The 288,358-nt window shown below is 48.3% G+C and overlaps 1 long non-coding RNA gene and 1 other non-coding gene across 2 annotated transcripts; one reads left to right on the top strand and one right to left on the bottom strand.

The window, feature by feature from the left end:
* Nucleotides 1-36,772: 36,772 nt before the first annotated feature.
* Nucleotides 36,773-213,369, bottom strand: LOC111165601 (uncharacterized). Its single transcript, XR_016391382.1, has 7 exons — nt 209,142-213,369; nt 198,781-208,183; nt 112,627-117,414; nt 73,869-74,002; nt 51,261-57,153; nt 50,544-50,624; nt 36,773-37,096 (listed from the first exon to the last, which is right to left on the bottom strand). It is a non-coding gene; the product is annotated as an uncharacterized LOC111165601 (long non-coding RNA).
* A 19,311-nt stretch (nt 213,370-232,680) lies between these two features.
* Nucleotides 232,681-232,787, top strand: LOC115804068 (U6 spliceosomal RNA). The gene has a single exon (XR_004024911.1). It is a non-coding gene; the product is annotated as a U6 spliceosomal RNA (small nuclear RNA).
* Nucleotides 232,788-288,358: the final 55,571 nt, after the last annotated feature.

Genomic DNA, 288,358 nt, shown 5'->3' on the forward strand with positions numbered 1-288,358 from the left:
CTTCTGGAGCAAGGCCATGCCATGCCATTCAGAAAGCAGCTCCATGCATGCTACTGGGCCCTGATGGAGCTGGAGCATCTAAACATGGGATATCAAGTGAACATGTGACCATAACCACCCATTATGAGCCGAGGCTGGGTTGGATACAAGTAGGAGCAGAGAGCACAAGTAAGGTGCACGAACAGGTGATCTAGATGCCATGTCATCCACCACTGTTGCACCAGCATCTTCCCTTCAGCTGACCTCACAGGGCGACATGTAGGGGTCCCTTATGACCAGCTGATGGATAATGGACAAGGCTGAGGTTGGGTCACAGATGGATCAACTTGGTAGGTTGTTGTAAGCCCCAAATGGGGGGCTGCCACGTTATAGCCTCAGTCAGGGGTGGCCCTGAAGACAGAAGTGAGGAGAAATCCTCTCAATGGGCAGAGATCTAGCTGAGGTACCTGATAATTCACCTTGGGCAGAAAGAGACGTAGCCTGAAGTTAGAAAATACATAGACTCATAGGCAGTGGCAAATGGCTGGGCTGCTTGGTCAGGGTCCAGAAAGGAGAAAGATTAGAGGATCAGGGACAAACAAATCTGGGGAAGAGCCATGTGGAGGGAGGGACCTATGGGGGTGTGCGCAAAATATGAAGATATTTGTGTCACACGTAAATACGCACCAGAGAGCACCAACCACAGAAGAGGCACTAAACAACCAGGTAGAAAGAATGACTCTGCCAGTTGACATCAGCCATCCTCTGTCACTGGCCACCCCAATGCTGGCACGATGGCATAATAGGTGTGTGAATGAAGTAGTTATGGCAGCAGGGACGGAGGTTATTTATGGACCCAATCGCTCTCTCTCATTAAGGCTGATTTAGCTACTGGCACTGTTGAATGTCCAACCTGTCATTTAACAGAGAGCAATGCTAAACTCCCAATATGGCGCCATTCCTCAAAGAGGCCTGCTGACCACTTGGTAGCAAGTTGATTTCCACCCTGGAAAGGGCAATGATTCAACCTGACTGGGATCAACAGGTATTTGTGGGATGAGTTTACCTTTCCTGACTATAGGGGCTCAGCAAGCACCTCACCTGTGGCCTTACGGAGCACTGGATTCACTAACACGCCATCTCACACACCATCACCTCAGACAGGGGGACCCTCTTTACAGCAAATGAGGCATGACAGTGGGCACATAACCCACGTTAACCACAGGATGCTCTGGTTCTATCATATACTGCACCACTCAGAAGCTGTTGGCACCGTAAGGCAGAGGAATGGCCTGTGAATGGTGTAGCTGATGCCCCAGTTTGGAGAAAATATTCTGTATGGGTGGGATGCCATCCTTCGGGACATTGTCCATACTCTAAATCAACAATGATTATCGTTTTGCTGCTGTAGCCCCAGTAGTTAGGATATGTAGATCCAGGAACCAAGAGATAGAAGTAGCAGTGTCCCGATTCATATCAATCCCATTGATCCACGTGGGGAATCTGTGCAGTCCCCATAATATGGATCTACAGGTCTGGTTCTCAGGAGAGAAATGCTTACCTCAGGGGCACAGTATGGTTTTCATTATACTTTAAGATTCAATGGTCTCCCAATCTCTGGGCTCCTTACGCCAAGTGACTAGTAGGCAAAGAAAGACATCACCATCCTGGCAGTGGTAATGGATCATCAGGAGGAGACAGAGCCGCTGCTACACAACCAGGACAGTGAGGAATCTGGCTCCCAAGTCATCCACTGAGGAATCTCTTGGTGCCCTTAATGTCCAGAGTTAATGGTAAATGGACAAGTACAGCAGTCACAGCCTAAGAAGGCCATGGTAACCCAGGGTTCAGACCTTTTAGTGATGAGGGTCTTTATCACCTGACCAGGAAAGGCAACTAGACAACAGGGGTGTTAGCTGAGGGGAATCTCTAAAAGCTGGTGGTGGAGGGGAAGTATCATTAACTATGGCTTCAAAATCAACTGCAGCGGCAGCAGGGGCTATAGTTGTCCTACTAACCCTTTTCTTTTAAGTTTCCCAGAAAGTAAGACCCCAGAATGCTGGACAAGCTCTTCTCAAGGGGAGTCAACTCATTATAAGAAGCAAGTGAATGAAGTGCAAGGGGCGGACTGAGGGGAATACTGTCCTGTTCTACCCAGATCCCCCTTTAGGACCAACCTGCCCAGCCCCCATGACTGATGGCTCACAGCCGTGTCCTTTTGTGGGCATTATCCTCACGTACAGTGAACTTCCTTGCCCAAGGTTATGCTCCTTTCCAAGGGAAGCCTGCAGCCAAAGACTGAATGACAAAGACCTAGTTTGTGAAGCAGAGGTTCAGGAAGGTCTCAGGTCCAAGAACTCCTTTCTCTGCAGTCCTTACAGTTTACCTCTTGTTATGACTAATGCCAACCTCATGATGCAGCTGGATTAAGAAGAGAGAAAGTCAGGATGTGGAGAAAAGGGAGCCCTCGTACACTGTTGGTGGGAATGTAAATTGGTGCAGCCGCTGTAGAAAACAGTATGGAGGAGCCTCAAAAAACTAAAAATAGAGTTACCATGTGATCCAGCAATCCCACTCCTGGGCATATATCTGGAGAAAACCATAATTCAAAAAGACACAAGCACCCCAATGTTCACTGTAGCACTATTTACAATAGCCAAGACATGGAAGCAACCTAGATGTCCATCGACAGATGAATGGTACGTATATACAATGAATACTGCTCATCTGTAAAAAAAGAATGAAATACTGCCATTTGCGGCAACACGGGTGGACTTGGAGGGCATTATACAAAGTGAAATAAGTCAGACGGAGAAAGACAAATACCGTACGATATCACTCATATGTGGAATCTAAAAAATACAACAAACTAGTGAATATAACAAAAAAGAGACTCACAGATATAGAGAGCAAACTACTGGTTACCAATGGGGAGAGAGAAGTGGGGAGGGGCAAGATAGGGGGTAGGGGATTAAGAGGAACGAACTATTATGTCTAAAATAAGCTATAAGGATATACTGTACAACATAGGGAATAGAGCCAATATTTTATAATAGCTATAAATGGAACAGAACCTTTAAAAATTGCAAATCACTGTATTGTACACCTGTAGCTTATATAATATTGTACGTAAGCTATACTTCAATTTAAAAGAAATTTTTTTAAAATTTCAGAACAGGAAAAAAAAAAGAGAGAAGGTCAGTGTCAGGGATTTCCCTGGTGGCACAGTGGTTAAGACTCCGTGCTCCCAATGCAGGGGGCCCAGGTTCGATCCCTGGTCAGGGAACTAGATCCCACGTGCACGCCACAGCTAAGAGTTCGCATGCCACAACTAAGGAGCCCGCGAGCCGCAACTAAGGAGCCCGCGAGCCGCAACTAAGGAGCCCGCCTGCCGCAACTAAGACCCGGCGCAACCAAAGAAACCAAAAAGTCAGTGTCAGGCCTGGAGGCCTAAACAAGCTAGGCAGGCAGGGCTGCCTACATAACCCGTGAGGCTCCACGCAAAACGAAAACGCAGGGCCCTTGTTCCAAAGGCAGGGAAAAAGTACTGTTAAAGTTACAAAAATATACAGCTTTTTCCTTTAAAACTGTTTTATGATTCATAAAACACAATAGGAGTAAGTGATACACGAATAACAATATAAACGTACAAACTGCAAACAGTAACATTTTCGGTGTCATAACATTATGTGGTACAATAAATAATACTTTACTAATGTGATATCTTGACTGATCATATTTTTCTGGCTCACTTTTCTGAAAATTCATTTATTAGGTCATCAAAATTTATACTTTTAGCAACTTCATTTTCAGTCAATACAAATTGAAAGCAACACCAGGCACTCTTGGCAAATGCGAAATTGCAGGTAGCTTTGGTAATTTTTAATTTTGAAAAGGATCTTTCTGCTGATGCAACTGTTACAAGAACTGTTAAGAGTATTTTCATAGGCTGTGACAATATTGGGATACATATCTAATCAATTATTTCAAAATATATTTTGAAATTTAAAAATTTCAGTATATTTGGAGCCGATGATTCTGATGGAACTTTGTTTTACTAAGAGTTTCTAAAAAAATTTCTATACAAATCAGTTTCACGGAAGTCTGAATTTAATTTTAAATGTAAATTTATACAAGGCACTTTAATATTTTGTCTGACATTTCCTGTAACTTGTACAGGTCACAGAAGAAATTGAAAGTGGCTTCATGATTTATATATAATTCAAAATGCCTGTTTATGTATTCTATTACTGTATCTTCAATTACAAGGAAAACAATTTAAAAATTGTCCTTTTTGTTAATAATTGGTTCCTCCAAAGTTTCCTATGAAAATCGTGTTCTTTTGTGTTGAATTTGATGATCTTTAAATTTAATTTCTGTTTCTGAGCCTGTGGGTATTTGTCATGCAATGTTGCAGTGGTTTTCAAACCTTGGGATTCTAAACTCTTTGAAAAACTCTAACAGCTCACTGATATGCTTTATTGCAACATCCATGTGTATACTTTTATTTTTTAATAATTTACTGACAGGGCTTCCCTGGTGGGGCAGTGGTTAAGAATCCGTCTGCCAATGCAGGGGTCACGGGTTTGATCCCTGGTCCGGGAAGATCCCACATGCCGCGGAGCAACTGAGCCCGTGCGCCACAACTACTGAGCCTGCGCTCTAGAGCCTGTGAGCCACAACTACTGAGCTCGCGTGCCGCAACTACTGAAGCCCGTATGCCTAGAGCCCGTGCTCCGCAACAAAAGAAGCCACTGCAATGAGAAGCCCTCGCGCTGCAACGAAGAGCAGCCCCCACTCGCAGCAACTAGAGAAACCCACGTGCAGCAACAAAGACCCAACGTAGTCAAAAATAAATAAATTTATTTTTAAAAATTTATTTTTAAAAAATTTACTGACAAAGTGTACTGTCTGAGCTTGGGCAGCTCCTGTCCAGGGGCTCAGACTGGAGAGTTAATGTTTGTACAGATGCCGCAGGGATGGGGTCCAGGCATTGACAGGCAAGCTGCCCTCCCACCGCAGGTCCCAGGGCTAACCCCACAGGGAGTCCCTCCTCTCTGCTCTGCCACAGCTGCTGCTTCTGCTGCAGCCACCACCATCAGCACCACCATCAGCACCATCAATCTGGACCCTGGGGCTCTGCGGTGACCTGGACTGCCCGGAGGTGTGCATGAGCACCCCGGGTCACGAGGGAATCGCTTGGGTTGGGCTGTCTGCAGACCCAGAGCTGCCAGCCAGTGTTATCTGTGCTGCTCGCATGCATGCTCCAGTGTCCCATCAGATGTCACTTATGAAACACAGGTTTTTTTTAAAATAAATTTATTTATTTTATTTGTTTTTGGCTGCGTTGGGTCTTCGTTGCTGCGTACAGGCTTTCTCTAGTTGCGGAGAGCGGGGGCTACTCTTTGTTGTGGTGCGGTGGCTTCTCTTGTTGCGGAGCAAGGGCTCTAGGCGCGCGGGCTTCAGTAGTTGTGGCTCGTGGGCTCTAGGGCGCAGGCTCAGTAGTTGTGGCGCACGGGCTTGGTTGCTCCGCGGCATGTGGGATCTTCCCGGACCAGGGCTCGAACCCCTGTCCCCTGTATTGGCAGGCGGACTCTCCACCACTGCGCCTCCAGGGAAGCCCGAAACACAGGTTTAAAGATAAAATGATTAAGAATTTCAAGACGGCATCAGCTGAGCATGGGGTCTTTCTGAGAGCGGGCCCCGCGCCATTGCTGACGCTGTGTGCGAGCGTCAGGTTGGACTTCTGACCAGTTCACTGGTCAGCTGGTGCCGAGCCTCCTGTCTTGATTTGAGTTGTCCTCAAAGCAGATGGGCCCTGAGACAAGGTGCGAGTTGGGAGTTGGGAGGTGATGACGGGAAGCACAGTGACTGGGTGAGAAAGTGAGAAAGGAAGTGGGGAAAGCCAATTGAGGTCTGTTAATGGGTGGACTGTCCTGTGCGCAACTGGGATGCAATGCTGCCGGGGTGCCCCTTGCGGGGGAGGAGGGGGGAACTACACGGAAGACGCCCAGAATCAGCCTTCCACTGAGAGGCCAGGAAGCTGGGGTATTTGTTCTTCAATTCCCATTTCTCATTGGTTGAGGGTCACTCCTGTACCCCGGGGCCATTCACCCAGGCTGCTCCCACTTCCCAGCCCAAGCCATGCATGCCCGCTGAGCTAGAGAATGTCTTTTGGTAGAGTCACAGGAAGTGGAGGTGATGTGGGAGCTGACTGCAGATGACCTTGGGGTGCAGCTCGGGGCCATGGTTGGGTAGCCGCAACCTCTGCCACCCCTGCCCCCTCCACGTACATCCTTTTCATTTATCCTTAATGCTGTAATTAGCACTTAATTTCCTCCTTACATTAGTATTGCAAGTGCCTCCAGCCACTTTATTTTCTTGCTTTTTTTATACCAGTAAGAAGGCACTTAGAAGCAAATTATGCTTGCCTCCATCTCTCTCTACCTGTTTATCTCTGTGTTTATGGGGTGCCTATCACCACACTATCTGGACATTCAGACAGTCCCATTCGATCAAATTCATTACCCGAGAGGAAGGAAAACTCTTCCTCCAGCCCCGTGCAGAAGGCGCTCGCTCGGCAACTCACCGAGGGCTCACAGGCTCAGGGAGACCTGCCAGCCCGGAGCCTCTTGTCTTCCAACTCAAGGAGAGGAACATTTTTGGCAAGGAAGTGAATCCCCTCCTGGAACTGGGCATGGAGAGCTTGCAAACTCATTTGGAAGATCTATCAGAGGGTGGGTCTCAATATGTTGGGCATTTAAAATTTGAAATGATTTCAATTTCATTGCTCTCCAAATATGAAATTGAGCCCATTTTTCACAAATGTGGCTTCGTGCGCTCTGAGTGCGGCTTCCATCGGAAGATTCCAGATGTTAACTCCTTCTTTCTCACCGTGGAGCGAAGGACGGTGCCAAGCTCAAAGAGTGCCGAGCAGCTCTTTGTTCGGGGCCTGTGTGGCTGCTTTAAGGCCCCAGCGCCCCAGCGTGACCTGGGCACGATGGAGTTCTCTGGCCCTCACGACTGGCCACAGCCCTGAGCCCCCTGCCCTGGGCCCCCTGCCCTGCCCTTCCTTCCGGACTCTGCCTTCTGCCCTTGGGCCTCCCTCTGAGTTTATGGCCTGGTCCTGCCTCTCAGACAACAGTGACCACCATGACCCTCCTGCACGAGAGCTGGGATTCTGTCTCACAGCTCTGTGGGCCGTCCTGACCACACACCCCATCAATCCAGGACTCTCAGTGTCCCCCGTTGTGGACACTTCTCCCTGGGGAGCTCACACGGCCTAGATAGGAGGTGCAAGATACCGCTACAAGTGAGGAAGTACAGGTAAAGAAACCCTTGCCCTTTAAAATCACAGAAGTTGTAAAAGATACATGCACCCCAACATTCATTGCAGCGTTATTCACAAGAGCCAAGATGTGGAAGTAACCTAAATGTCCGTCAACATATGAATGGATAAAGAAGATGTGCTATACATACACAATGGAATACTACTCAGCCATAAAAAAGAATGCAATGCCATTTTCAGCAACGTGGATGGACCTAGAGATTATCATACTGAGTGAAGGAAGTCATACAGAGAAAGACAAATGTCATATGATATCACTTATATGTGGAATCTAAAAAATAATACAAATGAACTTATTTACAAAACAGAAGCAGACTCACAGACATAGAAAACAAATTTATGGTTACCAAAGGGGAAAGGGAGGGGGAGGGATAAATTAGGAGGTTGGGATTAAAATATACACACTAGTATATATAAAATAGATAACTAACAAAGACCTACTATACAGCACAGGGAACTATAGTCCATATCTTGTAATAACGTATAATGGAAAAGAATCTAAAAACGAATATATATAGATATATAGATATAATGGAATCACTTAGCTGTACACCTGAATCAAACACAACATCGTAGGACTTCCCTGGTAGCGCAGTGGTTAAGAATCCATCTGCCAATGCAGGGGACATGGGTTCGAGCCCTGGTCTGGGAAGATTACACATGCCACGGAGCAACTAAGCCCGTGTGCCACAACTACCGAGCCTGCACTCTAGAGCCCGTGAGCCACAACTACAGAAGCCCACAAACCACAACTACTGAGCCCACGTGCTTCAAGTACTGAAGCCTGCATGCCTAGAGCCCGTGCTCCGCAACAAGAGAAGCCACCACAATGAGAAGCCCGTGCACCGCAACGAAGAGTAGCCCCTGCTCACCGCTGCAACTAGAGAAAGCCCGCGCACAGCAACGAAGACCCAATGCAGCCAAAAAAAACCCCCAAAAAATCCACAACACTGTAAATCAACTATACTTCAATAAAAAGTATTTAAAACTTTAAAAAATAAATAAAATGATGTAAGTGGCACTGTGCTAACTATATTTAAAAAAAACCCCACAAACCAACAACATAGATGAGCAACATAATGAAAGCTAAAATCATCCAAAGTTCTACCCACCCAGAGATTGCCATCGTTAACACAGGGTAGTGTACATCTCATCAAATTTCACCTCTGCAAATGTCTACATATAAACAGATATCTTTAAACAAAATTAGGATGTGCTATATGAATTAATTCAAAAACTGCTTTATTCACTTAATAACGGATCGTGAGTATTTTCCAAAATAAAAATAGATCAACATTGAGTTTTTAAATGGCCCCCCAGTGTTCTGTTGTATGAAAACACTATCATTTATTAAATGTACCTCCTAAGGTTCATTTAGGTCATTTGCAATTTTTCGTTATTATAAACTACACTGTAACGAGCTCACCTGCGTCAGGTATTCCATGGTGACAACTTGCAACAATTGCTGGGTCAATTGGAAAGCTTTTGACTCATGGCTGACCTTCCCTCCCACAGGCGAAGGGGAGGGGAAAGGAAGCAAGTACGGACAGCAAGCACACTTCCAGTCCTATAGTCACTGTACTGAGTATCTCCTTCCTGCAGACCTCCATGGCATCCCCCCTCCCCCCCACCCCAAAAGAAAGACCAGCCCCAGGCAAAACGGGGATGGCTGCCTGGGCTGCTCCCCTCCTCCTGGCCCCCAGCCCTGCCACTCGCCTGTCTGGGCAGCTGGCTTTCAAACGGTTCCTGCTGCCATGGTGGAGCGTGGCCAGGGCTTTGAGTGTGCAAGGCCAGGATTGGAGATGGGCTCAGGGGGCTCCCTCTGTGACCAGACACAGAGGAGGTCACCTGGGACAGCTCCTTCCTGGGGCTCTGCAAATCCCTTCCCCCCTCCGCCTCTGTTCCTGCTATTAGCTCCCAGAACTCCCTGCCCCTGTCCCTGTGTGTCTTCAGTGCGAATGCTACTTCCTCTACGTTGCCGTGCCTGATTCCAGACAGAAGGGATCCCTCTGGCTCGTGCCTTGGGGACCCTTTTTCACAGACACTGGTGCCATTGTTTTGTTGTTACTGAACTAAACTTGGGTCCACTCGCCTACCTTGCAGCAAAACCAATCTACTGGTACTGGGTTTTGATGAAGGAAAGTGCAGCATTTATTGCAGGGCACCAAGCAAGGAGAATGGGCAGCTCATGCTCAAAAGACCAGAGCTCCCCGATGGCTTCCAGGGAAGGGTTTTTAAAGGTAACATTTGGGGTGAGGGTTGCAGCTTGTGGAGTTTCTCCTGATTGGTTGGTGGTGAGGTAACAGGGTGGTGTTTCAGGAATCTTAATCATCAACCTTCTGGTTCCAACCAGTCTGGGATCTACGTGCTTGTGGTCAGCATGCAGTCACCCTCCTCCATCTGGGTGGGGTCTTAGTTTCTGCGGAACAACTCAAAGATATGTGTCAGATTGCTATGTATATCCCTAGAGGAGGAACTAGGACTCTGTTTTACTGCTGAACTATTGTCATTACTTTCCTTGCTTAACTGCTTTTCCTTTGTTTCTGAGTTCTCCCACTTCCCTAATTAGTAACTGCTTGAGTCTGCCCTTTGGAACTCAGGGAAGGCCTAGGAGACTAAACTCTTTTCTCTACAAACAAGAAACAGGGGACACAGAAGGGCTTCTGTACCCAGGAAGGCCCCACAGGATTCTGCTCGGTTTCATTATCCCTGCTTCAAGGTTGCGCTGTCTCTTAAGGTGACAACTTCATTTCATTTACCAAGGGCAAGTGTCACTGTGTACCAGGTAGTTTCCAAGCCCCAGCTCTCCAAGGGGCCACATCGAAGACTCACTGGGCAAGGAAGAGGTGGCTGTCTGACCAGAGAAAACAAGAGGAGAGAGAAGAAGCAGTTCTAAATTCCATATGGAACTGTCTATGTTCCCCCCACACCACACACAAGGCATGCCTCAGCTGAGGCAGAGTTTCTAGGGCACTAGGGAGCCCAGACTTTGCAGTGAGCATGGCTGCTATGATACTGTGATTTATAATAAGAAATAGGTATTCGGTCTCCGAAGGGTTCCTGGCACAGAGTTCCTAAAACCCTTGGAATTTCCTGTGATAAGGGCAATAAAGCTGTCTTTTGTGATGTTCCTGAGGTGACTTTTAGAAAACCCTTAGGTAACCCAAGGATGGGGACTGGTTGCCAAAGGAACTAACCGTGCGATTAGAGGGTAGGAACTTTCAGTTTCATCCCCCTCAACCCCAGGGGAAGGGAGGGGACTGGAGTTTGGATCAATCACCAATGGCCCATGATTTAATCAATCGTGCCTATGTAATGAAGCCTCCATAAACACCCAAAAGGACGGGGTTCGGAGGGCTTCCAGGTTGGTGAACGTGTGGGGTTGTGGGGACAGTGGTGAGCCCAGAGAGGGCATGGAAGCTCCATGTCCTTTCCCCACACCTTGCCTTATGCATCTCTACCATCTGGCTCTTCTTGAGTTGTAGCCTTTTAGAGTAAACTGGTGATCTAGTAAATAAAATGTTTCTCTGAGTTCTGTGAGCCACATTAGCAAATTAATCCAACCCAAGGAAGGAGAGGGTCATGGCAACTTCCATTCTGTAGCCAGTTGGTCAGAAATACAGGTGACAACCTGGACTTGGGACTGGCCCCTGAATTCCAAGGAGGGGGGACATTGGAACCTCCAATTTGTAGCCAGTTACTCAGAAGCACAGGTGATAACCTGAGCTTGTGACAGGTGTCTGAAGTTGGGGGAGGGCAGTCTTATAGGACTGAGCCCTTAACCTGCGGGATCTGACGCTATTTCTGGGTAGATGGTGTCAGCATTTAGTTGAATTATAGGACACCCAGCTGGTGTCGCAGAGAATTCCTTGTTGGTGGTGTGCGGGAACCCCTCCCCCCCCACACACACATTGGAATTGGGTTCAGGAACCCCAAACAGCTGCCATTCTGAGCGACTCTGGGACGATGAGGAGGGTTTCTGAAATGGGAGGCCAAGCATCCACCAGCACATTGGAGCCTAAGGGCTGGCACTGGTGCTGTCAGAGCTGTGGCGATAGTGCCAGGGAACCGACCGAAACCGCCCACCTTGGCCAGGCACGATAATAACCGCTTGCATGTGCTGTCTCACAACAGGAGGTCCCGATAAGAAACACCAAGCTGCCACCAAAAACTAAACAGGAGAATTCGGGAGAGGCCAAAAGGAGGGAGGAGATGCCAGCCCATAATATGTCCTGCCAACCTCCCAGAAACCCTCACTCTAGAATCCATCTTGGCTGAGAGATGCGCATGCCACCTGGAAGGACCCTGAGTCAGACCAAATGTGGGCATGAGCAAGATGACTGTCCAGAGACAACCCGGAAAGCTAACATCACCACCATAAAACCTGAGACTGTGAGCCACGTGGCAGAGCAGTTCTCCTGGGTTCCCTTACCCTCCTGCTCTCCCCTAAAGCGCCCCTTCCCAATAAAGCCTTTTGGCTTGTCAGTACATTTGTCTCCTCGGATAATTCATTTCCGAGTGTTAGACAAGAGCCCACTCTTGGGCCCTACAAGGGGTCCCCCTTCCGGTAACAACAGTAATTATTACTACCATTACCACTGCTCTTACGACTATGACTTCTAGTACCACTGAGCCTTTGAAGCAAGGCGGGGGATGTGGAGACGCTGCAGCTCCGAGGCCCTATCTGCTGTGGCCCAAGGTGCCAAGGAACACCTTTGTTCCATTTTGGGCTATGGCTTAGAAATCCCCTTTTCACAGACATTCGTTGCCTCGTCCATGCTTCTAGGCTGTGATCCCTTTAACGACCAGAATTGCATTTTGTTTACCAAAGGCAAGGACTGTGTCCTATTTGACCTTGTATTCCGACGGGTGGAGCACAGTGAGTGACTAATAGTAAATGTTCAGTGAATTATCAGCACTGCCGTGACTCGACCACTCACCCTCTGTGGTCCACACAACAGCAGCATCAGGAATGACTATCCTTATTTGACCTCTAAGGAAACTGAGGCTCGGAGACGGTGAGTAACTTGCCCAAGGTCCACAGCCATGAGTGGCAAGACTTCAGCCTGGTTATGCCCGACCCCAATGAAATCAATCGAATCCTAGATGTGTCTGAATATCTTCAGAGCCGATTCACTGCTGACGTAACAAACGACCACACATTTAGTGGCTTAAAACAACACACATTTATCACCTTACAGTTCTGGAGGTCAAAAGTCTGAAATGAGTGTTATGGGGCTATAATCAAGGTGGTGACAGAGCTGGTCCCTTCTGGAGGCTCGGAGGGAGAATCTGTTCTTTGCTCCTTCTGGCTTCTAGTGGCTACGTCACTCCAACTTCTGCTTTCACGGTCACGTGACTTTCTCCTCCTCCTATTCTGGCCTCCTGCCTCCCTCTTAGGAGGACTCTTATGATTATACGGGGCCTATTCGGGTAAGTCTGGATGATCTTTACATCTCAAGATCCTTAACTTCATCACATCTGCAAAGTCCCTTCTGCCGTATAAGGCAGCACTTGCAAGTCCTGGGAATTAGGATGCGGATCTCTTTGGGGGCCCGTTATTTGGTCCATTACAGCCACCCTCTGCACTGTCTCCTTTATAAATGGTGATGGGATGAATTAAGGAAGGAGTAAGTGGCACGGGACTGCGTGCCCTGAGTTTGGGTTCTCCCCAAAGCAGACAGGGGCTTGGGTGCAGGAGACGATCCCAGGAAACCCCAACAGGGCAATGGGGAAGTGAGACAGGGACGGATTAAAAAGCTGATAAGGGAGTATCGATGAGTGCTATCCCACTGGGGACCCTCTTAGGAACTGTTTTGAACACGTCTCAGAACCACCCCACTGAGGGCATCTGTATTAGTGTCCTAGGGCTGCTGCAACAAAGTACCACAAACTGGGTGGCTTACGACAACAGAAAATGTATTGCCTCACACATATGAAGCCCGGAAGTCTGAAATAAAGGTGTCAGCAGGGTCACTTCCTCCTGGAGACTTTGAGGGAGAATCCATCCCAGGCCTCTTTTCAAGCTTCTGGTGACCATTGACACTCCTTGGTTCTCCTTGGCTTGTGGACGCATCACTTCAATCTCTGCCTCTGTTTTCACGTCACCTTCTCCTCTGTGTGTGTCTTCTCCCTGTCACTTCTCTTCTAAGGACATTTGTCATTGAATTTAGGGTCCACTTGGATAATCCAGGATAATCTCATCTCGGGATCCTTAACTTGATTATGTCTACAAGACCCCTTTCCCAAAGAAGCTCACGTTCAGAGGTTCGGGGTGGACGTACCTTTTGGGAGCCACCATTCAGCCCACTACAGCTGTGAAGCTGGAGTACTTATCCACAGACTCTCCTTCCCCACTGGCTGGGGTTGCCTCTGGTGGTGTCAAACCCCAGCACTGAGGCTTGCCCTCTACCAAGAAAGCTCCCGAGCCTCCACAGGAAGCCCCAGTCAGGGAGGCAGAGAGGGAGAGGTAGGTACTTGAGGTGGGAAGCGGTCGGCAGGCTCAGGCACTGTCCATCATGGTGGCGGGCGAACCCAGAGGTGGCCCAGGGGACACGGCAGGAGGCATCATACAGGGATGTGTAGAATCTGCCTCAGAGAGATGGATGACAGAGAGCCTTTCTGCTCTGCTCTCAGTATCCCCCCCCCCCTCCATCCCTCCCCTCACTCCTTAGGCGTCCTGGCCTTGCTTCTGGAATAGATGAATCAGCAGGAAAAACTCTTGTCTGCCCAGAAAGCCGGAGAAAGATTGAGGCTAGGGTTTTTCACTGTCCCTCCCACGCAAGCAGGCCCGGGAGTTTGGCTTCGAAGCAGCCCAGCCGATGAGGCTGTACATCTTTCTGAGCAGGCCAAGCGGAAACAGGGGTGGGGTGGGGGTGGGGGCGGGGGGAGAGGTAATTAGTTTGATGAATCTTCTTTTTAAGTCGTTCCCTACATGGAGCTCTCACGGCATTATAGGCTCAGTGATGCATTCTCTAAGTTTTATGAATCCTTAAACATGGGCCATTTTTCACAAGAGGGAGGTGAAGGTAATCTGTAGGCACAAGCTGTCCCTGGTCTGGAACAAGGACACCCAACGAGGACCCCAGGCCATAGAGGGCTTTGCAGAGGTGGGATGAGGCTGAAGTGTTCTTGCTGGCCCCCTGGCCGCCAGAAGCAATGTGCATTCAATATCCGGCCACGCACTCGACAAGCCTCTTCTACACTCTGGCCCGGTGCTCTGATCTGGGGCTGGGGATATAAGTCCGACACAGCTCCGGCCGGCATTAATGCACAGCACGCTAAGGGGCCGTGGCCCGGGGAAGACTGTGCCAGTAGACCCTCCTCGCTAGGCTGGGTGGCGCCCCCTGCCTGTGATGGGCAGATTGCAAAATTGGTCCCAAATTCTTCCCTGCCCTTTGGTAGTGCCCTCCCACACCGACCTTGAACTTGGATATTGACTTGGTTTGGCAAGTCACAAACAGTACGGTAAGCCAAGGCTTAAAAAGCACTTGCACAGTGGTGCCTGTCCACTTGCTGCTCTTGGAATCTTTGGCCGCCACGTGATCGAGCCCAAGCCAGCCTGCTGGAGGACCAGAGCCACGGTGCAGGTAGCCCTTTGCTCCAGCCAACAGCCAGTCCCCGGAAGCAGAGCTTCCTGGCTGACCACAGGCCATGGGCCAGGGATGGGGCACAGCCAATAAAGGAAACGCCATTGGGCAGGTCCCCGCTGGGGCAGCTGGGGTGCAATTCTAACCAGGGACCACTGGGGGACCGTGTGGACCTCACGTCTCAGGTGGCCACTCGTGGTTTACTGTCGGGCTGACTCCCAGCCTAGAACAATGCCTCGCCAGCAAAACTAAGTTTTCTTTCCATTCCCTTTGGGGGCTTTTTGATGATGGGAGTTACGAGCAGAACTGAGAAAGCTTTGAGCTTGTTTCTAACTAGAGGTTAGTCCCCAGATTGTAAGTTCGTTTTAATGGATGGGGAGGCTTCTCTGGGGGTTGAGATTAATGCAAGCAAATAGAGCAGGGAGGTAGCTGGTTACTGGGCCAGCGCCCAGGCTGGGTGGCTTCCCCTCCCGCCGGGCGGATGAACATTACCCCCGACGTGGACCAATCTGGCACGTTCTAGACTCCATCTCTGCTTCACCCGCTGCCAGCCTGAAAAACACAGGGAGCTCCCACTGCAGCCACTCAAGGAGAGGAAACCTAAAATAGTCGGACCTAGAAAAAGGTGACCCCCTCCCTGCTCACGTAGGATGAGACACCAGTGTCCGTGGTTCGAAAAGCAACAGCTCCTTTGCCCCGCGCCCTTTCTCTCAATGACCACAATCTCTCTCCCTTTGACCTTCGGCCGTCCACAGAACCGCCAGCCCCCAGAAATGCCCTTTCCTTGGCTAAAGCCAAACTGGCCATGAGGACCAGAGGGCCTTTCTGTGCCAGGCTGACCTACCCATTGGATAAGGTGGGAGTGTGCCTAGCACGGTTTGCCTGTGCTGAAGCCACAGCCCCTGTCCAGTAGCAGAGACAGGCAGTGGCCCTGGTCTGGTGGACAGACACGTTGGCCTCCGAGTGTGCTCTGAAGACATGCAGGGCTAGTGGGTGAGCACTGGCCTGGGGCCCAGAACACCGGTCCTGTCCAGCAAAGGCCTGGCCCTGAGCCTTGCTCTCACTTTTCCCTCAAATGGGGGAGCCCCTGACCTGGGAGAGGGGGCCCCAACACAGCGGCTGGGCCGCCAGGTCATGCTCCAGGGAAGAGGCCCTCACTTTGGACACCTCCGGATCTGTGAGTTTGTGGGAGACATGGCTGAAGCCAGCGCCGGGCCTACCTCCTGACTAGTTCTTGGGGGCTGGGAGGGCAGGAGGTGAGGGTAGAAGGGAGGGTACGGTCACAACGACCGAGGCCGATTCCTGTTGAAGAGGTCACGTCCCCAGGGCTGCCCTTTAAGACCTTTCCTGCCCGATGGGATCACAGAAACCAGCAGAAAAAGTATGTGCGGGTGAACGAATATGCGTGCGTGCGTGCGTGTGTGCGTGTGCGCGTGTGTGTTGCCTACATTGTACATATGCGTGAGAACGTGTGTATTTGCGAATGTGGATAATTTGTGCGTGTGTTGAGTGTGCACGCATGTGTATACGCATATATGTTTGTGCGTGTCTGTATTCATGTATACCTGTGTGTGCACGTGTGTGCCCATCTCCGCTGTGGCGTCTCTGGCACTAAGGGAAGAGCAGTTTGGGGTCACAGAAGTCCAGACCTGGGAACTAGAGGGAAGATCACGGAGCACGGAGTCCTTGAGAATCATTTAGTAATCGTATTTCCCCCTCGAGTCACAGGCAGGGGCTGTGGCTCCCTGCCAATGACCCCACCTTTGTCCTTTCCACCCTCACCTTTGCCCTGTCACTGTTGGTCAGGGGCAGGGGAGTCCAGGTGCCCCCATCTCCATGGCCATTAACATCCCCTGTCCCCGCCCCACCTCCCCAAGCAGCAGGATGGTGAGGCAGCCAGACTGCCACATCCTAGGGTCACCCGTTCCTGCCTGCAGCATGAGGGATGAACACAATGATCATTTCCTGAGAACGTAGCACACGCCAGGCTCTGGGACTCTTGGCCCGTGGCCGCATGCCCTCCCCATTTTCCCTGGCGGCCCCTTTCCAAATACCCCCCATGCACTCACATCCTCATCTCAGGGGCTACCTTCGGGGGACCCCAACAAAGCGAGTGACTTACTTGATGAGTTGGAGCAAAGAATCCAGGCCCCGGGGGTCTCAGCACCTTGTGGGTTCCCTTTGGACCACAGCCCACCCAGAGAAGTACATCATCTCTGCTCCCTGTGGGCCTTAGCCCTTCCCGTGGCTGAGCGGGTCAGATCAATGCTGGGGCCAGTGTCAGCAAGACAACTGTGACAGATCTCAAGCCCCATGTGCCAATACAGCCTTCTCTGTAATAAAGAACATTCTGAACTCCGCCTTTCGGACTTCCATGTCTATTTCTCAATTGGCCGGGAGGAGAAGAGAGTGTTATTAATTGATCCTCCTGAAACCCCAACATTTATCAATGTATTCCCAGAACCCCAAAGTGCCAGGAACATAACAGGGTCTCATTAATATTTGTTGAATGGAAAAAAGTGACAGAGCAAAGATTCACACCCAGGTCTGCCTTCCTCCAAGGCCATGCCGCTTTTTCTAGACCCTGTCCAAGAGGGGAGGGGTGGAGAAAGACTGAGGGGCCGGGCCCCAGTGAAATGGTCTTGACGCCTGGCTCTCCTGCCCTTCTGCGAAGACGAAGACGACATTCTCTGTGGGCCACAGCCCAGGGGCGAGGTCGCCAGCTGCCAGGTGGGGGAAGCCGGTGCTGGGCCGGGGAGGTGCAAATCTCTGCGCATTATCCTGCCAGCCACGTCTAATCACAACCCTGTGTGTTTTGACTGAGAAGCTAGCTCTACCTGCCTCTCGGGATTGATGTGAAGATTAATGCCTGTTTAGCAAATTACAGCTTCCCCAGCACCTCCTGCTCCTGGGAGAGAAGGAGCCTTGGAAACGGAAAATAAAAACAAACCTCAGCGCTCCGCTCCGTGTCAAGGCTTGGCCACAGCAGTGACAGCTGGGCCCGACTCGACAGAGCGTGGAGGCTTAGCAAAGCGAGGTGAGGCCCGGGGCGCGCCAGCACGAAGGCAGAGGCCATGCCAGGCCCACCCTCAGGCGCTGGGGCGCCCAGGGGCTGAGGGAGAGCATGGATACGGCCAGGGCCTCCTGCATCCTCTAAGGGCCAGAACAGAATGGGGAGTGGGGCGGGAAGGGGAGTCCTGCCCCCAACACTGGAGGGTGGATCAGTCTGCCCCTCTCTGAACCTGTTTCTGTAGTCTCCAAGGCAGGGAGGTTGATTCCTTTCCTCTCAGGAACTCAGAGGGAGAATCTGGGGATTATGACGACTTTTGCTCCATTTGAGGTTCCTGAGAGATGGATGTTGCAACTGCGCCAAGAAAATCCTCAGCTGATCACGTGTGAGTAAAGAGCCCACAGGGAAGGCCAAGGACAGGTCTGAAGGGACAGAGCCTGCAGCAGGCGCAGCGGCGGCCCCGACGGCGCTGGCACTCCCAGTTTCTGTGCGCACCAGCAGGGTCCTCTGTGCGCACGGGGACCTCCGCCGGAGGGCTTGCTCCCGGCCTCGCGCAGGCCAAGCTCTCAGCAGGCGCCCGCAGGAGTTAGAAGATAATTTACTCAGCTCCTGGCCCTGAGATGGGGGACTCCGAGGCAAGTGTGTTGAACCCTGTGGCCCGTGGCGGTTAGCGGGCTGGGGACACAGAGCCTTCTCTATGGCTCAGGCCCCTTGCTCCCTCCATCCCTTCACCCTCTTCTAGATGAAGTCAGGGATCTGGAATCCCTGGATGCCTTATTCAAGAGGCCCGCCCTGGATGCATGGTCCTTGGCCATCTGGAGGACAGATTCTAAGGGGCCGCCATCAGGATTGGCTGTGGTTGGTTTGGAGGACTTTTGATGGCTTTACTTTAGTTCCTGTCCTAGCCCTAGCCCACAGCTCTGTTCCAGAGGTCGCCCAGGTCAGAAATGGAAAACCTTGGGGCTGGAAACCCAACCTGCTGATTTTGCAAATAAGAGGCCTGACTCCTGTGTGTGCCAAGAGGTGAAGAAGCCAGGTCTCGAACCCAGGCCTTTCTGGCTTCTGAGCCCACGCCTATGCTTTTCCCACCAAACCTCACACTGTCCCTCTAGGGGTCTAAAGAGCCAGACACCAGGTCCTGTCACGGACCCCAGGGGAGCTGCAGGTTGCCTCTAATCTTGGAAGGTCAATGTCCTTGTCTGTAAAGGAGGGCGAGAAGGACTCCCCGAAGTCTTCTGCTCCCAACCCTGGATCTGCAGAGGGTTCTGTGCTCTAGCAGATAATGGCCTGTCGTGGGCTAGAAGGTTCAGGCCTCAAGTGTGGGCTCGGCATTATTTCCAGGGACTTGAGGTAGTTGATTTCTGATGGATCAGGCTGTTCTATGGGTGAGTCCAGCTCCACCCCTACCGGCGCCAATTCCCAGAAGCATCTATATCAGCTGTCTGTGACACTGACTCTTGTCAGGCCAGTTCCTGGAACATGGCTGTCCTGTTAGCTCCTTCTGCAGAAGAAACTACTGCAGTCCCGAGTGGCTAAAAACAACTGATTCCTTATATTGTACAATTTCATAGGTCAGGAATTTGGGTGGGGTTTGATTGCACAACTCTTCTGCTTCTGGAGGCCCTGAGGGAGGTCTCTCGGTGGCATTCAGCTGGCAAGATGGATTGTTCTAGAAGCTTCCCTCACATATCTAGAACCTTGGCAGGGCTGGTTGGCAGGTCGGTCTCGGAGTGAGCTTTCCAGCATCAAGTCTCAGAGTAGTCGGACTTCTCACCTGAGGATCCCGGGTTCCAAAAGCGAATGTTCCAGAGAACCAGGAGAAAGTTGTGTGGCCTTTTATGACCAAAAGCCTCAGAGGTTCAAGGGGAGAGGCCATAAACCCCACCTCTCACTGGAAGGAGTGTCAAAGACTTTAAGGTCACGTTTTTAAAGTGTTACAATGGCCCAGTGGTCCAAGTTGGCCCTCAGTGCTCCATGACCCACCCCTTCTTCCATACTCCTTCTGCCCTGCCCCCAGCCACTCCCCCACCAGCAAGATAGCCAATGTTCACCTCCTCTCTCAGGAATGATCTGAAACACTCTTTCATCTAAGTGTCAGGATCTTCACGTGTTACTCCCCTGAGGGGCATTTTTACGTGAAAATTGTGGCCCGAGAATGGTGTGGCATACCCAAAGGAATGCATTGCTAATGGTGGAATTTCAGGCATCTACCACAGGACAGTAGGGGATATATTTTTCGGCCAAGGGACTTTCCTGCTGCAGACAGCTGGCTGCTCAATCTGCCCTGAGCCCATACACACCAAACTGTAGCCACTGGGGCTCTCAGAACAGCCTGGACAGCAGCTTCTGCACAGCGGTTCCCCAGCCATCCCTGAGAATCAATACCCAGCCTGCAGAAGGGGAAGAGGTGATGTTTCTGGGCCACGCTGGTGGCCAGCTCAGAGCTACCCAGATGTAGTGCCGCACAGTCTAAGGGGTGAGAATGAAGGCAGTGTGGGCACAGAATTCAAGTTCGTTCGAAAGTTAAAACATTTATGTAGCATTGGCTCCCCCAGGGCGTTACGCCTCCTTTTCCTCATTATTTGGTTTCTCAGCACTAGCCTGTGCATTAGAAACAAAGACCATGTCAAACAAAACAAAACAAACAATTATGGAACAATGACCTGATGTAGAATAATGCTAATTTCAAGGGGGGCAGGGCAGGGGAGAACCCTGCACTCCACCTTCTTCTGCTCTCCCTCTCCCTCCCTCTCTCTCTCTCTCTCTCTCTCTCCATATCACAGCAGGACTTGTTCATCTTATTAATTTTCTTGGTTTGGCTTAGCCCGATGTCAAGATGAAATGAGTATGGCCGGTACATTTCAATTTTTCAGATAAATCTCAGAAATTTTCACACAGGTTCCTTTTAACGTACCCCCCAACCCCTTTAAACCAAAGCTCGGAGTGCTTAGTTTCGGGGGAGAGACATCTGGGAGGTTCTGAGGGGAGGCACCAAAGACATTACGGGTCGCTTTAAATGAGCACTTACTATGTGCAGGCACCGTTCTAAGCGTTTAAATTCTAAGTGTTTTCCGTGCCAGAACGTCAATGACAAAGGAGGATTCTGAGGCGCGGCAAGCCTAAGCAAACAGCCCAAAGGCACAGAGCTGGGAGGTGGCAGAGGGGAGATCTGAACTCAGGTTGCCTGTTGCCAGTGTCTGCTAATCCACTAGACCACATACTGATTCTGGTCCTCTGCCTTTGGCCTGTACTTCTGAGATCAATTCCAAGCAAATTTAGGCCAAGGCTGATCTCAAATAGATGAGGGGGCCTTGTGCTGGCTGGTGAGGAGGAAGTAACTAAGAAGGCCGGCCTGGTGGGTACAGCCAACGGTGGCTCTGTTTTGGAAGCATGAAGGGCTCTGGGCTGCTTGGAAAACAAAGCTAAAGCCCCCTGTTGTAAAATTGAGGAGAAGTGTTTGTCTGGACGGTGAAAACAGTGAGCTCTGCTCGACCCTGCAGCCATAAGGAGAGCTCCCTGGGCCTCCTCTTCTAGACCGAATTCCTCTAGGAACATTCCTCCCAAGCCACACAAAGGCTGCCTGTGTCATTAACCCTGGAAGGGCCAGACCCCTGGTACATGCTCTGTGGTTCAGCAAAGCAGACAGCTTCTGCCTGGACTTCACTTTGCAAAGAGCACCAGTGTTTGGCTGAGAGTTATTTCTGGGTCTTGGTACAAAGGACATTGCTAGGAGCCAGGGAATCCGGGGTCTGGTCCCGGCTTTGCTATAACTTGCTGCGGGATCTCAGGCATCTCACTTCTCCCTCAGTCTGAATTTCTGTTTCTTCATCTACAGACTTGCATTATTTGACCTCCAAGTCCCCACCAGACCTGAAATCTTATGATTCTCACACGAATCACAAAGGTGAGTCAACAAAACCTCTCAAACCCCAGGATCAATTTAAGCTGGGAGAGAGTAAGAGAGCATGGAGGGAAGACGTCGACGTAAGCTAGACAGTTTGGAAACAGGACAGGGGGACGAAGTTGTAGGGTTCTCAGTCTGTAGAAGCATCATGCCCCGCCCCCTCACCCATGCCTCTCTCTCTGCCTTATGAGATTATGAGTCAAAATCCCTTTAATGGGGACAAATCTCTCATTGCAGAATGATTTCCATCCAGAAAGATTCAAATGCAAATCCTCCTGAGAGAGAAGTACTTCACCGTTAACTTCATACTAAGGTATAAATGACTGACACAAAATGTATTCGTAAGAGCAGCTTTCGAAAGTTGGGAGCCTGGGTCTAGGAGCTTGAAGACAGAGAGGAGAAAGAGCAACCCAGAGAGCAGAGGCTATAAAAGAGTCCAATAGGGCTTCCCTGGTGGCGCAGTGGTTGAGAGCCCGCCTGCCGATGCAGGGGGCACGGGTTCGTGCCCCGGTCCGGGAAGATCCCACATGCCGCGCGGAGCGGCTGGGCCCGTGAGCCATGGCCGCTGAGCCTGCGCGTCCGGAGCCTGTGCTCCGCAACGGGAGAGGCCACAACAGTGAGAGGCCCGCGTACCGCAAAAAAAAAAAAAAAAAAAGGGTCCAATAGCACGATTAGTCTACAGCCCAACACTGCTTTATACATCACTGTCCCCCTACTTCCCAGCTCTGATGCAGGAGCCATGTTGGGGAGATTTCTGGTTTCAAGAACCAGAGAGGAGAAGCCAGTCAAGCCGAGATGCTGGGGAGGCACCTGGAGGAGCTGGGTAACCAACCAGAAAGATGACCTTGTTTCCTCAAGGGCTGAGGAGGGAGACACGGTGCCCAGCTGGCTTGGAGCCCAAGGTAGAGGGGCGTGGGGAGGGAAGCCAGGAAATGCTGAGCTGGCAGGCGGGCACTGCCCGTGCACGGCCCTGCATACATTTTGTGTCTTCGGGGTCCTCACCTTGTAGGAAAGTAGTAGCTTGTGTTCTAACCAGCTGTCCCCAGGTGTGATGTTTCACGTGATTTACTAAAGGGGAAAAACATTTGTTTCTCAACGCAGACATCCAAGAGAGCCCTGTGTGATGAATGACAGAGGAATCAGCACAGAGGCTGCTCGAGCCCTGGCCCTGATGGCAACCATCATGCTCTGAGCCTCAAGGAGGGAGGGGAACAGGGGCCGGAGCCCAGGCGCCCCCGAGCGGAGACAGAGCCGGGTGGGGAGGAGGGACGGAACCAGTTGTGTCTGTCCCCAAGCTCCAGACTCATCCAGACTCGGCCAGGGGACCTTGGCCAGCAACAGGTCTGAGAAATCCATAGCAGAGCATCCGTCGTGGTGGCCTTAACGGGCAGGAATAATTCATGTTGTTGTGAGGCTTGGTGCGAAGATGCACATCCAGCCCTTAGTACACAGTGAGCGCTCAAAAACTAATAGCACTGCCGCTAATTATCCTCTCCTGCAAGAGTGAGGGTCTTGAGGGTGTCCCCCTCCCACCTTCCTCAGCCCCCGGCCCTCCCCTCGGCTTCTGTTCCTTGCCTTTTGTTCCTCTGAACCCACTTGGAAAGGCTGGCTTTGCTGCATCGGCTGGCTGAGCCCCAGGGTCACGGCGCTCACTTAGCCCTGGGCGATGCTTGGCACGGTGGCGATGGTTTCCAGGTAACACTGCCCTATCGGGAGCACCCCGGCTAGTGGGCGGGGATTTGAAGAGATCTGAAGGCTGAAGTTTGATATGGGCCTTTTGCCAAAGCAGCTGTCAGAACCAGGGCTGGGGACTATACAGATGGGATGGTGAGCGTGGCCAGGCCCCAAGTTCTAGACGCTTCAGCCTCGGCAGCGGCAGCAGCAGTGACAAATACTGGGATAGCCAGCTGGGCAGGGGCCCGGCGTGGCCTGGCCGACGGATTGTGCCACTGGGGATGTAGAAGGGTGGGGGGCAGCCGGGCCCCAGACCCCATGAGGGGCGTTCAGAGTCAGGATTCTGAAGTCATGCGGAAATCACAGGGCCCCTCCGATAGCAGACAGAGGACGAAGCAGGCAGCATGGAAGCCGAATTCCGTTCGGGAGCCCACGTCCAAGGTGGGGGCTTGGTCGGGAAGCCCCATTTCCAAAGACCTGGGCTCAAGGCAGGAGGGACAGAGCTGCTTGAGTCACCGGCATCTTCCCTGTCCCCTGCCTCACCCAGTGTCGATGGCACCACATCACGTCAAGAGCTTCCTAGAGGCCCAGATGGGGATGGACTTCTCTCAGTCCAGCCAGTGGCTAGAACAGCTCCAGGTGCAAAATGTGAACTTAATAACCAGCAACACAGGCGCCACAGAGAATGCACCGAGAAGCATCGTGGTGATGTCACTTTTACCGGCAAAGAATTCCATGGTTTTTATTTTGATCCCCAACACAATGGCCACGAGGGGCTGCAGTGCTCTGGCTTCGGAGCTCCATGGATGAAGCAGATGCCATGAGTTCCCATGGAGCAGAATTCGCCCATCCTAGTTTTCGTGGTTACGCTTGCAGAACGAAAGGATTTTTCCACAGCAATGTCATTTTAACAGCACCGTGGCAAGGAGCAGCAAGAGACCACCTCCAGCCCCCCAAGTGTACGATGTTAACAGTTACCACGGGCACTACTTCTCCCGACTCCCCCCTCCACACACATAAATACACACACACATACAATACACACGCATACCTATATATGCACACACAAATACATGCACACATCCAAACACAAAAAACTCACAGAAATGCATACACGTGTACACACAGAAACACAGACACACAGATTCAGAGTCACCCACATCTTCATCTTGCTGAAATGTAGAGTTGCGGTATGGAGAAAGAAAGCAGACCAAGACCGCCTGTTCTTTAGGAAGTGACTGTGGATGGAGCCTCTTATTGACATTCGGGTAGAGACTCTCCATCCTGTTGTGGTGGCTTCCAGCTCTTTTTGGACTCCGTGGGATAAAGGAAAGAGAGGCGGGCATCACTGGGTCCCGCCTGGCTCCGTATTCCCAGACTGCGAAGGTTCTGGGCTCTTGGCAGAGGTGAGCTCTGCCCAAAAAATATACCTGCCTGTGAGGCCGCCGGCAGAACCACGGATGGTACAATGTTACAAGCCTCAAATCTAAGTATGTCCCTGGGTCCTATTCACCATATGCGTTCTGGCTTGCTTGGTCTTCCATTGACAGGATGGGAAAGGAGTTGTACCACTCAGGGTTCAGTGCAAGGAACAGAAACTGCTCCAGGTATTTTATGCAGAAAGGGATTTAATACAGGAAAGCCGGTGCTTACAAAATCATTGGAAGGTGTATTCGTTCCCTGAAGCCATCATAACAAATGACCACAACCTGGGTGGCTTAAAACAACAGAAGTGGATCCTCTCACTATTCTGGAAGCCAGACGTCTGAAATCAAGGTCAGGTCATGCTCCCTCTGGAGGCTCTAGGGAAGAATCCTTTGCCTCTTTCAGCTTCTGGTGGCTGTCAGCATTCTTTGTAGCTGTATCACTCCCGCCTCTGTCTTCGCATGGCCCTCTTCTCCTCTGTGTTTTCTCCTCCTCTATCTGTTATAAGGACATGTATCATTGGATTTAGGGCCCACCTAGGTAATCCAGGATGATATCATCTCAAGATCTTTAACTTAATTACATCTATAAAGCCTCTTTTGCCAAATCAGGTCCCATGTACAGGTTCTAGGCATTAGGACGTGGACAGAGCTTTTGGGAGGCCACCATCCAACCCATTACAGAAGGGCTGTTGTGAAAACTCTAGGCTGGGTCTCCAGAAATGACTCCCAGAATCCTGCAATCCTGACCTGCCAGGGGAGCCACCATCTTTGTCACATGTGGGAAGGCCAGGAGCCACCAATGGAGCAGCTGTATTTAAAAATCCATTGCTGCTGGGCTTCCCTGGTGGCGCAGTGGTTGAGAGTCCGCCTGCCGATGCAGGGGACACGGGTTCGTGCCCCGGTCCGGGAAGATCCCACATGCCGCGGAGCGGCTGGGCCCGTGAGCCACGGCCCTGAGCCTGCGCATCCGGAGCCTGTGCTCCGCAACGGGAGAGGCCGCAACAGTGAGAGGCCCGCGTACCACAAAAAAAAAAAAAAAAAAAAAAATCCACTGCTGGAGCTGTGAGCTTGCAATCAGGAAGCTTCCCCAGCTGCTGCAGCAACTGCCTCTGGACACTGACAAAACTGGTGAGCAGACACTGGAACGCTGCTATGGAAAATTCCGTGTTTTCTTCAGTCCATCAAGGGCCAGGCAGAGCTGACTACACAGAGCAGATGGTTGTGGTGGACTCCTGTTTGTTGTCCATCTAGTATTCGCTCACTTAATTTCCAGGAAAACCTTCTGATTTTCAACTGGGGGGCCACTCTGTATCAGCTGTCAACGGCTGTGTAACAAACTCTTCCCAAACTTCATGACTTCAAACAATAACCATTATTTCTCATGGTTCTGTGAGTGGACTAGGCTCAGCTGGGTGGTTCTTCTGCTCCTTGTGGTGTCTGGAGGCCCAGCTGGTCTGGACCGTCCAAGATGGCTCCACCCACACAGCTGGCAGGTAGTGCTGGGTGCTGGCAGGGAGATCAGCTGGGGATACTGGCCAGGGCTCCAAGATTCTCCCCCACGTGGGCCTCTCCACATGGCTGCTTGGGCTTCCTCACAGCATTCTGTGAGGGTGTGTTCCAAGCAAGCAAAAGCAGAATCCACAGATCTCGTAAGGCCCAGCCTTGAAATTTACACAGTGTCACGTCTACCATATGTTTGGGGTCAAAACAAGACATAAGGCTGGTCTAGATTCAAGGGGAGGGGAAATGGACTCTACCTCTCAATGAGAGGAGTGGCAAAGAAGTTGTGGGCAGCTTTTCATCCACCACTCACCCCTAACTACTCTCAAGCCATGGGGTTCTGGGGGAGCTGACACCCCTGCCTGGAGTGGCATGTGACTCATGCCCAGCCTATCAGAACATCTTTTCCCCAGCATCAGTGATTGGATCAGGCAGGGATGGTTACCTGATGCAAGTCAGGTCAAAATGGTAATCAGGCTCCCTTTGGGGACTTTCATTAGAGCTCTCAGGAAAATATCCTCGTTACTTTCCATGCCAAACTTGAACCAGAGTACATATGAGGAGATGCTGCCACCATCCTGCCATCAGTAGGGAATCTAAGAATGAAGCCAGGGCCAGGAGGAGACAGAGGGAGAAACTGAGTCCCAATGACACGGTTTAATTCCTGAATACGGCAAAGTCTCATCCAACTTGGACAGCTGGTGGGCGTCCCCGAGCTGATCCGCAAGCTGATCCTGCCCCTAGAGTAGCTATACTTACACACACACACACACACACACACACACACACACACACACACTACAGGAAATGTGCCAGGGAAATCGGTTGGGGCTCTACCTGTCCTTCCTCATCGCCCACTGCCAGGTGGCATGTTAGAATGAAAGCAAACCTCAGGTGGGATTTGACCAGGTGGACGATGATTATCAGGAAGCAGGTACAAGGACAGCGCTACAACCTGTTCCTGCAGGCTTGGTAACACCCACTCCACCTGCAGGCGCTCCAATATGCACTCTGCACACAGGGTCCTTCTGACGGAGATGCAGTGATACTCTCTTGGTGGGGTCAGCCAAACTTCTGGGGGAATCAGGCACCACAGTCCTCTGGACATGGGAAGACGGTAGGAGGCCAAATGGAACTCCAGATTAGAGCACCGTGCTGAGGGTGTCAGGAGCCCGTAATCTTTTTTTAATTCATTCATTCATTCATTCATTCATTCATTCATTTTTGGCCACGTTGGGTCTTCGTTGCTGCACGCGGTTTTCTCTAGTTGCGGCGAGTGAGGGCTACTCTTCGTTGCGGTGCGCGGGCTTCTCATTGCGGTGGCTTCTCTTGCTGCGGAGCACAGGCTCTAGGCACGCGGGCTTCAGTAGTTGTGGCACGTGGGCTCAGTAGTTGTGGTTCGCGGGCTCTAGAGCACAGGCTCAGTAGTTGTGGTGCACAGGCTTAGTTTCTCCAGACCAGGGCTTGAACCCGTGTCACCTGCATTGGCAGGCAGATTCTTAAGCATTGCGCCACCTGGGAAGTCCCCCCATAATCTTTTTTTATTATTGAAGTATAGCTGATTTACAACGTTGTGTTAGTTTCAGATGTCCAGCTAGGTGACTCAGTTATACGTATACATAGATCCATTCTTTTTCAGATTCTTTTCCATTATAGTTGATTATAAGATACTGAATATAGTTTCCTGTGTTATACAGTAGGACCTTGTTCTTAAACCATGTTTCTTGATATTTCTAAGATACCTGTGCTAATTAAAGGTCTTTCTGGTGTCAATTTATTTCTTCTTCTTTTCTTTTTCTTTTGTGGTACGCGGGCCTCTCACTGTTGTGGCCTCTCCCGTTGCAGAGCACAGGCTCCGGACGCGCAGGCTCAGCGGCCATGGCTCACGGGCCCAGCCGCTCCGCGGCATGTGGGATCTTCCCGGACCGGGGCACGAACCCGTGTCCCCTGCATCGGCAGGCGGACTCTCAACCACTGCGCCACCAGGGAAGCCCTTTTTCTTTTTTTTTTGGTGTAGATTTAGATCTGGAGATGTGAAGTACTTCAGTAGCCACTTCTGGAGTCTGGGTTCCTGATTAGTTTCTTCCAAATGCTAATTAACTGCCCCTAGAGTAGCTATACTTACACACACACACACACACACAACTCTGTACACATAGAGATGTCTTACGGTGACTTATCACACAGATAATATAACACCGTTCTGGTGGAATGAGATGCCACATGCAACCTTTTTATAAGAAGCTCTCCCTTTCCCTGATTTCACCGAGAGGGAAGGCAGATGACTAACAATGAAATCTTTGAACCCATCAGGGGAGGCGCTGTGATGTGAGCGAGACACAGGGAATCTCATTCTGGGGTCCTTCAAAGACCGTGGAGAGGCCCCAGGGTATCAAGGAATCCTCTGAATCATGAGGAAAATGATTTGTGTCATTGCATGTGTGCATTCAGGGTGTGGAGGTGGGGAGAGGGTGGCAACTTCTATCACATTCTAAGAGGGTCTTGACACCCCCAACGTGTTAAGATTCTCCGAACTCGGCACAGTTGGGCAGAGCAGGTGTAAAGAAACATCTTGCCTGGAGATGGCCTGGGCAAGCTTTAGCAATTTCCCAGTAGAGTCAGATCTATCGGTCCAGGACTTGTGCTCTGCAAAGGAGATTTCAAAAGAACCACGCAGGGTCAGAGAGTGGGTTAAACGTCGAGCATTTGAGAAGCAACCATGTTTAAAATTTTCTTTTTAATTTTTCAGAGTTTTCAATTGTAGTAAAAACCACATCACAGAAAACTGACCAAGCATTTTTTAAGGGGACAGTGCAGATTCACATCGTTGTGCAACAGATCTCCAGAACTTTTGCATCTTGCAAAACTGAAACTGTTCTCACCGAACAATAACTCCTCTTCTCCTCCTCCCCAGTGCCTGGCAACCACCCTTCTATTTTCTGTCTCTACGGATTTGACCATTCAAGCTACCTCATACAAGTGGAATCATACAGTCTGTTTTTATGGGATTGGCTTATTTTACTTAGCATACCGTTCTCAGGGTTTATCTACGTAGTGGCACATGGCAGAATTTCCTTCCTTTCTAAGGCTGAATAATATTCCACTGTGTGGACAGACCACATTTTGTTTATCCACTCATCCTTTGTTGGACACTTGGGTTGCATCCACCTCTTGGCTACCATGAATAATGCTGCTATGAACATGGGTGTGAAAAATCTCTCTTCTCTGCTTTCAACTCTTCTGCATAAATACCCAGAAGTGGAATTGCTGGATCAGCCGGTAGTTGTATTTTTAATTTTTGAGAAACCGCCATACTGTTTTGCATAGTGGTAGGAGCAATAGTGTTTTTAGCGGAACCTAGGGTCACTCAGAGAGTAAGGCACAGAAATTCTGGTCTCCTTTAAAATCGTTTTTTTGGGGGATGGGAAGGCAATACGGGGTCCTTATATGGTTAGGAGCAGGCAGACAGAGCGTTTGAACCTTAGCTCCATGACCAAGTGGTTTTGTGACAATCTCTTTAGGTCATTATCTACTCAGCTATAAAATGGGTAACAGCAGAACTCAGCATCATAAGGATTAACTAAGATCACGTACAGGTCACTAAGGATGGAGACCCAGGGTGGATGGGGCTTCTGCTCAGGAAAACACATCAACGTTTTCATGAAGAAGGACCAGAGCAGGCCAGCGCCCAGAATGGAGAAGTTGGAACACAGGGAGATAACTTGCTCTGGGACCAGAGAGATGAGAAATTTGAGTTTTCCACAGGCAGGCGGAGACTCCTCCAGGCTTGGGCAAGAGAGTTGGAGGGAGAAAGGTCTCAAAAGGGAGAGGAAGTAAACTGCAAAACTGCAGCCCTCGGAGGCTTAGGTGACAGAGGCCAGAGATGGATGCCTAATGAGGGCAGTCAGCCAGGATATTGTGCGACATTCACTTTGAAGTTCCTTCTGCACATGGGCCCTTTGAGAGCTCTTTCTCGGTTTGCTATGGACCTTTGGGTCTCGTGGATGCGCGCGCCCCATAGGCATTCAAAGCCAGGTGTTTCGCGGACTCATACCTCCGGTGCAGGTCTTAAAAGCTGGGGTTCCCGATGTGGGGTTTAAACCCTTCACTCCTCAGGGAGAAGCTCCGGGCTTGTGAGTTCCCTCCTGATGGTGGGTCGCCATGCCAGGGTGGGGTTTATGGTGACAGTGTGTCTCAGCCTTTCCTTCCCTCCTTTTTTTTTGGCTGTGCAGCACGGCTTGCAGGATCCTAATTCCCGAACCAGGGATTAAACCCAGGCCTCCGGCACTGCAAGCACAGAGTCCTAAGCACTGGACTGCCGGGGAAGTCCCGTCCTTCCCTCCTTGATGTGGCTCTTTTCTGGTTTGCTGACGTGAAAGAGCTGCTCAGCTAGTTTTCTGAGGAAACGGTTCCACGTGTAGCTGTAGATTTGGTGTGTCCGTCCTTAGGTGGCTTCTCGTCCTTCACTGTCCTATGACTGCCCACCATCACCTCCAAACCTTCAGTACAAGGCTGCTACGTTTCACAGGCCAGGGGGCCACACCACCACTTTAATTTAACAAACACTTCTTACACTCAGTGCTGAGCATGCGTCAGGCACTGTTAGAATCAGTTCTCAAACACTGACCCTCACAGGAACCAGAGGAGGAAACAGGCACGGGCAGTTACGTAACTCGTCCAAGGTCTCAGAGCCGGTCAGTGGCAGTGCTGGGATTCTAGCCTAGACCGTGTGGCTCCGGAGTCCCCGTTCCCAGCTACTCTACTGCTTCTCAACGGGGGAGTCAGGAGCGCGAAAGACGGGCAGCAGGAGCTGGGGGAGGGGCGGGATTTGCAGCCACCTGGAGACTATGCACGTCTGAGATTCCTCAGCCACACTTCAGCCACAGTGGCTTCCCTTGGATATGAAGGAAGAGAACGGTGGGCTGTCTGATGACACGGGACTGGCAGGGGGTCAGCGCTCAATAAATAAGGTCGCCGCTCAGCATCACCACCCCTCCCAATCACTTCTGACCACATCCCTCCTTTGAATTGCACACCTTCGGCAACAAGGTCAGAATTCAACTTCCCACTTCTGCCGGGGTGCCAGGGAGGACCAGCTCCCTTTGCCACCTCTCTCTCCAGACCCCATGACTCACAGCTCCAGGAGTGGGATGGTCCCCATGCAGCTGAGAGAACATGCCCTAAGGCCACATGAGTCCTGGCTGTGTGGTGTGTGTCGTCTCTGCCCCTGCTCCCCGCCTCCAATGACAAAGGGAAACAAAGAGGATGAAAAGGAAAAACCAGAGAGAGAAGAAAAAGGAAAAGACAGGGAAAGAGTACTCCTTTCCCTCCTCTCTGCCCTTAACCTTGACCTGCCGAGCAGTGGTTGCCATTGCTGCTTCCAGCCTCGGTCGTCTCATCTCTCTGATAGTTCAAGTCCCCAGAGCAAGGTCTGGGGCACCTTTCTCTGCATCTTAAGGTGAGATCAAGTAGGGAGCCAGCAGCCAGAAAATAACTCGAGAGGAGAACAAAGAAGTACTCTGATGCCTTTAAAATTTGTTTCCTGCACAGGCCGATGAGCAGACAAACGCCGTAAGTGTACACGAGTGGAAAGAGCCACCAAATTACGGAAAACACTCCCTGCGTGTGCTGTGGACTCGTTCCTGGCCTCCTCCCCGATTCCTCCTGCCTTCAAAATTAATTTCATCAGCCGGAAGGAAGATCTCAGAAGTGCGTTCTCTCAAAACAAGTCGTTCTTCATCTGAATAATGGAGACAGACTTTGGCTCGAGAAACAACTATATGGCATGAACGTGGCAGCGGGCTGTGGGCAGGTGAAACGGACGGTGGGATTCTTCTTGGAAACACTGGCTCCAGGGGAAGCAGAAGGGAAGCCCCTTCTGCCGCAGTGGGCCCACCGCCCAGCATAAAGAGCACACAGAAGGCCCCTGCAAATGCACAGAGACCCTTGGGTAGAATCTCCTGGCGGGCAGGCCCTCTTCAGGCATGCTGGTTCCTTACTGCAAACAGTGTCCCCAGGCTTGAGCCACTCTACTGCTGTCACCTCCAATCTTGAACTCCAGCTCCACCCTTGGGTCCTGAGCTAAACCGTTCCCTTAGCTTTTGACCTAGCCATTGGACTTCTAGAAAGTAATCCTTCAGATCGATTTGCCCATTTGCAGAAAGATACGTGCACGGAGCTGCTCATTGCTGCATTGTTCATAACAGGCCAAACCTGGAAGCAACCTAAATGTCCATCGGAAGAGGACTGGCTGAATTAAATATGGCGCACCCAGACTTTCGAATGATAAACAGACCTTCAGTATGTGCTGATGGGAAAAGATCTGGGAGCCATACTGCTGGCTGAAGAATGTTCCGTGCAGACCAGTGTGCGACAGTATTGTCCCAGTCTTCGTTGGATTTCCCCCAAAGCAGACCTTGAGACAAGAATCTGGGTGCATGTCATTATTTGGGAGGTGATCCAGGAAGCACAGTGAGGAAGAGGGAGGCAAGACAGGGCAGGGGGGATGCCGATAAAGGCTGTATCAGTGAGTGGGTTCCTGCTGTAGGCATCTGGGGCTCAGTCCCGTGGGGACCCTCTAAGGGTCTGTGTGGAACGTGCCTCAGGATCATGCCACCAAGGGGCTAGGAAGCTGGGGTATTTATCCACCAACTCCAGTCCTTCATCGGTCGAGGGGCATTCATTCCTGGACACTTACTTCCAGCCAACCCCAAGTTCCAGCAGATATCTCCTTGGCCAGCGATCATCCTGACGCAGAGAGATACAGGAAGAGGTAAACTTTGATAGACATGTCTGCAGGTGCCTCTGGGAGTGGGTGGGGGTGATCCAGGGGAGGTGAGTGGGTACGACAGATAGCATCTGCTGTGGTCCCATCTGTGTATCAAAAAAAATTCTAGGGATGTGGGCCTGAAGGCCTAGGGCATATACTGCGGAGAGGCCCTTTTCACCTTGAACCCTTCTACGGGGTTTGCATTTTAAAAAACAGACCCCTATATGCCTTAAATCACTGAGAAAATGGTTAATCATTTTAAAACTGCTCTCTCCACAGCTACTACAGCCCCGACTGAACGTTTCTGCCCTCCTTGAGTCTCTTCCAGGACCAAACAATAACTCCTCGCTTGTCTTATGTGCTGTCCGGCATGAAGCCCAGCGTAATCCACCTTACATGTACGATCGAAGCTGAGCCCTAGGACTACCCTGGGAAGTGGGAAGTCGAGTCCCAACTTTAGAGATGGGGACACAGAGGCTTAAAGAACCTAACTTTAACTTGTTCAAGGTCATACAATAAGAGTGGCGGTCCATACATGGAACCAGAATTTGAACCAAAACCTGCCTGGCTTCTGAGCCTGTGCCTGCAGCCATGATGATGCTTCCATAGCTTTTCCTCCTTCTCTCTGGGGGACACTTTAATTCTTCTTCAGGCCAACCATTTTCCCCTCCCCACATGCTTAACAAGTTACTGACAAAAGACCCCGAATAGCCAAAGCAATCCTGAGAAAGAAAAATGAAGCTGGAGGAATCAGGCTCCCTGACTTCAACTATACTACAAAGCTACAGTCATCAAAAACAGAACTGGCACAAAAACAGAAATATAGATCAATGGAACAGGATAGAAAGCCCAGAAATAAATCCAGACACCTATGGTCAATTAATCAATGACAAAGAAGGCAAGACAATACAATGGAGAAAAGGCAGTCTCTTCAATAAGTAGTGCTGGGAAAGCTGGACAGCTACATTAAAAGAATGAAACTAGAACCTTCTCTAATGCCATACACAAAAATAAACTCAAAATGGATTAAAGACCTAAATGTAAGACCGGATACTATAAAACTCTTAGAGGAAAACATAGGCAGAACAGTCTTCGACATAAACCGCAGCAATATCTTTTTGGATCCACCTCCCAGAGTAATAAAAATAAAAACAAAAATAGGGCTTCCCTGGTGGCACAGTGGTTGAGAGTCCACTTGCCGATGCAGGGGACTCGGGTTCGTGCCCTGGTCCGGGAAGATCCCACATGCCGCGGAGCGGCTGTGCCCGTGGGCCATGGCCGCTGAGCCCGCGCGTCCGGAGCCTGTGCTCTGCGGCGGGAGAGGCCACAACGGTGAGAGGCCCGCGTACCGCAAAAAAAAAAACAAAAAACAAAAATAAACAAATGGGACCTAATTAAACTTAAAACATTTTGCACAGCAAAGGAAACTGTAAACAAAACAAAAAGACGACCCACAGAATGGGAGAAAATATTTGTGGGTGAAGCAACCAACAAGGGATTAATCTCCAAAATATACAAACAGCTCATGCAGCTCAATATCAAAAAAACAAACAACCCAATAAAAAATGGGCAGAAAACCTAAATAGACATTTCTCCAAAGAAGACATACAGATGGCCAAAAAGCACATGAAAAGCTACTCAACGCCACTAATTATTAGAGAAATGCAAATCAAAACTACAATGAGATATCATTTCACACTGGTCAGAGTGGCCATCATTAAAAAGTCTACAAACAATAAATGCGGAGACGGCGTGGAGAAAAGGGAACCTTCCTGCACTGTTCGTGGGAATGTAAATTGGTACAATTATTATGGAGAACAGTACGGAAGTTGCTTAAAAAAACTAAAAATAGAACTACCATATGACCCAGCAATCCCACTCCTGGGCATATATCCAGGGAAAACCATAATTCGAAAAGATACATGCACCCAACGTTCATTGCAGCACTATTTACAAGAGCCAAGACATGGAAGCAACCTAAATGTCCATTGACAGAATGGATAAAGAAGATGTGGTACATAAATACAACAGAATTTTTTTTTTTTTGCGGTACACGGGCCTCTCACTGTTGTGGCCTCTCCCGTTGCGGAGCACAGGATCCGGACACGCAGGCTCAGCGGCCATGGCTCACGGGCCTAGCCGCTCACGGCATGTGGGATCCTCCCAGACTGGGGCACGAACCCGTGTCCCCCGCATCAGCAGGTGGACTCTCAACCACTGCGCCACCAGGGAAGTCCAATACAATGGAATATTACTCAGCCATGAAAAGGAATGAAATAATGCCATTTGCAGCAACATGGATGGACCTAGGGATTATCATACTAAGTGAAGTAAGTCAGATAGAGAAAGACAAATATCACATGATATCACTTATATGTGGAATCTAAACAAATGATACAAACGAACTTATTTACAAAACAGAAACAGACTCACAGACTTCAAAAACAAACTTATGTTACCAAAGGTGGGGGGAGGGATAAATTAGGAATTGGGATTAACATATACACACTACTATATATAAAATAGTTAACCAACAAGGACCTACTGTATAGCACAGGGAACTCTACTCAATAATCTGTAATAACCTATATGGGAAAAGAATCTGAAAAAGAATGGATATATGTATATGAATAACTGAATCACTTTGCTGTACACCTGAAACTAACACAACATTGTAAATCAACTGTACTCCAATATAGAATGAAAATTAAATTTAAAAAGAAAAAGAAGCTACCAGTCCCTCATCAGCCAGACACAGCGTAGGGACGGGGAAGGACAGTGTTGAATGGAGTCATCCCCTCTGGCTAAATTGTATCCCCCACCAAAATATACAGGCAGACTTCGGAGATACTTTGGGTTTGGCTCTAGACCACCGCAATAAAGTGAATATTACAATAAAGCAAGTCACACCCATTTTTGGTTTGCCATTGCATATCAAAGTTACGTTTACACTATACTATAGTCAATTAACAATCTACTGACCGGAGACGTATTAATACATCTTTTGCTACCCGAACCTTATTGACCGGAGACATATCAATACGTTTTTAGAGAGTGATACAATTAACATCACCATGCGAAGCTGTTAGAGCTTAAAATTGATCAAGGGTCCATTATACAACTTATGATTCTCACTATCATTCACATTTTGCTCCTTTAGGTTTTTGTTCCAACCTTGTGTATATTATAAATGCAAGTTTGCTACCGTAAAATTTTCAAAAATGACGCGTCGCAAAGTTTGGAGTGAAGAAAAATTTCCTGGTGAATTTTATGCAGATACCAATACTTTCTCTGATTGTCCGAGCAACATATATACTAGCATCTCAGAAGGTGACAGTTCTTCAGAATACAGTTCTGATTCAGACAAGGTGAATGTTAGACCAAACAAAGACAAAAAACCTTAGTGATTGATTCTGAAACGGAAAGTGAAAATGAAACTCACGGTGCTGGAGAATGCTCCTTTGCTTCTACAGAAGACTGGATTGAAAATTAGAAGACTTCACATTTCACGAAAATTAGAAGACTTTACAGGTGTGTCAGGTGTAACTACTGAATGTAATAACCTGCAAAGTGTTAGTGAAACAACAGAATTAATTTTGGGAACGGCTTTTTCAAGTTGGTCGCTTCTCAAACAAACTTGTATCACCAACACAATGAAAAATCATATAAAAAGTATGATAAGGCTTTAAAATGGACTGATGTAACCAATAGTGACACGGAGAAGTTTCTTGGATTAGTAATTTTGATGGGACAAGTAAGAAAGTCACACTGGAAAGAATATTGGCCGACTGATCCCTTACTTGAAACACCTACCTTTCCAAAGATTATGACGAGAAGAAGGTTCAAACAAATAATGACATTTCTTCACTTTAACGATAACTCAGAAGCTCCACTTCCTGCAGACAGAATTTCAAAAGTTAAATCTCTTTTGTATTATTTTCTACCAAAATTTCAATCGATCTATATACCCAAACAAGGCTATCACTTGAGGAGGCAATGATAGAGTGGAGGGGACGACTCAGGTTCAAAACCTATAATCCCGGAAAACTTACAAAATATGGAATTTTGGTCAGGGTGCTTAGCAAAAGTGAAACTGGATATATATGCAACCTTGAGATTTACACGGGTGAAGGAAAGAAACTGCAAGAAACAATATTATCGGTCCTACAACCTTATCTTGGTTCATGGCACCATATTTACCAAGACAATTATTACAACAGTGTGTCCACATCTGAAATATTGTTGAAAAATAAAACCAGAGTTTGTGGGACTATAAGAGAGAGTCGTGGTCTACCAAACCAATTAAAGGAGAAAGCTAAAAATCTACAGAGGGGAGAAATGACATTCTTACAGAAGGGAGAAGTGATTCGTCTTATATGGAAAGACAAGAGGTTAGTCTGCATGGCGACATTATTCATGACGCCTCCACAGCATCTACAGGAAAGGAAGACAGGAGGACTGGCCATCAGATAACTAAGCCCACATGTATATTAGAGTATAATAAATATGTGAAAGGAGTTGATCGATTTGATCAATATCTGGCAAACTTCAATATCCTCTGGAAAACTCGAAAATGGTATAAGAAAGTGGGTTTCTATTTGATTAATTGTGGTGTATTCAATGCGTTTAAAATTTATTGTAGCCTGGGCTTCCCTGGTGGCGCAGTGGTTGAGAGTCCGCCTGCCGATGCAGGGGACACGGGTTCGCGCCCTGGTCCGGGAAGATCCCACGTGCCGCGGAGCGGCTGGGCCCGTGAGCCATGGCCGCTGAACCTGCGCGTCCGGAGCCTGCGCTCTGCAACGGGAGAGGCCACAACAGTGAGAGGCCCGTATACCGCAAAAAAAAAAAAAAAAAAAAAAAAATTTATTGTAGCCTTAGTGCACAGAATAAAAAGTCCTACAAGCAATTTTTGTTAGCAGTAGCTAGAGAATGGGTAACTGACAATCCTGGTGAACGTAGTGGTAGTCCCGCGCCTGGTCCTTCTTGTGGCATTTCTGAAAGAGCCCCCTGCAAAGACCCACCCTGTCGACCATCAGGTAAAATAAATGAACATCTTCTAGAGGAAATAATACCCACAGGACTAAAAAAAAAAAAAAGCCGCCAGAAAGTTTAGAGTCTGCTCTTCCAGGGGAAAGCACAGTGAAACACGGTATATTTGTAATAGATGTTCTGTTCCCCTGCACAGAGGTGCCTGCTATACCGCCTATCACACTCTAACAAAATATTAGAATGCTTTAGTAAGACATGTTCAAAGTTTCAAATAAATACATTAAGTGCAAAAAAGTTGTTGATATTTACTCAGACGTGGGTGTTTCAATATTCACTTACAGAACAAATCGCCGGCCACAGGCGTTAGTTTCTGCAAAAATCCCCCGGGCAATAATGTGTTAAGTGATGCAATAGCACTATGTCTTTAAAAATGTACATATCTTAATGTAAAAATACGTCATTGCTCAAAAAGCGCAAGCCATCATCTGAATCTCCTGTGAGTCGTAACCTTTTTGCTGGTGGAGGGTCTTGTCTCTATGCTGACGGCTGCTGACTGATCAGGGTGGTAGTAGCTGAAGGTTGGGGTGTCCGTGGCAATTTCTTAAAATGAGACAATGAAGTCTGCCACGTCAATCGACTCTTCCTTTCACAAACGATTTCTCTGTAGCATATAATGCTGTTTGATAGCATTTTACCCACAGTAGAACTTCTTTCAAAAACTGGAGTCAATCCTCTCAAACCCTGCCGCTGCTTTGTCAACTAAGTTTCTGTAATATTCTAAATCCTTTGTTGTCATTTCAATAATCTTCACAGCATCTCTGCCAGGAGTAGTTTCCATGTCTAGAAACCACTTTCTTTGCTCATCCATAAGAAGTAACTCCTCATTTGTTAAAGTTTTATCATGAGATTGCAGCAACTCAGACACATCTTCAGGCTCCACTTCTAATTCTACTTCTCTTGCTATTTCCACCACATCTGCAGTTCCTTCCTCCACTGAAGTCTTGAACGCCCCAGTGTCATCCAAGAGGGTTGGAATCAACTTCTCCCAAATCCCTGTTAATGGGATATTTTGACCTCTTCCCACAAATCACGGAAGGTCTTAATGGCATCAAGAATGGTGAATCCTTTCCAGAAGGTCTTCAACTGGCTTTGCCCAGATCCATCAGAGGAATCAGTATCTGTGGCAGCTATAGCCTTATGAAATGTATTTCCCAAATAATAAGACTTGAAAGTCGAAATGACTCCTCGATCCATGGGCCGCAGAATGGATGTTACGTTAGCAGGCATGAAAACAACATGAATCTCACCGCATATCTCCATCAGAGCATTTGGGTGCACTGTCAATGAGCCGTAATATTTTGAAACGAATCTTTTTTTTCTGAGCAGTAGGTCTCAACAGTGGGCTCCATATATTCAGTAAACCATGTTGTAAACAGATGTGCTATTATCCAGGCTTTGTTGTTCTATTTATAGAGCAGAGGCTGAGTAGATTTAGCATAATTCTTCAGGCTCCTGGGATTTTCGGAATGGTAAATGAGCACTGGCTTCAACTTTAAGGTCCCAGCTGCCTCATTAGCCCCTAACAAGAGAGTCACCCTGTCCTCTGAAGCCAGGCACTGACTTCTCCTCTCTAGCTATGAGAGTCCTACATGGCAGCTTCTTCCAATAGAAGGCTGTTTCGCCTACATTGAAGATCTGTTGTTTGGTGTAAACACTTTCATTAATGATCTTAGCTAGATCTTCTGGGTAACTTGCTGTAGCTTCTATATCAGCCCTTGCTGCTGCGCCTTGCACTTTGATGTTCTGGAGACAGCTTCTCTCCTTCAGTCTCATGAACCAACCTCTGCTAGCTTCACACTTTTCTTCTGCAGCTTTCTCACCCCTCTCAGCCTTCATAGAATTGAAGAGAGTTAGGGCCTTGCTCTGGATTAGGCTTTGTCTTAAGGCAATGCTGTGGTTGGTTTGATCTTCTATCCAGACCACTAGAACTTTCTCCATATCAGCAATAAGGTTGTTTGCTTTGTTATCATTTGTGTGTTCCCTGGAGTAGCACTTTTGATTTCCTTCAAGAACTTTTCCTTTGTATTCACAACTTGGCTAACTGTTTCATGCAAGAGGCCTAGCTTCCGGCCTATCTTGGCTTTCGACGTGCCTTCCTAAGTTCATCATTTCTAGCTTTTGATTTAAAGTCAGAGACATACGACCCTTCCTTTCACTTGAACATTTAGAAGCCACTGTAGGGTTATTCATTGGCCTAATTTTGATATCGTTGTGCCTTGGGAATAGGGAGGCCCAAGGAGAAGGGGAGAGATGGGGGAATGGCCAGGCAGTGGAGCAATCAGAACGCACACACAACATTTATCGATTAAGTTCGCCATCTTACATGGGTGCGGTTCGTGGCACCCCGAAACAATGACAATAGTAACACCCAAGATCACTGATCACAGATCACCATAACGAATACAATAACAGTAAAAAAGTTTGAAGTATTGCAAGAATTACCAAAATGCGACTCAGAGAAACGAAGTGAGCAAACGCTATTGGAAAAATGGCACTGTTCAACCGAGGGTTGCTACAAACCTTCAATTTGTAAAAAACACAGTATCTGTGAGGTACAATAAAGCGAAGTGCAATAAACGAGATATGCTTGTATGTTGAAGTTCTAACCCCCGAGTACTTCAGAATGTGACCTTATTAGGATATAAGGCTTGCAGAGGTAATCACGTTAAAATGAGGTCATTAGAGTGGGCCCTAGTCCAGTATGACTGGTGTCCTTATAAAAAGGGGAAATTTGGAGACAGACAGACACACACCAAGGAACGCCAAAGATTGCCAGTAAACCACTAGAATCTAGGCGAGAGGCCTGCGACAGATTCTCCCTCACACCCTCAGAAGGAAGCAACCCTGCCCACACCTTGATCTTGGACTTCTAGCCCCCAGAACGATGGGACAAGACATTTCTGTTGTTGACACCGCCCAGTTTGCAGTACTTCGTTATGGGGGCCCTGGGGAACTAGTACACCCTCTTTCAAAGCTGTCACTACCTTGTCATCTTCCGCTCTGGCAGGAATTAGCCTCCCAATTCAGAAATCTAAGGAACATGGGCTAGAAGGCAGTTTTTAAAGTCCCCATCCCACCTCTGACTTTTTCCCCAGATGGGTTGAAATGTCCTGTTGCTGATGAGAGGACATCTAGAAATGAATAGTTCTAGCCAAAGGCTTCCAGAATCACATAACTCATCCTGTCTTTGATGGCTGAATGAATGAATCGATGAATGAAGTCATAAATCGCTAATGCCCTTAGCCTTGCTCTAAACAGAAGCTTCTCTGCTTATGAAATTTTGGCCCACAAACTTTGATGGAAAGCTAAGTGCCAGAAAATAAAAAGGTATACTACCTTTGCTGCCACAAACAGGTGGAGTGAGTGGTGGTCCCTTTGGATAAAAGAACAAATGGATTCAAGGACAGTTAGTGGAATCCAACCTGCTCGCCAACAGAGACACATCTGTGTTTCCCTTACTCTTCCTCCTCCCTGCCTTATTGTAAACTTTTTTGAAGTATCACGTCATCAGTGTACAGCTCAATGAATTTTTACAAAGTAAGCTCATGTGTTCTTCAGCACCAAGGTCAAGAAACAGACCATTACCAGCACCCCCACATGGCCCCTTCATGTCTCCCAGTCAGTAGGTAACCACTCTTCTCATTTCTGCCCCCACAGATTACTTTAGCCTGGTTTTAAACTTTATGTAGATAAAATTATGCAGAATTCGGTCTTTATTGCCTGTCTTCTTTCACTCCACATTCTGTACGTGAGAGTGTCTATATATTATACAAAGAAGTACCTTGTCCTTTTTCCTTGCCGCATAATATCCCACAACATAAACGCACCACACTTTATTTATCCTTTGTACTTCTGATGAACATTTGGGGAGTCCCTAGTTCGGGGCTAATGGAATAGTGTGATGAACGTTATTTTGCAGGTCTTTTAGTGAACGTATGTACTCATCTGTGGGTATTTCCCCAGGAGGGAAACTGCTGGGTCATAGGGTGAGAATCTGTTCAGTTTAGTGGTTACCGTTCAGTTTTGCATAATGGCTGTGCCAAGTTCTAGCCAATCAGCAGCCTATGAAGTTCCAGTCGCTGCCCATCCTTACCGGTACTTAGTATTAGTTTTGACGTATTAGTCATTCTGATGGGTATACTATGATCTCAGAGTGGTTTGAATTTACATTTCCCGATGACCAAGGTTGTTGAGCACCTCTTCCTGTATGTACTGACTCCTTCCTTTTGATCATTCCTCCCTCCCTTACCTCTCTCTCTTAAAGTCCCCCCTTTTCTTATTCAAGAGTCAGTCACCCAAGCACAGGGAGAGGGGCCTCCTTGGAGCTTAGCAAAGGCAACCGCATCCCCCTCTGCCTATGTCTTTGCTCCCTTATGGTCTCTAAGTGCCACAAATGTCGCTGCCCCAACACAGATGGGCCCCAGCAAGGCTGCTGCGTGTGTGTATAAGGAATGTGGTTTACGTATTGTGGCCTTGCCCGGCCTGCCTACCTTGCAGAATTATTTTTCGTTACGTAAGACTCTGCAAAAGGCCTTGAGTTGCCGAGAGAAAAGGCACTGAATAAAATGCAAACTAACAAAAGCACTGATATCAAAAGAATGGGGGGAAATCCATCACGCCCTTGTCACTGGAAGGCTGCTGGCAGACTCATCCCCACCTTACCTAAAAAGCAAGCTCTGCAGGCTCTCAACAGCCTCCTGGCCTCCCCCCGCCTGGCCAAACATTCATTAATTCACCTATCAATTAAGCCCAAGGAGAAGGGGAGACGGGGTGTGAGCAAGGGAGAGGTAGAAAGGCAGGCAGTTGAGCAGAAATTCTGGTTGGTCACAAGCCCTCTTCGATTAACCTTATCCTAGGCTCTCCCACTTTCAGTTGCAGAAAGCAGCAAAGGGGCAAAACCAAGATGCTCAGTTGAATCTAACCACAAGAAAACATCAAACAAACCCAAACGGAGTGACATTTTGCAAAAAGGGGCTGTACTTTTCAAAACTGTCAGTATCAGGAACAACAAAGGTCAGGCTGAGGAGCTGGTCCAGGCTGAACGGGAGTGAAGTGACCAGGTGGCCAGAAATAATATGTGATCCTGGATAAAACCCTGGAGCAGAGCAATCACTAAAGGGCACAATTTCAGGACAACTGGTGAAATGTGAATATCTGCTCTGTGTTAGATAATTTCCCGAATGTGATCATTGTACTGCGATTATGTAAGCAAATGTCTTTGTTCTCTGGAGAATCACACTCAAGACTTAGGAGTGAAGACAGGGCGTTTGGGATTGACATGTACACACTGCTATATATATATATATATATATATATATATATATATATATATATATATTTTAGATTGATTGATTGATTTATGGCTGCATTGGGTCTTCGTTGCTGCGCGCGGGCTTTCTCTAGTTGTGGCGAGCGGGGGCTACTCTTCGTTGCCGTGCGCGGGCTTTCCATTGCGGCGCCTCCTCTTGTTGTGGAGCACAGGCTCTAGGCGCACGGGATCAGTAGTTGTGGCTCGCAGGCTCTAGGGCGCAGGCTCAGTAGTTGTGGCGCATGAGCTTAGTTGCTCCGCGCATGTGGCATCTCCCCGGACCAGGGCTTGAACCCATGTCCCCTGCATTGGCAGGCGGATTCTTAACCACTGCACCACCAGGGAAGCCCCACACTGCTATATTTTAAATGGATAACCAACAAGGACCTACCGTATAGCATAGGGAAGTCTGCTGAACGTTATGTAACAACCTAAATGGGAAAAGAATTTGAAAAAGTATAGATACATGGGGGACTGCCCTGGTGGTGCAGTGGTTAAGAATCCGTCTTCCAACGGAGGGGACGCAGGTTCGATCCCTGGTCAGGGAACTAAGATCCCACGTGCCACAACTACTGAGCCCACGCGCTCTTGAGCCTGTGCGCCACAACTAGAGAGAAGCCTGCATGCCGCAACAAAGACCAAGCACAGCCAAAAAACAAAAAAAAAGGATACATGTATATGTGTAACTGAATCACTTTGCTGTACACCTGAAACTAACACACCATTGTTAATCAACTAGACTCCAATATAAAATAAAGTTTTTTTAAAAAAGAAAAAAAAAAAAAGATGCCTGCCACTAACTAAATTATTCCACCAAAGTAACAACAACTGAGTGTGTGTGTGTGTGTGTGTGTGTGTGTGTGGAGAGAGAGACAGAGTAAATACGGTAAAATGTCAATAATGGGTGAATCTGGGTGAAGTGTATATGGGAGTTTGTGGCCCTATTCTTGTAATTTCAAATCTGTAGGTTTGCAGTGTTTTCAAAATAAGAAGTATTTTAAAACACACACACAAGATATTCAGGTCGATTTAACAGTGGATCTGAGGCCGGCATAAGGAGTCTGATTTCAGAGGGGTGATGGTGGGGAGGTGTGAGCCTGGGAAGCAGGTGAGATTGATGGGTTCCCCCAGCCTCCAACCTGCTAAAGGAACTTGAATCTAATTCACATGTCCACCTTCAAGAAAGGAGATTCCGGGCTTCCCTGGTGGCGCAGTGGTTGAGAGTCCGCCTGCCGATGCAGGGGACACGGGTTTGTGCCCCGGTCCGGGAAGATCCCACATGCCGCGGAGCGGCTGGGCCCGTGAGAGCCATGGCCGCTGAGCCTGCGCGTCTGGAGCCTGTGCTCCGCAACGGGAGAGGCCACAACAGTGAGAGGCCCGCGTACTGCAAAAAAAAAAAAAAAAAAGAAAGAAAGAAAGAAAAGAAAGGGGATTCCATCCCCAATTCATGGCAAAATCTTTACCATTCTAAACCCCAGAAACTGGTGGGGTCATGTGATCCACTGCCGGCCAATGAGCTATGAGCTAATTCTGGTGGGGGCCCTCCTTCCTCTTACAGAAGCAACCTTGGAAACACTGACATTCAGCAGGCCCATGCCAGTATAGCTAGAGTTTCTTCTCACTGGTCCATACCCTGCTGTACTGGTTGCTGAATATTTTGAATATCATTTCTGGCTGGAAGGGCCTGTTCTTTGCTATTAGAGATTGTGGACCTGCATGTGATGCCTGGAACTTCAGCAGCCTTTTTGGGACCAGTTGGAGGCTGAAACTGAACACACATACCCAGAAAGGCAGAGCTGAGAGGACTAGAGAGGAGAGGAGAGGAGCCTTGAAGTATCATCTTGGAGCTCTTCCTGTCTTAGGGGTTTCTGTCACCTGCAGCCAAGAGCATCCTAAGGAGGCAGTCTAGAGATAATTTTAGAATCAGGACCTTGGAAAAGGCCCCCTAACCGAGGGCAGTTGGAACAAAAAGGCCTGCCTGTCTCAACACACCCATCAGAGTCCACGCAGAATGCAGTAATGGGCATGAACTGGTGAATGGGCCCTTTGTGGTGTGGCCCGAGGCATCCTAGGGCATATGGATGAACTAGGGGTCTGGGGTGCCCTCTTCCCCTGTCAAGAAGAGACCACTAGAAAGGCAGAGTCTCTCAACATAGGTTTCAAGGAGTAACCAAGGACACAGAGATCCTGCTAGGAGTCTGGGAGGCAGGGTGATGGAGCGTGGGGTCAGGGCTCCTACAGGAGGAGCATAAACCGAGGTGGAGGCTGTTTCCACAGAGCTCTCTGTGTTGCCATAACAGTTACAATCGCATGAAAGCTTTCAGTTTGTACAGTACTTTTAGCTTCCCAGTGTTCACTGAGACGCATCGTCTCACTCCCTCCCCGTAGAATCACAGATCACAGCCTGCTAGGGTATTAAGAGGCCTCAGAGATGACTCTAGATGGGGAGACAGAAACTCAGAGGGGTCAAGTCACTTTCTCCCCAAAGGGTGAACGAACCTGCTAACTTGGTCTGCCCTCAGTGGATTAAGTACTCCACGTGTCTCTTAAGCACTGGAAAACACGAAAAGGGGTCCCAGAGGTTGGCCTGGTGTTTATGAAGGTGCTTCTTTCCCCTTCTTCCTGGACTCTGTGCCGCACGGAGACCAGTGCGGGGTAACCGCACGCACCACTTGTCCCCATCAGCGTCTTTGTTTTGGCCCAGAGCCGACCCTGACTCAGGACTTGGCATTCGTTACGTACCTCAGAGAGAATCTGCTGGCTCCCAAAGCATTCGTGGGCCTTGTGGGTTGTAATGATGAATTCGTGGGAAGGTGGAGGAGGGGGGGGTTACAGGGCACATCCCGGGAGGCACCCTTCACATGAAAGACAATGTGACGGGCGCCCCCTGGAGGCGTGTGAGGCAGAGGCCCTGTCCATGTCCCACGCAAAGGGACTAGAAATTCTCACCATAAACCATCTCGGCAGACCTTCATAGCCACCCTGGAGGCCACCAACAGGCAGCTCCTGGACACAGTGACTATCCTGGCATGGTCACCAGTGCAGAGTGGGGCAAAAGTACTGGAAGCTTAAGACACTAGGATCAACCCTTGATCAACGACGGAAGGAATTTGGTGTATAAATAGCGCAGCTTTGCTGCTCTTCAGTTGACAACTCTGGAGTGGCTCCTGCAGAGTCTCCCGGGGGCTCCAGCACGATTGAGCCCCAGAAGCCCACCTGCCCCTCAGCTCACCCTTCACTGGTTTCCTTCCCCTCCCCCTCACCGTGCTTCCTGGGGGTCACTTCCCAAAGGAACTCCCTGCACCCAAGTCTTCATTTTCAGGCTCTGCTTTTAGAAGGAACTCAGATTCAGACGTCAAGGTCCTCCCTTGCCGAGGATCGCGACAGCGCCTTCCTCTTTGCCACCCTACCCCCGCACGCCCTTCCTCGCCACGGTCATCTCAGCTGCAGTGTCTTCTCTCCTGGATCTCACCCCCCAGCCCACGTGACCTCCTAAGAGTAGCCCTGCGCTGCCCAGATTCTGTCTCTCATCTCCCTGCCGCACTCACCCCCACTACGATGTCAAGCAGAATTTCTCGAGTAACTTGGGGAAATGGGAAAGTCTACCCCCAGATCTGGACTTAACCCAGAGGAAGGAAAAAGGGAACGAAATAGCAGTACTCGTGTTATTCGCTCTTTTACTTAACAGCATCTCTCACGATTCCCAGCAGATAGGAGAGGTGACAGATTCAAGCTGGCCACCCATGCTTTCACACTCCTCCCACAGATAGGACGGAGACTAGGCTCTTGTTGCACCCCCTTTCAATCTGGGTGGCCTTTGTGACTTCGTTTTGTGTGTGTGTGTGTGTGGTATGCGGGCCTGTCACTTCTGTGGCCTCTCCCGTTGCGGAGCACAGGCTCCGGACGCGCAGGCTTAGCGGCCATGGCTCACGGGCCCAGCCGCTCCGCGGTATGTGGGATCCTCCCGGACCGGGGCACGAACCCGTGTCCCCTGCATCGGCAGGCGGACTCTCAACCACTGTGCCACCAGGGAAGCCCCTTTGTGACTTCTTTGACGAATAGAGTACGGCAGAAGGGATGCTGTGCCCATTTTGGTGCCCAGGCCTCAAGAGATTGGCAGCTTCCAATTCCTGTCTCTTGCAGCGCTCACTCTTACAGTCACCACGTACAAAGTCACGCTCACCTACTGGAGGGGTCCGGAGTAGCATAAAGAAGGAGTGCAGTCCAGTGACCCAAACGTTCTAGCCTTTCCTGCCCAGGCACTCGTCATGGTCCACCTTGACCTTCCTGACCAGCCAAGCAGCCAGCGAATACCACTGAGTGATCACAGCGATGCCAGGAGGAGCAAAAGAATTGCCCGGGGACTTCCGTGGTGGCGCAGTGGTTAAGAATCCGCCTGCTAATGCAGGGGACACGGGTCCGAGCCCTGGTCCGGGAAGATCCCACATACCGTGGAGCAACTAAGCCCGTGCGCCACAACTACTGAGCCTGCACCCTAGAGCCCGCGAGCCACAACTACTGAGCCCGTGTGCCACAACTACTGCAGCCCGCATGCCTAGAGCCCGTGCTCCGCAGCAAGAGAAGCCACCGCAACGAGAAGCCCGCGCACCGCAAGGAAGAGTAGCCCCCGCTCGCCGCAACTAGAGAAAGTCCGCGCGCAGCAACGAAGACCCAATGCAGCCAATAAATAAATTTATTTATTAAAAATAAAAAAAAGAATTGCCCAGCCGAGCCCTGCCTGAATTCTGAGTTGTGAGATATAATAAAATGGCTTTCTTTGGAAGCCACTAAGTTTGGGGATTGTCTATTACACAGCAATAGATAACGGGAACAGTAGGCAATGAAGAAATGTTTCCTGAATGAAGGAACGAAGGAAGGGAAGGGAAGGGAAGGAGGGGGCGCATAGAGGAGTTGAGAGAGGGGAGGAAGGCAGTTCCCAGTTGTTCTCGGGAGGCTGCACTGGTGCTGAGAAAATGTCAGGCACTTGCAATGCTCATAACCCCATTTTAAGGAGAGCCAGGTTCCTTTTGCATAAGCTGCTACCTGTGTTTTGTGTCATTTAACTCTGTTACCCTGTTACCACTGACTGGATCAGGAATCGGCACCCCAGAAAAATATGAAGCATCCTGCCTGAGAATTCTGTCCAGCCCGAGCGGGGCTGGTGGGCCCATGTGGTGTGGCGCGGAGCCCACCCGATCAGGTCGAAGTGCCCAGATCCAATTCTGGGCACCTTGAGAGCAAGTGGTAGAAGTCAAGACAAGCTGGGTCTCGAGAATGGAGGTGGCCCTGGAGTCTGGAACAGCCAAGGACAAGACCAGATGACAAGTGTGGCCTCGCCTGCTGCAGTTTCCAGAACCAAGGCAGGAGCTCTTTGCTCACGCTTGGCCTTCCGGGGGCTTCTGTAAACCCCAGCACCTGTGCTAGCCTCACTGCGTCTCATTCTGCCTTACAACTCCAGAGCGCCTAAGAGGATGAAAAATCAAGTGAATAGTGCGTCTGCATGCACATGCTTCAGAAGTGCATTTGTGTGTGTGTCTGTGGCTTGTATGTGTAAGCATGTGAGTGAGCGGTTTGCTAGGACCTCTGGGCTTAAACCTGGGAACTAAGATATCCCCCCTTCCCCACATTTCCTCTTAGAAAAGACACTTTCTTTGCAATTTCCACTCTGGTGGTGTAAAGAGCTGGCCGCTGTTGTAAACGGTAAGGGGGTGGGACAGTGGTTTTGAAATAAGTTTAAGCCTCATAGTCTTTTGTTTTCAAACAGAATGTTAGTGAGAGGCCAATAAGATAAATCAGATAAAAGCCATGCTGCTCTGACTTGGGTGTAGGAAGAGAGACAGGGGCACAGAGCCTAATCATTGGCACCCTTGGCCTTGAGGAGGACCCCGGGGTTCCCTAAGGCTCTGTAGAGTTCAGAGGTAGAGAAGAGTACCCTGGATGAAATTGGAACCCTTGGATTCTAGGCCCCTCTCTGCCACTAATTAACTCTATGACCTAATCTCGCCTAACTTTTTAAACTATTAAATGGGGATTGTACCCAGTAGGATGCTCTCAGCAGTGTAGCCAATAAAAAGCATTTTAAACAATAAGGGTATATTAATCTTGCATATGACAGGAAGCTCAGAGGCAGGTGGTCTTGGGTTTGATGGCCAAAGAGGTCATCAAGGAGCCAGGCTCCTTCTACCTTTCTGTTCCATCATCCCCTCACAGTCACAAAATGGCTGCTGCTGCTCCAATATCTCATATCCTTACAACAGCATTTGAAAGCTGTAGAACGTGGATGGGTGATGGTGGCAGCAATCTCTTTTTTCGAGGAGAAAAATACTTCTGAGAAACGCCCCCCCCCACCAGAATCCCTGTTAAGCTCTATTGGCCCGGACAGGGACGTCCCTCAACTAAATCATCACGAAGTAATGTTTGCAAAAAAACTAGAGTTACCATATATGATCCAGCAATCCCACTCCTGAGCATATATCCGGGAAAGACGAAAATGCTAATTCGAAAAGATACATGCACCTCAATATGCATAGCAGCACTATTTACAACAGCCGAGACATGGAAGCAACTTAAGTGTCCATCGACACATGAATGGATAAAGAAGATGTGGCGTATATACACAATGGAATATTACTCAGCCATAAAAAAGAACGAAATAATGCCATTTGCAGCAACATGGATGGACCTAGAGATTATCATACTAAGTAAACCAGACAGAGAACGACAAATATCATTATATCACTTATATGTGGAATCTAAAAAAATGACACAAATGAACTTATTTACAAAACAGAAATAGACCCATAGAAAACAAATTTATGGTTGCCAAAGGGGAAGGAGATGCAGCTGTCTGCCCTGCAACGCTCACATTTTCAGCAGCTGTAAAGGTCCAACCAGATACTGACAGTGAAAACGCTTTGTCCACTAAAGGGACGGAAAGACACTCAGGACCAAAGTTGTGCTCTAAGGTCTTGAGCATTGGGGCTTACCTGATACAGGTGAGCACAATAGCGCTGGCTGAGAACCCTCTGTTTCCTGGTGACTTTGACTCTCCACCCCTCAGGACCAGGCTGTAGGGAGAGAAGATTTAACCCAAGTTGAGGACGTAAATCACAGCCCCGGTTCCCTTCCTCAGCAGGCAACCAGCATTCCGAGCCGTCAGATCTAATGATCTAATCTAATCTCCTCACCTGAGTTGTGCACTGATTATCTGACTGTGTGCAGGATCCATGTGTGGATGGACACTGCTCCTAGTCAAGCTTCATCTGAGCTAGAAACGTGGAGACAGTGCGGTTCGTGGTCCCGGTGCACGCCGGCCCTTAATAAACGCTTCTGCTGATAAAGAACACCAGGGGCCTCCCTGCTGCGGACACTTCTGAGCACTGATTTTTTTTTTTTTAACCTCCCCCCAACCCCAAGACATAAGTCTCCAATTTGTGAATCCAACCTCTTTCGGCAGGGTTTAAGAACACAATATATATAGTCCTTACAACTTATGACAGAGGACGCAAGGATTAGACCCCTATTATACATACCGTGAGAAAATATGGAGGTACAGGGGTTATTGATGTGAGAAGGTGGGAATTCACAGCTGACTAAGGTTTTATAGAGTATCTGGGGTGGAGTTTTAGGCTGGCGCTAATTGACCTAAGCCAGTTTGGTCTTGCAAAAAACCCCATTAGGTTCTTTTTGGTAAGTCTCTGTACCTTTTTCGAGGTGGGCGAGGGAGTAGGGCCTCTCTCCATACCATGCCACCAGGATATTGTGAAAGGAAGTCTTCAGGCCAAGTTCTGAACAAGCTACGCAAAGCAGCCATATAACTGGTTCTGTGAATTCCGTGACGTTCCAGCCCTCCATCCTTTAAAAGCTCTAGCAGCCGCCTCTCAGGAAAGTGTGCCTGAGGCAAATGCAAGGAAAGTCTTGCAGCGGGATTCTCTAACCTTCTAGTCCGACTCCAGGCGCGCACAATCCACCACATCAGCCGCTAGATGCACGCAGGGCCACTTAAGAATCAAGCCCATGGTGCCGTTCCTACGAGAACCAACCACGGAGCACACCAGATTTTCCCGGTCTGCACCTGCAAGAGCCGAAGTACCGCTCCTATTCCTGACCAATCCCCCCGCCTCGAACTGCTTCCGCCAGTGGGAACTCGTTTCTAAGGCCCTTTATACTAATGAACAAGAGCTCTGGTGCTGATTGAAGCTCAGGTCTTGGGGGGCTCTGGAGCGTGGACTCGTGATAAAATGGCCGACTGTTCCTAAATGCGTGTCCCCAATTAGGCCGACTACCTTCTCCTAAAGTAGATGAAACCGAACAGATACATACATCCGGACACGGAATTTACATTACAGACACATAACAACTGTACGTTTCCTGCTCCTGTTGACACAGATAAAAGAGCCCGTGACAGTTTAGCACCCCCTGTGGTGAAGTTTGGAACCGCCCAATTAGAAAGGAAAAAAATGCTCTGGGTTCAGCCAGCCAGCTTTTTACAGATTACAGTGTTTTACAGCAAGACAACGGTGGCCAGAGGGAGGGGCTCCCTGACCTTCGGCCTCAATTAGGGCAGTTCCGCTGGCCCACCGGATGGGACGGCCTTTCAAATTTTGAAAACCTCTGGAATAGCCCCTGCAGAGAAGAGGGAAGAAAAGAGGCATGGGAGGAGAGGTGGGAGGAGATGCAGCAGGAAAGGAGGCCAGGCTGGCCTCTGTGCGGAGGCAGGAATCCTGAGGAATGCCCCCGTTGCGATTTGGCGAAGCCTCAGTTCAGCCGTCCTCCGGGGGAGGCAGGGTGATGGTAGCGGCTGTGTTCCCTCTTCCGGAAGGAAGGACTTACACCCTCGGCTGCTGGAGGGCTGCCTGCAGCCTGACTTCAGCTGTCAGCCCTTCCCCAAGGCTGAAGAAACCGCCCTGCCCAGGGCCATGCCGGCTTCTGGAGCAGCCCACGCCAGCCTCCGGAGGCTCACCCCTCCAGCCCAGTTCCGAACCACTCCGAAGGGTCACCCCAGCTCCGGAGCTCCCTGTGGGGTCAGCCGAGGCTTCCGTCGGGCTACCGTTGTAGTTCAGTTTCCTCCTTTGCTGGCTTCGGCTTCCAGCACCTCCCTTCTCCAGGTGCTGATCCTAGAATGCTAACAAAATGTCCCGCATGCTAATCTCCGTCTCGGCATCTGCTTCCCCAGGAAACCCGACCTGCGACACCACGGGTGGGTGGCTCTGCCCGCCTGAGATCGCGGAGCCGGGACAGAGCGTGCTGGCACCGGAGCCCAGGACCCCTCGGGGGGAGAAAATAGGCAATAACCAGCTTTAACGACCAGCTAGTTTGCTGACCTTTCCTGGTCTGCAACCAGGAGCTGCCAGCTCCAGCAGCCTCTCCCGGCCTCCGCGGGCCCTCTCTCAGGACGTTAACCCCAGGTTTCTGGCTGCGTGCAGGCTCAAATCTCCCTTTTCCCTAGGAGCGCAGTCTCCCACATCCTGTGGGTTTGCCGGCTTAAAACCATAGGGGGCAAGAGAACGGAAGAGAAGAATGAGGACACCGAGAGGGGGAGGGGAAGATGAGGACGAGCGCGCCCCTCGTATGTAAAGGATGGCCCCTCTTACATGCAAAAATGTGACAATTGACCCCCTCCCCCCGAACAGCTCACTCCTGCCCTGAAAGTGTTAATTCACCTCGTAGCGGGGAGGCCGGCCTCCCCACAGGCTATTTCCCCGGGCCTGCCCGGCTGGGGATCAGGCCCATTGTTAATAAGTAATGACAGCCCAGCTCCTCCGCGGATTCCCCTGGGCTTTTGTGTCAGAAACGTCTTCCCTCGCTGCCGCTCGAGCTGACAGGCTCCGGCTCCCGGCAGGCAGCTGCGAACATGGGCCAGCCTCCGCCAGGACGCCCCGCGTCACCGGGCCCAGAGCCCCAGGGCAACGGAGAGGGCGGTAATCCCACCCCTCCTCCCTTCTCAGGTGAGGATGATCTCAGCTGTCTGCAGGGACCTGCGGGGGAGGGGCGAACCTCGTGGCCTCCTTTAGCGAGGGGTGGAGCCGTGCCCTGGTGAGTGGTAAATTCCTGAGGCCTTCAGCAGGAAGTTCTTTTCTGTGTCTGCCCTAAGTAACCCAGCACATTTAGCACTTCCATTCGCCCAGAAAGGGTTCACAAGTGAAAGCATTCTGGAACCTTCGGGAGAAGAAGAAAATGTTCGTTCCACCTTGCCAATGAGAGGTCCTCCTGTTTCGGAGGCCCCATAGGTTTTATTGTTATTCAGGTCTGGTGATGCCAACAGAGCAGGAGATGACGGCCATAGAGAAGATAATTGGTTATACTTACAAATCCCAAGAGGAGGGGGCAGGCTAGGCCACGGGGGGAGGGGCACACGGGGAAGCACTGGGGTTGGTCAGGAAGCAGAGGGAGAACGGGAACTGGCGGGCAAGAGCCTTTATCGTGGTTTCTGTGAAAAGGAACAGGCAAGGCAGGGTAAGCAGGTTTAGGATTGGCTAGTTGGAATAATCTCAGTGGGCTCCAGGGCACTGGGGCTGTCCCTAGCGGTCTGATCAGGGCAGGGGGATAGTGGCCTGGAGTGTGAGAGTCAGACACGGTGAGGGATGCAGGTGCTGGATTGGTTGGTTCGCATTTGAAAGGTACACTCAGACAAGTTGTTTGTTTACTATCTCTAGGAACTGGCAAATCCTGGGAGGGGCAGTCCCTCCAGGGTCAGCAAAAGCCCCAGATGTCAAAGCATCAGAACACAAAAAAGGCTTGGTTAATACAGGTTTATAAACTGTCTGGAATAGTGTTCAGTTTAGTGCTATTATTATTTGAAATCCGCTCATAGCACGCTCCTAGCAGCATTATTAATAAGAGAAGGTAGAAAACCCAAATATCCATCAGTATAAGAATGGTTAAGTAACAATGGGCTCGCCGTACTGTGGAATAGTATACAGCAAATAAAAAGACATACCTACGTGCACTGATGTCTACTGTTTATGAAGATGTGCTACATTGTTTTAAATTGTAGAATAGTTCACATACACAGTAGGATCCCATTTATGTAAAAACAAAATGAATTATAACAAATCTTTAGGTGGTATACGTACACACAAGTACATAAATGAATAGGAAAAAAAATGGCTGGAAGAATACACCCCTAAGAGTTAGCAGTTTTTACCTCTGGGGAGGGTTCTTTGGCAAACAGGTGTAAGATGGACTCAGGAGTGTCAAGGGTTTATTGGGGAAACAGCCCTGAAAGGAGCAGGGTGGAAGCGGGATTGGGCAGGGGAGCCGGCAGGCGCCAGTGCAGATCTGAACAGCTCCCAGCAAAGGGAGCCCATTAGAGGAGCCCCATTTGGCGTTAATGGCCGGCCGCAAGTGCCACCAGCTTGCTCAGCCGTCGGCTGGAGCCACCACCAACGCCGTAGCGCTAGCTGGACGGTGAGGCTGTCACCTGACCAGACTCCGAGTGGCTGGAGGAGGATCAGGGCAGCTCAGCTCCCCGTCTGCTAAGAGGACATAGAGTATGGGAAGGAGGAGGTGACGGGGAAACTTTTACTTTCCTAGCCCTCGACTTTGTACTTGGAGACTGTATCCGTCTGTGTAAGTTACCAACAGAGGGACAGACAAATATTCTGACTGGCTCGTAACTGACTCCTCCTCCATATCGCAAGTCCTTGCCGGCTCTCAGCAGCTCCAGTGGCCCAGGAATCCACCCAGCTGCAGCATTTACCCAGGTTTTTTCCTTCTCCTACTGGCTCTAGCTAAGAAGAGCATATGCTCGTACGCACTCTCTCCTCTTCCGACTACGCACTAACATTCCTTTCTAGGAACGGGTTTGCAGCGCTCTGCGGACTCAGTGTGCCAGGTGCAACACTAATGCTGGGGGCGGAAGAAAGAGCTTAGGTCCTCTCAAGGGAGATGGAGAGTCACATTTGCAGCTTCACGCTTTTCAGGGCAGTGTGTGCTCCCTGCAGAAGGAGAATTTCAAGTGAGGGGCGTTAGCATCCTAGAGGAGGGGGGCATGGTTCTGGCCATCCTGAGCATGGTTCAGCTCGAGGAAAGCTTCTTAGACGGGTGGCATTAGGACTTGGACTTGAAGGATGGAGAAGGAAGGAAAGAGCGTTCTAGTCAAAGGGAGCAGCAGGAATGAATAAAGGCAGGGAGGTGGGAATATGCAGTATATTTATAGGTTCCAATATAATTCAAAAGTCCAGACGTCAGGGCTTCCCTGGCGGTGCAGTGGTTGAGAGTACGCCTGCCGATGCAGGGGACGCGGGTTCGTGCCCCGGTCCGGGAAGATCCCACATGCCGCGGAGCGGCTGGGCCCATGAGCCATGGCCGCTGAGCCTGTGCGTCCAGAGCCTGTGCTCCGCAACGGGAGAGGCCACAACTTCTTCCAGGATTGGGTGTCCCTTCATCTTGCCATATGGCCTCCCATGGTGTTGGATTTATGGCCAAATTCCAAACAATGACTCCCCCTGCAGCACCGGAGTGCTTACAAAATGGCTGCCACTCTTCCCAGCCTCACATCCTCACACCACACTGACCGGGGAAAGGAGAACCACTCTTTCCAACAACTACGAAGGAAGACACTGTTAGCCTCACTTTCCCATAAATTCCAGCAAACGTCTCCTGACATCCCAAAGGCTATAGTGGGGTTATGTGCCTATCCCTGGACCAATGACTGAGGCCACAGTGGATTTCTGGGCCCTAGAGGAACATCATGGTTAGAGGTAGCTTCAGCTTAAAGATAATGCCAATTCCTGTGGGGCAAACAAGTCTCAGAACTTACCATTTACTCCTAAATCTAGAATAGGAGTTGAGATACGAATGTAGCAAAAGCCTTCAAAAGCATCGTTAGAGGAAAAGACAGGACAACGCAGAGATCTATAATTTTTTTCCCTGCTACACTTTAATTGCCCTTCGCTGGCATGCACTGCATAAATTAAGAGCTAGTTAATGCCGTAATGCGTAAAACAATTTCATGCGTCTTAAATATTGCACTTGTACTTTAATTCCGCATTAAGTGGTCCCCTGAAATTTTTAAATTTACAAAGTCGCTGCTGTGCTACATGAAAAAGGTGCTAATTAAGTGTTAATCAGTAGCCAAATAACCTGCCCTGAACCCTGCCCAAGGTCTCCAAAATGACCCATTGCCAGAGAACATGGTGTGATGGCCACAGAACAGAGAATGCAGACACAGACGCGAAATGTTTTCTTAGCCACATCCCAGCCTATTAAGGCAGATTTGCCTATTATGCAGTTCTAATTAAATGACATCCACTATAGTGGGCGCAAAGCTAATAATAATAATAGTATTTAATACTGGCAGAACTTTCCAAATTCAAAACACAGGGAAAACTAATAGGTAGGCATCCCTTTCTGGGAAAGGAGAGGACATCTTTTGGGTGGTCTGCTACAAATCCAAAGAATGGATAAAATATAAAGAAATGGTTCCTCCCTTTAAGGGATTCGCCATCTTATAAACCCGTGCTACTCAAAGTGTGGTCCGTGGACCAGTGCTTGTCCACAATAAGAAAAGCACAGAAATTGAGAGTAACCATTCTGGAAGCCTGAAGGCAACTTGACCTTGCTGCAACGTCCAAGCGGGTGATCAGTGGACTCCTGTTGAACAGGAAATAGATGGGTTCAAACTTCCACGGTGAGTGGCATGTGGCATAAGTTCCATAATCATCGTACATAGTAGGGCCGCAAATATCAGTTTGTGAGGGACTGGAAATTAAACACACACACACACACACACACACACACACACACACACGTTTTTCACCAGAGATGGTTTGAGAAGCGCTTTCATAGACCGATCGGTGTAGAATTAGGGGATGCAGTTTTATATCTATATAACTGAATCACTGTGCTGTACACCTGAAACTAACACAACGTTGTAAATCAACTATACTTCAATTTTAAAAGATTTTTTTAATAGTAAAAAGTAAAACAAAAAGGGGGGAGGGGGACGCAAGTTTAGTTACATCCCAACGAAGAAAGAAGAGGAGGCTTAAAGCATGCTATTTCACACCTCTATATTTTCCCTCGTGCTATTTCTCTGTTTGGAATGTTCTGTGTGTCCCCAGCCCCTCCACTTCCTGCCCAACCTTGAATCCGTCTCAGTCTCTGGCAAACCTGGCGGAGACTTCTTCCTTGGAGAAGGCTTCACTCAGCCCCCCAGCAATGGAGCCCCTCCCCACTCTGGGCTCCCCTCCCCTCCCCCCCCCCCCCCCCCGTCCCGCCCACACTGTATTACTGCACTTTCCACACTGCACTGAGTTCATTTACGTCACTTTGCCCGGCAGGGCCAACCTTGAAGGTAAGGCTGATGCTTTCTGGTTTTGAATTCCTAATGCAGAGCACATAGTAGAGGCTCATTAAATGTTTATCAAATTCAATTTTTAAAAATTGTGTAAAGTATGCATAACAAAAAATCTACCATTTTAACCAATTTTGAATGTTCAGTGGCATTTAGTCCACTTGTTGCTGTACAACCATCACCACCATCCCTCTTCAGAACTTTTTCATCTTGCAAAACTGAAACTCCATCCCCATTAAACACTAACTCCCCATTCTCCCCTCCCCATCGAGCCCCTGGCGACTACCATTCTGCTTCCTGTCTATGAATTTGACTACTCAAACGATGGAATCCTAGAATATTTGTCCTTCTGTGATTGGCTTATTTTACTTAGCGTGTCTTCAAGCTTCATCCATGTTGTAGCATGTGTCAGAATTTCCCTTCTTTTTTAAGTGAATTCTGTTTAAAAATCTTCAAAATTGGGCTTCCCTGGTGGCGCAGTGGTTGAGAGTCCACCTGCCGATGCAGGGGACACGGGTTCGTGCCCCGGTCCGGGAAGATCCCACATGCCGCGGAGCAACTAAGCCCGTGCGCCACAACTACTGAGCCTGCGCTCTTGAGCCTGTGAGCCACAACGACTGAGCCCATGTGCCACAACTACTGAAGCCCGCGCGCCTAGAGCCCGTGCTCCACAACAAGAGAAGCCACCGCAGTGAGAAGCCCACACACCGCAACAAAGAGTAGCCCGCCCTCGCCGCAACTAGAGAAAGCCCACACGCAGCAACGAAGACCCAATACAGCCAAAAAAAAAAAAAAAAAAAAATACTGCATCTGCCAGTCATGGCTGGGCTTGGGGGTTAATGAAAGATGTTGCTTCCGCATGGCTCACGCGCTACACTGTGGGCTCCTCCAGGGCAAGCCACTCTGCTCCTTCGTTTTTGTCACCAGCACCCAACCCACTGCCCAGCTCATGATTCCAACCTGAGTTTGCTGATGCCCCACCCCCCAGTGGCTTTCCGTTGGCCAGTTCCAGCCAACAGCGAGGCCCCGTCAAGAACTCAGAGGGCAGGAGGAGAATGAGGTGAAGGTTTATTCCCCAACTTCCTCCCTGTGAAATCTGCTTGGCCTGACTGACCCTTCCACTGAAGGTCCCTGCTTATTTTAAGGTGGCCTTCTCTACTCACCTCTGGACCCAGGGTGGTAAAAAAAAAAAAAAAAAACCTCCACTGCTAACAGCTTCTGCTTCCTGTGCTATCCCTGTGGTTCCCCAGCACGCACATCTTTGTGGACGGTCCCTTTGTATGTAAATACTCGTCAAAACTATCCCAACTGCTTCCCGTTGAGACTCTGCCTGACCCAGTACTGTGGAGTCAGGGCCATTCCAAGCAGGGCAAGTACTGCGCCCCCCTCTCCTGCAGCCCCCTCCGAGTTAGCTCTTCTCATCTCAGGCTGTAGTGGAAGGAAACCAAGAAGGTGAGAGAAATCTGGATGTCACGAGAGGCCCTGATGAGCTCTTTGGGTTGTATCCCTGGGCTTGGGTGTGTGTGGGATGGAGGAGAAAAAGGAAGCACAGGGAAGTCGCATTTGCTACTTGTCTGTGGGTGCACACGCCCCATCCCTCACGGCCTCCATGTTTATTGACCATCATTAAAGTGGAGCCTGACTTCAGGAGTCTCTCTCTGTTCCAGGTGGCTCAGGGGCCTGCAGCCTGTCTGGAACATCAGCGTATGACAGCCACCGTATTCTCCTCTTCAAGAACCTGCCTGAGCCGCCTTCCCAAAGATGCTGCTCCCCAGCCCCCACTGAGGGGCCAAGGGCACAAGACCCTCCCTTGGCCACAGCTGATTGGATAAGGGATGGACACGTGACCCAACTGGACCAATCAGGTGCTCTCCCAGGGCCTTGGGACACCTTGGCGGTTCTAGGCAGTTTTTGTTGGCTGCTTGAAAGCCTTGTGCCAGGCACAGTGTGAGCCCAGAGGAGAAGGAAGTGAACAGACCAGGAGGGCCACCTGAGGCAGCCATTTTCCACTGTGTGCACAGAGCAACAGAAAAAGCTGAGAGAGAAGAGAGAAGCCGTCCAGGAGGAAAGCAGAGGTCAGAGACCTCAGAGCAGCAGAGATAGAGAAAGGAGAGGATGGAGCTGCCCAGGTTCCTGCTGGCTCCCCAGTGGCCGGTTCCTGCCCCCAGAGACCGGCTGCACTTCCTGTCCCTGGATCTTGGAGATAGCCTCATATTCTTCCCATAAATTCTCCCTTTTCACTGAAGCTTGTGCAAGTGGGCTTGTATTTTGTGCCGCTAGACCATCCCTGCCCCAGGCACACCACGTGATACAATTAGCTCCCAGTCCCGATGGGGCGATTTATCCTTTTTGCAGACTCTCTGCCATAAATTTTAAATCTCCACCTGGCTTCCCCTTGCCAACCAGTGAGTGTCCTTCTGGGTTAACTTTCGCTCTCGCGGGCCGCCAATGAGCTCGTGTCACCAGATGCAATGGCCTTTCCAGGCCCCTTGCCCTCCTGTCCTCTCGCCGCCCCACCTGGCTGTCCTCTCCTTCCTCCCTCACACTCTCCCACCGTGGCTCCTCTGACACCCCTTTCTCCCACGTCTCTTCTCCTCCTGCCCTGCATTTAGCTCTCTCGACAGTCCCCTTCCTCACCGTGGTTTCCATCATCACCTGTCTCCAGACACAAGTTTGCTCCTTGATCCGGCCCCCTCAGGTCCCCGTTCCCATGCAGCTGCTAGAAGCATCTATGTGGGCACCCCACTGACCCCTCAAACTTTGTGTGCTCCAAAGTGGTCTCAACAGTTCCCCTCCCAAGCCTGATCTTCCTCTTGTGTTCCCTAGTTTGGTTAACCAGGCGGAAAGTCTCTGCCCTTCATCCGTGACTCTCAGAGCTGGGAAGTTTGGGCAGGGGATTTTGGCCAGGCTCCTCCGTCCTATGCCAAGAAATACCCACCGTAGACCTCACTTAAATCGTGACTCCAATTTCTTTGACTTTCTCCTTGCTGCTCGCATTAGGATGAGTCACATGAGCTCTTGGGCGCTAAGGGGCTCCCTGTCCCTCACACTGAGACCCACTGGTCCAGCCTGCGGACCCTGGAGGAGGGAAGCCTCACATGGTCCGTGTATTATCCACGTGGAGGGTGAGGGCTGTCAGCTCCTCAGAGAGGTTGTTCTGTAGGCCTCTGCACTCCCAGAAGGGTTCCATTCCCTTATGGGCATCAGTTAGAGACCCTCCATTCAGAGACCTAGGAGAGCAAGGGGAGCATGAGTCTATCAGCCCACGGCTACACAGAGGGTAGGCTGCGAGGATCAGGAAGGCCCCGCCCAGACTCAGTCAGTTCTGAGCTCAGCACAGGCGCCGAGCATCACTGTGGTCCGAGATCTCAGGTGGCAACTGACAAGACCACATCACCCTCACTGCACTGCCAAAGGGACCCCAATCCCCACCATCCACAACATAAGGACCCGTTCAGGAGGAAGTCTGTTTTCTGGGGGTGTAACAGTCAGGGAAATGCTGGCTGCTGCAACAGATACACCCCCAAGGTGCAATGGCTTACCACAACGGAAGATTATCACTGAAATAAAGTCCAAAATGGGTATTCCCGAAGGAAAGGAGGCTCTCCTCTCCAGGAGTGATTCAGGGACCCAGGCTCCTTCCATCTTGTAGCTCTGCTGGGCTCATCTGTACCGAGGTGTGGAAGGGGAAAGAGCACACGGGCGATTTCTACGGGCCAGGTCTGGATGTGGCGTCCATCTTTTCTGCTCACCTGCCATTGGCCAGAGCAAAGTCACGTGGCCACATCTGGGCCACGTAGTCCAGCTAAAGCCGTTTCGGAAATCACCTAGCTCATTTCTGTCCCAGGGGCTAACACATCGACCACCTCTGAGGAAGTCCCCCAGATCAAAGAGGTGGCCCTAAACTTGAGGTTACGACGTCCTGCTTCAGCCCAATCACCTGACTTGTCTCTCAACCCCCGCTACACACAGGCCCTTGCATGGAGAGCCTCGGAGGGTCTACCTGGGCCTGCTGTTCTGAGGATGCAACCGCTTGCCTTTCAGCGGGGGCCCGTCACCCCAGTCCTGTGCTGCTGTGTCCTATAGCTGGGGGGGTGACTTGAGGAGGCAGCCACTGGAATACGGCTCTTACACTCACAAGAAGAAGAGACTCATCTGTAAAAAGAGGTAATGGATCAGAAGATGGAACGACTGTACTGTCCAACTCAGTAGCCATTAGTCACGTGGGGCTATTTAAATTTAAACTGATTAAAATTAAATAGATTAAAAAATGTAGCTCCTCAGTCACACCGGCCACATTTCAAGTGCTTAATAGCAACATGTGTCTGGTGGCTGCTGTCTTGGACAGCACAGATATGGAACACTTCCATCATCGTAGAAAGTTCTGTTGGATAGCACTAATCTAAAAGGTGCCTCACAGGGCTGACAGTCCATGACTTTATTAAAAACAATGCACAGTAAAAATGTAATGTCTGGTTAGCCAGAGCACTAGAGGGGGAGGGAGGGCAATAAAAAGGTAAGAAGAGTGAACTAGAGGAAGATACGTTGAGGAAAACATCTGGGAGGGAGAAATGCCCAGATGTAAGACACAGGCCATCACAGACAATGGGGGTTGTTTACAAGATTGGAGGAGACTCAAGCATCTCAAAAAAAGGGGGGGTGCTTGTGAGGCAACATGAGGTCAAAAATTGGACAGCCTGAGGGCACTGAGGGAGCCCTAGGCATCTTCTCTATGGCTCTCCTGGGGTTGTGACTCGGTCCTGCTTCTCTCTGTTCTCCCTCCATCAGTCATTCTCTGCTTCTCACAACTTAACCGACCCTGAAAAGACTGATGCTGCCTTCTGTCCATGGCTGAGTGGCTTGGATTCTCTGTGCAGCTAAGTGAAACATTTCCCAGGAGGAAGAACTGGACTGACCAAGCTGTCTCCTCACCAGACCACGCCACACTCTGGCTCCCAGAGCAGCCTCTGATTGGCTGGTCTGGGGTCAGGGGCCCTTTCTAGCCCAATCAGCTGCAGTCGTGGAGTGGGATGGACTAGATGAGAAAGAATATGGCGACCCAGATGGGAGGGCATGAGGGCAGACACCTTCCCTAAGAGGAGAGCACAGAGTGCTGACGTAACGAGACTTGGCTGGCCTGGGAGAAAGGACAACCACACACTCATCAAAGATAAGTAGACAAAGAGGCCCCTTCACCCCCTTCTTCCTACCTCTAACAGATATCGTGTACCTACGGTGGTGTGCCTCCATACTCAGCAATATAGGGAATGCCAAAAGGAATCCGAAACAGAAATAGCGTTGCCTTTCTAATCCAGGCTCTTCAAGTTAACTGTGTGACCTTAGATAAATTACTTAACTTCTCTGTGCCTCAGTTCTGCCATCTGAAATGGTGGGTAATAACAATACCTCTTCACAGGGCTGCTGTGAACTGCTTAGAATATTGGGGGGGCGCACACAGTAAGCAATCTATAAATGTTGGCTATGATTGTTATCAGCCTGCAGGAATTTATGGTCCTGTGTGGACCACAGATGAGTAATCATATTGCAATGACACGTGCTAAGTGTGATAATTGAGGTGGGTGAGAAATGTGCATGTTTTCAATAGTCAGGCAGTCCTTTCAGGCTCATAAAGAAAAAGCAGCAGGGCTTCCCTGGTGGCGCAGTGGTTGAGAGTCCGCCTGCCGATGCAGGGGACGCGGGTTCGTGCCCCGGTCCGGGAGGATCCCACGTGCCGCGGAGCGGCTGGGCCCGTGAGCCATGGCCACTGAGCCTGCGCGTCCGGAGCCTGTTGCCCCGCAACGGGAGAGGCCACAACGGTGAGAGGCCCGCGTACCAGAAAAAAAAAAAAAAAAGACAAAAAAGAAAAAGCAGCAGCCCTCATTGGCTCGACCTCAACTTCTGCCGCCCACAAGGAACCGCTTTCCACTCTCTAATCTGTCTTCATATTTACCTTCCTATTTCTAAATATCCTGCTTATACCGTTATTTCTTGATACGTTAACCTTAGACATTACCATCTCTTATGGGTTGAATTGTGTCCCCTCCAAAAGATGCTGAAGTACTAACCCCCAGGCCTGTGAATGTGACCTTATTTGGAAATAGGGTCTTTGCAGGTGATCAAGTTAAGATGAGATCATTAGGGTGGACCCTAATCCAATATGACTGGCGTCCTTCTAAAGAGGGGAAGTTTGGACACAGACATGCACATAAGGAGAACACTGTGTGGAGATTGGAGTTATGCTGCCACAAGCCAAGGAACTATCGGAAGCTGAGAGAGACCTTAAACAGATCCTTCCCTAGAGCCTTCACAGGGAGCATGGCCCTGCCGACACCTCGATCTCGGACTTCTAGCCTCCAGAACCGCGAGACGATACATTTCTGTTGTTTAAGCCACTCAATTTGTGGTACGTTATTGGCAGCCCTAGAAAACAAATCCACCATTGGTGTTTTACTTGAAAATCAAATTTAACTCCCCTCTCCTCATCCCTAGACTGTCTCTTGCCCCTATTATCCTAATAACATTATATCACTTTTTTTTGTTAAATCAATATTCAGTGTCTATAAGTATGGAAATGTACTCCCTGCCATGTCATGTCGTATGCTTGGAATACATGTCCTTCACTGTACAAACTTTTGTTGTCTTTAGAGTTAATATTTATCTCTTACCCCCTTTTTGTTTGTTTAGTTTCTGGATACATTCAAATAAACTCCTCAGCTTCTTGGTGTTTTTTCTTTGAGACCCTGTCCCAGGATCCTGCATGCTCCTACTATGGTTGGCTTGGCTTCCGCTCTACCTCTGCTGCTCAGCGACACCCCTGGGATCTCCCCTCAGCATCCAAGTGAGAATTCATTTCGCCCCTCTCCAATATTTAGGATCTCCAGTTTTCTAAATCCTAGATTCATTGTTTACTTTGCGGATTCATCGTTTATTTTCTTTATTAGTTGTCTACTACTGCATAACGAATTGCCCCAAAACCTAGTGGCTTAAGATGACAATAATCATTTATTAACTCTGTTTCCAGTACAGCACCTCCTGCTTTCAGTGTAGCACCCTTGCAGTCAACTGAGCATGGGGTCCTGAGTCTAGAGTCCTCCCTGTTCAGTCTCTCCAAAGAGGGAACCTCAGGCTCTCGTGGAGTGGGGGATGGGCACGAGGTGACCTAGCAGTGAGACATCACTGCTCCTTCAACAGACGTGCAAACAACCCTGTTTTCAGCCTATCTGTACCTTCTGCAGTACCTGGTACCTCCATTTCCTCAGACTTTCTCGGGTTCTGCTGCCCGAATCAGCTTGCTTCCTGAAGCTTCTACCCACCACAGGCCATTGGCTTCCAGCATTCTCTGGTCCGCTGAGTCAATTACCTTTCGTCCATTTGCCTGCTGGCTTCCCAAATGTGATGACGTCTTTCAAGGGCTGTAATTTTCTTCTCTCATTTTTTTGTCCTTATGGATTTAGATCCTTCTCTAAAAATCCCATCACTGTCATTTTAGCGGGGGCTTTGGGGGAGACAGTGGAGGTACGTGAGTGTGCTCAATCATTCCATGGCTCATTGGAAGTCATCTATCCATTTTTCTCGTTCAATAAATGTTGAGGCGCTCCAGCACTAGGAACTGTGTCTCGTATTTCTTAGGTATCTCCTCATGATCAATACTTCTAGATTTGCACGGAATCCCACACTGGTGAGTTTACAGGGGTGAGATGGTCAATTTTGAGGAGACATTTGAGGAAGACCACCTATCTCCATCATCCCTCTCAAGGATGCTGGAGCGCTGGTATCCGTGGCCCTTGCAAATGTCAGGTGGGTTGGACAAAGTTCCCTGCTTCCTAGTCCTGCCCTAGCTTGCAGGGCCAGTGGGAAAGGTCATTTGCCGAGTGAGTCATTCACCCATATGCCTTCAGTTTTCAGTACTTCACTTCCTGTTGGCTTCAAGATGCAAAGCAGCACTGAGGACCTCCCCCAGACTACTCAGGAACAGGTCAGCCTGGAGTCCCTTCTGGAGAGGCATTTGTTTGTGGACTTGTGTCTGCGGTGGGCAGATTATATGGAAGGGAAGGTAATTCAAAATGGGACGGCCAGGCCGGAGAAACTCCAGATATCCAATCAAAACAGCAAAGTATAGGTACTGGTATTCAGGAAGCCAAACTAGCAAAGTGAGGAGCTCCTAGGGGAAGGCTGTGGTCACGTAGCCACAGCCAGCTTTCTGCTGCGGGGAGGAAGTGATGGAGAAAACACCAGCAAAGGTGGCGCCATGAAGACAGCCTAGGCCCCTGGCCCCTGCCTATGTGAGTTGAGGTACTGAGAGGAGGCTTAGTAATTGGGCCAAGGGCTTTCTGGTTGCTGTGCTCAAGGGCAGCCTCCCCACGCCACCCGCTGCAGCCCAAGTGCTGTGGACAGGAACAGAACTGAATTGAGGGACCAGGTGCCAGCCAAAGGCTCCTTTGGAGAATGAGGCTTGAAATCCTCAGTACAGCTGGAACCTGGCTCCCTGAATAGTCCCTACAACAGCCCCTGGGCTAATTAGCACTCAGCACTTTCCTCTCAGCAGCAGGGTGCGTGTTGGGGGCGGGGGCAGGTAGCAGAACTCCCATTGGACAGGTCATCTCTAACTTGCTTTTCTTTTTTCTTGAAGTGTAACATGTATATGGTAGAGTGCACAGATCCTAGATGATCGGCTCAATGAATTTATATGTGTGTAGAGACATACATAACCATTGCCTAGATCAAGATATAGAGCAATTCCAGCACCTGCCCCAGAAGGTTCCCTCATGCCCCGCCCCATCAATGCCCCCATAAGGAACCACTATTCTGACTTCTAGCTATTCTGATTATAGATCGGTTTTGCCTGCCTGTGAACTTATTATAAATGGAATCCCACAGCATCTCACTCTGGCTTCTTTCACGCAGAATGATGTCTGTAAGATTCACTCGTGTTATTGAAGTCTTTATATATTCTTTTGTATATAAAGAATATATAAAAAGATATGATGATTATATAATCATATATTTATAATTTTATATATACTATATAAGTATTAAAATTTCTATATTTAATATAAAATATAGAAATATATTTACACTGTATATAATATAGTTATATATTATATATTTATACTGTATAGAATATAAATATAGAAATAAATCTAGAAATATTCATATTTTAATTTATAAAGAATAAAGCATATTATTTATATATTTTATAATATATAACATATATATGATATAATACATATTAGTTTTGTATATTTTATATACATTCTTTTATATTGCTGAGTAGTATTCCATTGTGCGACTAGACCACGGGTTATCTATCCTTCTCCCGTTGACGGGGATGTGCGGTTTTAGTGCATTCACTCACCATTCCTGGAGAGTCCAGGTGTGAAGCCGCCTCAGTCCCCCAGCAGTGTCTTCCCATGGCAAGCTCCTTCCCCCAAAACCCCACCACGCTTGCTGAACAAGAATCGTCCACAACATGAGGCAGTTGCGGGTTCCCTGCCTGAGATATTGGGGATGCAAGATACAAATTTATGAGTCCCATGGAGCCCATGGAGCTGGGGGTCTGAAAGCCCAGAGACTGTGCGGTCGGGGGCTTCAGATCCCTCCCCTGTGTCCCAGCCCCGGTGCAGCTCACCAGTCCATTGCCGCCTTGGCCAAGGCCAGCCTTGCTGCCCCCTACCCGAGTTCTGTAGTTACCTGCAGAGAGGCCCCCATCAAATATCACGCCTATGACCAGAAACGACAAAAGCAGGAAAAGCCCTGGGGACAAGATTCTGAGCAGCTGACACCAGGCTTTAACCTCCTCACCCTGCCATTGTGAGGACAGCCCGGACTGCCCCATCCTTAGCTCTGGCCTGCTGCTCGAGGCCCTTTATGAGATCTCCCCGGGGAGCAGGGGCCCCAGACAAAGGCCAGGGTTCTGCTGAGCTTACTGAAAGGAGAAAGAGTCCATTGATATTCGCGAGCATCCCTCTGCCACTCCCACCCCAGAGTGGAGGTCAGCCGGCACAGGGCAGGCTTTGGGCAGGGCTGGACCAACTCTGATGCCGCTTGCGCTGACCCCTCCCAGGATCCACTTTCCTGGAGTACTGGATCTGCCCTGTGCTCCCCTCTCCTCACCCCCCCCCACCCCCGCACACCTCACAACCCGCCCACCCACAGGTTGGCTGTGAGGGGACACATGAAAGAGTCCTGGCACTTTATTCTCAACCAATGAAGTCTTCTATCCCTGCCTCAGGCAGTGGGACCTACCACCACCGGACCCCTTGCCCTCTGCCACCTCCCAGCCGCTGACATCCTTCAAAGAGCCCCATTCAAGTTTGGCCTTGTTTTTGAGCCTTGAATTTGCTGTCCCTTCACTTGGGAATGCCTTTCCCCTCTTCTTTGCTCATCTGCCTCTCCCCATCATTCACATCTCAACCCACATGGCACCGCCTCCGAGAAGCCTTCTCTCACCACTCTAGCTTGAGCAGTACCTCCAGAACACATGGCCCTGTTTTATTTTCTCAGTGGCGTTGATAGGTTATTTACCTGTTTGTCTGTGTGATTATGGACTGTCTCCCTCATTTGGCATGTACACTTGCCGTGGACTGAATGTTTGTGTCCACCCAAAATTCACACGTTGAAGCCCTAACATCCAATGTGATTGTATTTGGAGGTGGGGCCTTTGGGAGGTGATTAGGTCATGAAAGTGGGACCTCATGATGGGATTAGTACCCTTATAATAAGGGACACCAGAGGGACCTCTCTCTTTCTCTTTGCCATGTGAAGGCACAGCAAGAAGACAGCCATCTGCAAGCCAGGAAGAGAGTCCTCACCGGGAACTGAATTGGCTGTAACCTTGATCTTGGACTTCTCAGGCTCCAGAACTGTGAGAACTAGGTATCTGTTGTTTAAGCTTCCAGTCGGTGGTATTTTGTTATAGCAGCCCGAGCTGCCTAACACAAAGCTCCATTGGAGCAGATCCATCTTACTCACGAGTGTATCCCTTGGGCCTCCAACAGGGCCTGGTCCAGTTATCTATGGCTGTGTAACAGATCACCTTTAAACTTAGCGACTTAAAACAACAGCAATCTTTTTTTTTTTTTAACCCTTCAAGGTTCCTTTGGGTCATGAATTCAGACAATGCATAGCAGGGGCAGCTCGTCTCCACTCTAGAATGGCTGGGATCTCTCTTGGGAAGACTCAAAGGCTGGTGCTGAAACTGTCTGAAGGCTTGTACACTCACCTATATGGTGGTGGATGCTGGATGCTGGCTGGAACCCCCAGCTGGACTGTCAGCCAGAACACCTTACCTACGCATGGCCTCAGCAGCAGCTCTCTCCTCATGGGGTAGCTTGGGCTGCCTCACAGCATGGCTGCCAAATTCCAAGTGTGAACATCTCAAGAGGGGTAGGCAAAAGTGGTGTCACGTTTTAAGACAAAGGCTCAGAAATCAAATAGGGTCACTTCTGTGTAGTTCCACAGCCACCCAGATTCAATGGAAGAGAACATAGAGCCCACCTCTTCATGGGAGAAGTCTCCACATCACATTATGAGAAGAGCATAAGGGTTGGGATATGCTGTGGTGGCCATCTTTGGAAAACATGATCTGTCACATTACTCAGTAAATATTTGTTGACTGAATGACTGTTTTATGCTCTCAACTTCTTTCTCCACCTCCTTGCTTTGCCCCTTACCAACGATATGACTTGGGAAAACTTACTGTACCAGTAGGTCGCCCAGAGAAATAGAAACAATAGGAGATATAGATAGATAGATAAATGGATAGATAGATGTAGATATTTAAATTTATCTTTAAATCTATAAAGAGATTTATTGTAAGGAATTGAAGCACATGACTGTGGGGACTGGCAAGTCTGAAATCCGTAGGGCAGGCCAGCAGGTTAGAAACTCAGGCAAGAACTGATGTTGCAATCTTGAGTCTAAAATTCACAGGGAGGCCAACAGATTGGAAACTCAGACAGGAGTTGACATCGTAGTCTTTCGTTTTGTTTTGTTGAAGTATAGTTGATTTACAATGTTTCAGGTGTACAGCAAAGAATACATAATATATTCTTTTTCAGATTCTTTTCCATTATAGGTTATTACAAGTTATTGAATATAGTTTCCCGTGCTATACAGTAGGTCCCTGTAGTTTACCTATTTTATATACAGTACTAGTGTGTATCTGTTCATCCCAAATTCCCAATGTATCCCCCCCTTTTCCCTTTGGTAACCATAAGTTTGTTTTCTATGTTTGTGAGTCTGTTTCTGTTTTATAAATAAGTTCATTTGTATCACTTTTTTTTTCAGATTCCACATATAAGTGGTATCATATGACATTTGTCTTTCTCCAGCTGACTTACTTCACTCAGTATGATCATCTCTAGGTCCATCCATGTTGCTGCAAATGGCATTATTTCATTCTCTTTTACGGCTGAGTAATATTCCATTGTATATATATATATACCACATTGACCCTGTAGTCTTGACTCTGAAATCTACAGGGCAGGCCAGCAGGCTGGAGACTCTGGGAAAACTGGTTTTGCTCTTAACGTCTTCAGCTGACTGGATGAGGCTCACCCACATTATCAAGGGTAACTTCCTTTACTTACAGTCAACTGATTGGAAGTGTTAATAATGTCTACAAAATACCTTCACAGCAACATCTACACTGGGGTTTGACCAAACAACTGAGCACCATAGCCTAGCCAAGTTGACACGTAAAATCTACCCATCACACTTACCCTCTCTGAACCAGCTTTTTCCCCTTTGAAATGAAGGCAAAAGTCCCTTATAAGGCTGCTGGGAGAATGAGAACTAATGTATGGTAGGCAGCCTCTCCAATGGCTCCCACGACCTCCATCTCCTGGTATTCACACCCCTGTGTAATCCCTTCCCCTTGAGTGTCAGTTAGACCTGTTGACTCAGTTTTAACGAATAGAAATAGAATATGGCAGAAATGATGAGATGTCACTTCTGGGATTAGGCTATAGAAAGACTTGGCTTCCACCTTGCCCACCCTCTCTTTTGCTCAGTCACTCTGAGGGAAGCCGGCTGCCATGTTGTGAGCTGCCTTTGGTGGTGTGGAACTGATATCTCCAGCCAATAGCCAGTGAAGACCCGAGGCTGGCACCAGCCACGTGGGTGAGCTGGGAAGTAGACACCCCCCCCCCCCCGCCCAAACCACCACCCAGGAGAGCCTCTGGCTCTGGTTGATACCTTAACTGCAACCTCACAAGAGACCCTGGGCCAGAGGCACCCGGTTAGGCCACACCTGGGTTCCTGACCCACAGAATCTGTGAGATAATGAATGTGTGCCGTTTCAGGCCTCTAAGTTTGGAGGTATTTTCCCCAGGAAAATAATCTGTATTGACAACAACAAATACCTATAGAGAGGGCCCTAGAGATACAGTGGGGAGCAAAGGCCTAATGTCACTGATCTCAGAGAACTTGCAGGTCACGGAAGAGGCTAGTGAATAATTACACCAATGCAAATATAATGGTAAACTGACACCAGTCCTCTGCAGGGAAGGAATTTGTACACTAGGAAAGTGACCTAGACTAGAGGCGTCAGGGGAATTTCTTGGAGGAAGGGGCATGCAAGCTGAGATATCAGGACAAGTGGGCATTAACTAGATGAAGAAGGAAGGGAAAAGCATTGCAGACAGAAAGCACAGCACGTGCAAATGTCCTGTGATGGGAGGTAACATGGCGTATTTGAGAACTGATAGGGGATCGGTGTGTGGCCAGAAGACAGTGAGGGGGACAGTGTGAGAGAGAGGCTGGGATGGTCAGCAGAGGCCAGACCATGCTGACCTTGTAGTAAGTTGTGGGTCATGGATCTTTACTTGGAAAACAAAGGGAAGCCATTGGAGAGTTTAAGTGAGGATGTGATGTAATCAGATGTGTGTTGTTTTCTGGAAACCGTGTATAGATTGGATTAGTGGGAGGGGGAGGGGAGGCCGAGTTGGGTATGGCAGTAGCCCGGTGAAGGGGTGCTAGCAGCTTGGACCCTAGTAGAAGCTGTGGAGGCGATAAGATGGGAAGCATCAAGCTGATGCAAAACATCACCCAGCTCCCTGTGGAGACGAAAGCCCCAAAAACATGATGTCAGAGAACATTCAATGGATCTGAGTTCAAGTTCTGACTGTGCTTCTTATGAGCTGTGTGGCCTCTGGAAAGTTTCTAAACCTCTCTGTGTTTCAAAGTCCCCATATGGAAAGTAAGCGTAAGAAGGCCAACCTTGCTGGCTGGTTGTGTAGATACGCCTCGAAAGTGCCTGGGCAGTGGGCTGAAGCACCCCGTAGACGTCATAGAAGAAAATTCTGACCAAGACAGACAATTTAGCTCTAGCTACAACTGACGTAATGTGTTTTGGCTGTACTGTTTGAGAATATCCAAGTCTGCCACGGAAGGCAAGTGAACAAGCGGGCTGGATAAAATGTCACTGATAAGTAAGTTCGTAACCAGGGATAGATGTTAGGCAGATGACATAGAGCAGATAGGTGAACAGCGATAAAAAGAGGCGGAAGGAGCAAGAGATTCCTAATATTCATGAAGCACTAAATATACAAGAGACACGAAATATTCATGAGGCGCTAAATATATTTAAGGCACCTGAGGCACTAAATATTCATAATAAACTAAATATACATGAGGCATATGAGGCACTCAATATTCAGCCACCCATTGATAACACTCGTTCTGGCCCCATGTGTCCAAGAAATGCAAATAACCGTGGCTGCTCCCCGGGCTAATTGGAGCCGGGCAGCCATGGCCGGGCATGCCGTCTCTGCATCTCTCCAATTGAGCATGAGTGCGACACTGGCCCCAGGCACATTCCAGACTTCTGTGCACCTCAAACCTCAACTGTGGTTTCATACCCACACCATCAGCGGGGAAGGCGGAGGCAGCAGAGAAAGACAAAGCGTTGCCCACCCCAGGATGCGGGATGCAGGATGCTGGTACCCTGTCCTAAGTGTTTGAATCTGCCGCACCTCTCTTTGTGTCTCACTGTATTTTCAGCGGCTTCACAATCCTGTGTGATTTGAGCTCTCTATCTTGGTTCGGGAGCCTTTCTTTCCTGTGATCTCTGGGATCGCTTGCTTGGAAGTGTACTGGGTAGCCACTGTTGCCTGGGGGAAGAGGTGTGTTCCCACGTTACAGGTGAGTAACGCTGGAGAATGAAACTCTCCTGGCGCCATGTCAGACAGAACACGGTTCTAAGCAGGTCAGGCATTGCGGTTGGAAGCATGGGAAGGAGGTGTGGCGTGTGGCAAGCCAGCTCTGAGGAAATGGTGATTATCTGCAGTGGGTGAGCACTGACTAATGCCAAGGGTGCAGAGCTGAAGAGTCATAGCTGTGGGTGCCTGTGAAGACATTGAAAAACTGAAGTAGGGAGTTACTCGTGTCCACGGTAGACCTGTTTAGTGTCCTGTGAGATTCCTAGTCCCTTCGAGTATGTTAATAAGAATTCCCAAACTGGAAAATGGACCCAAAACACCAAGAGGTTAAGGACCACTATGGTAAGTGCTAGGCTCTGGTGCAGTAGTAAATGGTCCCCTAAATTCTCAGTGACTTAACACAACAAAGATTCATTTTTCATACACACACACACACACACACACACACACACACACAATATGCCCATTTGGGGTTGGCTGAGGGTCTTGCTTTATCTTGCCCTCACTCCAGGACACCGGTTGATGGGCTGCTACTTAGAATATTCCCATCCATAGTGGCAAAGGAAAGCAGGGTCACTTCCTGCTCATAACTCATTGGCCATGACTGGTCACATGGCTCCACTCAACCACAGCAGGCCAGGAAGTGCCATTCTTCCACGTGCCTGGACAGCCAGAAACATTTCGCGGATGTCTCTGATTTGACTTCATTCGGATGTGTAGAAACTCACGGACACAGTAGGGTTTGGGGATGAGGGTGTCCAGATTGGACTGCAAGACCCAGACCCCCCAAGACTACCTTCAGAAGACCCCGTGAGGTTTTCCAACACCACCACCATCCTCAGTAGACTGACCTCAAGGTCCTCGGCTTCCACGAAAGCATTTATTCCAGGAGAAGGCAGCTGACGACAGCCATCCAGAGAGGCAGGGTCTCCATCTTCAGGAGACACATCAGGGTGATACATGCAGTGGCCAGAGGAGGAAGGGTCTGGAAAGAAAGGTGGTAGATGGAAGGACATCAGGGCAGCCGCGTAAACTTGGCATGACTTTTCCAATTTAACTCGGGAATAAACACTTGGCTTTTTAAATAGCATTTGCTTTAAGTAGCCCTGTTAATTAGTATTAATTAGCAGCTTGCCTCCTAATTGGTGGTTTGCAAGCCAGGAAGTTGAGGTGGGGAGTGGGGTGAAGGTAAAGGTGAGAGGAGAGGGGGGCTTCTAGCTTTCTAGAATGAGCAATTAGTAATCATTCACATGAAAGCAGGGATGCTTCCAAGATTGACAAATTCCCCAGAGCAGTTACCCCTGGCTGGATTCGCTCACTATTACGCTTGACACAAACATACACCCACCCAGCTTCCTTGCACAGGTGGCTGCGGTGGCTTTGGGCCAATAATCCTTTCTCTCCAACCCTCTCTGAGCCCTGGACCAACAAAACTTTACAAACCCCTTTCAGAGGCATTGCCCTCTTGCCCGAGCCTGTTCCAGCATGTTCTCTTTCATCTGTGGCCTTGCTAAAGAACCCCGTCCAGGCAGAAGTTGCCAGATCTTTGGGAGTGTCCTAGGTTTCTGTCCCCTGGGGAGAGGAAGTGTGCCAGCTTGGAGAACTGGCTCCAGTCAGATGGAAGGGAAGAGAGTTGGTTTCCGGAAGGTCACTGAAATGTCAACCCCTGAGCTTTGGAATCACCGAGATTGGGTCCAAGTTCCAGCTCCTCTGCTTGCTATCTGTGTGACCTTGGGCTCATTACCTGTAACCCCTCTGAGACTCTTTTCTCATGCTGCTGATAAGAGAAACTTTTTTGTATAGACTTGCTGTGAGAGTAAATGAAGTCATGTGTGCTAAGTGCTCACCGCTTTGCCTAGCATATAGGGAGCGCTCATTAAATGGTATCTATTATTATAAACAAATATTAGACTCATTAGATGAAAGTTCAGCCCTAATGAGGTCTTCAGCACAAACCGAAATTTGAAGCTAGACCTTTAGCACCTGCCACCAGGAGACCTCAGTCTCTCCTGGGCACCTAGAATCCAGTTGCCTTTGATAGATGATACCTAGCTCCTCAGGGGAGCCTGGAAACAGCAGCTAGCCTGCCAGCAATGTCTTAAACAACCCCATGGGTTGTGGAAAGAGCTTGAAGCCCAGCCGGCTTTTCCTGGTGTGTTTCGAGGCCTAGGAGGGTTACCTGACTTCAGCTTGTTCTAGACCCATGTTCTAGGGGACCCTGGCAGTCCTCATTCAGCCCTTGGCCCTAGGTACCAAATCATTTAGAGATTTCCTCTCATGGCATTTGTTATGTGCACCAATTAAGGTGACTTTCAACTGTAAGTAACAGTAACCAGTCACAGTGGCCTAAACAAGATAGTTTCCTTCTTTCATGCACAAAAGTCCCGAAGAATGAAGCCCAGGACTGGTAAGGTGGCCCTATTCCACCTAGTCCTTAGAGATCCGGGTTCCTACTATCTTGTCACTCAAGTGTGCATGGTCTCCATTCCCAAGGTCACCTCTTGGTCGAAGATGGCTGCTCCAGTTCCCGCTTCCAAGTCCACGTTCCAGCCAGCAGAATGGAGGACAGGTAGAAAAAGGGGCAAAGGATACATGTCAGCTGTCTTTTTTTTTTTTTTAACGTCTTGATTGGAGTATAATTGCTTTACAATGGTGTGTTAGTTTCTGCTTTATAACAAAGTGAATCAGTTATACATATACATATGTTCCCACATCTCTTCCCTCTTGCGTCTCCCTCCCTCCCACCCTCCCTATCCCACCCCTCTAGGGGGTCACAAAGCACAGAGCTGATCTCCCTGTGCTATGCGGCTGCTTCCCACTAGCTATCTATTTTACGTTTGGTACTGTGTATATGTCCATGCCACTCTGTCACTTTGTCCCAGCTTACCCTTCCCCCTCCCTGTGTCCTCAAGTCCATTCTCTACATCTGCGTCTTTACTCCTGTCCTGCTCCTAGGTTCTTCAGAACCATTTTTCTTTTTTTTAGATTCCATATATATGTGTTAGCATACGGTATTGGTTTTTCTCTTTCTGACTTACTTCACTCTGTATGACAGTCTATGTCTATCCATCTCACTACAAATAACTCAATTTCGTTTCTTTTTATGGCTGAGTAATATTCCATTGTATATATGTGCCACATCTTTTTATTCTTTAACATCTTTATTGGAGTATAATTGCTTTACAGTGGTGTGTTAGTTTCTGCTGTATAACAAAGTGAATCAGGTATATGTATACGTATATCCCCATATCCCCTCCCTCTTGCATCTCCCTCCCACCCTCCCTATCCCACCCCTCTAGGTGGTCACAAAGCACCGAGCTGATCTCTCTGTGCTATGTGGCTGCCTCCCACTAGCTATCTATTTTACATTTGGTAGTGTATATATGTCCATGCCACTCTCTCACTTCATGCCAGCTTACCCTTCCCCCTCCCCATGTCCTCAAATCCATTCTCTACATCTATCAGCTGTCTTTGAAGGAAAGCTCCCAGAAATTTGCCACATGACCTTTCTCATTACATCTCAGTTTGGTCATGTGACCACACATGGCTGCAAGGAGGCATGGAGGAGAGATGGTTAATCTGCAAGAGAGGGAAACATAAAGGGGACACACAGAGAAGTAGGAAGTGAGAGGTTTACCTCCTTCCATTAGGAAAGTCTCATTTGGAGCTGAAGTTAGCTAGAGTTGGCTTGTAACTTGCAGTCCAAACAACAACCAAGACAATCGTTTTCAAGGTCGTTTCCCTAACCCGGCACTAATGGTGTTGTCTACACCAATATACCTAAGAATAATCATGTGGAGGTGTTTGTTTTAAACATCCATTTTCTGATCCCATTCACCAGAAATTCCAATTCCCTGGGTCTGGGGGGCCAAGACCTGCAATTTCAGCAATCTCCCTGCCACCCAGCCACAATTCTGTTGTAAGCAGTCCAAGGACTACAGTTTGAGAAATACTGGTTTACAGCCGGTTCCGAGATATATCAGTTACTACTGCTGTGTAACAAATAGCCCTGAACTTACTGGCTTTAAACAACATCATATTATTTTGCTTACAAATTCTGTGGGTCAGGAAATTGGAAAGGGTATAACAGGGGCAGCTTGCCTCTGCTTCATAATGGCTGGGGCCTCAGTTGGGAAGACCTGAAGGCTGAGCCTGTCTCAAAGGTTGGGGCCTGGAATCACCTGGAGGCTCCCCCAGTCATACATCCAGGCGCTTTTGGCCTGGACCTCGGCAGGCACTGTCAGCTGGAACACCTACACGTGGGCCTGTCCGTGTGTCTTGGGTGTCCTCACAGCATGGTCCCTGGGTTCTAAGAGCCAGAATCCCAAAGAGAAAACCAGGAGGAAACTCGATGGCCTTTAATGACCTAGCCTCGGAAGTCAGGCAGTGTCACTTCAGCTGTTGTCACAGGCCACCAGATTCAAGGAGGAGGGGACATAGATCCCCCTCTACCTTACATTGTAAAAGAGCATTTGGGATGAATGAGAGCTCTTGTTAGAAAACATCATCTTCCACAAGGAGGAAACCTGGGCATCTGCAGAGGCAGAGGGACCTTAGGAAATGCCAGGTGGGCGGGCTTCTGGTCCCCACCCTGCTGGGAGCAAATCTCCCCTCCTCCTATCCGTTTTGTGTGATGACCTTTTTCATCAGCCAAGATTCTGCCTTTCTCCCAGGCTCTGACCTGGAACTCAGAGCCTGAGGCTAGGAGAATGGGGCCAGCCTTTTTGCATATGGCTCCATCGACTCCTCAGGCCTCCAGAAGGTGCCAGTGGCGTATTGGTCTTGCGGTCCCCGTTGGCTTTGCAGGATCCTGTGTGGGAGCCTCAAGAGGGAGCTGATCCAGACACGGAGGAAACCTCTGGCCGGATTCCACCTGGGGTGTGTCAAGGAACTCCATTCAGTATTTTTAAAAATCACCTGTCACGTGGCTCTTTTGCCAGCTTAGAATAATTGCCAAGTTTTTGCTCCCTAAACTGCATGGAAGGTACAGAGGAATTCTCTTTTCTTCTTTTTAATGTCAATTTCAACAGTGCCCTGTAATGGGATTCTTCACAAAGGAAACACACCCTGAAACCATGGTGCTGGATTCCTGGGGCCTCTGTCTACTCTGGCTGGGGCCTCAAACATGCAGTATTTCGAGGGCACGGACCCAGCTTCTGCTTGGCTGATTTCTTACCCGGGACCATGCTGGCAGGCTTGGCGAAGCCCCCTGAACTGAAGGATGGCCCCCGTACTAGCCACACTACCCTTGACCTACTGGATGCCGTTCCTTTTTGTTAAAATCAAGAGTAACCTTAGACTAACCTCACAGAACTTCATCTGGTCTTCTCACCTTCCAGATGAGGGAACAGAGACCAGAAAGCCAAAGTGACCCATCTAAAGCCATGTGGCTGCCCAAGCCTGAAAGCCTGAATGCCTTCTGACCCCTCCTACGGCTCTTTTATGAACGGGTCTTCGAAAGGGGCGCACCTCTCCCATCCTGCTAATTAGTGAAATGCCTCTCTTGTCCTTCCCTCTTTCTTTCTTTTTTAAATTAATTTTTATTGGAGTATAGCTGCTTTACTTCTTCCCTTTTTCTAAGCGCTTCCTCCCTTCCCTATGTACACGACCCTCTGCATTTGCTGTTCCCGTCAACAGATGGAACAGACATTTATTTGAGCTGATGTGTGCATTAAGCTCCCTCTGGAATGAACTTGCTGCTGATGGCTGTCATGGTTCAAGCTGTCATTCAAATAATGTGTGACTCTTCGATCCGGGCTTTGCCCCTAATAAACCCCTCAATGGCACTGTTAGGAAATCTTGGGTGTCTTTTTTTAATGTTGCCATCACAAAAAGCCTCCAGTGTCTGACAGAGGACAGAACTAGCCCATAGGCATCATTCAGGGAGGTTTTAAACAAGCCTGCCAATTCTTTGACCCCTCTCCCATCCAGAGGTGGCATCGACATCCTTTCCCCTTGAGTCTGACATGGCCCAGTGACTCACTTGGAACCAACAGAACGCAGCGGAAGTGAGTGACCTCCCAGGCGAGGTCAGCTGAGGCCATGAAGCTTCCACCTGGGTCTCCCCATCAAGACCCTCTCTCTCTACGTGTCACCTCCGGGGACACTTCCTCTCAGACCCCAGCCGCAATGCTGTGAGACCCCAAGCCACACGAGAGGCATCCTAGATGTTGCATGCAGTTTGGCAGCCCCCTCTGAGCCCAGCCTTCAAGTCATCTCAGGTGCTAGCCTTGTGACTAAAGGAGCTTCCAGATGATTCCAGCCCCCAGCCGTTTGTGTCACCCCAGCCCTCTAATCTCCCAGCTGAGGTCCCAGTCATCGTAAAGCAGAGACACGCTGTCCCTGTCCAAATTCCTGACCCACGAATCCGTGATCAGCATAAAATGCTTGTTTTAAGTCACCAGGCTTCGGAGTGGTTTGCTACTCGGCAATAGTGACACCGTCCAACGGGGTAGGGGAGGTTTTTGCAAAATATCCGAGACCCCCAGGCTCAGAAACCCACGGGGCACGTGGGCTCATCACCAATGATCTTAGGTAGAAAACGAAAGGGGAGCTGGTACCAAGTTCCCAGGCTAGCTCCTCGAAGGTGCTTCTGGGAGAAAATGGAAGAACCCTAGAGCGGGTGGTTTCACACCTTCCATTCCCTCCACCTGGAATACCCTTCCCTGTTCTTTTGCCCAGCCAGCTGCTACTTATCACCCAACACTTGGTTCAGGACGAGTCCCTTTTCTGGAATCCATGACGGCCTATGTCTCCCCCCTTTAGGGCACTCAACCACAGTATATTTCAACTGTCTTCCCAGTTAGACTGGGAGGTTTCCGGAGTTTGGCAACTCTCTCTTGCCCGTTCAGAACGTGGCCTGCCCGCAAAGCTGGTCTCCTCCCCCTCCCCCTCTGCACCTCCCCCTCCCCCCTCCTCCCACTCCTTCCCTTTCTCTCTGACACTCTGGGCTCTGCTCTACCCCCTCTTTCTTGTTGCCCAGCAGGGGCTCTGAGCCCCTCTCCCTCTCTTTCTGGGGCTCAGCTGAATTTCCCTCCACTACCGCGGATTCAGCCCCATGCCTGCTTCTCCTGCTTTGGCTGGTGCCGACTTTTGCGGTTAACAAGGGATGATAAAGTCCTTTCTAGACTCCTCTCCAGGGACCTGAGACTCAAGAGCAGACCTCAGGAGGACGTGCACTCCAGGCGGGCCCCAGCAGTCTCCCCAGTCGCCATCTGGGCCGCCGCATGAGGGCGCGGCAGCAGGAGATGGGCAGGGTGAAAGGAGGCCGAGTGGGGCCTGATCTGTCTAGAAAGTGTCACTGGCCTTTCCCACACTGAGTCGTGTCACAGAAATTGTTGCTGACAGGGGTCAGGTGGCCTAACACTGAATTTGGAGGGCGGGGATCAGTGTGAATGACACCTCGCACAGAGAAGGGGCCCAGGAGGCCCACAGGGCTAATGAAGGCAGCCAGGCATTGTGAGAGGCCTGCAGGACACTCCGGGGGCATAGCGGGGAGGCTGGGAGAGGTCTTAGCCCCGAGGGGAAGAATGCCCATGTCAGGGAAGGCACATTAACTCCTCAAAGGCCGTTCAGCTGGGCCTGTGATTGACAGGTGGGCTCTGTCAATCAGGGGAAGCTGCCGATGAGAGAGTGGGCCACCAGACACAAAAGGGGACATGTTTGATGAGCTCTGGGGGCTGGGCTAGAATAGAGGGAGGCTGAGCCCGAGTCACAAGGAGCCTGCAACTTGATGGCAGAGACCAGAGTTTTAACTGGGGCCCTTTGCGGCCCAGGCGTGGGTCTATTAGAGGATGTCTGTCTTGGGGAAATTGTCAAAAGGAAGCTGGCTTGTCAATGATGTTGGTGCCAGATCCTTGAGCTTGCCTTAGTTATTCGATAAGGCACTTGGTCACAAATGCAGTGCGCAGACGATGACATTGTGTGTGTTGGAGAGGCTTTCCAAGGAGGGGGTTGGGGACTTGGCAGTGACGGTTTAATTGTGCAAAGGATTCAGGACTTGATAAGTACCAAATAAATATCTGATCACTTACTCATATAGCACTAGTGCTCCAAATTGTATTTTTAATATAAAGTCCCAACATCCTATTTTCTAAGTTTAAAGATTAATTTAAATTAGATGTAGGCAGTCGTTCTAGAAAATATTTGGAATCTATAAAGTACAGAATGGTGGGGGGAGGTGCATCTTCCCACCGAAAGTCAGTCATTGCCAGCATCAGGGTATGTTTAGCTCCAGTCTTTTTACTTATACGTCTTTTAAAACATAATTGTGATCAGCTGTACACACAATTCGGTAATTTGCTCTTTTCTTTCTCAACGTAGTGATACAAGCATTTTTCATGTTATTCCAAACTCGTGGTAAACATCATTTTTAATGGCTACGTAATATGGATTGGATTTTCAATTTTCATTAAATCTCTGTTTTATCTTCAGCCTGATTGCTTTGAGGAGCCTAATTTCTGCCAGTCCTCGTCTGCTTATCTGTTTATCAGGAGTCACATTTCCACCATGGCTATCCCCTTTTCTGAGGGGGGGGGGGAGGGCAAGAAAGAGGGTTCCAAAGGGGACAGATGCAGCTTCCACGCGGGGTAACTGGCCAGCCAGAGACACTGTCAGGGCAGGACCACCGTGGGCCCTGGGTGTCCTGTGGTCAGTCTCAATTTCAAACATTCTATTCTGATGTGTCCATAAGTACACTGGTTCTTCCAGAGACCACATGGCCCACTTAGGATTAAAAGATATGGTCCCCTTGGGACTTTTCTGGCGGTCCAGTCGTTAGGACTCTGCGCTTCCACTGCAGGGAGCACCGGTTCAATCCCTGGTCGGAGAACTAAGATCCCACATGCCGCTCAGCCAAAAAAATAAAGTAAAAATAAACCACTAAGTTAAAAAAAAAAAAAAAAAAAAAAGAGGAAAGAAATCATGACTCCTTCAAGTAGATAAATGGTACAGGGTGTTCAATTCATTAAGGGATGCCCCTCAATGTATGTGTGTCTGTGTGTGCGTGTACAGTTCTGTGAATTTTAACACGTGTATAGATTCTCATAACCACTACCGCGATCGGGATATAGAACATTTCCATCATGCCAAACAACTTTTTGTGCTACCCCCCTTTGTAGCCAAGCTCTCCCCCACCGTTAATGTCTTGCAACCACTGATCCATTCCCTGTCACTATAGTGTCATCTTTTCCAGAACCTCACACAAATGAAATCATGCAGCATCTAAGCAGTTGAAGACTGGCTTCTTTCACTCAACAGAATGCCTTTAAGATTCATCTAAGTTGAGTATATCAATAAGCCACTTATTTTTGTGGCTGAATAGTTTTCCATCGTGTGGGTATATCACCATTTGTTTAACCATTCACTTCCTGATGAATATTTGGGTTGTTACCAGTTTTGGGTGATTATGAATAGAACTGCTGTGGACATTCATGGACAGATTTTTGTGTGAACATAGATTTTTACTTCCCTTGGGTAAATAACTGAGGCATGAGATTGCTGGGTCATATGGAAATTGTATGTTTAACTTTATAATAAAATGCCAAACCGTTTTCCAGAGTGGCTGTCCTATTTAACATTCCTCCCAGCAACCTACGAGAGTTCCAGTTGCTCCACAGCCTCATCAGCACTTGCTATGGTCAATGTTTTTTTATTTTAGCCACTCTGATAGGTAGGTAGCGTGTATCTCATCATTTCCCTCATGGCTAGTGACGTTGAACATCGTTTTCTGTTTATTTGCCATCTGTTATCCTCTGATGAAGCGTTCGGGTCTCTTGACCATTTTTAATTAAGCTGTTAGTCTTCTTACTGTTAAGCCTTGAAAATTCTTTTACACATTTGGTATACAAGTCTTTTGTCGGACATGTGATTTGCAGATACTTTCTCCAGTCTGTAGGTTGCTTTTTCATTCTCTTAACAGTGTCTTTCACAGAACAAAAGTGCTCACTTTTGATCAAGTCCAATTCATCAATTTTTCTTTTATAGATTACGCTCTTGGTCTCATGTGAGAGGACTCTGCCTAACCCTAGATCATGAAGATTTCCTCCTATATTTTCATCCAAAAGTTTTATAAGTTTTACACTTTACATTTAGACCTGTGATCCATTTTGAGTAAATTTTTGTATAAAGTGTAAGGTTTAGGTTGAGGTTCACTTTTTTTTGCTTATGGATGTCCTACACCATTTGTTCCTACACCATTTGTTCCTACACCAATTGCTCCTACACCATTTGTTGAAAAGACTGTCCTCCTTCCACTGAATAGCTTTGTACCTTTGTCAAAAATCGATTGGCCATATTTTGGTGGGTCTATGTCTGGACTCTCTATTCTCTTCCATTGATCTGTGTCTATCCCTCTGCCAATACTACACTGTCTTACTGTAGCTTTATAGTAAGTCTTAAAATCAGGTAGTGTGATTGTTCCAACTTTCTTCTTTTTTTTTCTCCAAAATTTTTGGGCTCTTTTATTTCCTTTTCCTTTCCATACCCATTTTAGAATCAGCTTGTCTATACCTGCAAGAAATCCTGCCGGGGTTTTGATTGGAATTGTATTAAATATATAGATTGATTTGAGAGGAAATTGGCATCCTTGCCATGTTGAGTCCTCTGATCCACGAACCCAGTATGTCTTCCCCACCTTGTTTGGTTTCTTTGATTGATTTAAGAATTTTCTTCCCCAGCTGGGAGAAGGCGACATCTCAAAATGTTTGGTTTTGAGTTGAACAGAGCACTGTCTGCAACGGATACTTCATTTTACCCAGGCACGTCTTACTTCCTTCAAGCCCAGTAGAGACGCCTTGATTTTCACTGGCAATCTTATACTTTGGGGGCAGGGTGAGAAGAGAAACTTATCAGACTCACTTGTGCATCTGCTAGAGAACCGTGTTGAGGTGTTGGTGCATACATGGGTGCCCTCACATACACACATGTGTACATAGTGTCCACACGTGCTCACGCATACACACGTGTGGATGTCCACGCGTGCACAAATATACGTGTGGGTGCCTAGATATACACACATGTATCCCTGCACACATATGCACACAAGCATACATATGTGGGTTTCTGCATCTACACACACACAGCCTTGCAGAGGCGGCCCCCACCCTCCTCTCTGCTTTAAGCAGCCACGTGACACCAGGCTGAGAAGAAGGAAGGCTGTTTGCTTCACATGCGGAAAGCTGGTGGAAACGTGACCTTGAAAGAAACAGCATAAGTGCACATGTAGAGAGCTTCTTAGCAACTGCTTGTTGAGAAAATGAAAGGAATCAGGGAAAAGGGCCAGGAAACAAGGAAGAGGGGGAGCAAATCAAGAGAGGAAGTAAGCTTGACTCTTTAAGGGAGGAGCCGGCTCCCATCGTGTTCTCAAGGCTTTCTCAGGTTCCCGAAAGGGAAGGGGAGAGAAACGGGTGACGCCTGGGGTCCTCGGGCTGGGAAAATGAGCCATGTTGACATAAATGGAGTCAGGAAAGGAAGGACGTACCACAGACCACAGTGCAGCCACTTATCTTAGTGCAGTGCCGGCCTCACCTGCTGTGAGCACGGCTGCCATCCCCGGACTCGGTAGCATCAGCCCCACTTTACAGAAACAGCCTGGGAGAGATTAATGAACTTGCCCAAAGTCTCCCAGTGAAGGGCAGAGGGTGGCTGCAGACTCTGAACTGTCAGCCTCCATGTTCCTTGCTCTGCAGTTTCCTGTCAAGCCCTCGGGCTGAGAAATGGCCGAGGTGGTCACTTCGGGCTGCCTAATGATTCATCTGGAAGGCCGCAGCCCTGCGGGATCTCAGGATTCAGGGGCCACCGAGATCAGGGAGGCTCCAGCTCCCCTCTCCCAGCTGACAAAACAGAGGCACAGGGGGAAGGCCCCATGACAAAGCAACGGCTAGCTGGACACAAGCCCCCTCTCACCTCCTGCTTCACCACATCACCTGGCTTCTCAGGGTGACTGCGGTTGGAGAACCCAGGATGCGGCAAGACAGACCTCAGGAATTCTCACTAATCCTTCCGTGATGAGGGCCCGGGGGGTTTGGATGGGGCAAGGGGCACAAGTTACCGGCCAGGCCCAGGGACCCATGCTTCTCCACGCTGAGGACTTATTTGAATATGCAGAAGCTGAGGAGCCAGAGGGCAGGAGAAATAGTGGTTTAGGTGGGAGGGCCTTGGAGTCACCCTGCCTGGGTGCAAATCCTAACTTCCTAAGTAAGACCCCGTGCAACGAATTCGCTTCTCCATGCCTCAGTTTCCTTATGCATTAAATGTGGATATGTAGTAGAGTTCTCCAGAGAAGTAGAACCAATAGAATATATATATACATATATATATATATATATATATATATATCCGGACATATCATATATAGAGAGATAGATTTATTATGAGGAATTGACTCACATGATTATGGAGGCTTAGAAGTCCCAAGACCTGCAGTCAGCAAGCGGAAGACCCAGGAGGGCTGATGGTATAAGTTCCACTCTGAGGGCAGGAGAAGACCACTGGCCCAGCTCACCAGTCAGGCAGATGAAGTTCCCTCTTACTCAGCCTCCTCCTTCTAGTCGGGCCTTCAACTGATTGGGTGAGGTCCACCCACATGGCGGAGAGCAATCTGCTTTACTCAGTCTCCAGATTCAAATGTTAACCTCAGCCAGAAACACCCTTGCAGACACACCCAGAATAATGTTTGAGCAAACGCCAGGCCCCCTGTGGCCCAGGGACACCTGCAACGAACCATTGCAGGATGCTAACAGTATTGCCAAAGGACTGTCTTGGGGGACAAATGAGGTCTCTAAAGCAATTGGAATAATTGTTGGCACATCCTATGTACTTAATAAGCATGGGGGGAGAGGATGTTGATGGGATGGATGGTGACACTAATGAGGATGGTAGGGGATAGCTGGTCAGGACCCTCACATTTCCAATGGGTGACTTAGGGAGTGGCTGGCAATGGTCACTGTTCTATGTGTGATATGAAGAGTTTATTACAGAAGCTAGAGACTCTGTTTTGGGGGAAGACACACAGATGGAAACAGCCAGTCCTCACAGCGGCCAAAAATCCCATCCTGATCCATCTTTGACTCCTCCAGGAAGATTAAGCTGCGGCTTCCTTGCCCCTCAAGACACAACACCAGGGGCTTCCCTGGTGGCGCAGTGGTTAAGAATCCGCCTGCCAATGCAGGGCACACAGGTTCGAGCCCTGGTCTGGGAAGATCCCGCATGACGCGGAGCAACTAAGCCCGTGCGCCACAACTACTGAGCCTGCGCTCTAGAGCCCACAAGCCACAACTACTGAGCCTGCGCTCTAGAACCCACAAGCCACAACTACTGAAGCCCGCACGCCTAGAGCCCGTGCTCCGCAACAAGAGAAGCCACAGCAGTGAGAAGCCCGCGCACTGCAACAAAGAGTAGCCCCCGCTCGCCACAACTAGAGAAAGCCCGCGCGCAGCAACGAAGACCCAATGCAGCCAAAAATAAATAAATAAACAAATAAATAATTTATTTAAAAATAAAACGAGACATAACACCACTTCCCTCACCATCCTGGTTCAGTAGATACAAGATGTACCCGCACCCCAGGATGGACAGAGCCGCATATTAGAGCAATTACCCAGAGCAACCCGTTGAAACGTCTACAAGAAACGCTTGAATGATGCTGCAGATGTGCATCTTGGGCACATCCCAAATGTATACACACATTCCCATTGTGTCTGCCCACAGCCTCCGCCCCGGCATCAGGCCCACCGGCTGCTGCAGCCAGCACAGAGGCGAGCTTAGACACCAGAGGCCAAGCGGCTCAGTCCTTCCCACCTCCCTCAGAGCAAGCACCTCCTCATCTGTTTCCCTGAAGCTCTTAACTCATAACAGCTGAGTGGACAACGCCCTAAAATCCTGCCTTCCTTCTCATTCCTTCCTTGAAGAGATACCCGTAGGTAAATATTTTCTCCAGAGGGAAGAATTTCTCCAGTAGAAACTGTCAGCCAGCAGAGTGACTGTGAGAGGCCTCCAAATGTTTTCAGCTCTCACACAACCCCCATCTGGTGCTGTGTACGTGATGTGTAAAGTGTGCACGTGCACGCACACACACACACATGCGCGCGCGCGCATGCACACAGAGGATGGGCCCCTATTCCCCGTCACTCACCCTAGTCAGTCCCGCAGAGCTCGCTATAAATCACCTCAGCCAAGAGAGAGGCCGGGAATATGCTGAATCATCTAATTGGCCAAGAAAGACAGTGATAGAACGATTACCTTCCCCCTCAGCCGCCCAGAAAGCCAGCAGCTGAGGTGTCCCCTTTTCATGTTAATCAGGATCTTCCAGCCTCAGCCAGGATGGGGCTGAGGCCTGCAGGCCCGCCGGCCACCCAGCCCTCCTGGGACAGGGGCCTCCTTGCTGCTGGGGCCCAGCCCCCTGTGAGGAGGGGACTCGGGGGACCCCCCCCCCCGTAAAATGAAGCCTTGCCACCACGGGGCACTCTGAGAGTCTCCCATGAAGGCCACTTTTCTTCTAAACCTGCGATTAAGTGGAATTACAGAATCCTTGCACTGTTATATATTTGTCCCAATTCTGCTCCACAGCAGCCTTTGTCCTACCCCAGAGTCACATCTCTGAGGTTTAGACTGGAGCTGAAGAGCTATTTAGAGGCTTCTACTCTGTACCCAGTGGCTTCTCTGCTGGACCCTCGGCTTTGTTTTCCTTGGCAGGGCGTGTCATGGACAGCAGACGGGCAAACCTCGCCAGGAAAGCAGGCCGAGAGTCAGTGGAAGGAGGCCGCCATTCTGCGCCTTGAACACACACCTCTCACCCCGTGACACAGGCAGCCCAGATGGGAAGAAGCCACCAAGAGCCCTTTCTTCCTTCACCTCACCTGCCCGGACTGAAAAAGTACCATAACCTCCAGGGAAAGCATGTTTACCTGGAGGGGCCTTTGAGTCATGTGGGAACAAGGCCTTTGAGTCATGTGGGAACAAGGGTGGAGGGGAAGGCCTTCGCAGGGTTTCTGGAAGCAGTGTAAATCCAAGCCACGTGAGAAAAATAAGTACCTAGCACAGTGCCTGCCCTATGGTCGTGCTAACGTGTAGAAAGGTGGGCTAGAGGGAAACAGGACACACCAGAAGCGCCTCGGAGAAGGCTTCTGTTCAGGAAAAGTCTCTGTTGACTAGCAGCCTCACGGTTTTTTGTTTTTTTTTGCGGTACGCGGGCCTCTCACTGTTGTGGCCTCTCCCGTTGCGGAGCGCAGGCTTCGGACGCGCAGGCCCAGCGGCCATGGCTCACGGGCCCAGCCGCTCCACGGCATGTGGGATCTGCCCGGACCGGGGCACGAACCCGTGTCCCCCGCATCGGCAGGCGGACTCTCAACCACTGCGCCACCAGGGAAGCCCCAGCCTCACGGTTTTTATCACAGCGTCCCTCGCCCAGAGCAGCAGAGCTCTGCTGTAGCAGAATAATGCCCCACAGTGGAAAAACTTGCCTCTTTCCCACCCTCCATTTTGTAGGAAAACAGAAAACAACCTGGGGAGAAGTGTCTGGCCTAATAACGATGGAGTTAATGCTGAGCTGAGGGTCACAGCTTTCTGCTTTGCCCCAGGCCAGCAGCCCTCCTGTGGTCATTAATCCTCGGCAAGTGCTTAAGTGGAGGCCAGGAATCAGTTCCTCTGGCCTCACTAGACCCACCACGAAACTAGGACGGTGGGCCCCGTGTTTTACCCCTGGAGTCGGTGTTTGCCCGGACGCTGGGCCGAGTGACTGCCAAAGGCCTGTGTCTGCTCGAAGTTTTGTGACCTCTGTGGGCCTGCGTCTGCCACAGGCCTGCATCCACCAGGGGCCTGTGTCTGCCTGAGCCTTTGCTATAGGTTCTGTGACTGCCGTGGGCCTCTGTCCACTGAGGGCTCTGGACCTGCCATAGTGAAGCCCAGAAACCTGTGGGGAGAGAGGCAGAAGGAATTACTAGCAGCGGTATTACTAGGTATTGCTTTCCTAAAGGCAAAAGAATTTTCAAAGGAATTAAAAAAAAAAAAAAGAACTTTGGGAAGGCTATCACAATTGTCCCATTGTGAAATGCTTCAGCAAGAAGAGAGAAGGACACATTTTATCTCTTGAAAAATCAGTTCTTTGAGGACCTTCTAAAAGAACTGGGTTGACTGGGTCTCATGGGCTGAATTGTGCCCTCCAAAAATTCCCGTGTTGAAGCCCTAACCCCTATGACCTCAGAATGTGACTGTATTTGGAGATAGGGTCTTAAAAGAGGTGATTAAGTTCAAATGAAGCCATTAGAATGGGCCCTAATCCACCATGACTGGTGTCCTTATAAGAAGAGGAAATTTGGACACACAGGCACAGAGGGAAGACCACGTGAGGACACGGGGAGAAGGCAGCCATCTGTAAGCCAGAGAGAGAGGCCTCAGAAGACACTAACCTTGCCCCGACACCTTGATCTTGGACTTTTAGATTTTAGAACAGTGAGACAATAAATTTCTATTGTTTAAGCCACCCAGTCTGTGGCCCTTGTTATGGCAGCCTCAGCAAAGGGATACACTAGGCTACAGTAGATGAATGTTTAGGCCTGGTTTGGTTGTTGCTTTGTTTCCCCGACACCTGTCATATAACTCCCAATGAGAAAAAGTTCACCATAGTCTCATAACGAACGACTCTAAAACCTAGTGGGTTAAAAACCCAGCAATCACTTATTTTACTCACAATTCTGTAATTTGGGCAGGGCTCAGTGGGGACACCTTGTCTCTCCTCCATGCAGCGCCAGCTGGGCTGACCTGATTAGGGTGTAGAGGACTGTATTAGTTATCTCTTGCTGCCTAACAATTTACCCCAACATTTAGTAGCTTAAGAAGACATGTACAGGGGCTTCCCAGGTGGCGCAGTGGTTAAGAATCTGCCTGCCAATGCAGGGGACACGGGTTCGAGGCCTGGTCCGGGAAGATCCCACATGCTGCGGAGCAACTAAGCCCGTGCGCCACAACTACTGAGCCTGCGCTCTAGAGCCTGTGAGCCACAACTACTGAAGCCCGTGCACCTAGAGCACATGCTCCTCAACAGGAGAAGCCATTGCAATGAGAAGCCCGCGCACCTCAATGAAGAGTAGCCCCTGCTGGACGCAACTAGAGAAAGCCGCGTGCAGCAATGAAGACCTAACACCACCAAAAAGAAATAAATTAAAAATAAATTTTTTTAAAAAAGAAGAAGAAGAAGACATGCATAACCTCACAGAGTTTCTGTGGGTCAAAAATCTGGGTGAAGTTTAGCCGGGTGCCTCCTTTAGCTGGGTGCCTCTGGCTTCAGGTGCCTCATGAGATTGCAGTCAAGCTGCTAGCTGCGTTTGGGTTCCCTTCCAAAGGCCTGGCTGGTGAGGAATCTGCTTCCAAGCTCACTCACGTGGCTGACATCAGGTCTTAGTCTCTCACCACATGGGTCTTTCTACAGGACTGCCTCAAAACATGGCGGCTGGCTTCCCCCAGGGCAAGAAATGCAAGAAAGAGAGAGTGTGAGAGAGTATCCAAGACAGAAGCCACAGTCTTTTTATAATCTAGTCTTGGGAGTGTCATCCTATCGCTTCTGATGGATGGAAGCTAGGTACTCGGTCTCGTCTACATTAAGGGGGAGGAGTTGACACAAGGGTAAGAATACCACTGCTGGGTTCCATCTTAGATGCTCCCTACCACAAGGATTGACTTTCAAGATGGCTCTCTCACATGACTGACAAGTTGGAACTGGGTGTTGGCTGCAAGCTGAGCTGGGGCTGTGGGCTGGGAATCATGGTTCTTCTCCATGGGCTGCTAGAACTTCCTCACAGCATGGTAGCTGGGTTCCCAGAGCAACTGTCCCAAGAGAGTAAGGCAAGAGTACATTACATTTTTATGACTTAGCCTCTGAAGTCTCAGAGCATCACTTCTTCCACACTCTGTTTGTTGAAGCAGTAACAGAGGCCCACTCAGGTTCAAGGATAAGGGTCATAAACTCCACCTACAGATGCAAGAGTGGCAAGGATCTAGAAATGCACGTGGGACAGGAGCTACTGTTGTGACTATCTTTGGAAAATACCTCCTGCTACAGTGAGGTTCCTGGGACTCCTATCCTTGACTCTGTTCCTCTGGTGTAGGTTATGCTCTATCGCCGAATATACTCTTCAGAGTACATCAGTGTTGCTATGGTTTGGATCATACAAAGGTAGGCTCCCTACTCTATCAGTTAAGATGTTTTGTTGCAAACAAAAGCCCCAGTTTGGGGAGTGGGGGAGATTTGAAGGTAAATAAGTCTCTTAAACTGGAGGAGTGAGTTCCTAATGGCAGAAGGTCAGGCACCAGGCCTGGGGAGCAATTTGTGGACAAGGGCTTCAGAGTCACACCATGAAGCCACAAGGCCCACCCTGCTCATTTTGAATATGTGGATTCCCGGTGTTCTCAGTTTTCCAGGTCTATCCTACCACGGTCTTGCTGCTTGGAAATCAGAGAAGTTATGGAGCCCCTAGAAAGAGCTCTCTCTTCCCCATAGAAGAGCCTGGGATCTCAGTAGGGGGTCTCCAGACACTGAAAGTTTGGCCATCAACAGAACAGAGGCTGCCACAGCCCTAGGGAACTGTGTATCAGTGAAAACACTAGTGGAACTTCTCATTCATTCATTCAGCAAATATTCCTTGAATGCTGCCTGGCACTATACAAATTTCATAGGTTTGGCAGATACGGTCTTTTCCCCTTCCTAACAGCCCTGAGATTTTCCTCTAAGAACCATCTCCCTTTGTTTAGTAACCACCACCACCTCCCCCGCCCCCGCCACATTGTGTAGCAACCATGCAGTTTGGGTGAGTTTGAAACCATCCCTACCTCCGTGGCCTAAGCCAATCAGAGCAAGTCCATCTCTCTTGTCACAGGGGCAGTGATGATCATATCAAAGAGACACTCAGGACTTTTGAGGGAAGGAAATGTTTTTTCTTCCCTTTCCCTGGATGTGACTGAGGAAGCATGCAGACCCAGTTTCTGTTAGCAACCATCTTGCAACCGTGAGGGAGGTCAATCTGAGCACAGGTCTAATTCCTAGAGAAGGATAAAACTGAGAGAAGTACAGAGAAATGGAGCCAGAGCCTGGCCTGAAGCCCACTAGACTTCTTAATTATGTGAGCCAATAAATCTCTCTTATGGTTCAAGCCAGGTTGAATTGGGCTTTTCTATAATTTTAAAGTCCTTTAACTGATGTGAATTCAGGAAACTTGCAGGATACAAGATCAACCCACAAACATCAGTTGTATTCCTGTATACAAGCAATGAACAATCCACAAATGAAATTAAGAAAACAATTCCATTTACAATAGCATCAAAAAGAATAAAATTCTTAGAAATATGTTTAATAAAGGCAGTACAAGACTTGTATACTGATAGCTATAAATCATTGCTGAAAGAAATTAAAGAAGACCTAAATAAATGAAAAGTCATCCCATGTTCATGGATTGGAAGACTGAACTGTGTTAAAATAGCAACACTCTCCAAAGCAATGTACAGACTTAATACAATCTTTATCAAAATTCCAATGGCCTTTTCTTCAAAAATAAAAAAGCAGATCCTAAAATTCGTATGGAATTGCAAGGGACTCCAAATAGCCCAAATAATCCTGAATAAGAAGAATAAATTTGGGGGACTCACACTCACACTTCCCAGTTTCAAAACTTACTACAAAACTACAGCAATCAAAACAGGATGGTACTGGCATAAGGACAGACATACAGATCAACAGAATTGGGAGTCCAGAAATACACCCATGCATCTATGGTCAGTTGGTTTTTGACAAAGGTGCCAAGACCACTAAATGGGGGAATAATAGTCTCTTCAGCAAGTGGTGCTGGGATAACTGGATATCCACATGCAAAAGAATGAAGCTGGGTCCCTACTTCAGACCATACATGAAAATTAACTAAAAATGGATCAAAGACATAAATCCAGAGTGATCTACACCAACATTTCAAGGCATGGTCTGCTTGTCTTTACTCGCTCCTTATCCTTACCATTTGCCCTTTAAATTTCCCTGGAGGGAGGGAGTTCAGAAAGCCAGATTTTGGTGCATCAACTCCCCTAACATGTTAATACACGAGAACATTTTATTTATTTTTATTGTTTAAAAATTGAGAAAAGAAAAAAAACAACCAACCTCGGTCTTTGAAAACTGGGTTTTAAGAATCTCATTATGATGTCTCCTGCCCTCATCCCACATCAGATTATTACCACAGGCTTTCTGGACCGAGACTCTGGGCAACTGGCCATCTTCTCAGCAGGATGGTGCTAATCTTCACTGCTAATCCACATGCCTGCTAAACCTCACCAACTCCAAAGAAAAGACTTCTGGGGAGAGGCACTTAAAGGGAGACTTGGGCTTCCAGGAACTCCTTCCCATGGCTCAATGCTCAGCAGGGGCTTTATCAGAATAAGCTGGGTGAGATCATCAACATTTAAAATTAACCTGCCCAGGTCAAAATAAGTGAACAACAGCGCTGAGAGTGTGGACTGGCCTCTGTTCATGTTTGCTATTTGTTCGCTTGGAATCTGTGGTGCTCGCTTGTCCCATGAATCAGGGGCCTCAATGTTTGATCCAGGCAGTGGGAAAAAGGGGCAAAGGCAATTGGATATCCACCTGCAAAAGAATAAAGTTGGACCCCTATCTCACACCATACACAAAAATTAACTCAAAAGGATAAAAGCTACAAGAGGCCGGGGCTTCCCTGGTGGCGCAGTGGTTGAGAGTCCGCCTGCCGATGCAGGGGACGCGGCTTCGTGCCCCGGTCCGGGCAGATCCCACATGCCGCGGAGCGGCTGGGCCCGTGAGCCATGGCCGCTGAGCCTCCGCGTCCGGAGCCTGTTGCTCCGCAACGGGAGAGGCCACAACAGTGAGAGGCCCGCGTACCGCAAAAAAAAAAAAAAGCTACAAGAGGCCAAAGGAACCTTCACAGGAGAATGGCTACTAAAACCCCTGACACGCATGGTACACCAAAAGTCCCAGGCCCACACAGCTGCCCGAGGCCCGGCAGAGAGAGCTGGGAAAAATCCTGGTCCTCCTCACCAAAGAGGTCTCTCCAGCTTGGTCTCCCACCCAGCCTCGTGGCCCCTTCTACAAACTCTCCATACTTTTTCACATCGCCTGGCCTTCACTCTTGCTCGTCTGTCTGCTCAGAATGCCAACCCCAAATTCTAGGCCAAGTTCAAATTTCTACTTCTTCTTCCATGGATCTGAGTAGGATTTCCTCATCAGAAACCCTGGCTCCTTTCTTAGGGCTCACACAGCATTTCCCTTGTAGCTCTGGCATTTGCTATATAGCTACCATTGTTCTCTAGTTTCTTGGCTAGCCCTAAATTCAAACATGTTGTCACACTGTCTCCTTAAACCACGTAGATGTCCTAGAAATTCCAGTATTTCAACATCAAAAGTGCATTTCTCATAATTGGAAGTGACCCCATAATCCTGTATTTAGGCCAAAAGTCTCTGTGATTAAGCCACTTATTTCATTCTGCTTTGAGCATAATTATGTCTCCTCACTAGATTGTGAGCTCACTAGGGATAGATACTGTATCAATTAGGGTTAGGTTTGGCTAAAAGCAAAGGAGACGCAAACTTGCAGTGGCTTAAATGTAACAGAGGTTTCTTTCTCATTTGCAAAAGTCCAGAGGTAGGCAGTTCAGCGTGGGAATGGCTGCCCTTCTAAGAAGACCTCAGGAACCCAGGCACCTTCCAGCTCACCATTACACCATTCCTAAGGTGAAGCCCTTGTCCTCATGGTCCATTATGGCAGCTAGAGCTCCAGTCATTATACCTACATTCCAGGCAGCAAGAGATGAAGAATAAAAGGAGAAATGGTTAAATATCAACCGTCTCTTCAGGAAGTTTCCTGGAAGCTGCCACATGATACTTCTACTCATAGTCCAGTGGCCTGATTTTAATCACATGGCCACACCTACCTGCAAAGGAGGCTGGGAAATGTAGTTTTTCTTCTAGGTGGCCATGTGCCTAGCTTAAAATCAGGGTTTGATCACCGTTAGAAGGAGAGGCAGTATACTGGAGAATAGTCTGCCATACATGGCCTTGTGCATCTCAAGATTTCAGTTTAGAAAATGTCCCCTGCGTAGTACCTCATACAGAGCATCAAGGAATGAGAAATAGGATAGCATAGGATTACGGAGCTCAACAGAATATCCAAAGTTATCTTTCAACTACATCATGATCTCATCTGATTTCTACAAGAAAAGGCTTCCCTAACCAAGCCGATGTTTCAACTGTGATCACAGTGGAATGAAGGTTTTTAAAAGTCATAAACACGTTGTATACAAATGGCTCACTAATTACAAATGAGACTTTGCTGGTCAGCCAGATAGGCTCTTCAGCTGATGACTACGTCTGATCATAAAATTCAAAACAAACAAACAAAAGCTCTTATTAGCCTACCTTTTATTAAACTGGCCGCCCCCTAAATTCATCGGTAGGAGCAAGACTGCAGTGTTGAATACTGAAGTTTCCATTGCTCGTACATTTCCGCAATTTTGGGAGCACCCAAAGTTTTTTTGACTCCATTTCTCACTGGAATGAGGAACTTGGTACCTGGGGCCATTTTAAAACAGGGTCCCCAAATCCTTTGATACCTCTCCAATCAAGATTTGGGGTCTGAGTGGGCTTGTGACTGCTTCAACCAAGAGAGTATGGCATGTGTGACACTGTGTGACTTCTGAGCTAGGTCAGAAAGGGCCGTGCAGCTTCCACCTGGATCTCTTGGGACAGTAGCTGTGGGGAACCAATTGGCACGTAAGATGTCCGATCACCCTGAGAATGCCGTGCTGGGGAGATGCTCCAGGTGACGGCCTGTCCTCACTACAGCACCAGACACGTGAATGAAGCCATCTAGGACTCTCCAGACCCAGCCCACCCACCACAGGGCGGTCTCAGTAGATGCCACGAGAAGCAGAGGAATCGCCCAGCTAGCCCTGGCCAGAATTTCTGAATCACAGATCCGTGAACATAATAAAATGGGTGCTGTATTATGGCACTAAGTTGGGAGTGATTAATGCGGCAACTGTGACTGGAACAGTACCGCATATAAAAGGATCTGTGATGAAATCGGAAACTCACTGGGCAAGCCTCGACCTAACAGAAGCCACCAGCCAACTTCACGCAAAGGCCCAAGATTTTCTCTCCAGGCCCTTCCCAGCCCCAAGCAGCTGGGTAAGGAACAGGCAGCCTAGTCAAGTGGGTACGTGGCACCCAGGCACAGGAAGATTGGAGTTTAAATCCTTGCTCTGCCCCGTGCTAGCTGCTGTGACCTGGGGCAAGCTGCTTAATCTCTCTGCACCTCAGTCCCCCAAATGGGAACGATACTCCATCTTTCCTAGCATTGGTGCCGGAATTTGATGAGCTAACCCTATAAAGCACGAGCACACAGTAGGTGCCCTGTAGGGTACTTCCATGTAGCCTGTCCTGGGTTTTCAGTGCATTTCAAATATTCATGAGTCTCTGCTTTTGTCCAGGAAATGCACTCTTTGTCTTGCACCAGGATGGTCCCTATCCAAGTGTCAGAATTTGACTGAAAGGTCCCAGCAGCTACTGAATGAGATTGGATCATTGGAGGCAGGGCAGTCTCTCCACACAGCCTCACGACACCCTAATCTCCGCGCTGGCAGGCTGCCCTTGCTGAACCATGGTGAACGTCAGTGGTGGTAAGCCCTGGGCCGTGTGTGGTTCAGCCCTGATCTAGTAAACACAAGTCTTGCCAAACCTGAAACTCAAGTCATGGGTGAGTGGTGAGCTCTGGGTCGCATTCTGGTTTTCCTCATCCAACAACTAGCATCACCACGTAGGTCGTTAAAGGAGTCTTCTTTTTTTTTGCAGCAACTTCGGAATTGGCTGAACCAGCGGAATAATTTACTGTAATGTAGTTTCCTCCCTCTAATCCCCCCACCCCCTTCCCCGCCCCCACCCCTAGAAAAATCCCAACAGGGCCGAGGCTACAAAGACCCTGTTGCTTAGCAACAGGAGTGAAGCTAATCAACACAGCTCTGAATATTAATATTTTTCCAAAACACGACTTATCCTGAAATTGTGCAGCAAATACAAGGCCTTCCTTTCAGTATAAACAGTCATTAAAAAAAAACATCTATAATTAATTTCGTGATGTGTGCTCATTTCCTGCACTGGTGGATTAGCCTTGTTAAATAACAGTAACACCGATAACGTTAATACCGTGCAGCCTTTGTCTAGGACATTCATTCGGCATTTTGTAATTCCGTCGGCCTCGGAATTCACGATGAGGTCAACAGGACTGGTTCTTCAGCTCATTCTTAAGCTGGAGAAATGGACATGAAGAGGTTAAAGGATTTGTGACACAGCCCAAATGAACATACAGGCTTTCTGAAGCCAAACCCAGGGACCTTCCCCCTAAACGATATGGCTTTCCTCTTATTCTATGAACTCCCTGTAACTTATGATGAAACCTTTGGTGATTCAACCACTGTAAACGTCAGTCTCTTCATCTATGACATAGGGACAGTGAAGGGGTTGGATTGGATCAGCCCTCATGTCCTTCCAGCTCCATTATTTCTAGCCCGGTCCAGGAAGTGTCCAGAATAAATCAGCAGGCCCTCAGTGGTTTAGAGAGTCTGTATTCTTAGAAGTGAGCGTGGAGCGAAAAACAAGGAAGGGAGGGAACAGAAAGACATGGCTGGTGAGTCTCACTTAAAAAGCAAAGAAGGTCTAAAGAAATCAGAGCTAGACGTGAGGGGAGGACAAGCAGAAAAGACCATGTGAGGGGCGTGGGAAGCAAAGGGCTCGTCTGCCAGCTGACAGCAAGGGGGCTGGAGCGTGGCGGAGATGGCGATCATATCACAGAGGTGGCACCTCAGGGCCACACCCTGGAGCAGGCTGGGCTTTTTCATTGCCCTCTGGGCCAGGGAATCCCTGTTCTCTCAGGGACTAAATGCGGATGTCTCGGGAGCAGCTGTCCCTCTGAACTGAGTCAGGTTTGGGTCCTGTGGACCCGCAACGACTCTGCCCCAGAGATCTCACCAGAACTCTGAGTCAGTTTTGAGTGAAGAATTCCCAACTCAAACCACTTCCTGTTTTAGTTGCAGTTCAAGGGGGTGACACTGAATCAAACACTGTCTTTAGGCATCTTTTTTTTCTCCCTCAGCTCCATTTTCTTCTGCGTGAACTTGGTTGTCACACAGGCGGATCCCTGGGGGAGGCCTCCCATGGCCGGAGGACTTCCTTCAACCTGACAGCTTGGGAGGTTTCAGTCAAGGCGCCAACAGAAGTCCCAGCGTGTGTTTGCAAAGAAGGGTCCGACCTTGGGTCACACGCCTAGCCCTAAGCCAACCACTGTGACCCAGAGCATGGAGTCTCCTGATCGGCCACGCATGGTCGTAAGCCCTCCCACAGAAGGCTGCCAGATCAATTAAGGATGCTCAGTTATATTCGAATTTCAGATAAACAATGAATCATTTTTTAGTATAAGTATTTCCAAATATTATGTGGGATATACTTAGAGTGACAAAATTATTTGTTATTTATCTGAAATTTAAATGCGACTAGCTGTCTTGTAATTTTATTCACTAGATCTGGCAGCCCTCCTGGAGCATGGCCTGGGGAGGTATGTGGGGCGAGGGGCAGGTCAACCCAGCCTGAACTTCCAGCACATCCCCGATGTGAAGAGAACTGCAGCTGCGTAAGGCTTGTAGGTGCCAGAGAGGGCAGCAGACGCCAGGCCACGCTGGTGGAGTGGAGTGGGCAGAGTCAGGGAGGCCCTGGGACCCTTGCCAACTCCACAGACCCTGGCTGGAACCTGTCTGGAGCGTGAATAAACATACCAGGGGGCACCTGTCTTTCATTAGGTAGAGAGAGGGGGCACCTGTCTTTCATTAAGCTGGGTGGCTTAAACAACAGAAATGTATTCCTCACAGTTCGGGAGGCTGGAAGTCCAAGACCAGGGTGTCAGCAGGGTCGGTGTCTGGTGAAGGCCTGCAGACGGCTGCCTTCTTGCTGTGTCCACACATGGCCTTTTTTCAGTGCATGCACAGAGGGAGAGAGGGGGAGGGAGGGAGAAAGAGGGAGGGAGGGAGAAAGAGGGAGGGAAAGAAGGAAAGAGAGAGAGGGATTTTGTCCTCTTCTTATAAGGCCACCAATCCTATCAGATTAGGATCCATTTTTATGACCTCATTTATCCTTAATTACCTCCTTATAGGCCTTATCTCCAAATACAGTCACATTGGGGGTTAAGGCTTCAACATATGAATTTCGGAGAGACACAATTCAGTCCATAGCCGTGACCAAGTTCCAACACTGAAGACTGGGCGTGTCTTTCGATGAGAGAGACACAACAGTATTCCAGGCTGTCCAAGAAGCTTGAACAGTGCCTGTCCCATCTATGAGCCCCACTGTGGCCAGGCAGACTCCCTCACCGGCTCTGAACAAGCCTTGGGCATCTCCTAACTTGGCACTGCTGCTTTTGCCTCCGATGCCTTCCATTGTTCTCTTTTTGTGAAATTCCTACCTATCCTTCAAGGCCCAGCTCAAATCACTCTTCCTCCAAGAAGTCTTCCTTGGTTTCTTCCAAGCCCAATCAATGAGTGTACGCCACTCGTTCAACATTTATATGCGGCTTTACATTACAGGTTCCCTTTTCACATCTACAGATCTTGCCCCCAATTAGACTGTGAGCTCCTCTGAGGCAGGGGCCATGTTTGTATTTACAATAAATCCCCGCAATGCCTTGCACAACGTAGACACTCCATCAATATTTGTTGATTGATTTATCGATCAACTGATGGGAAGTTAGCCATGCGTGCAAATAAACCATTTCCAGCGAGTTTGCAGCCCTTGAAGCAAAAAGAAAGCAAACACATTCCTTTTTGATGGGGCAGAATAGTGGTTCTCAATGAACAGGTCCCTGTCAGCCGTGCATTGCCATGCACAAAATTTGTCATTAATGATGAAAATACATAAATCTCAAATTATTGGCTTAAACAAATTAGAATACATTCCAGGTTATCCCTAAAATAACACCACTCTCACTCGTGTGCCCTCGCTCCAGTGTGCTTTCTTGAGAGGGAAAGAACGCCGTCGAATTATAGTTACCAAGCCAGGTTGAGGGCATAACCCTAGGTTCACTTTCTGGAGGAGGCTGTACATGTCGACATCACCCCTCTGTGTCTCCTGCTAGGTACAAGGATGATGTTCTTGAATTGCTGTTCGAAGGAATAGACCACATCACAGATTTCGGGTTCTCTGTAGCTCCCTCTCACTGCTTTCTTGCCAGTAATGGTGGTTACATCTCCTTTGGCTTTTAGGGCCGGAGGATCATCCCCATTAGTGGCAGGATAAGAAGAAACCGAGGAAGAAAATAAATCCATCAATAACTCCTAGGGAAAACGCTAATACGATTTCAATTCACAAATTGAATGAACGGCACAGTTGGTTGGGGGCAGGGGCTCTCAGGATGCTTGCTGTAGGGACACTGTCCCCATCCTGCCTGTATCCCTGAGGGCCTTCCACCGTAGTGCGCACTAACCGAACCCACAAATGCCAGAAGCTTCATCTCTTTTGCCTGAGGACTTTCTCTTGGGGCTGGAGTCTGCTCTGTCCTGCAGGGTTGGCTGAAAGCGACAGTGACAGAGAATTTACACTCTCACTCCTAGGACAGTCGGGTGTGATGACAGCGAGGCACGTTCTGCGTTGTCTCTAGATGTCCCCAATCGGATTAAGGCCGTGTGGCCCACAGAGGTAACTTGTTTGATGACGTACCCTCCATTTTCTGCCTTCCCTCCCCTGTCTCATTTCCTTCACCTTCCAAATAAACTGTTGCGTACTCAAATCCTTGACTCGGAATCTGTTTCTGGGGGAACGCAAACCAAGACACCTGCCATGATGCTTTTCTTTGAAGGAGGTCTGGGGCCGATGGCGTGTCCTTGAGAACAGGATCCTAGTCCTGGACAATCGTCAGAGCTGCCGGGGGTGGGAGTGGGGTTTGGGCTGGGGAATTTCTTAAACACGGACCCCACTCCCACCCCTGGAAACCCTGCCGTGCTTACTGAAGGTGGACCCAGGAATCTGTAGTTTATTATCAATTCCCTAGACCACTGGACATTCATTCCAGAATCTAACAACTGCAGCAATGTCAATGCAACCGAGAGAAAACCCCATATTTTGTTGTCCCGAAGGAAGAAAGGGCCAGACATTTGGCATGACAAGATGTGGGTCTGGGCTTTAACTCCACCAGTTGCCGGCCGCCACGTGGTCTTGGGCAAAGCATGTTATGGAGTCTCTTTTTCTTCACCTGGAAACTGGGGGCCCAAATCATGCCGCTCACATGGGTGGAAGTGCTTTGCAAACCAAAGAGTGCGGTCCAGGGACTGGGTTTCCTCGCAGGGAGCTGGGAGCACAGTTGCTCTTGGGTTCAAACCAACAACTGTGAAATGCTGGTGTGGAACACAGCCTTCGCTCCGTGTCAGAAAGGGGACAAGCCACTGCCTCCCCACTAGCCTCTGGTGCTGTGCATTTTGGCCTTTACCTCATTTCACCCCACCGCTCCTCATCACCCGACCTCACCCCTGCTCTTTTAATTACTGAGCACGTTGCGAATGATCAGTACTCTGGGCCTGTTAGCATGATAAATGAGCAATTAAAACTACATAAGCAATTATACCAGGTCCAAATGTTCCCCGCTCAGCCCTGGCTGTGGTGCTGTGGTTAGTCAGCTCTTCAGCCAGAGGGGCTGGCTCTTAACCTCCACTTTCAGGAAACCACGGGGCCCCTGGAATCGCACATGCCCTGGGTGAAGTGGCAGAGAAAGCCTGTCTACAACAGCTCAGTCCCATGGGGCAGGCTGCGCTGACGCTTTAGGGAGAAAACCAGTTTGCATTAATTCCAGCCCATTGGCTGAATTGTCTAGCAGAAATAATCTACAGGAAAGCGATGGGGGGATAGTAGATCACAACAAAGTTTTATAAGCAAGTCTCTTCACAAGAGGTACAATAAGGCATAATAAACATTTTACGTCCAAGAAACACTGCCTTTCAGGGGGGCAGATCTGTATATAAGGTAACGGACGGACAAGCCCTATTTCCAAGGTCTCCGATCTCAGATTCCTGGGACAGATGGGAATAGGCATAGCCATTTATCAGGAGGGTTACAGGGGGGTCCACTGCCCATTATTAAATAAGAGACACCAATCAGGGGAAACAAAGAGGTTGGGCAGAGGAGGAGATGCTGGGACAGAAGAAAAGGAGGCTTTTAGATCTGAAAGTTTTCAAACACGTTCACCTCGAAGCTGAATCATCCCTTGACAGGGCTGTGTTGAAGGAAAAGGTTTCAAAATAAAATGCAAACCTAGGTCAACCACCCTTCCCCACAGACTGGCTCCACGCAGCCTTGCCCCTAACCCTCCACAGAGACCTGGCCCCCTCAGCAAGCTTGACTTTGACCTTGAAGACAAACACCCAATCCAGAAACTGAGGTGCCACCCACACTTGCAGAATCTCTGCACTGCTATAGGCAGAGGGGCCCTGCTGGGTCCAGGCCAATCCTGGCTTTCCTTCTAGCCTGGGGTCCTCAGGACAAATGGAGTTGCGCCCAGCAGAGTGAAGACAGTGACATTTGTCACCATCAGGACACAGTTGCTCATCAGTTCTATTCAAAGGGGAATAGAGGTAAAGGATGGAGCAATCAGATCATGGTTTGGATAGGATGGTACAGTGGTTAAAAGTATAGGCTCTGGAGCCAGACTGCCTGGGTTCAAACGCCAGCTCTACCACTTACTACTACGTGACCTGGGGCAAATTATTTAGTCCCCCTGTACACCGGTTTCCTCACCTGTAAATGGGGATAATGCTGGAAATTAGCACTCCTATTTCCCATACGCTCCAGTTATTTCTAGACTTTCCCATGGTGCTGCCTTATTTGTGCCCTGGGACCAGTCTCTCTGGTCCCTCTGCTCTGCCCTTTCTAGTCACCATGCAGCTCTCCCTACTTGCTGATGACCTTGAGAGATTACCACTCAGCTGGACATGGCCATATTCTGAGAATGACTGCTGCTGTCTGTCTCCCTTACCTCCCAACTAAGACCACTGACCCAAGTCAATAAACACTCCACGAATGAATGAAAGGTCATGACCCTCCTTAATCCCTCACAGCACAACTGAGACCAGGCTATACATTTTAAGAAGGCTTGACTAGTTCATGGCAGAGCCTCTCAGCAAACTAGAAATAGAAGAAAACTTTCCCAATCTGATAAAGGGCATTTACAAAAAACCTACAGCTAGCTTCATACTTATCCATGAAATACCAATTGCTTTCCCCTCTAAGATTGGGAATAAGACAAAGATGTCCACTCTCATCACTTCTACTCAGCACTGTACTAGAGGTCCTAACCAGTGCAATAAAGCACGAAAAAGCATACAAATTGGAAAGAAGTAAAACTGTCTTTGTCCTCAGCTGATATAATTGTGTCTGTAGAAAATTCAAGGACATCTACAAACTAACTACTAGAACTGATAAATGAACTTAGCAAAGTCATGAGATATAAGGTGAATATGCAAAACTCGATGCATTTCTATGTATATTAGCAACAAAAAGTGGAAAATGAAAAAAAGTACATTTTACAGTAGCAATAAAAAAACCCTATCAAATACATAAGAATAAATTATCTCCCATCATCTCTACACATGCTCTGCTCAAGCCCCTTTTTGTGCACTACTACCAACGCCCTATCGATTTCTGCCTTTGTTCATGCTGCCTCCTTTCCTCCAGTGTCCTCCCTACGTCTCTCTACCAGGGTAAACGGACCCCACCCTCTGTGTCTAAGGCACTATCTTCTCTGTAGAACCAGATGAAGGGCCTTCCTGCCCTTTCCACTCTGGCTTGCTAGGCCACCTCTTTGGACCCTTTCTAGATTAGAACTCTGCAGCATTAACCAGAGTGGAAAGCGAGTGGGCAGGGAGACAAGAAGTCTTTGCTTCAAATCCCCATCCTGCTACTTAATATCTGTGGATTTGGGCAAATTACAGTGTCTCAGCTCTCTCTCTTCTTAAAAAGGAGAATAGTAATTCTCATCTCCACAAGATTGTATGGAGCGGGGGGGGGGGGTAAATGCCTAGCAGGGTGACTGATTCTCAAACAATTGGAATGGTAGCTAATTTATTATTACTACTTGGCTTTTCTTCTCAGCAGGACTCTAAGCTCTTTAAACGTAAGACCAGAGTCTAGTTCAGGGTCTTATGCCCAAAGGGCCCTTAGTAAATGTTTGTTAATTATCCATGACTTCACCCAAAGAGGGCACATCAGTCCACCAGAAGGAGAAATTCATCCTTGGTAGGTGAAGCATTAAGGCGATCCTCAACTTTCACATGAGTGGGATACCACTTCTTAGGCCTGTTTCCCACTACCCAGTGTTGCAGAACTCCTTCCTCACATAATGCTATCATCCCCAGCATCTTTGGTTACTTTTTCCACCTTAAAAGCATTTCTTATCCCTTTTGAGGAGCCCAGACTTTTGAGGGTAAAGAACGCATCTCAGGGACTTCCCTGGTGGTGCAGTGGTTAAGACTCCGCATTCCCAGTGTAGGGGGCCTGGGTTCAATCCCTGGTCAGGGAACTAGATCCCCCATGCATGCCACAACTAAGAGTTCGCATGCCACAACTAAGGAGCCGGCGAATCGCAACTAAGGAGCCTGCGAGCCACAATTAAGGAGCACGCCTGCTGCAACTAAGACCTGGTGCAACCAAATAAAATAAATAAACATTTTTATAAAAAAAGAATGCATCTTATACTTCATATTCCCCACAATACCAGTTCAGTACCTCACCTCAGTGTGCTTCTCTATAAAATGGATGTAAGAATTGCGCCTGGAGGGTTGTTGTAAGTATAACACCCAGGATAGACGTACAGATCCTTTGTACAATGTAAGATAATACACAGTTATTAGTTATAAAATCCAAGTGCTCAATAAGTATATCCTGGACATATTTGAATTATATTGGGCTTCTGTTTTCTTATCTATAAAATGGGAGGAACAGTACCCACCTATAGGGTCTTGATTTATGCTCCAATATGACTATTCGTGTAAAAAGCTTAGCCCAGGTAGCACTTATAAGCGTTCAAGAAATTTTGCCTACAGAAGTAGATTTCCTGTGAACCTAAAAGCTTGACTTTCCGGGCCCCTCACTTACACAGGCCCCTTCCAAGCTTGGCTCAGGTGGAGTAGGGCACTTGTACGTCCTGTACAGACCATCATCTGTTTCCAGTGCGACTTCCCTTTCATCACACCTCCCATTGGGTCTGATGGTGTAAGAGTAGCCATGGGTGTATTTGGGATCGGGCTGAAGGGAAGCTGAAGTGAGGATACAATTAGTCTTTATTTAGGGATATATGTACATACTATTTGCAGCCACTTCCATGTAAAGCGGGTGCTAGCCCTCACACATGGCAGAGTAGAAGTGGTCTTTGGGAACACTCCCTCTGGGCTGATTTGCCCCATATTGTAACTTGGTGGTACATGCCAGGGGTCGTTTCACGATATAATTGTGTGCGTCCTGGGTGTCTCCTGCGACATAGCAAGTCACCCCAGACTTTAAGTTGTTGGCTTAAAACAACAGCAATCATTTGTTTTGCTCACAAGTCTGCCACTGGATGGGGAAGCTTGTCACAGCTTCACATGGTGTCAGCTGGGGTGGCTCGAAGTCTGGCAGCTGGAATCATCTGGAGGTGTCTCACTCACATATCTGGTAGTATATGCCGGCTGTTGGCTGGGACCTCAGCTGGCTGTGGCCTTTCTATGTGGCCTGGGCTTCCTCATAACATGGTGGCTAGGTTCCAAGGCCAAGTGTCCCAAGAGGGCCAGGCAGAAGCTGTATCACTTTCCATGACCTAACCTTGGAAGTCACATTGTATCACTTCTGCCATAATCACAGATCCACTCAGGTTCAAGGGGAAGGAGAACGGACCCCATGCCTCAATGAGAGGAATGTCAATATCCCATTACAAGAAGAGCATGTGGGATGGGAGACCTTGTTGCGTCCATTTTGGAAAATACGATCTGTCCCAGTATCCTATGGCTCCCAGCCTCCAAAATTATGGAGGTAGTACAGAGAAACAAAGCTTGAAATGTATGGTGCCAGAAGCTACTCTGTGGAAAATCTTCCAGTCTTCAGACGTGGAAAACTGTAAGTGACAAATCCCATTCTCATTGATGCCTAGACAAAATGAAAATTTGCTTCTGTCAGGAATATACTCAATAATGCAGTGTGTGCAATTAATAACGCACCATATAGTTTTATTTCTTTTCTGATGGGAACTGCACAATATAGGATTTATCAGAATTCATGTGTTTGTAGGGCACAAAACTGTAGCAGCCCTGCAAACATAAGTGCGTCTGTTTGGAAAGCAGTAAGTTTTATGCATCCCAGTATTTGAAGTTGCATCTTAGCGTATCTGACACATCTTGTCCTGATGAAGCCTGGTGGATCCAGAAAAAATGGCACACAAAATTGCTACTGATACAGCAAAATGGCCTGAAGAAACAAGTGCCCCAGTGACAAAACTCCTGTGATCATCAACACGTCAGTGTATGTAGCATAAGAGTAATTTTATTATGTAATTATGCAGCTCAATATGGACACCTTAATTTCACATTAATTTTGTGTATGTATTTTGTTTTAGAATACTGATCATACCAAAATTCAAATAGGACAGGAAGACAGAAGCCTCTTGGTAGAAGCAAAAACAAACTGAAAGGAGATCTGCAGATGCTTCAAAATGCTCCTCTGTGATTCCACCACAATGGAAACTAATTACCAATGACAACTTGTGAACCTAAAAGAAACTTTACAACACTGCTAATAATTTTATTAAAAGGAGATCAAGCAGGCTACAGGAAAGGCTGAATGATCTTTCTATTGTCTCTATAAAAAAGATATTAAAAAATCATTACCATATGAAAAGACGATCAAAGCCGCGCAGCCCCAAAAAGTAGAAAAAGGAATCATAAAAGTATTTCAGACGGTTAATTACTAAAAATATTATATAGTTTTTCTGGATTTTATGAAGTTTGAGGTCTTTGTGAGCCTTTAAATTTTGTAACCTGTTATTTCTTTTCACATTTAAACATTTACTTTCATACTAGGTTTTGTATTTGCAATTTTGTGTTCTTTTTCTTAAAGAGAGTCTTCCAAAATATTCACTCTCCAGACCCCACTATTAGCCACAATCAGCTCCTGTTGGCTATTATTATTACCATTTCCTGATAATAATAGAGATGGTGCATGTGGTAGTTTACAGACGTAAGAAGATGGATGACGAATGCCAATCAACTCAAATTGGCATCCTTCTTCTTTTCAGGATGAAAGCACGGAACAGGGTTGTAGGGGCCTGTATCGGTGAGCTTGGACTGCCACACTGATAAAGCGCTTTAAACAACAGAAATGTATTTTCTCACGGTTCTGGAGGCTGGAAGTCCAAGATCAAGTTGTCGGCAGGGTTGGTTTCTTCCAAGGCCTCTCCTGGTGGTTTGTACGTGGCCACTTTATCACTGTGTTGTCAAATAGGCTTCCCTCTATATGTGTCCTAATCTCCTCTTCTTATAGGGACAACACCAGTCAGACTGGGTTAGGGCCCATCCATGTGACCTCATTTAACTAAATTACCTCTTTAATGGCCCTATTTCCAAATACAGTCATCTTCTGAGATAACGGTGGTTAGGGCTCCAATGTGTGGATTGGGGGAGGGACACGATGCAGCCCATAACAAGGCCCAAGCCATAGGTCCTCAGAAGGCAGACGAGAGCCCCAGCTCGCCCTGCCCAAGCAGCTCAATGAGTGCTTCCAAGCCTCGTTCAGCTCTGAGTCATCGCGAGTGTCATCAAAGGCCCCAGGCCTCCTTCAGATCAGCCAAGTAAGTCGTCCCGGCAAAGGGAGCCAGAATCGTGGCAGGAGGACTTCAACCTTTAGTGGGAACGGGGGGAAGCCCTCAGCATCTCTGGCTCAGGGTCCCACCCCCTCCCCATGCCACCTTAGTGGCAGCCCCTCGGGCTCAGAGCTGTACTTCATCTGCATGGTCTCAGCACCCACCAGCCCTGCTCTGATTAAAATCTTGCCCGCAATTTGTACTCTACTGTCTGGTGAATGTTTAATATCCATGCTGAGCTGCCTCCCTGGGTGATCCAAAGGATCTCTGCCCGGACCAATTAGTTTGCTCCCTTGGGCACTCCAGCATGATCTGGATCATTCCTGGTCACCATCAGTGACTGTGATTGGGGTGGGGGGAGGGAGAGAGCAGGCAGCTCCTGGTCCTGAGTGAAGCTTAAGCAGGAACCTGGCTCCCCAAGGAACTCACCAGTCAGACTCAGCTTGACTCATCTACTACTTTGATGAGTACCTACTGTGGGCCCATCTCTGTGCTGGGAACTTGACACATGACTCTCTCACAGCGCTCTTGACAAGTGAGTATTATTATCCCCACTTTACACACAAAACAAGTGGGACTCAGCAATGTTAAGTGACTTATCCAAGGTCACACAGCTTGTTATGGCAGAGCCAGGATTCAAACTCCAGACTCTACAATGACACAGCCCTTAAGGTGTTTTTTCCGTTAGTTCATGCAGCCTCTTACCAGTCCCATTCCCACACAATCCCAGCTGGAAAGGAGTTAAGAAGCTATTGAGCCCGGTTCCTCTAGTTTGCAGAACATTATGGCACACACTGGAATGGCCACCCCAAATCATTCACAAAAAGAGTTCCATCATCTTCGACCGCAGAAGCTGGAAAACCAGAATGCTTCTCTTCCCAGCTGCCCTTGCAGCTGGGCAGAGGACAGGTGGCCCAGTTCTGGCCTATGAGGTATCAACAAAACTCACAAGTTGGAGCTTCCAGGGAAAAGAGAATATTTCCCCTTTAAAAACATCTTTGGCTTGTGCATTCCCCTTTCTTCCTGCCTGAAATACAGCTGCAATCCCAAGAAGCAGCCATCTTGCAGCCATGAGGATAAAGGTCCCATGTTGAGGATGGCAAGTCAAGAAAATAGGAGATTGGGTCCTTGACAACATGGTGGAGCCATCATGCCGACCTGGATTTTTTTGTTGCAAGAGACAAAATCTTGGGACTTCTTTGGTGGCGCAGTGGTTAAGAATCTGCCTGCCAATGCAGGGGACACAGGTTCGAGCCCTGGTTCGGGAAGATCCCACATGCCGCGGCGCAACTAAGCCCGTGCGCCACAACTACCGAGCCTGTGCTCTGGAGCTCGCGAGGCACAATTACTGAGCCCATGTGCCACAACTACTGATGCCCGCGCGCCTAGAGCCCGTGCTCTGCAACAAGAGAAGCCACCGCAGTGAGAAGCCTATGCACCGCAGCGAAGAGTAGCCCCCGCTAGCTGCAACTAGAGAAAGCCCTCACGCAGCAACAAAGACCCAACGCAGCCCTAAATAAATAAAAATAAATTAATTTTTTTAAAAAAAGACAAAACCTTTATCCTGTGTGCCACTGATAGCCGGGTTTTCTGTTACCTGCTGCAAATTCAATCCTAACTGATACAAGCATCCAGATGTCATCCCTGGGCCTGTGCTCCTCCTGCAAGGACAGTTTTGCCAGATACAGAATTCTTGGTTGATGGCTTTTTTTTCTTTCACCACTTTGAATATGCCATCTCACTGCCTTCTGGTTTCTATGGTTTTGATGTGAAATCAGCTGTTAATCTCTTAGTTAGCTCGAGCTGCTAAACAAAATACCATAGACTGGGCGGCTGAAGCAGACATTTCTCACAGTTCTAGAAGCTGGAAGTCTGAGATCAGGGTACCACCATGGTGGGTTCTGGTGAGAACCCTCTTCCTGGTTTCCTGACATGGCAAGGAGAAGAGGGAGGGAGGGAGGGAGGGAGGGAGGGAGGGAGGGAGGGAGGGAGGGAGGGAGGGAGGGAGGGAGGGAGGGAGGGGGCTCTCTTGTGTCTCTTCTAAGGGCAGTAATCCTACCATGAAGGCTCCATCTTCATGACTAGCTCCCAAAGGCCCCATTTCCAAATGTCATCACATTGGGGATTAGGGTTTTAAACAGATGAATTTGGGGGGAAACAGATACACAGTCCATAACACTTAGAATCTCAGAGACTAAAGAAGCCCCGAACGAGCATCCCAGATGTCAGAGTAGCGGGGTCCTCTATCCTGGCCCCATCCCCACCATGCATTTCACAGAGAATTTAGAGCGCGAACACTAAATGAGACCTCTGACAGTCCCTGCATTTACCCCACACAAGTCCCTTTTGCTGAAGTGGTTGAGTGGTTGAGGGCTGAATACTCTGGTCTTCAGGGAGATCCCTCTGCCCTTGTGGAGTGTGTCCTAGTGTGGAAGTCATCATGTTAGAGAAGGATGTCCAGGGGAAGGAGCCTCCATCAACAGGAGGATGTCTAGAATGGTGGACACCAGGCCACCCGAGGGCTGGTCAGTGGAACATGGAATATTTAACCTGGAGAAGAGAAGACTCAAGAGGATTAGGATGGTCTGTTTTCAAACCTCTGAAGAGCTATTCTGCAGGAGAGGGAAGGAAGGAGCAGACGCTTTCTTCTCTGAGAGGTACAAAAGGACAGGGTGAGGCCCAATGGGCAGAGGGACCAGGGAAACTGGTTTGCGTTCAATCACAGAAAGATCTTTGTTAACAATCAGAGCCAGTCCCAAATGGGCTGGGCTAGGAGATGTTCCAGAGAGGCAGTGGCCATTTGTCTAGGCAATTTTAGAGCTAATTCAGGCATCCACTCAAGGGAAAATAAAAGGACCCCACAAAGTACTCCTCAGTGAGGAAATTCTATGATTCTGTGAATCAGACTACACATAAGAGATACCACATGGCATGCAGAGGAAAGAAGGCAGAATTTAGAGTCAGAAAAATCCGATTTAAAAGCTGATTTCTCCCCTTGATGGCAAAGTCACTGTAGCAGAAACAACTAGTTATCCCCCAATACATGTTCTCCCTCTTTTCATAGACATAGAAGCCGCAATTTTCACCTGGGCACATGATCATCTGGAACAAAGACTACATTTCCCAGCCTTCTTTGCAGTTAGGTACGGCCATGTTACTAAGTTATAGAGTGAAAGTAGAAGTGGTGAGTGCCACTTTGGGGACATGTGCTTAAACGGAAGGGGCATGTTTCTCTCTCCCCCTTTTTATTCTTCACCCGTTCTTCCATTCTGCTGCCTGGAATGCAAATGTGATGGCTGGAGCTGGAGCTGCCATCTTGGATCATGTAGGTGAGGACCACATGCTAGGTTTGGCAGAACAAAGGATGGATCTTTAGTCCCTATGATTTTGCGAAACAGAGCTGCCTACCCCCAGACTCTAATGGGAAAGAAGAGTAAACTTTCATTTTGTTTAAGCCACAGCTGTTTTGAGTCTCTGTACCGAATCTTAACTAAAACAGGTGTCTGCTCTGGGGCAAAGTCTTTTGGGCTCTCTGAGGCTCACTGCGTAACCTCATCTGTATAAAGGGAATCATAATGTTCACTCCACAGATCTCCCAATATGCTTGGGCAGGGGAATGAGATGATGTTTGTGAAAGCTCTATGAAAATTATTCAGCATGGGCACCAGGAAAGGCATGGTGTGGGGCGGGGCTCGGTTGGGGAAGGAAAGTTGTACAAAAGAAATATAAATGTTTTCCCCCTTCTACAGTGCTTCCTAAAGATTCTGAGTTTCCTGTCTCCATAGATCTTGATCTTGCGGGTCTGATCTTTGGTAGGAGAGGAAGGAGGGTGCGTGAAGAGATTTCCAAGTCCCTGAGAGCCTTCACAGTCCACGATTCTCTGCCCTTAATGCAATACTGGCCAGACCTTTGTGGCAAGGAAGTCGGAGCAGTTTTTATTTCACAACCAACAAAAATTGGGGGTTCCTTTATGAACTGTTTACTTGTGGGCAAAGCTGTTCTCTTGGGGGTCAGTTGCAGGAGCCCACATGGTAGAGGTAGAAGGCAGCCCACTTACTTTACCCTGGGGAGAGGAAAGGCAGATCTTGCTAGAGCATCTGCGAAAGCATGGGGGATATATAGCGGCAACTGCATCATCAAAACTGCCGAACAGGGCTTCCCTGGTGGCGCAGTGGTGGAGAGTCCGCCTGCCGATGCAGGGGACGCGGGTTCGTGCCCCGGTCTGGGAAGATCCCACATGCCGCGGAGCGGCTGGGCCCGTGAGCCGTGGCCGCTGAGCCTGCGCGTCCAGAGCCTGTGCTCCGCAACGGGAGAGGCCACAACAGTGAAGGCCTGCGTACCGCAAAAAAAACCCCAAAAACTGCCGAACAGAGACCACACACTGACCAGAGGGGGCAACACATCAGTGCCTGCAGATTGTGAAACAGCCCGGCATTCCCTGTCAACCTTGCTGGAGACTGTACATTCGCCTCCCCGCCTTGGTGAACAGGACACTTGTCGCAAAGGGCTCCCACAGAAATTCCCCATTGACATGAGGCTCCACCTCAGGATAGTTCAAGGCCACTGCAGGCTGAACATTCACCTGGGTTGGGGCCCATCTTCTGGTGCTCAGAAGCCCAATATATTCCCAGGTCATAAGGGTTTTTTGAGCTCTGGCCCAGGCAGGTCAAAAGCCAAAGAAACCGGACGTATCACTTACGGCGATGCTGAGCTCGGATGTGCCCCCCACCTCCAACCTGCGACTGTCAGGGGCTCATCTTGACTTCCTTCTTATCCCCTCAGGCTGGAACAGTCCCGGACTCACAGAAAGTCTTCTGACAGCTGTTGAATTGAATTCAACGTCCAGAGAGTCTGGAAATGGGTGGGAATCTGAGCAGAACAGAATAGGAAAGTTAGTTAGCAGCCTGAGATGAAGCCGAGGGGGTGCTGCCCGAGCCCCGACCTTCTGATTCGCCCTCCTCCATCCATCCTTACTCCATTAGTTGGAGGCTTGCAGGGGGTGGAGCTGATTATAACCTAGGAAGGGAAGGTCTCCCCTCCATTCAGAGCAGGGAGGCGGCAGGCACAGGAGCCAGAGGACTTTTCCTCAACCAAGTGACAAGGCCAAGTGCAAAATAGTCCTTGGGAGACAAGGGGCTGGGGCTCGAGCAAGCAGAAGCCAGGAGTGCTTGTCAGCATCCAGGGCGGATTCCTGGCCTGGAATCAGGAGCAGATGGAAGGGGAGAGGAGGGGATGATGTCTCTTGAGGACCAAAGCCCTGGGCCGACAGGCAGTTCAAGTCCACAAACGTTTCAGGAGCCCTGACTCTCTGGCCCTGACCCAGCTCAGGTCTGAGGTCTGAAGTCTGTCACCACGGGGCCTGCTAAGCTGTGGCCAGGAGGACCAGCTGGCCTGGTCACACCGCTGGAAGGGCCGCACGGGATGTATCAGATGCTGGTGGTGCCCCACCCTTCTCCCGTTGGCGTTGATCATTCCGGTCCGTGCCAACCACCACGGAGTGGCACCTGCCATTCGCTTGCTCTCCTCAAAGGGCTTTCCCTGGCTGGTGAGTGGGGCAGGCTGCGAGCACAGGGAGTACAGTCTCCCAGGGGCAGCCCTCGGCCTAGGACAAACAGGTGTGGGTGGAGAATCACCCCAGTTTCCTTGCCCTTCAGTTGGGACAGTTCTGAGAGGGGTGCTGTCCACTGTGTCCCAGACGTCCCCATGGGGATTTAAGCCCAGTTGCCCACAGTGAGACCTGCCCCATAACACATACACCCTGTACTGGCTTCCCTCCCTTTTTGCGGTACGCGGGCCTCTCACTGTTGTGGCCTCTCCCGTTGCGGAGCACAGGCTCCGGACGCGCAGGCTCAGCGGCCGTGGCTCACGGGCCCAGCCGCTCCGCGGCATGTGGGATCCTCCCGGACCGGGACACGAACCCGTGTCCCCTGCATCGGCAGGCGGACTCTCAACCACTGTGCCACCAGGGAAGCCCCCTCTCCGTGTCTTGATTGCCCAGTGTCCAAGTCATTGTCCTTGTCCTGCTGTCTGCTTCTGGGGCCAGGCAACTGAGATACAGGATTAGTAGAGGGGTATGGCTGAAAATCTCCAGACAGGCACAGACTATGATCATGACAGGGGACAAATCAGCACCCAGGCCCAGGAAGGCTGCGGAAGGAGGCTGAGGTTCCAGCCTTGATAAAGAACTGTGGTCTCGGGCCGGCGCCAGGGAAACCCATGAAGGAGCCCCCATCCCCCAAAGACTCTGAGCTGCCGAGGTAGGGCCCCAATCGGCCCTACTCCCCCCTATTGGCCCCCAGCTCAATGTCTAGCACGACACAGGTGCTCAAGAAACGGAACTGAATTGGAAATGGAAATGGACTTGCGACCGATTCCATTCCCTTCCACTCCCGCATCAGACCACTGTCTTTCCTGGTTGCCCCTCTCCTCCCTCCATTTATTCAAATATTCACACGTTCATAAATGTATACAAATATGTATGAGAGGCACTAAGCTAGGTCCAGCTTCTTCTGTTTCTTCGCCTATATTTTGGGGAAGCCCTCCATTCTTGGTGGATTGGTAGCTGCTAATTATCTGTGTTTTAAAAAGAACTGTGGAAGGTAGAAAATTTCTTCAAAGAAATGGCTTTCTAATGCTGAGTGGACAATGGTAGTTGTTGATATTTTGAAGAAGGGCAAAGAGGCCCTAAAATCATGCCCCTTACATGGAGTCATCAGCTCTGCCTGTAGTTTATGGGCGGGGATGTGACGTGCAGACCTCACCCTCCACACCAACACACAAATACAACTGGACTTGGTTTTCCACACTCAGGACCACAAGCATGTGCACAGACACCCTTATAAAGAATCATATACGTGAAGGCACACATATGAGCATCGAGGCCCCCACGAGCCCACTGTGTGCACATATGAGGTGGTCTCTCCTCCCTGCCCCTGCCCAGCACCGAGACTGGTTCCCACTGGAAATGCAGCTGCTGGGTGGTTGACAGGCCAGCCAGTAGTTTCATTCAGTTGGAATCTAAGATGCCATTACCATGGCGACCACAGCCCCTCACAGCTCCGTTATCTTCCGTACTCTAGGGAGTTGAGTGTTATACCTGGTAGACTTTCCTTCGGGAAGCCATTCCTTCCATCAGGAGTGGCTTTTAATTTTTCCCCAGGGCCTTGCTTCTTTGAAGCAAGTTGACTTTACACCTCCCTCTGGCTCTCCCTCTGCTAATGGTGAGGGAGGTTTTAGGGGCAGTTGTGCTTTAATCAAGATTTTGGTCTCCTGGAACCTTTCAGCTACTCTCCCGGGGTGTCTGATGTCATGCTTAGCCAAAGGGAGTAAGAAGTCCACCCTGTTCTCCACCAATCACCCTGGAGTTAGGGATATGGTCACAGAATCTTCCAACTGGAAGGCTGTAGCACTCAATAGGGTATCCTGCTTGGATTTCCACCCCCCTGCAAGACAGAGAGACTCATTCCTCCAGCTGACAGCTCTCGACTAAATCCCCCTCCAGGAATTGCCCTCAGCCCAAGAGAACTGCCTCACTCAAAGTCACACTCCCCTTCCCTGGGGGCAGACCACATTCAATGACTGGCTGATTGGGGGTACAATGGCTCAACCCCCTCGCCTCAATTCGTGACAACTCTGAAGGACCACACCAGTTCCAAGGCTCCCAGGGGATCATGGGAGGCCTCTGTCGTGACTGTATCACAGTTCGGGCCCTCCTCTGCCCAATCCTGCTTCCCTCACTCTCTTAGATGTTGACCCTAAAGGGAGTCCCCGAGAAATAGCCTACACATACATCACATTAGAGCCTGTTTCCAGGCAACCCAACCCAAGACAAAGGGTCTGGAGCACACCTAACACAGTCCTCTCTTTGACAGACGAGGAAACTGAGGCCCATGGAGGGGCTGGGTACTCTTAGGGTCATTTGGGGAGTTAATATAAAATTTAGTTCCCAGATCCAGACTCTCAGCATTGGAACAGAACTTAAAGGTCCCCTGATCAAGGCAGCAAAATGGAATCAAGAAGCTATGGATGTAGTCCCACTTGTTTATTTTTGCTTTTGTTGCTTTTGCTTTTGGTGTCAGATTCAAAAAATCATTGCCAAGGGCTTCCCTGGTGGCGCAGTGGTTGAGAGTCCGCCTGCCGATGCAGGGGACACGGGTTCGTGCCCCGGTCCGGGAGGATCCCACGTGCCGCGGAGCGGCTGGGCCCGTGAGCCATGGCCGCTGAGCCTGCGCGTCCGGATCCTGTGCTCCGCGACGGGAGAGGCCGCAAGAGGCCCACGTACCGCAAAAAAAAAAGAAAAAAAAAAACCGGAACCAGACCCCAGAGGACACTGCCACATTGCCCTGCTGCCCTGGCAACAGTCTTGCTGCAGTGAAAACTCCACCAGTGAAAAGATTCCTATGGCCCCTACTTCTAGGTGTCAGTCTCCAAAGAAAAGTCACCATAGGTGCCTAGATTGGGTGCCCATGCCCCGGTTCAAGGAAGGATGGAGAAGAGGGGACCTGGCAGGACTGGTCAGTGGTTCTCAACCCTGTCTGCATATTAAAAGCACCCAGGAGTTTTAAGAGATTCTGATGCCCAAGCCATACCTCAGACCAATTAAATCAGGATTTCTGGAGATAGGACCTAGACAGTAGTATTTTTTTTTTTAAAGCTCTCTGGGTGGTTCTGATCAAAAGTTGAGAACCTCTGCTACAGGGGAGACCAACGATGAAAAGACCGGAGGATCTCTCCTATTAGTTCCTTGTGGTATCATGTAGGGTTTGATCAAGGAAGCAGAACCACTGAGTGATACAGAATAAGGGATTTATTGTGGGAGCTGATTAAACTGCCCACGTAAGACCATTGGCTAGTCTGGTGGAGGGTCTGAATGCAGCAAGGCCAGTAGTGGGGATGAAAAGATGGACATGGTGGTAGTTATCTATTGCTGTGTAACAAATCACATCAAAATTCTGTTACTTGAAACAACAAACACTTATTATCTCAGTCTCTGAGGGTCAGGACTCTGGGAGTGGCTTAGCGGAATGGTTCTGGCTCAGGGTCTCTTCATGGGGTTGCAGTCAAGGTGTCAGTCGGAGTCTGTGGTCATCTGAAAGCTTGACTGGGGCATGGCTCACTCACAGGCCCTTTTACCACATGGGCCTCTCCATAGGGCTACTCCTGACATGGCAGCTGGCTTTCTCCAAATCAAGAGATCTCAGAGAAGAGGGTGGGAGGGAGGAAGAGAGAGACTAAAACAGAAGGTGCAGTGTCTTTTATAACCTAATTCGTAAGTGACATGCCATCACTTCTACCATACTCATATCGGTGACACAGACCAAACCAGGACAATGTGGAAGGGATGGCTCAAGGGTGTGAATACCTGGAGGCGAGATTCACTGGGGGCCATCTTGGAGGATGGTGTGAGGCCGTGCAAAGGTAAGCCGGCACCCACCATGGCAGCCAGAATCCACGTTTCGCAGCCTCTAACCTCCACGGTATGAGTCACCTGCAGGAAAAGCGGGCACTGTCAGCCACAACTGCACGGGCACTTGGTCCAGGATCTGGAGAAACCAAAGGCAAAGATCCAGCCAGAGCTGAAGAACCTAAGGGACTGGCTGTGCCCTGGGGCCAAAACGGTGAGCCAGCAGATCAGCAGCAACATGGGAGAGCTCCCATGCACCTGGCTCACACCGAATCGCAGAGTGCAAAAGTGGCTGCCGTTTCACCACAGCCTTCCAAATCTCATGCAAATTTCTCCTGCAGCAAACCCCAAGGTGGAACCATGGAACTGGGCAGCGAAGCGGATTTTGGGAAATGTAGTTCCAGCCTAACGAGGTGGCCACAGTGTAAAGGCACCACGGGGCTGGAATGTGTGTTGGGGGATGGGTGCAGCCAACAAAAGCGGTGCTCATAATGAGAAGGAGGCGCAGAGACAGCCATGGGTGAGCCAGAATCTGACAGTGAGCAACACAGAGACCTCAGTCTTCCCAGAACCTCAGGGAAATCCTCCCCAATTCCCTCTCCAGGCTCATTACAGACCCACTCTGGATTAAGCCTCTTTCATTCTCTGGGAGGGAAGGAGAGAGGGAGGAATGACAGATGGATGATTTGAAAGCTGATTCCAAATCAGCTGGGGTGGACAATAATTTCTCCCCACTTCACATCAATACCTTTGGGCAGACAGAGGAAAATCATGCTTCAATGATCTGGGTGCATCTCATATCACAGCCACTCATACTGTTAGCCTGATGACTTCAAAATGTCTCGCTCTAACGTTCCCTGGGCAGTGGCAAAATGGCATAAAAGACGGCACATAGGACAAGCCCAGTCTGTCATTTCAGAAAGCCCCAAATATTTCCCTTGCTGGCCTACCCGTGCCTGAAATTCCCACATCAAAGAATTAGCCCTCTAGCCAAAAGCTTAAATTTGCTTTAATGTGCAACTATCTCTAAGAGGGGTCGTGTTTGAAGCTATTGTTGGTCATTTATATTCCTTAGTGCAAATGAAATCTGGAGAGGCAGGTGACATAGGGGACAAGTGAGGGAGCACTAGACACTTGGCGGGGAAAGATAAACAAGAATGGTGAGTCCTGAAAAGCTATAATCCTATATGTTCCCCAAATCCTGTAGCAGTTTCTTCTTTCTGGAGTCACAGAAAGACTACATTTCCCAAATTCCCTTGAAGTGAGACTGAGGTCATATGATGGGGTTCTAGCCAATGAGATAAGTGGAAATAATGTAAGTCCTTCCTCCCAGATCCACCAGAAAGAAAAACAGAGAGATCTACCCAGTGAGGAAAGCCCCACTCATGTGAGTGGTGAAGGCGTGGAAGCCAGCCCTTCAGGCTTCTATCCCCCGTTATAGACCACCACTGTTCTAACTGCCCCTTTTGACTCTCTGTCAAACTCTGAGGAGGATACATCACTGTCCATCCTTGGACATTATGAGCTGGTGAAGTGTGCTCCTTGGTCTGAAGAAACGATGCTCGGATGTCCAAATTGGTGCGCTATCTTGTGTTCGGGTTCTTTCCTGACACCCTGGGCATTTGCGTCTACCGCCGGGTATGCACAGCCCAGGCCAGAGTCAGCATCGTGCCTGTCAGGACCCGTTTGGAGCCCCCAGCGCTTCCAGCCTCAGCCTCACTTGCCAGCTATGGTCAAGGCCTTCCCACCAGAATCTGCCACGCAGCCCTCCGCACTCTCTGTCTCTCTTGCTGACAGAACAGCTCTCATCGGCATCTTGGGCCTCTGAGGGAACAAGAAGACTTCATGGAGATCCAGACCATCTCCGTGTTGCTGCAGCGTCCCCATGTCCACTCGTCTCACGGACCCAGCTGGCCACCTCCAGCGAGCACACAGGGGTGAATATCTGCTGTTGATTCCAGTCACCTCCCAAACCTGGAAGGGGGTTCTTCCGACAAGCATCGACACGCCCTCCTTTAATGCACCCCTCAGATTCCCATAGTGATTTCCATATGGGCATCCCTTTAATAGGCCAGGTTTCCATTGCCCTCTGTCTGACTGTATGGCCAGGCCATTGGCCGGTGCCCATGAGTCAGTAAAAACCCAAAGACAATATTGTTCAATTCTTCCATCACTGCTAGGAAATCAGCATGCAATTCAGCCCACCAAGCTGATTTGTTTTTACCTTCCTCGATCAAGGACGTTGTCCATTTACTGTGGAACTGCTGTCCACAAACCAAGCAGCTCTTTCTCTGTCAGTCGAGAGCTGTTTACAGGGCACTGTCCAAGTGATGATAGAATCCAGCAGCTCCTCACACAGTTCCAGAGTCAATCCTAAGAGAAGAGAGGCTTCCTGCTCCTATCTCCTCCTTGCATTCTCCCAATAACAACATCCTGTGTGACCCATTTCCATATTGTTCTGGAACTCTTCTGGGCGCTCCACCCCCCTTAGAGTGTTTCTGGCATGACCCGAGACATTGTGGGTATTTCCGGTTTCAAGATCATTTTATATCCTTCAGTCATAGGGGTAGCTTCAATTAATAATGCCCAATAACAAGGTAGTAAATAGCCCTCAGACGAGAATTCTCTAGTTCCAAGTCCCTGCTGTTGCCGGGAGTGCTCACGCACTCTTGCCATAAGTCCCAGTCTACATTCCACTTAGGGCTATGGCACAGAGGATTTGTCCCTGCTGGCACTCCAGCTTCTATTCCACGCTGTGTGGGCTCAGGCAGTCTTACTGGTTCCCATTTAGCAAGTGCCATTAATATTGCTCGAGGAGTGGAGTTACGTGCCTTCTGTTCTACAATCCTCGGTGCGGGGAACATTCCCCAGTCAGATACAATGTCCATCCCCATGACACAATCAGGTAAAAGACACACCACCACTTCACATAAAGCCTGTTCCAAAATACCAATTCTCCTACAAACGTTTACCTTAATTCCATCATCAATTATGTTCCTAAGTGTAGCCTCTCTTAGGACTTCTTCCACAGGTTTGGAGTTTACAGCACCAGGGAGGGGAAGTGTTCCCCAGCCAGACATAATAGCCATTCCCACAAAACATTCAACTTCTTTACATAACATCAGCTTAGACATTCCAACTTTCATCACCTTATCCACCCTTACATTTCTATATCCTCTCAATCTGGCTGTAGCTCGAGTGAGGTCTTCATCAACGGGTCCATGGGATTCCCGTATTAAGGGTCTTATAAACCTCTTCTCCACCCCTGACCGTTTTACTGACTCTTGTGCAAAAGGCTTCGGGTACCCAGTGAGCAGTCGAAGTAAGGGACCCTGGCCCTTTTGTCAATCCTTATCTTTTTTTTTTTTCTCTCTTTTTTTTTGTGGTACGCGGGCCTCTCACTGTTGTGGCCTCTCCGGTTGCGGAGCACAGGCTCCGGATGCGCAGGCTCAGCGGCCATGGCTCACGGACCCAGCCGCTCCGCGGCACGTGGGATCTTCCCGGACCGGGGCACGAACCCGTGTCCCCTGCATCGGCAGGCAGACTCTCAACCACTGCGTCACCAGGGAAGCCCTCAATAGTTTCTTGAGCTTGTCCTTCCCCTACTTTGATTCTCACCTTGGGAGACGGCTGTGAGGCTAGTGCCAAGATTTCAGACTCACTGAAATCTGAGCTTGGTCTAGCATCAAAGTCAGACCCAGCGTTCACTTTTACTTTTGCAACTACAGATAACAACAGCCAAGGGAATAGGATGTTTGGCCCTTTTCTTATTAGTTTGTACTTCCCTATGCATCCAGTGAACCAGCTTCCTTGGAGTTGGATCCATCTTTAGTAACTGATTGCAGCAGAGCTGCTGCTCCAAAGCGTGGGTGACCACGTGGCCACGTAGGAATCAAAGGTTCCTCAACCTCCACCCTGTCATCCCTTTTCTTCCCAATCTACAGGTTTCTGTGAGCGAGGGCCGTTCTAGCAAATCCCACTTCCCTGACGCCAACTCTTTTGGGTTCCTGGACCCAATTTCCAACGTGTTTGTGGGGTTGGGGACTTCCTCACACCACGAAGCAGTGCTCCGGACACCAGCTGGGTGTCCTATAATTCAACTCAATTCTGACACTATGTACCCAGAGAGAACTTCAGATCCCACAGGTTAAGGGCTCAGTCCTGCAAAACTGCGCCCCCCCCAGCCCCAACTTCAGACACCAGTCACAAGTCCAGGTTGTCACCTATGCTTCTGACCAACTGGCTGTGGATTGGAGGTTCCCATGACCTCCTCCTCAGATTCGATTAATTTGCTAGAGCACCTCACAGAGTTCAGAGAAACATTTTACTTAACTAGATCATCAGTTTATTTTAAAAGGATATAACTCAGGAACAGCCAGATGGAATTGATGCATAGGGCAAGGTGTGGGGAAAGGACGTGGAGCTCCCATGCCCTCTCTGCCACTCTCCCCACACCTCCACGTGTTCACCAACCTGGAAGCTCTTCAAACCCTGTCCTTCTTTTTTTTTTTTTTTGGTTTTTATAGAGGCTTCATTACATAGGCATAATTGATTGAGTCATTGGCCAATGAGCATTGATTCAATCTCCAGCTCCTCTCCCATCCCCAGAGGTCAGGGAATGGGACTGCAAGTTCCAACCCTCTAATCCTTCCCTTGGTTCTCCTGGCAACCAGACCTCATCCTTAGGTGCTCTCTCCAAGTCACTTCATTAACGTAACAAAAGACACCATTATGGCTCTCAGCATCCAGGGAACTCCAAGGGTTTTAGGAGTTCTGTGCCAGAAAAGGGGACTACGACCAAATACACATTTCCTACTATAAATCAGAATATCACACAGGCAAAAAGGCCAGACTCTCCAACACAGCCAAGAAAATCAACGTGCATGGTCCTCTGCATTCCAACTGAGTCCAGCCCTTCCAGAACTTAACTGTGTTTCCATGGAAAAAACCTGGACTCTTGAGTCAGACAGTCCTGTTTAAGTCCAGCTTCATCTCTTACCCACTGTGTTACATTAAATAAGTTACTTAACCTCTCTGAGTCTCACAGTGCCAAGTGGAACTAATAATACCCACTCAAAGGGCCCTGGAAGAATTAAATGAGATCAGGAGTGTTAGGGAGCTGTTCACTGAAACCACCCGCCTTGGCCAGGCACGACAATAACCGCTTGTCTGAGTTGTCTCACAACAAGAGGTCCCGATAAAGAACGTGGTGCTGGGACTTCCCTGGTGGCACAGTGGTTAAGAATCCACCTGCCAATGCAGGGGACACGAGTTCGAGCCCTGGTCCGGGAAGATCCCACATGCCGCGGAGCAACTAAGCCCGTGCGCCACAACTACTGAGCCTGCGCTCTAGAGCCCGCGAGCCACAACTACTGAAGCTCGTGCGCCACAACTACTGAAGTCCGCGCGCCTAGAGCCCGTGCTCCGGCAGCAAGAGAAGCCACTGCAATGAGAAACCCGCGCAGCGCAACAAAAAGCAGCCCCCGCTCGCCGCAACTAGAGAAAGCCCGCGCATAGCAACAAAGACCCAACACAGCCAAAAATAAATAAATAAATTTATTTAAAAAAAAAAAAAAAAAAGAACGCGGCGCTGCTGCTGAAAACTAACCGGGAGAATTCAGGAAGGGTTGAAAGGAGGGAGGAGACGTCAGTCCATAGTATGTCTTGTAAAACTAACCCAGAAGAATTAGGGAGGGGCCTAAAGAAGGAGGGAGGAGACGCCAGCCCATATGTCCTGCCAACGTCCCAGAAACTCTCACAATGGAATCCATCTTGGCTGAGAGATGCCGGTACCACCAGGAAGGACCCTGAGTCAAACCAAGCAAGATGATTGGCCAGAGACAACCCGGAAAGCTAACATCACCACCATAAAACCTGAGACTGCAAGCCACGTGGCAGAGCAGTTCTCCTGGGTTTCTTTACCCCACTGCTCTCCTCCCAGGCGCCCCTTCCCAAAAGTCTTTTACTTGGTCAGCACTTGTGTCTCCTTGGACAATTCATTTCCGAGTGTTAGACAAGAGCCCACTCTCGGGCCCTGGAAGGGGTCCCCCTTCCTGCAACAGGAGCATCAGGCACAGAGCAGGTGGTCTCTTCCCATCCCCTCCTGCTGCACAAGATTCCTGGAGCACCGCCCTGTTATCTCACCACCAACCAATCAGAAGAAAGTCACACACCCTGCAGCCTTCCCCCCAGATTTTGCCTATAAAAGCTTTTCCCTGAAAACCACTGGGGAGTTCATGTCCTTCTTGAGCACAAGGCACCCATTCTCCTAGCTTGGTCCGGCCATAAATCTTCTGCTCCAAACTGACATTTTGGTTTGTTCGGCCTCACTGTGCGTTAGGCACATGAACTTGCGTTCGGAACACTACCACCACGTATACCCAGAGAGGGTCTCACACTGTCTGAAGTACAGCTGACCGCTGAACAACACAAGTGTGAATTGCGCGGGTCCGCTTATTCGCAGATTTTATTCAATAGTAAATACTACAGCACTAAACGATCCGCAGTTGGTTGAATCCACAGAGGCGGAACCCGCGTATATGGAAAGCCGGCTATAGAGTTATACATGGCTTTTTCGACTGCAGGGAGGGCAGGCGCCCCTCACCCCTGCCTTGTTCAAGGGTCAACTGTATTCTGTGCTATAGCAGCTGTGGGACGTGGAATAATGCCCCCTTCAGAAAAAAAAAGATGTCAGTGTCCTAATCCCTGGAATGTTACCTTATATGGGAGAAAAAAGGACTTTGCAGGTGTGATTAAAGTAAGGATCTTGAGGTGGGGAGATTATCTTGGATGGATCTGAAAAGCTATCACAAGTGTCCTTACAAAAGGGAGGCGGAGAGAGAGTACAGAAGACAGGAGAAGGCCACATGATCACAGAGGCAGAGACTGGAGTGATGCTGGCACAAGCCAAGGAAAGCTGGCAGCCACCAGCAGCTGGAAGAGGCAAGGAACAGATTCTCCCATGGAGCCTCCAAAGGGAGAGCAGCCCTGCTGACACCTTGATCTCAGCCCAGTGATTCTGATTTGCGACTTCTGGCCTCCAGAACTGTGAGCTACCAAGTTTGTGGTAATTGATTTAAGCCACCAAATTTGTTACATCAGCCACAGGAAACGAACACAGTGGTCAACCAAGTCTTTGACCCAAAGAGAGAGTTATGGAAGGAAAGGCCTGGGTTACAAGCCCAGGCTCTGAAGAGCCAGCCCTTGGTCTCTTGGGTGAGGGCTGCAGAAACCAAGGTCCCTCTAGCTGGGGTTGTCCTGGGCGGTCTTGTTGACAACCACCCACATTGGCTCCAAGTCTTGCCTCCCACAGGAGGGGAAAGGAGTGAAATTAGCATCATTTCCTTCTCTGCTCCTGGCCCAAACTCCCCCTCACCAGGGAGGGCAGGGATCCCCTATGCCTGAGGCCCTGGAGTCAAGTACCTGAAAACGATCTTCCAGACAAGTCCCTGGCTGCATCAAGGGCACCCAGGGGAGGACAGAGCTTGCAAGAGTCAAGCATGTGGTATCACTCTGCACACGGTAGCTTCCAGCCTGGGGCTAATAGCCTTAACCCACTTCTCAAGGATGCTAGGAGAGGTAAGGGTTGTTAAGGGTGCTAGCTGCCATGGAAAGGCTCGGCTTGCACCAAATGATCTACTGATGGTTTTGGCCTGGAAAAAAGCAGTCATGTTGAAGACTAGTTACATTGCTAGATGTATATTCAACGTGGGTGCTGGAAGGTATCACAGCGGCTTCACAGGCCACGCGTTTTCAGTTTTCAGTGCAACCAGACCCTCCGATGTGGCACCTCCCTGCTTTGCAACCTCATTCCCTTCCAGTGAGTTTCTGTGGCTGCCGGGTGTAACCTCCACAGTCCATGCCCCTGACCTCCCCAGAACCCCAGAGTGCTCCAGACTGCCCATCAGCAGAGGCCTGGGCCATGTGGACACTCAGAGTTGGCTCTGTTGACTGCTAGGCAAATGAGACTTAAACTTATAAAGGGAGACGGCGGGGGGTGGGCACTAACCCCTCCCAGGCATATGCCAGCTAAGAAAGAAGTCAATCTCAGTCCGAGGGCCTAGGAGCAAAACAAGACATTATTCATTTCCCCTCCATGGCAGAGACAGCTAGCTCGTCACCAAACCAATTTCTCTTTTCTTTTGGACACACAGCTAGACTACATTTCCCAGTCTCCCTTGCAGCTGGGTGTGGCCATGAGACTGTTCTGGCCAACAGAAAGCAGGCAGAAGTGACGAGTGGTCTGGCTCCCACAAGCCTGCCACTCTCCACTCTCTCTCTTCCCCTCCCGATCAGTTGGATGTCAATCTTCAGGGCAACCTTGGAAATAGGAAATAGGGCCAACTGTCCTGGTTTGCCAGAAACTGTCCCAGTTTTGGCACTGAAAATCTGCACCCCAGGAAACCCCTCATTCCCAGACAATGACTGGTCACCCTACTTGAAAGACACATATGGAACTTGGCAGAAGGCTCCATCAGCCTGGGTCCCTGCATGACTGCACGGAGCAGAGCACCCCCCGCCCAATCTCCCATTCCCACCAATCAGCAATATGTGTTTTGGACTTCATGTGAGTGAAAAATAAACTGGGATTTGCTCCTTGAAGCGTCACCACCACTAGTGTAACCTTAACTCATACGTCGTCAAATACTTTTGGAGAAACACAAAAATATCCTATGGCCCCCTCAGCTATTTTAAGAAGACAGATACTAGTCATAAATAGAAAGACTATATATTATCTGGGATGGTCCTGGCTTCCATCTGTTGTTTGGGCGTAATTATTAATAGCATCCCCCTTTACTCTCCAAAGTGTCCCTGTTTGCACAATATCTAACATGGTATAGATAATTTCCAGTGTGAATGCATGCCTAAGATGTTGTAGAAAAATTAATTGAATCCTGTTTTAAATGCAATTATTTAAGAAAGAACTTTTCTGTAATAAAAGTAATTTGCCTCATAGCTAATACTCTAAATTCAACTCTCAGGGGGACTTCCCTGGTGGTCTAGGGGTTAAGAATCGGTCTTGCAATGCAGGGGACGCCGGTTCGATCCCTGGTCGGGGAACTAAGATCCCACATGCCATGGGGCAAAAGAGCCCACATACGACAACTACAGAACCCATGCTCTCTGGACCCCAGGCGCCACAACTAGAGAGAAGCCCGCACACCACAACGAAGAGCCCACGTGCTGAAATGCACTGAAACTAAGACCCGATGCAGCCAAAAAATAAATAAATATTTTTTTAAAAAATTCAACTCTCAGGTTGTTGGATTTTCTCTGTTGGCCACACTGTGTGCATTACCCAGAACCATCCTGAAATCTAGCTTTCTTACAGACTCTGTGTTTGGAAGATTGCTGTTCATCTTGTACTTTTGGTCTTTTCTACCAATACCAATAGATCAAAAATCACATCTATTGAGTGGTTCATCCATACAATGAAATATTATTCAGTGATAAAAAAGAAATGAGCTATCAAGTCACAAAAAAGACATGGAGGGACCTTAAATGCATATTGCTAGGAGTGAAAGAACTCAGTCTAAAAAGGCTACATGCTATATGATTCCAACTATATGACATTCTGGGAAAGACAAAACTATAGAGTAAAAAGATCTGTGGTTGAGCTGGTGGGAATGTAAATTGGTACAGCCGTTATGGAGAATAGTATGGGGGTTCCTTAAAAAACTAAAAACAGAGCTACCATATGACCCTGCAATCCCACTCCTGGACATATGTCCGGAAAAGACAAAAACTCTAATTTGAAAAGATACATGCATCCCAATGTTCATAGCACCACTATTTACAATAGCCAAGACGTGGAAACAACCCAAGTGCCCACCAAGAAATGAATGGATAAAGAAGATGTGGTGTATATATACATCATATGGAGTAATATGGAATATTACTCAGCCATAAAAAAGAATGAAATATTGCCATTTACAGCAATATGGATGAACCTAGAGATTATGTGAAGTCAGACAGAGAAAGACAAATATATGATATCACTTATATGTGGAATCAACAAAAATGTTGCAAATGAACTTATTTATAGAACAGAAACAGACTCACAGACATAGAAAACAAACATGGTTACCAAAAGCAAAACAGGGGGTATAAGTTAGGAGTTTGGGATTAACAGACACACGCTACTATACATAAAAGAGACAAACAAGGATCTACTGTATAGCACAGGGAACTATACTTGATATCTTGTAATAACCAACAATGGAAAGAATCTGAAGAATATATATGTGTATATATACATATATAAAGGAATATATACATGTATGTATCACTGAATCACTTTGCTGTACACCTGAAACTAACACAACATTGTAAATCAACTATAGTTCAACTAAAAATAAAAAAAATTAAAAAATCAGTGGTTGCCAGGGGTTGTGGGCAGGGAAGCAGGAAGGGATGAATGGATGGAGCACGGGGAGCGTTTAGGGCAGTGAAATTGTTCCCTATGATACTGTAATGGTGGATACACGACATTATCCATTTGGCAAAACCCATAGAATGCGAAACACCGAGAGTGAACCCTAATGTAAATCAGGACTTCAGTAAATAATAATGGGCCAACATTGGCTCATCAGTTGTAATAAATGTACCACAACTAATGCAAGATGTTAACGACAGGGGAAGGGGCGGGGGAAGGGGGACATGGGAACTCTGTATTTTCTGTAAACCTAAAACTGCTCTAAAAAGTAATTTTTAAAAAAAATTAAAAATAAGAAACCCAGTTATATCTGTTGAGTTCCCACAGAGGAGACATAGGATATGCGGCCTCCAGAGGGCCATTGTTGACCGCCTGAAGGGTCTCACTACAGTGGGCGACAGACTGCCTCCCAGCGTGGATCCCGGTGGACAGGTAACGTGTGAAGGTGCCAGTGCAGACATCTGAGGGAAATGTCCCCCGGGTGGTGGGACCAGGGCCTGGAAGGCCAAAGGGCAGGGGAAATGATGAGGTGGGTTTGCAGTTGAGGCTGCCACTCGCCATCGGCCTCCTCAGGGAGCCCGGCCAACCTCGAACAATCCAAACGGGAGGCTGCAGAGCCCCAGCTGGACACTGCTTACCACGTAGTTAAGTGAGAACAAATCCAGAACAAATACTTGCGATATTTAGAGCTTTAGGATATGCCTATGTTTTATTCATCCACATTAGCATGGGGTCTGCAGGCCCCCAGAGTCTGAAGGAAATTAGAAAATCACAGAATGTCAGGACTAGAAGAGGCCTGGGGAGTGATCTGATCCAAGCCTTCTTTTGCTCGAGAGGAAATTGAGGCCCACAGAAGGAGGTGACCTGAGGTTACACTCCCGGCCATGTGTGTGTGTGTCTCTCTCTCCGCCCACCCCGCCTCCCTTCCCTTGCCTTTCTTTTAACACATCTGTGTGCTTACTTTGTACTATTTTCCGAGCAAGGTCAGGGAAGGTCAGGGATATACTGCCGGCTACCCTCACACCCTCTGGAGGTTGGGGACCATCTGAGGCCGCAAGGTCCGGCTAGGCCTTGGGAAATCACAGGCCCGCTCCTGGGATCATTATAGGGCCCTGAAGCCTAGAGGGCAGGTGGATAAAAAAAATAAATCACACTGAGGGTTCATAAGAATTTTAGTCAAAACTAGAAATGGAGTCCACGGCAACAGTGCAATCTTTCTTCCAAAACTCTCTCCCTCCAGATGCACCAGCCCTCCCCCAACTTGCCTCTCCTCCAACGGTGAGGCTCTAGAAGGTAGCTGTCCTTCCTTCCGTAATTACAAGTGTCAGCACGATTCTCAGGTCCTGGATACTGAGTACGGCAGCCGACTCTGGGCAAGTCTGATAGAATCGGGGAAGTCTGATGTTGACTCCAGGCTTAACTGTGATGTGAGGGAGGTTGTGTAAAGGGCTAGACGCCCGTGGGACATCAGGTGGAGGGGATGCACAGATGGCTGAGCAAACAGGAGGGAGAGTGGGCCCAGGCATAGGCATCTGGAGTCCTCCAGCAGCTAATAAGCCTGCCCAAGACAGCAGAGGTCCAGAGAAGGTGCCCAGGGGTCCGACAGCGAGGCTGTGGGAGGAGGAAGAGGGCTCAGTGAAGGAGCCCTGGGGCCTTGAGGAGGAGCCTCTAGGTTGGCTCACTCCAACTCCACCCAGACTCTCCTCTAGCCAACCTGCCTCTACCCCAGGGTCCAGAAAGCTAAAGCTATGCCTTCCCAGATTCCCTTGCAGCTAGTGGCGACCATGGGATGCAGTGCTGGCCAATGAGACATTTGTAGAAGCCAGCTGGTGCAGGTGCTTCTCCTGCCCTCCCTCCTTCTTTCTGTCTTGACTATGGATGTGAGGGCTGCACCTGCAGAAGCCATCTTGGCATCATGAGGGGAAAGCAGAGACAATTGCTCTGACATCTTTGAGCTGCTGAAATGACTAAATGCTAGCAACCAAGTCCCTTCAGAATTCTTATTACCCAAAGAAAACAGAATAAAACCACAAAACTTCAAACAGAAGATAGTCAACAGGAGTGAATGCTTTGGAGACGTTGTGTCAGTAAAGGACCCTTTATGTAACAGAAAAGACAACTCATGTTAACGTAAACCTTGAAGAGAGTTACTGGCTCACACAACTGGAAAGTAGTGCATGATTGGAACAGGCTTCAGGATAAGTTTAATCCAGCAGTTTAATGATATCACCAAGGACCTTGTTTCTCTTCATCTTTCCATGCCCACCCTTGAACCAATCATGGTGATAAAAGAGAGAGGATCAGGTTGAGTGGCTTTGGCCAATTGGACCCGCCCCTGGAGGGGTCATTCCCTCCCAGATCTCACGGTTGCTAGACAGTGGAGGAAAAGGGGCCTGGGAAGGACAATCTAGGTGCTCTTATGAAGGGTGAATGGAAGCTAGGTGAGCAAGCAATGAGTATCTACAACAGCTATCTATCCTGGGAGACAGGATTGTGTGGAAGCCATTGGCCATGGCCATAAAAAGGTCATTAGCAACCTTCTGTTGGGAAAAGGCAACGCCAGTTGTGGTGAGCTGTGCCATAAGTGGAAGTGAGGAGGTGTAGACTCCTCTCTCAAGAAATCTGGGACTTCGAAGAAGAGAGAAATGACACTATCTGGTGTGAGGAGGCAGGGTTAAAGGAAGTCAGCCGGAGCTGACTTAGACAAGCACTTTATCGGCCCCTGGAACCACTGAGGTCCCAGCTCACCTTCTCTTGGCACCATTAGCTAGAAACTACGCCAAGCTCTTTTTATATATCATTTCCACTGAAGTCTTACAACTGCTGTCCAAGGAAGATATTTGCATAATCTCTTCCCAAAAGGGGGAGGCTGAGATTAGGAGGAAGCAAAGTGACTAACCCAACTCAGCAAAAGGCTGAAGCCTGTGCTTTCTCCTGCAATCTGCCAGCCCATGGAGGCCACACCCTATGCCCTTTGGTCCCAGGGGGACTTACCTTGGACTTATCCTCATTATGGGTCTACCTAAAAGGTAGCATGAGCTGAGATCCCCACAAAAGCTTCAGCTTTGACACTGTCTTTGAAACTACATGACCCAGGGTGTCTACCAACCCCCGGGGCTGAAAAGCGGTGTCCAAACAGCCTGTCTTAAGCTGTCAGTCACCTGGAGACCAGGTAAGACTAGCCCATCTGGGGAAAGTGAGCTGTGCAGTGAAGACCCTGAAATGAGTGAGACGGGATCGGGGAGGGTGGGGGGTGCATCCAGCAGTGGAGGTGCGAGCTGAGGTACACTGGCTTCCCTCCCCAGGTCTCTGCAGATAGCCCCTCCCACAATCCAGGGCTTGCTTGCCTAGATGCGGAAGTCACAGTGCTGGCCCGGTGATCTATTAATACTCCCCAATTTGCATTTCTGCATGTAGCCTACCCAGCCTTCATCAGTAGGGCTGCCAGATTTAGCAAATAAAAATACAGGGCACCGGGCTTCCCTGGTGGCGCGGTGGTTGAGGGTCCGCCTGCCGGTGCGGGGGGCGCGGGTTTGTGCCCCGGTCCGGGAGGATCCCACGTGCCGCGGAGCGGCTGGGCCGGTGAGCCATGGCCGCTGGGCCTGCGCATCCAGAGCCTGTGCTCCGCGGCGGGAGAGGCCACGGCAGTGAGAGGCCCGCGTGGCGCAGGAAAAAAAAAAAAAAATACAGGGCGCCCAGTTATGCTGGAATTCCAAAGAAAGAATGAAGAATTTTTTTAGTAGAACCATACCCCCAAATATTACATGGGACATACTTAGACTGAAAATACTGTTTGTTGTTTATCTGAAATTCTCATTTAACTGGGCATCCTGTATTTCCTTTGGAAACTCTACCCAGAAGTTTTAGCCAGCAAGCAGAAAAGCTTAGGAAGAAAAATGCCCCATGGACAAAGATCCATCATAAAACACTTTTAAAGAGTCTGTGTACAGGTAGCTCACCCTCCTCCACCACAAATACACTCCCTCTCTCTCCCTCTCTCTCCCACACACACACAGTTTTACTCCTCCTTGACTTAGTGTGAACCTTGAGCCCCTTGACAAAACCACCCCTGACCTAAGCCTGACCCCCAACCCCAGTCCTGCACTGGGCCTTCACAGCACCTACCAGGTACCCAGTGATTTACCTGCCACCAGGGTGGGTCCTACAAGTGTGAGTGATGAGGGCAACCCTGGGTGGGAGCTGAGACAGACTGGGCTTACTGGGGCTTTACAAGTGGTTTTAGCATAAAGTACCCAGATCACCTTTCAAGGCATTTCCTGTTTCTCCAGGTGAGAGCCCTGGGAGCTCATCCTTGTTAGTCAATGACCAGACAGAAGCTTTCAAGGGAAGGAACTCATCTGCAAGGGTGCTACGGACTGAATCATGTCCCTCTCCAAACCTGCATGTTGAAGCCCTAACCCCCAGTGTAACTATTTGAAGAAAGGGCCTATAAGGCCATTAAGGTTAAATGAGATGATGAGGGTGGGGCCCTGGTTCAATAGGATTGGTGCCCTTATAAGAAGAGACACCAGAGAGCTTCCTCTAGCTCCCTGCCCTGCCATGTGAGGACACAGGGATAAAGCAGCCATCCGTAAGCCAGGAAGAGAGCCCTCACTAGGAACCCATCCATGCTAGCACCCTGATCTCAGACTTCTAGTCTCCAGAGTTGTGAGAAATAAATTTCTGTTAAGGCACCCAGTCTATGGTATTTTGTTATAGCACCCCAAGCAGACTAAAACCGAGGGTGACTGGGCCCTGGGTGTCCAGAGAGAATGCCCTCCCGTGTCTTCAAAGGCTCCCTGGCAAAAAGGAAGGGGCTGGGCTCCCAGGGCACAGGGAAGAGCTGTGCCTTGTGCTAACATCTCGGTCCAGCAGGGTGGGCAGAACAGGAGGCTCTGAAGCCTGAGGGCCAAGCTGGCGGGTGATGGAGTAAGAGGGAGGGCTCAGAGAGGATGACCAGCTGCTCAGTTTGGTGAGGGCTGCTCCAATCCCAAGGCTACAGAAAAACTGTGGCTTCGGGAAATGTTTTAAGTTCCCTCCTGTTATATGGGCATAAGGCCTCTCTCCCGCAAGGGGGCATGGATGTTGGAGCCAACCTAGGCTCTGGCAGGAAGCAGGCTGTATTAGTCAGGCTTCCTCCAGAGAAACAGAACCAATATGATGTGTGGTATATATATCTGTATGTATGTATATATATGTGTGTGTGTGTGTGTGTGTGTGTGTGCGCGCGCGCACGCGCGCGCACGCGTATGTGTGCGCGCATATGCATATATAGAGAGATTGATTGATCATAAGGAATTGGCTCATAAGATCATGAGATTATGGGGGCTAGCAAGTCCAAAATCTTCAGGGTGGCCCAGCAGGCCAGAGAAACACAAAGAGCTGATGGTGCAGTTGAAGTCCAAAGGCCATCTGCTGGGAGAATTCTGTCTTGCTCAGGAGAGGCCAATCTTTTGTTCTGTTCAGGCCTTCAGCTGATTGGATGAGGCCCACCCGTATTAGGAAGGGAAATCTGCTTTACTCAAAGTCCACCAATTTAAATGTTAATCTCATCCAGAAACACCCTCAAAGCAAAACCCAGAATAATGTTTGACCACATATCTGGGCATACCGTGGCCCAGCCAAGTTGACACCTACAATTAACCAACATACAGGCCTTGATTCTGAAGCTCTTAGACACACAGGCTTCTCTCTCATCTCTCTCGAGGGCCCAGATCTCCCAGCCAGGAGCAGTGGGGGGCCGCACTTTCCTCTTTGCTTCTCCCTGGTGCTTCACCCTTGCACTGGCTTCTAAAAGCTCCCTCGGAGAGGGTGTGGAGAACAGGGAACCCTCCTACACTGTTGGTGGGAATGTAAGTTGGTGCAACCACTATGGAAAGCAGTCTGGAGGTTCCTTAAAAAACTAAAATAGAGTTACCATATGATCCAGCAATCCCACTCCTGGGCATATATCCAGAGAAAACCCTAATTCAAAAAGACACATGCACCCCAATGTTCATAGCAGCACTATTTACAATAGCCAAGACATGGAAGCAACCTAAACGTCCATTGACAGATGAATGGATAAAGAAGATGGGCTATATATATATACAATGGAATATTACTCAGCCATAAAAAAGAATGAACCAATACCATTTGCAGCAACATGGATGGACCTAGAGATTATCATACTAAGTGAGGTCACTCAGGCAGAGAAAGACAAATATTATGATATCACTTATATGTAGAATCTAAAAAAATGATACAAATGGACTTATTTACAAAACAGAAATAGACTCATGGACATAGAAAACAAACTTATGGTTACCAAAGGGGAAAGAGGGGGAGATAAATTAAAAGTATGGGATACACACTACTATAAATAAAATAAACAACAAGGATTTAGTGTATAGTACAGGGAACTATATTCAATATCTTGTAACAACCTATAATGGAAAAGAATCTGAAGCTGTACACCTGAAACACAATACTGTAAATCAACTATAGTTTAATAAAATGTTTTAATGAAAAAATAAAAATAAATTAAAAAAAAAATAAAAGCTCCCTCAGGGCACTGAGAATTTCTTCAACCACCTTAAGTTTTGGGAAACAAACTCTCAGACACGATCCTCAGAGCCCATGGAGTAGTGAAGGGGAAGGAAGAGGAAGGAGGAAAAGCCTTCTTGGGAAACACACACACGTACCACCACATACATATGCACACACTACACACACATACTACATATACATGCACATACACATTACACATATACACATACCACATATACATACACACACACACACACACACACACACACACACACTTCAAAATCCCCCAAACATTCCCCAGCTACCTTGACTAATGCCACCTACCCTAATACTATAGCCACCGTGGGCAAACGCTGTCGTGGGGCTGTTTAAAGCACTTCTCGTGAGTCTCAGGAGAGGCAGGGTCATTTATCAGGGCTGGTGACCTGCTTTGTCCCCATCTGGCCACCAGACCTGAGCCAGTAACTCTCTAAGCCCCCATTTCATCTGGAAAACGACAACCAACTGCCGTCCCCACCCCTGCGGGTTGTTGTACAGGGAAGATCGGCGCGTTCATCAGATGTTAGCGGAGCGCGCCCTCACTCAGGCGCTGGGCTGGGATGCCGGATGCCGCGGTGACAGGTCGACGTGGTTTGCTGTCATGTGGGCCACGGTCAAGGAAAAAGATGAGCAGCTAACTCAGTCTGAGGGCGCCACGCTCCGGCAGCTGCATGGGGGTCAGCAGGGTAAGCCTGTACACGCGGGTAGGGTGACCCTTCCCTGTAAGAGGAACAGCTTCCCGCGTGATGTTGCCCGGAGCAGCGGGGGCGGGGCTCGGCCCCTCCTTCCACCTCTCCCTCCGGGCTCACCTGAGGCGAGGAGGTCAGCCCGGGCCTGGGCCTCGTCCGCCTTTGCTGCGGGCTCCATCTGTCTGCCCAGGCGTCCCTGTTCACGGGGCTGTCTCCTCTTATTGTGATTAAAGCACTGAGTTCTACTGATTCATCACGACGTGAGTACTAGCGGTTCCGAGTTACACAGCATGGCCGGCCGCCCTGGCTCCTGGATTCCCTGCCCTGGACCTCCCCTGACAGACTATTATCCAAAAAAGACAAGGGGATTTCTTCCTTTTAAGAAGAAATCATTCAGTCGCTTTAGCAATAGGGCAGCAAAGCCCCCGCCTCCCAGTAGGAGCCCCTCACCTTCAAACCCTGTGAGCTCACCCCAGAGCCTCCCCTTCCATCTCTGTAGCAGCTCAGGACACCAAGAAGTTTTTTGGGGTTTTTTTGGTTTTTTTTGCGGTACGCGGGCCTCTCACTGTTGTGGCCTCTCCCATTGCGGAGCACAGGCTCCGGACGTGCAGGCTCAGCGGCCATGGCTCACGGGCCCAGCCGCTCCGCGGCATGTGGGATCTTCCCGGACCGGGGCACGAACCCGTGTCCCCTGCATCGGCAGGCGGACTCTAAACCACTGTGCCACCAGGGAAGCCCCACCAAGAAGTTTTTAGAGCTGGAAGGGATGTGAGACGTGAACCTCAGACATGAAAGTGGAGGCCCCATTTTGCAGATGAGAAAGTTGAGGTCAAGAAAGGAAGTGACTTGCCCAGGGTCACATAGCTGAAGGCAGAGGCAGGCCTTCCCCAGGGATAGCCTTCCTGCTCCCCGCGCAGCCCTGGCCTCCTCCTGCCGACTGCTGCCTCCTGGCCTTGTGGGCAGATGGGCCTTGGAAGTCCCAGCTGAGAGTAGCACGAGGATCAAGGTCTGGCAACCGAGGTCCAGAGCTGCCCGGGCTCTGGGTCTCCTCCCTTGGGCCTCCTGAGGTCACAGGCAGCCCCCTCGAAGGCCGGCCTCCCCCAAGGGTGCTGCCCAGGAATGATAAAGTGCCTCACCGCACCCTTTAAGCAGTGCCTTCAGGGGCCGGGGGACTGGGATCGATCCCACAGCCACAGAAGTGGGTGAAAGGTGATGCTGAGTGAGTAGCCAGATTCCCCAAAGAGGGATGGGGAAAACCAAGGCCCCGCCAAGGGGGGTGTCCAGGCGCAGGTGGGAATCAGGCCCCAACATGCACCAGCCGTGCGTGGACCACACTTAGCTCCCTCATCTGCAAAGCATGGTTAATAATAGTACTTACCTCGTAGGGTTACTCCGAGGATCCAGTGAGATACCCACGGGCCGCGTTTAGCAGTAGATCAATTCCTTGTGCTGCCCTCGTACTGTGCGAGCCAAACAGCAGGGGACACGCCCGAGGCAGGACCCAGATGCCAACGACGGGAGCCTCACAAACACACGGTTGAGCCAAGAGCAGCCCGTAGCCAGAGAGCAGGATGACAGGGAGGTACAAAGGTTTTCTAGGCAAACCACCGAACTTTACGTAGCGATACACAGCGAGGTCATAAAAACATAAAGACGTGTATAGAAATGACAGTCATCAAGTTCCATTTTGCTGGTTACCTCTGGAGTAGAGACGGGAGATGCGCTCAGGAAGCGTCCGGCGGTATTGGCAGTGCTTTATTTCATTCGGTGCAGGAAACTCAAAACAGACACAACTCCCTGTACCCTCTTGGAGAGCTGCCATGTGCATTTGTTGAATGAATGAGCTCAGAGTGACTGAAAAACCCACCAGATAGGGAGTCTCTTGACTCCCTATTCCTCCTCCCGACTAGAGGAGCTTGGGAGCAAGCGGCAGTGGAATCAAATCACGAAAGAAGGCATCTGCTCCTAAGAGAACGCTGGCAGGGAGGCCAGGCCCGGGATGGAGGTAAGGGAGTCAGGGAGGTTTCTCCACACGCTGCCCTAGAGGCCCTAGTCAAGGCGATTCCTCTTCACTGATTTTCCTGGGCATCTCCCGAGATGGTGGCGATTATCCCTGCTGTCTCTGAGGGTGGCTCACACTACAATTCAGCTACTCCACAAATGTCAACCAACCTCATCCCTCCCCCGCAGACAGAGTGTAATGAAAATACACGTACAAGCAAAGTTCAGACCAAGCTGTCCTATGTTTAATTCAGTGGGGGGGGGGGGGGGAGGGCGGGGAGAAAGCTGGGATTTCTCCCCAAACCCCCTCACCTCCCACACATCTCTTCTGATCTAAACCCTCTGGGCAGTGGATCTCACAATGTGCATCACCTGGCAGCTTGTTCGAAATTCGAATTCCCCAGGCCCCGGCACACACCTAGGGAATCGGGTGCTCTGGGGGTGGGGCTGGCACGCTGTGCTTTAACAAGCCCTCTAGGGGCTTCTGATAGGCTACCTGGCTGCGCTTGGAATCAGCTGGGGAGTTTTAAAAGCTGCTGATGCCTGCCTCCCCCACCCTCAAGGAGCCTGATGTAATTGGTCTGGGAAGAGGCCAGGTGATTCTACTGTGCACCCAGCGGGCAGGCGTGAAACCCGCTCCCCTGATTCTGTGCTCGGGGCAGAGAAAGAATTTCTCGCTTACAAAGGTTTTCTTCCAGTGCTGACCCAGCACAGTGTTTCGCAAACTTTTGAGCACATCGGAATCCCCTAGAGGCTTGTTAAAGCCATTGGGTTTCTGAGTCAGCCCGTCTGGGGCTGCCCGAGAGTTTGCATTTCTAACCAGCTCCCAGGTGATGCGGATGGTCTGGAGACCTCACTGGGAACCACTGCCCTAGAGGATCCTTAGAACAACCCTCCGAGGGGTTGGGGGACTGGGAGCTGCATGCAAGTCCAGCCCCCCTAGGCTTCCCTGAAGTCCCCTTCGCCTTGACATTGCACCTCAGCCCCTCCCAGACCCACTAAGCACAGTTGGCCACTATCCCTCCCGTGGACACCCGCCTTCAACATGGAGAGACCTTATCAAAGTTAGTGGACCTCTCAGGATGGAACTTAAGGCATTAATGTGAGAACCTTACATCACTCACTCATTCATTCATTCAATCATTCATTCAAACAGCCATTCATGTAACATTTATGGAACCTCATCTCTGTAACAGATCCCGTACTAGGTGTTGGGAATTGAAGGATATGGAAGACTTGGGCACTTTTTTTTTTTAACTGAGGAGACAGGCAGGGAGACAAATGCTTTGGGAAAACCAGGGAACATAAGCCAGGGATTCTACCCGGCTTGTTCACTGCTGCCTGGAGCAGAACTTGGCACATAGTAGGTGCTCAATAAGCATTTGATGAATGAATGAATGAGTTGAATGGGGAAACTGCCTGAGAGATTGCCCTTTTTTTTCTCCCCAGGTGTCAGCTGAGCCCAGAATGTTCTAGCTCATTGATGTGTCTGTTTGGGGGTGATATTCAGGTCGACTATGGGCACCCAAAGGGCATTTATGGACCCTGTTCAAGAAATGCCCATTCTAGGCCCTCACTGCACTTCTAGTCTCCCCCTGCCAGGGTGCTGGGCTCCCAAAGGGTGCCTGGAAGCACTCGTGGCCCCCAAGGAGAGAGTGGAGGGCAAGCAAATGCCATGCACGAAATGAGCAAAACTGAAACAGGAGGGAAGGGGGCAGGGCACAACCTTTAAAAAAAATGACACAGCCCTTGAGGATACGACATAAACTGGTTAGAAATAGCTAGGTCCAAGATGGCAGAAGAATGGACTTCCAGTGGACCTTGAGCCTTATTATATGCTCATTGTAATATATTAGCATATGCTAAATGACACGCCCACAGGCACCATGACAGTTTCAAGGCCAACCATGAAAGGCCAAAAAGTGGGCGGTGGCCCTGTTTCTGGAAATTCCCGCCCCATCCCCGAAATAGTTGGAATAATCCTCCCACTTATTAGCCTGTGAAATTACCCAGCCCATAAAAACTAAGCACCCCATATTTCGGGGCCGCTCTCGACTTCTGAGACGGCCCACACTCTGTCTATGGAGTGTGTATCTCTCTCAATAAATCTACTTCTTACCTATCACTTGGCCTTTCACTGAATTCCTTCTGCACTAAGACATAAAGAACCTGAACTTCAGCGAGTCCTGGGGCCAGGTGTGTGATCTCAATTAAAAGATAGTGGGTTCAAGTCCCAATCTGAGTTCTGCGGTTTCAAGACCACTGGAGAAGAAAAAAAGGGGGGGGGAGGGGAGCAGCCAGAGGGTGAGCCGCAGCCAGGGAGACTGAACCAACCCAGCTTGCCCGGAAACGTCCCCATTTCAGATTTTATCGCTCAAAGTCTTGCAGCCCAGGAAACCCTCAGTCCGGGGCAAAACTGGACGTGGGTTACCCTAGTTTCAGGGACAGGGAGAAAGTGGGATCTGGACGTACAGGAAGGGAGAAGAGGCCCTGGGGGACATGGAGCGAAAGAATAAACGTGCAGAGCGGAGTTCAATGACTTGTTTCCACGCCTGAGATCAAGGGCTGGAGCTGGTTCATCTCCAGATCGCCCACCAGGGGAGCCAGCAGATTCAAGTTTTCAGATGCTGGAATCAGCAGACCAGGGTTTAAATCTTCTGAGTCTGCATTTTCTCAGCTGTAAAATGGGCAAATGAACCATATTTTCCTCAGTTATTAAAAGGGTCAAATGAGAGAAGAAATGTAAAGTACTCAGCACCATGCCTGCCACATAGTAAGTAAACAGTAGGTATCAGTGCTACTCAATAAATACGTGACCCTCGATGGCCCCTCTCGATCCCTGGTGACGAGAGTGGGGTAGAAGGCTGGGGGTGGGCTGGGAGGTGGGGGTAGTGTGTGTGATCTTTGCCCCAGGCTCATAGCCCCCTCTAACCCCTACTGGGGGAGGCAAAATACACAGGTCTTCCCCTTAACCTCTGTTGATGCCGTTGAAGACAGTATGGGGAAACGGGTGTTCATTCAAGAGGGAGCCAGGTCCATCTACGGGTAGATGAAGCTTCCACCAGCCTGGCCTCCCCATTTTCTGACCTCCTCGCCTCCACTGCTCTTGTCCCCATCCTCCCTCACTGCCCCAGCCGAACATTAGGTCTTATCCCCGAAAACTGCAGCTCCTCCTCAACTCAACGTCATGCATCCTTTCTGACTAAGGCCTCCTGACTGCCATTGTCATTGACCCTCCACCTTTCCACTGTCCCTCCTCCGCTGGATGGTCCCTGTCCCCTCCTTACACTGTTCAGATGCCATGACTGATGATTCCGATCACTCCCGGGCAGAACCCTCCGCTTCTACCTCTCTCTGGCCTCATGGTGCTCACCACACCAAACCAGTCACATGCAGCTCTACACCTATTCTAGATGCACCCACGTGGAGAAAACTTCCAAGCAGGCTGACGGGACCCACTTTAAGTTAATGACCATGAACTTCATCTGTGCCCTAAATGCTGCCCAGCAATCATCCCATACTTTCCCAGTCCATCCGCCCTCCTACCTTCCTAGGTAACAAGGTCCCACCTTCCGCGCTGTCCTCCCATCTCTAATACTTCCTCTGACATCCTTACTCAAAGCCGATGGCCTTGCTTCCCGGCTCATGGGGCAGACTGAAGCAATGGAAGAGGACTTGTGTGGCCTCCACCACATCGCCCTTGCGACCACGTCTGCGGCATCGGCCCTGCCGCTTGGGATGGACCATCCCCTGCTCCTGGCTCAAGCCAACACCACGCCCTCTCATCCACACAAGGATGGGGCTTCTCTTCTTTATTTCTGCTGCATTAATTATTCTTACATCACTACATCACTCTCATTAGCATACAAATGTTTCTGATCTTTCCCATCCTAAAGAACTTTCCCCTGAGCCTACTTCCTCTTACAGCTACCGCCCCATTTCTCTGCTTCCTTGAGGAGGCAGAATATTCAAGACTTGTCTATGCTTGTTGTCTCCTTTTTCTCTTCTCACCCCTCTCGCTTTCCTTTTCATTGTGAAATGTAAAGCATGTAAAAAGTGCTTGAAACATTAATGTACTCATATGACCCAGCAATTCCACTCCTGGCTACATACCCAAAGGAATTAAAAGCAAGGACTCAAATAGAGTATGCCGACATTGTGCTACAATGCTCACAGCACATATTCGCCATAACCAAAAGTTGGAAACAACACAAGTGTCTACCAATGGATTAAGGAATAAATAATATTTGGTATATCTATACAATGGAATATTATTCAGTTGTACAAAGGAATTAAATTCTGATAACCTGCTACAACATGGATAAGTCTTGAAAACACTATGCTAAATGAAATAAGCCAGACACAAAAGGACAAATATTGTATGATTCTACTTATATGATGTATCTAGAACAGGCAAATTCACAGATGCAGAAAGTAGTATAGAGGTCATCAGGGGCTAAGGAGATGGAAGAATGGAGAATCAGTGCTAAATAGGTACGGAGTTTTGGTTTGGTGTGATGAAAGAGTTTTATTATGACCTTGGGCATGGCAATGCCTTTTTAGATATAATATCAAAGGTGCAGTTCATGAAAGAAATAATTGATAGGCTGGACTTCACTAAAATCACAAACATCTGCTCTGCAAAAGACAATGTGAAGGGAATGATAAGACAAGCTGCAGACTGGGAGAAAATATTTACAAAAATACACATCTGATAAAGAACTGTTACACAAAAATATACAAAGAACTCAAAACTCAACAATAAGAAAATCAACAACCAGATTAAAAAATGAGCCAAAGACCTTAACAGACAACTCACCAAAGAAGATGTACAGATGGCAAATAAGCATATGAAAGGATGCTCCATATCATATGTCACCATGAAAACGCAAATTAAAAGAACAAGATACCACCATACACCCATTAGAATGGCCAGAATCAGAGAAAGAGTAATATCATATGATATTGCTTATATGTGGAATCTAAAAAAAAAATGATACAAATAAACTTATTTACAAAACAGAAATAGACTCACAGACAGAAAACAAACTTATGGTTACCAAGGGGGAAAGGGGAAGGGGAAGGATAAGTTAGGAGTATGGGATTAACAGATATACACTACTATATATCAAATAAACAACAAGGACCTACTGTATAGCACAGAGAAATATATTCAATGTCCTGTAATGACCTATAATGGAAAAGAATGTGAAAAAGAATATATGTGTATATATATACACACACACACATATAACTGAATCACTTTGCTGTACACCTGAAACATTGTAAATCAACTATACTTCAGTAAAAAAAATTAAATTAAATTAAATTAAAAAATGAAAATAAAAAGAATGGCCAGAATCCAGAACCTGATAACACCAAGTGTTGACAAGGATGTGGAGCAGCAGGAACTCTCATTTATTGCTAGTGAGAATGCAAAATGGTGCAGCCGCTTTGGAATACAGTCCGGCAATTTCTTACAAAACTAAACATACTCTTACCACATGATCCAGCAATCATACTCCTTGGTATTTATTCGAAGGAGTTGAAAACTTATGTCCACACAAAAACCTGTGCATGAATGTTTCTAGCAGCTTTATTCATAATTGCCAAAACTTGGAAACAACCAATATGTCCTTTAGTAGATGAATGGATAAAGCTGTGGTACATCCCAACAATGGAATAATATTAAGCACTAAAAAGAAATGAGGTAGCAAGCAATGAAAAGGCGTGGAGGAATCTTAAATCCATATTACCATATTCATTAAGTGAAAGAAGCCCATTTGAAAAGGCTACATACTGTATGATTCCAACACCATGGCATTCTTGTAAAGGCAAAACTATGGAGACAGTAAAGAGATCAGTAGTTGCTAGGGATTGGGGGAGGGGTGGGAATGAACAGGCAGAGCATAGAGGATTTTTAGGGCAGTGAAACCACTCTGTATGATATAGTAATGGCAGATTCATGTCATTATACATTTGTCCAAACCCATAGAATGTACAACACCAAGAGTGGACCCCAATGTAAACTATGGACTTCGGGTGACGATGATGTGTCAGTGTAGGTTCATCAATTGCAACAAACGTACCACTCTATGGGGCATGTTGATTATGGAGGAGGCTCTGCATATGTCGGGGCAGGGGCGATATGAGAAATCTCTGCACCTTCCTCTCAAGTTTGCTGTGAATCTAAAACTGCTTTAAAACAAATAAAGTCTTTTTAAAAAGGTTGGAAATAGACAATGATGGCTACATAAACTTGTATACTCAAATATGGTTAAAACAGTAAATTTTGTTATTTATATCTTACCACAATTCCAAAAACAGTAATAATGTAATATGCCAAAACCCACTGAATTGTACACTTTAAGTGGGTGAATTGTATAGTATGTGAATTATATCTCAATAAGGTCATTAAAAATAAATAATTAACTACTTGGGTAGATGATGTTACATTATTTTTGAAAGTGCTATATCTTATACTCCCCCCTAGTAGTGTATGAAAGTTCCTATTGTTCTATGTCCTTGCAAAGACTTAGTATTGTCATTCTTAAATTTTAGCTATTCTGATGGGTATGTCGTAGTATTTCCTTGTGGTTTTATTTTCCATTTCCTTGACTACTAATAAGATTAAGCCCCTTTTCAAACATTTATTTGCACTCTTTTGTGAAACACTTGTTCAAATCTCTTGCCTACTTTTCTACTGTCCTTTTCTGTCTTTTGCTTATTGATTTGTAGAAGTTCTTTATATATCTTCAGTCAGAGGTTTTTGTCAGATATATGAATTGCAAATATCCTCCCCCATCCTGTGGCTTGCCTATCAGTCTTGTAATGGTGTCTTCTAATGAAGAGAAAATCTTAATTTTAATGTGGTCACATTTATCAACCTTTTCCTTTTATGATTAATCCTTTTTGTGTACCATTTAAAAAAATATTTCCCTACCCCAAGGTCAAGAAGACATTCTCATATGTTATCTTCCAAAGCTTTATTGTTTAGCCTTTTACATTCAGGTATTTAATCTGCCTGGAATTGATTGTTGTGCATGGTGTGAGGTAGGGATCAAGTTTCATTTTCATAAATATAGCTATTCATTTGCTCTTGGACCATTTATTGAAAAAGACCATCCTTGTCTTGCTGTTCTACAATGTCGCTTTTGTCATAAATCATGTCCATATTTGCAAAGATTTGTTTCTGGGCCCTCTATTATGTCATATTTGTTTATTTTCTATCTTGTTACTAATTGCATGCTGTCTTAATGACTGTCAATTTATAATAAGTCTTGATATGCAGTAGAACAAGTCTTCCCACTCTGTTCTTCAAGCATGCCACAGCTCTTCTTGACTCCTTGAATATTCATAAAATTTTAGTACCAATTTTTCAAGATCCAGAAAACAAACAGACAAACAAAAACACCTGTTGGGATTTTGAAATTATAATTTCATTGAATATGAAGATCAATTTGGGGAGTACTGACATCTCTATAGTATTGAACCATCCAGTTCTAGAACATGGTATATTTCTTTTATTTAGTTTTTTTCTTTTTAATTTCTCTTAGTAATGTTTAATAGTTTTCTGCAGGACATCTTACGCTCCTTTTAAAAAAATTTTTTCCTACGTACTCGATCTTCTTTGATGCTACTGTAAATGGCATCAAACTTCAGTTTCTGGTTTTGGCTAGTATATATAAGTACAATTGATTTTTATATTGACCCTGTACACAGCAGTTTGCTAATTATTAACTTTAATAGTTTATCTGTGAAATATTTTGGATTTCCTACTCTGTGTACCCAGTAACATCATCTACACATAATTACAGTTTTACTTCTTCTTTTCTAGTTCTTATACCTTTTGTTTATTTTTCTTGCTTTGCTGCAATGGCTAGAACCATTATAAGGACACTTATCCTTTTCCCGATCTCAAAGGAAAGCTTTCTACATCTCACCACTAAGCATAATTTTTGCTATAAAGTTTTTGTATGTCGTGTTTATCAAAATGAGAAAGTTTGCTAAGAGTTCTTATCAACAAATGAACGTTGCATTTTATCATTTTTTCTTCATTTATAGAATAGATTGTGTGATTTCCTTTCCTTTTTCTGTTAATGTGGTAAATTCTACTGGCTGATGTTCTATTATCATAATAACTGCATTTCTGGATTAAATCTTATGTGGTTAAGGTACATTATCCTTTTTTTTAAATTAATTTATTATTTTTGGATGTGTTGGGTCTTCGTTTCTGTGCGAGGGCTTTCTCCAGTTGCGGTGAGCGGGGGCCACTCTTCATCGCGGTGCACGGGCCTCTCACTGTCCTGACCTCTCATTGCAGAGCACAGGCTCCAGACGCGCAGGCTCAGTAGTTGTGGCTCACAGGCCCAGTTGCTCCGCAGCATGTGGGATCCTCCCAGACCAGGGCTCGAACCCGTGTCCCCTGCATTAGCAGGCAGACTCTCAACCACTGTGCCACCAGGGAAGCCCCGAGGTACATTATCCTTTTATTTCCCTCCTATATTCCCCCTTTGGCCATGCCATGCAGCATCTAGGATCCTAGTTCCCTGACCGGGGATCAAACCCAGGCCCCCCTGTAGTGGAAGCGTGGAGTCCCACCCACGACTGCCAGGGAAGTCCTCCCTCCTGTTATATTGCTAGGTTCAGTTTGCTGATATTTGGTTAGGATAGTTTGCATCTATGTTCTTGAGAAAGATAGGTCTGTAAATTTTCTTTTTTTATCATGTTCTTGTTGCATTTTGTTATCTAGGTAATGTTGCCTTTACCAGAGGAGTATAGGAATGATACATCTTTTTCTACTATCTGGAAGAGTTTTGTAATGTTGGATTATCTCTTCTCTAAATGTATGGTAGAATTCTTGGATGAAGTCACCTAGGCCTGGAGTTGAGGCGGGGGAGAGTGGGGGGTATGGGAAAGTTTTAAAAGACTCAATTCATTCAATAGTTATGGAAATATTCAGATTTTCTATTTCTTCTTGCATCCTTTTGACACATTTTATTTTTCTAGTAATTTGTACATTTAATCTAAAATTTTTATTTTATTGGCATAAAATTGTTCATAATATCCTTTTATTATCTTTGTAATATCTAAAGGATGTATAGTGAGCCCTTTTTTTTCATTCCTGATATTGATAATGTGTGTCTTTTCTCATTTTTTCTTGGTCAACCTTGACATGGATTTATCAATTTCATTAATCTTTTCAGAGAGCCAGCATTTGGTTTTGTTGAATGCCTCTATTATATCTTTACTTTTTATTTCATTGATTTCTGCTCTTATCTTTATTATTTCATTTTTCTACTCTCTTTGGTTGAAATTTGCTGTTCTTTTTCTACCTTCCTGATATGGGCGCTCAGCTCATTAATTTTCAGGCTTTCTCCTTTATTAATATATGTATTTAAGGTTTTACATTTCTTAGCTTTAGTACTGCTTTAGCTGTGTCTCCCAAGTTTTGGTATATAGCATTATCATTCAGTTCAAAATATTGTTTTACTTTCACGCTAATGTCTTATTTAGTCATTTAGAAGTATATTTCTTAATCCAAACTTGTGAGGATTTTAAGTTACCTTTTTATTATTGAGTTCTAGCTTATAAGCATTATGGCCAGAGAACATACTCCATTTCTTGAAATGTGTTGAAACTTGCCTTATGGCCCAGTCTAGTTAATTTTTGTAACTGTTTCATTGGAGCTGACAAAGAAGCTATTTTCTATAGTTGTTGGGTACATTGTTCTTTATATGTCTACTAGGTCATGTTTGATAATTGAGTTCTACAAATGTTCTGTATCTTTACTGATATTTTTGTCTGCAGTGTACTTGATCAAGGTTTGGGCTTTCCCTTTGTAATTATGATTTGCTTTATTTGGGGGCCTTCTGATCAGAGGCATACACACTTAAAATTGGTATATCTTCTTGGTGAATCAAACATTTAAAAATTCATTATAAAATTTCTTCTGTCTCTAGTAATACTTTTTCCCATAAAGCTTATTTCTTTGAGAATATAGTTACATCTTCTTTCCTTTGGTGAATATATATATATATATATATATAGTTACTTTGCATGTAATATGATTAATGATATGTTTAATTTTAAGTCTATCATTTGCTGAAGACATTCTATTTGTTCTGCAAGTTCTGTACTTCCTTTTCTCTCCTTTTGTGACTTCATTTGAAATACTTTGGTAGTTCTTAGTATTATTGTATTTATTAGCATTATTATGGAAGCTCTCTATATAGCTTTTACTTTTTGCTTTTAATTGGTGATTTGTCATCCACAACGTTTTATTGTTTTTCTCCAATGAATCAATTGCTCTCAGAAATATCCTTTCAATTCTATAGTCTTTATAATTATTATTTCCCCTGTATGTCTTAAATGTCTGAGACATTGCACCAGGCCAATGAATTCCTTTCCATCAGTGTCCCATCCCAACTGCATTAAAAGAGACTCTTATCTCCTGCAGCCACCAGATAGAAAAAGCTGAGAGCAGTCCCAGGACTTAATTATAAAAGTAGCAGAGCTCTAGAGAAAGTAAAATTCTCAACTCCAGGTGTGCTGTACCAAGATCATGGCCCTGACTGGGAAGGAGCGGGACCCTGAGATATAAAATAGGGACATATGGATCAGTGCAATCAACAAAATCTTAACCTGCCATATACCCCTAAACCCTCAGGGCCTTCAGAAGTGGCCTACTTCTCCATATTAAAGGCTAATGCTAGCAAAAATGGCAAAGTAACAAATGCCAAAAGTCCATCCTTCCATGAAAGCAATGAAAAAAACTGTCATAATCAACTTTTTCAGAACTCTGGAAAGTAATCAAAACATTGTAGCAACGAGGGGAATGCTTAGTCAAGAAAAACAGGTTGAATCTCAATAAGAACAGTGAGCTTTGTGACATTTTAACTAACCCCGGTCCTATCACCTACTCTCCATTATGGGAGTGGCCTTGATGATAACAGCCTACATTCCAGTATTAGTGTTGGTACTGGAGGCAGAAGAATGGACCTTACTCACAAAGAACTGTGGTTGTTTATTTTGACCTGTCTGATGGCTTCCTGGAGGACCAGCTCAAAGGGCTTGCCTTTATCTCATCTAACTCAGAACTCTCCCGCTGTTGAGATGACTACCAGAGGCATTTGTTGAAAACATTTACAGGCAGCTACGTTAGTCACTGCTGCCTGGGGCAACAGATAACAGTTGGGGCAAACAAACAACAGACTAACTAAAAAGCATGGGAGGAAAAAGTTGTGTAATGAGGTGCTTTGGGAGTAAGGGCTTTGCAAAGCTCTGACGTATTCCTAGGATGCTAGAAGGCCACATGCCTGCCCCGGGCTGTATGCATGCTCAGGAAAGACCTACGAAGGCTCTAAGCTCTGATCTCTGAGTGACCTTCGGGCTCTGTGCAAGCCGGAAGTGAAGGCTAAGGCAGAGTTGTAAACTACTGATACCTGGCTGAGTGTTGAAAGTGTACTCCAACATACACACAGAGCTTTTTTTTCCTTTTACTGGTTTCTTGGTTCTAGGAATTTAAAGAAATCTTTCTCCAATTCTAGTTGACAACTAAGCTAATGGAACAGTGACTTCAGTGGCCACACACAGCAAAGTATACAGACTTTAAAAAATTAGTTCAAAAAAGGCTATAAAGAAGCAAACAACTACTACCTACTACTACAAGCAGCAACCAAAAATCCCAGGGTGAAAGAGAGTCTAACTTCAGAGTTGCCACATTATAATATTCAAAATGTCCAGTTTTTAACAAAAATTTATGAGGCATGTAAAGAAACAAAAAGTATAACCCATACACAGAAAAAAAGCAATAATAGAAACAGTTCCTAAGGAAGCCCTGACATTGGACTTACCAGACACAGATTTTAAATCAGCTAGTTTAAATATGTCTAAAGAACTAAAGGAAACCATGAAAAGACGTCTCACACACAAAAAAAGAATGTCAATAAAGAGAAATTATAAAAAGGAATCAAATAAAAATTCTACAGTTGAAAAGCACAATAACTGAAATGAAAATTTACTAAGGGGCTTAACAGCAGATTCAAGCAGGTGGAAGAAAGGATCAGCAAACGTAAAAATGTGTCAATTCAGATTGCCTAGTCTGAGGAACAGAAAGAATAAAAGAATAAATAAAAATCAATAAAGCTTAAGAGAACATTGGGACATCATCAAGTATACTAACATGCATAATGGAAGTCCAAGAAGGAGAGGAGATAGAGAAAGAGGCAGAAAGAATATTTGGAGAAATAATGCCCAAACTTCCCAAATTTGATGAAAATCATTAATATACACATCCAAGAAACAAAACAAACTCCAAGTAGGATAAACTTAAAGATATCCACACATAGACACATAATAATCAAATTGTTGAAAGACAAAGAGAGAGTTTTTGATAACAGCAAGAGAGAAGAAACTCATCATGTACAAGGAATCTTCAATAAGATTACTGTGGTCTGAATGTTTGTGTCCCCCTGACATTCACATGTTGAAATCCTAGCCCTCAAGGTGATGGTATTAGAGATGGGGCTTTTGGAGATGATTAGGTCATGAGAGTGGAACCCTCATGAATGGGATTGGTGTCCTTATAAGAGACCCCAGAGAGCAAAAGAAAAAAAAAAAGAAAAAAAAATTAGTGCTCTAAATTTCTTCCAAAATAAATTCTTGTGAAAAAGAATAAAAATAATTGATATAATTTTTTAATGATGGAGAAATTAAGATACTCCCTGATAAACAAAAGCTGAGTGAGTTTGTCACTAGCAGACCTGTCCTACAAGAAATGCTAAAAGGAGTCCTTCAAGTTGAAATGAAAGGACACCAGCAGTAACTCAAATCCACACAAAGAAGTAAGAATAGTGGTAAAGATAACTATACAAATTAACTCATTATGGACCAGGGGATTTTTGCGGAAAGTAACGCCTGTGCCTAGCAATTTTTATTTTGGCCAGCCAAAAATTAATTCTGTTATTTCAGTAACACTTTGTGGGTTATTACGTTCAACAGTTACACCTGCCACACCTGTAAAGTCTTCTAATTTTCGTGAAATGTTGTCTTCAATCCACTCTTCTGTAGAAGCAAAGGACCATTCTCCAGCACCATGAGTTTTGTTTTCACTTTCCATATAAGAATCAATCACTAAGGTTTTCTGTCTTTCGTTGGTCTAACATTCACATCGTCTGAATCAGAACTATATTCTGAAGAACTGTCATCTTCTGAGACACTAGTATATATATATATATATATATATATATATATATATATCTCGCTTGGACAATCAGAGAAAGTATCTGCCTAAAATTCACCGAAAAATTCTTCTTCACTCAAAATTTCACAAGGCATAATTTTTTTAAATTTAGTTATTTATTTATTTATTTTGGCTGCACGGGGCCTTCGTTGCGGTGTGCAGGCTTCTCATTGCAGTGGCTTCTCTTGTTGCAGAGCACAGGCTCTAGGCACGTGGGCTTCAGCAGTTGTGGCACGTGGGCTTCAGCAGTTGTGGCTCACGGGCTCTAGAGTGCAGGCTCAGTAGTTGTGGCGCACAGGCTTAGCTGCTCCGTGGCATGTGGGATCTTCCCGGACCAGGGCTCGAACCCATGTCCCCTGCATTGGCAGGCAGATTCTTAACCACTGCACCACCAGGGAAGTCCCTAACGATGCATCATTTCCGAAAATTTTATGTTTATAATATACACAAGGTTGGAACAAAAACCTAACGGAGCAAAATGTGAATGACGACAACAATCATAAGTTCTATAATGAACCCTTGCTCAATTTTAAGCTCTAACAACTCCGCACAGTGATGTTAATTGTATCACTCTATAAAAATGTATTGATACATCTCCAGTCAATAAAGTTCGGGTAACAAAAGATGTATTAATATGTCTCCGGTCAATAATGTGTTAATATAACAGTGCGTATTAATGTATTTTTTCAGTTATACACATATATATTCTTCTTCATATTCTTTTCCATTATGGCTTATTACAGGATATTGAATATAGTTCCCTGTACTATACAGTAGGACCTTGTTGTTTATCCATGTATTTTGTATTTGTAACTCCTCTTTTTCCTATCTGATTTAAAAGACATCTGCATAAAACAGTAATTATAAATCTACTGACTATATTGATGGGCACATCATATATAACTATGTACTTTGTGACAATAACGATATAAGGGGATCGGAATTCTATAGAGAAAAGTTTTTCTGTACTATTGAAATTAAGTTGGCATTGATCTATACTGGATTGTTATAAATTTAACATGTTAATTGTAATCCCCAGGGCAAGTGCTAAGAAAATAACAAAAATATGTAGTGTAAGAAATGACAAGGGAATTTAAGTGGTACACTAGAAAATATCCACTTGATATGCAAGCAAGCAGTAATAGAGGAATTGAGGAATAAAAAAATTACAGACATACAGGAAAGTAGGTAACAAGAAGAGTCACTTTCCTGGTAGGTTTAATTGCCCTTGATCTTCAAGAGGAGGTAGGGCTGTGTTACACAACAGAGACAGGGAGGATTATATTTGGCATTCAGATGATAATCTTGGGTACTTCCTTGGCCAATTTTGATAGGATATGGACAAACGTAGCCACCCTGGCCTAAAAAGGGCATAGTGACCAGGGCTCAGACCCCTCAGGGATGAGACTCTGCATCATGTTAACAGACGAGTCACCTACACTGACAGAGTTGCTCTCAAAGCATGGAGAGAATCTAGAATAGGTAGTGGAGAAAGGAGACAGTGAATATCAGTTGAGACCTTGGGGTCAGTTGCTGTACCTGGGTCTGCAGTTCGTCTCACTAACCTTCTTCTGGTAAGCTTTTTCCAGGAAATAAAGCCCACCTGAATCTTGGAGGAGTTGCTCCCCAACTTGGAGCAACTATGAAGCAAGTGGATCTGAGTGGCACAAGGGGTAGACTGTAGTGGGTGCCATGTCACAATGCCCAAATGTCCCACTTTGGCACTGAAGCACTCATCCCCTCTGCTGCTGGGAGTGCTGGCAGCTAACAGCTGTCCGCTTTCCCTCACTGGGGACTGCCTTCAGCTGAAAATACCTATCTCATGTTCCCTTCCCAGGGGCAAGCCCATATCCAATGACCAGTCGATGTGGAAATACAAAGCCCTGCCTCCCTCATCTCAGTCTGGAATAATTCTGAAGAACCATCCCAGCTTCAGAGCTCCCCATGGGATCTTCTGGGCCTTGGTTGCAACCAACCATCACGGTTAAATTTCCTCTGCCCAGTTCTGCATCCCTCATGCCCCTCAGGTGGAGATCCTGAGAGCACTGCTCAATAAACTTCCTGCATGCAAATCTCAGTCTCAGGGTGATTTCCCAGGAAATCTGGACTGTGACAAACTGTTTTGCAGTAGTATTCTTGGGAAGTACCCAAGTAAAATACTGGGTATATTTTCAGTGACTGAAAAGTTATTGCTTCCATCCTTACAGCTTTGAGGAATCCTCATGAGTCTGAAAAATCAACACCAGTGACTCTGAAGGACACATTTCTATTCATCTGTCTTTCTCAAGTAATAACTGAGAGGGGTATTTTACCATTGATCAACCGGACAATTCCACACTGACCTAACTGCACTCTGAGGTCATTAATTATTCTAGCAGCAGAACCCACCCTTGGCTTAACCCCACAAGTCTTTGCAAAGACTAACTCATAGGGTAAAACTAAGTGAAATATAGTTACAGACAGAATGGTATTCAGACATCATACTTATTTATCTGTGTGGAGACAGCTGAGACCATTCTTGTTGGATGGTCCCATGGTAATTCAGCAGGACTGACTGTAAAGGTTGAATAGTGTGTGACATATGGGGCAGTGAGAAACCTGGCGTGTCTTATGGCTCATCTTTCCAGTAGTCTACTTTAAAGCATCCTTAGCACGCTGTACCAGCTTTATCATCTGCCCATTTATCTGGGGGTATGGGGGAGGATGGCCACAGTGGGATAAAGTTCCTGTCCATAACTCCTCTATACTCAACTGACGCAAAGGCAGACCCATTACCAGAGATAAGTGACTTGCAATGCCCATTCTATAAATTGCCCATTGAAGATCTGAGCGTGTGAGAGCAGGGGTCTGAGCTAGAACAATGAGCGTATCAAGTGATTCTGCAAAGGAGCTTATCACAGTCAAAAAGTCCCGTCTCTGGATTGGTCCTGCAAAATTCTTGGCCAGGATTTCATGACCTTCTCAAGGTGGTGCATTTGCTGAATAGATCACAAGTCCTGGAAAGTCCAGGCATGTATCATCAATATTACTGTCTTTCCAATATTAGACTCTATTTTCACGTTTTCCTGTGAACAGTTCCCTGATATATGTACTGTGGCCAAGGTAACAATTTGACCATCTTCCTAGAATAACTGCAACTTTGGCGAGAGAGTATATTGTGACAGATGTAGTTACCAATTATTGATACATTGAAACTGGAGTTGACCTTCTGCTTGCATGTTCACCTCTTATTGAAAACAACTGAAAACAACTGCAAATACTTGGCTCGATTCTGGCAGAACTCTACGAAATAGAGAACAGCAGCAAAAACCATAGGCATTATTTTGAAAGTCAAGAGCTGGTTCTGTAAAAAAACTTTTAAAAAGACAGACCTCTGGCAAGCATTAATTAATTACTAATTAATACTTAATTAGTAACAGTTCTTTACCTCCCATTCTTTTCAAGAACGAAAGGGAGAAGATGCGAATAAATAAAATACAGAAATATAGGGAAGAAATAACTACAGACAGAAAAGTGAGGATTAAAAAAGAGAAAAGCATTATGAGTAACTCTGTACTACTAATACTGAAAATAAAAATGAAATAAAGTTCTAGAAATACATAAAATGTCAAAATTTAATCAAGGAGAAGATGACTTAATTCCAGGCCAATAAGTCTAAAGTGATTGAAATGACTGTCAAAGACATCCCCTCCCCCAAAACTTCAAGCCCTGATGGTTTTATAGGTGAGTTCTATGAAATTTTTAAGAAACAACTCCTATTTTACAGAAATTGTTTCAGGGAATTAGAAAAAGAGTGAAAGCTCTCCAGCTCATTTTATGAGGCCAGTATAATCTTAACTCCAAAATTAGTTAGTGACAAAATTTTAAAAAGATACTTATAGGACTTTTTCCATTTATGAATACAGATGTACAAATCCTGAACAAAATATTAGCTAATTGAATTCAACAGGTTTTTTTAATCCATCATAATAAAAGTTTTATCCCAGAAATTCAACTAAGGTTCAATGTCAGTAAACCTAGCAAACTAGGAATATAAAGAAACTTTGATAAAGATTATATATCAAAACCTACAGGGGCTTCCCTGGTGGCACAGTGGTTAAGAATCCGCCTGCCAATGCAGGGGACACGGGTTCAAGCCCTGGTCCAGGAAGATCCCACATGCGGCAGAGCAACTAAGCCCGTGCACCACAACTACTAAGCCTGCGCTCTAGAGCCCGCGAGCCACAACTACTGAAGCCTGTGTGCATAGAGCCCGTGCGCATAGAGCCCGTGCTCTAAAACAAAAGAAGCCGCTGCGATGAGAAGCCCATGCGCCACAATGAAGAGCAGCCCCCGCTCGCCACAACTAGAGAAAACCCACGTGCAGCAATGAAGACCCAATGCAGCCAAAAATACATAAAATAAAATAAACAAAAATTTTTAAAAAAAAGCCTACAGCAAATACACTCAGCGGACAAACTTTAGACACATTCCTTTTAAGACTGTAAGACAAGGATGTCCTCATCACTGCTACTGTTCGATACAGCGTGAAAGTCCTGACCAATGTTAGAAAATGAAAATTATTAAGAGGTTATATTAGTCTAGGTACCAATAAGATGTAGATAGATAGATGAGAGAGAGGGAGATGGAGATTTATTTTAAGAAATTGGCTCATGAAGTTGTGGGGGTTGGAAGGGCTGAAATCTGCTGAGTAGGCTGGAAGGCTGGAGACCCAAGGAAGAGCTTATGTTGTAGCTCAAGTCCAAAGACACTTTGCAGGCAGAATTCCCCATTCCTTGGGAACGTCAGTCTTTTTATTCTTAAAGCCTTCCACTGATTAGATACAGCTCACCCACATCTTCCTACTTTATTCAAAGTCTACTGATTTCAATGTTAATCGTATCTAAAAAAGAACGTTCACAGTAACAGCTACATTGGTGTTTGACCAATAAACTGTGCACCACAGTCTAAGCAAGTTGACACATAAAATTAAGCATCACAGAAGTATTATTTTTGGAAGGAAAAAAGATTAGACCGCTATTTGCAGGTGATATGATCATCTATCTAGAAATGAGAATACAATCAACAAACTCTTAACTCTAACAGGAGACATACATAAGTTTTCCAGCTAGAAAATCAACCTACAGAAATTAGTAACAGTTCTTTACCTGCCAGAAATAACTAGGAACTATAAAATGTAATAAAAACAAAACATCATTTATAATAGCTACAAAACTATAAAGTGTCTAAGAATTAACTTAATCAGAATATATATAAGCCCTCTCTAGGGAATACAATGAGGTACTAGCACAAGGATAAACTGATCAACGGAAAAGAATAGAAAACCCGGAAGCAGACATACATTCAGATCATTATGACAGTGTGACTCTGGTGTACAGTGGGGGAAAAAAATGATAGCCTTTTAAATAAATGGTGCTGGGTTAATATTATACCTAATGGAAAAAAAAAGAATCTGGATCCCTATCCCGTACCATACATATAAATCAATTTTAGAAGAAGTGCAGATCTAAATATGAAAGATAAAATAATAAAGCTTTTAGAGGAAAACATCTTCATGACTTGGTGTGGGCAAGGACATCTTTAACAGAACACAAAAAGGGCTATTGGACTATTTGAAATTAAAAGAATTAAAAGGCAACCTACAGATTGAAAGAAGATATTGTCAGTACATATATCAGAAAAAAGATTCATATCCAGGCTATATAAAGAACGTTCACAAATTAATAAGAAAAAGACATAAACAACACAAAAGAGAAACGGGCAAAAGTCTTGAGCAGACACTTCAAAAGAGAAGATAGTCAAGGGGCAATTAAATATTTAAAAGGCATCCAACTTCATGAGGCATTAGGAAAATGCCAATTAAAACCACAATGAGATACAAGTATATTCCCACCAGAATGGCTAAAATGAAAAGAAGATGGAAAATACCAAGTATTAACAAAGATGTAGAGCACCCAGAACTCTCAAACCGTTCTGTCGGAGTGTAAATTGGTACAACCACTCTGAAAAATTGTTTGGCAGAAAATACCAAAACTGAACATATGTAGAGCCTATGGCCCAGTAGAAGTGTATACATAAGTTCGACAAAAGATGTGTACAAGAATTTTCATAGCAGCACTATTCCTTATCACCCAAAACTGGAAACTCCCCAAATGCCCATTAACAGTGGAATGAATGGGACTTCCCTGGTGGTGCAGTGGTTAAGAATCCACCTGTCAAGGCAGGGGACACAGGTTACAGCCCTTGTCCGGGAAGATCCCACATGCCGTGGAGCAACTAAGCCCGTGCACCACAACTACTGAGCCTGTGCTCTAGAGCCTGAGAGCTACAACTACTGAGCCCATGCACCACAACCACTGAAGCCCACACGCATGGAGTCTGTGCTCTGCAACAAGAGAAGCCAGTGCAACGAGAAGCCTGCGCACCGCAACGAGGAGTAGCCCCCGCTCGCCGCAACTAGAGAAAGCCCGTGTGCAGCAACAAAGACCCAATGCAGCCAAAAAATAAATAAAAATTTAAAAAAAAAACAGTGGAATGATTATGTAATGGAATGCCGTACTGAAATAAGAATGGACAAACTGCAATTAGACACAAAAATATGGATAAATTTTACAAACATAATATTGAGTGAAAAATGCCAGACACAAGTGAGAACATAAAGTATGATTCCATTGTATGAAGCAAATCAACAACAACAAAAAACAAAAGCAAAACTAATCTATGATAGGTAGTGATAGGAGGGCTTCTGGAGTGCACGCAAGGGTCTGTTTCATGGTGTTTTCACTTGGAAATTCACCAAATCATTTATGATTTGAGAACTTTTATGTATGTACGCCATACTTTAAGAAAAAGTTCAAACAAATTCTAAATAAGAGATTTCTTTTTTCAAACTACTCATGTCAGAGCCAGGGCTTTAGAGATCACCTGTGTGGAGATGAGAAAAACAACTGGTATACCAAAGAGGGAAAAATTAAAACTGGATCCCAATCCTTTGGATTAAGAACCTTTGATATTGTGATTTATAAGAAATGTATATCTTGTTTTTGCTTTTTTTTTTAGTTTAAATAAGTTGAATTTTTAAAAAAAGAATATATTTAAATTTGTTTATAAATTCAGAAATAAGTGTTGGAAGGATAAACAAACAATGACAATGACTATCTGAGAACAGCGATTGCAGGGTAGAGTCTACTCGGATTTTAAATAAGTATGAGAAGGAGACAGTCACTTAATTATGTTTAAAAAAATGATAAAGAAAGGAAGAGATAAAGGGAGAAAGGAAGGAAGAAAGAAAGAGAAAGAAAAAGAAGGAGGGAGGGAGAGGGAGAGAGAGAGAGAGAGAGAGAGAGGGAGAGAGGGAGGAAGGGAGGAAGGAAGGAAGGAAGGAAGAAAGAAAAGAGAAAGAAAGAAAGAAAGATGAAGGAAAGAAGGGAGGACGGAAGGGAAAGAAAGAGAGAGAAAGAAAGACTTGGTCATTCAGATGATCAAAATATATTTCTCATATATATTTGGTCTTCACAGTTTCTGGCTCACAGCTCCTAAAACACTTGGAATTTCCTGTGATAAGGACAATAAAGCTCTCTTTTGTGATGTTAATGAGGTGACTTTTCAAAAGTCCTTAGGTAACCAAAGGATGGGGGCTGGTTGCCAAAAGAAAAGAACAGGTGATTAGAACATTGCTACTTTAAGACCCACCGCGCCCCTCCCCCCACCTCTGGTGGGGGGAGGCGCTAGAGATTGAGTTCAGTTGCCAATGGCCAATGATTTAATCACTCCTGCCTATGTAATGAAGCCCCCATAAATACCCAGAAAGATTGGGCTCAGAGAGCTTCCGGGTTGGTGAACACGTGGAGACATGGGGCGAGTGGTGAGCCCAGAGAGGGCATGGAAGCTCTGTGCCCTTTCCCCACACCTTGCCCTATGCCTCTCTTCCATCTGGCTGTTCCTGAGTTATAGCCTTTTATCATAAACTGGTGACCTAGTAAGTAAAATGTTTCTCTGAGTTCGGTGAGCCGCTCTAGCAAATTATTGGGACCTGAGGAGAAGGTCATTGGAAGCTCCAATCTATCTGGTTGGTTAGAAGCACAGGTGACACCCTGGGCTTTTGACTGGCATCTGAAGTAGGTAAGGGGGGGCAGGAGAGGGAGACTCAGGCAGTCTCGGGGGACTGAGCCCTTAACCCGTGGAATCTGATGCTGTTTCCCGGTAGATGGTGTCAGAATTGAGTTGAATGGTAGGACACCCACATGGTGTTGCAGAGAATTGCTTGGCATGGGGAAACAATCTCCACACATTTGGTGACCAGAAGTGTCAGAAGTGACGTGTTTTGTGTGAGTAGGAAAGGAGACTCACAGGGAAGACACACACAGTTGGGAAGAACTGGGTTTTTCCCAACACAGGTGGAAAGCTGAGGGTTTTTCCTATTTAGAACCAAAATGTGAAAGTTAAAACCATAAAGTTAATAAAAGAAAATGTAGAAGAATATATTTATGATCTATGGGCAGAGAAAAGCTTCTTAAATAAAACTTCAAAGGCACAAACCTTAACACAAAAGAGTTAATGTGATTGTTTCAAAATCAATAGTTCCTGTTTATTGAAAGACACCACAAAGTGAATAGATAGCAAAAACGGAAGAAGATGTTTGCAATCTCTAAAAGCAACAAGAGATTCACATGTCAACTACACAAGAAATACCTGCAAATGAACAAGAAGGAAAACAGCACCCTCAATAGAAAACTGGGCAAAAAAATACCTACAGGTGGTGTAGAGAAGAGGAACCCACTTGGAGAGGTGCTCAAAATCATTTGCAGCCAGGGAGATGCAAAATTTTTAAAAATTAGATGTCACTTTTTGTACATTAGATTGCAAAATATTGGCTGCATGATGCCAAGTGTTATGGGGCTGTGGAGCTGTAAAAGCCTTCTGGTCCTGCTGGCAGGAATACAGACTGGTGTAGCCACCTGGAGTATAATCTGGCACCTCTGACACAAATAAGTAAACACACAGAGAAAGACCCAGCAATTCCCCTGCTGGTATATATCCCATGGCAACTCAGAGGTCCATAGGGTATATGTAGAAGGATGCTCAATGCAGTGTTTTTCTGTGGTGGAGAGGAACACTGGGTACTCATCACTGTGGGGTTAGGTAAAACCTGGGGGCTGCCCACAGTGGAATAAACAGAAGCACTTAGCAGCAGTGGATCAGATGTACATTCAGCCACATGGGTGAATCTTAAAGCTTATGCTTAGTGAAAAAGCTAAGAAACAGAAGGAGACACGTAACGTAAATTTAATATACATAAATTTAAACTATATACATAAATGTACATGATGTATATAATAATGCAAAATATACCTAAATTTAAACGATATCAATGGGAGAATAAATTGTGGTATATTCGTACAATATAAAGAAACAAACTATTGATACATGCAATAACATGCATGAGTCTCAAAAACACACTGAACAAAAGCCAGACACAACAGGGTGCACGCTATACGATTCTGTGTCTATTAAATTCTAGAACAGGTAAAACTAATATCTAGTTAGAAAAATCAGATTCGTGTTGCTTAAGGCTGGGGTTGAGGGAGAGGAGTGACTGCAAAAGGATACGAAGGAACTTTTTGTGGTGATGGAAATGATCAATATCTTGATTAAAGTGTGGGTAAGTGGGTATATACATTTGTGAAAACTCATAGAACTGCACACCTAAAATGGGTACATTTTTTGCATGTAAATTATACTCCCATGAAGCTGATTTTCAAAGTAAAAGAAACATACACATACCCAAAGCAATATACATACTCTAAGAGAAAATACAAATTAAATATTTACATTAAAAGAAAAGAATGAAGGGCTTCCCTGGTGGCACAGTGGTTAAGAATCCACCTGCCAATGCAGGGGACACGGGTTCGAGCCCTGGTCCAGGAAGATCCCACATGCCACAGAGCAACTAAGCCCGTGCGCCACAACTACTGAGCCTGCGCTCTAGAGCCTGTGAGCCACAACTACTGAACCCTCGTGCCACAACTACCGAAGCCTTCGCACCTAGAGCCCGTGCTCCGCAAGAGAAGCCAGTGCAATGAGAAGCCCACTCGCCACAACTAGGGAAAGCCCGCTCGCAGCAACAAAGACCCAACACGGCCAAAAATAAAATAAATAAATAAATTTACAAAAGAAAAAAAAGATTCACCATAGAGAGAGGCAAATAATGAAAGTGAGGTATGCAAGTTAAAACGAATTGATACATTTAAAACAATAATAACAAAAACACTTGGCCCACAAGGGGGGGGGAGGGAGGAACTGGGAGTTTGGGATTAGCAGATGCAAACTATTATAGAGAGAACGGCTAAACAACAAGGTCCTACTGTATAGCACAGGGAACTATGTTCCACAGCCTGCGATAAACCAGAATGGAAAAGAATATATAAAAAAAGAATGTATATATGTATGACTGAATCACTGTGCCGTACACCAGAAACACAACACTGTAATAAATCAACTATACGTCAATAAAATGAATTAAAAAACCAACAAACACTTGGCCCAGTCCCTCTGAATAAGTTACAAGGATTCAATGTCTTGGACTAGTCAAGGTAATGTGAACAGCTGCCACTACTGTCACTGCTGCCGCTACCAACTTTATTGTCCCCACCACTACCACCACCATCTCATCCATCACCACCATCTCTGGCAGCACTGTTTCATAGCGAGTAACAACTGTATCCCAGATACAGCGCTAGACATTTACATATATATATATATATATATAATCTTTAGTTCTTAACCCCAAAAGGTGGATAGTGTCATTCTCATTTTGATGTGGGAAAATTGCTAATCAGAGGGATTGTCTAGTCACCCTAGAACACAGCTAGTAAAGAAAAGTTTCGAGTTCCCACCTGGCTGGCCATAAAGCCCGTGCTCGTTTAACCCCTGGCCCCCCGGCCCTGCCATCACTTCCTGACCCCAGCCTGGTGGATTTGAGGATTAAGATGTCTCAGGTATGTCATGAACCTGCCCTCCATCCTCTTGAATCTTCCAGATGGGCACAGGCATGGCCAGGCCACAGGGCTGGACTAATGGGGCTGGTTTTGCAAAGGTGGGGTGGGAGCCACCCCTGCCCTGAGTTCCCACCAGCAGGGTCTCCAGCCTTTGACCCAAAGGCTGCTCCTTTAATTGCTGCACCACCTGGGGCTGGGACATCACTAACAGGGCCTAGCCATGGGTCGCTCTGTGTGCCCAGAGTTCAGGTTCATCAAGAGGTTCTGTTACATCAACCTGCGTGAGTCTCAGAACATATGTAGATCCTAAGCATCAAAGCCCTCCCCACGCTGCTGATCCCATCTCTAATGGTTCCATTTCTAAATAAGGTCCAAGCCCTCTTGAAACAGGAGGGAAGAGGGCAAGGGACAACTTTTAAAAGAATGACTTGGTCACTGAGGATATGATATAACTGGTTAAAACTGTTTAGGCCCAAGATGGCAGAAGAACTGACTTCCAGTGGACCTTGAGCCTCATTATACGCTCATTGTAATGCATTAGCATATGCTAAATGACACACAGGCGCCATGACAGTTCCGAGGCCGACCATAAAAGGCCCAAAACTGGGCAGTAGCCCAATTCCTGGAAATCCCCGCCCCTTCCCCCAAATAGTTGGAATAATCCTCCCACTCATTAGCCTGTGAAATTACCCAGCCCATAAAAACTAACCACCCCATATTTCAGGGTCTCTTGCCTTCCGAGATGGCCCACACTCGGTCTGTGGAGTGTGTTTCTCCCAGGGCCGTTCTCGCCTTTTGAGAGAGACCGCATTCTGTGTATGGAATGTGTATCTCTCTCAATAAATCCACTTCTTACCTATCACTTTGTTTCTCACTGAATTCTTTCTGCATCGAGACATAAAGAACCTGAACTTCATTAAGTCCTGAGACCAGGTGTGCGATTTCAATTAAAAGACAGTGGGTTCAAGTCCCAAATCTGGGTTTCGGCTGCGTTCGAGTCCCACCCTGTGGGTTCAAGCCCCAGTCTGTTGTGCGGTTTCACTCTGACTCTAAGCCCAGAGTCCTTCACTTTACCTAACAACTACTTCACTATGATGAGGATCACGATTTCCAGGACACAGACTGAAACCAAACAGCAGGTCCAAGGAGGGGATATATGTATATACACATAGCTGATTCACTTCGTTGTACAGCAGAAACTAACACATTGTAAAGCAAGTATACTCCAATTAAAATTAAAAAATAAAAGGGGCATAGGCCTTGAAGCCAGAGGTGAGAAGTCCCAGCTGAGTAGCCCTGGGTAAGTGGAAAATGAGATCAGCCATCAGTGCAAAAAGGAAAAGGAAGGCTGTGAGCAAACACATCTCATTCAGGGGAACTATTTAGAAGAGGAAAGCAAAACGGCATTGCCATTATGAAAACTCAAACATAATCAGCTACTTGGGGGTCTGTTAAAGAAAGAATGTGCTGGGCTTCCCTGGTGGCGCAGTGGTCGAGAGTCCGCCTGCCGATGCGGGGGACGCGGGTTCGTGCCCCGGTCCGGGAGGATCCCACATGCCGCGGAGCGGCTGGGCCCGTGAGCCATGGCCGCTGAGCCTGCGCGTCCGGAGCCTGTGCTCCGCAACGGGAGAGGCCACAACAGTGACAAGCCCGCGTACCGCAAAAAAAAAAAAAAAAGAAAGAAAGAATGTGCTGGCAGAAGGGGTTTTTGCTCTGCAGCATATATAAAAGGGGAAGCTCAGAGAGGCCACACGTGGCTTGAGACCAGCACTGCTCATGGAAGTGGACCCCCTGACCTTCAAAACACTTGGGCTTGTCTGAGCAGGCAGAAGGAATGGATGACTCCAGCACAGAGCCTACAACTATCTCACCCTCCCGCCTTGACTGATCTACACCCACCAAGCTGAATCCTGCCCCGTTTGACTTTCCTTCTGGCTTTGCCTAGAAGTCAGTTCACCAGATTTAGCAAATAAAATACAAGTACTTATACTAAAAAATTATTTGTTGTCGATCTGAAATGCTAATTGAACTGGGCATCCTGTAGTTTATCTGGTAACTCAAACTACACAGCGAGTTGGCTGACAGTTGAGTGGAAGAACCTCCCATGTTTTCACAAAAGTGCCCAGACCGTGCTGGCCGACCCCGCATCTCATCGGCACTCTTCACACATGCTGCGGTTGCCTGTTTTATCTTTTGTCTCCAGGCCACAAGTTCCTTCAGAGCAAGGACGGTGCCTGATCCACCACCAAATCCTGGAGGGCGCCTGGTATAAACAGAACTTTTTATAATGTCTGCATTTTATTTTTGAAATATTTCCACCCGAATAATGTGACACTATGTCTGTGTTAGTTAAAACTTCAATTCTGGAGGTAGTCATTTGCCCTCCATCGAAAATCCCCTCTCTAGCTAGTCAGCTAGCTTTGCATCAGAAAGGCTATATCCAAATGCAAGATCACAAGGGCTTCATCAATACCTGAGGCTTCGCTAATTAGCAAAGTGAAAGTCAGAAATAGGTTTTCATTGATGAAACTTGTGCCTTGTTAATTAGCATGACGGATGTTAGAAATAGGCTCTTGCTGGTGAGATTAAAGGGATTCAGGATCTATGGATTTGCTTACGTATGTTTGAGATACCCCCACCTTTACATGAACAGGTTTTCAGAATCTAGGAAGACCTGTAGGCTGCACCTTACAGACGGCACCTGAGGCTTGGTCCAACCGTTAGTTTTGGAGGATTTCTGGGTCCCTGATGTTTCTGGAATGTTGCATCTGCCTCTGATGGACCTTTCATGCAAAGAGTAGGCTGAGAGCTGGGGCTTCTCAGGCCTAGAGAATAGGTTGCAGGGACTTTTTTGTGCCCGGTTGCTAATGAATGCCTGTTTAATAAACGTTTCCGTGAATTTCCCTGGTGGCACAGTGGTTAAGAATCTGCCTGCCAAAGCAGGGGACAGGAGTTCGATCCCTGGTCCGGGAAGATCCCACATGCCGTGGAGCAACTAAGCCCCTGCGCCACAACTACTGAGCCTGTGCTCTAGAGCCCATGAGCCACAACTACTGAGCCCGCGAGCCACAGCTACTAAAGCCCGCACAGCTAGAGCCCATGCTCTGCAAGAAGAGAAGCCACAGCAATGAGAAGCCCGCGCACTGCAACAAAGAGTAGCCCCCGCTCGCCGCAACTAGAGAAAGCCTGCGCGCAGCAACGAAGACCCAATGCAGCCAAATAAACAAATAAATTTTTAAAATAAAAAATAAACGTCTCCATGTGTGATGTTTGGTCAGAGACTTGCTTTTGTGTGAACTGGTAGTGAGGTTACGGGGAGGCGCTTAGCTCACCCTCACTCAACCTCAAACTTTTTGGAGATGTGTCAGTTATTAAGATATTGTGTCTCAGCTCCAAACCCACCCTTCTTTATGATGCTGGGGCTCTGCAGACCACGTTTCTGCATTGCCAGCTGCTCCTTGTTAGGCTCTGCCCGTAGGAGGTGCTAGAGGAAGACTCACAGCTAGAGGACGAGGAAGGGAATTGTTTCTTTCTTCCTTTGGGCATCTGCTGGCTTCCTGTTCGCTTCCTGACCCTGTGAGCTGCATCGTCCATGTTTCTTCACTCCGGTAGCAGCAGTTTCTTCCTGTAGCAGCAGCTGAATCCAGTTTGCAGTTTGCCTGACATCCACAGAACCAGCCAGCATCCCCTCCTCAGAGGTCTGGGTCCAAGCTCCATCAGATTGCCTTTCTGAGCTCAGAGACATCAAAATCAGCTGGCTAGCATGCCCCCCTCAGGGATCTGGGTCCCACCTCTATGGGCCGCCTCCTCTGAGCTCAGACACCAGCACCAGCCAGCAGGTGCCCTTTCCTCAAGCATCTGAATTTTAGCCCCATGTGATCCCCACTCCAAGCTTCTAGGTTTTAATCGTTCCAGCTTTCTCCTTGTTCCCCCCAGGAGTGGTAGTTACTGCCTGAAATTACAACCTCCGTGATGCCTTAGAGCTCCCTTTTTGCTTCTTTGGTGACTAGTTAATAATTCCTTCTACAGGCACGCCTTGGAGATATTATTGCAGGTTCGGTTCCAGACCATTGCAATAAAGTGAATATTGCAATAAAATGAGTCACATGAAGTTTTTTGTTTCCCAGTGCATATAAAAGTTATATTACACTATACTGTAGTCTATTACACGTGCAAAAGCATTATGTCTAAAAAAATAATGTACGTACCTTAATTAAAAATAACTTTATGGGGCTTCCCTGGTGGCGCAGTGGTCGAGAGTCCGCCTGCCGATGCAGGGGACACGGGTTCGTGCCCCGGTCCGGGAAGATCCCACATGCCGCGGAGCGGCTGGGCCCGTGAGCCATGGCCGCTGAGCCTGCGAGTCCGGAGCCTGTGCTCCGCAACGGGAGAGGCCACAACAGTGAGAGGCCCGCGTACCGCAAAATAAATAAATAAATAAATAACTTTATGGCTCAAAAATGCTAACCATCATCTGAGCCTTCAACGGGTGGTAGCAGGAACATCAAAGATCACTGATCACAGATCACCATAACAACTACAATAATAGTGAAAAAATTTGAAATACTGCAAGAATTACCAAAATGTGACACAGAGACACGAAGTGGGCAAATGCTGTTGGAAAAATGGAGCCGATAGACTTGCTAGACACAGGGTTGCCACAAACCTTCAATTTGTTGAAAACGCAATAAAGCGAAGCTCAATAAAATGAGGTATGCCTGTATCTAGCTAACAATTCTCTATATTAAATTTCTCTCCGTTAAAATAACCAGTGTGATTTTTGTCTCTGGCCTGAAGGCTATGTAACCTTCCAGAAAGAACTTTCGGGTTATGCATGACCAAACTGCCTTAGGTCAGCACTCAGATACATGGAATAAATAAATGAGTAAATGACTGGATTTCTCACTGTAAATTAATAATAACTTTCCAGGTTTTTTATACCAATCTCCAGTGATTTTAATTACCATGAGTCAGTCCCCTGAGCCCTCCTGCTTGTGAAGGAGAGTAACAATCAGACCCAAAAAGAATAAAATACCAAAAGTTTAAAGGAATAAGAAGTGCAGGGAGCAAGGGCCACAGCAGAGGTAAGTGGACCCACCACCACCGTCCTCTTCCGGCTATTTTCAGTTGATTCAACTGATTCAGCTCTGCCCTGGAAACTTCTCACCTAACCTAAAAGTCTGGTTCCCTCTGGCCCAGACGTCCTGCTTTTCTTTGATCTCACTCTTCTCTAAGCTCAGAACCATCTGGGCTCTTTTGGGGGAAGCAGAGAAGCACCTTTATTCCCCAACCCTCCACCCCATCCACACACACAATAGTTGACATCCTCTGAAGGTATCACTCATTCAGGGGAACAAGTTGGTGGCTGAGAGGCTGCCCAACTGGCCTCAGGATCAAAATGATCATTCCAGAGCCAGCGAAGACCCTAGTGCATGGCTTGACTTCTGCCTTGTTGCCAGACAGCCATGGTTCAGTCTCGATCCTCTGCATTAGTGGACATTCTATCTATCTTCCATCCCTTCGGCAACGGTGATTTATGTGGGTTATATACCGGGCCTGGAGCTGATGTCTGGAGATACGAAGTTGCTTCACGGGCAAGAGCAAAGATGATTGTACCAATGGCCAGAGGCACAGAGGAAGAGCAGCCATCCCGCTCTGGAAGGGGAGAGGAACTCATAAAAACTGCTTATTCTTTACTAAGAATCATTGTTGCCAATGTCAATGTTGCCCCCGGCTTCCTCTGGATACTTCTGTACTGTTTGGGGGCACCCACTGGCTTCAGTGAGCTTCTGTTACCAATAAGGAACACTTGTCAGTTCTTTAGAGTTCCTGCCCTGGGCTCCTGGAGCAGCTTTATTCAGGAGAGCTGGAAATGGCTGGAAATGTATCTCTCCCAAGGGCAGGGCAGCCTCCGCCCAGGACTGATGGATGGGGGGGAGTATGATAGCCCAGCTCCCTCTCCATGGGTGGGATCACCCTGAGGTGTAACATACTCCAGAGCCCCAGCCCCAGGGTCAGGCTGAATGAAGCCGCAGGACTTTATCTGAAATGGACCCCTGGCTTCTTCCCCCAACCTAAGCTGCCCATTCATCCGTGTCTGTCCCTGGGGGCTGGGGGCCTCCTTTGTTTCCCTCCCTAGGTGTCCATCGAGTGCCTGCGGGGTGCGGGGGGGGGGGGGACGTGAAGAGCCTTTGTTCTCAACTCATGTATTCAGCGGCAGCTCTTCTGAAGCCACTGTGTTGCCAGCCTACTTGTGTGTCAACTGAGGGAGGAACTCTCAAATTCCACATGGATCCCGCCCCGACACCCCCCTTCCCCTGTCCACCGGCCCCTTTCACCAGGCAGCTCTCAGCAGAAGGGGCACCCCCGACAGACTCCGCCCTCCCCGTGCAGCGCCTACCCTCATCCGACATCTGCAAGTGAAACCGTGCAACTCAGATCGGGACTTGAACCCACGCACTGGGACTCGAACCCAGCCAGAACCCAGACTGGGACTTGAACCCACGGTTTCGTTTGTTTGTTTGTTTTTTGTGTTTTTTTTTTGCGGTACGCGGGCCTCTCACTGTTGTGGCCTCTCCCGTTGCGGAGCACAGGCTCCGGACGCGCAGGCTCAGCGGCCATGGCTCACGGGCCCAGCCGCTCCACGGCATGTGGGATCCTCCCGGACCGGGGCACGAACCCGTGTCCCCCGCATCGGCAGGCGGACTCTCGACCACTGCGCCACCAGGGAAGCCCTATTTTTCTAAACTTTAGAGTCCTCATCTGAAAAATGGGAATAAAAACACCTACCCTACCTCCCCACCAGGCTACTGTGAGGACTGAATCTGCTATCATCTGGGGAGATACTCTGTAGAAGGAATTATTAACTAATCACCAAAGAAGCAAAAAGGGAGCTCTAAGGCTACTGGAGTTTTCCTGCCATAGGCAAAAATGGCCGCATCCTCATACCCTTGTTATACTTTCTACTAAAGCATACCTTCGTACTCAGTCACTGGGTGTGGGCTGCCCGGGAAGGGCATGACCTGCAGCAAGGTGGCTCTCTGTACTGAGACAGCTAGGGGCTGTCTGCTCATCATATACCCACATACCTGGGGACGGGCAACAAGAACTTCCTCGAAGGTGGATCTGGGCACGCATCTCTGTGTCTACCGCAAGAGGGATAGGGGATAATACCGGAAGAGTGGTCCTCCTGAAACTGAGCAGGACCCTGTGGGTCTCCTGGACATGGAAGCCGTTCCGTATCCCCCGTTCCTTGTTTGTAGGGAGCAGACTCCAGCCTCGATGACCTTTCCTGAGCCCCAAAGGGCAGATTCAAACAGTTGCTAATCAGGGAAGGAAGGGGATGCAGAGAAAAGGGAGGAGTAGTCAAGAAACAATAGTGCAGCAATTAAAGCAGGGCCCTGGTTCTGCCTCAAAGAATACACATAACAATGTCTTTGAGCTCTTTCCAGAACTAAAACCCCCAACAAGTGGAAGATGTCAGCATTCTTCATTCCAGAAAAGACCATCTGAGACCAGATTAAAGGAACCAGAGAAACTCATCAAGAGACTACCTGAGGGGCTTCCCTGGTGGCGCAGTGGTTGAGAGTCCACCTGCCGATGCAGGGGACACAGGTTCGTGCCCCGGTCCGGGAAGATCCCACATGCCGCGGAGCGGCTGGGCCCGTGAGCCATGGCCGCTGAGCCTGCGCGTCCGGAGCCTGTGCTCCGCAACGGGAGAGGCCACAACAGTGAGAGGCCTGCGTAAAGCAAAAAAAAAAAAAAAAAAAAAAAAGACTACCTGAGGCCAGATTAAAGGAGTGTAGGCCCTGAACACACACCCTAATCTTATCAGCAACCCTGCCCTTGAACCGTTGCCATAAAACTCCTCACCAAATCCTCCTGGGTTCGGACACACAGTTTTTCAGGGCCCGCACACGAGCCCACTGTGTCCCCCTTTGCCTGGCAAAGCAATAAAGCTATTCTTTTCTACTTCACTCAAAACTCTGTCTCCGAGATTTGATTTAGCACCGGTGCACAGAGGCCAAGTTTTCGGCATCACTCCCAACCATTACTTAATTCTGTTATTCATTTAGACAGAGTGGGCCAGTCGAAGTTTTTATCAAGGACCTTCTCTATGCAAGGGATTAAACTAGGTGCTGTGGAAAGCTAACTCAAACAAGACAAGGTACCACCATGGTTTGTATTCCCTCAGAAGCAGATCCTGAGATAAGAGATGGGTGCTAGCTAAACAGTGTACTTGGGAGGTTCAAGGAACAGCCCAAGTGAGAGGGAAGGGAATGCAGTCAGTGAAGGGTGGGCTTTACTGGCGACCACAGGGAAAACTCAGGATGACGGTGTAGAGCATACGCTTCAGCGTTATCCCACCCAAGGCGCAAGGGAATTGGGGTATTTATACACCAGCTCCCATCTTTCATTGGTTGAGAGCTCTGCTCAGGAGCCATTGTCAGTCTCTGGCATTTTCAGCCTGCCCTGTGCTGCTGGGCACAGAAATTGCTGACAGGATATGGGGCAGGGCAGGGAACACTGGCTGTGGGTGCTACCCTCACATCAAGCCCTTTACAGTACTGAGGGGAAGAGTGACCATCAGATAACAGCCTGACAAGTGCAATGATAGAGGCATGCTTGGAACACAAAAAAGAAGTCCCTAATCTCAGAGGCCTCCTCGAGGAAGTAGCCTAACACATGAACTGAGTCTCAAAAGGCAGTAAAGGGTTGGTCTAGAAGAAGGGGCTGGGAAAGAGCCCGAGGCTTTGACAGATGGGCTGCTTCAGGAGTTTTCAAGTCATCCAGTGTAGCTGGAGCATAGCCAGCATGTGAAAGAAGAAGCATAGAGGGATGAGGCAGGGAGAGAAACTGGTGCTGGATCATTCAGAGCCTGAAAGTGGCGTTCTACTTCCTATGGAAGGATTGGGGAGACTTGCTAGGATTTTAAGCACAGGTATGTCATGAATCTGATATACTTTCTAGAGAAGTCACTGTGGCTGCAGAGCAGAGAATAGATTTGAGGGGACAGGACTGCGGGCAGCGGGCAGGGAACCCAGGAGAGAAATTACAAAGGTTGAAAACAGAGAGGTGGCAATGGAGAAAGACAAGGCAATAGAATCAAGAGAGATGAAGAATGCACAAGGCTTAATGGCAAACAGGATGAGGAGCCCTCGAGAGGCATCTATACCAGGCATAGGTTCCCACCCAGAGTTGTTTTTTTTTTTTTGCAGTACGCGGGCCTCTCACTGCTGTGGCCTCTCCCGTTGCGGAGCACAGGCTCCGGACGCGCAGGCTCAGCGGCCACGGCTCACGGGCCCAGCCGCTCCGCGGCATGTGGGATCTTCCCGGACCGGGGCACGAACCCGCGTCCCCTGCGTCGGCAGGCGGACTCTCAACCACTGCGCCACCAGGGAAGCCCCCATCTCTGCCAACCACCAATCTGTTCTTTGTATCTATGAGCTTGGGTTTGATTTTGGTTTTGATCCCACATATAAGTGATATCATACAGTATTTGTCCTTCTCGGACTTATTTCACTTAGCATAATGCCCTCAAGGTCCATCCATGTTGCCGCAAATGGCAAGATTTCCTTCTTTTAATGGCTGGGCAATATTCCAGTGTGTGTGTGTGTGTGTGTGTGTGTGTGTGTGTGTGTGTGTGTGTGTGTGTGTGTGTGTGTGTGTGTGTGTGTGTGTGTGTGTGTGTGTGTGTGTAAAACAATGTATCCATTTAACAATTTCTTTATCCATTCATTCATCAACGGACACTGAAGCTGTTTCCATGTGTTGGCTACTGTAAATAACGCTGCAGTGAACATGGGGTTGCATATAACTTTTCAAATTAGCGTTTCATTTTTCTCAGATAAATATCCAGTAGTGGGATTGCTGGGTCGTATGGTAGTTCTATTTTTAGTTTTTTGAGGAACCTCCATGCTGTTCTCCATAGTGGCTGCACTAATTTACATTCCCACCAACAGTGCACAAGGGTTCCCTTTTGTCCACATCCTCACACTGTATCATTTTCAGCTCCTTTTTCCTCCATTGACTTTTTGATCCTCATACCTTGCCTAAAGTACGCTGTTTTGGTTGTTGTAGCTCTTGTTTTTTCCTAACAGGCACCAAAGCAACCCACGTCTCATTCAGATAAGGTAGGAAGCAAAGATGGTCATGGTGCAAAGTGTTCCTGTCTCTCCAATTGCAGTGGTGTCTCCAGTAGACTCTGATGTATTGTTAAGATCAAGGCCTCAAAGACAGACAATACCTGGACGTTGTATACGCCCTTTCTATGTATAGCCCATTGGCCAGAACTTAATTATATGGCTGTATCTAGCTGCAAGGAAAGTTGAGAAATGTAATTTTCATTTCCAATGGTCATATATCTAGCTGAAAAATGAGGCTTTTTTTTAACGAGGACAAAAGAAGGGACATTGTGGGGCACCTGGAGGTCTCTGCTGTGTTAGCTAGCTACTGCTACCTAAAAAACCACCCCAAAACTTAGTAGTCTAAAACAACTACCATTTTTTTTCTCACAATTCTGTGGATCAGGAATTTGGGGCGGGGGGTGGGGTGGGGTGGGAGTATGACTCATCTCTGCTCTGCATGATGTTGGCTGGGGCTGGAGAACCCACGTGGCTCAGCTGGGGTGGATCAAATGCCTGAGGGCCCACTAGGATGTCTGGGCCTCTGTCTTCTCATGGTATTGGCAATAGTCACTAATACGTCTGGGGGCTTTGTTCTCCTCCAAGTGGTTTCTCTCTCCAGCAGGATAGCCTGGGCTTTACATGGTAGCTGGAAATCCCTCCCCAAGCCAAATGGAAGCTGCAAGTCCCCTTGAGGCCTGGTAATTCCACCTTTTGATGGAAGCAGCTAAAGATACTTTGCAAAGGGAAGTGAACCCTGGGAGACATGATTCTTTGGGAGACGTGTTTTAGAATCTACCACCATATGATCCTGCAATCCCACTCCTGGGCATATATCCAAAGAAAACCATAATTCAAAAAGACACACGCGGGCTTCCCTGGTGGCGCAGTGGTTAAGAATCCGCCTGCCAATGCATGGGACACAGGTTCGAGCCCTGGTCCTGGAAGATCCCACATGCCGTGGAGCAACTAAGCCCGTGCGCCACAACTACTGACCCTGCGCTCTAGAGCCCGCTAGCCACAACTACTGAAGCCTGCAAGCCACAACTACTGAAGCCCATGCGCCTAGAGCCCATGCTCCTCAACAAGAGAAGCCACTGCTGTGAGAAGCCTGCTCGCCACAGCTAGAGAAAGCCCGTGCACAGCAATGAAGACCTAACGCAGCCAAAAAAATAATAAATACATAAAATAAATTAAAAAAAACAAAAAGACACACACACCACAATGCTCATCACAGCACTATTCACAACAGCCAGGACATGGAAACAACCTAAATGTCCGTCGACAGACGAATGGATAAAGAAGATGTGGTCCACAGATATAATGGAATACTACTCAGCCATGAAAAAGAATGAAATAATGCCATTTGCAGCAACATGGATGGACCTCGAGATTATCATACTAAGTGAAGTAAGTCAGACAGAGAAAGACAAATACCATATGATAGCACTTATATGTGGGATCTAAAAAAAGACAATGATACAAATGAACTTACATACAAAACAGAAATAGACCCCCAGACATAGAAAACAAACTTATGGTTATCAAAGGGGAAGGGCAGGTAGGGATAAATTAGGAGTTTTGGATTATCAGATACACACTACTATATACAAAATAGATAATCAACACGGACCTACTGCATAGCACAGGGAACTATACTCAATATTTTGTAATAAGCTATAAGGGAAAAGAATCTGAAGAAGAATATATCAATATAGATACACACATACACAGATATATATAACTGAATCACTTTGCTATACACCTGAACTAACACAACATTGTAAGTCAACTATACTTCAATTTTTAAAATTTAAAAATAAAAAATAAATTTAAAAAACCAATCTACCACACCTGCAATTGGGGGTGTACTAGTCTACTTGAGTTGCCTTAACATAATACCACTGACTGGGTGGCCTAAACAACAGAAACTTATTTTCTCACAGTTCTGGAGTCTGCAAGTCCAAGATCGAGAAGCTGGCAGGGTTGGTTTTTCTTGAGACCTCTCTCCTTGGCTTACAGATGGCCACCTTCTCATCATGTCCACACCTGGTCTTTCCTCTTGTGATACTGTGATTTAAAATAAATATCTATTTGGTCTTCATCCCTGTTTCTGGCACAGAGCTCCTAAAACTATTGGAGTTTCCTAAGTGTTGAGAGCAATAAAGGCATCTTTTGTTATGTTAATGAGGTGACTTTTGGAAAGCACACAGGTAACCTGAGGATGAGGGCCGGTTGCCAGGGGACCCAACCATATGATCTGAGGGTTGGAACTTTCAGTCCCTCCCCTTATCCCAACTTCCAGGAAGGGGAGAGAGGCTGGAGGGTTAATCGATTGCCAATGGCCAATGATTTAATCAATAGTGCGTACGTAATGAAGCCTCCATAAAAACCCAGAAGGATGGGATTTGGAGGACTTTCCGGATGGTGAACCAGAATGTTTCCACTTGCCCGCCGTGCTGGGCCCCAAACTCCAATAGGACAGAAGCGCCTTTGTTCAGGACCTCGCCCTGTGTATCTCTTCATCTGGCTGTTGATTTGTATCCTTTAATATCCTTTGTAATAAACCAGTAACCTGAGCTCTGTGAGCCACTCTAGCAAATTAATTGAACCCAAGGAGGGGGTCGCTGGAACCTCCAATCTGTAGCCTGTCAGTCAGAAGCACAGGTGATAACCTGGGCTTGTGAATGCAGTCTAAAATTGAGGGGGTAGGGCAGGAAGTCTTGTAGGACTGAGCCCTTAACCTGTGGGATCTGATGCTATCTCTGGGTAGATAGTGTCAGAATTGAGTTGAATGGTAGGACACCCAGCTGGTGTCCCAGAATTAATTGGTGGTGTGGGGAAGAAAACCCATACATTGTAATTGGTGACCAAAATCCTTACCTCCGTGCTCACACATCCCTGGTGTCTCTTCCTCTTCTAAGGACACCAGTCAGGTTGGATTAGGGCTCCATCCTTACACCTCATTTAAACTTAATCGCCTCTTTAAGGGCCGTATCTCCAAACACAGTCACATTGGGGGGTTTCAACATATGAATTCTGCGAGGACATAATTCAGTCGATAACAGGGGGTAATATATTAAGTTTGATCAGTCATTTACACCAGTTACCACTGCTTATAAGCTAGTCCTACAGAGACTGAGAATTTCCTTTGGAATTCCACCATGTAAATACTGGTGCCTTGGTTTGGTTCTATATGCATATATCAGGGATCTGCAAGAAACCAGGAATTTAACAAAACATTAATTCTTGCACTTTTCCTATAGAAGCATCTCTCTTCTATAAAAAAAAAAAAAGCAGTCTGCTTAGGATACAGAATGTTGGAAATAGCACGCTAGTAACGACAACAAAAATCTGGACAATCTGAAAATCACAACTTTTCTTAAACTCATCAGAGAGCTGAGGTCACAGAGCAACCAAGTGACCTGAATGCTAAGAAAACACGGGTGCCTCCAAGGTGAGACAAGAGGTGAGCACCTGTTTGCCTGAGGTGGAAGCCACTGGACGCTGGCCTTAGTGAAAAAAAGTACAACAACATGCAAGATCAGATGGGTAATTTCATCAGAGAGAATAAAACTATAAGAAAGAATCAAATGGCGGGACTTCCCTGGCGGTCCAGTGGTTATGACTCTGCACTTCCACTGCAGGGGACACAGGTTAGATCCCTGGTTGGGGAACTAAGATCCTGCATGCTGCACAGCACCGCCCGGCCAAAAAAAAAAAAAAAAAAATTTCCTTAAATGCATACTTGTGTTGGGTTAACAATGTCTGAGTAAATTAAAAGTATTAAAAAAAAAAGAATCGATGGAAGTACTGGAAATGAAAAACATTACTGTGCCTTTAATGGCTCAGCAGGAGGCTTGACACAGCTAAGGAAAGAATCAGCAAATTCGAAGATAGGTCAATGGAAGTTACCCAAACTGAAACACTGAGAAAAAAATTGTAGGAGAAAAAAACAGAACAGAGCATCACAATGCTGTGGGAGAATATCAGTCTAACATATATGTAATAGGAATCCTAGGAGAAGAGAGAGAACGGCGCAGGAGACATATTTGAAAAAATAATGGCCAAGAATTTTCCAGAATGAGTGTAGCTTATCTACCACACAAATTTCTCATCTCAGCCTCTTCAGCACTACACGTGGGGGTTACCTTAAACAGCAGAGTCACCAACAAAAAGCTCAAAAATGTGAAAAACGTGGCACTAAACAGACCACGAAAAAGACATTTATAGTAGAGAGCCAAAACAAAAAAGCAGAGCATCACCATGTTCAACCTGAGCTGGGAATGGGCACGTTGGATGACTCAAGTTTTTCACCCCTCTGCACAAGCCCATGAATGACCGTGAATGTGCCTTGAGTATTTATTTTGAGGTTACAAATAAATTTTAGTGAGAAGGCAAATTTGCAAATAGGGAATCCACAGATACAGGTATTCCTTGATTTTCTAAAGTTCGCTTTATGCCACTTCACTTTTACTAAAGGCCTGTATTAGTACCTGTTTTCACTAACCCTGAGAAATTCGAAGAGGATTTTCGCTTTTTCAAATAAAGGTGAAAAGCGAAAATAGCGTTCAGTGTTTGTTTTGCAGCAAGCTGTTATAGAGGCAGCACGCACCCCAAGCGGCAAGAGTGGTCCCGCCAAGCTCCTTCCCTGGGAACTACCCTCAGCATCAAGCCACCATAGCTTGCTTGCACCTGTGTCTGTGAGCATCTGCGTTTTATTTATCTCCATTTATTTTGTGCACCTGTTAGCAAGATGTGTCCTAAGTTAATTGCTTCTTTGCTTTACGCCATTTTGGCTTACAAAAGGTTTCGCAGGAACATTCTACTTTCAGATAGCAGGGGAAATCTGTAATGAGGGGCTATTGTATTTGCACACGACTTGGAAGGCTAAAGAGAGGCAAGAAGCCATAATTATTGTTCCTCCAGCAGCAGCAGGCAGACACAAAGCGTACAGCAAGTGGAAATTTTCATGGCCCCCTCCAGGCACGTCTCTGAGAATCACCTACCTTGGTCCTGCACCAGCATGCAATCCACTGTACTCTGTGACGCTCTGGAAGTTTGAAGGAATCTGAGAGCTGGTATCAGCTTTCCTGGACCTCGGCTCTTCCAACTCTTCCAATTGTTTTGTAAGCACCTGATCTCCAGTATTAAATCCCTTCCTATTTGAAGCACCAGGTGCTGTTTTCCCAACCAAACCCTGACTAATACACATTCCCTAAAAAAACCATACAGCTTGGAGGAAGATTGGAATAAATATTAAAAGTCCAACTTTGTATAAGTTGTCACAGCTCGGGATTTGCCGGTAAGGCTGGGGTGTGACCTAATTCAACCTCAAGGGCTTTGCGAGTCACTTTGGCCTCTTCATCACAGAGGGACACATGACAACAGAACTGCTTTGTCTTCAAAAGTGCTGTCCCATTTCCTATGTATATTTTCCAGGGTAAACCCTTATCTTAGGCCACGAAGACACTGCGACAGGATTTGTGTGCAAGTGATTTATGAAGGCAGTGCTTCCAGGAGAGACCAGTTAAGGGAGTGAGGAAAGCAGGACAAGGGAAGGAAAGCAGTCGAGCAAGGGCGCACACTTGGCCTGACCCTGCCAGGGCTCTTGAGTGTAAATTACACTTTAGTCTTTCTCCCAACTCCAGCCAAGGGAGCTGGGCTTGCAGACTCCCGCACAATGAGTCATTGGCGAAGTGCCATCCCAATTCCCAGGCGCGGACCGAGTGGCTCCGGTAACCGGAAGGCAGACCTCTGAAGAGTGTTGCACATGCCGTCTGTTAGCAGCAAAAGTACAGAGAAGTCAGGGAAGAGGCACCCAGAAATCAACGAAAGGATTTGAGGAGGGCTGTGTGAAACACACACCCTTTCTTTCATGAAATGGAGAAGAAGCAGGACATCAGGGTGACTAAGTCCCAAGACTTGAAAGCCATTCTGGTTGCGTTTAAATCCCAGCTGTGGCAGACACTGAGTTGACCCCTGCTATCCATTTTTCTCGATACAGAAGCTCTGATTGTCAGCTGGGCCCATGGCTGCCCAGAATAAAAGCCATATTTCCCAGCCTCGCTAAAAGCCATGTGTGGCCTATGTGAGGTGAGCAGTAGCTTGGGGACTGACTTCCATGAAGTGTCTTTAAAGGGAGCGAGATCCTTCTTTAACCCTCCTCCCTCCTGCTACCTGAAGTGTGGTCCCGAAGGCTGGAGCACACACAGCCATCTTGAACCAAGAGGTGCAGATAGGGTTGCCAGATTGAGCAAATAAAAATATTTTATTCTTACTTAATTTTTATTCAATTGAAAACTTTCAATACTTTAATTGTAGTATTTAATTATTTAATGTGGCACAGGACATACTTATACTAAAAAATTGTTAATCTGGAATTCCAGTTTAATTGGTGTCCTGTATTTTATCCAGCAACCCAAGGCAGAGACCATATGTTGTTTTCTAAGAAAGAATATCTTTCTTGTTTAAGCCACTCTTTTCTTCCCCCCACTGTCTCTGGCAGCCGAACCCAATCTAATAACACTGGATTAAGTACAAACTTGTTGGGTGACCTTGGAAAAGTTACCTAACCTCAAGATTGCTATCGTTTAAATGGGGGTGATGATCTTAATCTAAGTGACCAGATATAGCAGGCGGGGTTCAATAAGTGTTAGCTATTATTGAAGCAGTGGGGTCCTCCTCTCACTTATAAATGATCTCCAACACATTTCCCCTCCCCAAACAACATCACTGCCCAGCATCCAGGTTCGCATCTTCCCCGCTGAAGACCATAATTCTATCTCCTCTGAAGGTCTAACGCCTCCCGATTTACAGAACCACTATTGGGCATCCAGCACTGCACACTTAGGAGGTAGCTCCTAATCTATTTCTCTCAGTCAGTTTTGTAGGGATTAAAAAAAATACAAAGAAACTGGGACTGACCATGCGACGCGAAGTCTCCCACAGATAAGTCTTTCTATCTTTGCTCAGAATTAGACACAAGAGAAAACCGCTGGTGCATTCTCACCTTCCGTCTAAATTTAGAAATCTGAAAACACTGTTCATTTTGCCAGACATTTGGTGCCTTCCTTGTGGGCCTGAAGGTGGAGAATTAAATCTCAACACTTTCTTGCTTGAGAAGAGTGTATGGGACATTAGACAGTGATCCCCAGAGACAGATCCCCACAGAGCGATCCCCTGTGTGCTCACAGGACAAGATTTTTCCTGCAAAGAGAACCAGCCGAACCAGTGTAGGCTTGCAGGCCTTGCAGCCACTTGCTCAGCCCCTCCGGCTGCCTGCAGGTGTCTGTTTTCCAATACCTGAACCCGTTCCATGCAGAGGTCCGTTTGAAATCAAGAGAATTCTGTCCCAACGGCAAGGGGAGAGCCCACCCAGATCTGACAACTTGTAGATTTCCTCCTGTCAGCATATTCTAATGGCCTGATTAGCAATTCTATTGTATTTAATTTGTACCCAGGGTAATTCACTGTCAGCCAGAAGAGCCATCAGCATGAAAAATGGCACCAAAATTAAAAACCAATAGTCAAATTTCAGTTGGAATGAGCTCTCCTGGCACAATGATGAAGCGGGATGAACTGGAGTCCGTGGGTCCAGCCCACGAGGTGCAAGCACGTTAGTTACTAACATGCTGCCTGGAGTTTGAGCCAGGCCTTTCTGCACCATGGGAAACAAGCAGCCGAATTAGAAAATCGAGAAGGAAAAATGTGTTGGTCCAAACTGTCAAGCCAAGTGGCTGTCTGCCATCTCCTAGTCCACTGTGGTGGTTTTAAAACATGTCCCCAAATTCTTTGACAGTCCTCTCATCAAAGGGTGGAGGAGGCTAATCCCTTCCCTGGAATATGCACTGGCTTTTCAGACTCGCATGGGATGAATAGAATATGGCAGAAGTGACGCTGAGTGATTTCCAACACTAGGTCATAAAAGGCGATACAGCTTCTGTCTGGTTCTCTTTCTTGGAAGCCCTGGGCTGATGTGTAAGAAATCCCACTGCCCTGGGACTTCCCTGGTAGTCCGGTGGTAAAGAATCCGCCTTCCAATGCAGGGGATGCGGGTTCGATCCCTGGTCAGAGAACTAAGATCCCACATGCCACGGGGCAACTGAGCCCGCGCACTACAGTTGCTGAGCTCACGCGCCTCAACGAGAGAGCCCATGTGCCGCAACCTACAGAGCCCACGCGCTCTGGAACTCATGTACCACAACTAGAGAGAGAAAATCCCCATGCCACAACAGAGAGAAGCCCACGCGCCACAACGAAGAGCCCGCACCGCAATGAAAGATCCCACATGCCGCAACTAAGACCCGACGCAGCCAAAAAAATAAAGACAAAACAACAACAAAAAATCACATATTAAAAACAAAGAAAGAGGGCTTCCCTGGTGGCACAGTGGTTGGGAGTCCGCCTGCCGATGCAGGGGACACGGGTTCGTGCCCCGGTCCGGGAGGATCCCACATGCCGCGGAGCAGCTGGGCCTGTGAGCCATGGCCGCTGAGCCTGCGTGTCCGGAGCCTGTGTTCCGCAGCGGGAGAGGCCACAGCGGTGAGAGGCCCGCGTACCGCAAAAAAAAAAAAAAAAAAAAAAAAAGAGAGAGAGAAAAGGAAATCCCACTGTCCCAGAGAGCCCCAACTGAATCTCAAAGGAATGTCGTAAAGAGGCAGGGACAAGGACACCATGGTGGCAACCTCAAAGGTCTAGCAGTGACAGTGCCCTACAGAGGCTGGTGGAGGTAGGGGTGGGTGCTAGCAAGTCACACACACACATTCCCCGCACCCACCAGAGTATTCTTCGCTACAAGTCCTATTCCCTTCTGTCAAGCAGGTCGACCACCTCACACCTTCCAGAAATCCCTTTACTACCGAAGCTGGGTAGCATTAGTTTCACTTGCTTGAAACCAAGAAGCCTGACTCAAAACACCCTCATGCTAGCTGAGCCCAGTACACAAGTCTAAAATTAGCAAGAGGCACTGAAGTGCTGCCGGTCTCACGAGGCAGGCCACAGAAGCTGCGAGAATCCAAGACCACAGTGAGCTGTGTTACGCGTCCATTCACCCCACTGGCTTCGGCATGGAAACTAACCAGAGGTCACCTTTGCAAACTATTTATTACAGGGTCATATAATATTACACGGATAATCCAATATAAAAATATATATTGTAACTAAACCTTCCTATGAACACACATGCCACATCCACACACAATTTCCTTTAGGGTAGAGGTTAAAGGCCATAGTAGCTTAGTGCCTAGGCGGGTACCTAAGATAGCCTATTATTCACCTCATAGGCCTATGCAGGAGATGTCACCATCACTGTTGCTGCCCACAAGTCCCCTCACTCTTACCGCTTTTTGTAACCAGGCCCAACTTTCAAATGGCAATCCCTGAGTTTCTTCACGCGGGGGGCTTCTACTGATCACCAATGCTGCTCTGTCTGTCACCGGGCGGACTGGGGATGTGGGAATCAGTGGCGCCCCCCAGGAAAGAGCCCCCAGTGAATGACTGATGCAAGTTGGTGGATGAATCCCCCAGCTTCCTCACTGCCCCCTCCCCCACCGTGTCTTCACACGATTGTCTGTGTCTGTCCTACGGATACCAGGCAGATTGGGTCAGGCCTCAACCTTAATGACCTCACGTTACTTTAATCACCTTGTTAAAAGATCCTATCTCCAAATACAGTCACATTCGGAGGTCCTGGGGGTTAGGATGTCAACATATGAATTTGTGCAGGGCACAGTTCAGCCTACAACGGTTGCCCACAGAAGTACCTGGCTCCCTTGTGCGTCCTTTATTAACTGTCTTCCCGCATACCTGCACGCCCCTGCTTCTGCTTCCTGCCCTCGAATCTTTGTCTCAGGCTTGCTTCTGAGAGAACCCAAACAGCACTACGGTACGGTGCGGCCACTCCCTTCCTCTCCCCCTCGGCAACTTAGGCTGTCACTGTGGATGGGATCCAGCACCGGATCCTCGTCAGAGCAAATTCCGAGTCCCCCACGGCCTCTCCCCTGGGGTGGGAGTGAGAGCCATCCAGCTGGGGAAGCTCAGACACTTACACTCTGCGGTGGAGAACTCCCTTCGTGTGATTCGTTCCCCCAGCAGCTCTGCTGTTCATACCTTGGCTATGATTGGCTGCATGTAAATTAGCTAAGCCTAATCCATTGATCCTAGTTGTGATTACTGCACACACTGCACTACCCACCCCGCTGGGCTGGCTGTAGGCTTGGTATGGATATGCAAATTAGGCAACCCTAATTTGTTGATGCTGATAAGATGAGGGATGCACGAAGTCCTCCTGTGTGGCATTGATAAGGTGCTGAGGCTGGAACTGGGATTCGGAGTCACAATTCATAGGCTCACACACTCCGTAGAGACCATCTCTGCACACCCAGGAGCCAGGACACACTGATTGTGAAACGGAGATGGAGTCAAGACATCTAGGGGCCTGGTGGCCTTTCCTGCCTTTATAGCCGTTGTTTGGGTGTCACGTCACCCCAGCCTACCAGTGTTACCCTGCTGATATGAGCACGAGATTCTGTTCCACACCATCACCACCTCACAACTGTGCCAAGTGACACAGCTTACAAAATGTCATTTCTTACATCAGCTCCTTCGTGACAAGCCTGCAAAGTAGAGGGAACAGGAATTGTCATCATCCCCCTCGATCTACTTCTGTTTTCCTCCTGAGGTCTCAGAAACTTTGCCTACGGCCCCACTGCTCAGGGACTACGTGGCTGGAGCTAGGGCCCCGGCCTCTGGCCTCTGGGTCCGGTCCTCTCCCAGGTATCACTGCACCCTGCTTTGACAAACCCAGCTGGCAATGCTGGGGCAGCCCGGGCCTCGGGTCCCTCTGTCACATTCCCGGGGAGCGGGGGAAGCAGCCTGGGTGAGGCAGGTGGAGAGGGGCCAGATTCTCACAGGTTCTGGAGCCTCACTCACACACCAGCCTGATTCCATCTCTCCCCAACTCCAGTGTGGTTTTCAGCTGTGGCTTTTTCTCCAATCCTGACCTTGGCTCCTAGAGGCCCAGCTGTTTTCAATTGCCGGCACTGGGGGTGGGTTGGGCAGGAAAAGTCCTATTCACACCAAATCTCAAGTGTAGCAATGGAATGGCGGGCCCTAGCAGAGCGGAGCCGAGCGCACTTTGGTGCCTCAGATGGATTTATTCAAAGTTCATAATTACCCTGAAATCTCTTAAAATGAAAACATGATTGAAGAATTAAACCTGGTAAACAAATTAGTCAGAAAGAAAACCTCCGCATAGCAAATGACAAAATCCCAAGATCCAATGCAGCAAATGAACAGGCCTGCGCTATAACTGGCAGCCAGGGCTGCAGACAGACCCAGGGCCCTGGCAAAGGCACGGCTGGAGAAGCAGCCAGCCCCTTGGGCTAGGGTAGGCTGGGCCCCCGGGGCCGTGCGGTCAGGGCCTGGGGAGGGCTGTGGTCGGGGCCCTGCTGCAGCCGCAGCTGCGTGGGCAATTGTAAGTGCCGCCGGGCTCCACCGTAGCCCGCCTTCGGGAGCCTTGCTCTGGCGGAGGCTGGGGGGATGGCAGCTGCGGGGAGGCCTGGCTGCAGCCTCAGGCCCTACAGCTCTGTCTGCGAGCGGGCTTTGGGGAGGGGCGGTTTCTTGTGCTGAAAGGAGCTGTTTCTATTTTCTGTGCTCCCCCCCCCTCCATCTCTCATCACAAAAACCACTGGGAATTGGGGCAGGGGTGCTGGTTCACACAGGATCTATTCCCTTTGTCTCTCCTCTGAATCAGACCTATTTCTCAGGAACTGCTAACCTCCGATTCGGGGCTTTCTCTAGACAAGGAGGGGGTGTCCTGATTACTATTGCTGTGTGACAAACCACCCCCAAACTTAGTGGCATAAAATAGCCATTTTATTGTCTTCAAATTCTGTGGGTTGGGAATTCACACAGGGACGGCAGGGACAGCTTTTCTTTGCTCCATGATTTCTGGGGCTTCAGCAGGGAAGACTCCATGGCTGGAGGTGACTGGAGAGCTGGGGGCTGGAATCATCTGGAGGCACGGGGTGCTGGCTGTCAGCTGTCTCAGCTAGAGCTGTTGGTCAGGACACCTACGTGGGACCTCTCCATGTGGCCTGGGCTTCCCCCCAGCATGGCGGTCTCAGGGCTCCAAAAGCAAATGTTTCCACAAAAAAGGCAGACACTACACTGCCTTTTTGGATGCACCATTGGAAGTCACGCCACATTCTTCTGGTGACAAGTGAGTCACAAGCCCATTCAGGTTCAAGGTGAGGGGCAGTGACACAGCCTTTCCGTGGGAGGAGTGTCAAAGACCTTATGGCCATGCTGTAAAACCAGGACAAGGGGGTTCCTACTGGTCCAGCTCTTCTTGGCAAGATTGTATCACATTCCAGGGACAGTAGATCCATTTTCTTAGGTTCAGGGCCCCGGTCCCCCTCTTCCCATGTGTAGTGGGTTGAATGCTGGCCTCCAAAAAGCTATGTCCACGTGTTAACCCCTGGAACCTGGGAATGTGAGCTTATTTGGAAAAAGGGTGTTTGCAGACATATTTAAAGTAAGGATCTTGAGACGGGATCTTGGATAATCCAAGTGGACCCTGGATCCAGTGACAAGTGTCCTGATAAGAACACACAGAGAAGATACATGAAGAGGAAAAAAGGCCACGTGAAAACAGAGGCAGAGATTGGAGTGATGTGGCCACAAGCCAAGGGATGCCTGGGGCCACCAGAAGCAGGAAGAGGCAAGGAAAGATCTTCCCCTAGAGCCTTTGGATGGAGCGGAGCCTAGCCAACACCTTGATTTCAAACTGCTGGCCTGTAGGACTGTAAGCGACTCTATTTCTATTGTCGTAAGCCACTCGGTCTGTGGTAATTTGTTATAGCAGCCCTAGGAAACTAATACACCATCCATGGGACCTTGGCCAAGTGGCCTTACTTCATTGAGTCTCAGTGGGATGGGGATAAAAATAGTATCTGCCTCCTAGGGTTGCTGGGCAGATTCGTGAGATGACCTGTGTAAAGTGCTCAGCCCAGCATCTGGCACTATTCTTGCACTGTTATTTATTAATAGAGTCATATAGAAGCAGGTAGAGGCCTATTTCAAAAAAAAAAAAAAAAAAAGGGCTTCCCTGGTGGCGCAGTGGTTGAGAGTCTGCCTACCAATGCAGGGGACACGGGTTCGAGCCCTGGTCTGGGAAGATCCCACATGCCGCGGAGCAACTAAGCCCGTGCACCACCACAGCAACTGAGCCTGCGCGTCTGGAGCCTGTGCTCCGCAACCAGAGAGGGCCGCGACAGTGAGAGGCCCGCGCACCGCGACGAGGAGTGGCCCCCGCTCGCCGCAACTGGGGAAGGCCCTCGCACAGAAACGAAGACCCAACGCAGCCAAAACTAAATAAATAAATTTATTTTTTAAACAAAGATTAGAAAGACAATGGAGTGTAACACAAAGGCAAGTGATGTCTACTTTATCCAAGTGCTGCCTACCACGGTCCCTTCACACATCACCTGCCTCCTGCCCAGACTTGGGACCCTTTAGGCGAGTTTGCCCATGACCTAGGACCCACCCTTTAAGACGTGGCCTGCCCTGCCGGCTCTGGCCGGCTCTCTTCGTCCCTGCCTTTCTCCAAGGCTGCTTCTCTGCACCCCTGGCCCCATACTCGCTGACCTGGGGACTGCTGCCTGGAGTTCTCTTGGCCAAGAGATGTCTGCACCCTCTGAAGTCCCCACCCACACTGGGAGGGTCTCCAGGGTGGGAGCTGCACTTTTCCCTGTAAATGACCATTCCCATAGAGATCAAGCAAGATTGGCCACGAGCTGACAATTACCTGATCTGGGCCATGAGATCATGAAAGATCATTATATTATTCTTGCTATTTTTGTGTGTGTTTGAAATTGTCCCCAGTAAAGCTGTGAAATGTGTGTGCGTGCGCCAGCTGTGGCAGTTTGGCTTTCCTAGGAAGTGGACTCTCAGGTGGACTTTAAGATGCAGGATGCTTATCAGAGAGAGCCCGTGGCACCAACCCTTGTGGAAGGGTGGGAGGAGAGCCGGATTGGGCAGAGGGAGACCTGGCAGCAGCCTCCGGGCCCTCACCCCCAGGGAGCGCTGGAGCTGGACCCACCTTCAGAGTTGTACTAGTTTCCTACCGCTGCTGGGGCAAATTCCCCCAAACTTGCTGCCTTCCACCACCGCACATTTATTCTCTTATAGTTTAAGAGATCAGAAATCCAAAATCCAGGTGTTGACCGAACTGCGTTCCTTCTGGAGGCTTCAGGGGTGAATCCGTTTCTTTGCTTTTTCTAGCTTCCAGAGGCCACCTGCATCCCTTGGCCCTGGGCGCTACCTTCAACCTCAGAGGCAGCAGGCACATCACTCTGACCTCTGCTTCTGTCGCATCTCCTTCTGTGACTCTGATCCTCTTGGCCCCCTCTTATAAGGCCCCTTGTCATTACATTGGGTCCACCTGGCTCTCCATCTCCAGATCCCTAATTTAATCACATCTGCACAGTCCCTTTTGCCATGTGAGGTGACACTCGTGTTCACAGATTCCCAGAACTAGGACGTGGACATCTGGGGAGGCTGTGGGGCATTACTCAGCCTTCCACAGAGTAGTCGAGAGGTGGGCCTAGGTGCCTAGGACTCTATATCCCTATATTAAAAGGTCACTGGAAGGGCATGACTTTGACCGAGGCACTCTCTGTAGCTGAGGCACCCCTGAAGGTGCTAATAGCCAGAGGGGGCCCCTGAAAGCACTCCACAAACCAGGACAGCAAGTGGTTTATTTTTTTTTTTTTAAGATTTATTTATTTATTTTTGGCTACCTCGGGTCTTAGCTGCGGCACACGGGATCTTCGTTGAGGTGCAGTCTTTCATTGCGGTGCGCGGGCTCTTCATTGTAGTGCGCGGACGTCTCTCTAGTTGTGGCGCGCAGGTTCTCTCTCTCTAGTTGTGGCGCGCGGGTTCTCTCTCTCTAGTTGTGGCGCGCGGGTTCTCTCTCTCTAGTTGTGGTGCGCGGTCTCCAGGGCACGTGGGCTCTGTAGCTTGCGGCACACAGGCTCTCTCGTTGAGGCGCGTGAGCTCAGTAGTTGTGGCACAAGCGCTTAGTTGCACGGCGGCATGTGGGATCTTAGTTCCCTGACCAGGGATCGAACCCACCTCCCCTGCACTGGAAGGCGGATTCTTCACCACTGGACCACCAGGGAAGTCCCAGAAAGTGCTTTCTTAAGGGGGAACCTGGGCAGTATATTATGGCGTCCGCTACCACACTCCGTCCCCAAATCTTAGCACAGAAATGGGCAGCAAGTAGGCTCGTAACCTTGACTGTAGGTGTGTAAGTTGCCACCTAGACACTCACCCACAGAGGAATTCCCAGAAACGGATCATAATGACAATGGCACCCAGTGAGCAGGTACCATCCATCTGCCAGGCCCTACACTAAGCACGAGACTCACATGACCTCGCTGCGTGCCCACCCCTGCCCTATTACTCTTCCCATTTGTTTAAACAGAAAAGGAAACTGAGGCTCAGGAAAAGTCCTCGGTCTGAGGTCACACAGCCCCAGGAAAGGCAGGACTCAAACCCGTGTCCTTCTAGCTGACCAGCACCATGACACAGTCCAACTGAAGTGGTGCAGCCATAGTAGAATGAACTGGACACTCAGAGACAAAAAGGGTCCCCTCTACTGTCACCAAGCCTCGCCATGTAAGTCTGGGTGTGTCCTCCCTGGATCCTGCCATAATCCCTCCATGTGGGAGTGGTCCTCATCCCATCCCCACCTCACCAGCTGGTGTGAAGAGCAGGACCCAAGTGTCTTTAAAAGAGATTCTCGTGTATTGCTGGAGGGAACGTAAAATGGTGCAGCCTCTGTGGAAGACAGGATGGTGGTTTCTCAACAAGTTCCACACAGAATTACCCTGTGACCCAGCAATTCCACTTCTAGGTATAGACCCCAAGGGACTGCAAGCAGAGATTCGAACAGATAAATACCCATGTTTGAACACACCCATGTTCAAAGCAGCATTATTCACAATAACCAAAAAGTGGAGGCAACCCAAATGTCCGTGAGCAAAGTATGATTTATCCATGCAATGGACTATCATTCAGCCTTAAAAAGGAATGAAGTTCTGACACAGGCTACAACATGGATGAACCATGAAGACATTATGCTAAGCGAAAGAAGCCAGACACAAAAAGACAAATACTGCCCCTTTACCCCTGAGCCGGTGTCACGTGGACCACAGCAAGGTGGAGCCCAGAACACCCAAGTGTGAGCCTGGGTCTGATCTGCCTTTGACTCCATCCACATTGGCATCCTCCTTGGGCGCAGGCGGGCTCAAGGCCTCTCCAGCACAGTGGTATAGAAATAATAGGTGGTTGAAGAAATGTACACAATTGTAACAGACGCTGTGGGTACCTCTGCATATGCCTTTGGTATGCACCTTTCACATCTCCAGCTCTTTTCCCTAGCTACAGGGCAGGCTGTGAGGGCCAAGGAGTTATTACCCTCAGGAAGCAGCCCTCAACTAATGACTGATGGGACTGGTAGATAAATACCCCAGCTCCCTCACCCCTTGGGTAAATTCTATACTCATTCCCAGAGGACCTGACAGGATTCAGTCTATTTCCCATTTGCTTATTCACTCACCCTCTACTATTTTTTTCCCGTTCCCTGTCTCATTCCCTCCTTACTGATGTCTCTGGAGATCACCTCCCAAATAAAATCCTGGCACTCAGCGTCTGCTTCTGTGTGTGTGTCCTGGTTGTATGTTTTTCTGCTGGTGAATGAGGTCAGGTTTATGCAAGTTTTGATAAATAAAAACATAAAAGTGAAAAAAAAATTCAACTCAAAATAGGACAAAACATAGCACAGAGAACACATCAGACTTGGTCAGGTGAAATCTTGGAAACCAGATACTTTTGTTGTTGACATGTGAAACCTGGGCAGAGAACACATCCTCAACTGCCACGGAAAAAGAGGTAGGCATTTCTTCTCCTTCACTCTATCTGTCTCTCCCCTTTCTCTCTTCAACTTCTTCTCTGCCCACTCCCTCTGGCACATACCACAGTAAAACATGCACTCATTCCCTGAGTTACTTATAGTTCTCTGCTCTTTCAAGCCTCCGTTCCACTCCATGGGTTATTTCCTTTGCTGGAATGACCTTTCCCTCTTTGTCCAACCTGGAAAACTCTTATTCAGCCTTCAGAACCCAGTTCCATCATCCTTCGAGAAGGCCTTTCTTGACTCCTCCCATCACCTCTGTACTTCTTCCCTTGGTGTTATAATTGAATTTGTTTCATATCTCTAACAGGACACCCCCCCACCCCACCCCCACACACACAGTGAGTTCCTTAACTGAAGAGCCTTCTAGATTCCTAGCAACTGGGACCTACAATGCTTAGCACATATTAGAAATTCAATACTGAAATTTAGTATGGCTTATTCCCTTTTTGTCTTGCATGAGCATTTTGGAAAGTGTGTATTATAAAGGTGATCCTTTTAAAACCTAAGTCGAGAATAAAATATGTAGGATTAAACCTACCTAAGGAGGCAAAAGACCTGTACTCTGAAAAATATAAGACACTGATGAAAGAAATCTAAGATGACACAAACAGATGGAAAGATATACCATGTTCTTGGATTGGAAGAATCAATATTGTCAAAATGACTATACCACCCAAGGCAATCTGCAGATTCAATGCACTCCCTATCAAATTACCAATGGCATTTTTCATAGAACAAGAACAAAAAATTTTAAAGTTTGTATGGAAACACAAAAGACCCTGAATAGCCAAAGCAATGCTGAAGAAAAATGGAGCTGGAGGAATCAGGCTCCCTGACTTCAGACTATACTACAAAGCTACAGTCCTCAAAACAGTATAGTACAGGCACAAAACCAGAAATATAGATCAATGGAACAGGATTGAAAGCCCAGAAATAAACCCATGCACCTATGGTCAATTAATCTATGACAAAGGAGGCAAGACTATACAGTGGAGAAAAGACAGTCTCTTCAATAAGTGGTGCTGGGAAAACTGGACAGCTACATGTAAAAGAATGAAATTAGAACATTCTCTAACACATACACAAAAATAAACTCAAAATGGATTAAAGACCTAAATGTAAGGCCGGATACTATAAAGCTCTTAGAGGAAAACATAGGCAAAACAGTCTGTGACATAAATCGCAGCAATGTCTTTTTGGATCCACCTCCTAGAGTAATAAAAATAAAAAAATAAATAAACAAATGGGACCTAATTAAACTTAAAAGCTTTTGCACAGCAAAGGAAACCATAATCAGAATTAAAATACAACCCATGGAATGAGAGAAACTATTTGCAAACAAAGCAACCAACAAGGGATTAATCTCTAAAATATACAAACAGCTCATGTAGCTCTATATTAAAAAAAAAAAACAATCAAAAAATGGGCAGAAGGACTTCCCTGGTGGTACAGTGGTTAGGAATCTGCCTGCCAGTGCAGGGGACATGGGTTCGACCCCCGGTCTGGGAAGATCCCACATGCCGCGGAGCAACTAAGCCCGTGCGCCACAACTACTGACCCTGCGCTCTAGAGCCTAAGAGCCACAACTACTGAGCCCACGTGCCACAACTGCTGAAGCCCATGCGTCTAGAGCCCGTGCTCTGCAACAAGGGAAGCCACCACAATGAGAAGCCCAGGCACCACAACGAAGAGTAGCCCCCGCTCGCCGCACCTAGAGAAAGCCCGCACATAGCAACAAAAATCCAACACAGCCAAAAATAAATAAATTAATTTTAAAAAGGGCAGAAGATCTAAATAAACATTTCTCCAAAGAAGACAGAGATGGCCACAAAACACATGAAAAGATGCTCAACATCACTAATTATTAGAGAAATGCAAATCAAAACTACAATGAGGTATCACCTCACCGTGGTCAGAATGGCCATCATCAAAAAGTCTGCAAACAATAAATGCTGGAGAGGGTGTGGAGAAAAGGGAACCCTCCTACACCGTTGGTGGGAACGTAAATTGGTATAACCACTATGGAGAACAATATGGAGGTTCCTTAAAAAACTAAAAATAGAACTACCCTATGATCCAGCAATCCCACTCCTGGGCATATATCCGGAGAAAACCATGATTCGAAAAGATATATGCACCCCAATGTTCACTGCAGCACTATTTACAATAGCCAAGACGTGGAAACAACCTAAATGTCCATCGACAGACGAACAGATAAAGAAGATGTGGTACATATATACAGTGGAATATTACTCAGCCATAGAAAAGGATGAAATAATGCCATTTGCAGCAACATGGATGGACCTAGTGATTGTCATACTGAGTGAAGTAAGTCAGATAGAGAAAGACAAATATCATACAATATCACTTATATGTGGAGTCTAAAAAAATTATACAAATGAACTTATTTACAAAACATAAATAGACTCACAGACTTTGAGAACAAACTTAACAGTTACCAAAGGGGAAAGGTTGGGGGGAGGGATAAATTAGGAGTTTGGCGTTAACATATACACACTATTATATATAAAATAGATAATCAACAGGGACTTACTATATAGCACAGGGAACTCTACTCAGTATTATGTAATAAGCTATAAGGGAAAAGAATCTGAAAAAGAATGGATATATGTATAACTGAATCACTTTGCTGCACCCCTGAAACTAACACAACATTGTAAATAAACTATACTCCAATAAAAAAAATTAAATTAAAAAATAATGAAATAAAACCTAAGTCGGATCATATCACTCCTTTACTCAAAGCCTTGCAGTGACTCCCTATTTTACTCAAAGTAAAAGCCAAGGTTCCGACACTGGTCTCCAAGACCACTGGATACCAGAGGGTACAAGAATCTGCCCCACCTCTCACATCTCTGCTCGTATCTCCTATTCTCCCCCTCCCTCTACCCCAGCCACCCTAGCCTCCTTGGTGCTCCTGTAACGTCCCAGGCAATTCTGCCTCAGGACCCTTGCACTGGATGTTCCCTCTGGCTAGAACACTCTTTATCCAGATAATTGCCCGGCCTACTTCTTCACCTCCTTTGAGCCTTTGTTCCAATGTCACCTTCTTGATGAGACCTCCCTGACCACCCTATTCAATTCAGCCACCATCCCCATCTCATACTCCCAACCCCGCTTTTCTCCTCTCCTTTTACATTTTCCATAGAACTTCTCTCTTTTTTTAAGAGATGCGATAATTTACTCATGTGTTATGTTCATTGTTTGTCTTGCCCCATTCCTAGAATGTAAACTCCATGAGAGGTGGATTTGGGGGGGGGGGCACGCCTCACAGCATGTGGGATCTTAAGTTCCCCGACCAGGGATCAAACCCGGTCCCCCTGCAGTGGAAGCGCAGAGTCTTAACCATTGGACCGCCAGGGAAGTCCTGAGAGGTGGAATCTTTTGTCCATTTTGTTCACCAATACGTCCCCAGCACCTAGGCCAGCTCCTAGCACATGGCAGCCACTCTCGAAGTATTTGTTGAATAAATGAACCTAGGTTATCAATCCCTCTTGGATTAGAAAAAGTAGGCCAGCCCTCCTGGAGGTAAAAGCAGCCAGCGCCCCCAACTTGCCTGCCTCCCAGGGAAGTTCAGGGCAGGTGTCTCCCTCTTTCCTGGAGATTCTCCCAGAAATGCTCCTCCACGTCTCCTACGACAGCTTTCATTTGATGAGGAAGTTCTTCCCTTACAGGCACCCAGTTGCCCTGCACATCCTCAACTCTCTGAGCAGGGCTGAGACTCAGGGACAGGACGAGAGCCCAGGAGCAGGCCAGCGGAGGCCCCCATGGCCTGTGTTGGTGGCAGGGAAAGCTGGCCGCCGTGGCCTGTCCTGAAACGTGCCCCCAGAGTCTCGGAGAGGCCTCGTCACCTCAGCACGCACCTCCCTTCGAGTTTTGGGGCCTAGAGGCCTAAACATCCCGAGAAGGAGCCCAGGGGTGACAGAGGGTCCATTCTGAGCCGTTACAACACAATCCCTCAAAGCCATCTCTCAAGTCTTAAGGAAAATTCCACAGGTTCTCCACAGTGAGCACTTACAGGAATGTCTCCCCTGTTCAAAGGAAAAAGACAGGACACTCATAATGATTCCTTCCTTCATTGGGCCAAGTTCTGGGAGACCAGGCAGGCCCTGCATGTAATTAGATAGCCCAAGAGGCAGGCGTGATTCACCCGTCCACCACTTACAAGCATATTACAATTTCAGGTTTTGCAACTGAGGCTCAAAATGAAACCCGTTTGGGTTTGGCAGACCTGCTACAGTGCGCTGGCTTCAGCCTCGAACTGGTGATTTAGTAAACAACTGTGTGGTGGTCATGGGGGGACCCCAGCTCCCCACCAACAGGCAAGACTCACCAGCCGGGCACAGAGGGCCGCGGCAGCATTTTGATAAGAACAGGAACGAAAGCAGGGAGAGGTTTCCGACTTAAGGACTCCAGGGGTGGCGGGGATGCCGGCGGCAGCAGGTCAAAGGGCCCCCTCAGGCCGAACCTGTGGAAAGTGCTTTGATCTCCTAATCACATCTATTTATCCTGGGTCCAGCCTGAGACAGAAGACCTGCCCAGAAGGACCAGCCTTTGAGGGCAAGCCGGGCTCATGAGGACCTCTCTGAGCTCTTGCTTCTCTGGAGGTACTTGGGGTTCTGTGGGTACTTCTTGGGCAACCAAGAAGGCAGTCCTGGGATCCCTGAGCCCAAGATGGACCTGGTTTACTGGGGCCCAGAGAGCTGCCAAGGGGGAGAAGGGGGTAGAAGCCACTGGGCCATGACCTCTGTGGCAGCCGGATACAGAGGCGAGAGCAGCAACGTCCATGGGATTTACTTGTCCTCAAAGACCTCCAAGTGTGCGACGTGGGGAGGAGGGCCGGAGGGTGGGAGAAGCCAAGTTCGAAGTGGCCTTTCATTGGACTCCCCGACATCTAATAACAACAGTGATCATAGCACTTACTTCGCACCCGGCACTTTTCTTCAAACTTGCCCTTTACTAACCCATGGCCACGCTACTGTAATTCCTATTTTACAGATGAGGAAACTGAGGTACAGAGATGTTATGTAACTCACAAAAGGTAACCCGATTTGCAAATGGTGCAACAGGATACTTCGACCCAGGCCATCTGGCTCCACCATCCACATGCCTCACTACTGAGCCCACCGTCTCCTCACCCTGTTTTTTCCCCTCCTGCCTCCTGACCCTGACACGGTAGCACACGGGCAGAATCAGGACCTCAGGGGCCCTGATCCAACTCTAACATCCAGGCTCATCATTTTCAACCTCTCTGGGTCCTGTTCCTTACCCATTTTGTCAAATGAAACTTGGGAGATGCCAGGAACGTGAACACTTTAAAAAAAAAAAAAAAAAAAAAACACCACCAACACCACCACCAAATGTCTATTGTCCTTTTCTTTCCTCTTCTCAGCTCCTCTAGGCTTCCTGCGAGATCAAAGTTATGAGAGGTGTGTGGTGAAAAGAGTTTGCGGGGCAGAGCTACCTGGCAAGAGGGGGTTGGGGTCTTTTCCTGACTGGAAAGGGCTTTGAATCTAGTCTCCTTTTAGGGCCTACCAGCAGAGCCGTTTGGCTTTAACTCCGGGAGGTGCCATTCACATAGGATACACACTGATGGTGACCCTTGGAGTCATTCAACATGCCTACCAGGCTGAGTGGGAGAAGCTTCTCGAAGAAAGGGCACATTTGCCTGAGGAACAGCCCAGCCCTGACCACAACCCCTGGGCGTGCGGAGCAGGGACTTAAAGGCCTGAGGCCTTGGGGGCCGGGGCTTAGATGAAGGGCAGAGGCCAAGAGAGGGGTTTGGGAAGGCCAGGTAGGCAAAGCGGGCCTGGGACGGGGGGCGGGGAGCAGCCATGAGGGAAAAGCTCAGGGACGCCCGCACCCACACCCCCGCTGGGCTGTGGGAGGGAGACCCTGACCACATCAGGGGTGTGTGGCGAGGAAATGAGGCCTCCTCAGGAACGAGCTGCAAATGAGAACCGTATGGAGTTTCGGGATCCCCGCAGGAACACGGGGAAAGGATACAGTTGCATCCATGGGAAAGTTATTATCAGCTCCGCTGAAGTTAAACATTCAGGAGGCTCTGTTTTCCATCTCCTCCGCCTGGGAGCCTGTGAAGGGGGAGGCGGATGGGAGGGCGGGGGGGGAGGGGCTTGTCGGGAGGGCCTGGTGGGTCACGTTTTCCGAGGGGAGCCAGGGGCAGGGAGGCACTGTTAGAGGCGTCCTGCGTCTGCTCGCTCTTCCTCCAGTGCTCGGGAAGCCGGTTTGCCAAGGGCAGGCTCTCTCTGGGAGCTGTCAGAGGCTGCTTCACCTCTGCAAGTCCCTGAGCAGATGGAGGGGAGAAGGAGGGAGAGGCCTTGGGCCCTGAAGAGACAAACAGGTCATGTAGAACTCGGGCCGAGCTGCAGGAAGGCGAGGGCTTCAGGCTTCTGGACAGTTTTCTATCCCTTCAAAATGTACTAGGAATGGAAGTGCCGGGCAGAGAGGTCCAAGAAGGGATGTGAATCAGCCTCCAGGTGCTGGGCCTCCACCAGCATCCACTAATGACCTTTGGGACAATAAAGCTGCCTCAGAGAATGGTCCCTCTGCCCCGGCTGCCCTTAGAGGGCACGGAGAAGCTGGGCTTTCAGGCTTCAAGGGAACGAGTGTGCTGAGCACGGGGCGCAGTGACCTCCAAGCCTGAGGAGCCCGAACACGCATCTCAGAGGTGCCTCCCTCCCTACCCTACTCTCCCTCTGCCCAGGGATGTTCCTTCACTGGGCATGGAAGGCAGAAGGCTGCCTGCTACCTGCCTCACAGCTCCCCTCTACCCTCTATCCCATAGCCCTGTTGAGATTTTCTGGGCTTTTCTCTCAAGGATAATAACAGGGAAAGACAGGAGATTTTTAAACGGTTCCTTACACACACACACACACACACACACACACACACACACACACACACACACACACTTTCCTGGACAGAAGGATGCCTGTCTGGGTGCCAGCGAGGTGTTGTGGGATCTGCAAAGGCCATCCCAATATTGCCCAGCCTCGGAGGACCTCCCAGGCACTGTCCCAGAGACGAACAGGAAGGGGACCCCAGTCCTGCCTGCACAGATGAGAAGTGTGGTAGAGCAGGTGTGGGCTCTGGAGCCCGCAAGACCCAGGCCTTGGCCCCAGTTCTGCCACTAGTCAAGCCACATAACCTCTCAGACCAGTTTTCTCAACTGTTAAAGTGAGGAAAGTAACATTAGTCGCCAGAATGGTTTTAAGGATTAGCTGACAAAACACATCCCTGACCCTGGAGACACAGGCCTTGAGGACTGGAACTGAAATGAGTTAGCAATCAAATTTAAATACTAACAACAGAGATCTAACTACAGAGGCTTACACAAACTTGAAGTTTATCCTCTCTCATAAAAGAGTCCAGCAGTAGGCAGTCTAGGGCTGGTATGGCAGTTCTACAGTCATCATAGAAGGTCCCAAGCTCCTCCTATGTTTCTGCTTTACTTTCCTTAGCATGGGGCTTCCATCCTCAACGTCACAAGATAGCTGCTGGAGCTCCAGCCATCATCATCACAGGAAGGAGAGGTTTAGGGAGAAGGAGAAGAGCAAGGGGCAAAGGGGACTCTTCCCAGTTAAAAGAGCCCCTTTGAAGACTTGCCCTTATTATTATGAGCCACCTCTAAGCTTCAAGCAAAGCTGGGGATGTAGTCTTTTACCTGCACCCAATACTGCCCCTAATAAAATCCAAGGAAGACGAGGAGAAGGCAGAGTTGATATTCACGAGTATGGCAGCACTGTTGTTAAAATAGTGAAATATCTCCATACTGATGATAAGTGGCCCCTTCCCCAAGCCTCGCCCCCAATGTCCCTGCTTGTGGCCCTGACCCCTCCTCTATCTCCCTATGACCTAGCAACCGGAGGGTCAATACCTAGCCCAGCAGAGGACCTCAAGAACCCCGGTTCAGCACTGGGCAGGCATCTGCTCTGATTGGTCATTGCCTGTCCTGTACGGCGGTGAAATATTTCGAATGTCACCCTTGGAAGGATGGGTGCCAGGCAGGTGAAGAGCCCAAATGAAGTTTCCTAGTAGCTGCACAGGAAGACGGAAAAAGAAATGAGTGACAGCTCGAAGGACACAGAGCAATTCTACCGAGCACGACTTAGTCTGCTCTCTAGGATAAGAAGTACCCTTAGAACTAGGCAATCAAGGCCCCTGGCCTGGGTCCCATGCTCTAGAGGGCCCTGCTCTGGCCACACCCCTGCCCATGAGGCAAGGCATCCACAGGACCAAAGGGACACCCACCTGGAGTCTCTTCTCCCCTCTGGACATGCTCTGGGATCCTGGAGCCCCAGAATTCCCCTCCAGACAGCCCTAAGTTCACTATCAGGGACTGCCCAGGCCTCCTCCCCTTGTCTGTCCTCCCAAGGGCACACACTGCCATCTGTTCACACCCCCCCTTAGGTGGCCCAGGGGTGACTGTTTGCAGGGGGGTTTGGGGGAGGGCAGAAAGTGGACAGCGCTGGACCAGGCGGGTCTGAGGGGGGAGCATTTAGATGCACCAGGTCCCTCCCAGTATGGAACGGGAACGGGCAGAGGGGGCCCAGAAGCCAGCTGTGCTCTAGTGCAGAACGCTGCGGAATCCAAGAGTTCGAAATTCACACCTGGCTTTTCACATCACTGTGAAGTTACATTTGTCAACATACTTCGGGAAGGTTGATTTTAGTTTTGAAATATTTAGAGGTACAGAATGGGGGCTTCTGTGTGTACTCCTGTCCTGGCCCCCAACGAAGTTAGGGGTGGGCGTGTCCACAATGATCACCCATTTGGAAGTCTGGCCTCTGTATCTTGGGGGAGGGGATTAATCAGAACAGGGAACAGGCCTGGATGGAGCGAGTCAGCAGCAAGGCCCGGGATGTAGACCCGAGAGGTACCTCCTGTCTGCTGTGGGAGCCCTGGATGTCCCTCACAGTATCGTGAAGCAGGGCTGCGGCTCTGAGGTCTGGCTGCGTGTTATTTAATGAGCACCCTGGTCCCTGCAAGGGACACTGAGTGAGCACCTTCTGGGGCTGATGAACCAGGCTGTGCGAATGCAGGCGGCAGCCGAGGCGCAGGTACAGCTAGCGGTGGAGAAGATGGAGTGACCCACCAACGTCTACTCTCAAGCCCATGGACAACTACAGGTGGAAGAGGCTGTGTGTGAGCTTAATGCTGATGGACCAGACAGATGCCACCACAGCCAGGACAGCCCTGTGAAAAGGCAGCAGATGGAAAGACCCCAACCCCGTCTCCAGAGGAACCCGCATTCTCCACTCATAGGGAAATCAACAGCCTTGGGAATGGTCTCAGAGCTGCCCCTTTCCCTGTGGAGGCTGCTAGAAATAGCAATTCCGGCCCATCTTCCTATGCAGTGACAGACACAGAGCACAGCCCGGTGGCTATGATGCGGACCTGACCCGCCCCTCATTCTCACCCCCAGCCTGCAACCCAGTCCCTGCTCTCTGGGCTTTCCAGGTGCAATTCCCCAGCCTCCCCGCAACCTCCCTTCTTTTCTTTCCCTGGAGCCGTCTCACTACTACGCTTGAGCTTCTGGAGAAATCATTAAAGCTGAGGCCAGCCACACATACCGGTCAACCGCGCTCCTAAAACTCAATAACAAATTTGATGCGTAGGCACCGTCCAGGCACTCTCTGGGGTGAGGGATGGCGGGGTCCCTAGTTTTCATGGGTCACCCAGAAAAAACCCCCAATGATTTCTGGTTTCTTATGAGTAAATGCTTTTTAGTATATGTGGGTCCGGCTATCTTTTTCAGTAGGAAATCTCGTTTTGCTAACTTTCAAAAGTGTATTATAAAACCTTCCACGGCTTGGAAGAAGTAAGTTCTGGAAAGAAAAGGGGAGAAGGCGAGGGGTGGGAGAGAGAGAGGGGGAGAGAAATCTCACTTCCTGAAAGAGGCTTCGTCAACACCCCAAACAAAATCTAGACCCTCGGTTATACTCTCTTAGCATCCGCATCTGGCGTTTTTCCTCCAGAGCATTTATCTCAATTTGTAGTTACGTATTTACTTATAAGGTAATTTGTTTTCTGGCTGAAGTTAGGAACGGTGCCTAACGGCTTAGGCACTCAATAAATATGTGTAAAATGAATTTATGAATTCTTCAAGGGAATGGTTCCAAAAACAAAGTTTTAAGAATTTGCAGGAGACTGAGACCAGCTGCCGTGTACTCTCAAACCAATGCCAGTTATTGGTTGGGTTTCTGCCCCCAAAACAGAAGATCTGAGAGGAGGCTGATACTGCCCTGAGCCCCAAATATGCACCCGAACACCTCCTGCCCCTCGACCCAGCTGTCCCAGTTATCATAAACGGTGGAACGAATTTTCCCAAGACTTAGTAACCTAAAAAAATAAAATAATTATGCTTACAGATTCTGCAGGTCAGGAATTCAGACAGCGGGGACAGCTTGTCTCTGCTCTGTGTCGTCCGGACCCTCCTCGGGAGGACTCAGAGGCTGGGGGCTGGGGGATAATGTTGGTCATCGGCTGAGGGCCTCGGTTCCTCTCCCCATGAGCCCCACCATGCAGCCTCTCGCACGGGCTGGTTTGGATTTGCTCACAGCTCGGCAGCTGGGTTCGAAGGGAGAGCATCCCAGGTGGAAGCTGTATCGCCTTTTATGACCCAGCCTCAGAAGACAATTAACATCACGGCTGACTCATTCTCTTCATGCAGGTAATTACAAAGTCCCACCCAGGATGGAGGAGGGGGACTCAGACTCCACCTGTGGATGGGAGGGTTCTAGAAAAACAAGTAGGACCAGAAATATTGTTGTGGCCATTTTTGGGAAGTAAAATCTGCCACGAGCCTGACACCAATGTGCCGGTACCAAGCCTCGTGCCCTCAGATTCCCCATTCCCCACTCCCGCCCCGCTTCCTCTGCTTAGTTTTGCCTGAATGTTCACTGGTATCCGTGGAAAGCCCTGGAAGGAGACTGGAGGACGGGAGGAAGGGAGAAGCCAGGGAATTTCTCCTCCTTGCTCTCTGCCTCAGTAGCTGGAGCACCTCTGTGGCTGCAGATCCCGGGGGACAGAAGCATCGCAGCTCTGGCTCCTGCCTGGTGAGCCCACTTCCGGACTCCACTGACCCAGCTCTTCCCTCCCTCCCTCCAGCTTCAGGGGCAACAGACGCTTCCTGCACTTGCCTAGCTCGGCGTTTTCCATCACATGTGTAAACAATTTTATGCATTAAGTTCCATCCGCTCCAAACACCTAGAGTAGTTCCTGTATCCTTGATTGGACTTTGACCGATATAACTAGCAGGGGCCGGCAAGTGCTTGCAGAAAAGCAGACGAGGTCACGGAGTGCATGTCAGAAACCCCAGAATCGAGTCTCAGCCCCATCGTCACTCAATTTGATTCACTCTGAAAAGTTTGTCTTTCTCCTGGATTCTAAAACAGCAAAATGAAACGAGTCTTTGGGACCCCTACATTCATAGCCAGAATTTCCAATTTCCTTTTCAGACATTTAGAGTAGTTGTCTGACTTTGATAGCTCTTCACTTTCTTGAGTGTACTTTGGACCAACAGGACCCTCATTCACAGGGCCGGGAACCACAAAGCCAAAAATGTTGGCCGGATAATGCGTACGTGCGGTAGCTCACCTCTGAGATGGCCTCCACTGAGCCGCACCTCCCGTTATTCAGGTCCTTGTGTATTCCTCCCCTGATCAATAGGATATTGTGGGAATGACACAGTGTGACTTCTGAGGCTAGATTATCAAAGACATTGTGGCTTGTGCCCTGCTCTCTCTTGGATCAACCTATCTGGGGTAAGCCAGCTGCCACGTTATAAAGGACACTCTATGGAGAGCCCTACGGAGACGTCCATATGGTGAGGAACTGAGGCCTTCTGCCAACAGCCAGTGAGGAACTGAGGCCTATTGCCAATATCCATATAAGTGAGCCATCTTGGAAGTGGATCCTTCAGCCCCAGTCTAAGCCTTCGGATGACTGCAGCCCCAGCCGACATCTTAACTACAACCTCATGAGAAACCATGAGCCAGAACCATGGAGCTAAGCTGCTCCTAAATTCCTGACCCAGAGAAACAGTGAGGTAATAAAGGTTTGTTGTTGTTTTAAGCCACTAAGTTTTGGTGTAATTCGATGTGCAGCAATAGATAACTAGTACAGTACAGGAACATTATACTCTGAGAGCAGCTCTGCGGATAGAAACTCTGCTGTTGACCCCTGGGAGGTGGGCATCCCCACATCCAAAAGTGTGTTCCGGGTAGATAGGACCAAAACCTTAAAAACCTATGAAAACACTAGAAGAAAACACAAACTAATTTTTTACATGATTGGGGTAAAGAAAAAGCTTCCCAGGCAAGCCATGAAGTCTAGAAGTCATGGAAAAGACAGACAGATTTGACAGTGTAGAAGTAAAACCTTGTGTATGAAAAAAGACATCATGAACAATGTCTAAGATAAATGACAGACTGGGAGAAAATATGTGGAGGAGAAGGTGAAAGCAAACACCACAATGCCACACGGAAGGGGTATGAAGAGCAGATTTTATTGGGAAAGTTTTCAAGTAAATGTAGGATGCACAGTGGGCTATGATCCAGGAAGGGACCCTGCCCCTCCCCACTCTGGATGCTGCCTTTCAACTGTGTAAGATTGGAGAGGCTTTACATACAGGGAACAGTCAAGACTTGGAGGTATGTGTGCTGGAGGAAGGGGAGCCCTCAGCCCAATGCAAAGTTGGGTTCAGTCACAGCCACTCCCACTAGGGGGAAGGTGGGAGTCCTCAGCCTGAGCAGGCAACAAGAGAAGGGTTCCAGGAGTCATCATTGGACCATTCTGCTTGTCACTCCACAAGATGTTTGCAACATACGTAACAGGCAAAATGTTACCATCTCTGATAAGCAAAGAGTTTCTACAAATTAGAAAAAAAAATAGTCCAATAAAATATAAGCAAAATGGGACTTGCCTGGTGGCGCAGTGGTTAAGAATCTGCCTGCCAATGCAGGGGACACAGGTTCGAGCCCTGGTCCGGGAAGATCCCACATGACGTGGAGCAACTAAGCCCGTACGCCACAACTACTGAGCCTGCGCTCTAGAGCCCATGAGCCACAACTACCGAGCCTGCGTGCCACAACTACAGAAGCCCACATGCCTAGAGCCTGTGCTCCACAACAAGAGAAGCCACTGCAATGAGAAGCCCATGCACCTCAACGAAGAGTAGCCCCCGCTCGCTGCAAATAGAGAAAGCCTGCGCGCAGCAACAAAGACCCAAGGCAGCCAAAAATAAATTTTAAAAATTAATTAATTTTTTAAAAAATAGGCAAAATATAGGAACACAAATCACAGATGAAGTATACAAGACCCCAGAACATAAGAAAAGATGCTCAATTTCACCTAACGATAAGAGTAATGCAAAATTAGGGACTTCCATGGTGGTCCAGTGGTTAAGAATCCGCCTTCCAATGCAGGGGACGCAGGTCCAAGCCCTGGTCAGGGAACCAAGATCCCACATGCCACGGGGCAACTAAGCCCGCATGCCACAAACTACAGAGCCCACGTGTGCTCTGGAGCCTACGTGCCACAACTACAGAGCCCACACGCTCTGGAGCCTGTGCACCGCAACTAGAGCGAAGCCTGTGCACCGCAACAAAAGATCCCACATGCCGCAACTAAGACCCGACGCAGCCAAAAATAAAATTAAATAAATAAAACTTTTAAAAAGGAGTAATGCAAAATAAAAACCAAAATGAAATACCATTTTTAACCTGTTCCACTGGCAGAAAATTTGAAACAATTGACAATAGCTCATGTTGGTGGGAGGGTAAATTGGTTCAGCATTTTGGGGTGAAGCAACTTGGCAATATCTTTCACAACTGTAAGTGTGTAACTCCTCCTTGCTCAATATCCCCTACAGAAATAAATCTTAAGGAAACACGAAAACTCGAGGAGACATGAACTAGTTCATTCCAAAAATATTTATTGCATGCTGTTCCAGGTACTGAGGGCTGTTCCAGGTGTTGGCACCTTTCCAGGTGCTAGGAGATGCAGCAGTGAAAAAAAAAGTCCCTGGTCACATCCTAACGGAGGACACAAAAACCTGTGGGCAAATGAGGTACCATTACACTCACCAGGGATGCTACGAGTAAAAAGACTGACAATGTTGAGTGCTGATAAGAATAGGGAGCAACCAGAACTCTCATACTTTGCTGGCGGCACGTGAAACAATTTGTCAGTTTCCTATAAAGTGAAATATACACTTATCATATAACCCTTTATTAGCACTCAGATATTTACCCAGAAGAAAGGAAAACATATGCCCACAAATCCTTGTAGATGAGCATTCATAGCACCTTTATTCATAATAGCCCCAAGTATAACTGACCCAAATGTCCATCAACAGAAGCATAGACAGGTTGTGATATATCCATACAATGATAGACTACGCAGCAATAAAAGGGAATTAACTATAGGTACACACAACATGGATGAACCTCAAAAATATGCTGAACAAAATACTATGCAGTCACATGAGTGCATCCTATATGATTCTACTTATAGGGAACACCAGAAAAGACAAAAACTGATCTCTAATGGCAAAGGAAATCAGTGCTTGCCTGGGGCTGGGGGTGGGAGGAGGGGATTGACCGCAAAGGGGGCACAAGGAAAATCTAGGGTGATGAAAATGTCCTAGACTTTGATTATGGTGGTGGTTACATGGGTGGTGGTCACATGGGTTACGTTTGTCAAATCTCATCAATCTGAACACTTCAAATGGGTCTCATTTATCATATGTAAATATCCATCACTAAAGTTGATTCAAAGAAAACGTGTGGGTGGATTCTTGCTGTCTATGGCACAATCCCACCCACAAAACCTTCTGGAGGCAAGAGCATGGCTTCTATCTCGTGGCCTCCAAATAAGGCACCAAGCGCCATGCTCGAATGTGTGAGAGACACTGAACCCCACAGTCACACAGAGGAGGACACAAGGGGACACCTGGCAGGAAGTGCTCTCTCTCTCAGGAAGTGCAAGATAGTGTTTTGATCAGAGGCAGCAGATGTGAACTGAAATAGTACTGCTCTACGATGTTAGGGACTCATTGCCCTAAAGCTGAATCCAAGATTTGAAAGCTGTACCTAATTATGTGTCACCCTATGGTTTATGTGTCTAACCAAAGTTGCTCTTGTCCTTGATATCTATTGCCACATCATGCACCCAAACCTAGTGGCTTTAGTACAACAACTCGTTACTCTCTCTCACAGTTCTGTGAGTTGACTGGGCTCAGCTGGGGGGCTTGCTCAGCTGGGGGGTTTTTACTCTGGGTGTCTTGTGCAGCTGTAGTCAGGTGTTGGCTGGGGCTGGAGTCTTGAAGGCTTAACCCAGCTGGACATCCAAAATGGCACACACACGGGGCTGACAGTTAATATTGGCTGCTGGCTGGGAACTTAACTGGGGCTTCAACCGGAATGCCTTTAAGTGTGGCCTGTCCATTGTAGTTTGGGCTTCTCACAGCATGGTGGCTACCTTCCAAGAGGGACTGTCCCAAAAGTGAGCATTCTAGTAGGCTCAGGAAGCTTCAAGTCTTTCTGTGATCCTGTCCTGAAAAAACCACACAGCATCACTTCCACCTCATTCTCTCAGTCAAAGCAGGCATAGGACCCACCTGGGTTCAAAGGGGTAGAGACACAGACCTCTCTACTTGATGGGAGAGTGACAGGTCTCACTGCAGAAAAACATGTGGGATGTTGTGGCAGCCATCTTTCAAAAATGCAGCCCACCCCAAATATGTAGTGAAACCTCATTTTTCTTTGCTCTTCAATGTAGTTTTAAGCTGGGCTCCAACAACTTTGACTAAGGGCAAAGGTTTGAGAAAGGCAGGATTACACTGATGGTCAGCCCAGTGGGATGGAGGTCTTATTATTTACACACTAGTAGTATTAGGTATTACAGAAGTTAGTGCCTCCAAATAACTGTTTGCTTTTCCTCTACAGCACTTAGAGGGCTTAGTAGTGTCTCTCTTACTCCAGGATTCCCCTCTGCTGTTAGCCCTCACCCTTCCCTCAGGATCAACCTCATCCAGAAGATATTTCTCTGGGCCACACCTGACTCTACAATCACATCTCCCAGCATTTCAGTCTCTGTACACTTCCCTACAGGCATTTAGAGTATTTCGTAGAGCTGGGCTGCAGTGCCTCGTTACACCAACAGGTGGCAACCTAACATCTGACCCAGGCTTGTATTTTAGGGAAAAGGGGATGGGGATGTGGGATACGGTTGGGGAGAAAGAAAGGCAGCAAAGGAAGTATCTAACGTTCCTGTGCTGCAGTCTGCAATTTTCGAGTTTGAAATATTAATTGTTCTAAAATACTCTTTTCATCAAGCTTTCAAGTTTGATAACACCGGTTTTCTCCCGAACAAAGGACATCTATGACAGCTGTACTGAATGTTCCAGAGGGAGCCTCGATAATCCAAGATTTCATCCAACATCCCGACTCGTTTTAGAGCCAGTCAGCAATCCATAATGGATAAGCCACTCTGCCTAGGGCACTCTATTAGACTCTTAAAGTGGGCCATGACAAGGAAGAAATCCAGTCTCTAGTTTCAAGGTGCCTACATGGTAACTTTCAAGACACCTCCAAGACAGTGTCTAATCAGCTTAAACCTGGCAACTGAGGGCTCAGGTGTGGGCCAGTGGGAGCCCATGACTGCCCTAGCAGGGGGGGAAGGGGAGAGGGGCCAACGTGGGGAGGGACAGAGTGGGAGGGCCAAAAGGAAACCGGGTGTTGATGCGCACAGGATACAGTTGGGCAAAACGTCAGAGGGAAATGGGGAGAAAAAAAAAAAAAGTGTAAAGCGTGTTGCAGGAAAAGACAGACTTGATTTGAATGGAGGGTACAGACCCTAATTTCAAATTATAAGATGTTAGTGCCAATAGGAACCCCAGAGACCATCCAGCCCCCAAGCTCATTAGCTAGGAGGGCCACTGTCGGTGAGCGGCACGCCCGGACTGGAATGCGGCACCCTGACTTCCACATGAGGTCTCTCTCCAAGTGTTGAGCGAGGGTGATGTAACACAGGCAGAGAAACAGTTATTAGTCAGAATTTCCAAGAGGCTGTAACCTCTCCTCCTTTTCACCGAGTCCAGCTCAGTTTGGCAAATCCCTGAGTGACCTCGGGGAGGCTGCTTCTCCTCGGAGCCTCATTTCCTTCTCTTATCAAACGCTTACTGTACGCTTTGCGCTATTCCTGACGCTTTATGTGTGAATTCATTTTGTCACCGCTACAACTGTCTGAGGTAGGTATGATGATTACTATCCCCATGTGACAGGTGAGGAAACTGAGGCGGAGGTTAGTAAACTTGTCCAAGGTCACACAGCTAGGAAGTGGTGGAGAACTGGTTCAAGCTGGGGCTGTCTGGCTTCAAATGTGTGCGCTCAACCACTAGGTAACCCTGCCTTTCAGCTGGCTTGGCTGGACTAGCTGCCCTCCAAGGTCCCTTCCAGGGCTGACTTGGTAAGCTTCTACCCACTTGCTTCCTCTAGGACTGGTCCAGGAGAACCCAGGAGAGTTCCAGGAAAAAATCCTCCCCGAATGGCCATGTATCCTTCTGCTCTGGGGCCCATTTTACAACTCTAGCCATCACGGAAAAGGCCAGTGGGGACGATCAGAATCCTGAGATGAGAGACAAACGTGGAGGGCAATGGAAGAACTTGCCTTTTTCAACCCGTTCATCTTTGTTGTTGTTTCTCTCAGTGGCTGTTCTTATGCACAGAGGGTCCACTTTTCCAAATGTGATTTTGAAACTGCAGCAGAGAGAAAGCCAAATAAACACAGAATGGTCGGCCAAGGGCCCGTACTTTCTATTCCCTGGTTACAAAGTAAAATTAGCTAGCTGGTGGCCAGGGCTGGGAGATTTATTTTGGTCTGAAGTCAACCCACAGATTAACAATATTGGCAAGAACTATACAGGAGGGGAAAATATTTTGGACAAGGCTGCATATGTTTGCAGATACACCATCCGCCCCTGTGCAGCAGGCCAAGGTTAAAGAGAATGGGAGTCAGGAGCGGGCCGCGCTGCGCCCCTTCTGTGAACAGTCGGTTTTCTCCTGCAAGACGCCAGCTCTCGCCCTCTGAGAGCAGTTGCATGGTACATCGCAGGAGACACGGAAGGTGGCCGGGAGAGCACACTCCCCGTCTTCGAGAAGATGCACTTGCTCATCTTTCATTCCTCCTTTCCTGCCAAGACCTACATTCCATTCTGAGGGTAATTCTCAGGCAAGAGCAATTTCCGGATTCTCAAGGACTAACCGAGGGTTAGTGTCAGAAGAAATTATCCAAAATTGGAAATAGGCGAAAGAGATTATTGGGTGTTCTTGCTGCACCGTGCAGGGGCTGACACCTTTGATTGATTTCCTATCGACCGGGCTATTTTACAACCCCATAGCTGCAGGGGTTGGTTCACTTTCAGATTTTTGTCTGGTAGAGATGCAAATAATTTCTAACCTAGCTATCTCACCCCCAAATTCTTCTATTAAACTGCCTATAAATACCTAGCCCCTCACATTCTCATTGTAATCGGTTTTAACCTCTTAGAGGGTCCCCTCATTAATGAATGAGCTAAATCAAATCTTTGACATGCGGTCGTTTTATAGTTGCACGAGAGTCAAGTGTTTCCACCTGCGTGAAATTCCACTTTAACACAGGAATTCCGCTTTAACACGGCATTTTTTTTCTGGCCTCTTTGTCATCCCACCTCAGGCCCCAGGTTCAAGACCCCATACTCCTCAGGGTGGACTCCACACAGCACTTCGACAGCCGGCAGCCAACCTGGCCCCCTTCGCGGCGATGGGGCCGCAGATAAGACCCTGGCCCCCGGCCTCGCTCATCTCCACCCTGCCCTGGAGTATGCTGGTCCTTCAGGGAACAGCCATGGGTAGGGAAAGGGATCCAGGACCCCCCCCCCCAACCCCCAGGAGTCACAAGGCCTCTTTTAGAGAGCTCATAAGCTTGGGCAAAAGAAGGCATCAATTCTCTGACTCTGCGGAAGTGATCTCATTCTCAAAATGGGAATAGTCATTTCTACATTGCAGATTTCACAGGGAGTTTCTAAAGTGCTTCTCAAAGTTTAATGTGCATATGACTCACCTGAGGGAATCTTAATATAGAAATTCTGATTCGACAGGCCTGGGGAGCATCTGAGGGCGTCCTTACAGCCTCTCAGGTGAGGCTGCTGCCCGTCCGCGGGCCTTTTGAGTAGCAAGGTTCTGGGGCTGTTGGGAGAGCCTGCCCTTTGAAAATCCCAGGGCACAGCAAACATACCTTTGAGGAGTTAACGATTTACGCTTAGGGCTCCACTCCCACAGGTCTGCATAAATCCCAGGAACCGCCATCTCCTAAACCCATGGTGTGCCTGGGCCGTTATTCGCCTGACCTCCCTTAATCCCCACAACCAGCCCGGAAGTCATTCCCATTTTACTACAGAGGAAACTGAGGCGCACACCTGTTACATAACAGCGCTGGCTTTTGGAGCCGGGTTTGCCGAGCTCTAACCACATTACTACACAGCCTCCTTCCTCCACCATGGCCTTGCAGGGCCGGGCTCCTCGGCCACATCTGCGGGGGCGTTGGAAAGGGACAAGGGAGAACGCTCCTTCTTATCACGTGGCCCCCATTGCCCTCGCATTCCCTGGATAATTCCTCCACCCTCTCCCCCTGCAGCTGTCAGAGGGAGGGAGGGCACGACTTCTGATTAATTCCACGGCAGACAAATGTTCCTTGAGAACCCGTGGTTGGCAGAGCTTGTTTCTTCACCCTGGAGAGGAATATGGAGAAATTCAAAGAACGAAAACAGATCTCTGCCTTCAAGGAGGTTAGAATCCAGTGGAGAAGCTATCACGTAGATACACTACTGCAATACAAATTCAGATTGTCCCTGCCAGCCCTTTTGTTTGCGGAGCCCCTCTCTCCTCTGGGTAGGGCCCCTGTTTATCAGCAGACCTTTTGGTCTGCAAAGATAATCCTTCTGAGTTTTTTTTAATGGGACTGCGGGGGGGGGGGGGGGGGCGGGGCGGGGGGGGTGGGGGGACAAGGCAGGTGGCAGACAGGGGCAGGGGGAGGGAGGTTGTGAGCAGCAATTAGAGTCTATTGGGTTGACGGTGTGTGCTCCCAGGGACCCAGGGACTGGGCACTCCTTTGGCAAATGTAAATATCAAACCAATAAATGCTAATGTAGCATGAAAAAGTGCTGATCTGGGAGAAAGTTCCAATCATTTAGAGAGCCTGTCGCAGAAAGCATTTAGGTGTGCCGGCTGCAAGGGAGCTGGGGAGGGAATCAAGGGGATGGAATTGGGAGCTCCCTTCTGGGTGGTAGTACTACCCTGGCCACCCATTCCAGGAAAAGGGAACCAGCAAAGAGGGTCATGGCAAGGTGCTGGGGAACGGGGGACAGTAAATAAGACAAAGCCAGAAAAGGGGGTCAAGTTCCTGAACATCTGGCACGAGAAGAGGGAGATAGCAAAGAGCCCTGTTATCAAGATCTCTGTGAACTTGACACCTGCCTCCATGGGTCTTTGCCCAAGGTCACTGTCATCCTGATGGGTTTCCTGAATGTGGCCCCAGCCGCGTCAGCCTGCCTTCGGGGACCGCTTTCTGAGTGATGGCTCTGATCTCTCTGTCCCTCACCCCCTAGTCCCACCCCACCATACGCCCACACTTCTAACACACCTGTCAAGACCACCCCCTCCCGCCCAAAGTCTGCCACACCTACCCACCTCACAGAGGCCCTGGAGGACCTCTGCAAATCCTTATGAACTTCATCCAATACAAATGGCCATTAAGGGACCTGTGAGATGAGAAAGCAGGGAAGTATGTTGGAGAGAAGACTCAGCTGGGTTCCAGGCCTGGCTCTGCCACCTCTTTGACCTTAGAAAACATATCACACCTCTCTGAGCCTGGAAGCCTCAGTTGCTTCATCCGTAGAATGGGAATAACAACTCCCCCCTGGAACATTAAATGAGGCAGTGATATATGTGCAAGGGCTTGGTAGCCTACACATCCAGCTGGTCGCAGGGCAGGTTGCCGGGCCCCAGGCTTGCTGGGTTCTCTTTCTGGCCCCAGGACACTGAGCAAACACCTGAAGCCTCCTTACAGCACGGCTGCCTCTGAACATCAGAGAGAAAGAATGTTCAGAGGGAAAACCACTCATCCACCATCCCTGCCTCCTGCTCTCTAACCCAATCTGGCTATCTGATCCGGTCAAGTTGTTTGTTGGGTTTTTTTTGCGATACGCGGGCCTCTCACTGTTGTGGCCTCTCCCGCTGCGGAGCACAGGCTCCGGACGCGCAGGCTCAGCGGCCATGGCTCACGGGCCCAGCCGCTCCATGGCATGTGGGATCTTCCCGGACCAGGGCACGAACCCGTGTCCCCTGCATCGGCAGGCGGACTCTCAACCACTGCGCCACCAGGGAAGCCCCGATCCAGTTAAGTTTACATCTAAATATCTCTGGAACCTGCCTCTTCCCTTTCCTTACATCCCTTTCCCAGAGCTGCCGCCTTGGCTCAGATCCTCTTCACTTTTGCCCGGAAATTTGCAGGCTCCCCACTTCAGTCTCCCCAACCCAGCCCCCTCTTCCTCGTGGCTGCCTCTGTTACCCCACTGCTCTGCTTCCACCATCTTTCAGCCTCATCGGGCCCAGCCTCCTGCTCAGAGGCCCCAGAACCTGCCCCCGCACCTCAGGGCCTTTGCATCTGCTACTTAAACAGGACAGCAACTTTGACCCGTCCTTTTTGGCCCAGCTGGAAACCCCGGCCCCTAGGTTACCCTCAGTGGGATGTGAGCTCCTTCCCATGCACTTTCTTCTCTCAGGGTTTGCACAGCTCTCAGCCTGGTAGGACAGTTAGTTGGGTTTTCATGAACATGGACTCCCTCAGAACGCGCTCAGAAGCCCAAGGTCAAGCTCTGGAAGGAGAGTTTCCGGGAAGGAAGGGCAGCTGGGCCCTGAGCCTTAGTGGCTGTCTCTCCCTGATTCTTCCTTTCCGCAACCTTGGGATCCTCTTTGAGACCTTGAGCCCGCTGTCGACCTAGGCAGAGGCATGAAAAGACCTTCCAGAACAATGTCAAGGGACTAGGGCAGAATAGCTAAGGCAGTTCTCAGTCTTTCAAACCCTCACAGAATGTGCTGAGCCAGGCCAAGCTCTGGAGATACAGCAAAGACCAAGGCAGACCCAGATTCTGCCCTCCTGGAGAAACCTGCTCTAGGGGATGTCGGCCACCATGGCATGAAGATGCTCAAGCAGCCCTGTGGAGGGCCCGTGTGGAGAGAACAGAGGCCCCCAGCCAGCAGCCAGCACCAACTTGCCAGCCACTTCCAAGGTGAGTGAACCACCTTGGAAGTGGATGCTGTGACCCCAGCTGAGCCCTCAGACAACTGCAGCCTCGGCCGCTCTGACTGCAACCTTTTGAGAGCGCTGGGCCACAACCGCCCAGCCAAGCTTCAGATTTCTGCACCAGAGAAACCAAGAGAGTGGAAAAAATGACTTCTGTTGTTTTAAGCTACTAAGTTTTGGGGTGAGTTGTTACCCCGCAATACATACCTACAGATGTGCCACAGATGACTGAACTCAGGTGGTTTAATAGCACATATCATTATAGTGGCTCTCTCATCTGTTGAATACCCACTACGTGCCAGGCACCCAGGCACCCTACTATACTCTGCACACCTTACCTAACCTGCTCCCCACAACGATCCCGAGGCAGGGCTTATTATTCCCAATTCAGAGATGAGCCACTTATCCAAGGCCACACAGTCTGGGACACTGTCTTATGGGCCTGTGTGAAGAATCCCGTCTCCTGGGCTCATCTCTTCCTCCTCACGTGTCCCACTCAGCTCGGACTTGGATCAGTGACCTATGATCAGGAAGCAACAAGGACTATCTAACAAAGATGCCTGTGTGGGATGCCCAGGGCCCACATTCCCCCAGTCCCCATTGCTCCCACCCATCAAAGACAAAAGCCTGGGCTTCCCTGGTGGCGCAGTGGTTGAGAGTCCGCCTGCCGATGCAGGGGACGCGGGAAGATCCCACATGCCGCGGAGCGGCTGGCCCCGTGAGCCATGGCCGCTGAGCCTGCGCGTCCGGAGCCTGTGCTCCGCAGCGGGAGAGGCCACAACAGTGAGAGGCCCGCGTACTGCAAAAAAAAAAAAAAAAAAAAATAGACAAAAGCCTTGGGAAACTGATGCTCACAACAGACTGTATTTTCTAAGAATGGCTGTAACAATACCATCCATCCCACATACTCTTCTACAGTGTGACATTGCCATTCCCTGTTGAGAAACTGGGTCTCCGCCCCCTTCCCTTGAATCCAGGTGGGCTTGTGACTGCTTCAGTAAACACTTCCACTGTACGTGGACGCGATGCCGGGTGACTCCCAAGGCTGAGTCATAAAAGCCCATGCAGCTTCCACCTTATTTGCTAGAACAATCACACCTGAAGCCCTGAGCCACCACATAAGAAGTCCCATCATGCTGAGGCCACCATGCTGTGAGGAAGCCCAAGCTATATAGGGAGGCCACCTGTAGGTGCTCCATCCACTGTCCAAGCCTTTGAGTCCCACCGAGCCCAGGCACCAGACATGTCAATGATTGAACCTGCAGATGGCTCCAGCCCCCAACTATAATCACTGGGCTTTGAGTCTTCCCAGCTGAGGCCCCAGACATTGTGGAGCACAGACAAGCCGTCCCCCATTGTGCCCTGTCTGAATTCCTGACCCATAGAGTCCAATAAGCATAATAAAATGGTTGCTTGAAGTCACTACATTTCGGAGTTATTTGTTACATAGAGATGGTAACTGGAACAACGTTCCAGAAGGTGGGTGGAAGGCTGGGTCAGCCAGTGGGTCCCTTCCTCCCCAACATATACAGACCTGCCGCAGTTGTGTCTCAGTTCTGAAACCCGGGAAACTGCACCTACCTTATACCACTGCCCACCCCCACTTACCACTGAGAACTGAAACCACATAATTCCCTCTCCCTGTGATTCTCACCCCCAATCTTAACTCCCTTGCCTGGTCACCTTCCATGTTGAACAAGGCTGCCCTGTATAACCAATAGGATATCTTGGAAATGATGAAGTGAGATTTCTGAGGTTAGGTCATAAAAGACACTGTGGGTTCTGTCTGGCTCTCCTTTGAATCACTTGCTCTAGGGGAAGCTAGCTACCATGCCATGAGGATTCTCCAGCAGCCACATGGGAGGGGCCCACAGGCCAAGGAACTGAGCCTTCCTGCCAACTGCCAACCCCATTTCACCAGCCATGCAAATGAGCCACCTTGTAAGTGGGTCCTCCAGCCCTGGTAAATCTTTCAGATGGTTATTGGTGACCCGAGCCAACATCCTGGCTACCACCTCATGGGAGACCCCAAGCCAGGACCACCCCATTCAGCTGCTCCCAAATTCCTGACCTTCAGCAACTGTCAGATAATAAACGTTTATTGTTTTAAGTCACTACATTTGGTGGTGATTTGTTATTCTCTGTCCCTACGTTAAACAATTCTGGGACCAGGCATGCTTTCTGATCCCCATGTTTAAATCGTACTGAGAACAAACAAAATTAACTTAGCTCTTTGCTATAAGAAATATAGCAAGATAGACTGAACCAACTAAAATAGCTTGTTATCAAGACCAACAGCTAACTCATCAAGACTTACTACAAGACCTCTGCCTTGCTGTTTCCCAATCCAAAACTACTTTGTCAGAAACTCTCCCCAACCCCAGTCAGTTTCTTGCCTTGAAAGACCCAACTTCAGGGCTTCCCTGGTGGCGCAGTGGTTGAGAGTCCGCCTGCCGATGCAGGGGACACGGGTTCGTGCCCCGGTCCGGGAAGATCCCACATGCCATGGAGCGGCTGGGCCCGTGAGCCATGGCCGCTGAGCCTGCGCGTCCGGAGCCTGTGCTCCGCAGCGGGAGAGGCCACAACAGTGAGAGGCCTGCGTACCGCCAAAAAAAAAAAAAGACCCAACTTCAAAATCACCCAGTCCAGCCTCTAAATGCTGTCAATACCCTTCCCCAGGGTCCCTGCTTGGAGACATCACTAGCATTCTGTCACAGGGGTCCTCTTCCTTACTGAAGTAGGTCTAATAAATTAAGCTTTGCTTGATTGAAAAGTTTTTCTGGGGACTTCCCTGGTGATCCAATGGTTAGGACTCCGCACTTCCACTGCAGGGGGCGCGGGTTCGATCCCTGGTTGGGCAACTAAGATCCCGCAAGCCATGTGGCACGGCCAAAAAAAAAAAGTCTTTTTAGAGCGTCGATAGTCAATACCATACACCCCCCAAACTGGGGCATCCACTCTTGGGATTTGGTCATCTGTCCAAATGTAGTCGCCACTAGCCACATGTGGCTATTTAAATTAAATGACGTGAATCACTTTGCTGTACACCTGAAACATTGTAAATCAACGGTACTTCCATTAAAGACATCCGAAAAAAATTACATAAGGTTGAAAATTCATTTCCTCAGTTGCACTAGCCACATCTCAGCACAGATATAAAATATTTCCCTTCTCACAGAAAGTTCTATTGGACAGTGGTGCTCTAGACGAAAGTGGATCATTTGTTTCAGAGGATGGCTACCCCTGAGGAAGCTTACAGAAGCAGGAGTGGGCGTGTGGGAGGGACTGCAAACGAGGGGCAGGCCACTGCCCAGAGGAAAGCAGACCGCGCAGCTCCTCCCGGGCTCAACAAATGCCCGCCTAGGCCGCAGGCACGACTCCACCAAGCAGGCCCCTCCGTGGGCTGCAAGAAATCACCAAGCTTTAGACCCACAGGGCACACGGGCATGCTGATTTCTGGGACTGTGCACGATCCCTGCATAGCGGTGCTGGCTCAGCTGGAACACAAGACAGATGATCCCTGCTCAACACACAGTCTCCCTCATCAACTCACTGGCCTGTGGCAGGGCTCCTGCTCTTGCTTCAGGTCTGATAGCAACCCGCTGGCCTGCAGAACCTCCCAGCCAAGTTTCCTGGATCCTTGTCATCCCCCCAGGTCGGGGACGTGGGGAGAAGTTTGAGAGGAAACCATGGCCTGATACGTGGCCCTCACAGAACAAAAACCGAGCAAAGGAGCAAATGAGAGATTCATCAGATTCTCGGACTTATTTGGCCTTTTCTTTTCTGGGCTTTGAGAATTTTTATTTCTTCCATGGTAACTCTTCCCTGGCTGGGGAATGTCATTTTAAATCATTCTGTCTTTAAAACCGTGGGATGAGGGGAAAGAAAAAGTCACCTCCAACCAGGTTTTCACCATGCAAATCGAGGACATTTCAAAATGCTGGCGAGCTGCTCGGGGGACTTCAAAGATGTCCAGGTCCAATTACGCTTCATTTGGGGTGTGAATTGAGGAACTCTGGGGGAGGTGGCCCGAGTGCAACGTGTCAGGGTCGATACTGTGGTAATGAACCTAGGCCTTTGTTCCTGGGAGCCCAGCTGCTGACAAGTGGGCCGTTTCCTGAAGGGCGGAGAAGCGCTGTGTCCCCCACCAGGTGCAGGAAGCAGGGTAGAGATGTAGATGCCAGTCAAAAAAAAAAAAATCATTTTAGGGTGGCTTTTATTTTTCTTCCTTTTTAAAAATCAAAGGTTTACGACAATGTAATATTATACGTCAAGTATACTTCAATAAAAAAACGTTTACACAATTAAAAAAATTAAAAGGGGGCGTCAACATCAAAATTTGTCATGTCCTAAAATTAGCCACGGGAAGGGTCTCCTGAAATTTGATTGAACTGGGATCTGGGAAATGACTCTAACTTACGGTTTAGATACACACCACCTCGATTTCTGTGGCTGAGTATGTTTGGATGGGCGCTGGGAAAGGTCCGACAGGGGAAGATTCATCACGGAATGGTTAAAAAAAACAAACAACGACAAAAGCAAGAACATTTTGGGCGAATAATTTTGGTTTTGCTTGCTAGTTAGAATTGAACTGACTGCCCTCTGTGGGCAAGGTTGATGGCTTAAGGGCATTCAAAAATGATTCATTCAAGTTCTTCTAGCCCAAAAAGCCCCTCAAAAAGCCACAGTATATTCAGAAGTCTCAGCCAAGACTGCTGGGTAGATTCCTAGCAGGACATGTGAGGGCAATAAATCTGCTGCAAGTGTGAGAAAGGAGATCAAAAGCTGGTCTCTCCCACTCGCTAAGATGCTTATGTGATTCATTATTTTATGTCCTCGGCTCTTTTTTCAAATGCAGACACCCTGAGAAAGGTAACACATCCAGTTACTAACACCTTAGTGCAAATGCATGCATCAGAAACATTTGGAATCGCAAAGGAATCTGGGTAAGGCTGCCTGTGAAGAGGGAATAAAAAGTACAGATGCTGGAGTCACACCCCGGAGATTCAGTTTCCTAGGGTGGAGGCCTAACAGCAATATTATTTTTTAAAGCTCCCCAGGTGATGTCAATATACGGCCAAGTTGAGAACCTCCGGGATAGAGGATGGAGGGGTGAGGACAGAGAGGGAGGGAGTGGAAGAGACAAAAGAAAAAAAACAAGAGTTCTTCTCATGAAAGACCTGCTTTGAGTCCTGGCACCCAACTTGCTGGCTGCACGATCTCGGTCGAGTGACTTAGCCGCCCTGATCTTCATTTTCTTTATCTGTTAAATGAGAATAATATTCTTCGTAAAACAGTGGCTCTCCAACTTGAACTTGAAAGGGCATCACAATCACCTGGAGGGGTTGTTTAAACACAGATTCCCAGGCCCTAGCCCCATTGCCCAAAATCCTGACTCAGTAGGTCTGGGGTGAGCCCCCCAAATTTGCATTTCTAACAAGTTCCCAGGTGATGGTGATGCTGCTGGTACAGGACAGCGTTTTGAGATCCCCTGATATCAGGGGCACCTGAGCTGCTTATTACCCATTCACCAATTTTATCCATGACAAGGCCAGAAACCAAAGGTAACACCCGTTCTCTCTTGAGAAGGGCCCAAGAGCCATATCGGGGGTTGAACTTGCACACAAATATCTCCATTGTTTTAGCATTTTGCTAAGATACAGCCCACATTCAAACCTGAGGCCTGAAGCCACCAACGGACCATCATGGAGAAGACTGGAAGAATTGTGCCGGGCCACAGAGAGGCCACATTTTAAGCAACACCCCTCCTCCCCGCACCAAGAGCATCCCTGACATATGTCGTCCCAAAGAGGCCTGGCCTGGTCTTTCTGGAAGCCACTGGGCTGGGGCATCGGCACCAAGACCAAGTGTAACTGATTCACACTGCCCCGCTCCCTGGGGGAACAATTCACACGATGAAAGCTCCGAGCATTGAGTGGGGGGGCACACATTTCCTCTTTAAAATGCTCAATGGCTTTCAGGAGTTGGAAGAGGGGCTGGGGGGCTCCTACCTTAGCTGCCCCTTAGAGCAGGGCTGGTGAGGCCAGGCTTTGAAGTAGAGAAGATCATCACTTATGCGCTCTGTCCATCCCAGCCACCCACCCCCGTTTTTCCTGTTCCAGAACCCAGTGAGTGTCCTTATGCCTCCAGCCCGGGTTTTTGGTCTCTCTTTGCCCCCGACTTCCCCTACCTCCTCCTATAAGAAGGTTGCCAGCTCAAACTTCCCAGGTGTCAGTGACAAGATGATAAAAGAGCCCAGTCTTCACATATTTGGGGGTGATAGGTTGAGGCCCTTCTCATGAATCAGAGCATTTTCCCTGGGGACTCTGAAATGGGGGCCTCTCTGGCTCAGGGATCCACAGGGGACACTGCAAGCCACAGAAGAGTCTCCAGGATCAAAATTAAAGCCAGAGCATGTCAAGTCAGGTCCAGAAGGAGACCCTCCATTGGGAAAAGGGAAAGTGAACCAAGAAATAGGAACTCTGCCCATATGGGTTACATCTTCCACTTAAGGGTCTTCTACCCAGAGTCCCACAGTCACCAATTCACTAGGCATGAAGAACATGAGATCATTCTGGCTCACCAGGGCCTCATGCCATCTCTCCACAGCTGCCACACATTTCTTGCTCCCTGGACCCTGCAGTCTGGGCCCACCCCACCCCTGGTCTGGGCCACATATGATGTCACCCACCAAAATGGTGCCAATTTGAGTGTACCAGCTTCCTGGGGCTCCAGGCTTTGGGGGTCCAAATGATCACAACCTGATGTTATTATTTTTAAATTCATCTTATTGTTGTTTCATCTGTTAAAATGTGACACGCTCCATACGGCAGTCACTAGCCACCCTGTTAAAGTACCAGCCCTAGCACAGTAGTTGGAACATTTTGATTGTACGGGTAGATAGGTGAGTGAGTAGATGGATGTAAGGGTGGATGAATGGATGGATAGAAGAATAGATGCATGGAAGGATAGATGGATGGATGGAAGGCTGGATGGGAGGATGAAGGTGGATGGATGGGTAAATGGGTAGATAGAAGGATGGATGGATGGATGGATGGATGGTCAGATGGATGAATGGACAGATCGATGGGTGGGTAGACTGGCCTCCACATGTTACTAACATACTTCTATAGATACCATAACACCTAGACCAGCAGTTAACAAATGTTTAGATCTTGGGACCCCTTTACTTTTTTATTCATTATTGAGCACTCCAAAAAGCTTTTGTTTATATTGACCCATGTATCCGTATTTCCCATATTAAAAATGAAAACCGAGGAAAGTTTTAAACATTTGTTAATTGATATAAAAATAACAATAATGAACTTATTAGATGAGTGGTAGGCAGCCTTTGAGATGGTATCCAGTAATCCCCACCTTCTGTCACCCGCATCCTTGAGTATTTCCCTCCCCTTGAAGTTGGGGTGGACTTACTGAGTCACTTCTAATAGACAAGACAGAAGTGATGGGATGTCATTTCCAAAATTAGATTATATAAAGACTGTGGCTTCTGTCTTGGGTGCTCTCCTTCACTCTCTCTGGGGGAAGCCAGCTGCCATGTCATTTCCAAAATTAGATTATAAAAAGACTGTGGCTTCTGTCTTGGGTGCTCTCCTTCACTCTCTCTGGGGGAAGCCAGCTACCATGTCACAAGGCAGCCCTGATGAGAGGCCCACATGGCAAGGAGCTGAGGCCTGCCAACAGCCATGTGAGTGAGCTGAGAGCTGGATCCTTTCTTTCCTTGGTTGAGCTTTGACATGACTGCAGCCCTGGACCATGCCTTGATTACAGCCTCATGAGAGACTCCGAGTCAGAACCACCCAGCTAAGCTGGCTGTTAACAGATTCCTAACCCTCAGAAACTGAGAGATAATGTGTGTTGTTTTCAGCCACTAAGTTTTGGGGCTATTTGTTACACAGCAATAGATAACTAATACACATGTTCACATCAATAGCACAATTTAATGAAAAAACAAGACTGTATTTTCTAAAAAAAAAAAAAAAATCAGGGAGTAAAGTGACATCGCTTTACATTTTTGCAAACCTCTTTAATAGCTGGCTTCATAGAAGACAGCTGCTTTCTCCTAGCTGCTTCAGCATCCAATCTGTTGTGATATGTGGTTTTGGTTGAAATACATGAAGAAAATCCAGCCTTATGGAGCTTGCAGTTAGAAAAGACAGTCTTGAAAAGGTCTGGGGTACCACAGGGATCCTTGGAACACACTTTGGGAACTGCTGACTCAGACAATCAGGGCCTCACAAGAGTCTAACTCTAGGGCCTTGACCCCTCATGTTGCTTTCCCGTTTGGGACATTTGCCAGTTTCTCCAGGTGCTAGGGTGACCAGGGTAACTGACGCCACCCAGGAGGTCTTGTCCCCTGCTGGAAGGGATAAGGCTCTCCTCCAAGGCCCAACAGCAGAAGACAGTGATAAACGAATGCCTAGTCTTGACTGGGTCATGCCCAAGGTGTCACCCAGAAGGGGAAGGATGGCCCACTTCGGGCAGCCAAGGTTAAGGCTGAGGCATCTGGGGCACAGGACGGCAGGGGAGGGTTGTTCTGTGCAGTGAAGGCTTCTGGAGACTGTGGTTTGCTGTATCCTCAGGCATTTCCCCCTCTTCACCCCTTTCCTGTGCACCTCCGCCTCCCTGCCCCCAACCCCAACTAGAAGGCCTGTTTCGGCAGGAGCCAGTCTGATTTTCTCTGCCTCGCTGGTCAGAGAAATGCACGCAGCTGCACCAAAGAATAAAAAGAGCCTCCTCCGTGACCAGTTTCTTCCCACTTCCCTTTCTCTCTCTTCGTGCTCGCCTCTCTGTCCCCACCTTCTGTGGAGGCAGGAAGGTCCCCAGAGGGTGTGAGCATCACTGAGCTATACCAGGCGCCCGAGTTTCCCTCCCAGGCAGCACCTGTTCCTGATTCTATTTAGCTGTGGCCCGTGCAGGCTGGCACTGGCTTCCCAGGGGACAGGGCATTGTCAGACGGGTCTCTGTCGGCCCAGCGGCCAACTACCTCGTGGGGCAGCCTTGCTCTGCTGCACACAAGCACTACAGACATTGGCACATAGAGTGCCCACCGGCGGCGCTGGGATCTGGGGCGCCCAGCCTCTCCTGTAGCCAGCCAAAGGCCTGCCCGCGAGCCTTCCAGACCTTCAGGCACCTTAGAGGTTAAACGAGATACCTCAAGCTGGAAGGGAAAAAAAAAAAAAAAAACTGCCCAGGTGCTATGCGCCCAGGCTCCAGGTGGTGTCCCCAGCACCCCGGGCTTCCTCTGCGCGGTGAGGATGGAATCTGAAAGTGGGCATCGGCTTTTTAGTTTGGGAGCAGGAGTGGAGAATCAAACCAGCAGCAGCTCAGCTCCCCGAGGCGAAGGTCTTGCCTGCCTTGGGCAATGGAGCGTTTCTAAAACCCCGTGCCACCGGCGAGAAGCAGGGGTATGGCACGCTCAGCCTCTCTTCCCCAAGGCTGTAGGGCCCGGCGGGGACAGAGGACAGGCCACCTAAATCATTTCAGCGCCGGCTTACGGGGCCCAGGGCTGTTCGCCTCGCTGTACTGCAGTTTGGGAACAGAGTAAACCACCCCGGCAAAGCTGGGCGGACTTGTCCCAACCACACAAAAGTTCAAGCCACACAAATGTTGGCTCCAACTGGGCTTGGAGTGCAGGGCTGGCTTTATCCGTCCCCGAGGGCTTTGCCCTTCCTTGCAATTGATCAGGGTTCCTAAAAACCACTGAAACGGTTTATCTTGCCCACTCAGCCTCAAGCCCCCTGATGGGCTGGAGTGGAGCCTGGACTGTTCTGGCAGCCAAGCCCCAGCCCAGCTTCCTCCCAGCTTCACGGCCCCCAGGACCACCTGCCTGGACACTCACCCCACAGGGACTCCTCATTTTGTGGCAGGAAATAGGGGCCAATGACATGACCATGAGAATGTTATTCACCACAGACAGGGAGATCCTTCAAACCTGATGGGAGAGGAGGGAAAGGTTTTGTAAACACGAAGATTTAACTGGGAGGGGTACGGAATTAAAGTGGGCTTTAACACAAACTAGCGGGTTAATGGGGGAGCCCAGGCATGGGTACGGGAGAGCCCCGTGGTAGCTGACTTTTCAGGCTCACACCAGGACACCTGCCACCTTTCCCAGCCGTCATGGCATGTCACTCATTGCTCTAATTGGGGACAGAGAGGCTGTATCCGCCCTGAATCCATAGCACAACCCTTTCGGCCTCCGAAAGCAGGTGATGTACACAAATTACCTGAATTCTTTCAGGCTGTCTTCTGCTCCAGCAGTTTGCGATAAAAGAGCGTGTAAACAAGTGGCTCGTCACAAGGGTTTCTATCCTGTCTAGTCTCCCCTGACAAAAGGGACACCCTTCCTCGAAAAACACCTAACAAAGTTTTTGTAAACTTTACAGTTTACAAAGCTGTGTAGCACCCACCATCTCATCTCATCCCAACAACTGTGTGAGCAATGGGGTGTGACTCCTATAGCAGTTAGGGTTCAGTTGCAGGAAACAGAAAGCCTCTCCAGTCCAGCTATTTTAATCCAGAAGAGATATAATACAGGAAATTAGGTGCTTACAAGATCATTGGAGCAGGCTCTAGACGCCCGTAACACCGCTGAGCTGGGCTGCCAAGACTTCTGCCATCATCAGGGAGGTGGGAAGGGAGGGGGTCAGCCCCAGAGATGTTGATTTCAAGAGGACACTATTGTAGTTGCCATCCAAGGTCAGGAAGCCACTGCCACCACAACACCTCTCAGTACCCACAAAGCCGGTAACTAATCAAACACTAGAATGTTGCCTCTCTCTCTCTGTCTCTCTCACACTGACACACACACACACACACACACACACACACACACACACACACATTGTCTTCAGCAGCAACATTCAGCACCAAGTAGTCTCTTCCCCGCTGCTGCCTTCCTAACCTCACACACAAGTGCATCTCCTTGCTGGAATCTAATTCTCATCCGCAGCCCCAGCTGCAAAGGTGTCTGGGAACTGTAGTTTTTAGCCTTCCAACCTCTGCAGAACATGAAGGCGCCATAGAAACAGGTTGGAATGGAGGCTGAGTGCCTGCCACCTCCTCTCCATTTTACAGATAAGGAAACTAAGGTTCAGAGACGTTAAGGAACATGTACAAGGTCACATGGCTGGCGAACCCCGATCTCTCTGACTCCAAAACCTACGCTCTCATCTGTTACACGGAACCAATGGCCCCATTCCGTTTGGGGCTTTGGCACTCTTGGGGGCATCTTTTGGCCCAGTGGCCCAGACTACAGCAGAAGCCACCACACATCTTCTGCATGCTCAAAGGTTGGACAGCAGGCTGAGTGGAACTGAGGCCCGGGGACTCAGAACCGTACCCAGGGTTCCTGACCCCACGTTGTGTAATGTGTTCCTGTCCTTACAGACACACACACACACACACACACACACACACACACACACTTCCATCAGCATCTGGAGGAAGGGAAGACAAGCTCAGGCTGTCCCTGGAGACATACAATCCTCTAGCACTCCCTGGGGACAGCTGTTCGGCATTTTTCCAGGTGAGGTAAGTACAAGGCTGACCGGCATCCAACCCCCACTACCGTGTTTGAGAAATTGCCCATCTTCCTAGTTGCCTCCCACCAGAGAAGCGAAAAACGCCATACAGTCATTTTCCCAGCTGCCACTGCAGTTAGTGTGGGCTCCTGACTTACGCTCAGCCAATCAGATGCCCCATCAAAGACTTGGAGTCAGGAGCTAGTGAAGCAGAGATGCACAGAGCACAGGAGTCCATTCTGGTGGAGGGTGGCCGTCACCATGTCAATGACATTCCATTCCTGGGATGGCAGGGACCATATCCATGTCCGGAGGTGGCAGTGTGAGCCAGGGTGTCCTGGACTTAGCAGCGGGATTGTCACTGGATGGGCCAGATAATGGCTGGACATTAAAAAGAATGAAATAATGCCATCTGCAGCAACATGGATGGATCTAGAGATTGTCATATTGAGTGAAGTAAGTCAGACTAAGAAATATCGTATGATATCGCTTATATGGGGAATCTAAAAAAGAAATGATACAAATGAACTTATTTACAAAACAGAAACAGACTCACAGACTTAGAGAACCAACTATGGTTGCAGTGGGGGGGGGGAAGGATGCGGGGAGGGGATAGTCAGGGAGCTTGGGACTGACATGTACACACTGCTGAATTTAAAATGGATAACCAACAGGACCTACTGTATGGCATGGGGAACTCTGCTCAATATTATGTAACAGCCTAAATGGGAAAAGAATGTGAAAAAGAATAGATACATGGGGGACTTCCCCGGTGGTCCGATGGTTAAGAATCCACCTTCCAATGCAGGGGATGCGGGTTCGATCCCTGGTGGGGTAACTAAGATCCCACATGCCCCAGGGCAACTAAGCCCGCACGCCACAACTACTGAGCCCGCGCTCTCTGGAGCCTGTGCTCCACAACTAGAGAAGCCTGCGTGCCACAACTAGAGAGAAGCCCGCGTGCTGCAACAAAGACCCAGTGCAGCCAAAAAAAAAAAGAATAGATACGTGTATATGTATAACTGAATCCCTTTGCTGTACACCTGAAGCTATCACAACATTGTTAATCAACTATACTTCAATATAAAATAAAAAGTTAAGGGGCTTCCCTGGTGGCGCAGTGGTTGAGAGTCCGCCTGCCGAAGCAGGGGACGCGGGTTCGTGCCCCGGTCCGGGAAGATCCCACATGCCGCGGAGCGGCTGGGCCCGTGAGCCATGGCTGCTGAGCCTGCGCATCCGGAGCCTGTGCTCCACAATGGGAGAGGCCACAGCCGTGAGAGGCCCGCGTACCGCAAAAAATAAAATAAAAATTTTTAAAAAAAGAGAGAGAGAGAGATAACGGCTGGAGATGACATCCCAGGTTCAAGGTCCCAGCTTTGCCATCAGCTCATGATAGGGCACTGAACAAATGGCTTGTCCTTTTGGGGCCTTAAGAAGCGGGGAGAGTGAGAGTCCAGCCACAGGAAAGTGAGCAATGCTCCCTGCAGCCACAGACTGGGAGCGGAAAGGACCACGAGAAGGGCACTGCTCACCTAGGTGCTGGGCCTTCAGGTCAGATCAGTGGGTGGAATGGACCAGGGCCTCACTCAGTCAGAGGCAGGCAGGAGCCGGAAAGGGCTGGATTCCTGCAGTCATCACCGTGGAGCCAACTCAGATCAGCTGAGTGTAGACAGGGGTGAGGGTAGGAGGCCTATCTGAGGAGTTGGCCCAGCCGGTGGGCAGACTGGAAGTCCTCTGGGATGACGACAATGTGCTATAAACTTGGGCTTATCTCCGTGATATTGTCTTTGTTCCCGTGACCCTTGCTTTCCAAGAAAGGGTACCCCCCAAACAGAACTGAGGTCCAGAGAGGTGTGTGTACCCTGAGGCCAGCAGAGCCAGGATGCTGCTGTGGTTGGAGAGGCCACAAGTGATGGGGCCACCTCGGTCCTGGCTGGGACCCTGAAGGAAGCAGGAGTAGCTTTCTGTAGTCAACATGGAAGGGGGAAGAACAGAAGGGGCCCAGCAGAAGGAGGGTGCTTTTCTCCCCTTTGTCAGGTGAGCAGGAGAGGTTCAAGGACATCATGGAGTGCTAGGGCAGGGTGGGCTGAAGACGAGACGGAAAATCACATCACCATCCAATTCTGGTGGGGGCGGCCACAAACACCAGCCTGCCATAGAGTCAGCCTCGGCCATGCTTTGAGGAAGAAGCACGGATTTTGGAGTCAGACAGACCTGGGTTCAAATCCCAGCTATGCCATTCAACAGCCGTGGGAGCCTAGACAAGCCTTTTTTTGGTGAACTGTTACTTGGGCATCGCCAATAAGCCATGCTTCCCAGTATGTGTGCCGTCATGTTGTCCCCTCCCACACTGACTCTCGGTTTGGGCACGTGACTTTCTTTGGCCAATAAGGACATTAATAAGCATGATGTAAAGCGGAGGCTTGCTAAGTGCTTGCATGCTGAGGCTTGTCCTCTTGCAGCACTCCCTCTTGGAAGTCAACTGCCATGCTTGGGGAAGCCCAAGCTAGCCTGGTGAAAACGACATGAGGAAGAGAACCGAGGCAGCTCAGCCAACAGCCAGCACCAAGACCCCAGGCACGTGAGAGGCCCTCTTCAACCTTTCAGCCGAATCTAGCTGCCAACTAACTGTATTCACATGACAGACCCCAGCTGACACCACCTGGAGCCCAAGAACCACCCAGTTAATCCACAGAATCATAAGAAATTATTGTTCATTCATGTCCATTCAGCGTTGTTTTAAGCCACTAAGGTTTTGGATGGTTGTCACACCGTAACAATTAGCTGAAATACTGTGTAACCTTCTGAGCCTCAGCTGCCCCCTCTGTAAAATGGGGTGATAATATTCGTTGCCAAAAGTTATGAGGAGTAAATTTAACACACAATAACAATGAGCATTTATTGAGTACCTGCTGTGTTTCAGGCACTGTGATAGATGCCGAATATACATAATTGAAAGCATATAATCTGCAGAGCATCTATCTCTGTGAAGTAAGTACTGTTAGGCCCGTTTTCCAGACAAGGAGACTGAACTCAGAGGGGTTAAGTAACTTGCCCAAGGTGGCTCAGAGCTGGGGCTGAGCCCAGCCCCAGCTGGCTTGCCCAGAGCTGGGGCTCTGGCAAGTAACTTGCCCAGAGCTGGGGCTCTAACCCAGGCTTGCCCAGAGCTGGGGCTCTGGCAAGTAACTTGCCCAGAGCTGGAGCTCTAACCCAGGTCCCTCTCATTCTAATCACTAAGACCCAGCAGGGCCTCCTCCACTGGCACCGATGAATGAACGACCTTCCAGGGGAGCACCAAACCTTCCTATGCTTCAAGAACTTTGTCTCTGTCAGGTGGTTGGAGGATGGAGACAGGGGGCATGCTCACAAGGCCAGCATCAAGTCCAAGTACCCTTGAAGGCAGGTTAGCAGGGCTCCGTTTGGTGGCCAGTCCCCTGCTCTTGGTGCTGCTTCAGTGAGCCCTGGGTCACAAAGGATGACAGAACTCAGAGCAAATCCATTCTCACTTCTAGGAAAACGGCTAATGGGGCTTAGCACTACCACAGTCACAAGCAAAAGACAGCTTGTTTCTCAAGAGGCAGGGGCACCTCAGCCACGAGTGCCCCGCCCCCGCCACTGGAAGGCCTCAAGAAGCCAGAAGCCACCCCTTTCGTCCCTCTGAGAGACAGCCCCCCTCGACACACACACTCACGCACAAAATCACAGGGGAGGGGGCAGCTGTGGGGTCCTGGATCACAATGGGGTGGGAGTGGGACATGACTAGGGGGCCCCGCTGGCCCAGGCGGCCGCTGCTGGGAGGCTCCCACCCTCCCAAGAACTGGTGAGTGACACTAAAGAGGGTGGCAGAGGGATCCTTTCTTGTCCTCCCCAAGCTGATGGCATCACTCCCCACCCCAGAGGCCCAGGAACAACCTTGTCCTGGGTCGGGTAGGGAAGCCTGCAGCTGAGAAAGCCCACACCCTCCACCCCTCTCCTTGATTCTGCCCATCTTATCCATCTTGCTTTCACGGGGTCCTTTTCACAAGTGTACGCACATGACACAATGTGTGAAAAGAGATAATCTAAAAGTATATTGCTAGAATGGTCTCAACTTTGCTTAACATTATATATATTTGAAAATTTATATATATTTTTTCATCAATATACAAAAACAAGTAGCAAGAACCATCTGAAAATGTTGACAATGATTATCTCTAGATGGTAAGATAAAGTTTTTTCTTCTTTGTACCTTTTGTATCTTCGACTTCTCTACGAAGGGCATGATTGCTTTTAGAATCAGAAAATAAACTATACTATCTGTGCTTTTTAATGAATGTGCACGGCCTAGAAAAGTCACACCTTAAAACTCTTCCCAGGGACTTCCCTGGTGGTCCAGTGGCTAAGACTCCGTGCTCCCACTGCAGTGGTCCCGGGTTCAATCCTTGATCAGGGAACTAGATCCTACATGCTGCAACTAAAAGATCCCTCATGCCTCAACTGAAGATCCTGCCTGCGACAACTAAGACCCGGCACAGCCAAATAAATGAATAAATATTTTTTAAAAACGCTTTAAAAAAAAAAACAAAACTCTTCCCATCCAGCACCTTCATTATTGCTTCACACCTGGATTATTAGTAGTGTCTCCGGACACCTGAGTCTTCACCCAGGGTACAGATGGGAAGGGAGCAGCCCCAATGCCCAAGGCAAAAGGGGGCAGGGCCATTGAGGCAAGCAGAAAGGGGCGGGGTCAGTGAGCCTGGAGCCTGTGCAGTCAGTACCTAGGACTGCTTCCAGTCCTCCTGTGGACTGAAGACGTGGTACCCAAGGCACTGCAAGACTGGGCTGGAGAAGTTGCTGGAATGGAGGGCCACCCCTGCCTGGCCTGGGAGGGCAGGAAGCCCTGGCCCAGAAGTGAAATTCTGAGGCCTGGCTCATGCACGCCGCCTGGTTCACACTGGACGCCGTCACTTAGATTAACAGCCCTACCTCGCAGGCAGAGCATGAATTGTAGGAGGCGAGGTGGCGCATATACAATTGTGTTCAGCACAATTCCTAGCACACACAAGGCACTCAATAAATGCAGCTGTGATTACTAGGAATAAACACATGCCCATCAGCACCGGCCCTCCTGGCTAAGCCCAGCACCCCAGTCATCTGGTGCCAGAAAAGGGATGAGCCATCACGGTGCTCAGCCGGCAATCCCCTGTCTTGTTCCTTGCTGGATCCTGCTAAATATGCAAGCAGAAAAAATTTTTTCCACCCCCAGAGCAGTTTCTAGATGTGCTACCTTGGTCAAAGCAAGCTGCTAATTAACATGGGTGAGAAATGCCCAGATGATACCATCAAAAGCCATTAAAGTACCCCCAGCTGGTTGGGGGTGTTTGTTTTGCTTCCCATCAATTCTGCTCAGAACGATGACAGTACCCAGCCAGGGTGGGAGCCACACAGGGCAGGGTGGGTCCGGGGAAGGCAGACACAGCTGGGAGTGGTGAAGTTCCCTCACACAGAGGAATGGACTCAGGATGAGCTCCTCTATCCTCCTGTACTGTCAGACTCGCAGTGCCCAGCTGCTCTCTCCCTGCTCTGACTTACACACTTGCTCCCAGGAAGGGGTTTTCAGTAAGTCATTTACGCATTAGTATGAATTTCAGTATTCCCAGAGGCCTCCGGTTTCATCATGGAATAAAACTCTTTATTCTCTTCCCTTGAAATCCTACCATGTGTGTGTGTGGAGGAGGGGGGGGGTCCTTGGCCTTAAATGAGAAAATGGGAAGGAGTTCTAATTCTGTTTTAGCCATTCCTGGGCTCAGCCACCCACATCCCCAAGATCAGAACCTTCTCTATTCTCTGAGTTCAGCAGCGCATGTATTCACCTTTATTTCTCATTAAGGAAACCTGAATAAAATCATGAAAAGCTTTTCTCTATCTTTAAAAGAGAAGGATTTAGAGAGTAAAAAAAATGTGTTAAACTGATAAAAGAAAAAAGACACAGAACTCAGAAGTCCTGAAGGAAAAGATGGGCGGATGTGACAACACAAACCTCCTTTGCAGGGCAATACAGCATCAACCAGAGGTTGCGAGCTGGTGTCCTGCCGATCCAACCCAGCCCAAACATGGCTGTCTCTTCTAGTGCTTAAAGTTTTTTGAATGAGTTGCCAGCATTTTAAAACTGGAAGTTTTCCCATAAAAATCCGTATTTCCAGCATCTCCTGAAGAATCAGAAGATCTGGCACACTGGTTCCCAGCAGAGGTATGTGCTCTCCCCGGCCTGCCATGGCCTCGGAGCCTCCTCACTTATTCACATCGCTTGCCTCGCCTGCAGCAGGTGCCTGTGATGTGCCATAAACAAAACGAATAAAAGCAAGAGGTGCTTTAGGAGAACGTGTTTGCAACACATCCAAGGAAAAGTTAATATCCATTATATATCAATAAGAACCCCACCAATGGTTCAATGGAAGAATGGGGGAAAGTATAAACAGGTAATTCATAGAGAAAGAAATTCAAACAGCCAATAAACGTGAAACATACTCAGCCTACGGGTGATTAGGAAAATGAAAATGAAAATGAGAAGATACCCTTTTGCCAAAGCCATCAAATTGGCAAACAATCAAAAAGCTTTTCTAGCACTGCTGTTGGCAAGGATGTGGGGAAAGGAGAGCTTGTGCGTGTTGCTGCTGAGCGTGTAAATTGGTGCGACCTTTGTGGAGGGTGAGTTGGCAGCTCCGATCATTAGTTTAAATACATGTACCTTTAAAGAAATGCAGGTACATTTTTATTGAAGTAGAGCATGCAGGGAGAAAAGGATGCAAATCCTGAGTGTGTGGCTGAGACACTGAACACACCCAGGTGACCACTGCAAAGGGAGAAAGAGGATATTATCAGTACACAGAAGCCCCCCTGCGCCCTTTCTCAGTCAGTAAGTCTCCCCAAAGAGAACCACTATCCCAACTTCTAACGGGATTTGACTGTTTCTGAACGTTCCGTGAACGGAATTATGTAGTATATATTCTTTGCTGTCTGGCTTCTTTCACCGAACATTATACACTTATTTTATTTTTTAATCCAAGTACAGTTGATTTACAAAGTTGTGTTCATTTCTGCTGTACAGCAAAGTGACTCAGTTATACACATATATACATTCTTTTCCACTACGGTTTATCCCAGGACATTGAATATAGTTCCCCGTGCCATACAGTAGGACCTTGTTGTCCATCCATTCCATATGTAATAGTTTGCGTCTAATAACCTCAAACTCCCAGTCCATCCCTCCCCCACACATGTTATATTTTTAAACTTCACCTATGTTGTTCTGAGAAGCAGAACATTCGGTTTCGTTGCTGTATAGCATTCCATTGCGTGGCTGGACGGGACTTTATTATTCTGTTGCATTGATGAAGAACACTTGCGTTGTTTCTGCTTTGGGGCTATTGCAAATAGTGCTGCTAAGGAACGTTCTTGCATGTGACTTCCGGTGCCCATAGAAACACATTTCTGTCGGGTATACAGTTCAGCCTTGAACAACATGGGGGTTAGGGGCGTGGGCCCTCCACACAGTTAAATCTGTGTATAACTTAGAGTCGGCCTTCCAGGTATATATGTTTCCTCTGTATTCACGGTTCCAAATCCGAGGATTCAACCAACCCGTGTGGTGCTGTAGTATTTACTATTGAAAAAAACCCGCCTGTAAGTGGACCCGAGCAGTTCAAACCCCTGTTGTTCAAGGGTCAACTGTATACCTCTTGACACCACTCACACTAGGAATCTACTTTACAGAACCCCCTGAGAGAACAAGACTTCATGTCCAAAGCTGTTTATTATAACATTAAAGAAGAGTGCGGTCAACCTCTGAGTTCACTAATAACGATAGGGTTAAAGAAAATGATGCAATGCCTCCCTGTGACTTGAAATGGTATGCAGCTCATAAAACAAGAGAACGAGCTCCATAGGTGGATTCTGATATGGAAAGGTGCTCACACATCATCAAGTGAAAAAAAAATCCTGCAAAAAAACTGAGTATAGTACGATTCCACTTTTTAAACTAACAAGAGATAAAACAGACCTTTATATGCGGAGATGTGTGTCCATTATATCCGGAAGGACTTTTCATATATGAACTAGAGAAGGGAAAGGCAGTGGGGGGGGGGCAGGGGAGGAAGGGGTGAGATTTTATGTATATTCTATACATCTCAAATTCATCTACTTTTCTCCATCCTCATTGCTACTGTCCTATACTGAGCCACCATAGCTCTGGTGTTGAAAACACAATGGCCTCCTTACGGGTTCACTTCTCAAGTCATCTCTGCCACCATCAGGAAGGTGGGGACTCAGGGGACGGCCCATGGAAATGTTGGCCTCAAGGCTCAAGGGTACACTATGGTAGCGGGGTCGGTAAGGCTGCCCGTGACACTGCCCATCAAGTGAAAGAAGAATCTTGCAAAGAAGTAGGTAGGGTAAAATCCCATTTTTTTTTAAATGAACATTTTCAAGTTAAAACAATACAAGTGAATATTTATATTTATATTTATATATGTGCATTAGAAGATGTGGAAGCCACGACCAGCATAACATCTCATTATCTGCAAAGCAGGCGACAGGCCAGTGTCCCCCCAGGAACAGCTGTACCATGGCACCCTAGTGACCTTCCATGTATCCACATGGGTCACAACACAGGCAAAGCCTGAACCGCAGCTAATCTTCATCTTGGCGGAACATGAGAAGATAGAGGCCTGTGAGGGTTGCTCTGAGGCCATCTTGCATTCATCTCCCATATTAGTCAGCTCAGACTGTCATACACAGCACCACAGACTGAGTGGCTTATACAACAGAAATTTAATTCCTCCCAGTTCTGGAGGCTGGAAGTGCCAGATCAAGGTGCCCACAGAGTTGGTTCCTTCTGAGGGCCAAGAAGGAAGGATGGGTTCCAGGCCTCTCTGTGTCCTAATCTCCTCTTCTTGTAAAGACACCGATCAGATTGGATTAGGGCCCACCCATATGATCTCACTTGAACGTAATTACATCTTTACAGGCCCTGTCTCCAAATACAGTCACGTCCTGAGATACTAGGGATTAAGATTTCAACATATGAATTTGGGGTGGGGGGGATATAATTCAGCCCATAACACCCCCCTATCTGCCCTGGGAGGCTTTCCGGGGATGGTTTCTCATCACCTCCTGGCTTCTGATGAGCTAGGAAATTTTCATACCACCGCCCTCAAGATAGAGCTTGTACAAAACTGCCTCGTTTTATAATTTTATACTGCCAGTCTAGAATCGGCCCATCAGGCCCATTTTGTTTTGATGTCATCCTTTTTGGGGTGAGGCAAACACCCAGGGAGCTCGCACCTCTGACTAATCTTCCTTTCACTGTTTATGTAAGTAAGAAACTGTCCAAATCTGAGAGTGGCTCACTCCATCTTTATCAGCCAAGGCAGCCAGGGCTTGGCCTCTGGCTTTCCTAGAAAGCCTTGTGCGTGCTTGACAACAGACACTGGAATGTGTTGCAAAAGCAAAAACAAAAATCTTGCTAACAGAGGTGGGAGAAAGGGAAACAAGAAGGATGGCTCCCAATTCTGTGCTCCTCCCACACATCCGGCACCCAGTGTGCTCTTATGTGGGGATGACCCAGGCCTCCCCACCCCAGTCTCTGGGCCACCTGTATTTGCACTTGCTTGCCATTTAGAAAATGAATTAACGAAAGATAAAATGCACGCACTGAAATATCTAGAAGAACTTTTTACATATGAACTGATGGCATCAATAATCCTCGGGGAAGGGATTTTGACACTTCATGCGTATTTTATACGACAGGCCTCAGAGGACACAGGTGACCTGCCAGAGGTGGGAAGGCTGGCCTCTGACAGGCGAAGTTGAGTCCACGCACAGTTAACATCCTGTACAGGAATCATTACTCTCAACTCTTTCCCCAACAAATAGAAGTTTAGCTAAAGAAATCAAAACCACGAGGAGAGACTACTTCACACCCATCAGGATGGCTCTTTTCAAAACCCAGAGAAAACAGAGAATAACAAGTGTTGACGAGGAAATGGAGAAATTGGATCCCTTGTGCACTGCTGGCCGGAATGTAAAATGGTGTAGCCACTGTGGAAAACAGTAGCCAGACACAAAAGGACAAATGTGCGATTCCACTTATATGAGGTCCCTAGTGTGGTCAGATTCTTAGAGACAGAAAGCAGGATGGTGGCTGCCAGGAGGAAAGAAGGAGTCAATGTTTAATGGGTGCAGAGTTTCAGTTTGGGAAGATAAAAATGTTCTGGAGCTGGATGGTGGTGATGGTTGCCCAACAATGCACATGTCTTTAATGCCACTGATCTGGACTCTTCAAAAAGGTTAAGATGGTAAATTTTATGTTACGTATATTTTACCACAACAAAGAAAGAGGATAGTGCTCGCTTCAGCAGCACATACACTACAATTGGAACCATACAGAGAAGATTAGCGCGGGCCCTGCACGAGGATGGCACGCAAATTCGTAAAGCACTCATTTTTTTTAATGCAGAAAAAATATGAAGACTAGAATAAAAATTTCCTGGGAGAGGGAGGGATAAATTAGGGGTTTGGGATTAACAGATACACAGTATTAAATATAAAATAGATAAACAACAAGGACCTACTGTATAGCACAGGGAACTATAGTACCTTATAATCTATAAGGGAAAAGAATCTGAAAAACAACGAGTGTGTGTGTGTGTGTGTGTGTGTGTGTGTGTATCGCTGAATCACTTTGCTGTACACCTGAAACTAAACTAAACTAATATTGTAAATCAGCTATACTTCAATTAAAAAAATAAAAATTTCCTGGTATCCGAAAACCTAGCTCACCACACGCACACACATAAAACAGTATAAAAAAGGATCTCTTCTAAAGTAAACTTTATACTCCATACACACACAAAAGTTTAGCTCAAGATCTGAGAGGCTTTGCTGCCCGGAGATGGAATTTAAGAAAGACACCAGTTTCCTTGTTGCAGTTTTGCACGTGTTGAGAGAGGGACTGGCTTCAGCCACCTGCGAGCTAATGGCCAGAGAGACTCCCCAGGCGGGGATGGTCCTGAGTCAGGGAGGCTGGACATGGGCTGGACAGGGAGACCGTGGGCATGTCATTTCCCTTCTCTCTCTTCTCTGTCTACAGCCTGGGTCAGAGGACACAGGGTTAAAAGCTGAGACACGCAAAGCCTTCCTCAAATCCTCTCTGTCTCTCCCCACCCTCCTCCCATCGCATTTCTTCTGTGGAACCTTCCACGAACTCTTCCTTCCCCGAACTGCTGGAACAGTTACTCATTCCGTATGTGTCTTTCAGCATGTCTGACTTACTGTTTAATATCACGAGCCGACTTTGCACGGGTGTGTGTCTTCTGGCCCCAACTAAACTAGAAGTTGCCCGAAGGTAAACACTGATGCTTAGGCCCCCTTGGATCTCTTTAGCTCTCCCATCAGTGTCTAGTGCAGAAGAAGCGGCATGTACATCCAGACGATGGAATATGATTCAGCGCTAAAGAAAGATGAGCTAGCAAGCCATGAGAAGACGTGGAGGAAGCGGAAATGCTGATTACCAAGTGACAGAAGCCCATCTGAAAAGGCTACCTGCTGGATGAGTCCAACTACTTGACAGTCTGGAAAAGACAAAACTATGGAGACAGTCAAAAGATCAGTGGTTGCCAGGGGTTGAGGGAGAGGGAGGGATGAATAGATGGGGCACAGAGGGTGCTTAGGGGGTGAAGCTATTCTGTATGATACTGTAATGGTGGATGCATGACACTAGGCATTGTCACAATCCACGGAATGTATACAACAAAGAGTAAACCCCAATGTAAACTATGGACATTGGTCAGTAATAGTGTATCCATATGGAGTCATCAATATTGAACCAATATTCTAATGCAAGATGTTAATAATAGGGGAAACTGGGGGTTGTACATGGAAACTCTATACCATCTGCCCAGTTTTCCTGTAAACCTAGAACTGCTCTAAAAAAGAAAATTTATTTTAAATATGTATATATTTATGGAAAAGAATATGATATATATATATAACCGAATCACTTTGCTGCACAGCAGAAATTAACACAACATTGTAAATCAACTATAATTCAATAAAATAAAATTTTAAACAAAAAATTTTTTTAATATATATATTTATATATAGTTGGATAGTTGAGTAAATATTGGACCATCCACATGGACACATCCAGTTATGAGGGAGCTGGGGAGATTTACCCAGGCCTGACATCTTTCAAAATCCAGTGAAACATAGCTGGGGGTAAATGAATGTTTCTTCTTGAAGCCAAAGAAGAAAAATTAGGAGATAAGCATTTATTTGTGTGTTAAAATTTACGTAGAAAGTTGCTAGATTTGCCTGTAGGCGTTTGTGTTTCTTTACATTTTGCCCTAATTAGTGTTATCATATGTTGTATTAAAATCAGAACTCATTTTGACAGAGAATCAAAGCGTCCTTAGTGGGTATCTGACATCCCCTTTCCAGGCCTTCTCCAGCCCAGACCTCTGAAGGGAAGGAACAGGCCACATATCACACGGCTTCGTTCAGAGAACTAAGGAAGGGAGTCAAAAACCAAATGAACAACATTACAGCAGTATCACCTGCCTACCAAACAGTTTCTGGAAAGACAGTATTCAGGGAACTGCACTGCACAGAGAAACACAAAGGCTCTGACGTCAAAGATACTTGTCAGGAAAGCGCTTGACCGAAAGGCAGCGGGCAGGACGGCCATTCCAGGTGGTCATTTTGTTTCTGTAACAGCCCAGGGCAGGTCCACGTCAGTGGCCTGTGTGAACTTCCAGAGCCTTCCTGCCCCTCCAAACCCACAATACAATGACATAAACAGGTTTAAAACACTTCTGTATTTCCCAGATATCTAGCCTTCACTATACTCAGCTTAACGTATCTGCAGCAAGAGCCACTAACGAATGTTATTTTGCCGGCATCCAGGGCTCGTGACCTCACAGTGTACATGCGCAGAAAGGAGAGGCAACCGAGTGCACAGGCTCCGGACGCGCAGGCTCAGCGGCCATGGCTCACGGGCCCAACCGCTCCGCGGCACGCGGGACCCCACCCCAGACCGGGGCACGAACCTGCGCCCCCCGCACCGGCAGGCGGACTCCCAACCACTGCGCCACCAGGGAAGCCCCTCACACTGGGTTTTGAGTGGGACTTTCCCACTGTCCCTGAGTCCCAGGTAACTGCGTTTCTCAGCTTCACACCGCACCACGGTTCCTTCTCTCCCTTATCATACTCCCCCAGCAGCCCCCCATGCCAACTTCTGATTAGAGGCTGGAAAACAGGCCCTAGGAGGGAACTAATTATTTAAGTAGGGGACAGAGAGGCCCGGGAATGGCTTGGGACACTCTCCGTGCATCTCGAGGGTTATTGCTGCAGGCCATGGTGACTAGCAGTGTCTTAGGTCAGGTTCTCCAGAAGGAGAGCCCCAGACATGGATTCTTGTGCAAGTGAATTATTGATGGAAGGGCTCTCAGGAGACACGGGTAATGGTGGGAGGGGAGGAGAATAGGGCAGGGAAAGAAGCCAAGCAAAGATGGAGATTTGGCCAAAGCCTAGCCTCAGCCTGATCCCCTGGAGGGAGGCGGGTAGGGGCAGGGGAAAAGGAGGCGGGGCAGCATCACAGAGTCATTCATTCCCATACGTGACACAGGGGGTGGGCCTTTATATCTCCCATATCAGTCAGTCACCGACCACAGGCCACCTCCATGGGGGGCAGGAGGGCACATAAGCCCCCAGCCATCAGCTCTGGGCGAGGCTGCTCCTGTAGGGTGGAGGGCTGCTCCAACAGAGAAGGTTGAAGCTGTGAGCTGCTCAGCTGGGATCAATGCAGGGCATCTGGCTAGACACCACCAGCAGCCACAAAGGGCTGCCCTCTAAAACAGAAGCAGGAGAGAGGTAAGGTAGAAACAAGAAAAAGCCTCCTGAGGTGGCAGGATTCTTTAGAAGTCCTTCCAGCTGCCTGTCATTAGAACAGATGGACAGGGAACGGCCTCAACTCAAGTGGATCTTTCTAGGCACATCCGAGCAGAATGTTTGTGCAGGTGCCCTCAGAACAGACCCAATCTGAGAACCACACACGTACTCCTGCTGTCAAACAGTAGCCTGAGACCTAAGGGGCTCCCCAGCAAGCTTCCAGAATAGCTGAGTTCTGACAACAGTGGCAACCTGTACAGATGTTACTCTGCCAAGTGCTGTTGTAAGCGCTTTACGTCTGTTACCTTCATTTAATCCTCACAACAACCACAGTAGTGAGGCATTATTATTGGCCATCCCCATTTTACAGATGAGGACACTGAGGCTCAGAGAGGTTCATTAATTGGCCCAAGTGAACAGTTGGAAGTAGCAGAGCCAGGATTTGAACCTAGGTAGCCTGGCTCGGGAGGGCTACACCACCGCTCTACCGCCCCTGGCTGTCTAGCTGGAGTACATGATGCTATAAGGCAGGAGACCACCACCGTGGATGCCTTCTAAGGAGCGTGTTTATACATCAGAATCACCTGTGGGTGAGTGTTGCACTACAGAATCCAGAGCCTCATCCTGAACCTATGCAGAATCCAGGGCTGAGGGCCAGGTGGAAATCTATACATTTAACAAGCCCCCCAGGTGTTCTGACACAGATGGCAACGCTGAAACCCCACAATGATTGATTCAGATTGAAAGAGTAGAGGCCAGTTTCAAATTCTAGCTCTTCGGGCTTCCCTGGTGGCGCAGTGGTTGAGAGTCCGCCTGCCGATGCAGGGAACGCGGGTTCGTGCCCCGGTTCGGGAAGATCCCACGTGCCGCGGAGCGGCTACGCCCGTGAGCCGTGGCCGCTGAGCCTACGCGTCTGGAGCCTGTGCTCTGCAACGGGAGAGGCCACAACAGTGAGAGGCCCACGTACCACCAAAAAAAAAAAAAAAAAAAAAAAGAACCAAATTCCAGCTCTTCCACTTTCTATCTGTGTGACCTTGGAAAAGTTCATTCACCTCTCTGAGCCTCAATTGTTCTCAAATCTAAAATAAAACCAGGGACTTCCCTGGTGGCGCAGTGGTTATGAATCCGCCTGCCAATGCAGAGGACACGGGTTCCAGCCCTGGTCCGGGAAGATCCCACATGCCGTAGGGCAACTAAGCCCGTGCGCCACAACTACTGAGCCTGTGCTCTAGAGCCCGCGAGCCACAACTACTGAGCCTGTGTGCTACAACTACTGAAGCCCACGCACCTAGAGCCTGTGCTCCGCAACAAGAAGGCACCGCACTGAGAAGCCCGCGCACCGCAACGAAGAGTAGCCCCCTCTCGCTGCAACTAGAGAAAGCCCGCGCGCAGCAACGAAGACCCAACACAGATAAAAAAAAAAAAGAAATTTTTTAAAAAAGCTTTTAAAATAAAACTAATACTTCTCCTATTAAGATTTTGTGACATTTAAACTGTGAGTTGCTGTACATCTGGTATAATTCCATGTATACATATTTGAAACTGTGTACATGTATATCTTACACATATATATAAACATCAGACAAAAGCCAGACAGAATAAAGTAGTAAGGGTGATTATCTCTCACAAGATAAGAGGGTGGGATAAAGGGGGGGTAGAGAGTGAGATGGGAAAGGCTTTCACTTCTTACTCCATGTATTAAATTTTAATTTTTTATAAAGAGAACATATTAAAGTTTTGTATATGTAAAATGTATTTAATCAAAACCCAAAAGACTAAATAGAATCATCTAGGTAAGTGCCTGGCCCACAGTACATGCTCAATTAATGGTAGCTGTTGGTCTTATCATCGTCCACAAACATTTGTTGAGTGCCTATTATGTGCAAGTCATCATATTTAGGCTGCATCGGGAGGCAGAGAAGCACAAAACAAAGTCCCTGCTCGCACATGCACAAAAAAAAAACCCAAACGCCCAATGGCAGTGTTTACTTTGGGACCAATGAGTGCTATAGAAAATAAAGCCTTTAAGAGTTGAAATGAGAGAGATCATTTCCAGCTGGCCTCTTCAGGGGAGGTGGGGCTCGCAACGAGGCATTGAGGAAAGGGGAAGATTTCAATAGGCAGAGAAAGGGGGAAAGAACATTCCAGTGGCAAAAAAGAGCTTGGTTCAAAGGGCAGTGCGACTTGGTGGGCATGTGCAGAAGACGCTGAGCGGACGTTTGGCCCCGCGCGGCCAGGCTGCGGGATGCAGTCGTGCCGGATCCCAGGCAGGCCATCGCAGGCCTCCCCTCCCACAACTGGAATAACACAATCTCTGGCCCCATCCCTTCTGGTGCTTGGAATGGGGCCAAGATCGACTTTCTCAAAGATTCTTGACCCTTGTGGACCAAACGTAGAATGGGAAGAGAAGCGGCCACAGAGACTGAAAAAAAGAAGTGGATCCTCTCCCCCAGCTGCTGGGCCCAAGTATATGCAGGGCACATGCTGGGGATGCGGGTGGAGCCAGGTGGGGGGATGCGTGGCAACGTGGGTCTGGGGACGCCGTGTGTGTGTGTGTGTGTGTGTGTGTGTGTGTGTGTGTGTGTGTGTGTGTGTGGACTGACGCGTGAGCATGCACGTCGTTCTGACAGGCGGCATTTCCTGTGATTGTGTGCTGTGATCTACGGGCTTAGTTATGGGTGCAGTGTGTGCTAACCACATTCCTGAAGGCTAATCTTTCTGAGCCACTGAGGAGGACGCAGAGGGGAGCGGGAGCAGCAAAATATCTGCCCACGGAACACACCCTCTGCCTTCCTAGTACTTCTGCTCGGGATGAGGGTCCCAGGGAGCGTGGGTGGCACCGGGAAGAGGCAGGGAAAGGTTCACACAGGGCACTGACACGAGCAGGACCAGAGCTGCCCCTGCGTCAGCAAATACCACACCGCGGCTGTGCACTCGGCCACCTATAAAGCACCCTGACATCTTCCTGGATCTGGTGCCTGTGTGTCTATATACGCAGTGTGTACGTAGAGAGCTAGAGATAAACACTTTTTTAAAAAGTTAAAGCTTGATTAGCTGAACACCACGAGGCCCTGGGAAATTGAGTTTTAGAAAAAATTTGGATAATTGGAACAGCAGAGAATATCAAGCATGTTAAATACACAAGTCAGCTGAGCACACAGAGTTTATGGCAAGCTCTGATTAAGACGAAGTTTCTGATAATCAAAGTTTTAAGGGCAGAGGCTCATTTGAATTTTTTTCTGTCGAAAAGGGAGATTAGATAGCATGTGCACGGAATATCTTGTGATATTTTCCATTCTTCCCAACCCCGGCTGAGTCACAAACATGCTTTTTTATGTATGTATTTATTTCGTAAAAAGTACTCTAGCCTTTGGTCTGCCCCAAACTACCCCCAAACAGGACTTGCCACAGATGTGTTTATCAGATTGTACTGCAAACGCTCGGAGAGGGCAAGTCTGCCTAACGTCTAAGTGATTTCAAAATCAAAGCCATCCCAGACACACCAGAAGCCTAAAGCAGCCAAGAGATAGGCCAAGTTTATAAACTTCCATAATATGTTTATTGCACGGATGGCAATTACCCAATATCCCTGCCCTCCTGGGTCTTAGATCAGAATAGTTCCACAAAAAGAAATCTGTGTTTGACTGCATTTAACCAGTCATAATTCCAGATGTCTGGAATATTCCAACACCAGGCGTGGGGATGGGGAGGAAGAAAGGAAGCTGTTGATCATTCGGCGACAGTCTTGTAGTCTGCGGTGGTGTGTCTAGTGGGGCTGCTTGTGCCGTTTCCTCCTGTCCCTAAAGGAGAGGTGTCACAGGAGCGGTCATTGTATTTAGGGCAAGTGGCTGTCCGCAGCCACAGGCAGGCTTTTCTGTCCACCTCTGGAAACCCAATGTGTCACATCAGAGATATAATTTCTTAATGAAATGGCGAGAGTGTACCTAATTTATGCCAGGACGGAAAACGCTGACGGGGCAGAAAGGACACTTGTTTCTGCTGTAACAGGGAGCACGTGTGGGCCACGTCACTCAGGAATGAATCAGACCAGCGTCCTGGGGCAGTCTGCTAAGAGAATTGCCTCCTTGCGAGCTCCTGTAAAGTGTTAAAGATATTTACTGCGTGCATACACGCCGGTCCATTCCAACCCTTTCACTGGAACGCAGACTTATGTGAGTTCAATCCTTTGTCCCAGACCCCTTCCTGTGCATGAGTAACAAAAGTAGGATGGTGCTATAGAATCATCAGTGCGATTCATTCTGCCCTTTCCTCTAGGGCTTTTCTGGCAAACATTAAACATCACGAGGGACTTCCGTGGTGGCACAGTGGTTGAGAATCTGCCTGCCAATGCAGGAGTCACGGGTTCGAGCCCTGGTCCGGGAAGATCCCACATGCCGCGGAGAAGCTAAGCCTGTGCGCCACAGCTACTGAGCCTGTGCTCTAGAGCCCACAAGCCACAGCTACTGAGCTTGCGTACCACAACTACCGAAGCCCGTGCGCCTAGAGCCCGTGCTCTGCAACAAGAGAAGCCACCGCAACGAGAAGCCCGCGCACCGCAACGAAGGGCAGCCCCCGCTCACCGCAACTGGAGAAAGCCTGCGCGCAGCAACAAAGACCCAACGCAGCCAAAATATAAATCAATAAAATAAATAAACATCATGACACCCCATTCAAGGGACGTGAAGTACTCATTTCACAGACGGTAAGACTGACACACAGGTTTTGCCTCCGTGACACCTTATAGCCAACGGGATAGATTTTTTTCCCTCTCCGGCAAAGCGGGTGTGAGATGCACTGATGAACTTTTAAAAATTTTATTGAGGTATAGTTGATTTAAAATGTCGTGTTAATTTCTGCTGTACAGCAAAGTGATTCAGTTATTCATATAGATACACGTTCTTTTTCATATTCTTTTCCATTATGGTTTATCACAGGATACGAATACAGTTCCCTGTGCTCTACAGTAAGACACTATTGTTTATCCATTCTATATATAATACTTCGCATCTGCTAATCCCAAACTCCCGATCCATCCCTTCGCCACTCCCCCTCCCGCTTGGCAGAGATGTGTTGATGAACTTAACCTAAGGCTTGGGTATGGTGTCAAAGAGGTCAGGGCTTCTCCTGACGGTCGTGGGACTGCGGCGGGGTCTGGAAGTCTGGAGCCTTTGTTTCCTGCTCAACACTGGGCCAGGAGGTATCAGTCATGGCCAGGTGCAAGAGAACTTTCTCTACGCCAGAAAGTCTCCAAAGTGGGGGCGCACACACCCTAAGTGGCACACAAGACAATTCTTTGAGGGGTAGTGTTCATGGGTTGAATTATGTCCCCCTCCCCAAAATTCATATGTTGAAGTCCTAACCTCCAGGACCTCAGAATGCAACCTTATTTGGAGATAGGATCTTTAAAGGGGTAATAAAGTTAAAGTGAGATCTTTAGGGTGGGCCCTAAAAAATATGACTAGTGCCCTTATAAAGTGGGGAAATTTGGACAGAGATACACATAGGCGAGACAATATATTTCTGTTGTTTAAACCACCCTGTCTATGGTACCTTGTCACGGCAGCCCAAGCAAACTAACACAGATAGGAAGAAGATACTAGAACTTTAGAATTTCTGTTTATATCATTTGCCATGTCACTTTGCAGTGCTTCCCACTGTGGCGGGGAATATACTCCCCCCGTGCCAGTGACGTTGCACTTGACCAAAGGAGTATTGGTGGATGTGGCTTGTGAACAGGACTGTAAATGTGTTGTGTGGTGTGTGATTTGCCCTCTTGAGCTTCTGCCGTCACTAAGAGAAGAACAGGTCCTAGGTGGCTACAATCACATCAGCCTGGGCTCCAGACCTGCACAAAACCTGCAAGCTGGAACCAAGCCTGGCCAACCTGCAGCCTGAAGTCGCCCAGCCCAGCCAAGATCCATTAAGAGCCCGCAGGACCAGGAGCGCCAAAAAACCATAAATGCCTATCGTTGTAAGCCGTCGAGTTTCGGAGTGTTTGTTTTGTAGCATAATCGCAGGAAGAGTTGACTGTTACAATGACCAATATGCAACATGTAGATTGACCACGTGGCCTCACTCAGGCTGAATGTCACTGCTCGGCATCCAGTGTGACAGGCAAGGAATGCCAAGGGAAGAGTGACAGTCCTGGAACTTGGCCGGCATCCGCCTTGCATGATTTTTCACCTCAGTAAATGGCCTGTTATGAGTGCCATGTCGAGTGATTTGCAAATTATATGATCTTGCTCTAACTAAACTAAACATCACAAAATGGGCAAGGGGCTTGAAATGTCTCCTCTAAAGAAACCATGGCTTGCAGATAATACTATGAAAGCAACCATCAGCTAGGAAGGAACTGGTCAGCTCCGGGTTCCAGAGCTCTGCCAGCCCGATTAGGAGGAAACACCGTGATCTGAGCCAGATTTGACAAAGAGTACGTCTTAAAAATTTCAGACTTCAGAAGATCATTTGAGGTGCAGATTTTCGACTTCTATTGTTAAGAATGGGCCTCGCACACATATATATGGCCTCATGCTCTTAGCAGAAAACATTAGCTACATGAATGTGATTTGTAAGTAAATAAATATACTCCAAATGTGCAAAAAATGTTTCACTACTCGGGTCAAGACCAGTTGAAAGTCACTTGAAAGTGAGTCCAGCCCATCAGACGGATTTATTAACCTTTTGGGCGAGTTCATTGTTTTTAATGTTGAGGGATTATTAGGGTGCCATCGTGAACATGGGAAAGACCCGTCCCCTCGAAGTGCAGTGTGCAGAACCCATGGGCCCTCCAGTGTTTGGCTGCGTTCACCCTGTTTCTAAAGCTTGGGGGAGAAATTGATGTCACGCGAAAGTGAGGACGCACCTCAGTGCCGGGCCTAAGGAGAACCTTCCAGAGCGGGGAGCTGACGCGCTGTTCAGCAGAGAGGGTGCTCAGGGCAGGGGGGCCCTGCTTTGGGCCCAAAGACTCCTCCCAGCTTCAAGAAGTCCTGGAAGGGCCCAGCTCTGCTGCCCCGTCCCGACTCCAACACCACCGTTCAGGGCATGGAGACAAGGAGACACACCCCACTCCCAACCAGAATCTCACTCTGGGCACAGACACTGGGCAGCCTGGCTTCATGCCCAACTCTGATTAAACCAGAAAGTGTCAAATAATGCTGACCACTCCCTCCACTCCAGAAAATAAATATCTTCCTCCCCTGAACTCTTGAGCTGCATCGTTTCTTTTTCTTTTTTTTTGGCCGCACTGTGTGGCCTGCAGGATCATAGTTCCCCCACCCGGCATCAAACCCGCACCCCCTGCAGTGGAAGCGCAGAGTCCTAACCACTGGACCACCAGGGAAGTCCCTGCATCGTTTCTATCTTCCCTACGATGCTGACCCCATTCTGTCTTCAAGTATTGTCACTTAGACTTCCGCATGGGTGCGTCCCGTCTCAAGGATGTGGGCCAGGCCTTACGGAGGTGAGGACCCCATTTTATATTCCTTTGAGTGTAGAACCTATTTAGGGAGCTGGGTGCATGAGTCCCCGGGTTTCTCTCTGGGCTGCTGTGAACATAGGGCATTGCGTGGGTTATGGGTGGAGGGGAGGGTACTGTTTGACCCTGAGGTCTCTGTTCTGAAGGATTTTCATCAAATTCATGGGAGGCCACCCATGCCCGGGCATTACTATGAAGAGACTGGGACAGAAAGGACGAGGAGGTTATACCAGTTGGGGCTGGAGCAGGGACGCCGACCACGATGAGGATTATGGAGGAAGGGCTTCATAATGGAACAAGAGCTGACCCCACTGTGGGAGAGTCTGGGAAAGGAAGGGTCCAAAGGCGAAGCTGGAGGGTCCAAGGAGAGTCACTAGCCAGCCCTCCTGCAGCCAGGCACGAGCAGCTACCAGAGCAGGGCCACGAGGGGGAGTTGGGGGAACAGCCCACAGAAGAGTGTGTCTCTACGTCTGGTGGCAGGCCTGGCACGGCTGTGGCTCACCTCGTGTCTTTCATTGCATCTAACCATGATGGCCAGAGAGGAGTAGCAGCTGCTTCTCTGCCACCTTCCAAATGTTGTGCAAATTTCTCTTCTGACCAACTCTAATGTGGAGTCATAAAAGGAAGGGGACTCTGGAAAAGGCTCCAGCTTAGCTGAGGTGACACGACACAAAACCACCACAAGTTTTGAGCTGTCACAGGGTCCGCCGTGGCTCTTCTGCACAGTTACTTTAGAAGTGAGGAGTACACTGCTTGCCCTCAAACATTTCTGTGCCCCAGGCTTGGCAGGTGGACTGGGCTCACGGAGGGAAACACCTTTATGGGACAGCACCTTCCAAATCTCACCAGCAGGTCAAGCTTGACACTGTCCTGTTGACCCCCTTATCACTCAAGAAGAATGATTTCAGCTTGAGAGACTCAGAGAGGAAAATAGCTAAGGGCCTATGGCAGACTGTATTTTCCAAAGAGGGACTGAACTGTGTCCCCGCCCCGCCCCGCCCCCCCCCCACGAATCCGTATGTTAAGGCCCTAACTCCCAATATGACTGTATTTAGAGATGGGGCCTTTAAAGAGACAAGTAAGGTTAAGTGAGGTCATAAGGGTGGGGCCCTAACCCATTAGGATTGGTGTCCTTATAAGAAGAGGAAGAGACACCAGGGACTTGCATGCACAAAGGGAAAACCACAGAGAGGGTGCCTGTCTGCAAGCCAAGGAGTGAGGCCTCAGGAGGAACCAACCCTACCAACACCTCGATCTTGAACTTCCAGCCTCTGGGACTGTGAGAAAAGAAATGTCTGTCGTTTAAGCTACCCAGTCTGTGGTATTTTGTTATGGAAGCCCAAGCAGACAAATATAGCCACCACACTATCTCCCATCCCACAGGCTCTTCTTCAAATGTGACAATGACACTCCAATGACAATACTTCCGATGGTGGTGTCTACACCCTCTTGCCTTGAACCTGATCGGGCCTTCACGACCGCCTCAACCAACAGAATACAGCAGAAGTGAAGCTATGTGACTTCCGAGACCAGGTCCTAAAAATGCCATGCCCTTCTACCTTGTTCCCCCAGCACACTTACTCTTAGAGCCCAGCCACCGTGCTGTGAAGGAGCCAAGAAGCCACAGGGAGAGGCCACGTGGAGGGTCCACAGCCAACAATCCCAGCTGAGGTCCCGGCAGCAGCCAGCAGCGACACCAGATGTGTGATCGAGGGAGGCTTTGGGTGATTCCAGCCCCCAGCCATTGAGTCACCCCCTACCCTTTGAGCCACCCCAGAGGACATTCTGTCCCCACTGGCCATGTCCAGACTACAGATCTGTCAGCAAAATAAATGATTTGTTGTTGTTTCAAGCCACTGATTTTGGTGTGATTCATTATGCAGCAGTAGGTGACCAGAAGAGAGGCCCTCAGAACAAAGGCATGACCGCCTAAGAGAAAATGGGGCCAAGCCAATAGATAGGCTTGACCTGTTTTGGGGGGTATTGCAGTGATTTCAGACAATCAAAGCGGTGCAAACCCTCCGGCATCAATGCAGAAAAACAGGCTGTCAGATGAGCGGTCCTCTGAAGATCACACCCACTTTACGATTCCTATTCATTTTCCGGCAACTCTGAACATCTTCCCAAGGAGGTTTTTTTATTCACGTTGGTCAAGCTCTGGACAGAGTTTAAAGGAAGCGTGTATACAGAAAGAAAATGGTGGAATCGGGAGGTTAAGCTGGAGGCTAGAATAATTAAAGGTTAAACTCCAGGTTTGCGTTTGGTATTTATAGAATTTTCCATGCTTGGTGTGAGGGTTTTAAAACCAGGCTGAGCAGGGAAGCGCCTTTCAGCTCTTAAAGGAGGGAAAGGATTCTAACACAAGGAATCCAACCTGCCTAGTTCAAAGTTTTAAAAGCAAGGATAATTAAGCTGCTTTGTGGCTTCAAGTGATGCTGTTAAGGTGAACAGGGCTGGGAAAGGAGGCTCTGTGAACAAAACAAAGCCAAACAAAACATTTTCTTTCCCTACCGGGCACCCAGGGCTGTCAGCAGCGGTTCCCTGGGTCCTCGAAAGCGGTTTTCTGCCCCTGCTGCTCCCTGCTCTGAAGGCGCGTGAGTGTTGTTTATAGCGTTTGACACGAGCCAAGGCAAGCATGGGACAGCAGTGTTCCGGCAGGCGCATTGTGGGGGTTACCAAAGGATGCGCGCGAAGGATGTGGGTGGAGGCGGAGGTAGCGGGGACCCGGCACCCGGTGCTGGCTCGCGCACAGCTGCGCTCTGAGGCTGAATGCAAACTCCCCGGAATGCACTTCTGCTTTGCTCCAAGCTTCCTCTCGCCTCCTTTATCCCCCTCCCGTTTTCAGTATAGAACTTCAGAGAAACTCCTCTCTCTGTCCTTCAGCTTGTTGTTATCTGTTTGTGGGACATGGTTGTCTCTTTTTGTTTCCTGAAGCTTTGATGGGGCTGGGGATGAAAGGTCAAAGGAGGCGAGGCCAGGGGTGTCTGCGCTACAGGCTCAAACTGCTTCTCCCAAGAGTTTTCCAAATGCATCCTGCTCCCAACCTTCAAAGGATGCGGGGTGCAAAGGCTTGTGAGAACTTGTCTAAACAACTATGTTCAAAGTGGATTAGGAGCAGGGACTCAAACAGATACTTGTACGTCAATGTCCACAGCAGCGTTATTCACAGTAGCCCAAAGGTGGAAACAACCCAAGTGTCCATCGACGGATGAATGGATCAACAAAATGATCAAAAATTCCTTTTTGACCTAAAAAAGGAATGAAATGTGGAGACCTGCTACAACATGGATGAAGCTTGAAGACATTGTGCTAAGTGAAATTAGCCAGTCGCAAAAGGATAAATACTGTATGATTCCAGTTATACGAGGCCCCTGGAATAGTCAGATTCAAAGAGACAGACAGTAGAATCGTGGCTTCAGGGGCTGGGGGGAGGAGGGAATGGGGAGTTGTTGTTGAATAGATATGGAGTTTCTCTTTGGGATGATGAAAAAGTTCTGGAGATGGATGGTGGTGATGCTTGCACAACATTGTAAAAGTACGTAATACCACTGAACAGGACACTTAAAAATGGTTAAGATGGTAAATTTTATGTTATGTATATTTTACAATAAAAAAACTGGGCTTACCTGGTGGCGCAGTGGTTGAGAGTCCGCCTGCCGATGCAGGGGACGCGGGTTCGTGCCCCGGTCCGGGAGGATCCCACATGCCGCGGAGCGGCTGGGCCCGTGAGCCATGGCCGCTGAGCCTGCGCGTCCGGAGCCTGTGCTCCGCAACGGGAGAGGCCACAACAGTGAGAGGCCCGCGTACTGCAAAAAAAAAAAAAAAAAAATTAACTTTTTTTAAAGTGCATTAGGTAGATCGGTGACTGCCAGAGGCTGGGAGGAGGAGGCCATAGGGAATAACAGCTTAATCAGTAGAGGGTTTTATTTAGGGATGATGACAATGTTTTAGAACTAGATATAGATAGAGGTGATTGGTTGTACAACATTGTGAATGTACTAAACACCATTGAATTGTTCACTTTAAAATGGTTAATTTTACGTTATGTGCATTTCATCTCAATTTTTTTAAAAACTGGATTAGGAGGAGACTGAAAGGGAATGTGGAAAAAATGAGAACTGTTTAATGCATTAGGATGGTTAGGACTATTGGTGGATTCATTTGGATTTCTGAAAAAATTGTTAAAATACAGTTTGTGCAATGTATTTTTTACATATAAAAAAAACTGTCAGGTAGAAAATCTGTCACAAAAAAACAGAATGTATACGGGATTCACATACACACACTGCTATATACAAAAGAGATAACCAACAAGGACCTACTGTACACAGGGAACTGTGCTCAATATTTTGTAATAACCTATAAGGGAAGAGAATCTGAAAAAGAATATATACATATGTGTGTGTGTACATATATATATAAAACTGAATCACTTTGCTGTACACCTGAAACTAGCATGATATTGTAAATCAACTACACTTTAATAAAAAAACAAAACAAAAGAGGGGAATTGCCTGGTGGTCCAGTGGTTAGTACTCCGTGCTTTCGGGGCCGAGGGCCCAGGTTCGATCCCTGGTCAGGGAACTAAGATCCCACAAGCCGCATGGCACAGCCAAAAAAAAACCCAAAACAGACTATTAATCGACTAAAGCAAAGTTTCTTACTTTTTCTTAAGACTTGTGGGGCAAGGTTGTACAGAGAAAAACCATAAGGAAAGAGAAATTGAGGACTGGGCTAAGATAGTGTTTGTCACTTTTTAGTATGTATTAATATACACTATGTGTCATGTATTAATGTGTTAATAATAAAGAATATATATTAATATAAATCAATAATAAAGACTATAAGAGATAATCACAGTAAGTCCTTACCAATCAATCAAATATATATATGTTTAATATCCAGTGTCCCCAGCATGCCGCTGGGCCCTGTGGGAGGCCCAGAAGATGGGGCAGAGTGTCCTTTTGGAGCTGACACTGTAGGGCTAACTTGTACGATGCTGATGACAAGTGTGTGAGGTCAGAAAGAAGCTGAAGCACACAGAGAGGCTGCCTAAAGGGAGTGGGGGCACCTCAGCTGGGCTTGGAGGGATGGCAGGGTCTGCACAGGCCAAGGGCAGAGAGAGGTCCTTCTAGCTGTGAGGGGACAGGCAGCGGGCAGGAACGCCAGTGTCTGTAGTCAGGGAAGGAAGGGGAGAGCAGAGAGGTGTGCCGGGCGAGTTGAATGAAGCCCAGTTAAAACACCCCCCTTGAGGGATAAACACCGTAGACAGTGGGGAGCCATGGTTGGCTCCTAAGCAAGGGAAGGAAGCCATATTTTCAGATGGGGACTCTGCCAGAATGACAGTAGGCCTTGGATCCCCTTTCCCTTTCACTCAGGGGGCCCAGACAGGCCAAAACACAGCCAGACACCCCCAGCCCTGACATGGATTACAGTAGCAGCAGCAGGGAGCAATTCTGGAAACTGTTCTCTCATTGATGGTTTCTAGTTCCTCGTCCCCAAAGGGAACACTTTTAGAGAAAAATGATATGTCTGGTTAAAGATTGAGGATTGAACACATGCGTCCATCCCTCTGCTCCAGGCCAAAACTTCACGAAGATGATAGTAATGGGATTTTCAAAAGGCATTCACCTGCAAGTATAAAGAGAATGAGAAAGGAGAAAATAGCCGAGAGTTTTGGAAGCTGGAAAGCAGAAGGTTGTTTGGTGACTAACGTATAGCAGGGCTGAGAAAGCTGAATCTCAAACTGGCTGTGGGGAAAGCTGAGAAGCGGCCTGAATGGATGGCATCGCAGAACCTCTCCCGCTCCAAAGACTCAGAAGTGGCAATGCCAGGTACTTCTGGAAGAGGAGGTGAAACTGGTACTAAGAACAGGAGGATCAGCTGAAAGTCCATTTAAGAAGCAGTCAGATGTTCGGATGCCTTTCCCTGTGCTGTGAACCTAAGTGACTGTCCCTTCACTCCCTCATCCCCCATCTCAGACAGAAGACTGGACTTTTATTTAGTATCTGGAGAAGGTTTTAAAAAGGGTCTTTGCATAGAAAACAAACTTATGGTTAACAAAGGGGAAAGGGTGGGGCGGGGGATAAATTAGGAGTTTCGGATTAACAGATACACACTACTGTATATAAAATAGATAAACAACGAGGACCTACTGTACAGCACAGGGAACTATATTCAATACCTTGTGATAACGTATAATGGAAAAGAATCAGAACATATATAAAACTGAATCACTTTGCTGTACACCTGAAACTAACACAACACTGTAAACCAATTATGTTTCAATAAAAAATAAAAATTAAAAAAATTAAAATATTAAAATTAAAAATATAGCATAGTTGAAAGTAGGATGCCCAATTGAAAACAGGGAGATTAGATATAAGTTTTTTTTTTAATGAACATTGTACCCCCAGCCAAGCTTCCCTGCTCATTCAACTCCCAGAACTTGATATTCAGGCTTGGACCCTCTAGGAAGGAGATCGAATGTCGACATCAGAGATTTGCCAATTAAAACTCTTACCTAGATCAGCATAGAGTGGTGGTTCTCAAACTTTAGCCTGCAGGGGCTTCCCTGGTGGCGCAGTGGTTGAGAGCCCGCCTGCCGATGCAGGGGATACGGGTTCGTGCCCCGGTCCGGGAAGATCCCACGTGCCGCAGAGCGGCTGGGCCCGTGAGCCATGGCCGCTGAGCCTGTGCGCCAAAAAAAAACTTTAGCCTGCATCAGAATCCCCTGGAGGGTTTGTTAAAACACAGACTGCCAGGGTTTCAAATCCAATAAATCTGGAGTGGGGCCTAAGAATGTACATTTCTTAGAAGTTCCCAGGTGATGCTGCTGCTGGTCCGAGGACCACACTTAGAAAACTGCTGCTCTAGAGTGAAGTCTGCAATTGGCAAGCCACGTCCCCGCACATAGAGGTTTCCAGCAGCTTTTTAGTGCCCTGCTGTAGATGTGCACACATAACTGGTGATCACCAGACGTCTAAGGGAAACCTCTAACGTGAATGACCAAGACCAAAACAGATGAAGCAAGCTGAAGGAAACAAACTATGCTGAGAAATGTAAATTTCACACATGCGCGTGTGCGCGCGCGCACACACCTACCTATCAATAATGTCCCAGAAGAGACATTATTTTAATAGCATTAAAAAGAAGCATTCAGGGGGCTTCCCTGGTGGCGCAGTGGTTGGGGGTCCGCCTGCCGATGCAGGGGACGCGGGTTCGTGCCCCGGTCCGGGAGGATCCCACGTGCCACGGAGCGGCTGGGCCCGTGAGCCATGGCCGCTGAGCCTGCGCGTCCGGAGCCTGTGTGTGCTCCGCAATGGGAGAGGCCACAACAGTGAGGGGCCCGCGTACCACAAAAAAAAAAAAAAAAAAACATTCAGGGAATACAAAGAAACTTTTAGAGAGTAAAAATCAAGCTACTGGAAAATTAAAATATGACAGCAGAAATGAAGAAAATAGTAGAAGGATTGGAATGTAAAGTCTAGAACGTTTTCCAGAAAATAGAGAAAAGAAAAGGAGATGAGAAATAGAAAAACAGTTTTTAAATGATTACTCTAAAAGTCTAAATAAAAGGAGTTTTAGAGGGCTTCCCTGGTGGCGCAGTGGTTGAGAGTCCGCCTGCCAATGCAGGGAACGTGGGTTCGTGCCCCGGTCCGGGAGGATCCCACGTGCCGCGGAGCCATGGCCACTGAGCCTGAGCATCCGGAGCCTGTGCTCCGCAACGGGAGAGGCCACAACAGTGAGAGGCCCGCGTACCGCAAAAAAAAAAAAAAAAAAAAAAAAAAGGAGTTTTAGAAAGAGAGAACAGAGAGACAGAGCGGAAGGAAGCATCAAAGAAATAATTCAAGAAAATTTCCCATACCTAAGGGACACAATCTTACAGATGGAAAGGACCACAGAAGTATCTAACACAATGGATGAAAACAGACTCATATAAATACATATCATCATGAATTTTTAGAACATTGGAGACAAAGACCCTTAAAGCTTCGAAAGAGAAGATATATACTATATACAAAGGATTGAGAACATTCGTGGCTTTGGACTTCTTAATAGCAAGTCTGGAATCTGGGAGAAAATAGAAAAATGCCTTTCAAAATTCTAAGGGAAAGTAATCCAATTTAGAATTCTATATCCAGCCAAACGATCAGTTAAGTGTGAGCATAGAAAGAAAACTTCTCTGACATGCAAGGTCTCATAAAGTTGCCGCCTGTGCATCCTTTCTCAGAAAGCAACTGGAGGAGATGGTCCACCAAAATGTTGGAAAACATCAAGAAAGGGGAACACGTGGAATCCAGGCAACTGGGGATGCCACCCAAGATAGAGTCAGAGGGAATTTCCATGATGAAGGAGGCAACCCCAGGGTGATGGCTTGAGCCCCAAGCATAAGAAGCGACCAGCCTAGATAGGAGCTGCTCAGAAGCCTCTTGATAAGCCAAGAAGAGGGACTTGAGGTGTTCGGACACAGTGCAAATCTAGTAAATTGAGAAAGAGTTTGGGTTGCAGCAACCTTCTTAAAGCAGAGGCAGCCAGAAAGGTGGTAATAAAGCTCAGTGACTACAGCCTGAGCTGAATTCCAATCTTCCATACAAAGATGAAAGGTCCTGGCTCCCGCCTCTGCCTCCCTCCACCGACAGCCACATCCCCATGCATATCTGGGAAGGCAGAAATATCTAGGCCAATTTTATCATACTAAAAAGGAAGAAGAATCATCAAAGTTCAAACTCTCCATCATCAGACGATCTCAGAGTCTCCCCGATGTGAAATTCCAAACGTCTGGGTCCAGGTGCTCTCATGTGTAGAAGGGAAACTGGTGATTGGCAATGCTCATTGTTTTATTGAACAAGAACTTGCTTGCTGGGGTATAATTAGATGACACAGATTCCTTCTCCATTTTTTTACAGGGAAGTATTTTGCCATTACCTCGGAGTATAGCATGATATGTTTTATGGCCAGGGATTCTTTTCACTGTGTAGTCTTTCTCTCAGCGGTTTATTTAAAGTCAAAATGACACCAAAATGGAGAGCGAGTGGTTTGTGTTCTCACCCCAGCCCCACCCCAGAGCTGCAGTACAGGTAAGTGTCTGTCACCTTGAGACAGGCTGGGACCTAGGACCCTTTGCTGCAGTGCTGGCACCTGGACCTTCGAGCAACAGAATACAAAAAAAAACTATAAGGGACTAAAAGTAACTGCACGCATGCCCAGTTGGGGCAAATTAGGAACAACAGGATACAAAAAGAGCAAAAACCCAAGTGCCACTTCTGAGGTGTCAGGAGCAAAAGCAGGGGACTGTGCATGATCCCTGCGCACAGCACTGCCAAGGGGGTGGGCAGACCTCCCAGGCCATCCCTCTGGCCCGACCCCTGGACGCGCCCCTACCCCCACCCCATGTAAGGAACCAGCTCATCCCCCCAATCAGGGAGCCAGCAAGCACACCTGTTACTTGTTTTCGCTCCCTCGTGCTGCAGCACGAGTCCCATTAAAGCCTCGCCTGAATTCCTCCTATGGCCTCTTAACAATTTCTATCGATTTAAAGAGTCCAGGAACCTAGGTCGGTCACAACCTAACACATTTCCCTTCGGTGGAACTGGCCACCTTTAGTGATTCACATTAGGTAATGCAGTCCCATTCTGCAACTTTCGTGGCATAAAATGTAGGACTAATCGGGATAGGAAGATATCTCAACAGGTTGAAATAAATAACAAGTCCTCTGCCTATGGCCTAAAAAAAAAGGCACCAAAACAATCCATCCCGTTGCTCCATGATACAACCAAGAGTCCTCCAAAGGAGACAAGACCCTGTGGACCAGGCTTTGGTCCCGCCCTGCTGCCTGTCATGATGTGCCCACCCGCCATGATGAACAACTGCCCGACACCCACTGTCAGCTCCTTCTGGGAGTCTGGCAGACCCTCTCCAGCTTCCCCACCCCACATCTCCTCTCTCCAGGCCAGGGGTCCCTTCCAGACTGAGTCCAGACAGGCCAGCAGCACTCCTACCTGGTCCCTGTGCCCCCTACCCACTTACTTAGGTACCTTTCTCCCAGGACCCCAGGACTGGTCACTGCCCATCTCTCCTGGCACTGTGGCCAAGGGAGGGTGGAAAATATGGATGATCTCATCTTTGAATCTGAGCACCTAGCAGAGTCTGGCATGGAATCGTGCTTAATAAATACTTGTTGAATGAATGGGTCAATGAACAAAACGAAATGTATGGATAAATATGACTTAGGGGCTTTGGTAAATGCCACATGAATTTCTTGTGTCACATGACCGCCCCCAAAATGCTAATACCAAAGGCTTAATGCTGTGGAGTCGTGGTCTTTGACACTCCACTGGGGTGCACCAACAGCTTTCATTTCTCTCTTATGTTTTTAGGATAAAAAAATCTACATAAAGTCATAATGTAAATATTAGTGGAGATTAATTTCTTTTTATTTCTAGATTAAAATCAATGTGACTAGTCTCCATGTTTACTGTGCAGATTGCCCCTTAAGGATGCCCTTACCTGGCCAGTAGGACTGTGAATCGCAGTCACGGGTGGCACGCACGCGGCTTCAGGAGAAGGGCAGGAGGCCCACTGCGTCCTCCACTGTCAGCATATTGCGGCGCATTGCGGCTTACAGGTGCCTAGTGATGTGGATTTACTGATCATATGACCTAGTTTTAGCTTAACTCCCAAATGAGCCATAGGGCTTAAAAAGATTCCTGCGAAGAAACCATGTGTTAAAAATAATACTAATAATACAAGCACGCTTGAACAAGATGGAGGCCGAGCAGATGTTTCTTCTACTATGAGCTCTTTGTCAGCCACATCATGTGGCAGAAACAGCCATAATCTAATCAGATCTGAGCCGAAGTCAGCCCCCAAATTGAAATTATCAAGAGACAATTGGAAACATGAGTTTCCCATCACCGCTGTCTTAATGACAAGCCTGGCCTTGAGTGTATATGGTATATTGGGACTATCTGGTGAACGTCACAAGCCTCCAGAACAGAGGTCCTTAACCATAAATAAATACATCGGATTACAAAGGAAACCAAGGAGGTTGAAATCTTTATCAAATTATTAAAACAAATTTGTGTTATAGATACGTATGTATGGGCTTCTTTAGTAAATCATTAAGTAACGAGATCCGTGGCAGATCTAATGACTACCATCATTTCACAGTGTTGATGAGCATATGTGATATTTTAAGATATCTGCTAATACTACTGAGATTTGTTGCCTATGTAAGTAATTGAAGGAAATGCTAAGTTGTAGTTAGAGGCTAGTGAAAATGGAGATGCCATTTTTCCCCCATCGAATTCACAAACACTGTGAATTCTATCCTTGAACCTCAAGCCAAGAACTGCAGTCTAGTGCAGATCAAAGGCTATTGGTCCCATCTCGCACAACCTTGTTACCAGGTGTTCTGTTAACAACCATGTAAAAAAAAAAAAATCATAGCCAGCCTCCAACTGAATCAGAAATCACACATAAAAACGTTTATTACAAGCAGGCACAAAAACCAGTTATGCAATCTGCTCTTATAACTCAGTGAAGTGCCAGGTCTCTGCGCTTAGGCACACCAACAAGTACCTTGGCTAAAAGCTACGCTGAATATAGAAGTGACAATATTTAAGTGGCAGGATTCAACTAACCCTCCGGTTAGAACAGGCACAATGTCCTCTGTTAGGTGGCAGGCTACAGGAGTAAACAAAGTCTGTGGCCTGGGATGCCACACCCCAGGGTATTTCCCCTCTGGGTTCCTCACATTCACAGACCCCATTCAGGCAGCAACAGAGGTGCTAGTACAATATTTATTGCCAATCCCCATGTCTTTTTTTTTTTTGAAGTACAGTTGATTTACAATGCTGTGTTAGTTTTAGGTGTACAGCACAGTGAATATATATATATATATTCTTTTTCAGATTCTTTTCCCTTAGAGGTTATTACAAAATATTGAGGACAGTTCCCTGTACTCTGTAGTGGGTCCTTATTGGTTATCTACTTTATTTATAGTAGCGTAGCCAAGCCCCATGTCTTGAAAACCACTTATTTTGTCAATATAAACTTTTTTCTAACATTTAAAAATGCTAATCAGTGAACCCTCTGGTACAGATTTAGATGATAGCTGATGTGTAGTAGGTGTCTTTGGACTGTGGATTTCCGATTCAGGTTTTTCGAATGTTAACTAACCATCCCAGAGGTGTGCATCCTTCATTAGTGTACTTCAAATGGAAACCCACCTCTTCTACAGTATAGATTTAAAACAAGCTATCTATACTGAAGTACTTTGTTATGGATTGAATTGTGTCCCCCCCCCCCACAAATTCGTAGGTTGAAACCCTAACCCCCAGTGCGACTGTTTTTAGAGATAGGGACTTTAGGGAGATAATCAAGGTTAAAGAGGTCATAAGGGTGGGGCCCTAATCCTATAGGACTGGTGTCCTTATAAGAAGAGGGAAATTTGGACACAGACACACAGAGAAAGGGGAATGCGTGTGAAGACACAGGGAGAATGCCATGTGAAGATAATTTCTGACAATTTATTACATCTCTTAATTCCTGTGTGTCAGGAATTCAGAAAAGTCACAGTGGGGACAGCTTGTCTCTGCTCCATGATGTCTGGGGCTTCGGTTAAAAGCCATGAAGTCAGGGCCTGGAAGATACACTTCCATGATAGCACACTCACATGGCTGGCAAGGTGGTGCTGGCTAGTTGGTTTCTCACCATGTGGATCTCTCCACAATGCTTCTTGAATGTCCTTACAACATGGCGGCTAGCGTCCCCCAGAGCAAGCTACACAAGAAAGCAAGGCAGGGCTTCCCTGGTGGCGCAGTGGTTGAGAGTCCACCTGCCGATGCAGGGGATACGGGTTCATGCCCCGGTCCGGAAAGATCCCACGTGCCGCGGAGCGGCTGGGCTGGTGAGCCATGGCCGCTGAGCCTGCGCGTCCGGAGCCTGTGCTCCGCAACGGGAGAGGCCACAGCAGTGAGAGGCCCGCGTACCGCAAAAAAAAAAAGAGAGAGCAAGGCAAAAACTGCAATGCCCAGCTTAGTGATTATAGACAACAATACTGTATTATAAATTTCAAAGCTGCTAAGAGACTAGATCTTAATTGTTCCATTAAAAAAAAGGAATGATAATTATGGGATGTTATAGAAGTATTAGCTAATGCTGTGATGGCAATCATATTACAATATATAAATGTATAAAACCAACATGTGGTACACCTTAAACTTATACAATGTTATATGTCAATTATATCTCAATATAAAAGAATTCTTTAAAGAAAGAAAGTTGCAATATCTTTTATAACCAACCTCAAAAGTCACATGCCAGCACACCTGCAGGAGTCTATAGGTCACAGTAGATTCAGAGTGGATCTACCCTGATTCAGTGTAGGAGGGGATTGCACAAGGACAGGAATACTAGGCGTGGCTCATTGGGCCCACCTTGGAGACTGGCTTCCACACCTCCCATCACCTCTATATGTGGATAATGATGCATAATAATGACAAGGACAGAAGGTCAGACATGGCTCTCCTACTCATGGCTTTTGAGAAAAATACCAGCCAAGAAACATTATCTTAAAAGTTTCAGGATGTGTCTTCCCCTCCTCATATTCATCCACTAGGGATCAAGACTCATCATCGTTACCATAATAACGATCATTATCTTTGTCACTGTTGTCAGTTACTGAGCATTCAACTATGTGCCAGGCACTGTGTCAGGTGTTCTACAAACATTATCTCCTTTAGTCTTGTCAAAAATCTTGGAAAAGTATGATGAGCCCCACTTTTTACAAATGAAGAAAGTGAGATTCAAAAGGTTAAGAACTTCACACCTAGCTAGTAATGGAACCAGAATTTGAATACGGGGCTCTCTGGGTCTTTGTTTTCTGTCACACTGCCTCCCTGTCTGTATTAGGGTTCTCCTGAGAAACAGAACCAATAGTGTGTGTGTGTGTGTGTGTGTGTGTGTGTGTGTGTGTGTGTGTAGAGAGACAGAGATTTATTTTAAGGAACTGGCTCACATGATTATGGAGACTGACAAGTCCCAAGATCTTTAGTCAGCAAGCTGGAGACCCAGGAGAGCCAATGGTATAGTTCCAGTCTGAACGTCTTCAGGTTCAAAACCCAGGGACAGCCAATGTTTCAGTTGAGTTCAAAAGCAGGAAAAAACAGATGTCCCAGCCAGAAGGCAGTCAGACAGGAGGAGTTCCCCCTTACCCCCAGGAGGGTCAGCCTTTTCGTTCTCTTCAGGCCTTCAACTGATTGGGTAAGGCCCACCCACATTACAGAGGGCAATCTGCTTCACTCAGTCCACCAATTCAAATGTTAATTTCATCCAAAAACACTCTCAGAGACTTCCCTGGTGGTTCAGTGGTTAAGAATCTGCCTTCCAATGCAGGGGACGCAGGTTTGACCCCTGGTCGGGGAACTAAGATCCCACATGCCAGAAGGCAACTAAACCCATGTGCCACAACTACAGAGCCCACGCACTCTGGAGGCCATACGCCACAACTAGAGAGAAGCCCGTGCACCACAAGGAAGAGCCCGTACGCCGCGACAAAAGACCCTATGTGCCGCAACTAAGACCCAACGCAGCCATAAATAAATAAATAAATAAAAACACTCTCAGAGACACACCCAGAATACTGTTTGACCGAATATCTGGGCTCCCGTGGCCCAGTCAAGTTGACACCTGCAATTAGCTATCACACTGTCCTCCATGAACTCAACTTGCTTATCCTTGCACATTTTTAGTTTGTGAGACCAGTCTTGCTCTTGCTTGGTCTAAATTTTATGCTTTAAGGAGTCCTGCCCTCACCCATACATAATTCATGTATTTTCACAATTTTATTGAGGTTGATAATATCTCCTCTTAAATTAGGTGGGGGAAAATAGATAGAAGACAGAAGGAGTATTAGGGTATCCTAGCTCTAAATACTTTTTCTTAATAATTTGGGGAAAAATCAATGAAAATACCTTAATAGGAAAAAAACAGGAAAATACTTTAATAGTCTACGACAGTTTTTAAATTATAAAGTGCATCAGAATCACCCATGGACCCGTTAAAACACAGATGGCTGGGCCCCACCCCCAGAGTTTCTGTTTCAGTAGGTCTGGGATAGGGCCTGAGAATTTGCATTTCTAACAAGTTCCCATGATCCTGATTCTGCTGGTCCAAGACCACATTTTGAGTAGGAAAATGCTAGGGGGAAAAGCGTGTCCATAATGTGCCCAGAACTGATATGGCACTCGGGGACCTGTGTTTCTGCTATCTTGGTACACTTCACCATTCTATGCCACCTCACAGTCCCAGATGGCTGCCTGAGCTCCAGCCATCAGGACTAGATTCTAAGCAAATGTTAGAAGGAACAGAGAAAGACCACTCCTTTTAAGGATACTTCCCACTTCCCAGAAGTTGCATGCAAGACTTCCACTTACATTCCACTGACCAGAACTTAGTCACATGGCCACACTTAGCTGCAAAGGAAGCTGGGGAAAAATTTTTTTTTCTCCAGGAGGCTATGTGCCCAGCTAAAATTCTATTACTTTATTACTTATAAATAGCGGGGGGGGGGGCAGGGAAGAGCCATTTAGGGACAATGAATGGCCTCTGCCATGGGGATCTTGCAGCTTGTTTGGAACACAAAATAATTCGTTCCTTTGTCAGCATGTAACTTGGGCCTACCTTCCCTTCTGAGGCAGCGGCACAGTCCATGCAGCTCAATAAATAGGACTTAGAACCTTGCAAAGCCTAGTGAGTAAGGAATTACCAGTCTGGCCTATGTCACATGTTCTCCCTGCTAACTGCTAGAAGAATGAAGATGGAACTCCAAAGCTAGATACGGGCATTCCCGTGTTCCCTCTCACTGGTTTGGTTAATTGGTTATCCTGTTAACTGGCAGAGGTTTTGGTTTCCTCTGGATCACTTGCCTTCTGAAATCCGGTAAGGACCAGACGTCAGCAACTTTAGGGGGAATGTCCTCTGGAGGAAAGACCTGGAACTCCAGCAATGCACATAATTACACACGCTTGGTTCTAGAGAGGACATAGAATAAACAGGCTTTTAACAATCCCCATAGCCGTGCCAGACAACAGAGGTTTTTCTAAGACCCCTCCCCCCACCAAATTCTGGGCTCCAAGGTGGAGGATGAGCCCACAAGACCTTGGCTGCTAAGAGGAAAGGAGGCGTGGGAAAAAAATGCTACCAGAGTCAAAGCCCAAACAGACATTTCCTTCAATGTTTGACTCAGTGGTTTAATTTTTAAATGCAGCTCTGGTTGATAAAACTGAGATGCAAAAAGAAACTGTTGTTCCCTGATTAACCCTTCTAGCCACTGGGTGCCACTACTGATTTGTTCGGTTAACCAAACTGTAAAAAAACACTTTACTATGGGGCGGGGGTGGGGGGGGGGTGGGGGGTGGGAGGGGGGCGGAATTCTCAGTGTAGATTACTTTGGTAAAGCAGGAAGTGAAAGCTGGACCAAAAAAAAAAGTCTGTATGTGTATATATATATATTTCCTTAGATGTATGTTGGTTATTTTTTTCTCCTGACTTCCTCTCACCAGACAACAACATACTTTTATTTCTCTGTAGTATCTCCTCCTTGATCTCATAATGAATTTCAGAATAATGCTTGAGGTACTGCTTCAAAAATTATATTTTGTTTCCTAAAGTCCCTTACAGCTCTCAAAAAAAGAAATATGTACAAACTCTACTGCTTCATGATGTTTTAAATCATTTATACACGTCATCATCATCAATAACAAATGTTTATGAAGTACCTACTATGTGCCTGGGGCTGGGAATAGAAAAACCAAGAGGTTCCTGCCAGCAAGGGGTTATACTCTCTCTATTCAAGGAAATATGACATACAGTCAAGCATATAAAGGTAGGGACTTCCCTGGAGGTCCAGTGGCTAAGACTCCGCGCTTCCACTACAGGGGACACAGGTTCGATCCCTGGTCGGGGAACTAACATCCTGTATGCTGCCTGGTAAGGCAAAAAAAAAGAAAAAAGAAAAAAGAATAAAAAGGCAAATAGGTAGGCAGGTAATTGTGGCCAAAACTACAGGTTGCTTATCCAAGGGTCCGTTCTCTCCTTCTATGCCCTCAAGGTCACTGCATCTTCCTCGATGGCCAAGCCCAAATTTTGTTCTGGTGTTCATCCTGCAGTGTGATCAGGGAAGGGGACCCCCCTCGCATTCTTAGGGGGTGAGTTATCCTTGATCCAAGCCAACCATGATGACCTCATATTCTTTACCAAAGATTGGTGGAGCAGAGCCTTGTGACCCAGTCCTAGACAATGAGACTGGAAGTAAAATGCACTACCCACAGAAAAGGAGGTGTCAGTTTCTTTAAACTGAACCTGTGATGTCTGGAATTGCTTTAGTCATCTTTACACCATGAGGATCGTCACCTCCAACAAGCCGAGGGTAGTGGAGCAGAGAGATGCTACCCCCCGCCCCCAGCCCACCCCCCAAAGTGAACCTGCCTCAGGAGTTCTCTTGTGAGACGCAGTCCCATTTTGTGAAGCCACTCTTAGCTGGGTCTTCCGTTCGTCGCAGCTGAAGGCACCCTGTCCGAAGCAATGGCCACGTATGCTGGCTGCTTTACATACGTTAGCTCACTGCTGTCCATCTGCCTGCGAGGAAGACGTTATCAAGCCCATTTTAGGGATGAAGCAATGGAGTCTGAGAGGTTAATACCACATCCAACGTCACACTGGTGGAGCCCTATTTTAAGCACCATCAGTGCTCAATAAAGGTTCAATGGCGGGGGGATCCATGGCCCAGCATGGGGTGCAGCTGAGTGGCTGAAGGGCACAGCCACTTGGTGGCCGGGAAACACAATCGTCTGTGGGACGCACCCTGTCCCAACCTTCAGACAATTCCTAGACCCTCTAGCCTAAGCATCTCCCAATTCATACCAAACAACAGTTTTCTGGGTTTCACTGAAAAGCCTCTAATCGAAATCCAGGGTGAAGACTACCCTTCTGACCTGGAAGTCCTTCCTAAGATCTGACCTCAGACTCCCCCGTGGGAGAGCACAAGACAGCCCTGCCCTCTTCCTTCTCTTTAGCAGGAAGGAGAAACTGTGGCCTTGGATTCAGCACCCCGCCCTCCAGGCAAAGCCGCGACTGTGAAAAGAAATCTCTTTGGAGACAAAGACTGCCGGCTCCCTGCGGCTGTCAGCACCGAAAGTCCGAGAGCTCCATTTCCAGCGTCCTTCACACTCCTTAGCCAAATGGAAAGCCCGCACAGCAAAGCGATGCTTATGCTTTCCCTTTCTTTTGTTCAGCGTCCATTACAGGACGGCGATGACTGCTCAGCGGGCACATTTCTCTCTGGCTCGCCACCCAGCTCCGAAGCTGGGACTCGAGGGCTGTCCTTCACCCGGCGCCACACTGCAGCCCATCCCAGCCAGCTTCCCGAGGGCGGTGTTCTAGGCGAGGAAAATTGCCCCCGAGATTGCTTAAGGCCCCTGGGGAAATGACAAGGAGAAATCAATCTTCCATTGCTAATCTTCCTACACGGCTGGATCAGAACTGTTGCCTGCAGGAGATCGTCGCCTGGCTCCTGCGGGGGCCCCGGATCCGTCCACACTGCCGATGGGCAGGGGGCAAGGCAGAGGAGGTCAGAAGGAGGCCCGGGGTGTGGTTCTCACACACCTTGCCCTGTGTCCCGTGCCAGAATTCTCCACCAGTTTGAACCCAATCACTGATATGTGACCTTGATTGTCTGCCTACACTTAACCCTCCAGGTGCACAGGATCTGGACCCCGTTCCAGCCTCCACTTAGGTGCGCTCCGTCTGGGCTTCAGCAGCCCACCCCCTTCACACCCCAAGGTCTGGACCTGGGCCAGGCCCTCTGACTGGAGTCCTTATTTGTCACAGGTGTAATGACTTTCATGTCCTTGTCCCTGGCAGACCATGAGGACAGGTGCCTTATCTGTCTCATTTGCCGCTGTACCTCCAGCACCTAACACGGCGCCTGGTATGTACTGAATACTCATAAATAGGTGCTGGGTAAAGGAAACTGTTCCTGGAGCTTCGCATGTGCAAAGCACTGCCTTGGGCACTGTGAATGAACACGTAACTTTCGTCATCATCACCACGGCTAATTCACTTAATTTGCACCAATGACACCAAGGATTAGGTACAATGATTCTCTCCATTTTACGGAGGAAGAAACTGAGGCACACACACGTTAAGTACCTTGCTCGATGCAGGTCATCCATTCCAGAACATATGTTCGTGGACCCCTATGCTATCATGCCTCCTGAACTATAGGCCCTCTTGGGAGGCTCCATATGCCTCCAACCAGACTGTGCCCCGTTTTAGGACAGGACAGGCCTTCCATCTCCTGGGTATTTTCCCCTAGCCCGGAGCAATCCAGGCTCTCAGTTAGTACCAGTGAGCAACTGTACGCGATTCAGTCCAAAGAAATCACAAGCCTAGTTTTCACGGGCTTGCTTTCTAAGGCAAAACGAGACAGAAAGTAAAGAAGAAATGTAAATTACAAGGGAATCAGGGAATTGTCCCCCTAATTGGATAGATTCTTATCCTTTCGCTTCAGACCTTGCTCTCTCTGTAAATCTGAAGTAAGAAAGAAGGAAACAGAGGCTGGAAGGTGAGTGACGCAGGTCAGAGACTTGCCTGTGGTCTCCGAGGCCACCTGCATTCCTCAACCTTTAAGCCTGAGAATTCCCAAGAGGAGCCTTGTCCATCCCGCTTGGGAGAAGCCGTGGGATTTGGAGAGAGGCAAGAACAGGAGTGGGAGTTGGCAGGGCAGGGGCGGCTGTGCTGCTCCAACATTTGCCAGCCTGCTGCAGAGCAGCTTGACTCACTGGCTCCACGACTTGAAAATCTAGGTTGCAGCCACCACTGACCTTGGCACCCTGAGCAACCGTTATCAGTTAGGTCTGCATTAGGGTGCAAGTAACCAAGCACTCCGTGAACGGCGTCCTCAACAAACCCGGGGGTTATATTCCTTACAAAAGAAGAAGCCTAGAATTAGCTGTCTATAGATGTGAGCTCGGTGTCTTAATACATAAGGGACACCAGCGTTTCTGTTATCCTCTTGGCCTTCCCTTCTGGCCTCAAGACAGCTGCGGCAGCTCTAAAAGCGTGTTCATGGTCAAGGCAGGAAGGTGGGGGAGGTGTTCCAGCACCAAAAATATCTGTTCCTTTTATAAAGAAGTGAAAGCTTTCCAAGAAAGTTTCCAAAAGACTTTGGCTTATGAGCCAATACCTGGCAGTGGGTCACGTGGCCACCTATAATTGTGCCCTTTCGCCTTACGTATCGGGGAAGGGGGTCGGGAACGGAGAGCTGGCCGAGGTTCCCCCCAAAGCAGAGCCTGAGATGAGAATTTGGGTGCAGGTCGCTTATTGGGAAGGTGACCCCGGGAAGCACGGTGAGGGAGTGGGGAGGTGAGATAAAGAGGAGAGTGCATTCAGGGGGTGTTGATGAGCAAGTTACCACTGAGGGCAGCTGCTCCACCCCACCTGGGAGCCCCTGAGAGGCCATGTGGGGCACACATCAGAACACATCCCCCGTTCCAAACACCCAACTTGGGGTAGCAGGGTTGAGAATTTCCCCAGGATGCTAACTCCATGGCATTTCCAGGTTGCATGCTTCCAGCAAGATCCCTGATGCCAAAGAAAGTCCATAGGCTGAGAAGAAAAGAGAGACGAGCCCTGCAGGCTTTCTAGAAAGAGCTCAGCGTAGCTGCGGGTGAACTCAGAGGCGGGCTGAGGGGATGCGGAGATAGGCATCAATAGTGATGGGCTGAGGGGATGCGGAGATGGGCATCAGTTTTGCCAGACTGACTCATTGGTATCCCCTGCTGTCCCTCCTTAACTGCACACCTCAGGGCCCAGTGCTTGGTGACCATGCCAGGGGCCCTCCCTTCAGCCCCTCTCCCTGCTGGGTCCTTCTCTATATCCATCCTCTCCCCTCCACCACCTACCCTCAGATTGGCCCTTTGGTACTCCAGAAAGAGTGTGATGAACTTACACCAATATTGTAACGGTATCTCAATAACCATAGTGTATGCAAGGCTCCTTAGAGTTCACCGTGAACCTTTACACGCATTATATTGTTAAAAACTCACAACGTTGCCTAGCAAGGAATCTGAGACTCAGAGAAGTTAAGCAATTTGCCCAGGGATACTCAGCTAATACACTGACCAAACTGGGTACCTTCTAAATGCTAACACTCCAAATATCAAGCTATTCCTACCTTGCCACAATGCCTTCTGTTTTCCTGTCATGAGTAGGCGCTCAATAAATATTTGTGTTGAATGGACTTTTGCACCAAAAAAAAAATTGCTAATTGTGGGAACTGTAGACATCAAAGAGTCTGTTCGGAAACGTGTTCTAGAATAAAATCCAAACTACTAATCCTAGCCAACATGGCCCCGCATGGTCTGGTAGTTACCCGCCTTTCCTTTCATCTCATCTCTCTCCTCCTGTCTACCTGCCCTCACTTCCACAGGTCACACCCTTCACTAATTACACTCCTGTACCTTGAATAGGCCATGCTCTTTCCTGCCTCTGAGCCTCTGTTTTTGCTGTTCCCTCTGCCTAAAATACTCTTCCCCTGGTTCTATCATTGCTGACTCTGACTCACTCTGAAGCTCTCAGGTTAAATGCTGCCTCTGTTGTCAAGATAGGAGTTCTCCTGAAAAACCCATTCTTTTCTCCCTTGAGAAAAAAACTTCCAGTTTTTCACTGAACCCACGGTTTGACAGAATAAGGTCTACATTTCCCAGTTAGATGTGGCCATGTGACAAAGTTCTGGCCTATAAGGGGTAAAGTGAAACGGTGGATACAATTTACAATAAATGCCCTTAATGTGGAGTCTGCCCCCAGAAGAGTAGCTGCCTCTCCCCTGCCGGCTGGAATGGGCACCAGAAGGCTGGGGCTCAAGCAGAGGAGACCAGGGATGGTTGGAAGCTACACGGAGAAGCCTCACATCCAACGTGGTGCCGGAGCCGCAGGGCAGCTACAGCCCAGGAGGCCTGGAGGCCAACAGCGTTCTCAAGCATGAGGAAATAGAGCTGTATAAATGTTTCCATCCCCAAGATGGGCACAGACATGGTTGTGAGGCTGGAACACCAAGAGGCCTCTGGGTGGCGGTGAGGGAACTAGAGTGGACTTAATGAACCAGAGATGGTGGCAGCTCTAAAAAGATCAACAGCCAATGCATGGAGAAGAGAGGGTGTAGCAGACCGTAGTTTGAGAGTGGCCTCTACAACATTTATGAATTCACATGCTCTTCTAGTACGTGCCATTTCCCCCCTCAAGAGGTGGAGTCTTCCTCTCCACCTCTTGAAGTTCAGCGGGCTTTTGTGACCACCTTGACAAACGGAATGTGACGAAGTGATACCACACGATTTTTAAGGACTAGGTCATGAAAGGCAAATTGGCACACCCCTCCCCTCTCTCTTCATTTACCCTTAGAACCCAGCTGCCATGTTGTGAGGAAACCCAGACCACAGGCAGAGGCCACGTGTAGGCGTTCCATCTGACAGCCCCAGATGAGGTCCCAGATGACACCCAGCAGCCACTGTCTGAGGGGGCCTCGGAGAGATTCCAACCCCCAGCCTTCAAGCTACCCCAGCTGACACCAAATGTCTGCGAAGCCCTGCTCAAATTGCAGATTTTACAGGAAAAATAAATATTGTGTTTGTTGTAAGTTTTGGAGTGGTTTCGTATGCAGCTGGAGACGAATAACACAATTGGGCAGAAGTCAGCGAGTACCAATGGTGGCCTGTGGGCCCCTTCCTCAGGCCGGGACCAGGGGTCAGCCCTTGATTACCCCTGGGAGAAGGGAAGGAGGATGTGAGGATGGGGGAGTGCCGCATTTACCCTGAGAGGGACCACCTTTAAACAGGAAGTGCTGAGCTGGGTTGAATTGGCACGCTGACAGTATTCACCATCAGTGGAAACGAGAGCTCAAGAGCAAAGGTAATTCTAGTTCATGCTGGCGCTTGAGCTTCCCTGGTGGCGCAGTGGTTAAGAATCCACCTGCACTGGCAGGGGAAACGGGTTCGATCCCTGGTCCGGAAAGATCCCACATGCCGTGGAGCAACGAAGCCCGTGCGCCACAACTACTGAGCCTGCCCTCTAGAGCCCGTGAGCCACAACTACTGAGCCTGCGCACCTACAGCCCGTGCTCCGCAACAAGAAAAACCACCGCCATGAGAAGCCCGCGCACCACAACGAAGAGTAGCCCCTGCTCGCCACAACTAGAGAAAGCCCTCACGCAGCAACAAAGACCCAACGCAGCCAAAAATAAATAATTTTTTAAAAATACATAAATAAAAAATTCTGGCATTTTATTACCAATAAAGCAGAATTCCTTCGCCCTGCCCTGCCCTCCTCTCCCACCCTTACCCCACACACACACTAGTATGGATGCTCGCTTTTAAAAACGCATGTTAATAAAAATTTAGAGGCTGCAAAAAAAAAAAAAAAAGAACGAAAAAGGAAAATAAAGAGCATTAGTGTCTGCACACCAGACTTTGTGACCAAGCAAAAATTCCTACCCACTTTACAATCTGGGGCTGGATGCTTCCAACCACAGCTCTGATTCTAGCCGCCGAGCAGACACTAAATTCACACATACAAAGACTAAGGCTGCACTGTCCCTTCCAGCAGGCAATCGTGATTCAGCGGTATCAAGTCATGGTTCCTGGAACCAAGTGGGTCTCTGCTAAGTTCATTCCTCTACCAGCCCAGCCCACCTGAGGCTTCTGGCAACGGGAGAGATGGGGAAAGATCTGTGCTGGGTGGAGAGCCCCATCCCAGCTCCATTCTTGGTGGCGGTAGGGAGCACTTTGTGGCCAAGCTGCGGCCCCACCTGTCTGCAGCCTCTCTTCTTGGCCTCTGCACAGAGGGCCACATGCTGGCCCAGTGGCTTTGTGGACAATCCAGGCAGAAGGCGGTGGGATGGGCCAGTTGTGCCTCCAGGCATCCCCCGCCTTCCAATTAGGAGACAGACGTTTTATGAATTAATAGTTTGGGGAAGGCAATCTTGCTGCAAGTACGCCCATGGTAATATCTACATCTTAAGGTTTTACAAAATACATCTTTTTTACTTTGAGATACCTGAAACAGCTCTCTGTCCCCAAACGTGCCTTTGGAACTCTTTGGTTTCCTCTGTGTACTAGCTGAGCAGCGCCGTATTTTTTCTTCCTCCCACAAAGTAGGTGCATATTCTCTGGAATAACACATGGTTGCCATTAATGCTCGTGATGTTTGGGGTCTGGTGTAAACCCACATTTTATCCATTGAACTATTTCTTTTTTCCAAAATAGTGAAAAGAAGTACAAAACACAAAAGCAATTACACGACTTAACTTTCCATCTCTGTCAAGCTGTGATTAAAAGTGGAAGATAATACTAGCACTTAGGTTTCTTTCTCGAAAGGCAAGAAGAAAAGGCAATTTGTCGTGATGGTTGTTTTTTCAATGCCATAAACTAGCAGTAAAGAGAAGTGGAGAGAATGATGGGGGTGCCTGAGAGCACACGAGCTAAAACGAAAGGCCTTTTTCATGAGGGACAAGGGTTTGGTGAGCACCCAGGTCCTAGAGCAATGGGAGATGTTCCCCATCGTGTAGCTTGGGATTGTCGTTTAGCCTCTGATGGCTCATTCTGCGCTGGTAGAGTCCAAGAGAGATTCACTGTGATCTCGTGATTTATAATAAGAGACACAGATTTGGTCTGGTCCCCTTCTGGCACAGAGCTCCTAAAACCCTTGGAATTTCTTAAGCGCTGAGAGTGATAAAAGGTGTCTTTTGTTATGTTAATGAGATGACTTTTGGACACCTCATTAAGGATGGGAGCCGGTCACCAGAGGAACCAACCCTGTGATTAGCAGGTTGGAACTTTCATTCCCACCCCCTGATCTCCTGGGAGGGAAGAGGGGCTGGAGGTTGAATCAGTCGTTGATGGCCAATGATTTAATCAATCGTGCCTGTGTAATGAAGCCTCCATAAACACCCAAAAAGACAGGGTTTCGAGAGCTTCCGGGTTGGTGAACACGTGGAGACATGGGGGGAGTGGTGAGCCCAGAGGGGGCATGGAAGCTCTGTGCCCTTTCCCCACACCTTGCCCTATGCCTCTCTTCCATCGGGCTGTTCCTGAGCTGTAGCCTTTTATAATAAACCAGTGATCTAGTGAGTAAAATGTTTCTCTGAGTCCTGTGAGCTGCTCTAGCAAATTAACGGAACCCAAGAAGGAGGTCGTGGGAACCTCTGATTTATAGCCAGTAGGTCAGAGGCACAGGTGACAACCTGGACTTGCAATTGGCATCTGAGGCAGAGGGCAGTCTTGTGGGACTGAGCCCTTAACCTGTGGGATCTGACGCTGTCTCCAGGTAGATGGTGTCAGAATTGAGTTGAACTGTAGGACACCCAGCTGGTGTCCCAGGCACCGCTTGTTGTTGGAGCAGGTGGGGGGGGACCCCTCTCCCTCCATGCATTGGAATTGGAATCTGGGCACTTTCACTCACCAAGAGTCTATACCAATGAGGAGGACGAACTGGCTCCTGGTTCACCAGCCAAGCCTGTATGATCTCCCCTGGATTCCCTGAAGATTTTTAAAAACAAGCTTGGAGAGGTCCTCCCACGGCCGTTTAGCTCTACTCTACACTACTTTCATCTGTCCTGATTTGCATCTGTTGCCCTGGCCACAGTTTAGGCCCTCTGAGGTCTCCCACGTGCCCATGATCCTTGGGAAAGTGGCAGAGGAACATCCTGGTAACAGTAAAGAGGCTTATATAATTCTGTATCACACAGGACTGCATTCAGCTGCCCATAAGAGAAACTCAACAACTGTGGCTGTTGGCTTAATGGTAAAGGCACTGATTTATCTCAGGCAGTAAGAAGTCGGGATAATAGAGTCCAGGTCTGGAAGGGTGGCCCACGAAGGCCAAGAAGAAGCCTGCCTGTCTCCCCCTCCTCGGAACGTGGCAATGACGCGTGCATCTCCAGCCCCAGCCCCTCACTCCAGCCAAAGGAGAAAGCAGCAGAAGAGGCAATGATAGGTGACTTCTGACTGTGTCCCACTGGCTGGACTGGAGTCACACGGCCACCTCTCCTGCACAGATGTCTGGGAAAGCGCGTTATTGAATGTAGAGGCTTGCTCTAAAGGACTGTCAGCAAGAGGAGAGTTGAAATGGGTGTTTAGGGACCCAACAACCTACCATACCTGCCCTGGTCTCTTTTGGACTGATGGTGTCTTTCTGTCTTTCTTTTTTAAATGAGATGTAATTGACATATAACAGTATATTAGTTTCAGGTATACAACATAATGATTCCATATTTGTATATATTGCGAAACGATCAGTACGATGTAAGTCTAGTTAACATTCATTACCATACATAGTTACACAATTTTTTGTGTGTGGTGAAAACTTTTAAGATCTATTCTCTTAGCAACTTTCAAATACTGCAATGCACCATTATTAACTATTATTAATGTACAGCATAGTCACCATGCTGTACATTACATTCCTATGACTTACTTATTTTAGAGCTGGAAGTTTGTACCTTTTGAGCCCCTTCACCCATTTCACCCGCACCCCCATCCCCTGTCTCTGGCAACCACCAATCTGTTCTCTATGAATTTGGTTTGGTTTGGTTCGGTTTTGTAGATTCCACATATAAGTGAGATCATACAGTATTTGCCTTTCTCTGTCTGACTTATCTTACTTAGCACAATGCCCTCAAGGTCCATTCATGTTGTCACAAATGGCAAGATTCCCTTCTTTTTTTTAATAGCCGAATAATATTCATATATATGTATATGTATGTATATATATATATATATATATATATATACACCGCACCTTCTTTAATGATGGTGTAGCTTCTGTCTACACTTTGCTTCAGCCAACAGGCTGGACCATGTGCAACTGAGAAATAGATCCTAACCAAACTCCTCAGGGTGTTTCTTAAGTCTTATTTTACTACTGACATAGGGTTGAAAAACAAAAAGGTCGTGTTCGTTTTGTCGTTTGAGGGGCAGGAGTAGGAGGGAAGTATCCTATCAAACATAGAGGGGCTGAGAAACACTTATACAGAATCTCCACACCTCTGCCAATCTCAATTCTCATGGTAAGATTATTCAGCATCCAGAGAATTGCTGAGCTAATTAACCTGTAGAGTAGTAAAAACTGCTTTCCATGATAAGACATAGAAATCCCCATGGAAACTGGCTTACATGCTGATTGGGGAATGTACTGGTTCACATAACCTTAAAGTCCAGCGTTAGATCTGGCTTCAGGAAAGCCCTGACCCAGCAGCACCATGATATCTCCAGTGGCAGACACCATTGATGCCCCATTCCTTACACCCTGGGCCTGAGTTCGCGGGCAGCTATGTGAGACAACTCACCGTACTCTGACAACTTCCTTCCTCCAGCATCCACATATCTTTGATGCTCTGCCTGGATACCTTCTCCTACAACAGGGGAGCTGATGCTACTGCAGGCTGGGAATTGATACTGGGGAGACACCGCCTTTCTCCGCAGCTACATACATATGTGGCTTGCGTTCTATTTCTACTGGACAGCGCTGCTATAGATTCTGTGCAAAGTACAGCCTGTGCACCAAATCTGGCCCACTACCTGTTTTTATAAATAAAGTTTTATTGGAACCCAGCCACACCCATTTGCTTAGATATCGTCTGTGGTTGCTTTGGCTGCAAGGGCAGAGTTGAGTAGTCACAACAGAAACTGTCTGGCCTGCAAAGCCTGAAACTTTTCTTCTCTGGCCTGTCACAAAAAAAGTTTGCCGATCCCTGATAGAGGATATTGACCCTAAGGATATTTCTAGGCTGCAAAAATATTACTGGCTTTCAGGAAAGAAGAAAGGTTTGGTTATTTTTGGAATATATGAAAAATACATATTTAATATGTGTGTGTGCACATCACGTGCGACTGGTGTGTGTGTGTGTGTGTGTGTATTTTGGGGTGGAAAAGGGAAAGACAGAAGCCATGTGGAAATTAATGCAGACAGCAATGTGGACCCTTCAGCAGAACACTGAAGTCCCTGCTTCCAAGTGATGACTGACCTGACGTAAATTTTGACTAAAGTGAAAAGCGTTTCTAACACACTCTTAACAACTTGCCAGAGAAGTACAAAAAAAAAAAATTCTTATTAGGCTCAGCGTGGCAAAGTAACTTGCTCAAAGTCACACAGCTTGTGGTCTCCGATCTTCTTTTAAAGGAAACTATCTTAAACCTCCCCTTCTCCCCCCAAAAAAGGTTACCAAATAAAGTAAAGGTGACAGAATATAGCTATTATTTCAGTCTGCCCAGAACACATTCTCGTACCCCTTCTTCTGAGACCACCCCTACCACCTTTGATGAATCACTCTAGCCCTAGGCGTCTGGTACGTGGCCGTAATAACATCCCTGCCTACTCCCCCAGGATGAACACATAAAGTAGGCTAGAGCTACTCTACTTCCTCCCGGACAGAGCAGTTGGCTCAAGAGGTAGGCATGTGACCCAAGCCTGGCCAATTGGAGACCTTTCCCAGAATTTTCTAAAGAGTGGTAGCTGTAAGAGTGTAATCCTGGGCTCTTTATTCCACTTACAATCGCTATGGAACAAATTATGTGAAAGCATAGTGGCCTAAAAGAACCATTTATCATGCTCACAGGTTCTGTGGATCAGGAATTTTGACAGGGCACCATGGGGAGGACTTGTTCCTGTTCCCCAATATCTGGGGCCTCAACAGGAAGGACTCAATGGCTGGGGGCCAGAGTCATGTGGAGTCACCTTCACTCACATGTGGCGGCTGATGCTGGCTGTTAGATGCGCCCTCAGCTGGGGCTCTTGGCCAGAACGCTTTCATGTGGCTTCTCCATGTAGCTTGGGCTTCCTGACAGCATGGCAGCCTCGGACTTCTGCCATGGCAGCTCAGGACTCCAAAGGCAATGTTCCAGCAAACAAGGCAGAAGCTGTATCGTCTTTTATGACCTAGCCTAGAAGTCACACAGTGTCACATCCACTGTAGTCACAAGCCCACCCATATTCAAAGGCAGAAAACACAGACCCTACCTCTCAATGGGAGGAATGTCAAAGTCACACTGTAAGATGAGCAGCTGGGATGGGAGATATTGTTGCCATCACTTTTGGAAAATATAATCTGTCGCTCTCTTGGTAGTCATTTTCTCTGCAAAAACAAGGCCAAGTGCCTCAGTGAGGGACCATGGAAAGAGGATCTGGCAGGTGAGGCCCTGGTTCTTAGAATCACTCTGTACATTTTAGAAGCTACCCCAGTCATCTGACCCCAAAGATTTCCTTTTGGCTTAAAAAAAACTTTAAATGGGTTTCTAACACTTGCAACCATGAGTCTGGCTGATAAAATAAGTTAATTATTGATTTTGAAACTGAGAGAAGATTTCGTTCATTCACCAAATATACATAAATATGTACACATGGTAATGTGCTAAGTACTGTGGGGGAAGACGACACCATGAGTAAGACACAGCCCTGAGTCACCCGCAAGGGGTTTACAGGCTGTATTAGCTCAGGTTGCCATAACAGAATACCACGGACTGGGTGGCTTAAACAAGAGAAATTTATTGTCTCACAGTTCAAGAGGCTGGTAGCCCAAGATCAAGGTGTCGGCAGGTTTGGTGTCTTCCGAGGCCTCTCTCCTTGGCTTACAGACGGCCACCTTCTCGCTGTGTCCTCACATGGCCTTTCCTCTATGTGTCTAAATTTCCTTCTCTTATAATGACACCAGCCAGTTTGGATTAGAGCTCCCTTAATGGCCTCATTTCAACTTAATCACCTCTTTAAAGGCCACATTTCCCAATGCAGTCACATTCTGAGGCATTGGGGGCTCAGGCTGCAACATATGAATTTTGAGGGGGACACAATTCAGTCCATAACACAGGCTTTTAGGGATGATAATTGTGAGAGACTGGAGCACTGTTCAGCAAATATTTACTCCCCTCCCCCTCCCTCTTGGGCTGTTGTGCTCCCCTGCTCCACTGACCTTGGGCTTGACCCTGTGACTTGCTTTAGTCAATGGAATGTGAGCAGATATGATGCCAGCAAAGGCTTTAAAGGTGCTTGTGTTGTTTGGCCTGCCTTTTGCTCTCTGGTGATCTGCCATAAAATGAGGATGCTCCAGGAAGCTGCTGGGCCAAGGGGGATGAGGAGACACGTGGAACAGGCCTGGACCCAAGCTACAGAGTACAGCCAAACTCAACTGAGATCATCAGAACCCCAGCCCCCGACCCCTACCCCGTGAACAGGAAATGAACATTTTAAGCTGCTGAGTTTGGGTGTGCTTAAAACTTTTGTTACACAGCATGACTGCAGCAATAGCTGACTAATGTGATAAGTAATAAAGTAAATTACTGTGCCATGTAGACAAAAAGCTTTTCCTCTATGCTGAATTTTATTTTACCAAAGATTTCAAATAGACAGAACTCCTTTTTTTTCTAATGGTTAAACAGATGAGCCATAAATTATTTTGAAAATCTAACGTACTTGACATGGAGGAGAAGATTTTTCCAAACACACTGCGTATGTTTTTACTTTCAAGAGGATTATTACTACTTCGTGAGTGTCAGCAAGGCACTAAGTGCTGACCTGGGATTCCAGGAAGCACAGCTCATGCCCAGAAACCTCAATACTGGAGTCACCTAAGGACCATCAGACAGATGAGGTCATAAGCTAAGAATTTCTTAAATATGTGAAAGGATTGTGAGTAATTATGTAATTATGTTGGTGATTAAAAGACCAAGTTGGCATACCTTCAGTCTCAGGTATGGCTCCCTACATATTTCCAAATTGAAATTTCTCAAAGCTTGCACGGCCCTGGTATGTCCAGTTTCTTATTTCTAATCCTAGGAATCTGCTCCCAAGGTTGGAGGCTCATCTTACACCTAGTGGGGTCCAAACGCTGGAAGCACCATTTATCCATTCTCATTTTCCTGATAACCTGCCAGGATCTAAGACTTATAATCAACTGCATGGGATTTTGAACATTAGTTGAAATTACACTTTATATGGCCTCCGGATCATCTGTTTTATTTCATTTAGGCTCACCCGTTTCCATTGCATCTATAAGCAAAGGTCATGACCTCTTTTGAAAAGGGCTCAACGGAAGGGAAAATAGCAAGTCTACGTGTTGAAGTAAAAGAATTTGGTTCATAAAATAAAACTAAGGCGACAGAAGGCAAAGGGAGTTTCCGCTCTTTGAAAAGGGGCTTTCTCAGCACAAGCTTGGAAAAAAATGTTGATGATTTATGCAAATTAGAGAGGAAATGTGCCCCGAGGGATCTTGGCACAGAAGCTCAAGTCGGAATTCTGGATTCGAGGCTGGCGGTGTCTCTGATTCACTCTGTGACTAGGGCTGAGCCATTGAACCTCTCTGTTTCTAAATACCCTCATCTATAAACGCGGGCTAACAACCCTGTTCTTCCTGCCCCCGAAGGGGAGGCAGTAAAAATGAATGCAATGTCGGGGAATTACTTCTAAGAGCCATCGATTAGAACTACAGCATATGGTCTTAATGGGAGCTTGTTTCTGCCACAGATTTTTCCCTGGTCCCTATGATCACTCCAGCTAGAGTGCCACAGAAACCAACTTCTCTCTTCTGCTATCTTCACGTGCCGCTCTTAAAAGCACAGAGGTCTTTAAAACAGAACTCCTGCCTGCTCTGGGTGTGCATTACGAGGCCATGGCTCCTGGCTCTTTTCGACACAGGGCCACGCAGCCCAGATTTTCCGAGATGGTGGTGATTTAAACTATTCTGTCCCATTGTCAGACCATGTGTCGTAACATGTGTCAGGTCATGTGTCCTGATCATTGCTTCAGAAAATATGGTCACTCGCACCTTCACGGGAAAAGAAGCACCTGCTTGTTGCCTAAAGTCCTCTTTGGAAACGGATGGGAATAAGCAATAAAGCTGTAGGGACCAACTGATTGATTGAGCAGTGGATATATAAATGGTGGAGGGGGAGGGGGGAGAGTGTTAATTTGACTCAATCATTACTACGTGCCAGGGTCGGGTGGGGCGAGTTGTCTGTTTATTAAGTAGCTAAGTTTGTGCTGGGCACTGGGCTAACAGCTGCCGTTACAGAAACCGATAGACAACGTCCCTGGCCTTGGCGGCTTACAGTACAGTGAGGAACAAAGGCAGGTAGCAATTAACAAGCCAAGGGCGTGCTTTCAGGCTGTCACGAGAGCAAGGACAGTTTGTGGCAACACAGGGAGAGCTTCACAGAGGTGGTGACACCACGGCTGAGTACTGAAGGACGAGCAGAAGCTCACGGGGCTGGGGGGCGGGGGGGTGTGCTAAGAAGGAGCAGGCATTCCAAGCAGGGGGGCCCTGCAAAGACCTAACCGCAAGCTCTGTTGGTGTCCCACCCGTGTCCCTCCACCCAACCCGGAAGGCACCTGAAAAGATTTCCCAAATACAATGAGGACTTCCTGAAACCATCAGAGGGAGTTCTCAGGCCTCTGAAGCATGCTCAGCTGGCCACCATATGGGCGAGCAGATCCTAAGTGCTTAGCTTCCCAGAAACAACCCTCAACTAATGCGGAATGAGAGCTGGGGTGTGCTGGAGCAGTGGTACTAGCTCTGGAGAGCCTGAGAGCCTGACTGTTACATATTCAGAAAATTTGCAAGCCAAGTGTTAAAACATTGGTAGCTTCCAATCAGCCACAGTGGGAATATTTATATCGTGGCCACTGGCAAACACTACAAATTGGGACTTTCTTTGTTCTCCCAGAAAGCTGGTTTACCAGCTGGATGGGAGTTGGTGGATAAATACTCCAGCTTCCTCACCCCTCACCGGGGCAGTGCTGAGGGGTGTGCTACACAGGATCTCAGAGAGGCACCAGCAGAATTGAGCCCCAGTTGCCCATATCGGTAACCTGCTCACAAACGTACCGTATATTGGCCTTCCTCCCTTCCCTGTCTTGATTCTCATTCCCTCACTGTGCTTCCTGGGATCACCTCTCTTATGGCGCCAAATCCTTGGCTCAGGGTCAGCTTTGGGAGGTACCCAAATTAAAACAGGCATGGAAGCCAGAGCCGTGATTGTGGAGGGCTATTATACTAGGCAGAGGGTGTTGAACTTAACCAAGGTGTCTCCGGTCTTGAAAGATTTTAAAGAGGGAAAAGGCAGCAAGATCAAGTTTGTATTTGAGGAAGGTCCCCTCCCACTGGGGCCTGTGTGACAGACGGAAACAAAGGGAGGCAGGAGGATGGCAGTGATGGTTTCGAAACATGAATGCACTTAACCCCACTGAACTGTACACTTACAATGGTTAAGATAGTCGGTTTTATGTTATGTGTATTTTACCGCAATAAAAAAAAAGTGGGGGGAAAAATTGAGGTGGGAGAACCAAGAACTAGGTCAGCGGGCGAGTCCAGGGAAGAAATGATAAGAGTGTTGGACACCCATGGGAGGTGCCACCCACAGAGAACACGATGAAGCGGTCCTCGCCACAGCACTGCTTGTGGATCAAACTCTGAGCACGGCCGATGTTGTAGGAGCAGATACCAGAAGAGGAGGACGAGACCCAAAGGAAGATTGTATCAAGGAAGACAAGGTAAAGGGAATGTCAAGAAGGAAGTGTCACCAGGGTCACAGACCAAAGAGAAGTGGTTGTGAGGATTAAATAGGTTAGGGTTTAGTAGCTGATACAAACTTCTCATTGACTCCTCACCAGAGCCCTACATTAAATTCAGTGACCTTGATGAACTCCCTTATTAATTCTAATAGTTGGATTGTAGGTTCTTTTGGATTTTCTATGTGCACAAGCATGTCATTTGAGAATAATGAGAGTTTCACTTCTTCCTTTCCAATCTGGATGCTTTTTCTTTCTTTTTCTTGTTTTATTGCACTGGCTATGACCTCCACAATAATAATGAATAGAAAGAGTGATAGCAATCATCCTGTCTAGTTCCTGATCTCAGGGAGGAAGCTTTTAATATTTTACCATTAAATACAGTATTTGTTGTAAGTTTTGTTTGTACATACTCCTTATCAGATGAAGGAATTTCCATTCTCTTCTAATCTTGCTAAGCGTTTTTACCATGAATGGGTACTGAATTGTATTTCTGTATTTCTCTGGGTGACCCTGGGAAAGTAACTTAAACTGTAAAATGACCTACTGCTTTTGCATTAGATATAGCTGGTTTCAAATTCCAGCTGTACCATTTTCCAGCTGTGATTCTGGGCAATTTAATTAAGTTTCCTCATATAGAAAATGGAGACAATTATAACTCCCGCATAGGAATCTGAGATTATTTTTTTGTAAGTTCAAGAGCCCAAGAGGCTGGTTTTGAAGCAGGACTAGCATTTAACATCCAGAGCCTATGGAATTAGCTCTCTGCAGAGGCTGATGTTCCCAAGAGCCTTTCCATCTCCTGCCCCTTGCTGAGGATTTCCCAGAATACTTCTGATGATGAACTGGGGATGGACCTGAGCTCTCCCAACCATGTCCTTGCACTTTGCCCCCCAGGACTAAGGGAACAAACATATAAGTGGTTGGTCCACTGTGATAGCTAGTCTCCAAAAATGCCCCCACCCATGACCCATGCATCCTGGTGCTCACACCCTCATGTAGTCTCCTGCTTTTGAATCTGGGTGAGCTTCTAACTCTCCTGTAATTAGGTGAATCCGCAGAAGTGATACCACATGATGTCCAAGGCTAGGTCAGAAAAGGCTTTCTAGATTCTATCTTGGTCTTTTGGAACTTGGGCAACCATGGAAAAAGTGATACTACCCTAAGACCGCCATGCTGGAGAGGCCACAGATAGGAACCACATTCTACAGTCCCAGCTGAGCCCAGCCTTGGAGCCATCCCCACCAAAGCAGCACACTTGTGCATGAAGCCAACCTGGACCCTCCAGACCAGCACATCCACCACCAGAGTGCCACTGAGAGCCCCTAGTTGACCCCACATGGAGCAGAAGAATCACCCATCCTAGTCCCGTCCCAATTCCTGGCCCACAAGATAATGAGAAACAGTAACATGGTTGTTATTTTGAACCACACATTTGGGGGTTGTTCATTGTGCAGCGATAGATAACTGGAATATCTACCTTATGTGTTTAGTCTTTAGTCATGGAAATACGCTAAGCAAACCTGTCTAGTGCTCAAAACCTATGACATCCATCTTGTTTGACCCTATTCTAACCACTTAAGTTAACCAGATTCAAGTATGCAGTATTGAAGTACTGAGAAAACAGTCAGAGAAGGAAGTTGTTTCACTCAAAATTCTCTACATGCCTTTGTGTCTTAAATACTTCTATTAACAAGAAGGGGTGTAAACAGATAATCCTTATAGCAACTTACAACGTTGGTACCATTAGATCCAGCCATTTTTTTAAGGTTGAAGAAACGAAGCCTCAGAGAGAATAACTAACCTGCCCAGGGACTTCCCTAGTGGTCCAGCAGGTAAGACTCCGCGCTCCCAATGCAGGGGGCCCAGGTTCGACCCCTGGTCGGGGAACTAGTTCCCACATGCATGCCGCAACTAAGAGCCCACATGCCGCAACTAGTCATGCCACAATGAAGATCCCGTGTGCCACAACTAAGACCTGGTGCAGCCTAAATAAATAAATTTTTTTTTTTAAAAAACTACTCGCCCAATATCACACAGCTAGTTAAACGGCAAAGTTGGGACTGAAACCCAACACTATAAACTGCAAACCAAGCTTTTTTTTTTTTTTGGTCTGGGTTGGGGCACTTTTAGCTGGTAATCAGGGGAATCCATCCATAGTAGCACAAGGAACAGAAGGGAACTGATGAGAACTCAGGAGCAGAAGTACAGGCAGGTCCCCACAGCGGGCAGGAGCCGAGCACTGGACGCTCTTCAGGAACCAATCTTTGCCCTCTCTGGGGCCCTGTGTTTCTGAAGGCACTCTGTTTTTTACCACATTTCTTTACTATTCTCTGCCTTTCTGCAGACTGGCTTTCCCTGGCCTGGCATCCACAGGCTTGAACGCAATGGCCCCACGGTCAGACAGGGCTGACTACATAATTTGTGGGGCCCAGAACAAAACTAAAATGCAGGGTCCCAGCCCCTCACTCTCCCCTTCCCCCACACGCCCACTGCCTCCACCCAAGGTACTCGCTGGCCTCCAAGGGATCACAACCTCCATGCTGGGACACATTTGGTGCCTGGATCCTCAGTGGAGGAGAGGGCCCTGCCAAGTGTCCGGCCAAAAGTGCTGCCGCCTTGCCCCACCCCCAAGGCACCGTGAGGCTCCCCAACCCTGACCTTCCCAAAGTTAGTACCCAGGGGCAGAGGGTGGTAGCAGTCCCAAGGCCAGGGTGGTGTGTGGGAGGCCAAGCAGGGCCAGGGTCACAAGGAGGTGGGGAGCTGGCATCCGAGGACCCATCTCAGGAAGGTGAGCTGGGGTGCAGGGCGGGAGGTGGAAACATGCAGCCAGCCCTGCCCTGACTGACCAGCTTTCTCTCTCCTGATCCCCCATTTCCAGGGAAAAAAAAAAAAAAAAAAAAGAACAGAACTGGCTCAGCTAGGGGCAGATTCCACCTGCACCTACAGCAACATAGAGGCTGCTGGCATCCCAACCCCACGGAGGAGACAGAGGGCAGCTCCCACAGAACTGGGATGTGAACCAGGGAACAGAGCCCAAAAGGTCCCTCTCAAACTCTCTCCTACCACCTACTAAGTGATGTCATACTGTCTGTCACATACCCTGTGAGTATGTGAGCAGAGGTGGCTGGCTGGCCACCCCAGTAGCCATCCCCCCTTCCGTAGTAACCTGAGGCAGCAATGGCCTCAAGCTAAAAGCTACCATTCCTCAGCCTCCCCTGCAGCAAGAAGTGGCCAATGAGACATAAGTAGAAATCACTAGGTGGGACTTCTGAGAAATCCTTAGAAAGGAGGCTGACTCAGCTGGATGGGGGTGTCCTTATCTCCCCTTGTCTCTCCCCTTCTTGCTGCTTGAACGATTCAAAGCAGTGGGTGGCATGATCAGATGGAGGAGGCGAGTTTGGGGAGGGTGGGTTCCATTGTTCCACGAGGAGTCCTCAAGGATCTGAATTAAGGATGGTCGGGTGAGGAAGAGCCCAGGATAGACGTTAAGGAGGTAGGACCTACAGGATTCGACGGTCGGGACCACATCCGGTACCTTTCGTGTGCCAAGCGAAGTAGAATATAAGCGTGACGCAGGGACTGTGTCTCTGTTGCTTACCATTGCATACCCTGGGCCAGCACAGTGCTTGGCACCAAGTGCCTAATCCCTAAGTGTGTTCCAAGAGATGAATGAAGAATGAATGAAGCTGCTCCAGGAGTCATTTGGGGGCTTGACTCCTAATTGTTCAGGAGCATCCATCCCCAGGGAGCCCCTTGTACCCATGGAATGATTCCCAAGTACAACTTCTCTTGCTTTGTGCCACCTGTGAGCGCCCGCCATCCCCATGCTCAGACCCAGGCTGGGTTTTGGGGGACCTGGAGGACGAAAGCCATAGGAATGCCACCCTGCTCCGAGCTTTTCCCAACTCTGGCTCTGATGTGGTTTGCAGGCCAAGTTAATGCCCCTGTTTCCACAACATCGCTTCCTCTGCAGCGTGAGAAAAGAGGAAGAAAACTCGCTCTGTGACTCTCCTCTTCCCCCAGGGAAAGCACAAAGCTGTTGGAAACAATAAAAGCAGCCCTGTGTAAAGGGGAGACTTTTGTCTGTGCAGTCAGGGGTTGCTGCACCCGCGACTTCCTGCAGGGACATTCGGCAGCTTTGCAGATAAATAAATGCTCACATTCAGAATGACCAGTCTAGAACACTTTAACGAGTCTTTTCTCCTCCCCAGGCTGTACACAGATAATAAATCATATTAGCATCCTGAACCTCTGGTTCAGCATCACTTGTCACCAGTTCCCCCTGCACGAGGGGTAAGTGAATTTCGGCAAGAGTGTGTGCAGCTACGATCTGGCCACGTAGGATTGAGGCCTGTGGCCTCCTTGGAAATCCCTTGATGTTTCCAACCTGGGCTGGCCACAAGCTGAGGTCACAGGGTCCTGCTGGTCACTCCAGACCAGACTGTAAAAGAGGCGGCTGAGACCCCAGCCTTCTAATCAATATTGGGTTGTTGCTTAGAAAATAAACGCTTTCATTTCTTGGTTAATTATCATAGGAACATGGGCCAAAATAGACAACTGTCAGAAGGAGAGAAAGACAAAGGAGGAAGGGAGGGAGGAAGGGAGGGGGAGAGAGAGAGAGGGAGGACAGCCTATATCACTAATCAGAAACAGAGACTAGCCATTTTCCTCCTCCACGTTCTGCCTAATATAGTGGCTTACACTACAGAGGCATTCAACAGATGTTGGAGGAATCAAACTGGAAGGGAGAAAGTTTACTTTCAGGTAACCGGAAATGAAATTTGTCCTCATTTCAGGCTGCCCAATTAGGGACACAGAAGGAACAACTGGTTAGGTTTAGAAAACGGGGGCGGGGGGGGCGGAGACGGCGTATGACAATATGGATTACCTGAATATATGCATTTTTAAAACTCGCATCCTCTCTTTGGCTACCGGAAGGAGTAGGACAGCCCAGAGCACCAGCGGCAGCTCTCCCAATGGCAGATATGGTCCCGCTGCCCAGCATCTCGGAGCTGCTGGTTGAGGTAGATGACTGCCTTCCAAGAGATGTGACCTCACAGCTGGTGAGGGCTGGGACTCTGGAACAAGCTGCACAGATGCACGGATCATGGTGTTCCTTATGTGGTCTGTGAATTAAAAGATAACCACTGAGCTGCAAGTCACGCTCCCCCCACGCCAACACCACCACCACCAGCCTGTGGAAGGGAAGCCAATGAGCCATGTTTGGTGGGCGTATACTCCTTTCCTGGGATATGTTCAGAATCACTTCAAATGCAGCTCCAGGCTGCCTGACCCAGAGCAGAAGCCTACGGAGAAGGAACAGGGTAGGGAAAATGGCTGAGATCAAGTAAAAGCTGCTTTGGGTATGTGCCCCAGCAAGTTCAAACGCTGCCAGGCTGATTGGCTGGGGGGAGGGGGGGAGGTTAATATATTTTTGAATAAGAGTTTCCTGTTATCTGCAAACAGTCACAAAACAGCTAGAGATTTTATTAAGGTAAAACAGTCCTCTTAGAAGGAGCAGTGGTTGGGGCTGTTTTCTCTAAAATCACTTGCCATCAGTGATTCTGTCAATCATTTATTCAGACACCCATTCATTTCACCATTATTTATTAAGGCCTACTGGGTACCAGTCACAACGCAACGTGGAAAATATGTAGCCCTCAAGTGAACACTAAGTTCTGTTGATGGGTCTGTACTTTTGATTCCAATGTGAGTACTAGCATAATGTTTAACCACCCCGGACTCCGGGACACCTGGGTTCAAATTCCTACTCCTACTAAGTCATTTAGCTTGCTGGGTGACTGATAGAGTCAATTAACTGACCTTTCTCTACGCCTCAGTCTCCTGATCCGTAAAGTTCAAGGGCTTGTAAAGTACTCGGCACAGCGCAGAAGTGGGAGCTACTATTACTATTTACTGCAATCCCTCCACCCCACCCCAGCTCTGATCCGTGCCGCACTCCACCGCTCCGTGGTATTTCGGAGGCTGTCCAGGCCCTCCGCCGATGGGCCGTGACCCTGGAAATCAGGTCAGGCACCAGTCAAGGCGGCGTGTGTGTGTGTGTGCGCGCGCGCGCGCCCGCGCGCGCGCGCGTGTTGGGGTGGGAGTGGGGGGGTGGCTTTCTTTGCGCGCGGCTTTCCCCAGGGCCTCTGGACAGTCTAAAAACTCACTTGGGAGGAGAGGAATGAGCGTGAAGTGGCTCTTTCGATCTGAGACACCCCCTCCCGGAGGAATCACCCCCTCCCCCCAGCCCAGCGCGGAGTGAAATCTTAGAAGCCGCCGCTGCCGGGTTTGAACAGAATGCCGGAGTCGGTGGAAGCTGGAGCTGGTCGGCCCGAAGGTCAGCGAGTTGTTTTGAGTTCTCGTACCCGGAAGGGGGGGAGGCAAGGAGGAGAGGACGCCGGGGCCCGAGAGACCCCGCGTCAGAGCAGAAATTGTTTGTGCTCCGGAACAGGCAGATAGGCGGAAGCCGCGACGGGGGCGGGTCACGTGCGGCGGTGGCGGCGCAGCTGGCGGGGGAGCCGGGCTGGGACAAGGGCCGGGCCGGGCGGGGGTGGCACGGGGCGGCGGCTTTCGCAGCCGAGGGTGGAACCGGCGTACTCCGGGCGCTGAGAGCGAGTAGTGCCCCGAGCCCGGGGCGAGGGAGGTGCGCGAGTTATGGAGGGGCTGGGGTGGGAGCCAGCGTGCTCGGAGCTCCGCGTGGTGCCGCAAGGGCGGGACGAGGGATTGCTGGGGGGTGGCACGGGGTACGGAAGCGGGCCCCCCAGGCAAGAGTGGCGATAGCGGGACCGACGCGGAGACTGCGCGGGCGTCTCAACCCCGAGAATGGAGGCGCCGCTCCTGTAGTCGCCGGCCTTGTTGTCTTCTTGCACGCAAATCCCGGAACGACCGGAACCGCCATCCTTGCCTGCGTCCCAGGGGTGCCCCATTACGCGCGGGGAAGGCTGCATCCCGCAGGGCGACTCCGGGCGGGGCAGGTTGCGGAGGTGGCTCCGCGGAGGATGCGGGCCGGAGTCGTGGTGCACACGACCCACGCGCCTCCCCCTCCCCCGGAAGAGCGGGCGAGGGAAGGCGCGGGCCATCTGTGGGGACTCCCCGGGGCTGTGGGAGCGGTGCGGGGGCCGCAGAGCGGGAGAGGGTGCTGTAGAGAGACCATTGGCCCTACCTTAAAGACAGGGGTGGCCTCGTGGCCGGGGTTGAGGAGTCTGAAGTTTCCCCAAAGTAGCGAGCGCTACTCCGGCGTGGGATGGAAAGAACACAAACTTGGCCATCCGCCAGAGCCCTTGGGGACGCCTGACTTCGGTGCCACCCTCCGAGTGGCTCGAAGTGTCCCCCTCCGCTCCGTAGTCCACGAGGTTGAGGTCCGAGGCCTAGAAAAGTGGGAGGGTGTGGTCAGGCCTCGGACGGGAAACCCACCCAAGTTCCTCTCCGACGCCACGCGAGAAAGGCGCGGAACAGTCGTCTCGCAAAGTTTCCCGCCCCCTCCCATCGGGGAAGGGCAGCTCTTCCGGCGGTGGGGGCGGGGGAATGGCCTCGGCCCGGGGAGCGGTGCTAGTTCGTTTTCCCGCGACCAGGTAGCAGGAGAGGGGCGCGGGCCGCCAGCTTGTTCGCGTCCCCAGAGTGGCGACGCTTGGCCCCCTGCGACGTCTGCTCGGAGTCTCGGCAGCGGGAGCTGTGGAGAGTCTGGGACGACGCGAGACGCCATTTGCATCCCCCCTCCCTCCTGCAGGTTGGCGGGGGCCGGGGTGTCGCCCGCCGCGGAAGCGTATTCCTGGCAGTGACACTGATTAGATGCTGTGTCGGTACGTGCACAGAATCGGGTGGGCCTTCACCTCTCCTGTGCGCATACACTTTCTGTTGGAAAAGTTGCGGGTTATTCCCCCCCACCCCCACCCCCGCGCCGCACAGCTGCTGTCTCCAGGGCGGAATTTGAAGAGCACGTTTGCTCAGCCCGAGGGAGAGAGGATCGCGCCGGCGCGGGGAGGCCGCCGGGCCCAGGCTGCGAAAATCCAGCCCTGGCTTTGCGTCGAGCTGCCGAGTGCGGCGCTTACGCGCGCCCGGCCAGCCGAGGCCTGGTTTCCATCTGCCCCTTTTGCCTCCGTGTTAAGTTCGCCGGGGAAAACCCAATGATCCGTGCAGAGCCCCTCGGAGGAGAACACCCCCCCCCAAGCCCGATTCTGACCGATGGAAAAAATGACAGTATAGGTCAGAACAGGCTGCCCGCGAGTATTAATGCGGCCGTCTCCGTTCCCGGTGCTTGGGGAGGATGGGCCCCAAGCCAGGAAACCGCCGAAGGAGGAGTCTGCCCCTTCCCGGGCTAGAAAACGTGGATTCTTAGAGAGACCAGACAGACATGGGCAGACAGCTGAGAGAACTTAGCTCATCTAAATACAGGTTGTTAATGTATCTTTCAAGCAAGATAAATCTGTTTTTAAAAAAATCAAGTAAACGTTGAGTCAGTTATAAATACTGTGAGAACTAGTTGATCTGTAGATGAAACTCCGCTCTCTGCCTGCTATTAAACGCGTGTGCAGGAGGTGCCGGGCTGAGCATGATGTATCTTAGCACAGCCCGTGTGTGTCCTAAGAAACCGCGGTCCCCTTTGCACTCCACCTTCGAGGACTCTTACTATAACTCTAAATGGGGATTACGTTTAGTTGTAGTTTCTATATGGGGGTTGCTTGCTCCTTGCAAACTCCCTCCTGAGGTTGTTTGTACTTCAGACTAGATGGTCCTGGGTTTTGGCTTTTATAAGCCCACGTTTTTCTCTTGCCTTTTTCTTTAACCTGCGTTCTTGCTGCTGGGTGCCGGGGAGTCCCCGCCCCCGGCCCCCGGCCCCAAACGTCTGCTCCCGCCGCCCTCGGACTCTCACTCGCGCACCACGCGGCCTTGGAGGAGGGGAAAAGTGAACGCTCCGGGTGGCGCTCGAGAACTGGAATTCTGACTTCAGGCTGCGAGTTTGTTCCGGAGGCTGGCCGGCAGCGGCTTGGGAGCCAGAGGCTGTGAAGGGGAAGCCCCGGAGGTGACCCTGAGGCTTCGGGAGCAAACCCGGAGGCACCCGCGTCTTTGTCTTTCGCGGGGCTGGCCGCCTGGCACGCACAGTTCCGATAAGGATCAACTGCAAGAGCGAGAGCGCACCGCCAGCACATTTCAGTGATTAGGCGAACGCCGGCAGCCACGTAAGGGAAAGGCCATTTGCGTTGTCTTTGAAAAGGAAAAGGCTGTCCCACCTAATGAATTATGAGTGACCTGGGAGAGGCCAGGCGGGGAGTGAGTGGCGCCGAGGCCTCCTCGGGGCGCTTCTTTGCCCCAACTCCGCCCCATCGCGCAGGAGACCCCATTTCAAAGGAAATGGGAAGCTTTTTGAAATTAGAAATCTGACCCGTTCTATGTACGTAAATAGTGGTGCATTTGTGAGTCTCTAAAATGAGACTCACCAGCAGCCCAGGGACTGGGGCCTGCCGCCTGCCAGCTCTGGACCAGTGTTAAAAATCTGGCTAACTTACATCCCCAGAGGATGTGGCTTTTGCCCAGCGCCTCTAAGAACTGATTTATAGGAGGTGGCCTTGAGCCATCAGAAAGGGTGTCCTGGAAGAGTCTACTGGACGTCCTCTAAACCAGTGCTGTTCGCCCAAGGCCTCAGGGAGAGGGTGGGTAATTGTGCCTGAGCCCTAGCAGGAGCTTCCCATTAATCCAGTCTAAATGAGCACCATTAAAGCAAAGTTCCCCCTTCCATCCCTACCACACACGAGGGTCTTTAAGGGGAAATCTAGTGGAGACAGTTTGAGCCCATTTTGCCTTCTTTTGTGGGCAGCAGTGCCCTTTCTACCCTGTGCAAACCCCACCTTCACCTGCTTCAGCCTGGTAAGAGGGTACCAAACCCTAACAACAAACATTGTAGCATTGTATGCCAGGCAGAGCTCTATGCACTTTATGTATTAACTCTTATCCTGAAAACAACCCCGTGAGTTAGACATGTTATTGGTATCACTTTACAGATAAGGACACCGAGGCCCAGAACTGTTAAGCGGCTTTGTTGCACAGTTTGGGCTATGGCCAGGATCGCCCCCCGACTGAGGAATGTAGGGCTGTGCTGCCTCCCCAGTGTTGTGTAGTGAAGGTGAGCTGTTTGGGGGGGTGTGTTGGACCCCCCACCTTCCAAAGGGTTATGGGAAGAGATGAGGAAGCCCGACATTTGGCCCTTATTTTGCACGTTACTGTGGCTCCGCGGCGGAGAAGGGACCAGGGAAGGCAGTGCAAAGGCCCCTCGCCCCACCTCGCCACATAGCATCCGGCGGTCACGTCCGCCGGAGGTGACTGGGCACTGGGGACAGCCGATTGCCGAGGAACTCCTTATCGCCGAGAGTCAGTGGTCCCGGGAGGCGGAGCTAAACTACCGCCTGCGGGGGCGGCTGGGTCACGCCGGTCCCTGGGCTCCGGGCGCGCCGCCGGGCTCTTCTCGCGGAGCTGGCCGGACGCCCGGCAACGCCTTCCGCACCTCCTGGCTCCCCTCCGCTTGAGCCGCCAGCCCTGGGCACGCAGCCTCACGGCCGGGGGCTGGAGAGGCCAGCTAAACAAGTCCCGATTGGGACGGCTGGTTCCGGGTTGCTCACACTCACCCTGCCTCCCCCAAACACTCGTCCCCCTTTCCGGGCGCGCGCGCCTGCGCGTGTACACACACACACACACACACACACACACACGTCTCAAGCGCGCAGCCCGCCTCCCGGGCCTCCGCCTTCCCTTCCTCCTCCCCTCTCCGGCGCTTCGGAAGCCCGTGGCGGTTGTGTGCTGCACCGGGGAAGAATCCGGGTGGGGAGGGACCGCGCTGCCCTGGTCCTCCCCAGGGTCCGTGCACATGCTGGCACCCCTGGGACGTGCAGCCAGGCCTGGGGATCCCCAACTTCCCCGGAAGTGGCGGCGGCTGGGGGGGACCTGTGCGCTCTCTGTTTCATGATGGCCCGGGGAGTCAAAGGGGAAGGCTACACAGTGGGGCCTACGCGTGGGTGGCGGTGGCGATAAATACCCTCTCCGCAAAGGCTGG

Source organism: Delphinapterus leucas, chromosome X, assembly GCF_059928025.1.
Source record: "Delphinapterus leucas isolate spDelLeu-1000000601 "Yukka" chromosome X, BTC_Dleu_Yukka2, whole genome shotgun sequence".
NCBI lineage: Eukaryota > Metazoa > Chordata > Mammalia > Artiodactyla > Monodontidae > Delphinapterus > Delphinapterus leucas.